The sequence below is a fragment of the Mastigoproctus giganteus genome, chromosome 4, assembly GCF_048544385.1.
Source record: "Mastigoproctus giganteus isolate SK-2022 chromosome 4, ASM4854438v1, whole genome shotgun sequence".
Lineage (NCBI taxonomy): Eukaryota > Metazoa > Arthropoda > Arachnida > Uropygi > Thelyphonidae > Mastigoproctus > Mastigoproctus giganteus.
The window spans coordinates 82530053-82773845 of NC_143578.1; the positions used below are offsets into that span (position 1 = coordinate 82530053).

The 243793-nt window shown below is 37.7% G+C and overlaps 1 protein-coding gene across 2 annotated transcripts; it reads left to right on the forward strand.

The window, feature by feature from the left end:
* The first annotated feature begins 43351 nt into the window (after nt 1-43351).
* Nucleotides 43352-240852, forward strand: LOC150086870 (MAP kinase-activated protein kinase 2-like). Of its 2 annotated transcripts, none has more exons than XM_090371638.1 (10): nt 43352-43727; nt 83255-83394; nt 99475-99539; nt 121368-121447; nt 145813-145939; nt 164860-164935; nt 190928-191052; nt 207567-207652; nt 223885-223965; nt 239302-240852. In XM_090371638.1, the coding sequence occupies exons 1-10, from the start codon at nt 43599-43601 to the stop codon at nt 239422-239424; spliced, it is 1032 nt and encodes a 343-aa protein (XP_090227764.1). In that variant the 5' UTR covers nt 43352-43598; the 3' UTR covers nt 239425-240852. The 2 variants fall into 2 exon arrangements, with proteins under 2 accessions (XP_090227764.1, XP_090227763.1); XM_090371637.1 differs by having other exon boundaries at nt 43360-43979.
* Nucleotides 240853-243793: the final 2941 nt, after the last annotated feature.

A 243793-nucleotide genomic window follows, 5' to 3' on the forward strand; every position in this document is an offset into this window, starting at 1 on the left:
TTATAAATTCTGTCATCATATAATAAATTATCAAAAATGGTGTTGCAATGCTATTTTTAGTTCTAAATTGACTTATATAGTCTGAAAATTAGCATACAGAATACAATGAAAAGAATATAAATTATCATAACACTGTGCATTTAATTAAATTGTTGTGCTGTAATAAGGTAAAGATTAGAAATATGCCTATTGCTGATACCTGGTCTAATTTTATTCGTATGTCATTTATGGTGATATTTTACACCTACTAATAATAGTAAACATTTGTTTAAAATGTATTACTGTAGCAGTTTGAGGAACGTTAGTCCACATTGTCCCTTTTATTCTCTTTGGATATGCTGTTTAAAATAATTTTACTTTTATTAAATATACTCTAATGCCTTATTAAAAAAAAGGAAGGAAAAAGAAAACAAACTGAATAAAAGTTGCCCTTGTAAATTTACCAAACCAAATGTAAAATAATAACATTTGGCAAAATACATCACAAATAATTATATGTATGCCATGGAGTTAATATTTGATGTTAATATATTATACATGTATTATGTAATATTCCTTTCATAAAATATACAAACATTTCATTTTACACTCATTTTATATTGAATTATTTTGATGTTTTTTAAAGAATTTTCTTGTTTTACTTATGCAATTGAGCTGTTAACAATAGTTTCCATGAAATGGACCTTTTATAAACAAGTTTCATATTACTGATGCAAAGTGATAATTTTTCATATTGTATTTCAATGTTTATCAGACAAAAATTGGGATTACCTACTTTAGCTACTATTATATAGATTTTTTCAATCACACTCAAAATTCCTCGTGTTAACTTCTTCAGAAAATTTTACCAATTTACAATACTGGGCGACTCTATTTTTTCTCCATTTCTTCCAAAAAGCAAAATGATTAGTATATTCTAGTTTTTCTCTCTCCTGTCAGTAGATAAGTTTTCTATATCTATCAATACAAAAAACTCCTTGTAATGCACTGTTCCCAATGTACTTAAAATGTAGAAAAAAGGTGTAGAAGAAATTTTATAAGGTGACATTTTATACGTTAATACTGATTTTAGAGAAATTTCATCTGCGACTCAATATTTATACAGCATCAGAGCTGCAGAGGGACATTTTTCTTGCGATGTATCAGATGAATGCAGCTGTACCTTTATTAATTTTCAAATAGGGTAGACATGTATATTTCAGTGTGAATAAAAGAATACCTAATCTTAGGTTTTTTTTATTGTCTGATGATTTACATAGACAATTTCTTTGCATTTCTAACTCTTTGGTTTAAGCTAATTTCATGAATAACTAATTCTTCAGTATAAAAAGCAAAAAAAAAAAAAAAAACTTTATTTTCAATTTTTTTTTATATAGCTTTGTTTTGAAGTACAGAATATCATCATTCCAAAATATCTTACAATAGTTATCAAAATTTATCTTTTTCTGCTTTTGGTATGTCCTTCCATTGACTGTTCATTTCATAAAATTAAATAGTACGATGCGCAAAATATGAATAAAATCAGAATCAAAAGCTTCTAGAAACAAATGTAAAATTTAAAAGAAAGCTCACTATGTTCTGTTTGCCAGTCAAAAAGGGACATGTATATTGAGACTTCAAGGACCATATTTAAAAATCATTTTTAAAAAAGTCTATGAGGAGTAATGATGTAATTTCAATATGTGATTAATTTAAGAAACAGTCAACAAAAGAGATGTCTGGTAATACTTAACAGTTTGTATAAGCTCATTAAAACCATTTAAAAATCTGGTTTTAAAAGGGCATATCATTGATTGCTTACTGCAAGTCATTAATAATCATTGTAAAACTTTGTCATAAAAAAACAAAGTGGTTTAAATTGTCTGTATATCTGCACATAACACAAAGCTCAATTCCAGTGCACAGGATATTCATGAAGTTTTATATGTGAGTCTTTTAGAAAGAGATTTGTCAAGCCATCCTGAATTCATTAAAACTGACTAATAGAAATTCAACCCCCCCCCACAAAAAACCTCAAGTTATTGTCATGCAGGGTTATCTGTTTGTGAGGAAATATGCTTGACAATAAATAACAATTCAATTCCAAACAATACTGTTTTATATATATTTTAATTAATGCTAGCACAGTAGAATCATCTAGATGAACAGAAAACTCATTACACCACCATTATGGGGAACTTCAATGCTAAGGTTAGAAAAGGACAAAACAGCACAGAAATGGAAACTATAGGAAATTTTGGAATTGGTGAAAGACTTCTGAAATTTGCAAAATCTCGAGGAATGTCAGTAATGAACACTTTTTTTCCAAGAAAAGGGTGAACAGAAAGTGGACATGGAAGAGTCCATGTGAGTTAACAACTAATGAAATTGACTTCATCCTCACTAACAGAAGATATATTGTGAACAATGTTACCGTCCTGAATAAGGTAAATGTTGGAAGTAATCACAGAATGGTAAGATCCACACTTGATATAGATGTAAGAAAAGAAAGGAAAAAGGAAAAACTGGCTCAAATAAATAATACGAAGGTCTTTGAGATAATAGAAGAGGAAAAAAAGCAGTATGTACTGAACTTAGGAACAAGTTCGAGCTTCTGTAGATCTTTCAATACCAAGATATCGACAAGAAATACAACTTTCTGAAAGTGATAAAGCCCAAGAAACCTATAGGTAAAAGGAAATTCAAAGAAGAAAAAATTAGTCAAGAAACACTTGTCATGATGAACTGAAGATGAACCAAGGTAAACACTGACAAGGACAATATTGAGTATACTGAATTATGCAAAGCCATTAAAAAGAGACTAAGGGAGGACATAAGAAGATTTAACATAAGAAAAGTAGAACAAGCTTTAAGGGAAAACAAAGGACTTAAATCAGCAGTCATGAGCAATAATACAGAAAGACAAATGATACTGAAAACTGAAGAATTATTATTATTAGCTATATGGTGCAAGGAAGCCTGAGGCTTATGCTGCACCAGAAAAAAAAAAAAAAAATTCCTGAGCCACTCTGAGAAACACAGCGAGAGACAAAAGGGAATCACTAAGAAAGAGAAGAATGATGATATCCAGCTCAGGACCCTGGGTGTGCCATGCCCATACTCACCAGATGTGAGCCCCTGGGGTGGTAGAGATTGTGTACTTATAAATAGAAAAGGCATAATTCAAATAGCAGAAGACTACTATCAGAGGCGGATTTAACGGCGAGCGCACTGGGCACGCCCTGGGCCCCGACTTCTGAAGGGGCCCATGCAAAACCCCAGCAAATTAGTTGAACATATTAGTTCAAAACTTTGTGATTATTATTATGCTATTATTAATTATATTATATTCAAACTTTATTGGAAATAAAACATTAATAGTACATAATATTTTTTATTTATTAAAAAAATTGGTTAACATGTATTTTTATTTTCCGTGTCTGTCTCTTTTTTTTAAGGGGCCCAATATTTTCTTCTGCGCCCTGGGCCTCAACCGACCTTAATCCGCTCCTGACTACTATAAAGTATTAATAAACAGCAAGGGAATGATGCCAGGAGTGGGAAGATGGATTACAAATTATCAACAACTAAGCCAGCCATACCCAATATCCTTCCTGATGAGGTAGGACATGCATTGAAGGAAATGAAGAATCACAAAGTCCCAAGTCAAGATGAAGTTACTGTAGAGTTGTTAAAATTAGGAGGAAGAGACACAACACAGAAACTGGTAACTCTTCACAAAATACATTAGGAAAGGTGTTGTTGTTGTTGTTTGGTTTTTAGGAGCATTAGCAACTAAAGCCATATTGCTCCGGGATATGCGGTGGTCATTCTCTGACCTTTCCGCATCCTCCGTATTTAGTGGTGACAGGCTCGAACCCCAGTCTAATCAAGAAGCGTGTGCTACGCACTGCTGCTCCTTCCCACCTGGCTACGGAGACGCCCTAGGAAAGGTGTAACGCCTTTCCTAATGTATTTGGGAAAGGAGTGATGCCTAAGGAATGAAATAATGTAATCATAATTTTGCTGCATAAGAAAGGAGATAAATTAGAAATTGAAAATTATAGACTGATTAGCTTGTTCCACATCTACAAGTTCTTCATAAGGGTCATTTCTAACAGATTAGAAAGAATACTTGATGAGAATCAACCGAAATCGCAAGCTGTCTTTAGGACAGGATTCTCAAGTGTGATCACCTTCATGTAATATCACAGCTAATAGAGAAAGCAAATGAATATAAAACATTGTGCCTGGCATTTGTGGATTATTAAAGCATTTGACTTCATACAGCATAAGGCAATGTTTGGGGCACTGGAAAGACAAGGCATAGACATCCCTTACATTATGATTTTGAAGAAAATATATAAGAATGCCATCTCCTTTATTAGGCTAGACAAAGACAGTAGGAAATTTAAAATCGAGAAAGGAGTTCGACAAGGAGACATATCTCCAAAGTTGTTTACTGCTGCCCTTGAAGTAGCTTTCAGACGATTGGACTGGTCGCAAAAAGGAGGCAATATGAATGGAGTACCTAAACCATTTATGATTTGCAAAAATTGTGATCATAAGCCTTGATCCCGAAGAATTAGAGGAAAATCTTAATCAGTTATGCAGGGTTAATAAGGATTTCAGAATAAAGATTAATATGGTTAAAACAAAAGTACAGCCACTTCTCTGTTTACGTAATATTTGACTTATGGAAATTTGACTTTACATAATGTTTTTGCATCCAGTGAAATCTTTAAAAAATCGTGGAAACGTATTTTACATCCCATAGGAATAAATGGAAGTATCGTGAAAATATCGTAATATAAACCCAAGAACACATTGTTTTTTTATGCTAATTCATTCCAAGACCTTGGAAGTTGAAATTTACACTATATAACTAAGCTATTTATCTCTCTAAAAGGTAATTTTTATAATGGAAATTGCACTACACTTTCATCGTTTCCCCATAGCTATAGACCAATATCTCTCAAACTGCCTGAGAAAAATCCTATAAAAAATTGTCTACAGAAGACTCGTCTGGATCATTGAGTCAGAACATCTAATGAGCCATAGTCAGTATGGCTTTCGTAAAAATAGGTCATGCTTAGATCTTATGGTCAAGGTTTGACCATAAGATCTAAGATCTTTCAAAATACATTTGTTAAACATGAACATCTTGTAATGGTTTCAACAGATATAGAGAAGGCTTTTGACACCACCTGGCAGTATGGACTTAGTGATCTTTACTCTCTTGGTCTGTGGGGGAACCTTCCTATATTTATCCAGAACTTCCTACATATTAGACGGTTTCAAGTTCAATACCAACATGCCCTCTCCTCAACAGTCATGCATAAAGAAGGTGTTCCACAGGGATCAGTACTGAGTGCCACTCTTTTTGCCCTTAGAATAGATTCCATCACCAGACAGCTTTCAAATACAGTTGAGACTTACCTTTATGCAGATGACCTTTCCATCTCCTTCCATTCCCAAAATATGAGATCTATTAAACAGCAGCTTCAGATATCACTTAATAAAAAGTGGGCTAGCCTCGATGGTTATCAACTCCCACAGCAGAAAACAGTTGCTATCTATTTTTGTAGGCCACGCAAACTTCATCCAAATACTGGACTTCAAATTTCTAAGGTCTTCATCCTGGTCACTAATAACATCAGATTTCTAGGATTAATCCTTGACAACAAGTTAAATTTTATAGACCATATTAAAAATATACGTACTTCTTGTCTAAAAAAGTTAAACATACTCAGAGCTTTATCAGCCCAAACATGGGGGTGCAGATCGTACTCTCTGCTTTGGCTATACAGGGCATTAATCAGATCCTGCCTTGATTATGGAGCTCCCATCTATGATTCTGCCAAAACAAGTGCATTACGCTGGCTTCATTCCATTCAACCCAGTGTTTTGAGGATTGCACTTGATGCTTTCAGAACATTGCCCACACATAGCCTCTACATTGATGCTCACGAGTCCCACTAACATTACGTAGGAGAACACTTAAGTATGCTGTTAAGATACAAAGTTGTGCCTCGCATCCCATTCAGTCATACCTTTTCAATCCACCTTTAGAAAACCTCTACAGAAATAAACCTAGCATAGTAAAACCAGCTGGTCTTCGCCTTCTTGAACTGTTGCAGGTTTGGAATGTTTCCATCCATTCCGTACAACAGATAGCAACTTACTCTCAACCACCATGGGCTCTTCCTGTACCAACCTGTGACACTTACCTCTGTCAATGGGGAAAGAATATTTTAAAAGCATCAAATGTCAGACAACTTCCTGCAGCTCACATTCAAAGATATATTGATTTTTCCCCAATTTATACAGATGGCTCTAAATCTAATGCAAATATTGGAGCAGCAGCAGTGTTTTCAAATATCATTATTTCAGCAACCCTTCCATCTGAATTCGATATCTTCTCATTCAGTACTTTCAGGGTCGAAATGGTGCATCCAACTTTCATCCTGAGACAAGAAAAAAAGTCTTCCTCATTTTTTTGGCACAGGGCTAACAACTCTTGTAATTTCTGTTGTCGATTAGCCTTCTGGAAACCAGTCAATAATCGGGGAATCCATCTTGCACTCAATTTCCGCAAATAGAGTTGGTCATGAAGGACTGTTTCAACAGAGCCCACACTAATCTTCACCTGGGACAATTCACACAGATATCCGGCGATTTTCCATGATTAACGACTCCACTTTTCTGATCGTGCTGTCATCAGTGGCTGAATGGGGACAACCTGGAATGGGCTCAGATTCTACCGATGTCCTACCAGAACCTAAACTGTCTATGCCAGTGCTTCACAATGCCATAGGATAGAGCTTCATCCTTATATATAGCAGTCATCTCCTCGTGGATTTCTTTAGGAGATTTCCCCTTTCAAGGACAGATACCAGATTACAGCTCTGGCTTCAACTTTTTCCATGATGCTACTTCATCACACATTCAGCTCTGTAAGAGAAAAACAAATTAAGACACACGACTGAAATTTTACACCTTTAGTACAGAGATACGTATCTCTGTACACACAAAATATCATGACTGTGATGAAGGCGATTCTTTATTGAACCACCCTCGTATATCAGTTTTGCAACCCACACAGACCAGGGGGTAATGGCCACCTTTAAAGCTTATTAGTATTAGTAACGGCCGCATGGTGCAAGAAAGCCTATGGCTTATGCTGCACCAGCCAAAAAAAAAAAAAAAAAAAAAAATGATAAAAACAAAAAATAAATAACTAAATAATAATTAATAAATAAAAAATAAATAAAAAGGAAATTAAACCTATCATCCTATGCGCTTCCCTTACCCGAAAGTACTATCCAGATGACCTTTGAATTTCCCCAAACTGTCGGCCTCTACCACCCATGAAGGCAACTTATTCCAGTAATTTATAACTCGCTGGCTAAAATAAAACTTCCTGCAGTCCAATCTAAACATTTCCCCCCGTAACTTGAATTTATGTCCCCTAGTTCTAGCATCATTTATAATCTTGAAAATTTCATCCTCATTCATTTTACTGATGCCTTTCAGAGCCTTAAACAGCTCAATCAAATCTCCTCTAAGGTGTCTAGTTTCCAAACTCTGCAACCGACATATTCGAAGTCTTTCTTCATAAGGACACCCTTTTGCCGATCTCACCAGGCGAGTTACCCTTCTTTGCACCCTTTCAAGAAGCTCGATGTCTTTCTTTAGGTGCGGTCTCCATACTTGAACACAGTATTCCAAGTGTGGTCTAACATAAGCCTTATATAATGGGATTATCACGTCCCTATCTCTACTTGCAAAAGTTCGATAGATCATCGATAGGACACCGTGGGCCTTCCTTGCAACCTGTTTACAATGCTCAGAGCATTTCATATCTGACCGTATCGTAACACCCAAGTCCCTTTCCTCCAGTACTGGGTTTAGTTGAACTCCACCAAGTGAATAAATTTTTTTGGGATTACTGTTTCCCAGGTGTAATACCTTACACTTTGTTGGATTAAAGCACAGCTGCCATTTTTCTGACCATTCCTGAAGTCTATCTAGGTCTCTCTGAAGAAGCTCAGCTTGACAATGATCATTAACTACTCTACCAATTTTAACATCATCTGCAAATTTAGACATCACGCCCTCTATCCCTTCATCAATGTCGTTTATGAAAATTAAAAACAACAGTGGTCCTAATACTGATCCTTGGGGAACCCCACTTCTTACATCAACCCAATCTGAGGAATAGCCATTTATAGCCTAGCAGAGGGCTATTCCAATTTACAGGAATAGCCCTCTGCCTCCTGCCCTGAAGCCATCCTTCTATCCATCTAAGGATTTTCCCAGTGATTCCAACCTGTTCCAGCTTATAAAGCAACCGCTCATGTGGGACTGAGTCAAAAGCTTTGCTGAAATCTAAATAAACAATGTCGAAATTATTCCCTAAATCCAACTCGTGAGTGACCCTTTCGAAATAGCGAACCAGATTTGTTAAACATGATTTTCCCTTTACAAAACCATGCTGAGTATCCTTGAGAATTTCAATTCGATCCAAATGATCTTAAATTCCACCCTTGATCATTGCCTCCATGATTTTCCCTATTACTGAAGTCAGACTGACAGGTCGATAATTTCCAACTTCACTTTTAGAGCCACCCTTATGTATGGGAGATACATTTGCACTTTTCCAATCCAAGGGAATCTCCCCAGAATCTAGTGATGCTCGCATAATTAGCCTCAATGGTTCAATGCACTCGCTTGCTGCCTCTCTTAAGATTATAGGGTATATTCCATCAACTCCAGGAGCCTTACTGGTCTGTAGGCTCGAAAGTTTTTACATTAAATAATCTTGCAAAATTTCAACATCATTAATTACATATTTTTTAACTTCGCTCCCACAATTTCCCATTGCCACAAAAGGCTTTTCATTTGTAAATATCAATGCAAAATAACTGTTGAGTTCATCTGCAACGGCAGCTGGTGTATTTATTACTATCCCCTTTCCCTTACGTAAAGGTCCGATCTGGTTTGTCCTGCTCTTCTTGGCATTTATATATGTGAAGAATTCTTTATCCCCCCCCTCTTTGCTCGTGATTTCTCATAAACTGCCTTTGCCTGTCGAACCTTTTCTGTGGCTCTATTACACATCACCTTGTAGCTGTTATAGGCTTCAGTACTTTTTATTGCTCTGTAACCTTTCCATGCCACCTTTTTCTGCTCAAGTAATGCGGCAACTTCACTATTCATCCAACTTGGAACCCTTCTCGTGGAGTATTTTTTTTTTTAATGGTATATACGCATTCAAGGCATCTGTGATTAATGTTTTAAAAGCGTACCACAGTTCAATTGTATTCATTCTCTGCACGATATCTACCCAGTTAATAGAGGCCATGTAGTACCTTAAGGCATCGTAATTTCCTTTTCTGAAATTAAAACCCATTCCTTTGCTTTTACTTCTGCTACCTCTCTCGTCATCATCCACCGTAGAACTCCGTGATCACTTCCTCCTACTGGTTCCTCTACTGTCAGCCCTGTTATGTCATCTGATTCATGTGTGATGATGAGGTCTAGGATATTCTTTTCTCTAGTACTTTCCCTGACGTGTTGATACAAATAACAGTCATCTAGTTGATTTAAAAATTTTGTTCCCCATGTCGAGTTTCCTACCCATTTACTCCAATCAATTAGAGGCAAATAGAAATCACCCATAATAAGACACTGACGCTTACTTGCCCATTCCATTTGCATGTAGAGGCTTTTGTCATAATCTTCACAATCACCTGGTCTGTAGATTACTCCTACTCGCATTATACCTTTGTTTCCAACTATCTCAAACCATACAGACTCTATACTAGCATGTGAAATGTCTGAATCCGGGAAAGCTATCGTCGCACTCAGGCTGCTTCTGATAAGAAGCATTACCCCACCACCCCTTCTATCTAACCTATTCTTCCTAAATACATTATACAAGCTGTACTGAAACTCATCATCCCCAATTTCCGGGTGGCACCACGTCTCTGTAAGCCCTATTATGTCCGCGTTACTTGTTTTAACCAGCAGTTCGAATTCGCTCATTTTATTGACGACACGTCTAACGTTACTGTATAAACAATTAAGATTTACTGTTCTTGTATATTTAACAACCCTAACACAACCCTTGAAGTTTTTTAGGCTCTCTTCACTGATATTAGCTACCCGCTCGCGTGAAACGTCTTTGCCCCCAGAACATCTAGATAATACGTCCAGTTGGGGTAACAGATAAGAACTCTTAAGGTATGTGCAAGAGTTACATTGACCAATATTATCAGATAAACGCGTGTCAGTATTACCCACAATCCCCCTAACTAGCAGTTTCCCTGAACCTTTAAGGTATCCTCAATAATACTGGCAAAAACTTTTGCACCACCTTTGTTTAAGTGTATCCCGTCTCTACAAAACAAATTCCTTCTACCTACAAGTGTGGGCCATGCTGATAGAAATTTACCCCCTAAAGCCTTCCAGATTCCTTCAAGTCTTGAGTTAATCCACAAGGCTCTTAACATATAATCCCTCCTATCGTGTCTGGGCAGAATTGCAGACACATAGACATTATGGCCTAGCTCGCGACATTTCCTCAGCATGGTCCTGTATTTTTCCAACAAATCGTCAGATTATTACCTATGGCAAACATTTACAGAAATGGTAAAAGCTTTAGATGTGTCCTACATTACCATCACAGAATAATGGCAGTCGTTTGATGTCCAAAAGGGCATCAATCACATTAACACAGCCTGGCAAGAAGTGACTGTCAGTTGTCTAAATGGAGTGTGGCATAAACATCTGCCAGATTTCATGCATGACTTCAGAGGATTTGAGACACAACAGAATGTTGTAGAAAACATCAGCAGGCTAGCACAAGAGGCAGGGTTAGAAGAAGTTATAATTGAAGATGTAACTGAGCTCTTGAAAAGTCATGCAGAAACTCTTTCAAATGAAGACCTTGAAGAGTTAGCTGCAGAACTTAGCCAACAGCAGGAGGAAGAGAAAGAAGACTCTCCTCTAAAAATTATGAAGACCAGTGATCTACAACAGCTTCTTGCAAGTGTAGAGTCCCCCACTAAAGAGCTCTGTGACATTGATCAGGACTGGGAGAGGAGTGCCACAGTTAAAAGGGGTGTCATATCAAAGCTGAGCCCTTATTTTGAAATTCTTGAAGAAAGGAGGAAGAAATCAAAGTAATCAACACTTGCTTCTTTCTTCAAAATAAGGCAACTTTCTCAACCACGGCCTTCAAAAGCCAACTAAAACTTTGTCATTGTGCCACTTTCTGAGCTTTAAATACTCCAGTATCGAAAAGGGTAAGGAAAATTTTTGGTGCCCAGAACCTAACCCTGTGATTTCCCATTGATTCCATTATATAAAGGGTTTCATTTGTGCCTTTTTCCCCAGAAACCTAATCCCCAGCATAAATCGAGGGCTACTTATATTTTTACCAACATTGTTTTTCATGAATTTAAGAATAACATAAGAATACTGAAAATTTAAATCTGCATGAGTATATAAGGTCTTGCTGCTTGGAGCCATGGCCAGTGTATTCCAAGCAGAAAGATCTATTTTCTAGAGCTCCTGGTAGCCCAGGTGTAATCAAGTAAATGTGAAATTTACATTTATTTGTAACTTAATGGTTCCCTAAAGCGTAATGCAAAATGCGTTTCCAATATCAGTTTACTGCTGATATTTATGATTATTCCCCACAGATATGGAGAAGAAATAAGTTACATAGAAGCAGATTTTCCTGTGTAAAGAATTGTTTTTCTAGTAATATTAATGATATTGATGTAGGAAATGCAAGTTTTATATCTAATTTTGCTAATGGCAAAAAGGTGAGCAGATTAGTTAACGACAAAAATGAGGATATCTTATTTCAATAAAATCTGAATAAACTACGCGTAGGCAGATGGGCTGAAAATTCCATCCACTGCAGGATGGAAGCCTCCTCAACAATTCATGTTGAGGGAATTGGACCATAGTCTGCCACGCCTGGTCCAGTGCGGGTTGGCAGATCGGCCATATTTAGCATTCAGGGGCTTGAACTCCGGTCTACTCAAAGAGGGTGTGCTACTGCACTCTCGCTCCTGACCACTCAGCTACGGAGGCCTTCACGAAATATGAGCAGCTCCAACAGGCTGCAAAAACAGCATGTGGGGTTCTGTCTAATATACAGGAACTTTTCTAACAGAGATAAAGCTGATTATACCTTTGTACAGAGCAGTGGTTATACCACATCAGAAATACTGAAAATACATTTCAAAACATTTTAGGAAGGACACAAACATGTTGGAAAAAGTGTAGAGAAGGGTAAAATTAGTTGGGGACATAAAAGGATATTCTTACCAAGAAAGAGGGTTCTGAAATTGCTGCATCTGGAAACTAGATATCTGCACAGTGACCTGATTGAAGTGTTTAAGGCTTTAAGAGAGTTAAGTAAACTAAATATTGATGGCATCTCTATTCTTTTCCAAGAATCAGAATTTGTGATATACTATGTATTTATTCTAAATGGCCTTAGCACATTTTTTGGAAAATGATTATATTCATAGAGGTCTACAGTTATGGGTGGATTAGGTTTATTATTATAATGGCTAGATATGGCTATACAATGTAAGGAAATAGATTTTTTTTCTGCATCTATCAAATAAAGGGGGGGGGGGGGATTTCTGTAATTCGTACCTCTTCCATCTCCAAAAGTGAGCATCCAATTCTGCTTTGAACTTCACTACTGTGGCAGTTATTTCATTCTGTCTAGAACAGTGGTTCCCAAACTACTGAGATTTACAGACACCCTTCAAAAATCAAATAAAAAAAAAAAAAAAAAAATATATATATATATATATATATATGCATATGTTTGTGTGTGTGTGTGTGTGTGTATATATATATATATATACAGGGGCACAATGGTTGATTGATTTTATTTTTTGTTCCATCCTGTTGGTCACGTGGTTAGATTTGTCTTGTTGTAATATTTCATGTAATTTTAAAATTGTATCATCAAGGGGTTGCCTCTAAATTTGAATTAACTGGCATTATGCAATACATTGGGTTTTCTGAAAAGAAAATTTAAAATTTTATGTGTGAAACAACTCAACTTTATTCTTATTTTTATACAGATATATATAATAATAACTTTATTTATCATCAGTTTGCTATACATAGAACAAATAATTTGAAATATGTAAACAATTATATTAATCGTATCAAAAATAAGTAATGTTCTATAATGAAATCTGTTGTGATTCTATCAGTATATTATTTAAGAAAATAAACACATTACTTGATAACTTCTGAACGTTTCGCGGACCCCCTGGAACTGGTCTACAGAACCCCAGGGGTCTGCGGACCCGTTTGAGAAATGCTGATCTAGAACAAGCTGCATGAAAGTAAAGCGCATGAGAACCAGCATTCCTCTCCGAAATTTTGTAACTTGTATCCCCCTGATTCTTCTCTCTTCTGCCAGTGAAAATATACCTCCATCATTCATTCTACTGACTCCCTTCAGGGCCTTATATTATATACTTATATCATATCATCCCTAAGATGTGTAGTTGCTAACTTTTGCAGTCTGCATCTTCTAAGCCATTCTTCATAGGATATTGATTAGCACCCTTTACCATCTGGTTGCCCTTCTTTAAACACTTTTCAGAAGTTCTGTCTTTCTTCAAATGTAGCCCCCCATACCTGATTACAGTATTCTATGTGGTCTTACCATCATCTATAAAAAGGCAATTGCATCCTTTTCCCCACGTGCAAAGGGCCTATATATCACACACAAGACACCATATACATTCGTAGTCATCTGTTTACACAATGTAGAAAATTTCATATCTGACTAAATTTTAGCATCTAACCCTTTTGTGTCATGAATCACTTTTAGCTCCACTCCTAGCTTGTTGTAACTCCTAGATTTCTGTTCCTTACATGGAACCTTATACCTAGACACATTAAAGTTCAATTGCCATTTTTTAGGCCATTTAGGCAACAAATCCAAGTCATTTCAAAACAGAATAGCCTAGTTCTGGATATTAACCTTTAAATTCTTAAACTTCCCTACCTTTAAATCATCAGAAAACTTTGACAACTTCTTGGACAAATGTTACTATTGGCATCCCTCTAGATTCAGTCCTGCTCCCCTATGTTTCAGTATTTATTAATGATATTAATAAATACTGAAACAGTATGATGAATAATTGATGAAGGCACATCAAACTTATTGTCTGAGTTTGCAGATGATACAAAGGTTGGCATAGTAGGAATCTGATAGGAATCTGGGCATGCTACTGCAACAAGGCCTAAAAAAATTAAGCAGATGAGCTGAGAAGTGTCAATTGAAGTTTAGCATTGATAAATGCAAGGTACTACATATGGGTGGCCTTGCACTCAAAGCAGTGGAAAACAAAACAGATCTAGGGGTTACTATACAGTCTGTCATCAAGTTCTCTATTTAGTGCAAACAAAATGCTAGGCAACTCATGAAGTTCTGTCAAATATATATAGAAATTTTCCAGCAGAGACAAGGAGGTGATTATCCCATTGTATAAAGAATGGTTAGGTCACATCATGAGTACTGCATACAGGTCTGGAAGCCTCATTTTAAGAAGGATGTAGAACTGTTGGAAAGGATGCAGAGAGCACCAAAAAAAAATTATTCGACAGTGCTGTATTTTCTCCATCTTGTGAACTTCTCTGGCCATGTGACTGTCCCAGAGTGTGAACAGAAAATTTGCTTATTTGTTAAATTGCAGCACTTGGAAACTTATAAGACCAGATTGAAGTGTTTAAGGCTTGAAATGGATTCAGTAAATTAAATGCTAATGGCAGCCTTACTCTTACTTGGACAACACATGTAAGGGGAAATAAACTTAAATTGAAAAAAAAAAAAAAAAAAGGATCTTTGCTGGATAGATTGTGTGAAAATTTGCCTCAGAAAGATGGTAATTGGTTAAAACAAACTTCAATCTAGTGTTCTTTGCATCATTTGCCATTACTAATGCTAACTTCTCCTGCACCATCTCATTATCTCTAAGGAAGATAAGAAAAAGAAGTGACCCCAATACTGATCACTAGGAGTTCACTATAGCCACTCCCCTGCTTACGTAATACTCGACTTACGGAAATTCGACTTTACATAAATTTTTGACGGCCTGTGCGAACTTAAAAAAATCGTGGAAACGCATTTTGCATCCCGTAAGAAAAATATAATGTGAACCCAATAACACTTTTTTTTTTTTTTCCTTTTTTTTTGGTAATTCGTTCCAAGACCTTGGAAGTTAAAATTTACACTATATAACTAAGCTATTGATCTCTCTAAAAGGTCATTTTTATAATTGAAATTGCACTGCACTTTCATTGTTATCATATGTTCCGTTCAATTTTGAACGCCTTTGTGATATTTTTCTAAAGCACATTTCTTGAGGTCACTACCAAAAAACAATTTGCACTTTCCGGTTTATTGTGCTTTTCTGTTAGCACAATCTAATACCAGCGGGTAGTAAACTCAATCTTATTCCGTGCAATAGATGACAAAATTTGTCATCTATTGCACGGAATTAGGTCTTGCTGCTTCAACAGTGAATGCTATTTTAAGGGACAGTGCACGTATAAAAGAACATGTTAAAGGATCACAGCATTTAAGATCAAGAGCGATAGGAAAACAGCATTCAGGTCTATATTGAAGATGGAAAAGCTATGAATAATATGGATGGAAAATGAGATTCAGAAGCGAGTGCCCCTGAGTCCAATGGCCAAAGGATAAGTACGGCGAACCCCGAGCAAAGTTCGTGGCAAGCAATGGGTGGTTTAATAGGTTCAAGCATTGTGCTGGTTTCCAAAACATTAACGTATGCAGTGAAGTCGCCAGTGCCGATTCTGCAGCTGCAGAGAAATTTTGTGATGTGCTGGAAAAAAACCGCTTCTAAATCTCCACAGCCCTCAACTTCCGCAGTGGCGTGCTTATCAGCTAGAGAGTTAATTCTGGCAACAATGCTTGAAAGGTAAAACTTGCTGACATATTTTACCCCGGGGGCTCACATCTGGTGAGTATGGGCTTGGCAAACCTAGGGTCCTGAGCTGGATATCATCATTCTTCTCTTTCTTGGTGATGCCTTTCTACTTCTCTCTCTCTCTCTCTCTCTCTCTCTCTCTCTCTCTCTCACACACACACACACACACACACACACACACAGGGGGTAACTCGGGAATTTTTTTTTTTTTTTTTTTTTTTTTTGGCTGGTGCAGCATAAGCCTCAGGCTTCCTTGTACCATATGGCTAATAATAATAATAATAATAATAATAATAATAATTATGCCCGTCTCTTCTCTCTTTTTGTAATTTTATAATTTTTGTAATTTTGTACACTTGTAATTTTTCCTGTGTGCATGAGATAAAAAAAAATTGAATGACTAATTCTATTTACCTGTTCGTCGAACATTTCTTTTTTGCTTCAAACAAGTTCAATCAAATTTGCGAGTGCTGCATAAGCATTTAGGGAAATTCTGACTTACGTAGAGTTCCGCGGAACGCAACTCTTACGTCGGGGAGTGGCTGTATTGGGACTCGACATACTACATGATTTACCCTTAGGGACTTGACATGCTACACAGTCTACCCTGAGGTGGATGACAAGTTATTATTTTCCCAACATTTGAATTATTTTACGTAGGAAAATAAAAAATTACACTGCTTCTATAGTTAGGGTTACCAGAAAAGATTGGGGATTAGGTAAACGCATTTTGTATCTATATTATAAAGCTATTTTTATTCCGATTGTGTCGTATGCTGCATCAATTTGGTATGTTCGTACTGTCAATGTAAAATTTAAACAAAAACTATTATCAATACAAAGAATAATGGTTACTATTTTGCGTGTTTGTAAGACTGTTTCGACTAATGCTCTACAGGTGATTGCGGGGGTATTGCCTTTGGATTTAACAGTCGTGTATAGAGCTTTTTGTTATTTTATAAGAAAAGGAATACAAATTACATTTCTGGGGATTACTAATGAAGTTTCTTCTGCAGTCAGTAAACAGAAGAAAGAAATTTTGGTGAAATTAATTAAATTATGGCAGGACCGTTGGGATTCCAGTAGTACTGGTAGAGTAACTTATTTATTTATACCTAGTGTTGAATTTAATTTTAATAAATTGCATCGCTGGTTTTATCCAAGTATGGAATGCTCATATTTGATTACGGGGCATGGTTCCTTAAAAAGTAAGTTGCATCAGTTTAGTTTAGTGGAAGATCCTTACTGTGTTGTGGAAGGTTGGAAACATGGGATCATATCTTATATGAATGCAATTTGTATGATGAATTTAGATTAGACTTATTTAATTTGGTACCTAATTTTATTAGGGGTTCTGAATTAATTTGGCTGTCTAATGAAAGGAATTTTGTAGAATTTCAACGGTTTTGCAGGTTGACATTTAATAAAAGGAGTATACATGTTGTTACTAATACTGACTAAAGACCTGTTTTTTTTTTCCCCCTCCTCTGGATGGATAGGCATTCTGTCTTGGAGGCGGGGAGAAATTTTTTTTTTTGGCTGGCCTTGTGGAATGACCATGAGGCGGGATTGTTGCACTTACTAGTAAGATGTATTCTCCTAGTTGGTGCTTTTTTTTTTTTTTTTTTGCTGGCTCTTGGGTGTGGGCAACCCAGGAGCGGGACTGCTGGCACCCACCAGTCTTGCACCCTTACTGGTGGGTGCGGGATTTAGGTGCAATATGCACAACCAGAGTTAATAGATCCAGGCATAGCTCCTCGTGCCAGGGATGGGCACCAGGTGGTAATTACCCAATGGACTATCACCTGGTGGCAGAGTAGCCTGTTTGACTTATAACACATTACACACACGTGTACACACACTTACACTAACAGGCCATTATGAGAATATGATATTATATGATAAATTGGTGGAGATGGATGTATGTCCGGGTGCCACCCTTCGACAGTTATTATTATTAGCCATATGGTGCAAGGAAGCCTGAGGCTTATGCTGCACCAGCCAAAAACAAATTCCCGAGTTACCCTGAGAGAGAGAAAGAGAGAGAGTAGCAGCAAGGAATCACCAAGAAAGAGAAGAATGGTGATATCCAGCTCAGGACCCTGGGTTTGCCAAGCCCATACTCACCAGATGTGAGCCCCTGGGGTTATGTGGAGATGGATGTATGTCCGGGTGCCACCCTTCGACAGTTAAATACATACATACATACATAGTCTACCCTGAGGTATGTCCATTCGTGACTATTCTCTGTTTCCTGTATTTTGGCAGCCTTTGATCCAACGAAGGATCTTACCATTAAAGCCTTTCGTGAGGAACCATATCAGAAGCTTTACTGAAGTCAAAGTAAATAAGCAAAGTTGTTTCTTACGTAACTTGTTTTATAACATCAAAATAATTAAATATATTTGTTAGGCAAGAGTTCTCCTTCACAAACCCATGGTGTTAACCAATAAGGATACCATTCCTATCAAAACGGTCCTGCATTGTCCTTAACTACAAACTGTACAAATATACGCCACTGTCAACCTCACTGGTCTGTAGCTTCCCCCTATGTCTTTCACACCTCCAGGAAACAGCAATTCTCCAGTACATGGGAGCCATCCCAGAATCTAATGATGATCTCATTAAGATTCCCCAACAACATAATGCATTCATATGCAGCTTTTTTCAGTACAACAGGATGTACACTATCTTTTATCTTTGTTCAGCTTCTTACCTTCCGTACAAGGTATACCGTCTCTTACCTGCCTTACTTTCATCTTTAACAGTTTCTCCCATACATTCTCCAAGATTGATAATATCACTTAATTTACAAAAGTTTCTGACTCCTTGTCACTGTTCCCTCATGATGTTCCCTAATTTAGCATGGTGTTGTTGGACAAAACATATTTGTGAGCAAAATAAAGCAAGCAAATACTTACACAAGGAAGAATATTTTCTGCATCTGCCAAAAAAAAAAAAGGAAAAATTTTCTATCACTAACATCTTCTGGCAGAGATGAACTGACAATCCTGTTGCCACCTTCCATTAGATGTCCATACATCACTGATGCGCCAACCGGGCTAGCCAGGTGGGTAAAGTGCCTGCCTGGCAACCCAAAGGTCGCATATTCGAATCCCGCCTCGGGCTTGGATCAGAGTAAAACGCAAAAACTTTGGGAGGTGCATTAGGGCCACAGAAGCCGATGCGCCAACAACTAACAAAAAAAAAAAAAAAAACCACATCACTGATGCCTTGCTCATTGCCAGAAAAGTCGTTATTCATTTCCACTTTCAAGTTCGCCAAACTCCCCACCTTGATTACTGTGGCAGGTAACTCATAACTCATTACAGTGATCTACCTTTAAGTCATCAGATTACTTTGACAAGTTTCTGTGAACTTCCTCATCAAATGTCATTAAGGAAGATAAGAAACAGAAATAGCCCCGACATTGATCCATGAGGTGCTCCCTTTTCTACTATGATTAAGCCCTTGATCCAATAAAGGGTCAAGAGTAATCCCAATTTGCCCCAGTTCATATACTATACAGTTGATAGCCTTTAACTGTATAGTATATGAACAAATCATAAAGGAGGGTATCCGTGGACTGCATGCCATTATCTGAACTGCATTAAGTAGACACTTTGTTAATCAAAAAATTATTGAGTTTTTGTTGTATTTTTATTTAAAATTACCTGTGCAGTTGTTATTTGCATTGATCTGATAAAGTAAAACTTTTCTTACTTGGGCTCCGAAATTGCTAAATAATGGTTAGTGGAGTAAGATTATTGTCAATGTTAACTGCATTAAGATTTGTCCAGACAAGATACTTTTTATATCGCTATTTCATACACTCTTTTTTTAGTTTAGTTTAATTACTATTAGAAGTGTTTTTAATACAGCTGTTAACTAATTTATAACATTATGAATGTCACTGTATAGTATTATATATAGGGTGTCTTAAAAATACAATGCATAATTTCAGGAATGAGTTCCTCATATGTAGACAAATAAATATTTTATATCAATATAGTTCTGGAAATGCTTGGTTCCCGAGTTATTAACCGGAATGTCTTATCTCTGCAGGTGATCATCACAAGGTATTGACAGAATCTGGTGGTTTTCCATTCCGACCATGTACTCAAATCAGGAGCAAACAGATATGCACTTTATGTACGGTTTGGCGGATGGCAATGCTCTGCAGGCTCGTCGTTTGTACCACGAAAGGTTTCCAGAACGAAGATATCCAGACAGGAAAACTTTCCAAGGTATCCATCGCCTCCGTTGTGAACATGGGACCTTTAAACCTCGTGCTGCCGACAGAGGATGACCAAGATCTATGACTCCTGAAGTAGAGGAGGAGATTTTGGTTGTTGTGCATGCCACTCCTGGAATCAGCACATGCAGAATAGCAATGCAACTGGCTGTTCGACTATTTGGAGAGTGTTGCGAGAACACCAACTGTAACCTTATCACCAGCAGATTACCCTGCGCGAGTAATGTTCTGCTAGTGGTCTTGCAGCATTGTGGTACAACTCCTCACTTTCCTGCCTTAGTGATATTCACAGATATTATCTACATCCACACGAGACGGAATCCAAATGTTCACACGAGACGGAATCCAAAACTTTCACAATCAGCATGTATGGGCTGAGGAAAACCTACATGTAATTCTTCCATCACATCACCAGCAGCAGTTCAGCCTCAACATCTGGGCAGGTGTTTTTGGTGATAAGTTATTTGGCCCCATATACTTCCAAACAAACTCACAGGGCAGGTGTACAGAATCTTTCTGGAAAACAACATGCCTGATTTCTTGGACGACACGTTACTGATCGTTCATCAACAAACACGAATCGAAGGTTTCCTGGTCGGTGAATGGGTAAAGGTGACCAACTGCCTGGCCTCCACGCTCACTGATTTAAACCCACTAGATTTCTTTTTCTGGGACCATTTAAAGTCATTGGTGTATTTTTTTTTTTTTTTTTTTTTTTTGGCTGTGCAGCATAAGCCACATGCTTTCTTGCACCATGCGGCGATTACTAATACTCTCCGCAATCGAATTGTGGCAGGTTGTGGCGTTTTTATAGCCTGAGACACCCTGTAAATATACAGGGTGTCTCAGTCTATAAAAATGAAGATATAAAGCACAAATTTAAATTTTTACTTTAACTTACCAATTAATAAAATTAAATGATATATTTAATTAATATACATACAGTACTAACTAAACATAACACTTTGTAATCTGATATTTCTGTTCACTGATATATATATATATATATATATATATATTTTTTTTTTTTTTTTTTTTTGGGTGGGGTGGTTGTAAAATCTAAAACAATAAAAAAAGTAAATAAATAACATCAATCAATAACAAAATAGGGCGCGCAGATATTGCAACACGATACGCGCAACTGAGACACGGAGTATAAAGTTTACCAAGTTTAGTAGTAGTAGTGGCATGTGATGCAAGAAAGCAAATTTATGAGCTTATGCAGCATCAGCCAAAAAAAAAAAATCACACCATTCCCTCCAAATGCCTGTCCAGTTCCTCCTTAAATTTATTCAACCTATTAACTTCCACAACGACAGATGGAAGTTTGTTCCAGCAATTAACCACCCGCTGGCTAAAGGAAAATTTCCGCACATCTATTCTACATCTGTCTTTTCTTAATTTGAATTTATGCCCCCTTAGATTCGTAATTTGAACAAGTGGAAGGATCCCATCAGAATTCATCGTGCTCAACCCATTCAAGGCCTTATATACCTCAGTCAGATCACCGCGCAGGTGCCTAGTCTCCAGCCACTGCAATTTGCAGAACTTAAGCCTCTCTTGGTAAGAGGATCCCTTCATTCCCCTCACCAATCTTGTTGCCCTTCTCTGTACACGCTCAAGTAAATCTACATCCTTCCTAAAATGAGGCCTCCAGACCTGTACGCAGTACTGAAGCCGTGGCCTGACCATTGCCTTATACAGAGGGATAATCACCTCCTTTTCCCTGCTAGCAAAATTCCTATATATCATTGACAAAACCCCATGACCTGCCCTGGCAGCCTGTCTGTATTGCTCAGAAAACTTCATATCTGCCTACACAATTACTCCCAGGTCTTTTTCATTTTCTACCTCCTTAAGATATAGGAATGAAGAGATTCTAAACGTTTACAGAGTTTTATTTTACTGTACTGTGGTTATGGGGGTCTTTTCTTTGTCTTTCAAAAAGGAAGTAGAAATTTTTCACAATTAAATCGAAGATCGGGATTTTAAATAGACTTGCAAAGGACGAAAGCAAGTCTTCTTTAGCAAAAGTTTACCGTTGGAAAGTCAACCATAACAAATTATAAACAACAAGGAAAAAATTTTAAAGTTGGCATTGTAACTTGATTCAGATGATGGTGCAAAAAAAAAAAAAAAAGAAAACTATGAGAACAACTAATGACCTATCCCTTAAAGATGCTATTTCTTGTTCTTGTAGCTGCGTTTTGGGAGAATCAGCACTAAGACCTTATTGCTCCGTGTACACTGTCTGCAAATTGGGTATGTTCTCTGGACGAAAAACCCGACTTTCCGGGAGAAAAGCCATCTGTCTTCGCTTGAGACCAACTAACTCAGCCACATTGTGAAAAAGGCCCATAAAAAATTCCTCACGTCATCGACGGGACTCAAACTGAGGTCTTTTCTACCTCGGATCGGGAGGACGATGATTCTACAAACTGTGCTACTCATGAGAGCAACAAACTGAATTCTCTCCAACTCAAATACACGCTGAAAGAGAGAATTCTGGCAGCAAAGAAACAAAGTTCGAAAATAGTGCAGAAAATATAAGTATGTAATAATTTTCGTTAAAGGTCTATACGTTTGTGTTATGGTGGCTGAAAGTTCCATTTGTTTTGCTACTTACGAATAAATATACGTAAGTACAACTTTGTGTTTTAATTTCTTAACTTACTAAACTTTTTTTCAGTCTCCAGAACAGTATTTTTGATAAGTTCGAAAGTCCGAACTACCCTCGGTCCCAATTAGTTCGGGTTATTGACACTCTACTGTTTTTTTTTTATTTTTCACAAACAAAATAAAACTCTACAGCCACTTGGTCACTAGGTGGAACCGGTCCTGTCTCAAAGTGGCCAAGCAACGTCGGGGAATAATTAACCTCCTTTACAAAAAGGAGTAATCATGCATGATTATCGACCATATAAAACTCTACAGCCACTAGGTGGAACCGGTCCTGTCTCAACGTGGCCAAGCAACGTCGGGGAATAGTTAACCTCCTTTACAAAAAGGAGCAATCATGGATGATTATCGACCTCTAGAGATTTCAAGGCCAGACACATCCACTACAAATGACGAACCAACATAAAAGGCTTCGAAGGGAAGCACAGTGCCATGACTTGCCTAATTTTCTGGTGATATACTCCCCAGCCTGTGGACAGTTATCACCATTTTTAATTCAAAGATATTTGGAATCCATCGCCGGATTACCAAAAATGGTGAAAAAACTGCAATCAGTTGGTACTTGAGGTTGCCACAGACATTCTCTCAGATATGCCAGACAAGCTGTACTTGCTATCTGGGAGTCTAAAACGCTGATGGAACTGATATTCGGGTGAATAGTCAACTGGACCCAATTTCGGCAAAGTCCGGACGGTCTGTAACAGCCAAATCTTCTGCTTCCACCTTCACTATGGTGGGATTGTTAGTAATCCTGGGTATAACCTCCATGCACAAGCACACTGTGGGTGACCACCCAGGCGTGAGCCAATGTAAGCAGGGGTCGAGGTGTAGCGACCACACCACATGGTGGAATGCGACCCCTCTGTGTTACCAAGCAATACTAGGTGGTAAGTGACTCTCATCAACCGGTACATCAACACCACTTTGCTTATAGGAGGCTTGAAGTGGTGGAGCCCATGTTTAGTCTCGAGAGCTAAGTTCCAGTCAACCTTTCCCCATCTCTTCCATCATACAGTACAACTGATGACTTTTGAGGTTATGATGAACATCATGGCGAGTTCAAATCTTCCTTGCATTCCGAGGGTACAGCTATAAAACGGGGTTCGCAGGCCGACCGCTAGTTTGTACACCGGACCCAAACCGAACATATTGTGACCCTTTAGGAGGCTTCCGGAACAGCTAGTGTATAATCTTGCTACCACTACTCTGCCAGATAGTGACTGGAGAGAGTCCAGTTAGTGATTATGCGGGAGGCATTGTCGAGGCCACGTGATGTTACGAAACTGGGTATATTCTTACCATGTATACGGCATATCCAAAAATTTCATTACTTCATACAGCATGTCCCCCTCACACTTTTTCTTACTAGTAAATACACAATGAATTGTCAAATTAACACAGCAAGCTTATCTGCGAAAAGATCTAAAGCTCCTAAACACTTCCTAATTCATTTCACAAACATACGTGGTCTCAATTCTAATCTCAACGATGTCCATTTCCACTTGCAGTCTGCCAAACCACGTGTACTTTTTCTGACAGAATCTCAGTTATCGGTTGATTCAACTACTGCTCATCTCAGTTGCCCGTTTTATTCACTGTATGACTACTTTCACCTCAAAGGTGGTACTTGTGCATATGTCCGTTCTGATATTCCCAGTCAGAGACTTAGTAATTTGGAATCTCCTCTTTTCGATTTTCTCTGGCTTAAAATCTCTCTATCTCGTTGTGTCAAATTCATCTGTTGACTCTGGCGTTCTAACTAATCACTCGGAGCTCTTTGACTTTCTCCATTCCAACCTGGATGTGGCGCATTATAGCCTTAGTTGCTAATGCGCCAATAAAACCCAAATCAAAATCCATTCCAACTTTCCTAACAGTGAGGTAATTTTTCTTGGTATTTTTAAAGTTCACAACTCCAGCTGGTCGATATGCTGAGGTTTTTGCAATTACTGATAACCTTACACAGATTGTTCATTTATCTATCAGAGTACTAGACAATTCTAACCACATTGCCAAAATGCTTGATCACTTTCTAACAAGCAACCCTTCTAAGTACACGGTCGAGTTAAGTAGTTCTCTATGCAGACCTCAGATCACAACTTGGTTATGGTCTCTTTTCCAAAGGAGTCTTTATCTCATAACTATTCTCAACCTCGTATTGTTTAGCATTACAAGAATGCAAAATGGGATGACCTGCGGTATTTCTTTTCCTTGGTCGGATTACTGTTTCAAAACTTCTGATGTCAATGTTTACTCAGATCGTGTCAGTGAAATTATTCTTGCAGGAATGGAATCCTTTATTGCCACACTCCACTTTAAAATCTCGTCCTTTATCTAAACCTTGATTTTCTAATAAATGTGCTAAGGTTGTTCAAGAGAAGAACGTTACATATCGTAATAGTGGCTCGTTTCCAATTCTTCAGTTTCATTTTTCTGCCTATACCAAAGCTCACAACAATTGTAAAGCAGTTATTAATGTCCAAACTAGATTTTGAACAGTCTAAGGGTAGAAGGATTGCTTCTTACCCTAATAGTAGTCGAGCATTCTGGTTTCTTGCCAAAGCTATTGGCCGCAACTTTTGCCCATCTCTGCCAAAACCAGATGGTTCTGTTGTCACTTCAGCCAAGGATAAAGCTGATCTGCTAACATCCCATTTTTCTTCCAACTCATGTATTAATGATCTTGGTAAAAACACCTGCCACCATTCCCAACAAGCTCCATCCAATGCCTCCTGTCGTCTTCCATTAAAAGGATGTCAGAAGGATTTTGCCGAATCCTGATACTAAGAAAGCTCCAGATCCTGATGGTATTTCTCCACTTGTTCTCAAAACCTGTGCTCCTGAACTTACTCCTGTTCTTTGCCGCCTTTTTTCACTTTCTTATTCGAAAGGTGTTTTTCTTTCTGCTTGGAAATTTGCTCATATCCAGCAGCTAGTCCAATCATCTTGAGAAAATTTCCGTTTCTTACGCGCGTTGATTTGAGATTTTTATCACTTGTGTGTAGAGAATGGCCGCCGCGTGTGGGTGTGCCGATTGTGCACCGCAATGGCACTTGATAATGAGTGATGCCATTGTAGTTTAATAATTTAAAAATTTTAAAAATGAAAATAAATATAAATCTGAAATTTACAAGTCAGTTAATGTAAGCAGTGCGTTACATTTCAGGTGTGTTCTATTTTTTTCTTAAATTTAATGAATTTTTCTGTTTATTTTTTCTCTCAGAAACATAAAAGCCGTATACCGTGTTTCTGAAGAGATTACCAAGAACACATACTATGTGTTACAAAGAAAATGCAATTAGCATGCGTAAAACAGAATTTTAAAATTGGAGGTCAATAGTCTTCCACATTACTGATGGTGTTAAGAAATCATCGCCACTAATAAACTGTTAATTATCTCTGTAAGGAAGAATTAACTTATTAGTGCATTAACATGATTATTTAGAGTGCAACATTCCGTTGAATAAAAAAAAAAAATTAAGTTGTTATTCCTAAACTATTTTCTTGTAATTTTAAATCGTTTAAAATATAAAAACAAATACGAGTAATAAAAAAATAGCTATCCTATACCTAGGTATACATTTTCTTCTCTTTAATTCCTTATTCTTATGTTAAAGCAAAATTTGTATGTTTTTCTGTTATTATCCTATTACCAATAATTAATGTATTAATGCAAGGGTATGATCAAACATTCTGATAAAAGACATTTTTGCTGTTGTACAATGTTAGAGCATGTGGATGTAGTTTTTTTTTTTTTTTTTTCCAAAATGTATCTTGTGTTCATTGATTATTGGGCAATATATGAAAATGATTGTCTGCAATTATTTATTCTTCTCTTTTTTGGAGGGAGACGCTTATAAAAGTTTGTATAAAAGCCCCCAATATGCACGTTGTGGCCTTAATCTAGGCTGCAAATTATTGGAAGGCTGTTACTCCCGACAGAGTCTTCTGGGACTGTCCATTGTGTTTAGCTAGATGGTAGGAGAAAAAAATGGATATATCTTTTGTTGAACTTGCTACAGTGGGAAAGCGTACTTGCTTATCAAGTATGATTGAATTCTGCTTATCATATAATCTTTCTATCACTGTCCATTTTCTCATATTTGTTTGACTCCTTAATGGACGCTATTCATTAAATTCACCCAAAATGCAGAAGGTAAGAAACTTAAACAGGTCTTCAAAATCTTTGCTTCAGTAAGATTCATTTGGTGGAAGATAGAGGGGGGGGGTTATAATTTTCGCTTACATATGCTGTTTCACTGTTGGTTTGAAGAGGGATGTACTCATATATGAGATTTTTGAATTTAGTACCCTAGGCATTACTTGGATGGTTCATGTCACTTCAAAAGAGTAAAGTTTATTATTATTATTACTATTGAAAAGGTAGATTTATAGGGGTGGGTAAGTGTCCTGCTGATGCAGACCTACAAAACTGGCTTGGTTAATTCTTGGACAACATCAAAATTGGTACTCTATTCGATGAATCCAGACAGTTGGACATGGATGTGCTGTGACTCAGGGGAGAACTGAGGGGGCAGTTTTCCTCCGAATCACAGCCTTTTGAAATGCGCTGCATGTTTGATGTTTGTGGTGCAATCAGGATGGGACATGATATTGCCAAGGGGAATTTCTTTGTGTGTGTGTGCGCGATGTAAGGAAATCAGGCGCCAACTCAGCGTTGTTATGGGCCTATATGAGAACTTGAAAGACAGGGTACATAGACGTGCATAGTTTACAAAACCATCTTCTTACCAGCTGTGTGCTATGGTGCAGCCATATGGTTCCCTCGTGCCATCATTGTACGTAATAAAGCAAAACTACATACAATTCAACGCACTATCCTACTCACCATGACTAGAGCTTGATGCACAGTCAGTAATCCTGCACTGCAGGTCTTAGCAGGTACTCTTCCTCTGGACCTGGAGTTTATTCGTCGCGGCATTGCATACCGCATAAAGAGAGGAATTCCCACCACCAATCTGGATATAACACTCGATTTAGCTAATGATCCAAAAAACGAAATGAAACAGATTTACTCTAAGCTCTTCCAGCATTGGCAAAGATCTTGGGAACAAACAGCCAAAGGTGAAACAACTAAAAGATTTATTCCACAAGTTATGATAGCTGCACCAAAACCTCCTCCGTGGTACTCACCAGGCCTTCACGTCTCGTTCTTCCTCACTGGTCATGGATCGTTTCGGGCCGAGCTGCATGCCCTGGGTCTCACCGATTCTCCTCTCTGCACATGCGGTGACAATGAAGACTGGATTCACCCCATATATAATTGCCCTCTTTATGATTTACCTAGAAGTCTCCTAATTACCAGAACTGGAAATATACCCAGTGGGCAGGAACATCTCTACATAACTGACAAAACCAACTACAAAGCCTTCACTACTTTTGCCCAGACTGTATTTCAAATGCGTCAAAGTCACCTTCAGTAAACTATTCAGTGCACTCCCATCTTATAATGAACCCAAAACTCAATTCACAGAACATATCCTGAATGGAATCAAAGAAAACACCAACAGGATATTGATCTTTATCTTGACCTAACAGGAATCTCTCGACGTTCACAAAGGAAGCTATCTGACAAACCGACCAACCCAAAAAAGGACTTTTCTACAATAGACACAAGAACTCCAAGCAATCCTTAAGCTTCATGAATCCATATGCCTCCTCTCATCCCCTAAGAGAAGATTATCCAAGTCCTCTGCCCAGTGTGGGACACTGCTCATTGCCTACAAGTCACCCTTGGCTGAAGATTAAATTGCTGACACTGGGCTCTTGCCCAATGTGGAACCCACTCACTTGCTGGCACCTCTTCTCTTCTCTTCAAGGTGTAGGACAATACTGATTTTCCTACCTGTGTAGGAACTCACATAAATACTCCTCTGGGAGTGGGACTAGCATTTGACTTTTCAAATGCAGGGTCATGCTATTAGGCAACCTGACCTTGTGGGTCACTTGACCTGACAATCTTTTCTCTTCCTGAGGTAGAGTGGGCTCCCTCCAATGGGGAGCCCCCACCCTACCTCGCCCTCTTTCTTCTGCTTACCCTCTTTCTTCTCCTCAATCTCTCACCCCTTCTCCTATTTCAAAAAAAAAAAAAATTTTTTTTTAATTTTATTATTTTTTTATTATACATTTATTTATTTATTTATTATTTTTAATATATATATATATATGTATTTTTTAAAATTATTTTTATTTTTTATTATTTATTTATTATTTTATTCATTTATTTATTTTTATTATTATTATATTATTATTTTTTATTTAATTTAATTTTATTTTATTTATTATTATTATATATATATATATATATATATATATATTATTTTAAAATATTTTTATTTATTTTATTATTTATTTATTTTTTTTATTTCTTTATTTTATTTTATTTTTTTTTTTGGCCCTCCCTGGGAAGCTCAGGCTAACCCCAGGGTCGGCCAGCCAGAGTTCTCTTCCCACTTACCTGGTCCGGCTCCCAGTGCCAGTGACGGTAACTAGCAGTCTCTGGTGTTCCACAGACCCTAGGCTAAGCGGCCAGATGAACAACATAACCCGCGCACTAACATATGCAATCTGGCTTGACAGTACTGTCTTACTTCACAAGATATTCAAATGCGGAGTTGTGCGAAAGCATCGGTGCCGCCTGTCAAAAAACACTATGTCACTATGTATAGTATCTTCTGTACAGTGGCTCCAGGAACATAAGTTCATCTCCGCCACGTTACTCTGTGATGATACAAAACTCTGTAGAGCGGCCAGAAACGTGTAGTGTTATGTTTGCGTATATTGGGTGTTGTTTATTTGTTTCTGGCCTCTTTGCCACCAGGCAGGAGATCTCCTGGAAAGCGAGACCGATGCCCGTCTACACCACGAGGAGGTGGGCCACAACTAGATATGTCAGCCAAGTGAAGATAGACTATTACAATCTTTCTCTGCCCTGAAGAGGGCGAACTCCCGCAACCACCACCGGAGATAGTGCTATACCAGTGGATGCCAGCAATTCCTATACCCACAGCTACCCAAACAGGGTTCCAGAATAGAGAAAAAAATAAATAAATAAAATCATAATTTTAAAATTAATAAAATAAATAAGTTAGTTAAAAAAATAAGTAAAATAAAATAAACTAAGATACAAATTTATAGATAAGAGTATTAAAAAATAAAAAATTAAATAAAATAAAACAGTGTTAAAAAAAGAAAATAATAAAATGATAATATATATATATATAAATACAAAGTAAAGATATTACTAATAAAATAAATAAATAAAATGAAGGAGGTGAAGTAAAATTATATAAAACAAAAAATAAATAAAAAAACTATAAATAAAAGTAAGAGAAAAAACAATAAATAAGTAATGATTGTAAATATAAAATAAAATAAGATAAATAAAAAAAAACCCACAGTTGTCCAGACTTTCTTCTATTTTCTTTAGCTATAAAAAAAAATAAATAAAATTACACAAAAATAAATAAATAAAATATATTAAAAAAAAATAAATAAAATATATTAAAAAATAAATAAATAAAATATATTAAAAAAATGAATAAAATTTTTAAAAAAATAAAAAAGTAGATAAAATATAAAAGCGAATTGTCTAAGATTAGACAAATCCCGCACCCACTGGAGGCAGTGCAATACCACTGTGTGCCAGCATCCTCGGGTTGCCCAGGCCCTTTTTACAATAAAAGTAAAAAAAAAAAACTGGCTCTATGTGACCTTCTAAGAGCTATTCAAGGTAAGAATATTTTATCTTTGCAAGACACTTTATTGAAGGTGCTAGAGGCAACGTAGGAGATGAAGCTGAAGTGGGATTGGCCAACAGAAGTTTTCTTCTAGCAAATAAATCAGAAGCAAATTGTTGTAGGATTCCATTGTGTGAGGCAGATTCTACTAGATGTTTTTCGTTGCCAAGTGAGAAGGTGTTTATACGATCTTGTAGGGATTTCCATATGTCAGCATAAAGAGGGCAGTGATACAGCAGGTGGTTCCCGTCTTTCAGTTGGAGACAAAGGCAAGAATCAGTATTGCTTATTCTGAACTGAAAGTGTTTGGAGGTAAAAGAGCTATGTCCAGTTATGATAAATAATGTATTGAGGTTTGGAGAGAGCCATAGGGAATTTTTCTTGTTGGCAGTAAAGGAGATGTCTGATATAAATTTATATGTAGTTCTGCCTTTAGGAGTTGTATTCCAACGATCTTGCCAAATTTTTTAAAAGCAGAACAAATCAGGGTTTTTCCAGCTTTGGTGTCTGCAAGGACATCATTCTGTATTCCATAGCATTCCATGGAGGTCTGATGTTTTTGAAAGTAGCAGAAGGCACGATGTAAAATGTGCAAGTCCAGAGGTAATACTCCAGTAATGACTTGCAGGGCATCGGTTGAGACAGTCCTGCAGGCACGGGGCATTGTAAGAATCACGGATCTTTGCAAGGAGAGTAGTTTTGATTTCAGTTTAACGTTCGTAATTCTATCATACCAAACTGCAGCACCGTAGGTTGCAATAGGTATGAACACTCCCATGTATATAAGACAACTCTGCATCCAAGCCTCCAGTCCGTTCTTGTAATCTGAACAATAGCCATAGTAAATTTCTTGATTTTATCTATTGGTTTATGTGGAGAGTAAAATTGAATCTAACATCAATGATCACACCAAGGTGTTTTCAGTCCTTCACATATGGTATTTGCTCGTTAGCTATTTTCAAGATAGGAGGACGAGGGTATTTAGTTGACGTTTAAAGATCATGAGCCGGGTTTTGGATGGAGATATTTTAATTTTGTTGGCAGTTGTCCATTTAATGAGATCCTTTAAGACCGGAGCTGTTTGAATTTGTTGCCTGGAGTTGCCTGAGACGACAATGACAAGGTCAGTAGCATATGCAAATGGAGTAGCAAAATCAAAATGTCTGGTTAGCCATGTATTTAGTGTAATGTTCCAGAACAGTGGCCCCAGAACAAAACCCTGAGGACATCCTCTATTGACAGCTCATGTTATGCTGCAGGTTTTTGAAGTAACCTGTATCGATCTGTGATCAAAGTAGGATCGGATAGTTTGGTACAACTAAGAAGAGCATGAGGTGTTCCGAAGACTTGCGAGGGCGCTCTCCCACCAGAAGGAGTCAAAAGCACCTCCGAATTCTATGAAGATGGCCGAAGGACAGGATGAAGGCGCTCGAAGGATTCAGATTGAGAGGCCCATCAAGCTCGCAGCTGTCCACATCAATGCCAGAGCTTGCACCTGAACAATGCAACACAGCAGCAACTCCCAAGGCAGAATGAGCTGGTTCCAAAGGAACTAGTTGTTGTCGATGACTCTATTCTCAGGGAAATGGGGAACATATTGTGCAAAAAGGATAGGTGGAAGAGGATCAGGGTACGTCTGCCAGGGGCAAAGGTTGATGACGTTGTAGAACAGATATCATCTTTTAAGGACACAAAGGGTGATATTGTTGTACAAGTTGGCGCTAATGATATTAAGATAGGAGTCTGGCGGAATTGCTTACCAAGTACAGGTCAATGTTGAAAAAAAGCTTAGTTAGGGTTTAATTTGAAAATGTCTGCAATTCTACCCAGATACGATAGGAGGAAGTATATGATGAGAGCCTTGTCGATCAATTCGGCCCTGGAGAGTTTGTGCAAGGCTCAAGGGGTAGAATTTTTCTCAGTCTGATCTGTGCTTGTTAACAGGAGAGATTGCTTCTACAGGGGCGCCTCCGTAGCCGGGTGGGCAGGAGCAGTGCGTAGCACACGCTTCTTGATTAGACCGGGGTTCGAGCCAGTGACCAACAAATACGGAGGATGCGGAAAGGTCAGGGAATGATCATCGCATATCCCCGGAGCAATATGGCCGTAGTTGCTAATGCTCCTAAAAACCAAATAACAAACATCAGCAAACTGCGTCTACAGGCATGGGATACACTTAAATAGGAAGGGGGCAAGAATATTTACTGATGCTATCGAGGCAGAGTTATGTGAGCCTGAAAACTGCTATAATGGGAGGCATACACGGAATAATAAATTCACATTAGCAACTGGAAGAGGTGAAAGTGATTTTTGCACTGCTTCTATTGAAATAAACAGCAGCCTGGAAAGCAAGGCAATGGGTTTTTCCAGGACTGTTGGGAGTCATAGTGGAAAAAATAAATATATGGGCTGTGTTAGGGTAATTAAGGGTAGATACAGGTGCATGTATCTTGCATGTACACCAATACTAGGAGTATAGTTAATAAATTTGATGAGCTTGAAATGCTAGACAAGACATCAAAGGCAGATATTGTTGGGAAATCAGACGGGGTGTCACACATACGTAAGCAGTGTAGAATTGAAATTTGGGGAATACAATGTGTACAGAAAGGATAGACAGGACAGGAAAGGAGGAGGGATTACGCTGTTAAGAAACACATGAAATCGAAGGAAGTGCATCCAATTGATATTGATGGACAATGCAATGTGCAGTCTGTTTGGGGAGAAATAAGCACTGGGAAAGGAAAAATGAGATTAGGTGCGTGTTATAGGCCTAATGAATCTGATGAGTATAATGAGTAATTGTTCAGAGAAATAAGGAGGCCAGTAAATCATGGTGTCTTATAATAGGGGATTTTAATTTCCCAGAGATTGACTGGAATTTGTGAATTGGTCACTCACATACTAGCAAGGCTTTTGTGGATTTATTGGATGATTGTTTTCTACAGAGCATGTTCAGGAGGCAACTAGAGGGAGTAATACTCTTGATCTGATTATCAGTAATGATTCTTCATGCATTAAGAATCTGCAGATAAAGGAACCACTAAGTGGCAGTGATCACAGTGTGCTCAAGTGGGATTTACTATAAGAGGTAACTACAATCAGGGGTAAAGGGAAGGGTTTTTGCCTTCGTAAAGGTGACTACGGTGGTCTGAGACTGTATATAAATTCTGTACGGTGGGACCAACTGATGGTGTTACCAACAGCAAATTCAAAAAGGGAAGCTTTCAAGGAAATAATGTTAGAACCTACAAGGTTTTAATACCAACTAAGAAATATTGTTCAAGATTTAGGCCTAAATGGATGTCAGGTGAATTTGACATGTGGCAGACAAGAAAAATGCATGGGATACATAAACCAACAGCTGACACAGAAGCCTATGATAGATATAAGTTGGTCTGTATCCAAGTCACAAAGAAGGTTAGCAGGCAAAGGCAGATTACGAGAAACGTTTGGCAAAGGATGCAAAGAAAAACAGCAAAGAGCTGTTTACATATGTAAACTCTAGAAGGAAAGGGATGAATCAGATTGTTCCACTTGATATCCATGGTTCAACTGTTGATGATCCTGCTCAGGTAGCTAACAAACTAAATGAATATTTTGCATCTACATTCACACATGAGGAGTTATTCAGGAAGGGGAATGCCAGAGGTGTATTCAACTCTGGCAGTAAGCTAGATAACCTTGTAATTACTGAGAGTAAAGTGGAGGAGAAATTGTTGAAGATAAACATAAGAAAGGCACCTGGGATGGATGGAATCTATCCTGTTATATTAGAGGCAGCAGTGGAATAAGCAAACCCTTAGCCATAATTATGAGAACTTCATCGGACTCAGCGGAGGGACCCATGGACTGGAAAAGTGCAAATGTGACCCCAATCCACAAAGAATGATCAAAGGGAGGCACAGGTAATTACAGACCTGTTACTTTAACTTCTGTTCCAGGGAAATTAACGGAAGCACTGGTTAAAGAAGCATTACAGGATCATCTAGACAAGACTTCAGTTATAGCCTGGATGCAGCATTGGTTTGTTAAGGGAAAGTCTTGTCTGAGCAATTTGATTGGATACTATGATGTGGTCACAAAGGAAATGGATGCAGGAAATAACTTTGATATCATATATTTCGATCTTAGAAAGGCTTTTGATACTGTTGGACATGGAAGACTGCTGCACAAATTGGGGCAGTGTGGCATTGGAGGCAAATTGGTGCTATGGATATAGGGATGATTGAGTGGGAGAAGACAGAGAGTGGTAATCAATAGACACTGCTCTTCGTGGACTAATGTTATTAGAGGAGTGCCACTGGGTTCAGTCTTGGGTCCATTGTTGTTTTCTGTATTCATTAATGATATTGATGATGGTATATCAGGCTTAATGTCCAAGTTTGCATACGATACGAAAGTCGACAGGGTTGTTAATGACAGTACGCTGCTGCAACAGGATCTAGAGAAGTTGAGCAGATGGGCTGAGAGGTGGCAACTGAAGTTTAACATTGAGAAATGTAGAGGACTGCTTATAGGAAGCAGTAACCCCAGAGTAACGTATGAACTGTGTGGTACTACACTGACTAAATCAAATTATTATATATTAAGGCCACCCATTATTTATAATATATACTCTATATGTATTTTGTCTGAAATTAAGTGTGTTCTCTGGACGATTCGCCTGTTTGCTGGACGAAAAAACCCGTTTCTGGCGAAAAACCTTACTATCTACGATTGAGACCGACTAACTCAGCCACGCAGTGAAAATAGCCCATTAATGTTCATCGGGTCATCGACGAGATTCGAACCTGGGCCTTTTCCATCCGGGGTGCGGATGACGGTGATGATACCGCTGTGCTACACGCGCAGACTACTATACTGACAGTGATAGAGAGTTAAAAGGACCTTGGGGTAATTTTATCTGAGCAGTGCAGATGTTCTGCAAGAGTAGCGCATGGTGTCTTGTCAACGATATACAGGAACGTTTCTAGCAGGGATAAGGAGGTGATTATCCCCTTGTATAAGGCAATGGTCAGGCCACACTTTGAGTACTGTATACAGGTCTGGTTGCCTCATTTTAAGAAGGATGTAGAGCTCTTGGAACCAGTACGAGAAGGGCAACAAGATTAGTGAATGGAACAAAGAGGTCTCTTGCGAAGAAAGCTTGTTTTGCAAATTACATCGTGTGGAGGATAGGCACCTGCGAAGTGATCTGATTGAGGTGTATAAAGCCTTGAATGGTTTGAGTGTGATCAATGCTGATGGGATTCTTCCTCTTGCTCAGAATAATCACCTCAGAGGGCATAAATTCGAATTTAGGAAATGCAGTTGTAGGACTGATGTGCGGAAGTTTACCTTTAGCCAGCGGATGGTTTAATTTTGGAATAAACTTCCCTTTGTCGTTTTAGAAGTTGATAACTTAAACAGATTCAAGGCAGAAGTGGAGAAACATTTGAGCGAGTAAATGGGTGAAATGTGAAGGGGGTGTTTTTTTTTGGCTGTTGATATATAAGCTTGCTTTCTTGGATTATGTGCCCTTGCTAATGCTAGTTGTGCAGAGACACTAACTGTTAACCCTTAAACTTCGTTTGTTTCAATCATTGCTCAGATTATTGTTTTTGAGTTGTTTCTATTAAGGGAACCTTGGACTGTAACAGTTGTACCGTTTTTAGGCAAGTCAGCAGTAGCCTCCAGACTTTTCTGTATAAAAGGGATATTATTCCAGTGGCTTCATCTGTATTCGAGTACCTTACCAAAGATGTTAGTTAATGTACGCAGTGCGTTACATTCTAGGCGTGTTAGAAAATGGTAATAATTCATTATTTACAAGAAAATAATTCAGCACATTGACATTAAAAATTTGTTATAAATATTCCAAAAATCTTCTAGATAAACATTTTTGAAATGGATTTTTTCTTATAGTATTATTTCTATAGGGCAAATTGGGGGACGTTTGTGAAAAATGCTGTGAAATCGGAATTAAATTTAGAACCATTCTAGAGGCTCACAGAATACATGTTGAAAATTTGGTAGCATTTTTCTTGTTGACAGAAATTTTATTGTCGATTAATGAGAAAACATACTTTCATCTATGCCGATTTTTGTAGTGGGGAAGGACGAGGGCTGTGTTGTCCTAACGACTTGAAATTTTCCGAAGGATCATCGGATTGAAAATTTGGTCTTTCCAGAGTAATACAAGAAATATACTTTCATTTTTATTAATAAAGTTCTTTGGAAGGGAGGGAGAAGGGGAGGTAGTGATTCTACTTAAAAGCTTTCCAGGGACCAAAGAAATACACTGCAAATATAATATCCATTGAATGTTTTCTTAAGTAAATGTCTAAACATCCGATAACATAATTCAGTACAAATTAGGTAATGTAACGCAACGAGTTACATTTCAGGCGCATTCTGTTTTTTAATTAAATTTATTATTTTCTTTTCTGTGATTAACTGAAGTGAAAAGTAAATATCATTACCTTTACTGTCACTTATCTAAGATTCCATATTCTATTCTATTTATAGAATATTAGAATAATATTCTATAACATTTGTAGAAGAAAAGGAAATTTAAAAATAAGTGAGAGTAAACAGAAGGGCAAAGCAGCAGAATTTCCATAAAAATAGATAAAGTAGTCCCAACGCAGTGTTTGTTGTAAAACAAATAATAATGGTGCAGCATAAGCCTCAGGCTTCCTTGCACCACATGGCTAATAATAATAATAAATTAAAGAAGCAAAATAGCCATAAAATTAAAATAAGTACTTACAGTGTAACTTAGAGGCGATAATAGGTCGCTACGAGCGAACGCCAGAGAGTAATAGATTTCTGCTTCTTACTACTCTGTGGTGAGAGCTATAAACAAAGGATAGAATTAGTGACCTCTATAGTCGCTTTTGGTTAAATATGTGTTTAAAGTTAAACCATTCTAGAGGCTCACAAAGTCGTAGGAAAGGAGAAGGTAACATACAGCGTAATTAGAGTGAACGAAAGTACGAGTATTTAGTGAAAATAGATAGCTGAAAGATGTACTTTGCATGGCTAGATTCTCTGGATGAAAAAGTGAAAATTAGAATAGAAAAGTCCAAAGATGATTATTTTATCTATGGACTTTTCTATTCTATTCATGTCGCTATAACTACACCGATGAGCCAAAACATTATGTCCATCGAGTCGTAATGCAAATCGAAGCAACTGCAGGTGAAATACGGCGCGTGCGCGGGTCGGGACACGGTATTAAAAACACCTGATACTGAGCTCCGTTAATCAGTGTTACTCTTGTTCTTCAGATGGGAGAGGCAGCGGACTTAAGCGAGTTTGACAAAGGCCAAATTGTAATGACCAGACGACTGGGTCAGAGCATATCCGAAACGGCAAGGCTGGTGGGATGCTGACGGTCAGTACCTACCAAAAGTGGTCCGAGGAGGTAAAACCCACAAACTGCCGGCGAGGTGTTGGACGACCATGGCTCATCGATGCTCGAGGTGAGCAAAAGGCTCTCCGGGATGGGACCTGGCAACAGAAGGGCGACTGTGGCGCAACTCGCCGGTATTGGAATGCTGGTGACGGAAGTAATGTGTCACAACACACAGTACATCGAACCCCGCTGAAAATGGGGCTGCATAGCTGCAGGCCGCTCCAAGTGCCCATGGTTCACTGACGACAGCGCCTACAATGGGCACGCAAGCATCGAAACTGGACCTTGAGTAATTAGAAGAAGGTCGTCTGGTCCGATGAATCATGTTTCCTGTTGCACCAAGAGGAACAAGAGGGAGCAATACTCTTGATCTGATTATCAGTAGTGATTCTTCATGCATTAAGAACCTGCAGATAAATGAACCACTAGGTGGCAGTGATCACAGTGTGTTGAAGTGGGATTTACTCAAGGAGGTAACTACCATCAGAGGTAAAGGGAAGGGCTTTTGTTTTCGTAAAGGCGACTATGATGGTCTGAGACAGTATTTAAATTCTATACAGTGGGACCAACTGATGATGTTACCAACAGCAAACTCAAAATGGGAAGCATTCAAGGAACTAATCTTGGTGGCTACCAGGCTTTACATACCAACTAAGAAATATTGTTCAAGGTTTAGGCCTAAATGGTTGTCAGATGGACTAATGAGACATGTGGCAGAGAAGAAAAATGCATGGGATACATACAAATTAATGGGTGACATGGAAGCCTATGATAGATATAAGTTGGTCTGTAACCAAGTCACAAAGGAGATTAGGCAGGCAAAGGCAGACTACGAAAAATCCTTGGCAAAGGATGCAAAGAAAAACAGAAAGGAGTTCTTTACATACTTGAACTCGAGAAGGAAACGGATGAATCAGATTGGTCCACTGGATATTGATGGTTCAACAGTTGAGGATCCTGCTCAGTTGGCTAACAATCTAAACGAGTATTTTGCATCTACATTCACGCATGAGGAGTTATTCAGGAAGGAGAATGATGTAGGTAAAGTAAACATTGGCAGTGAGCTGGATGATTTTGTAATAACCGAGAGGAAAGTGGAGGAGAGATTGTTGAGGATAAACATAAAAAAGGCACCTGGGGTGGATGGGATCTATCCAGTTATATTAAAGGAGGCAGCAAAGGAAGTATGCAAACCCCTAGCCATAATTATGAGAACTTCTTTGGACTCAGGGGAGGTACCCATAGACTGGAGATGTGCAAATGTAACCCCAATTCACAAAGGAGGATCAAAGGCTGACACAAATAATTATAGACCTGTTAGTTTAACTTCTGTTCCAGGTAAATTAATGGAGGCACTGGTTAAAGAAGCACTGCAGGATCATCTAGACAAGAATTCAGTTATAGCTCAGACGCAGCATGGTTTTGTTAAGGGCAGGTCTTGCCTGACCAATTTGATTGGATACTATGATGTAGTCACAAAAGAACTGGATGCAGGGAATAACTTTGATATTATATATTTGGATCTCAGAAAGGCTTTTGATACTGTTGCACATGGAAGACTGCTGCACAAATTGGAGCAGTGTGGCATTGGAGGCAAATTGCTGCTATGGATAAGGGGATGGTTGAGTGGCAGAAGACAGAGAGTGGTAATCAATGGACACTGCTCAACGTGGACTAATGTTATTAGTGGAGTTCCTCAAGGTTCAGTGTTGGGTCCATTGTTGTTTTCGGTGTTTATGAATGATATTGATGATGGGATATCAAGTTTAATGTCTAAGTTTGCAGATGATACAAAGGTTGGCAGGGTCGTTAAGGACACTACTGACGCTATGCTGCTGCAACAGGATCTGGAAAGGTTGAACAGATGGGCTGAGAGGTGGCAAATGAAGTTTAACATTGACAAATGTAAAGTACTACATATGGGTAACAGTAACCCCAGAGCAATGTATCAACTCTGCGGTACTACACTGACAGTGGTGGAGAATGAAAAGGACCTGGGGGTAATTGTGCAGGCAGATATGAAGTTCTCTGAGCAGTGCAGACGAGCTGCAAGAGTAGCTCATGGTGTCTTGTCAATGATATACAGGAATTTTTCTAGCAGGGATAAGGAGGTGATTATTCCCTTGTATAAGGCAATGGTTAGGCCACATCTTGAGTACTGTATACAGGTCTGGAGGCCTCATTTCAAGAAGGATGTAGAGCTGCTGGAACGGGTACAGAGAAGGGCAACAAGATTAGTAAATGGAACAAAGGGTTGCTCTTACGAAGAAAGGCTTAAGTTTTGCAAATTACAGAGTCTGGAGACTAGGCACCGGCGAGGTGATCTGATAGAGGTGTATAAGGCTTTGAATGGTTTGAGCATGCTCAATGCCAATGGGATTCTTCATCTTTCTCAGAATAATCACCTCAGAGGGCATAAATTCAAATTGAGGAAGGACGGATGTCGGATAGATGTGCGGAAATTTGCCTTTGGCCAGCGGGTGGTTGGTTGGTGGAACCAACTTCCATCACTTGTTGTTGAAGTTGATAGCCTAAACAAATTTAAAGCTCAACTGGACAGGTATTTCGACCGAACGGAGGGGTGAAATGGGAGAGGGTTTTTTTTTTTTTTTTTGGCTGATGCTGAATAAGCTTGCTTTCTTGCATCATATGCCTCTACTAATGCTAATGCTAATGCTAATGCACCGTGTGGACGGCCGGGTACGTGTGCGTCATTTACCTGCAGAAGCGGTGGCGCCTGGATGCACCGTGGGACGAAAACAAGCCGGTGGCAGCAGTGTCATGCTTTGGGTGATGTTCTGTAGGGATACCCTGGTTCCTGTCATCCAAGTGCCAGGTAGTCTGACGTCTACCACCTACCTAAACATCATCACAAAGATTCATGATTGTCTAGTCTGTACCTAAACATCATTGCTGACCAGGTACACTCTTTCATGGAACGGTCTTCCCCTCTGGCAGTGCCATCTTTCAGCAGGATAATGCACCATACCACACTACCCAGATTGTTCGAGACTGGTTCACGGAACATGAGGAAGACTTCCAGGTATTGCCCTGGCTTCCAAATTCCCCAGACATCAATCCCCTCGAGCATCTGTGGTTTGTGTTGGAAGAGAAACTCCGATCTGCAGCGTCTCAGCCACCTACCTTACTGGAGTTAAAAGATCTGTTGGTTACGTGTTGGTACCAGATACCACAAGACATATATTTAGAAATTTTGTATCATCCATGCCTCGCTGGCCACAAGCTGTTTTGGCTGCACGTGGAGGACCAACATCATATTAGGTAGGTGGTCATAATGTTTTGTCTCATTGGTGTACGTTGCACGGTACTTTGTCCTTTCTTACATTGCACTTGTGTAACTTTCTTTCCACACACATACTTTACCAAAAGCGACTAAAGAGATCACTAATGCTGTCCCCTTTTTATAGCTTTCTTTTAAGTCCGCATTTCACTATAAATTATTGCTAGTTCCAGTCATCCTTTCTAATGTGTTACTGCTTTGGCGTGTTATATGAATCAATCCAACTACAGTTTTATAACTGAACTGGATCTTTTTCGCCTTAACGATTTACTACGCATTAAAAGACCCCCTTCGAAAATAAATCCTAGCCTTATTACTTTTTTGCATTGGGATATGGATGATTGTTGCAGTTTCCAGAAAATGGCGGCTGTTTCGTCGTATTTCTGGGTGCAAATGCTTCTCCAGGAATGAGTGGTAGTACATGGCGTTTACATTGTTAATTTATAGAGCAGCAATGAGTGTGCTATCTAGCTCTTGGCTGTTTTGTATTTTGTACTCTCTAGCTCTTGGCTGTTTTGTATTTTGTACTCTCTATTAGCAAGTTTCTATATTTTCAGCATTCTACAAAATGCTTACATCACAAGCATTTGGTATTAGCCCCTCCTTCTACTAAATCTCTCTCTCTCTTAGCCAGGGCCCTTTCTAAAAGGTTGGCACTCTACGATCCTGTCTCGTCTGAGTATCTTTTAATATTCTTTTGTCAGCTTTTATCTTTCTACTCCTCCGTAATGCTATTAGTGCAATACGAACGTTTCTACTTTCCTTTACCACTCGCTATCTTTGCTTTTTTATCTGCACTTTCATCCGTTCTCTAACCTTGGTTCATTCTCTTGCCTTATACCATTTGCTTGCATTATTTTATTATGCAAATTCACCTAAATCACGCCATTTTCTAACTCTCACTTATAGTCACCTATTATTGCATCTAAGCACTTATTTTAATTTTATTAATATTTTACTTCAATTACTTATGTTTTTCAGCAAACACTGTGTTGGAACTACCTTATCTATTTTTATGGAAGTTCTGCTGCTTTACCTTCCTATTTACTATCGCTTATTTATAAATTTCCCTTTCTTCCACAAAATGGATGTATAGAAATCAGGCGTAGTCCCTAATACCTGATTATTTATCAATATTTATTTTTAGCTTGCATCAGATTTAAAATTTTGTAATTTTCTCCCCCCCCCCAATTATCCCACCCTTATTTGACGCTTGCTATTATTTCATATATTTAACTAATCATTTTTGCTTTACAGTTACCTTTTCTCTAATTGGCTTTCCAATTCAGCCTATAATTTTATTTAATTCATTATATCATATAGGATATTTACATTAATTCTCTCTTTCTTCCGCCTTCAATATTCTCGATTTCTGCTATCCTTCTATTAGTTTTTGCATTTTGTGTAATTTAGACTTCATCTTCTCGCTTTTCTGTTACTTCGTCACGATAACCATACAATGTACAGTATAGTTGTACATCGCTGATTGCCGCGGCTCTGTGTAATGATCCACAAATGGGCACAACACTTAATCTTTTGTGGTATTATTATTATTATTATTTTTCAAACTACCTTACAACTTCAAAAATAATTATTTTAGATGTTTCAGATTAATGAAGCATTATATATGTAATATGCTTCAAATAATTATATAATTTATTTAATAAATAATTATGCGTTTATTATTTATACTGAATATTAATAGCATCAATATATGTGTATTACATATGGCTGCCCGGGTGATTATTGCATGCAAGCTGTTAGATGTGATATTTCTAGTGGATCACAAACTTTTTGCAACAGTACACACGTTGACAGATCAGCCAATTCACAGAGCGGCGCTGTATTTCCCAGATTTTGGCATGAAAGAAATGTATAGAAAGAGATTTCATATACATTCCTTATGGGTTTGTGTGCGAATGTGGTCGATTATTGTTATAGGTAGCTGTATAAATAGTTAAAAGTAAATGGTAATATTGCTTTTACCATTTCATTAAACTTCACTGCCTGTACACTTTTTCGGACACATTCGTACTTACCTTATGTGAACAATATAGTTAAAGTTGACTCAACATTGCGTTTATTCAAATAATCCGCACTTCAAAGAATTGCTGTTGTTTGTGCAATAGCAGTAGTTCTTGTGTTGGCGGATCATCTGGGAGCAAGAGTATACGGATAGCTTGCGATTCAGTTTGGAGATAAGTTTTGTATGGCTTGGTGGGACGGTCTGGAATTGTTCGATGAGCTTAAGAGATGTAATGCAGTGTATGTGAAACGGCTTTATCCTGTTTCCTCTGTGAACTTCAGTATTTACTCACCCTATGCAGATGAACATCAGGTGATTGTTATTATATACGCATCATGCAAAATTGCACCTTTTCTTGTTAAAGCTTACAATCACATTTTAAAGAAATTTATATTGATCATGAGTGGATTTGAAAAACTGGGTAATGCGAGATCGCCATTAACGCCAAAATCTACTGTAATTACTGCAGACTATTCCATTACAGACAGAGTGTTGGGCCTTGGGATTAACGGGAAGGTGGTCGAATGTTATGACAAAAAAACTGGGCAAAAATATGCTTTAAAGGTGAGTATTTCGAGTTAAATTTATACTCGGTAAATTGTGTTGCAAAATGAATTATGAAATGTACAAAAATAATTAGCTAGCTGTGATTAATAATTTTTACATTACTACTTATATTACACAAATATATAGGGCTATATTTATACAAACATGTACAGTTTCAAATATTTCATAAGTTTGTAACTGTCTCATGCAATGGGTATTTCTTTGACATGCTTTTTGCTGACGTCATTTTTTAGCGAATTGTACTTTCTTCCGTTTAACACAAAAATAGGGAACAGTATCAGGTTTGGTTGTTATTATTCTTGTCATAAGTAATACACAAATCCCTTGCTAACCGCGGGGGACAGGTTCCTGAAAAGTAGCGCGGTTGGCATGAAATAACCATTGGAAAAAACGATTATGCCATCAAATATTATGCGAAAAAACAAACAAACGGTAATTCATTATAAATAAAAAAACGATGATAAGGTTGACAATATAATAAGAAAAACAAGTTAAGAACTAAAGTAAAGTTATAGAATCAGATATACATTTACTTTCAGCCAGAGTGGGCTTGTTGCGAGTTCCTTGTTAAATTTTTGAGGGTTGTCTGAGACCTGTGTTAAAAAAAAAAAAAATTTAACAGATTATTTTACCTGGGAGTGATTCTTAGCTGCAATTTTTCCCAAGACAGCTCCTTGTTAACAACAAATTGGCAGCATGCCCTGCTTGCAGAACCTATTGACATTTAGAGGACATAATAAAAAACGAAATGGTAATATACATTACTGGGTAACAAACATAGTGAGCATCAAAGTGTTACAAGAACGAGAGAAAACTACACCCTGGAAAAATATAAATATCAGAATTATGGGTAAATCTGCATTCTGGAGCAATCGGACGACTAAACGTGAAACTATATGATGCAGTTTGTGTCGTCAAGGTGGAGCAATGCCAACATTGATTGACAGAAACAAGCCACATTCCATACAATCGATCTTTCTAGAGGATGTCATGTGACATAACAATATGATGAAGCTGAAATGAAGAAAAAGAAACGGCAATTTTTTTTACACAACTAACAGAAATTAACACCACATACAACTGCTGATTGTTCTCACCTGTACATTACTAGACGATTTCACGTGCATTAATAATGAGAATCACTCGTGCACATCAACAGAAATTATCCCCCCCCCCTATAAAGAGAACCTGATACTAACAACTCATACAATTAATATAAAACAAAAAAAATCAAATCGTCAAAAACAAAGACAACTCACTTCATGAGTCCTTGCATGCCAGCTGGTACACTTCATCAAACATCTGCACTGAAACACACTTATATTCTGAAGCTATCAAATTCACACTTGTAGCCATATGTTTCTGGATGATTTCACAAGCATTAACAATGAGAATTGCTCATGCACGTCAACAGAAATTACTGTTGACGTGCATGAGCAATTTAACTTCCACTTTCAACTCATATGATTACTCCAAAAAAAATTCAAATCATCAAAAAAACACTGAAAACACTTGTATTCTGAAACTATCAAATTCACACTTGTGACTGTACATTACTAGGCGATTTTACGAGCATTAACAGCTATTAAGAAACACATAAAACAGCAGAGAAGTCTGAAAACAAAACTAATACAGAATACAGTGAACAAGTCTGAAAACAAAAGTAATACAGTGAACAAGAAACTGTGACAAAAAATAATGACTTGCCAGTCACAACTAAGCACCTTTCCCCTCCGACAACACAAACAGCAAGTCAAGTAGTTTCATGTTTAGTCGTCTGATCGCTGAGAAAAGATGGACAAAATCTGTCCATGTAGTCATCCAGTATTTGGGAAAAAACAGAACTAATGCCAAAGCCAATTCATGAGGATATGGTTACAACATTGGGCGAGGATGTCCTTGCCTATTCCATGGTTAAGAAGTGGGCAGCAGAATTTAAGCAAGGGAGAGAGAGCCTGGAAGTTGACCCATACTGTGGAAGATCTGCAGTGTCCATCACTGTAAAGTGATAGTGTGCATGATCTGGTGATGAGTGACAGTTCGGTACATTCCCAGCATTCTTTTTTTTTTTTTTTTATGTAAACCCTAAACACAAGAGGTATTAGAACCTGTAGTACTTAGTACCGTGCTTGGGTTGGAGGTTGAAAAGACGAAAGAAAATATTTGTTGACATTGGACTTTAACTTCTGTAGACTATAATTTTCAAGAAATATGCATGAAGGAAGGTTGTTCCAGAAAATGGCAGTTGAATGAATAAACGAGGAAGATGAAAAGTTGGTTCTGTGAGTTTGAAGTTGGCAGTAAATGGATGTTGGCTGGTGGCGGCACGTGTTCGGACTGTTTTGAAAGAGAGAGCAGGAATTATAGAAGCCAATTCAGAAGAACAATGCCCATGGAAGTATCTGTAGGAGATGCATGCAGCCGAAACAGTACGTCTATGAGACAGCGAGTGGAGAGACTCTGTTAGAGATGAATCATTAATTAACCTAACTGCCCTCTTCTGAATGGAATTAAGAAGCCTGAGAGAGGTTTTGGAGGCACCACCACCCCAGATGTGGGAATAATATTCCCTGGCAGGGCGGATTTTCAATTTATACAGAGTGAGCAGCTGTTTCGAAGAAAAGTAACGCCGAGAGCGAAAGAGAAAACCAAGTTTTTTAGATGCAGAGGAAGCAATATTTGTAATGTGCTTGTGCCAAGAGAGATTAGAAGTCAGGGTGATCCCCAAAAGAGATATATCATTTTGCCTAGAAATTGAGTGTCACTAAAGATAAGCTTAGGAGTCCTTTTTGCGAGATATAAGACAAGACTGAGTTTTAGAAGGGTTGAAATCAACTAAGTTCTCTTTGCCCCACTGGAGAATTACCTTAAGATCGGCATTTAAGGAATTGGTAGCAGATTTTTGAGAAGTTGAAGCTGATTGAGCAGGGCAAGGTTTCTCAAAATGGAAAGTAGAATGCAATGTGCTATCATCGGCAAAACTATGGATAGGATTTTTAGTCAATGGAAGAAGGTCATTAATATGCAAGAGGAAAAGAGTGGGGGAAAGAACTGAACCTTGGGGGACACCGGCATTAGTGGAGAAGTTAGAAGACAAGAGAGCCATCTACCATCACCCTCAGTGAGCGATCAGAGAGAAAACTGGATAACCAATTACTAAAAACAGTTGGCAAACCATAAAATGGAATCTTGTTTAGAAGACCTTTATGCCAAACACGATCGAAAGCCTTTGAGATGTCAAGAGCAACTACTTGTGTTTCACCGAACCTTTCCATTGAATTAGTCCATAAATGGGCAACATAAGCAAGAATATCACAAGTGGATTGACACTGACGGAATCCATACTGCCGATCGTTGATCAGACAGAAGGTTTCTAGGTAGTTTAAGATTTGGCGGTTAATTGATTTCTCCATTACTTTAGAAAGAGTAGAAGTAATTGGATAGGAGGGATTTGTCACCCTTTTTAGGAACTGGCTGGATATGAGCAAATTTTCAAGCAGAAGGAAAAACACCTTTGGAATAAGAAAGTGAAAAAAGGTGGCTAAGAATAGGAGTAAGTTCAGGAGCACAGGTTTTGAGAACAAGTGGAGAAATACCATCGGGACCTGGAGCTTTCTTAGCATCAAGATTCGTCAAAATCCTTCTGACATCCTTTTTACAGAAGACCACAGGAGGCATTGAATGGAGCATGTTGGGAATGGTGGGAGGTTTTTTTTACCAAGATCATTAATACATGAGTTAGAAGAAAAATGGGATGCTAGCAGGTCAGCTTTATCCTTGGCTGAAGTGACAACAGAACCATCTGGTTTGGACAGAGATGGGAGCAGAGATGGGCAAAAGTTGCAGCCCATAGCTTTTGCAAGAGACCAGAATGCTCAGCTACAATTAGGGCAAGAAGCAAGTTTTCTACTCTTAGCCTGTTCAAACTCTAGTTTGGACTGATTAATAACTACTTTGCAATTGTTGCGAGCTTTGGTGTAGGCAGAAAATAAAACTGAAGAATTAGAAAGAAGCCAATTATGATATGCAACATTCTTCTCTTGAACAGCCTTAGCACATTTATTGGAAAACCAAGGTTTAGATAAAGGATGAGATTTTAAAGTGGAGTGTGGGATAAAGGATTCCATTCCTGCAAGTATAATTTCACTGATACGATCTGAGCAAACGTTGACATCAGACGTTTTAAAACAGTAATCTGACCAAGGAAAAGAAGAAAAGAAATACCGCAGGTCATCCCATTTTGCATTCTTGTAATGCTAAACAATACGAGGTTGAGAATAGCTATGAGATAAAGGCTCCTTTGGAAAAGAGACCATAACCAAGTTGTGATCTAAGGTCTGCCTAGAGGACTATTTAACTCGACCGTGTACTTAAAAGTGTTGTTTGTGAGAAAAAGATCAAACGTGTTGGCAGTATGATTAGGATTGTTCGGTATTCTTGTAAGTAAATGAACAATCTGTGCAAGGTCATTAGTAATTGCAAAAGCATCGGCATCTCGACCAGCTGGGTCAGTGTGACTAGAAAACGGAAGCCAGCTGGAGTTGTGAACATTAAAATCACCAAGGAAAATTACCTCACTGTTAGAAAAGTTGGACTAGAGAAAGTCAAGTTGCAAAGAGAGGAGTCAAAGAGCTCCAAGTGATTAGTGTAGTTGGAGAACGGGAGAAACAACAAATGAATTTGACACAATGAGGTAGAGAGATTTTAAGCCAGAGAAGATCAAAGACAGGAGATTCCAAATTGCCAAGTCTCTGACAGGGAATATCAGAATGGACATATGCACAAGTACCACCTCTGAGGCGAAAGGAATTGTACAGCGAATAATTTCGGCATCTGAGATGAGCAGTAGTTGAATCAACCGATAACTGAGATTCTGTCAGAAAAAGCACATGGGGTTTGGCAGACCGCAAGTGGAAATGGACGTCGGTTGAGATTAGAATTGAGACCACGTATATTCGTGAAATGAATTAGGAAGTGCTTGGGAGGTTTAGATCTTTTTGCAGATAAGCTTGCTCTATTAGTTTGACAATTCATTGTGTATTCAATAGTAAGAAAAAGTGGGTGGAACATGCTTTATGAAGTAATGAAATTTTTGGATATGGCGTACACATGGTAGGAATATACCCAGATCCTTGACATAACGTAGCCTCGACAATGCTCCCCGCATACACACTACTCAGACTCCCTCCAGTCACTATCTGGCAGAGTAGTGGTAGCAAGATTATACACTAGCTGATCCGGAAGCCTCCTAGAGAGTTATGAATAGGTTCGGTCTGGTGTACTAACTAGCGGCCGTCCTGTGAACACTGTTTTAGAGCTGTACCCTCAAAATGTAAGGAATATTGGATCTCGCTATGATGTTCATCATAACCTCAAAAGTCATCAATCATGCTGCATGATGGAAGAGATAGGGTAGGGTTGACTGGAACTTAGCTCTAGAAACTTAACATGGGTTCCACCACTTCAAGCCTCCAATAAGCAAAGTGGTGGTATTGCACTGGTTGATGAGAGTCATCTATCACCTAGTACTGCCTGGTAACATAGAGGGGCGGCATTCATCAATGTGGTGTGGGCACCACACCTCGACCCCTGTTTACATTGGTTCACACCTGGGTGGTCACCCACCATGTACTTGTGCATGGAGGTTATACCCATGATTACTAACAGTCCCACCATCGTGAAGGTGCAAGCAGAGGATTTGGTTGTCACAGACCGTTCAGATCTTGCCAAAACTTAGTCCACTTGACTTGAGTGTCACTCGAATATCAGTTCCATCAGAATTTTAGACTCCCAGATAGCAAGTACAGCTTGTGTGGCATATCTGAGAGAATGTCTGTGACAACCTCAAGGACAATTCTGATCATCACATCCACATAACAGAGGTTCTCGCTATGAAAAAGGTGTCAGCATAATGGATCCAAAGTTGTTGATAGTAGATCAAAAATGCTGAAGTGGTCAAGTCATGTGAACATTGTCAAGCAGATCCAAAAATTTCCATGCAAGGTTTGAGTCGTGGGTCCATCACTTTCAGCTAGAGACAGAAGAAACACAGCTCTTCTACCCCTCTAAAGAAAGACAAGTCTATTCCTTCTGCTGGCAAGATGATGGCATTAATTCTTTGGAATGCTGAGGGAGTATTGCTAGTGGATTATTTTCAGAAAGGCTAGACAGTCACAAGGACATATTATACAGACCTTGTGAGTCATTTTCATGAAAATATCAAAGACAAATGCCAAGGAAAACTTAGCAAAGTTGTCTTGTTATATATGCACTGTGAAGTGGAATGAGAGAGTACGCCTCTGTACCCTCTCAATGAGTGCATCTTTAAGAGGGTACAGAGGCGTAGGTAGGTTTTTGGCACCCCCTGCAAATTCGTGGCTATATGCCTTATTTCGATAATTGGTTAAATCATAATAAATAATAAGTACATTCGGGCCTCTGTTTAGTGAACTTCTTTATAGTGAATTTTTTTGAATCTCCTTGGTGATTACATTTAAAATAGTTTCCGTAGAATGAAAGAAAATTTCCATAATAACGATTGGATTACGAGAGAATTAACTGGATACTCACTGTTCGCACCTCTGGCCTGCAAACAATTTAGGCAATAGTGCTGTTGCTTAGCGCGAATTAAGAGATTACCATCTTAAACTCAGTGGTACCCTTAAAATTTATCCAACCAACTACCTGTTCCACATACCGAGAAGTAGAGCTGGTCAATTGCTTTCTGTGTATCCTTAGCCAGTGAGCAGAGCAAGCATATTCAACATTGACAGTAGGTTTTGGTCAACCTTCTACTGTGTGAAGAAAATGTTCCTGAGCATAGATGTATTTGAGTGTTAAAACAAATATGAACATTTTTTTTTAATGATCGATGTACATTAAAATTCAGTGTACAACAAAAGATAGCCAAATATTTTGCAAAATAATAATTCTTAAGTATAGTAATATTGTGCGCATCATGTACTATGAGAAAAGTCATTTCTGTATGTAAAAAATTGCTTATCTGTATATTAATAAATTATTTTAAAATGTTAGAAAATTTATTTATTTATTTTATCTTTTCAGTAATTATTTTTAATTGTTGAAAAGGTCATATTTCTTTATATTGAAATTTCTGTTTAATTAATGAATTTTTGCAAGCGAACCATTGATTTCGTTATATAGAAATGCGATATTTTATCATTGTTTTATTGAGTTGAAGCATAAATAATATTGTTTATGTGTAAACATATACAGTATAATGTAAAACAAATAAACTTCTCTTATTTAATAACAAAAAAAAAACATAGATATGGATAGGTACATTATATAGGAACATAAAATTATTAAATTATATCAAAGCTTAATTTTTCTTGTTTAGTGTTAGCAAAATCTGTGATAATTTCATCGAAGTCTATTTTGCTAGTAAGTTCATGTTCAGTTGAAAGGAGACATAGATATGATGTGCATTCTTGTCCCGGCGCGATCTCAAATAATTCTTAATAAGTTTTAACTTGCTAAAACTCCTTCCGACAGTAGCTACTGTTGTCATTGTAAAGAATATTTTAAGAGCTTTTTCAGTATTTGGATAGGTTTCTTGTAACTCCCATTTAGCCAATACGTATAAAATATATTGTATCGGAATTTTTGTTTTCTAAAATTTCAATTATTTGGTGTTTAAAGAATTTAAACACCAAATTTAAAATTGAAATCAATTAAAGAATTTGATTTCAATTTTAAATTGGTCGTGATTAATTTCAGGGTATTTTTCTAACAAAAAATAGCTTTAGTTTCTAAATCCTCACTTGTCATTGAATGGAACGCTTTGCCAGTCAAAAAATTAGTCTTCTACTATCTTTTTTAGAGATTCAAATCTTTCATTTAACTGCATTATAATATAATCAATTATTGAAAAACAAGAAATTTTTATTCTGTCGAAGTTCGGCGATTCATCTTCAGCATGCACACCTGGCTTTTTTATTTTTGTTTTGCCTTCCTCTTTTCAACTGGTACTATTTTAATTTTGCAAGTTTCCTCAATTTCAGTAAAAACATTATAAATTTCATTATTCCTTAGATGATCTAAGAAATAACGAAATTGGTCCTTTCAAAGACACTTTCAGGATGGCAAACAGAGCTATGCTGCTATGCAGTATGTACTCAGATTTAAGGATGCATGCAGGCTTGAATTGCTCCCGAAAACACGCCATTTGGCAAAAACTGATTTTCACCCCACCCTCTGCTCTGATCCTGATTTGACATCATCTTGGGGCGTCATCTTGGAACGGAACTGATGTGGCCTGTCAGTGGCACCTTTCTGATAGCAGCACCCTTGGTACCTGCCCCATTGCCAAGGCATCCCTACGCTACTGAGAGGGTAGAGTGTAAACAAATCTGCTCCCTCTGCACCATAAATTACAAGGGCTGGATTTGCTTTGGAGCAACACAACCATTGGCACCTTGAGTCCCCATGGTCTTAGGGATCCTGGAACAATGCAATTAGTGTTGAACTAGGGTTCCAAAGAATCCCAGACAGCCAAAAGCCATGTTATTTTTTTTATATTAGACTAGATGAATCCCACATATATAATGCTTCCCGTCCAAAATTTTCACCACCACCACCCGCAAACCAAAATCTATCCGGACCTTGACCTAATATATATATATATATAAAAAGTATGGATTGTAAAATTTTGTATACAAATAAAACCTCGTGAGATAATAATCGAGACTACACTATTATATCATGTGGTGGATTCAAGTAATTTAATATTGAAATGCTATGGTAGCAAAATATTCCTACCAAAAAATAACTTGTAGACTGAGGAAACCCATTGTAAATGGAAACACTCCTCTTGAAGAAGAAGAAATGCTACAATTTGAATGATTGAAACACCTCAATACCAAACACTTAAACAATTCTGGCTATGTTTTGGGAACTTGAGAGACCCTTCATGCTGAGAAGAGGCTCAGCAATGTGAAATTAGGGATTTTGAAATTACAGATGACTGTTTATTAGAAAAACTTTCAAGCATAAAGGGAAGTAAGGTGCCCAGAGGTGATGACACATACCCAGTAATTTTGAAGGAGGTTGCCAAGGAGTGTATTGAAACAATGATGTTAAATAAGAGACCCTCTTTTGACTTGGGAGAAATTTCTTTGAATTGGAGAAGTGCCATCAAATCGCCAATATGTAAAGGCAGTGCTATGACTGAAGTTGGTAACTCATCACATCAGCCATTTTCAGTCCACTGCAGGATGAAGGCCTCTCCAGCAACTTTCCAGTTCTTCTGTTTTGTGCAGTGGCTGTCCATTTACTGCCCATGAACTCTTGAATTTCATCTGTCCATCTCCATCGTTGTCTTCCAAGTTTTCTTTTAGCTCCTCTTGGGTACCATTCTGTTATTTTCTTAGTCCATGTCATCATGTCTTCTAGCTATGTGTCCTGCCCAAGTCCATTTCAGTTCTTTAGTTTTGATAAGAATATCCTTTACTTGAGTTTGCTGCCTAATTCATGTGTTTCTCTTCTTATCCAACAGTCTGATTCCTAATATAATTTGTTTCATTCTTCACTGTGTAGTTTTCAGCTTCTCTTCCATTCTTTTGGTGTGTCCAAGTTTCACTTTCATAAGTCATCATGGGAAGTATACATTGGCTCATTATTTTACGTTCAGACAAACTGAGATATTGTCCCCATACATGACTATATTTCCCGAGGAGATAATCAATCTGAAATTTATTCTTCGTTTAACTTCTAGCCATGTATTACAGCAAATGACTTGACCAAGATAAATATGTGAATCCACCTTTTCAATTTCTGCACCTTCAGTGATTATAATCCTTCCTGTGGCATACTTGTTCTTCATTACTTTTGTTTTAACCATATTCATCTTTAGTCCGAAATCCTTACTAACTCTGCATAACTGATTAAATCTTTTCTTTAATTTATTGCTATCACAGGAATCCTGTCCTAAAGCCAGCTTGCTCTTTCAGCTGATTCTCATCAAGTATTCTTTCTAATTTGTTAGTAACGACCCTTGTGAACAATTTGTAGATATGGGACAACAAGTTAATTATGATCATAATGTCATCTGCAAATTGTAAATGGTTTAGATACTCTCCATTCACATTGATTCCTTTCTGCAACTATTCCAGTCATCTGGAAGCTTCTTCAAGGGCAGCAGTAAACAACTTATCCTTGTCGAACTCCTTTCTCAATTTTAAATTTGCTACTGTCTTTGTCTAGTCTAATAAAGGAGATAGCATTCTCATATATTTTCTTCAAAATCACAACTCAGAAAACTGGCAGCTTTTTTAAGTGTTCAAGTTTTTAATGAGGCAAAATGCAAGTAATAGCAATCCCAAAATAAATTATACATTTCGTATAAAGTTGAATTAAAAACAGTAGAGGAAGAAAAGGATCTGAGAGTTGTAATATGGGCAGATTGAAGTTTTCTGAGCAGTGTAAACAGGCAACCAGGAAAGCCCGTGGTGTCCTGTTAACGGTTTATTGAACACTATCTTGCAGAGATAGAGAGGTCTTAAACCCACTCTAAATTCAACATTTAGAATGCTGTGTTCAGGTATGGAGATCTCAACTGAAAAAATACATTGAGCTTCTTGTAAGGGACCAAAGACAGGCAACTGATATGGTGAGTTGCCTGCAAAAGGGTGACCATGCGAGAAAAGACTCCGATTATGTGGGCTGCAGAGCTTGAGAACCAGGCACCTCACAGGTGATCTATCTGATTGAGGTTTATAAGGCTCTGAGAGGGGTTAATAAAATGAATAAAGTTGCAATTTCACTGTTATAAAGAATTTCAGGATTAGGGACTATAAATTCAAATTAGAGGGGGAAGAGGTTTATACGAGATTGTAGGAAGTTTTCTTTTAGCCAGAAAGTTATTGATTGCTGTAACAAATTGCCTTTGCAGATAGTTGAGGCTGACAGTTTTAAAAAAATCAGAGGTCAGCTGCACCTTTGAATGTGGGGAGGGAAGGACAAAACTTTTTTTTTTCTTGGCCAGTGCAGCAAAAGCCTCTGGCTTCCTTGCACTGTATTGCAAATACTATCTCATTTTTTACTGGCTTTAGGCCTATGGGGTTAAACATTTGTTTGGCCTCACAGGCCTGAATACTAGTACAATTTTCTAGAAAGTTTTACAAAATTCTGTTAATTTAATTATGTTAAATAATTAAAGTTACCAATGGGGTTACAGTTTGCTAGGTTTCAATTTTTGTATATGAGTTACAGAAAAATTCTTTTTGGGTAATTTTGATAACATTTGACCTTGTTATGAGTATTAATTACAAATTTTATAAAATATTGTAATTATTATAAATTGGTAATTGTATATAATATACAATTACCTATTTATAATAAATACAATTAGTATTACATTAATATATCATAATTAATCAAGTAATTAATTCATATAGTTGAGCTGGAAATTCTTAGTTTCTCTCATGTACTATTAAGTTGGAAAAGTTTACAAGTTTATGCGATCCTGGAGTGAAGTTTTCTAGAAGTACTTGGTTCTTGAGAGGGGGTTTATGTAGGTAGGGTTGATTTTTGAATAGCCAGTGGGTAGGTTTTCTATGAGATGGTTTTTGGGCAATGGGCTATATTACGGGGGATTTACCTCCGGGTGCTGTTGATGAGATTAAGGTAGGAGAGTGAATCTATGGGTTTTAGGGTTGTTGGAATCTTCTTTTTTCTTGTGATCTTTTCTTGGAATAGAATTTTCTAGGTTAGAATCTTGTAATAGATTATAATAGGCATTGTGGAGGGTGATTTCTTGTTTATTGCTGAGCTTCTGAAATATTTTATGAAACATCATAATCCAGAACATTTAAGGCTTCCTTAAATGTTCTGGATTATGATGAATCTGTTGAAAGTATTAAGGTGTTGGTAAAGTCTCACGTGCCTCTTCCATAAAAGGGCATGAGCGGCTGTTCGGGATTTGTGGATTTTGCCATGTTGGGCATCTTTCTTGGGTTCCTGTAGTCTTCTGTATGATTCACCGATGTAGGTTGAGTTGCAGGAGCACTGGATATAGTATATGAGGCCTCTGGTGTTGGATGGTTAATGTTGATTGTTGGAAAGCTTCTGTTTTAGGGATTGGGTTTCTGCATAGAATGTAGGTAATTTGTAGGGTTTTGCTGTAATGCTGCTGATTCCTGGATTGTATGGTATGATCAGCTGGTACTTTGGTTTTTTCCTCTTTCTTCAGCTCGGGATTGTAATTGTTGTTAAGAGTTCTGTTGATAATTTGGTTTACTAATGTTGGAGAATATTGGTTCTTCAAAGCTGTAGCTTTTACGGTTACCTTACCTTCATGTGGCTGATTCTACTCCCTTCCATGCTGTTTATTAGTATTATTAGAGGCATACAATGCAAGAAAGCAAGTATAGGCAGCATCATCCAAAAAAAAAAAAACGCTCCCATTTCACCCTTCTGTTCGTTCCAAATACTTGTCCAGCTCAGCCTTAAATTTATTTAGGCTATCAACTTTCACAACAAAATAAGAAAGTCTGTTCCGCCAATCAACTAGCTGCTGACTAAAGGCAAACTTCTGCACATCTATCCTACAACTGTCTTTCCTCAATTTGAATTTATGCCCTCTCAGGTGATTATTCTGTGCCAGAGGAAGAATTCCATCAGCATTGAGCATGCTCAGACCATTCAAGGCTTTCTACATCTCAATCAGATCACTTTCAGGTGCCTAGTCTCCAGACACTGTAATCTGAAAAATTTAAGCCTTTTTTTGTAAGAGCAACCCTTCGTTCCATTCACTACACTTCCATTCCAACAGCTCTACATCCTTCTTAAAATGAGGCCTCCAGACCTGTATACAGTACTCAAGGTGTGGCCTGACCACTGCCTTATACAAGGGGATAATCACCTCCTTATCCCTGCTACAAAAATTCATGTATATCATTGACAAGACACCATGAGACGCCATCTGCACTGCTCAGAAAACTTCATATTTGCCTGTACAATTACCCCCCAGTTCCTTTTCATTCTCTACCACAGAGTTGATATGTTACTCTGGGGTTACAGCTTCCCATATGTAGTACTTTACATTTGTCAATGTTAAACTTCATTTGCCACCTCTCAGTTCATCTGTTCAACTTTTTTAGCTCCTGTTGCAGCAGCGTACTGTCATTAGTGTCCTTAACAACCCTGCCAACCTTCGTATCGTCTGCAAACTTGGACATTAAGCCTGATATACCATCATCAGTATCATTTATAAATACAGAAAACAACAATGGACCCAAAACTGAACCCAGTGGCACTCCTCTAATAACATTAGTCCACGAAGAGCAGTGTCCATTGATTACCACTCTGTCTTCTCCCACTCAACCATCCCTTTATCTATAGGGATGGTTGAGTCTCCAATGCCACACTGCCTCAATTTGTGCAGCAGTCTTCCATGTGCAACAGTCAAAAGCCTTTCTAAGATCCAAATATATGATATCAAAGTTATTCCCTGCATCCATTTCCTTTGTGACCACATCATAGTATCCAATCAAATTGGTCAGACAAGACTTCCCCTTAAGAAAACGCGGGGGCTCACATCTGGTGAGTATGGGCTTGGCAAACCCAGGGTCCTGAGCTGGATATCATCATTCTTCTCTTTCTTGGCGATTCCTTTCTACTTCTCTCTCTCTCTCTCTCTCTCTCTCTCTCTCTCTCAGGGGGTAACTTGGGAATTTTTTTTTTTTTTTTTTTGGCTGGTGCAGCATAAGCCTCAGGCTTCCTTGTACCATATGGCCATTAATAATAATAATAATAATAATAATAAAACCATGCTGTGTCCGAGCTATAAATGACGTCTTGTCTAGATGATCCTGCAGTGCTTCTTTAACCAGTGCCACCATTAATTTTCCTAGAACAGAAGTTAAACTAACAGGTCTATAATTACTTGTAGTAGTAGTGGCATGTGATGCAAGAAAACAAGTGTACGAGCTTATGCAGCATCAGCCAAAAAAAAAAAAAAAAAATTACAAAACAATTCCCTCTAAATGTTTCTCCAGTTCCTCCTTAAATTTATTTAACCTATCAACTTCCACAATGACAGATGGAAGTTTGTTCCAGCAATTAACCACCCGCTGGCTAAAAGCAAATTTCTGCACATGTATTCCACATCTGTCTTTCCTCAATTTGAATTTATGCCTCCTTAGGTTCATAATCTAAACAAGTGGAAGAATCCCATCAGAATTCAGCATGCTCAACCCATTCAAGGCCTTATACACCTCAATCAAATCACCTCGCAGATGCCTAGTCTCCAGCCGTTGCAGAACTTAAGCCTCTCTTGGTAAGAGGATCCCTTCATTCCCCTCACCAGTCTTGTTGCCCTTCTCTCTACATGCTCAAGCAAATCTACATCCTTCCTAAAATGAGGCCTCCAGACCTGTATGCAGTACTCAAGGCGTGGCCTGACCATTGCCTTATACAGAGGGACAATCACCTTTTCCCTGCTAGCTAAATTCCTATATATCATTGACAAAACCCCATGACCTGCCCTGGCAGCCTGTCTGCATTGATCAGAAAACTTCATATCTGACTGCATAATAACTCCCAGGTCTTTTTCATTTTCTATCACCTTAAGTGTTGAATCACACATTTGTTACATTTCTCTGGGGTTACTTCTAACCATATGCAGTACTTTGCATTTGTCAAGGTTAACTTCAGTTGCTACTTCTCAGCCCATCTGCCCGAATTTTCTAGATCCTGTTGCAGTAGCACACTGCCATTACTGTCATTAACAATCATGCCAACTTTTGTATCATCTGTAAACTGTGACACTAAAACCTGATATACCTTCATCAATATCATTGATAAATATACAAAACAGTGGACCCAACACCGAACCCTGTGGGACTCCACTAATAACATTAGTCCACCAAGAGCAGCACCCATTGATTACCACCCTCTGGCTTCTCCCACTCAACCATCCTTTTATCCATTGTAGCAACTTACCCTTAAAACCAATCTGCTCCAATTTGTACAGTAGTCTTCCATGCGCAACAGTGTTAAAAGCTTTCCTGAAATCCAAATATATGATATCAAAATTATTTTTTGCATCCAGTTCCTTTGTAACCACATCATAATAACCAATCAAATTTGTCAGACAAGACCTTCCCTTAACAAACCCATGCAGTCTGTGGGGACTTCCTCTGAGTCCTGAGTCTTAATTATGGCTAAGGGTTTGCTTACTTCCTTTGCTACCTCCTTTAATATAACTGGATAGATCTTTCTGTCCGGTTTTGGATAGATGCCTTTCTTATGTTTAACTTCAACAATTTCTCCTCCACTTTGCTTTCAGTTATTACAAAATCATTAATCACCCTGCTACAATTCGATAACCTTCTGGCAATTTCAAACCTTGTTCTGAAAATCAGAATAATCTTTAAATCTTTAAATCTATAAATTAATATATTTCCACTAGATGACGTGATGAGATTAGGTCCAGAGAAGAAAAATGCATGGAATGCTCATAAATTATGAAGAGGGAGGTATAGAAACCTATTGTAGGTATAAACTGGTTTCAAATCAAGTCACAATATGGGTTAAGCAAGCTAAGGCAGATTACAAGAAGTCTAGCAAAGAAAATCATTCTTTGCATTACCATTAGCAAAGACTTTTTTACCTTGAATGGGTTGAGCATGCTAAATTCTGATGGGATCCTTCCACTTGTTCAGATTACGAACCTAAGGGGGCATAAATTGAAATTAAGAAAAGACAGATGTAGAATAGATGTTCAGAAATTTGCCTTTAGCCAGCGGGTGGTTAATTGCTGGAACAAACTTCCATCTGTTGTGGAAGTTGATAGGTTGAATAAATTTAAGGAGGAACTAGACAGGCATTTGGAGGGAATGGTGTGATTTTTTTTTTTTTTTTTTGGCTGATGCTGCATAGGCTCATACACTTGCTTTCTTGCATCACATGCCACTGCTACTACTACCTACATAAACACTAGAAGAAAAGGAACAAATCTCATTGGCCTGATATGAATAATATAACAGTTGATATTCTCCTCAAGTTGATGACAAGCTGAATAGATATTTGGAATCTATGTTCACTTGTGAAGTTTTTAGGGATGAGTTTGTCAGTTTGATGAGTATATCAAATTATATGAGGCTAAATGAATTTGTGATAACTGAAAATAGTGGAAGAGGAATTTTTGAAGCTAAATATAAATAAGGACCTAGGGTAGATGGAACCTGTTCAATTATATTGAGAGAGAAAGTTATTGTTATTTTGGTTTTTAGGAGCATTAGCAATTGTTTTCTTGCATCACATGCCACTACTACTACAAGTAATTATAGACCTGTTTTTAGGAGCATTAGCATATTGCTCAGGGGATATGTGGTGGTCATTCCCTGACCTTTCTGCATCCTCCATATTTGGTGGTCATGGGCTCGAACCCCGGTCTAATCAAGAAGCGTGTGCTACACACTGCTTCTTGATTAGACCTGTATGCACACTGCACGTGTGCATACAGGTCTGGAGGCCTCATTTTAGGAAGGATGTAGATTTGCTTGAGCATGTAGAGAGAAGGGCAACAAGACTGGTGAGGGGAATGAAGGGATCCTCTTACCAAGAGAGGCTTAAGTTCTGCAACGGCTGGAGACTAGGCATCTGCGAGGTGATTTGATTGAGGTGTATAAGGCCTTTAATGGGTTGAGCATGCTGAATTCTGATGGGATTCTTCCACTTGTTTAGATTATGAACCTAAGGAGGCATAAATTCAAATTGAGGAAAGACAGATGTGGAATACATGTGCAGAAATTTGTTTTTAGCCAGCGGGTGGTTAATTGCTGGAACAAACTTCCATCTGTCATTGTGGAAGTTGATAGGTTAAATAAATTTAAGGAGGAACTGGAGAAACATTTAGAGGGAATTGTTTTGTAATTTTTTTTTTTTTTTTTTGGCTGATGCTGCATAAGCTCGTACACTTGTTTTCTTGCATCACATGCCACTACTACTACTACAAGTAATTATAGACCTGTTTTTAGGAGCATTAGCATATTGCTCAGGGGATATGTGGTGGTCATTCCCTGACCTTTCTGCATCCTCCATATTTGGTGGTCATGGGCTCGAACCCCGGTCTAATCAAGAAGCGTGTGCTACACACTGCTGCTTCTCCCACCTGGCTATGGAGGTGCCAGAGAGAGAGAGAGAGAGAGAGGTCAGTAAACCTTTTGCAATAATGTGACCATCTTTGGATTCAAGAAAAGTCCCTTTGAACTGGAGATGTGCCAGTGTATCCCCATTTCACAAAGGGAGATAAAAGAATGAAGTGAGTAATTACAGATCTGTGAGCTTGCTTCTGCTTCAGAGTAAATAATGGAGTTACTGGTTAAAGAAGTAATGTAGGACCATCAAGACAGGATTGCAGTTATATGGCAGTCACAACATGGATTTATTAATGGACAATCATCTGACCAATCTCGTTGGATACTATGATACAGTAACAAAGGAACTGATGCAAAAAATAATTTTGACATAATGTACTTGGATTTCAGAAAAGCTTTTGATACTGTTGCACCTAAAAGATTACTATACAAATTGGAGCTGTGTGGCATTAAGGGCAAGTTACTGCTATGAATAAAGAGAATGGTTGAGTGAGAGAAGACAGGGAGTGGTTATTAGTGGAGTTTCCCCCCCTGGATTTAGTGCTGGGCCTATTGTTCTTTTCTATATTTATTGATGATACTGATACTTGATAGTATATCAGGCTTAATATTGAACCTTAATATTAATGATAAAAAGGTTGGCAGAGTGGTTAATGACAGTAATCAAGGTATGTTTATGTAACAAGATATAGAAAAATTAGACAGATGGGCTGAGAAATAGCAATTGAAGTTTGACAAATGCAAGGCACTGCACATTTAGGTAGTAGCAATCCCAGATTAATGTACCAACTGTATTGTACAACACAGTTGGTACATTAATCTGGGATTACTTCTACTTAAATCTTTACCTTAAAAGACCTGGGGGTAATTATGGAATCAGATATGAAGTTCTCTGAGCAGTGCAGACAGGCTGTCAGGACAAATCATTGGGGTTTTTTCAGTAATATAGAAGAATATGCCTGCAGGGATAAGAAGTTGATTATTCCATTGTATAAGGCAGCACATAAACCACACTTTAAATATTGCAGACATGTCTGGAAGTCTCATTTTGGAAGGATGTTGATCTGTTGGAATGGGTGCAGAGAATAGCAACAAGATTATTGAAGGGTACAGAGGACACTCTTACCAGAAAAAGCTTCAGTTCTGCAAATTGAAGTATCTGGAAACAGACACCTACACTGAGATCTGATTATGGTGGTTATGGCTTTGAACGGATTGAGTGAGCTTAATGCCAATGGCAGCCTTCCTCTTGCTTATACAACACATGTGGGTGGGGCATACATTTAAATCGAGAAAAGATGGTTTCAGGCTAGATGTGCAGAAATTTGCTTTCAGCTAGCAGGTAGTTGATTGTACAACACACTTCTAAATTGCATATTTTACCATTACTAATACTATATTACAGGGATGGCCAACAAGTCGATCGCAATCTACTAGTTGATCTCAGCTTTAATTTCAGTTGATCACGATGAATTTTAAATGTATATAAAAAATAGATTAGTTAAAATCTAAATGTTATTATTATTATTATGCACCCCACTGCATCCGCTTATTATAAATGAGTTGCAGGGGCGTTTCTAGGGTATGTGGTGCCCAGGTGCCAATCACAATTTGATGCCCAGGCGCCAATTGAAAAATTGGCGTCCCCTTTAAAATTTTCTTCATACGTGTATGTAAGTTTCAGGCGCCTCTTGAGTGTTGGTGCCCGGGTGCAGTGCACCCTCGGGATGGCTCGCCCCTGATTGGTTGACTACTCTTGTCGCTGCACAGCCACTAGGCTTGTCTAGCGAAAATTCACGCAGTTACGTTGTGGAGAGAATAGTGTATGTGTCAAATTCTTATTTAGCTTACTTAATATTAATAACTGGACAGTACCCATATGTCAATTTAATACCCTTTGATTTGAAATGAATACTATGAAAAAGAGTAAAACGTATAACTTTCATCAAGAGTGGAACCAGAATACTTTTTTGTACTGATAAAAGAAAAATGTTGTTTGATTTGCAATGCTTCTGTGGCTATACCCAAAAAAAGAAAAGTTAGAAAGGCACTTCAGTGCACTCCATGGTAAATACCAATCTACTTTTCCGCCTAATAGTGACCTTAGAAAAAATAAATTAAAATAACTTAATTCCAGATTATTCGCACAACAAAATTTCTTCATGACACCTAATTTACAATCTAAAGCAGTAACTGTAGCATCATTTGAAGTGTCATCTTGCCAAAAAATGCTAACCATTTTTTGATGGTCAATTTGTCAGAGATGCATTTTTAGAAATAAGATTCTCTTTTTGAAAATTTTAAGAACAAAAATGAAATTAAAAGTGCTCTTCAAGATCTGCAGTTCATCTCAAAATACTGTGATGCATCGAAAATAATGAGTAAAAATGTGAGCGAACAATTGCGTGCTCATATTGCAAATTGTGTGTCCTTTTCTTTACAACTGGATGAAGCTACAGACGTCAGCGATACAGCTCAATTGCTTGTTTTTATTTGTATGGTTTCGGGTGATTCTGCTACTAGAGAAGAACTGCTGGGTATGGTTTCGTTAAAAGAAAAAACTAGAGGTCTTGATATATTTAATGCATTAAAAAATTTTATTGAAAAAATTAGATTACCACTATTTAAGATCGTATCAATAACAACAGATGGAACTAAAGCAATAATAGGGCATCTTAACGGATTCTTCGCATTGTGCCAAAAGGATGATGAATTCCCAGATTTTTTAAGTTACCACTGTATCATCCACAAACAAGTGTTAGCCAGCAAAAGATTAAATACCAAAAGTGTTTTGGACATACACATGTGTAGCTTTCAAAATCGTGAATTCCATCAGAGGACAATCTCTTCAAAGGAGACTTTTCAAAATGCAACTTGATGAAAATGAACCAGATCTGATATTACACACAGATGTGAGGTGGCTAAGTCGGAGTAAGTTTCTACAGAGATTTCGAAATTTGCTGAATGAAATTAAAAAATTTGTTGATCATAGGGGACTTGATTATCAGCAGCTACAAGACATGGCAGTGGTTTTCAACCTTTTTTTAATAATGGCACCCCTAAGTAATTTATTTTATTTTGCGGCACCCCTACTCAATTTTCTCAATATATATATATATATATATACACAATATATAATTTTATTCTTTATATAGAGGTACTAAGTAAATATCAATTATAGATCACCACAAAATTAAAAAGATACTGTACACCTTTTTATAATGAAATAAACATATAAATTAAAAAATAATAAGTTTAAGTAACTGAAACCCAAATTACTTGGCACCCCTGGAATGTTGTTATGGCACCCCGGTTGAAAACCACTGAGATACGGAGTAGTTGTGTGGTCTGGCTTTTTTGCCAGATTTTACCAGTAAATTAAGTGATCTGAATTTGGAATTACAAGGAAAAAACAAAAATGAGGGTGACATGATTCGTAATATTTCTGCATATCAATATCAGTTTTTGGCAATGGCTAAGGATCTCAAAGAAAAAAAAATTCATATTGCAAATATGCAAGATCATTTGCGAAAATATCCTGTTGAAAAAATCGCTGAGATTTTTCACATGGAGAAAATATTACCAAAATGAAATTATTACATTTCGAAACGATATCTTCCTAAAAGCCAGATCATCAGAAAAAGACTTTTGGAAATGTGTTTGCTGAGAAAAGTACCCAAATGTAAAAAAATGCAGTGAACTTTTAAATTCCTATTTTGGTTCCACATATCTATGTGAATCGGCCTTTTCATATTTGAAACAAACAAACATGAAGAATTGCTCTACTCTTATGGACTTGCATACAGAAGATTCTTTACAGTTGGCCTTATCGCAGTATATCCCCGATTTTGAAATCTTGGCAGATGACACGAACACACAAATTTCACATAAATTAAAATTTTAAATACGTATGAATTTAAAATAAGAATTTTGAATTGTATTTAATTTTAAAAATTATAAACAGCATTTTCAATGTGTTGATTAACTTTTTTAAGCATGTGCAATGAAATTCTTAAGATGGTAGATCGCGGTACATTTTGAAGGAAAAAAGTAGATCGCATCACAAATTAAGTTGGCCAACCCTGCTATATTAGAATGGGGAAAGTAACACCGGAAAGAACCATAAGATTTTAATGTTCCCAGTTTACATAAGGGAACATACCCTTAAAATATAATGAAATTGGATTAATAGATTTTCCAAATATTGTAGTTCTTTTAGGAGTAGCTCACTATTGTGTCATGATTTCAGATATCCAATAAGAATCACAATTAACAGGCCACTGGGTGTTAATCCCAGCTTACATGCATTTCAGGAAGGTGTCACAAAAGTATCCTATGCTACAAAAAAAATCCAGAACATTGTTTTGACAGGTATTATGCCTCTTGGTAGTAAAACTGATGCTTCACTAGGAGGGAGAGGGGAGGGGAAAAAAAGCTACATAACATGACAACTATATCAGTCCCCCCTTCTTAGAATGGGGGACTGATATAGTTGGACAAGTTGTATGCTACGTATCCCAGCTGGGATACTATACACTGGTCCATTCTGATTCCCCCTCCCCCCACTATTGAATTTAATGAATTTAACAGGTATCAGGTTGCAAGTGACACAGGAGGTAATATGCAAAGAAGGCTGTTTATAATAAAAATGACAACAATAAAAAAAAAAAAAAACATGGACACAAAGCGAAGTGTGTCAATTGTTTTGTTTCAGTCATGCAAAATTTTTATGTAGTGAACTGGGACACATGTTACCAACTGGGTGATTGGGTTCAGCCCTCATGTCCTAAGAACCATTGAAAAATAGATATGAATTTCATGTTTATATTGTTTTTGAAATAAGCTTTTTTTTTTTTTTTTTGTAAATATTGGCTTAATTTGTTATGTTGGACTAATGTGAAAGTTGTGTTATTTTATCTTATCAACATTATTATCTATAACTCAAATTAACAAAATCTAGAACTCAAATTACTAAGCATTACAATCCACTGGTGAAAGGGCAAGCATTAGTACACTAAAAGGCACAATTCAAATATCTTTTGATAGGCTTGGTGTCACTCAGTTATAGGAATTCAAAATCTGAATATGGAAGAGTACAATGCATACGTACAGGATGAGAAGAGGATTTCTTAGTTAAGAAGCACATGATTTTGGAACATATAAGGCAGTGCATCCAGTTGACATGGGTGGTCAGTGCAATGTTGAGTCAACTTGGTGTGAGAAATATGTGCTGGAAAAACAAATATGAGATTAGGAATGTGTTGTAGGTCTAATGATTGTGGTGAGTATAATGAACAACTGTACAAACATATAGAATGAGCCAGTAAAAGCCAGATGAGTATCTTATAATGGGGGATTTTAACTTTAGAGATATTGACTAGAACTAGGGTTTGTCACTTGCACAGCAGCAAGATTTTTGTGGATTTATTGGATGACTGTTTTTCTACAGCAGCAGCATGTTAGAGAGGCAAAGAGGAAAAGCAACACTTTTGATCTGATTATTAGTAGCAACTCTTCATGCAGTAATAACCTGCAGATAAAAGACCCACTAGATGGCAATGATCACAGTGTATTGATGTGGAATTTACTCAGATGTAACTACTGAGTAGGGCAAAGGGAAAGACTTTTGCTTTCATAAAGGTGACTACAGTGGTCTCAGACAGTTTTTGAATTCAATGCACCAGGACTTACAGATGACGTTACTAATAACAAATTCTAAATCGGAAGCATTCAGGGAGGTAATCATAGAAGTAATAAGCTTTTTATACCAACAAGAGATACTGTTCAAAGTTCAGACCAAAATGGATGTCACATGAACTGATGAGATTAATGGCAGAGAAGAAAGAAGAGAAGATGATTATAAATTGACAGGAAACATCCTACAATAAGTACAGATTAGTCTGAAATTAGGTCACCAAGGAGGTTAGTGACCTAATCCCTTAACTCCTAAGGACTCCTAAGAATGCAAAGAAAAGTAGCAAAGAATTCGCTGCTTAGGTTAACACTAGAAGGAAAGGTATGCGCCACATTGGTCCACTAGTAAGCTAGCTGAAGGCAAACTTCTGCTCATCTATCCTGCAACCATCCTTCCTCAACTTATAGTGTGTACTCTCAGCTAGAAGAAGAATGCCATTCATATTATGCTTACCCAATCCATTCAAGGCATTATATACCTACACAGATTTTTGTGTCTAGTTTCCAGAAGCTGCAATTTGCAGAACTGAAGTCGTTCTAGGTAAGAGAACCCTTTTGTTCCCTTCACCAATCTGGTTGCCCTTCACTGCACCCCTCCAGACTTGTATACAATACTCAGATGTGGCCTGACCTTGGCCTTGTACAAAGGGATAATAATCTCCTTATCCCTACTAGCAAAGTTTCTGTATATATCATTGACAAAAAAGCCCCATGAACTGTCCTGGCAGCATGTGTGACTGCACAATTACCGCCAGGTCTTTTTGATTCTCCACTACTCTGAGTGTAGTACCACACAGTTGATAAGTTACTGTTGGATTACTTCTACCTATGTGCAGTATCTTTCATTTCCTGTGAGCTTGACTTCTGTTCCAGGAAAATTAATGGAGGCACTGGTTAAAGACGCACTGCAGGATCATTTAGACAAGACTTCAGTTATAGCTCAGACACAGCATGGTTTTGTTAAGGGGAAGTCTTGCCTGACCAACTTGATTGGATACTATGATGCAGTCACAAAAGAACTGGATGCAGGGAATAACTTTGATATTATATACTTGGATCTTAGAAAGGCTTTTGATACTGTTGCACATGGAAGACTGCTACACAAATTGGAGCAGTGTGACATTGGAGGCAAATTGCTGCTATGGATAAAGGGGTGGTTGAGGGGGAGAAGACAGAGAGTGGTAATCAATGGACACTGCTCATCGTGGACTGATGTTATTAGTGGAGTCCCTCAGGGCTCAGTGTTGGGTCCATTATTGTTTTCTGTATTTATAAATGATATTGATGATGGTATATCGGGATTAATGTCCAAGTTTGCAGACGATACAAAGGTTGGCAGGGTTGTCAAGGACACTACTGACACTATGCTTCTGCAACAGGATCTGGAAAGGTTGAGCAGATGGGCTGAGAGGTGGCAATTGAAGTTTAACATTGACAAATGTAAAGTACTACACATGGGAAACAGCAACCCCAGAGCAACGTATCAACTCTATGGTACAACACTGACAGTGGTAGAGAATGAAAGGGACTTGGGGGTGGTTGTGCAGGCAGATATGAAGTTCTCTGAGCAGTGCAGACGGGCTGCAAGAGTAGCTCATGGAGTATTGTCAATGATATACAGGAATTTTTCCAGCAGGGATAAGGAGGTGATTATTCCATTGTATAAGGCGATGGTCAGGCCACACCTAGAGTACTGTATACAGGTCTGGAGGCCTCATTTCAAGAAGGATGTAGAGCTGCTGGAACGAGTACAGAGAAGGGCAACAAGATTAGTGAATGGAACAAAGGGGTGCTCTTACGAAGAAAGGCTTAAGTTTTGCAAATTACAGTGTCTGGAGACTAGGCACCAGCGAGGTGATCTGATAGAGGTGTATAAAGCCTTGAATGGTTTAAGCATGCTCAATGCTGATGGGATTCTTCCTCTAGCTCAGAATAATCACCTGAGAGGGCATAAATTCAAATTGAGGAAAGACAGATGTAGGATAGACGTGCGGAAATTTGCCTTTAGCCAGCGGGTGGTTGGTTGGTGGAACAGACTTCCATCCCTTGTGGTGGAGGTTGATAGCCTAAATAAGTTTAAGGCTCAGCTGGACAGGTATTTTGAACGAACAGAGGGGTGAAGTGGAAGTGGTTTTTTTTTTTTTTTTTTTTTTTTTGGCTGATGCTGCATAAGCTTGCTTTCTTGCATCAAATGCCTCTACTAATGCTAATGCTAATTTATCAATGTTAAACTTCAACTATGATTTCTCAGCTGATTTGATCCAATTTTCCTGAATCATGTTTCACTAGCTCACCCTGATTACGCTCATTAACCATCCTCCCAACCTTTTTATCATCTGCAAAATTTGACATTAAGCCTTCATCAATATCATTAATAAATATTGAAAACAAGGGTCCAACACTGAACCTTGGGGGATTCCACTGATAACATTAGTCTACAAACAGCACTGGCCATTGATAACCCCTCTCTCTCTTCTACTTAATCATGCCTTTATCCATAGCAGTAACTTGCCCTTAATTCTACATTGCTCCACTTTATACAGCAGTCTTTTATGTGCAACAGTATCAAAAGCGTTCCTGAAATCCAAGTATATGATATTAAAAATTATTTTTTTTTTTTTGCATCCAGTTCCTTGCTCACTGCATCACAGTAACCCATCAGATTGGTTAGATAGACAAGACCGCCCCTTAACAAATCTGTGCTGTGACTGCAGTGTAATTGCATTTCTGTCTAACCTCCTTTGTGACTTGATTACAGACTACTTTATATCCAACATAGGCTTCTGAATTACCTGATAATTTATATTCTCCCCATGCACTTTTCTTCTCTGTCACTTGTCTCAATAGTTCGTTTGACATCCATTTAGGTCTAAACCCTGAACAGTATTTCTTTGTTGGAATGAAAAGCTTAGTAGTTTCTATGATTACTTCCCTGAATGCTTCCCGTTTAGAATTTGCTTTTGATAACATCATTTGTTGGTCCTACTGTATAGGCACAGCATTTAAAAACTGTCAGAGACTACTGTAGCCACCCTTATGAAACAAAAGCCTTTACCCATGACAGTAGTAATGTCTTTAATTAAATTCCACATTAGTCATTGTGATTGCTGCCACCTAGTGAGTCTTTTGCGTGCAGATTCTTAATTCATGTAGAATTGCCACTGATAACCAGATCATGTGTATTGCTTCCTCTTGTTGCCTCTCTAACATGCTGCTGTAGAAAACAGTCACCCAAAAAATCCACAAGTCCTGCTAGCATGTGAGTGATGAACCTACAAATTCCAGTCAACATCTGGAAAGTTAAAATCCCCCATTATAAGACATTTTGATTTACTGGCCCACTCTATTTCTCTGTATAGCTTTTAGGTACACTCATCACAGTCATTTGGCTTATAACACTCCTACTCTCAGTTTTGTTTTTCCAATGCATATATCACACCAAACTGACTCAATATTGCACTGGTCACCTATGTCGACTAGATGCGCACTGCCTTAGGTTTAATATGCTCCTTAACTAAGCACATGACCCCTACTGTCGTGTCTGTCCTTCCTGTATACATTGTACTCACCATATACATATTCAGCATCATTCATGTCTGAATGACACCATGTCTCTGCTGTTCCTACAATGTTTACATTTGATGACTTAATCAGTACTGCAAATCCATCAAATTTATGTGCATTGCTCCTGGCATTAGTGTTCATGCAAGTATACATGCATGTGTTCTTACTCTTTGTTATCCTTACACAGCTCATGTATTTCATCGTTCCATGATGATTCACAGCCTGTCTTGAAATTCTTGGTAATTTGCTTTCTGGTTTGCTGCATGTGCCACTAGAAGTGGTACAAGAGATGTTTTCACTTCTACCTGCAGCTCTGATTAATCTATTAGTCTGTGTATCCCCCCCCCCCCAAACTAAGTTTTCCAATTCTCCTATCATTGCCTCAATAGCATCAGCAATATTTTTGTACCCCTTCTATATAAGTGTATCCCATCCCTTAAAACAGTCACTCCTGTTAACCAGCACAGACCATGCCAAAAATATTGATTGACAAGGCTCTCAACACATACTCCCTCCTATCGTGTCTGGCCAGATTGGCAGACACTTTCAAATTCAATCCTAACTCGTGACTTTTTCTCAACATTGCCATATATTTGTTAAGTAAGTTGTCTGATCTCCTACTCTTAATATCATTAGTGCAAACACATACAACAATATCACCTTTTGAGCCCTTAAAAGATATCTGCTCTACAATGTTATCTACTTTTTTCCTTGCAGACATACCCCTGGTCCTATTCCACCTATCCTTCTTGCATGATATATTTCCCTGACTAGATATGAATGGTATAACTATTGATGATCATGTTCAGATTGCTGACAGACTAAATAAATATTTTACATCTACATTCACACTTGAAGTTTTTAGGGGTGGGAACAGCAGGTTATAACTGGTATCTAATTGATTTTATTATAATTGAGAAGAAAGTGAAAGAGAAATTGATGAAGCGAAAAGCAAATGAGGCACTCGAGACTGGTGGGATCTGTCCAGTTATATTAAAAGAAGCAGCAAAAGATGTACACAAACCTTTACTCATAATTATGAGTCATGGGAGTTTTCTATAATTGGAGGTGTGCAAATGTCTTGCCTATTCCCTTAGGGGGGATCTAAGGGCAACACAAGTGATTATAGACTTGCAAGGCTTCACTTCTGTTCCATTGAAAACAATGGAGTCATTGATTAAAAAGTGTTGCAGGATAAGTTAGCAGGAATGAAATTAGTGTTGTTGCATGTTATGCGAATTTGTAATACTGCAATATAAAAAAAAATATTAATAAAATAGTCTCACTTTATATGCAAAATTTGAAATAATGCGAATTCCAAAAAATTTAAAAAATTCAGTAAGAATCACATACGTATTTCAAAACTAGTGAGTCGAGTGTGTTTATGCTCTTATCACATGACTGTACCACTTTAGCTGGTAAACTGAAATGCCCACCATTCTTTGTCAGTGTTATACCATGCTGTTACATACATGAATCAGAAATTATGTGAGTGATTTTGCTGGCTCTTGTGCTCTTATTTTAACATTCACTGTTATTATATATATATATATATATATATATATATATATATATATATATATATATACACACACACACATTGCCCCTTAAAATTGTAATTTTCATTCAAATAACTTAAGTATATGGCAAGGCACCTCCGTAGCCAGGTGGGCAGGAGCAGCAGTGCATAGCACATGCTTCTTGATTAGACCGGGGTTCGAGCCCGTGACCACCAAATACAGAGGATGCAGAAAGGTCAGGGAATGACCACTGCATATCCCTGGAGCAATATGGTCTTAGTTGCTAATAGCTAATACTCCTAAAAAAAACCAAATAACCAATAAATAAATAATAAGTACATGGCAAGATTTCTTACAGATTGCATCAGATAAAATTGACATGCGTAGGTGATGACGTAATATTGTATCAGCTGTTACTTTCAGCTATATAAGCACGCTCTGCAAGAGTTGCAGTCATTCCTTGCTTGTGTCATGACGGCAAGTTACGTGCAGTTGAAGCCACGAAGGAGGAGTGCTGTTGTTGCTTTACATGAGGAAGGATGTTCTTCCCATCATATTGCTTTTAGAGTGTCTTGTAATCAGTCGACAGTGAGTAGATTTCTTTCCAAACTCAAGAATACTGGTTCTGCCAATATGAAAAAAGGAACCGGACACAAACAAGTCTATGCCAAAACAGGACTGCATTTTGAAACGCTTATGCCTTAAAAACCATAAAGCTTCTTCATCTGAGCTGAAAAGAGAATGGGAGGAACATACAGGAGTGGTAGCAAGTGCAGTAACAGTCAGAAGATGCCTCTTCAAAGATGGACGTGTAGCCTGTTGTCCTAAGAAGAAGCCCCTCCTCACACAAAAAATTAAAAAGGCCCAATTCATTTGGTGTAAGGAGCATATCAAATGGACCCCCGAGCAGTGGAAGTCAGTTATTTTCTCGGATGAGAAGAAATTCAGCCTGCATGTCTCTGATGGGAGACAAACGATTCGCCGTAGACGTGAAGAATACCATCCAGACTGTATGGTGTCTACAGTGAAATTCCCTACCAGCCAAATGATATGGGGTGCATTTCGTATCGAGGAGTAGATCACCTGCATTTTATAAAAGGTTCCGTAAATGGCAGTGAATACCTGGCTATACTGGACGGCAAATTGCTGCCAACCATTAAAGACCATTTCAACCTGGCAAGTAACTGCATCCTTCCGGACAACTCTGCTCCTTGTCATTGACCGAAGCGCCTCCGTAGCCAGGTGGGAAGGAGCTGCAGTGCGTAGCACACGCTTCTTGATTAGACCGGGGTTCGAGCCCGTCACCACCAAATACGGAGGATGCGGAAAGGTCAGGAAATGGCCACCGCATATCCCCGGAGCAATATGGCCTTAGTTGCTAATGCTCCTAAAAACCAAATAACAACAAGTCATTGACCGAAAAGTGTAAGTAGGCACTTAGTTACTTTAGTTTCATTTCTTCATTAGAGGTTCGACAGTAATGTGTTTACATTTGTTACGTGAAAAAATGGTTGGAAGAATGGTCCATTACAACTGTTAGCTGGCCGGGAAACAGCCCAGACCTGAATTCTATGAAGAACTGTTGGCATTATGGGGAAGCTGCAGTTGCCAGAAAGAAACCAAAGACCCTTCGTGAACTTCAGGAAGCCATAATTCATGTTTGGAACCATGAACTATCAGTTGATTATCTTCAGAAATTGATCTTGTTAATGCCTCTATGGTGTGCTGCTGTCATCATGGCCAGAGGCAGTTCAACTAAATATTAGTTTGCACCTGGTGAACTTTTCATTTTGTTTTCCATTTAAAATGATAAACTGAAGCAAACTGAGGGCTTGTGATAACATTTCAGCCATAATTGTCATGTTTACCAAAACTGTTGTATACAGGTTGCAAATGCTTATTTTGGAATATTTTGAGAGCACCTGTCAAATATTACTTAGCTTTGCCTTAACTATTAATAAATATCTTTTGTTTATATTTCTATTTGTGATGCTAGTCATTAATGTAACATACCATTGTGAAAAAGGGTCAGAAATGTGAAATTCCTAGGTGATGCACTTTCTTTGAACACCAATGTATATTGAAAACTTAGACTAATTATAATAAAAATAGAAATATTAGTATTGCAAGCATCAGTGGCTGCATTAATGTATAATCCACCCAGTGGCGGATTTCCCATTAAGGCAATGAGGCACGTGCCTAGGGACCCCGGGCTTTGGGGGCCCCCCAAGCCAAGACATTTTCCTATAGTGTTCTAAAATAGATTAATGTTTTCAGTAAACATCATAAAAATCTTGATTATTTTAAGCGAAAATTTTTTCAAAACAATTATTACGTTTTAATACGTATTTTGAACAGCGCGGACTATCTACGCTTTAAATAATGCTGCAATACCAATGGCTGTAATGAGCCAAGAGCGATTAAATACCTTATCCCTAATTTCCATTGAACACGAGTTTGCCGAAAAAATAAATTTGAAGACATAATCAATAAATTCACAAAGTAAATTTGTAAAAACAACATAAAAAATTATTCATTAAACTAAAAGGTTTTATCATCCTTTAACCCTTTAACAGGCAGAAAAATCTAGAAGTTCAAAAGTACAAAATTTCATTTATTTGCCACCTAACTTTTATTTATTTTTTTATTCTTTTTTTTTATTATTACTTTTTGGGGAGCCCCAAATATAATTTGCCTAGGGGCCCCAACTATCTTGCATCCACCACATACTGCTTATAATAAATTAAGATAAAAATAAATAAAACTGATGCCAGTAGCATGACAAACCAGTAGAGTGAAAGTAAAAATAAAGCATACATGATAAAACATAACAAAAGGAATCCAGAAGAGGGTATTGCAGCAGGAATGCTCCTAAGATAATTTAAAAAAGCCAAAATATATAATACCAAATAACAAAAATATTTTAGAATATGCCAAATTAAATAAAATTTAGTGGCATCCCCTTGATAGCACCAGGTCCAAATAGTGTGAAATATCACTAAAAGTAGAGATGAAAAACTAACTACAACATGAGACCAACAAAATTATAAATGAAAATAAAACAGACCAACAATTATGCCCCATTTCGACAGAGGACCACAAGGCCAATAATGGTGGCCCTTATGCAGTGAAAAATTATAATAGAACAGAACCTAGCACTTACATGACAATACTACACCACTGGCAAAGTCAGTGTTGAACCAGAATATATATATGAAAAATTAGTTTATAGAGGGCAGTATGAGCACTGCGTTAGCATATTGTTTACTACATAAAACAGGTTGAAAACTTTTGGAATAAATACAGGTTCTTATAGTAAGTCCATGCCTTTAATTCCCCAGCCAATCCTAGTGAGTTGAGTGATTATCCCAATAAATTTCCTCACCTTCTCAGATATGTAATGTGTGAGCTGAAAGTGAATGATCCATCAAGTATAATGCCCACACGTTTTAATTGCCTTGCCGATTGTAGGCTCGACCCATTCAGTCACACAACTGGGGATCTTCTGCTAGAAAAATGACCCTTGAAGGCCATGTCCTTGTTTTGGTTCCTTATATAGTCAGTTTATGTAACCTACACCAGTTATTAAGTTCATGCAAAACCTATTGTGATCTGCTTTCTATTGCATCTGTGAATTTCTTTCAATAAGCAACACAAGCTCATCAGCATATTTCACCATCTCTGTATGCTCAAAGTCTTTATGCAACCACTCCTCCAAAACTCCTTCCACATTAGTGGTTCAAAAACTAATTCCGGTCATTTCCAGGTCACCTCTTTTACAGTGGAACCAACTGACGACTTAACAGTCATCGTATGGTGTGTACAGTAATCCTTTACCATCCTAAAGATCTTAGTGCGCAGCCTGCAAATCGCAACATCATAATAATGCTTTCCCATTGAATGGAGTCAAAAGCTCCTTCAAAATCAATAAAGACTCTTAAGGATATACTTTTTGAGCCTAAAATATAGTTACACACTGTCCGAAGTGCATCTTCTGTTACACAACGTAGAGTAAACCCATATTGTCTGCCAGACCAGTGTAAGTTTTTTCAGTATAATCTGTAATCCATATTGCCAGCATTCTTTCAAACACCTTTCATAAACCAGGGAGGAGGGCAATGGGTCGATAAGATTGTGGATAATTTTTTGGCCTAGATGGTCCCTTCAGTATCAGCTTCAATAAGGCATCCTTCCGTGGTGATGGAAAGACCCCCCCCCCACATGCAGGCAGCTATTAAAGACCTCAAGAAGGATCAGCTGACGAGCTCGTTTAATGACTTCTCCTTCAGTGAGGTCCGTTCCCCCGGCATTTATTGTTTCTTATGTGTTGTACTGCATCAGACTAAAGGGATCTTGATCATGTACCCCATCATAAGCATGATTTGGCATCTTCATCAATTCATGTTCCTCATCATCCTGCTCAGAGGCAGTATTGTGAATCAGATGATCCAAAATCATAGACATGCCCTCCAACTTGTACTTTCCTCGTCAACACTTCCAATAGAATATTATATACGTTGGTATATCCTATCCTAGTATCCTGTTATATATGTTAGTCTTGCCAGTGCACACAGCTTATATACAATTTCCCATCGGTTCTCATTACCCTGATCTAACCAACATTCTCCAGGTGGTTAATTTTGATTTAGTGCTGAAGTAATTCTATTGCATTCTCTCCAGACATCTCACTGAATGCTTCAATGCCCAGATTCCCCAAGTTAGACATGAATATGTGTGTTAAATCTATCCCACTTTACATATTTGATAGCAAATCACCATAACTGTTCCTGAGATGGAGTTAATTTTGACATGTCCCTGACAGAAAACACAATAGTCTAATGAGCAGAGCAGACCCAGTCTACTCTTAATCGCCAACCATTCATGATACCAGCTGCACTTACATTGTAGATTGTGAAGTCAGTATTTGATTCTCCATTAAAAGTGAAGAAAGTGCTATCTGGACCTGGTAGATTTTGTACAAGCAATCCACAAGCCAAGAATTCATCCAATCCAATAAACAGCCGCAATCATTTGTAACGCTATCAAACCATGATACTGAACTTGATTAGTTACCATAGCAAATATTACTGAATTACCACCCATGTGATTTTGTATATTTCATTTATTTTTCCATTCATTTATTGAGTAAAGCGGCCCTAGCCAAAAATATCTGGCAAATCCTCCATACATGTTAAATATACAAATATTAACAATATTCTTATATACATGAAACATTGTAAATATCAGTTCATTTAATTAGCACGTGACAAACCAACTATGCTGTATAATGGTCATCCCGAACTCAGCTACAGCACAATCATATTCTAGACTGATCATCGCTGGTAATCTCCAAAAGATAAACAGTTCAAGGAACAGCAATCCACCAGCAGTCAGAGAGCTCAACAGCAGTTACTCATATTAACCAGCAAAACCAAGCTGGAAGATGTTATTGCAGTATCAAATCCAAGAAAAACAACTAAGGCAGCTTGCCAGCTGCATTGGCAGGAGCAGAAGTGAACATCCACCCATGAAGGAAACATTGTACCAACATCCTGCCCACTTCTATAAAGAAATTTCTCTGTTCCTATATAAAAAAAACAGCATACTATTCCATGTAAATAAAAGTCCACCAATTCACCCATTATTAACTCTTTCAATTGAAAAAGAATATTCCTTCTCACAAAAACTGAAATTGCAAAATTTTGAATGGCAATAAAATTTTCCCTTGTTTTAATAAGTAATGGCTCAGTCCCATCCACCAGACGAGTTACATTATCAACATTATTCAGTAAATCCAAACATAAATCAGCATATTCCAAACAATTAAAAACAACATGTTTCCAAGTTTCTAGATCACCACACATACAGTTGTCTTTCTATGATTCCAAGATTTCAGTTTAGCAAAATATGATCTGTGACCCGTTGATAAGAATATACAACGTAGATTAGCCACTAAAATCGGTTTAATATAATTTACACTGTTAACATAAGGGGAAAATTTGAATGTTATTCTACCTTTTTCCAAACAGTTCCATTTGCTTTACCATTTTTGTAAAAGGAACTTCCAAATCCTCTTCTTTTTGTTTCTTAAGTCATTTAAAGTGTTAATTTCGATGCCCAGCAACTCTGATTTTAAATACTAACTGTAAATCAAGTGGCATCTTGCCAGTTAACACTTGCAAAGCTCCTGTGGAAACTGTTCTGTAGGCCATACCCATTTAGAGTAACATAACTTGATGTATAGGAATAAAGCTTTCTGGTATTGCTTACCTTGATTACATGGCCAACGCAGACTGATGCACCATACATAGCAATCAGCAGAAAAATACAATTATAAATCATATGGAGTGCTTTCCCCTTTATCCCCATTCCACCTGCATTATTCTTGAGATCATTGCAATAAATTTCTTCGCCTTCTCTGATATATAGTTACGAGTGTGGTTCAATCACCCTCACCTACTTCCACATATCACAGTGTCATGATATTTTGTGTGTAGCATCATACATATCTCTGTACTAAAGGTGTAAAATTTCAGCCGAAGATTTCTCAGAATTTTCTTACATCTGGCAGCAGATGGCTGGCTTTCATTTTACTTATATTTACGTATTGTACAGCAATGTCAGAACAGTACGCACGTTCCTATGTGTCGCCAGTAAGCAAAATAAAATTTGCCGTCCTAAATGCTGAATACTGATAAGCGTTAACCAATTAGAAAACTATATCGAAAAATTTCAGCGCCCTCTTGAACTGCCGCCCGTAGCTTACCCCGCCTATCCATTTGCGGCGGCCGTGTGTCAGAATGTAGTTAGTTCATGATTATTGCTTCTGGTGGGAGGTTACTGCTTGTGCGTTCCACAAGCAGTAACCTCCCACCTCTTTTTAAATTTATTTATATAATGAGTAGGGAAGAGTGTTTTTCTGTTCCTTTCTTTTAGCTCAAGTGCTAATTTATTAAAAAAAAATCTGTATAATTTGCAAACTTTTTGGAATACACGAGATAACTTGGGATAGCCAAAATGGGTTAATTACTCCCATGTATTTTTTTACTAAAATATTTATAAAAAACACATAAAATTATACACTGAGTATTCGCATGATGCATATTTTTAATCTGTAAAATAAAAAAAAAAAAAAGTCAACCCGTTATGGCACATTTTCAGGAAAAAAAATGTTCTGGGAAGGAGTTAATCATAGAAATGGCTTTATTCATGATTTTCTTAAAGTTTTTTTAAATTCAAACTACAAGAAAATTCACTAAATGGACAGATTAGTACCACTGTGTCGTGTTTGTACGTAGTGAACTGTCAAAGTAGATAAATTGGCATTGTTTTAATTATATCTCGCATTGTGCGGACCTTCACAATGAGTTGCCATGATATTGCACTACTTCGAATAAGTAACGCTTCACCAATGGCTGATGTTACTTATTCTCAGCAGATACCACTACCCAGGTGGCACTGTTTCAAGGCTCATTGGCCTCTCTTCAGTAGGCAGGTGGGCACTTGGTGTTGCAGGCGCCTCCGTAGCCAGGTGGGAAGGAGCAGCAGTGCGTAGCACACGCTTCTTGATTAGACCGTGGTTTGAGCCCGTTACCACCAAATACGGAGGATGCGGAAAGGTCTGGGAATGACCACCGCATATCCCGGAACAATATGGCCTTAGTTGCTAATGCTCCTAAAAACCAAATAACAAACAAACAACCTGGTGTTGCAGTCATTCTTTTCCATTGGTGAAGCATTATTTATTCGAGGTAGTGAACATTTTTTTATTTTGCAGATTAAAAGTATGCATCATGCGAATACTCATTGTATAATTTTTTGTATTTTTTATAAATATTTTAGTAGAAAATACATGGGAATAATTACCCCATTTTGGCTATCACGAGTTATCTCGTGTATTCCAAAAAGTTTGCAAATTATACAGATTTTTTTAATAAATTAGTGCTTGAGCTAAAAGAAAGGAACAGAAAAACACTCTTCACTACTCATTATATAAATAAATTTAAAAAATCAAGTGGAACGCACAAGCAGTAATCATGAACTAACTACATTCTGACACATGGCCGCCACAAGTAGATATGCGAGGTAAGTGTCACTTACGGGCAGCAGTTCAAGAGGGTGCTGAAATATTTTTAAATATAGTTAGAAAACTATATCGAAAAATAATTGGTTAATGCTTATCAGTAGTCAGCATTTAGGACGGCAAATTTTATTTTGCTTACTGGCGATACATAGGAACGTGAGCTACTGTTCTGACATTGCTGTACAATAAGTAAATATAAGTAATAAGTAAGGAAAAATTAAATATAAGTAAGTAAAATGAAAGCCAGCCATCTTCTGCCAGATGTAAGAAACTCCCGAGAAATCCCTGGCATTTATCTGGCTAATGCAAAATTAGCAAGATATATGCCCGAGAAAATATGTTCAGTCCTAAATTTGGAGGTATTATTGTTTGTTTCGGGTATTATTGTATCCCGAGATATTTTGTGTAGTTCCAAATAACTTTTAAAACTAAAAAAGAGATATCTCGGGATAATCCATGAAGGGGTTAAAATAACACTGCACTGCACTGAATTAACATAATTTAGAAATTTAATTAATAACTGAATATTATGAGAAATCCACAAGTTTTGGAACACGGTGATTCCTTCATCTGTGGGGAATTGATATAAATATACAGTTATGAAATTGCATATGGCCCTCCCAATGACACACCGACACAGTTAAGCCAGGGAAGGAATGAATGGAGGCCAAAGAAATTCATTTGTAACAAACTAATACACATATAGTTGCTCTCTACATATCAAAGACTTTTAATCATGTTTGGAGCAAATGCCATCTAAGCAAGCCTTCATCTTATGATATGCCTTCCGAGCTTTCCAAAAACACAGTTAACTCAACTTTTTGCAGTCGGGTTAACTGTGTTTCCTAAATTTGGAGGTATTATTGTTCTCTCTCTCACTACTCACTTCATGTAATGGTGGATGGTTCTGAATTCTTAATACTAAAATTACCAAAGATTCTTTTCTTTCATCCACTCTTTTTCTCCTGCATAGTAATGACCTTCCATTGACTGGAAATCATATCCAAAGTTTTTATGATGATTGTATACTCAATTCCTCTCTCCAATTTGGTAAACTCCAGGGTTCTGAGCTGGATATCATCCTTCTTGCTTTCTTGGTGATTTCCTTCTACTTCTCTCTCTCTCTCTCTCTCTCTCTCTCAGGGTAATGTGGGATTTTTTTTTTTTTTTTTTTGGATGGCACAGCATAAGCCTCAGGCTTCCTTACATCATATGGCTAATAATAACTCTGCTAGTGAAAACAACTACAACTGTTCAAAAAATATTTTTGACAGTGTATACTTGGATTTCAGAAAACTTTTCGATACTGTTCCACATAAAAGACTGCTGTACAAATTAGAGCAGTGTGGCATTAAGAGCAAGTTACTGCTATGGATAAAGGGATGATTGAGCAAAGAAGACAGAGTGTGGTTTATCACTAGACTCGGCTCTTCTTGGACTGCTGTTATTAGTGGAGTCCCGTAAGGTTCACTGCTAGGCCCATTGTTATTTTCTGTATTTATTAATGATATTGATAAAGGTATATCAAGCTTAATGTCTTAAGTTTGCAGATGATACATAGGTTGATAGGGTGGTTAATGACAGTAATCAAACTGTGTTAATGCAAAAAGATATAGAAAAATTAGACAGATAGGCTGAGAAATGGCAATTGAACTTTGACAAATGGAAGGCACTCACTGTATGTTTAGGTAGTAATAATCCCAGATTAACTTACCAACTTTGTGGTATACTACACTCAGGGTAGTCGAAAATGAAAAATACCTGGGGGTAATTGTGCAGTCAGATATGAACAGTACATACAAGTGCCGGAACAAGTTCATGGGGTTTTGTCAATGATGTACAGGAATTTTGCTAATGGGGATGAGGAGGTGATTGTCCCATTACTATTGTACAAAGCAGTGGTTAGATTGTGCCTTGAATACTGCATACAGGTATGGAGGTCTCATTTTAGGAAGGGTGCAGAGAAGGGCAAAGAGACAGGTGAGAAGAACTAAAGGGTGCTCTTACCAAGAAAGGCTTCATCTCTGCAAATTGCAGCATCTGGAGACTAGACATGAGGTGTTTCAGTTGATTGAGCAAGCTCAATGCTGGTGGCACTCTTCTCTTGCTCAGACTACAGACATGGGATAGTATAAATCTTTATAAAGGATTGTTGCAGGATAGACGTGTGGAAGTTTACCTTCAGCCATCGGACATTGATTGTTGGAATACATTTCCATCTGTTATTGTGGAAGTGGGTAATTTGAATAAATTCAAGGAAGAATTAGACAAACTTTTTTTTTTTTTTTTATGGAAACCCCAAACACGAAAGGTATCAAAACCTATAGTACTTAGTACCGTGCATGGGTTGAAAGTAAAGTATGGCGGGGGGGGGGGGGAAATGTCGGGAACTTTGCTCTAGAGCCTAAACATGAGTTTCACCACTTCAAGCCTCCAATAAGCAAAGTGGACAGCTGATGTTGGAAATGTGGTTTTTTTGTTTTTTTTTTTATTAGTGCTTGTATAAGCTTGCTTTCTTGTATCATTTGCCACTAATACTAAATATAAATAAATAATAAATTTTCTGTTTATACTCGGGGACGACCAAATGAACAGAGGAGTTTACAAGATACACAGAATACAAGAAACAGCACCGTATTCAGCAGGCACGGGCTTGAATCCCGGTCACTCAAGGCACATGTACTTATGCACCCGCGCGCCTGACCACTAGGCTACGGCGGCCGTCCATCACCAGTTTCTCTCTAGGAAGTTTTCTGGTGGGGCGAAGTAAACTTCAATCCTTTAACACTAGACTTGTCTTATATCTCCCAAATAAAAAGCTGCTATTGCCTCTCACCTTCAAAAACACTATGATTTATAGACAAAAACTGCAGTCTCACAATTGCATTATGCACAGGAATTATAATATTCTATCTCTACACGGAATTGTTTGATAAATCATTAATTCTGTTAATGATTTATCAAAAATTAATGAATCATTAACTGTGGGCTCCACTTGTTTGCACTGTACAGAGATTTCTTGTCTGCTTGAATCATAATTTGCAAATCCCTTTCTTCCCTTGCTGTTTTACGTTGACTACTGGGGGTTGGAAATCACAGCAAGACACACTGGATTAAATCAGGTAAAACCTGAAAAAATGCATACCCCACTCACGATTTACCCTGTTATAGTAACTGAATGAAAAACTACAAATTATGCTGTTTAATAAATATTTGATCTTTATTGTATTAAATAAAATTGTTCTGCAAAATGTTTCTATTAGTCATAATCAGAGTCTATTTCCACAGGTTTTAAGAGATTCCCTGAAAGCTAGAAGAGAAGTAGAACTCCACTGGAGAGCTAGCAACTGTAGACACATTGTTAATATTATAGACGTGTATGAAAATATTCATGGTGGGAACAAATGTCTTTTGGTTGTAATGGAATGGTAAGTTTTTTTAATTTGTATATTAACACTTGTCTCTTTTTAGCAAAGAATGCAATTGAAATTCTAGAAGTAAAAAAATTAATTTCAAATTTTCTTGACTAATTAATATATCCTATGCTATGCAGCTTTCTTAGGACCACAGGTTCAGAGCCATATGCAGAGAGCAAGATTTCTTTGTTCATGCTAAAATTTAAAATTCTCCCTTGCCGTATCTCCAGATAAGGTAAGTGGGAGAATTTGACACCATAATACTCCATACGTTAACAGAATGTACATTAATTTCTCACATGAAATAATGTTTATTTGAAATAACATATGTTATTTCAAATTTTTTTTGTTTATTTGAAATAACATGCGTTATTTCAAATAAACAAAAAACGTATCTAACTCGCTGAGATACATTTTTCACCAGTCCATATTTTGAAAAGTTTTTTCCAATAATTTATTATACCCCATGAGTGGGAAAGTCACTCTTTGTTTCACTTTTGCACTTATTGTGAAGCAAGCTAACCCTAACTGAGTCAGTTGGGTGTGATGTAAGCACTGTGAAAACAAAACTGAGAGTAGATGTGTGTTATAGGCCTAAAGTTATACACAGAAATAAAGTGGGCCAGCAAGTCAGAATGTCTCATAATGGGGGATTTTAACTTTCCAGATGTTGACTCGAATTTGTGGGTTTGTTACTCACACACTAAGACTTTTATGGATTTCTTGGACGACTGCTTTCTACAGCAACATATTAGAGAGGCAGACAAGAGGAAGCAGTACTCTTGATCTGATTATCAGCATGATTCCTCATGCATTAAGAATCTGCAGGTAAAAGACCCACAGGGTGGCAGCAATCACAGTGTACTAATGTGGAATTTAATTAAAGACATAACTACTTGTAGTCATCCATACGAAAGGCTTTTGCTTTCCTAAGGGTGACTACAGAGGTCTCAGACAGTTTTTAAATTGTGTGCAGTGAGACCAACTGATGATGTTACCAACAGCAAATTCTAAATGGGAAGTATTCAGGGAAGTAATCACAGGAGCTACTAGGCTTTTCAAACCAACAAAGAAATACTGTTCAAGGCTTAGACCTAAATGGATGTCAGATTTTTTTTTTTTTTTTTTTTAATGTGAACCCCAAACACGAGAGGTATTAGAAACTATAGTACTTAGTTCTGTGCTTGGGTTGGAGGTTGAGAATACGAAAGAAGATATTTGTTGACATTGGACTTGAATTTCTGTAGATTGTAATTTTCAGGAAATACGTATGAAGTTTTCAGGAAATATGTTGTTCCAGAAATCGGCAGTTGAATGAATAAATGAGAAAGATGAAAAGTTGGTTCTGTGGGTTTGAAGTTGGACAGTAAATAGATGTTGGCTGGTGGCGGCACGTGTTCGGACTATTTTGAAAGAGAGAGCGGGAATTATAGAAGCCAATTCAGAAGAACAGTGCCCATGGAAGTATCTGTAGAAGAGGGATGCAGCAGAAACAGTATGACTATGAGAAAACGAGTGGAGAGACTCTGTTAGAGATGAATCATTAATTAACCTAACTGCCCTCTTCTGAATGGAATCAAGAAGCGTGAGAGAGGTTTTGGGGGCACCACCCCAGATGTGGGAACAATATTCCATGGCAGGGTGGATTTGCGATTTATACAGAGTGAACAGCTGTTTGGAAGAAAAGTAACGCCGAGAGCGAAAGAGAAAACCAAGTTTTTTAGATGCTGAGGAAGCAATATTTGTAATGTGCTTGTGCCAAGAGAGATTAGAAGTCAGGGTAATCCCCAAAAGAGAGATATCATTTTGCCTAGAAATCGGAGTGTCACTAAAGATAAGCATAGGAGCAGAAGAATCCTTTTTGCGAGATATAAGACAAGACAGAGTTTTAGAAGGGTTGAAATCAACTAAGTTGTCTTTGCCCCACTGGAGAATTACCTGAAGATCAGTATTTAAGGAATTGGTAGCAGATCTTATGGGTAACATAAGATTTTAGAGTAGTTGAACCTGATTGAGCAGGATAAATTTTCTCAAAATGGAAAGTGGAATGCAATGTGCTATCATCGGCAAAACTATGGATAGGATTTCCTGTTAATGGAAGAAGGTCATTAATATACAAGAGGAAAAGAGTGGGGGAAAGAACTGGACTTTGGGGGACACCAGCATTAGTGGAGAAGTTAAAAGACAGAGAGCCATCTACCATCACCCTCAGTGAGTGATCAGAGAGAAAAGTGGATAACCAATTACTAAAAACAGTTGGCAAACCACAAAATGGAATCTTGTTTAGAAGACCTTTATGCCAAACACGATCAAAAGCCTTTGAGATGTCAAGAGCAACTACTTGTGTTTCACCGAACCTTTCCATTGAATTAGTCCATAAATGGGTAACATAAGCCAGAATATCACCAGTGGATCGATACTGACGGAATCCATACTGGCAATCGTTGATCAGATGGAAGGTTTCTAGGTAGTTTAAGAGTTGGTGGTTAATCGATTTCTCCATTACTTTAGAAAGAGTAGAAGTAATTGCAATGGGACGATAATTGGATGGGAGGGATTTGTCACCCTTTTTAGAAACTAGCTGGATATGAGCAAATTTTCAAGCAGAAGGAAAAACACCTTTGGAATAAGAAAGTGAAAAAAGGCGGCAAAGAATAGAAGTAAGTTCAGGAGCACAGGTTTTGAGAACAAGTGGAGAAATACCATCAGGACCTGGAGCTTTCTTAGCATTAAGATTCATCAAAATCCTTCTGATATCCTTTTGACGGAAGACCACAGGAGGCATTGAATGGAGCGTGTTGGGAATGGTGGGAGGTGTTTTACCAAGATCATTAATACATGAGCTGGAAGAAAAATGGGATGCTAGCAGGTCAGCTTTATCCTTGGCTGAAGTGACAACAGAACCATCTGGTTTAGACAGAGGTGGGAGCAGAGATGGGCAAAAGTTGCGGCCAATAGCTTTGGCAAGAGACCAGAATGCTTGGCTACCATCAGGGCAAGAAGCAAGTTTTCTATTCTTAGCCTGTTCAAACTCAAGTTTGGACTGATTAATAACTGGTTTACAATTGTTGCGAGCTTTGGTGTAGGCAGAAAATGAAACTGAAGAATTAGAAAGAAGCCAATTATGATATGCAACATTCTTCTCTTGAACAGCCTTAGCACATTTATTGGAAAACCAAGGTTTAGATAAAGGATGAGATTTTAAAGTGGAGTGTGGGATAAAGAATTCCATTCCTGCAATAATAATTTCACTGATACGATCTGAGCAAACGTTGACATCAGAAGTTTTGAAACAGTAATCCGACCAAGGAAAAGAAGAAAAGAAGTCTCGCAGGTCATCCCATTTTGCATTCTTGTAATGCCAAACAACACGAGGTTGGGAATAGCCATGAGATAAAGGTTCTATTGGAGAAGAGGCAATCACCAAGTTGTGATCTGAAGTGCCTAAAGGACCTCTCCCTTCGACCGTGTACTTAGAAGGGTTGTTTGTGAGAAAAAGATCAAGCGTATTGGCTGTATGATTAGCATTGTCCAGTATTCTTGTAGGTAAATGAACAAGCTGTGCTAGGTCATTGGTAATTGCATAAGCCTCAGCACCTCGACCTGCTGGGTCGGTGTGACTAGAAAACGGAAGCCACCTTGAGTTGTGAACATTAAAATCACCAAGGAAAATTACTTCACTGTTAGGAAAGTTGGACTAGAGAAAGTCAAGTTGCAAAGAGGGGAAGTCAAAGAGCTCCAAGTGATTAGTGGAGTTGGGAGAACGGTAGAGACAGCAGATGAATTTGACACAACGATGTAGAGAGATTTTAAGCCAGAGAAGATCAAAGAGAGGAGATTCCAAATTGCCAAGTCTCTGACAGGGAATATCAGAACAGACATATGCACAAGTACCACCTTTCAGGCGAAAGGAATCATACAGCGAATAATTTCGGCATCTGAGATGAGCAGTAGTTGAATCAACCGATAACTGAGATTCTGTCAGAAAAAGTACATGGGGTTTGGCAGACTGCAAGTGGAAATGGACATCGTTGAGATTAGAATTGAGACCACGTATATTTGTGAAATGAATTAGGAAGTGGCTTGGGAGGTTTAGATCTTTTCACAGATAAGCTTGCTGCTCTATTAGTTTGACAATTCATTGTGTACTCAATAGTAAGAAAAAGTGGGTGGGTCATGCTATATGAAGTAATGAAATTTTTCGATATGGCATACACGTGGTAATCATATACCCAGATCTTTGACATAACGTGGCCTCGACAATGCTCCCCACATACACACTACTCGGACTCTCTCCAGTCACTATCTGGCAGAGTAGAGGTAGCAAGATTATACACTAGCTGATCCGGAAGCCTCCTAGAGAGTTACCAATAGGTTCGGTCCAGTGTACTAACTAGCGGCCAGCCTGCAAACACCGTTTTAGAGCTGTACCCTCGAAATGTAAGGAATATTGGATCTCGCCATGATGTTCATCATAACCTCAAAAGTCATCAGTCATACTGCATGATGGAAGAGATTGGGAAGGATTGACCGGAACTTAGCTCAAGAGACTAAACATGGGTTCCACTACTTCAAGCCTCCAATAAGCAAAGTGGTGGTATTTCACCAGTTGATGAGAGTCATCTACCACCTAGTACTGCCTGGTAACATAGAGGGGCGGCATTCCTCCATGTGGTGTGGCCGCCACACCTTGACCCCTGCTTACGTTGGTTCGCACCTGGGTGGTCACCCACCATGTACTTGTGCAAGGAGGTTATACCCAGTATTACTAACAGTCCCACCATCATGAAGGTGCAATCTGGCTGTCACAGACCGTCTGGACTTCACCGGAATTGGGTCTTCTTGACTTGAGTGTCACCCGAATATCAGTTCCATCAGCGTTTTAGACTCCCAGGTAGCAAGTATAGCTTGTCTGGCATATCTGAGAGAATGTCTGTGACAACCTCAAGGACCATTGAGGATCAGATGAACTATTGAGGCATGTGGCAGAGAAGAAAAGTGCATGGGATGCATATAAATTAGTCTGTAATCAAGCCACAAAGGTTAGGCAAGCTAAGGCAGATTATGAGAAGTCTCTGGCAAAGAATGCAAAGAAAAGCAGTAAAGATTTCTATGCTTATATTAGCAGTAGAAGGAAGGGATTGAATCACATTGGGCTACTTGATATCTATAAGTTACCCGTTGATGACCTTGCTCAGGTTGCAGACAAACTGAATACGTATTTTGCATCAACATTCACAGATGAGGAATTCTTTAGGAAAGGGGATGCCAGAAGTTTATCAAACTCTAACGGGGAGCTAAATGAGTTTTTGATAACTGAAAGGAAAGTGGGAGAGAAATTGTTGAATATGGGAATAAAAAAACACCTGGGGTGGATGGAATCTATCCAGTTATATTAAGAGAGGTAGCACAGGAGGTAAGCATACCCTTAGTCTTAATTATGAGAGCAGCTTTAGATTCAGGGCAAGTCCCTATGGACTGGAGATGTGTGAATATACCCAATGTATAAAGGGGGGGGGGGAATAAAGGGTGACACGAGTAATTACAGACCTGTTAACTTAATGTCTGTTCCAGGGAAAATAATGGAATCACTGGTTAAAGAAGTAATGCAGGACCATCTGAGCAGACATGCAGTTATACTGCAATCACAGTATGGATTTGTTAAGGGGTGGTCTTGTCTAATCAATCTGATAGGTTACTATGATGCAATGACCAAGGAACTAAATGCAAAAAATAATTCTGACATCATATACTTGGATTCCGTTAAGGGCAGCTTACTGCCATGGATAAAGGGATGGTTAAGTGGAGGAAGAAGATAGAGAGTAGCTAGTAATGGGCACTGCTCTTCATGGACTAATTATTAGTGGAGTTCCCCAGGGTTCAATGCTGGGCCCATTGTTTTCAGTATTTATCAATGATATTGATGAATGTATATCAGGCTGAATGTCTACGTTTGCAGATGATAACAAGGTTGGGAGGGTAATTAATGGTAGTAATCAGGGTGAGCTATTGCAACAAGATCTAGGAAAATTGGATCAGATCAGCTGAGAAATTGCAGTTGAAGTTTAATGTCGACAAATACAAGGTACTGCATGTGGGTATCAGTAATCCCAGTGTAACTTATGAATAGTGTGGTACTACACTCAGGGTAGTGGAGAATGAAAAAAGACCTGTGGGTAATTGTGCAGTTAGACATGAAATTCTCTGAGCAATGCAGACATGCTGCCACATGGTTTTGTCAATGATATTTAGAAACTTTGCTAGCATGGATAAGGAACTCATTATCCCTTTGTATAAGGGCTGCATCTTGAGTGCTGTATAGAGGTCTGGAGGCCTCACTTTAGGAAGGATGTAGATCTGCTGGAACAGGTACATAGCATCGCAACCACACTGTGAATGGAACAAAAAGGGTGCTCGTACTTAGAAGGGCTTCAGTTCTGCAAATTGCAGCATCTCGAGACTGAGCATCTGCGGAGAGATCTGTTTGAGATGTTTAAAGTCTTGAATGGATTGAGTAAGCTGATTTTTAATATAGAACTGCCAATGATATATTCACAATATTTTGTCCGTAGTAGTGAACTATTTAAGACACGACTACTACTACTATTAAGTGAACTACTGCTACTACCAAATATTGAACTGCTATGGAGGTAGTGCAATTTTTTGCACTACAGAGATTTTTTCTCCTGGAATCTTTGGGGTTTTTTTTTTTTTTTTTTTGTGTTCAACAAACAGACAAAATTGACTGCAGAATACGTGTAATAGACACTTTGAAAATATCAAAAGTGCATAAAATAGTAGTGAAAGTAAAGCAAACTATGCTTTACTAAGCAATAACCTTGAAATTTGACCATACATGAATAAAATGTTACAGACGCATTGCTATGCCTAATAACAAAAATTACATCAACAGGGGATCTGCAATGAAATTTGCGTGTGAGTTTTTTTTTTTTTTTTGTGTCTACTGGAACACACTAGCAGAATGTTGGACTAAGGACAACTTTTTGCTTGACAACACTAAGTTTTCTACATTTTGATGATGACTATTTTGTTGTTCATAAATAGATTATTTCTAAATGACTGTCAGTCTAAAACGCATAATATTTAAAGGGTGGGGGGAAATGCTATACTTATTGGCTCTAAGCTTTATTTATTTTGTGGCTGCTGATAAATTAGCATTAGCAGAGGCATATGATGCAAGAAAGCAAGCTTATGCAGCATCAGCCAAAAAAAACCGAAAAAAAAAAAAAAACCATCCCATTTCACCCCTCCGTTCGTTCGAAATACCTGTCCAGCTGAGCCTTAAATTTATTTAGGCTATCAGCTTCCACAACAAGGGATGGAAGTCTGTTCCACCAACCAACCACCTGCTGGCTAAAGGTAAATTTCCGCACATCTATCCTACATCTGTCTTTCCTCAATTTGAATTTATGCCCTCTCAGGTGATTATTCTGAGCAAGAGGAAGATTCCCATCGGCATTGAGCATGCTCAAACCATTCAAGGTTTTATACACCTCTATCAGATCACCGCACCGGTGCCTAGTCTCCAGACACTGTAATTTCCAAAACTTAAGCCTTTCTTCATAAGAGCAACCCTTGTTCCATTCACTAATCTTGTTGCCCTTCTCTGTACTTGTTCCAGCAGCTCTACATCCTTCTTGAAATGAGGCCTCCAGACCTGTATACAGTACTCAAGGTGTGGCCTAACCATTGCCTTATACAAGGGAATAATCACCACCTTATTCCTACTAGTAAAATTCCTGTGACAAGACACCAAGAGCTACTCTTGCAGCCCATCTGCACTGCTCAGAGAACTGCATATCTGCCTGCACAATTAGCCCCAGGTCCTTTTCATTCTCTACCACTGTCGGTTTAGTACCACAGAGTTGATACGTTGCTCTGGGGTTGCTCTTTCCCATATGTAGTACTTTACATTTGTCACCTCTCAGCCCATCTGCTCAATCTTTCCAGATCCTGTTGCAGCAGCATAGCATCAGTAGTGTCCTTAACAACTCTGCCAACCTTTGTATCGTCTGCAAACTTGGACATTAAGCTTGATATAACATCATCAGTATTATTTATAAATACAGAAAACAATAGTGGACCCAACACTGAACCCTGAGGGACTCCACTAATAACATTAGTCCACGATGAGCATCTGCCTGCACAATTAGCCCCAGGTCCTTTTCATTCTCTACCACTGTCGGTTTAGTACCACAGAGTTGATACGTTGCTCTGCGGTTGCTCTTTCCCATATGTAGTACTTTACATTTGTCACCTCTCAGCCCATCTGCTCAATCTTTCCAGATCCTGTTGCAGCAGCATAGCATCAGTAGTGTCCTTAACAACTCTGCCAACCTTTGTATCGTCTGCAAACTTGGACATTAAGCTTGATATAACATCATCAGTATTATTTATAAATACAGAAAACAATAGTGGACCCAACACTGAACCCTGAGGGACTCCACTAATAACATTAGTCCACGATGAGCAATGTCCATTGATTACCACGCTCTCTTCTCTCCCTCAACCAACCCTTTATCCATAGCAGCAATTTGCCTCCAATGCCACACTGTTCCAATTTGTGCAGCAGTCTTCCATGTGCAACAGTATCCAAAGCCTTTCTAAGATCCAAGTATGTAATATCAAAGTTATTCCCTGCATCCAGCTCTTTTGTGACTGTATCATAGGAGCCTCCGTAGCCAGGTGGGAAGGAGCAGCAGTGCATAACACACGCTTCTTGATTAGACCGGGGTTCGAGCCCATCACCACCAAATACGGAAGATGCGGAAAGGTCAGGAAAGACCACTGCATATCCTGGAGCAATATGGCCTTAGTTGCTAATGCTCCTAAAAACCAAATAACAAATAACTAACTGCATCATAGTATTCAATCAAATTGGTCATGCAAGACTTCCCCTTAACAAAACCATGCTGTGTCCGAGCTATAACTGAAGTCTTGTCTAGATGATCCTGCAGTGGTTCTTTAACCAGTGCCTCCATTAATTTTCCTGGAACAGAAGTTAAACTCACAGGTCTATAATTACTCGTGTCAGCCTTTCATCCTCCTTTGTGAATTGGGGTCACATTTGCACATTTCCCGTCTATGGGTACCTCCCCTGAGTCCAACATAAGCTCTCATAATTGTGGCTAAGGGTTTGCTTACTTTCTTTGCTGCCTCCTTTAATATAACTAGATAGATCCCATCCACCCCAGGTACCTTTCTTGTGTTTATCTTCAACAATTTCTCCTGCACTTTACTCTCAGTTATTTCAAGATTATCTAGCTTACTGCCAGAGTTGAATACACCTCTGACATTCCCCTTGCTGAATAACTCCTCGTGTGAATGTCGATGCAAAATATCCATTTAGTTTGTTAGCTACCTGAGCAGGATCATCAACAGTTGAGAACCATCGATATCAAATGGACCAATCTGATTCATCCCCTTCCTTCCAGAGTTTATATAAGTAAAGAACTCTTTGCTGTTTTTCTTTGCATCCTTTGCCAAAGATTTCTCATAATCTGCCTTTGCCTGCCTAACCTCCTTTGTGACTTGGTTACAGACCAGCTTATATCTATCATAGGCTTCTGTGCCATGTGTTAATTTATATGTATCCCATGCATTTTTCTTCTCTGCCACGTGTCTCCTTAGTTCATGTGACATCCATTCAGGCCTAAACCTTGAACAATATTTCTTAGTTGGTATGTAAAGCCTAGTAGCTTCCAAGATAACTTCTTTGAATGCTTCCCATTTTGAATTTGCTATTAGTAACATTCAGTTGGTCCCACTGAATAGAATTTAAATACTGTCTCAGACCATCGTAGTCGCCTTTATGAAAGCAATAACCCTTCCCATTACCCCTGATGGTAGTTACCTGTTTGAGTAAATCCCACTTCAGCACACTGAAATTCACTGCCACCTAGTGGTTCCTTTATCTGCAGATTCTTAATGCATGAAGAATCCCTACTGATAATCAAATCAAGAGTATTACTCCCTCTAGTTGCCTCCAGAACATGCTGATGTCGAAAAAAAAATGTTTTAGATAAGAGTGATTTACCAGGGTCATTTATAAATAAATTTGTTAATTACAGTATTACAGTGTAAAACGTGCCAAATTGATCATATCAATATACACCTAACACTCACTTAATCTACATCCAGTGATATATACATTCATACTGATACCATTTGTCCAATATACGTACATCTTTGTCCAATATACGTACATCTCTACAATGTTGTAAACAGCTGGAATTGTATGTTGCTGTGATCATCCCAGAGAGTATAAAAATAAAATTTATTTATTTTTATGAGGTTAGAAGTTTTGCGACTAAACCAAAGGTTTTGGTTTAGTCGCAGTTTTGGCAGTAACAAACATGTTGCTGTTATGGTTATTCATTCTTGGTTATCATTTTAGTAGAGCATAACTTGTAGAAGAGTTTTTTGTCATGTGGTTTGAATGAGTGAAAAGAGAAAAGAAAAGTGAGAGTGCTCTTGGAACTGTTGTTATAGGGTTTAGGTGCATCAGTGACTTAAATCATATTGTGCCAAGTGTGTTCACAGACTGATTTGCATTACAATAACAGAATCTTTTTCAGAGGACAAGAACCACTTGTCCAAGTGAACGAGACTATGGTAAAGATGCTCTAACATATTGTTGAAGAATAAATGATTTTATTGTTGTGTAAAGAGTGTTAGTAATTAGTATCAGTTTTTACAGGGATGAAGCTTTTACTGCCATTAAAAGAAATAAGACTTCTTTAATCCCCGAAGCACTCTCACACATAGAAGATCCAAACACTGTTAAAAATTTTTCTCTAGGTTTGCAAAGGAAGTGTGTCCAGAAATGTTTGTACCAGTATACAAAGTAAAAGGCATAATACAGTATTAATATAATTTGCAGAAGAGGGCAAAAATTACTTCCGAACAAAAATTGACAGATTCCATACGAAATAAAAGGAAAATTAAAACTAGTTTGACAGTATTTTTTTTTATTATTGTAGAAATATTTAAAGCATATATAATTTGAAACTTTATTTGTTTTTTGAATGTTATTTTATATGAAATCTGTTCAAAAAGTATCTTGATTGTGCTCATTTAAGGTTGAGACAACAGAGCATGATGTGTTTAGACATTTCATCCTTACTTCCATGCTGTAAGCGGTTCACTGATTTATGCCAATCTGTTATTGTCAGATGATAACAAACCCTTTTTCATATCTCATATTTTAAAAAATGGTCGAGCACCCTAAATAATGTTAGTGTGCTGTGTTAAATTTTGCTTTAAAATTGGAAAAAACCCATACGAAACATTTGATCTTAAAATAATATATGAGGATTCTAAATAAGCAGAATCTGCACATACTACACAAGTTTTTGACTGGCACCTTTGTTTGTGAAATTGCTAAAGAAATAACTAGTATCTCCGTTGGATTATGTCATTCCGTTTTAACAAAAACTTTGAACATGAAGCTCATTTCTGCATAGTGCATGCTGCAGTTTGCAGTTCACTTCCCATTTGTTTGAATTTGCAACTAATGACAAGGCATTTTTGAAATGCATCATAACTGGAAATAAAAATCGTGGATTTACGGGTATAATCATAAAACCAAACGGCAGTTGTCCCACTGGAAGACTCTCCCCCCCCTCCAATATTTTTGATTTGTTTTGTCAATGATTTTGTCACATTGACAAAATGACAATTTCGTCAATGATATTTAGAATATCAATGACAAAAAATTGTGTTTAAGTGTGCAGCAAAAACAGGCCATGTTGCAGCATTTTTGATTGGGGATATTATCCTCCACAAATATGTTCCAGAGGGACAAACAATAAAGAAGTTTACTTTGAAGTTCTGAGAAACCATATGACTTTATTTTTCCTAGACTGAAAATATGTGCACACCCCTGAAAGCTTGTAGATTTGATGACATACAAACAGAAATGAGTAATGCAGTGGCCCACCTTTTGGAAACTCTGAACTCAGTTTTTCAGGAGTGGAAAATTATTGAGCTAAGTGTGTTTGTTTGTTATTTAGTTTTTAGGAGCATTAGCAATTAAGGCCATATTGCTCTGGGGATATGTGGTGGTCATTCCCTGACCTTTCCGCATCCTTCGTATTTGGTGGTCACGGGCTAGAACCCCGGTCTAATTAGGAAGCGTATGCTACACACTGCTGCTCCTGCCCACCTGGCTACGGAGGCGCTGGCTAAGTGTGTCTCTGATAGGACACTATTTCAAAAGGGATTAAGTTGCCTACTTCATAAGTTTGTGTTTTGTCATATTGTGGATTGCTACAGTACAGCAGTCTGCATACTTCTTGAACAGACCTTGTATATCTGTTTGAATCACAATCCTTTTTTTTTTTTTTTTTTTTCATTTTCACATACTTTTATGTTGCATGAATTACATATTAGGTTAGCAAATAGTTACTTGTTCTTATTCTTTTTTACATTGAAATAGGCTTAAAAATCACTTTTCATGTGAAAATTAAAAACTTTGTATGTTGTGACAACTTCAACACTCTCATTACAGAGGGCTTTCAAGTGTGGAAGGTGAATAATGGCGACTGGGCTAAGGTAAAGAAAACCAATGTGAGAACGACAAGAAACGACAGATAACTTACATGGAAAATTAGTTTCCCGACACTGGACTCTAGCACTGCTCGCTCGGTAAACGTTCACCAAAAGAAATTCACGAAGACCTACTAAGACATTTACACAAGGAATGGAACCTCAAGAGGCATGAGAAATTGGCCAAAGGAGTCATCTTGCATTAAGACAATGCACTGGTACACAAAGTGTTTTTGACTCAGACAACTGTGTGACTGTAGATTCAGACTATCTAAATTAGAGCATCTGCCCTGCTGTGATTTAGTTCCATCAGACTGTTTTCTATTTCCAAATCTCAGGAAGGACTTCAAAGGACAGAAATTCAACAGTGACAATGCTGTGATGGATGTAGTTAACAAACTAGTGGATTACTCCAGAAAGTGTGAGCCGACCGGGCTAGCCGAGTGGGTAAAGTACCTGCCCGGCAACCCAAAGGTTGCGGGTTCGATTCCCGCCTCGGGCTTGGATCAAAGAACTGCAAAAACCTTGGGAGGTGCAATATGGCCACAGAAGCCGATGCGCCAACAACTACCAAATCAAAAAAAAACCCAGAAAGTGTGTTGACTTAGGTGGGGACTATGTTGAAAAATAAATGGGTTTCACAACTTTCTTGCATTCCTTCTGTGAAAGGCTAGAAACTTCTCACCCTCTCATATTATGCCTATAAACTGTTTACTCTGTGAAAACCATAAGAAATCACTTCAAAAAACCATGCTAGCTAAAAGTGTATCTACATTTAGGAAAGTAGAAAAAGGGGAGAAGAAAACCTCAGTCCTTCTAAAACTCAGTCTTCTCTCTCCCTCTCTCGGCATCTCCGTAGCCAGGTGGGAAGGAGCAGCAGTGCGTAGCACACGCTTCTTGATTAGACCGGGGTTCGAGCCCGTCACCACCAAATACGGAGGATGCGGAAAGGTCAAGGGAATGACCACCGCATATTCCCGGAGCAATATGGCCTTAGTTGCTAATGCTCCTAAAAACCAAAACAACAAGCTCTCTCTCTCTCTCTCGCCCGCTCTTGCTCTCTCTCTCTCTCTCTCTCTCTCTCTCTCTCTCTCTCTCTCTCTCTCGCCCCGCCCGCTCTTGCTCTCTCTCTCTCTCTCTCTCTCTCTCTCTCTCTCTCTCTCTCATTTATTACAAAATAACAAAGCATGCTGCTCCTACACCCTTATATTCAACAGCATTTGTAAAATACATAATTATGAGAGCATCCTTGGACTCAGGGGAAAGTCCCCACGGACTGGAGATGTACAGACCTGTTAGTTTAACTTCTGTTCCTGGAAAAATAATGGAGTCACTGGTTAAAGTTGCATTGCAGGATCATCTAGACAAGATTGCAGTAATAATTCAGACACAGCATGCATTTGTTAAGGGAAAGTCTTTGTCTGACAAATTTGATTGGATACTATGATGTGGTTCCAAAGGAAATAGATGCAAAAAATAATTTTGATGTCATATACTTGGATTGAGAGGGAGAAGACAGAGTGCTAATCAATGGACACTGTTTTTCGTGGACTAATGTTATTAGTGGAATCCCCCAGGGTTCGATATTGGGCCCACTTTTCTTTTGTATATTTATCAATGATATTGATGAAGGTATATCTTTCTTAATGTCCATATTTTCAGATGATACAAAGGTTGGCAGGGTTGTTAATGACAGTAGTAATGGTATGTGGCTGCAACAGGATCTAGAAAAGTTGGGCGGATGGACTGAGAAGTGGCAACTGAAGTTTAACGTTGACAAATGCAAGGTACTGCATATGGGTAGAAGTAACTGTATGGTACTATACTTAGGGTGGTAGAGAATGAAAAAGACTTTGGAGTAATTGTGCAGTTAGATATGTAAGTTTTCTGAGCAGTGCAGACAGGCTACCAGAGCAGGTCATGTGGTATTGTCAATGATATACAGGAATTTTGCTATTAGGGAAAACAAGGTAATTATCCCTTTGTATAAGGCAATGTTCAGGCCACATTTTGAGTACTCTGTGCAGGTCTGGAGAACTCATTTTAGGATGTAGAGTTGCTTGAGTGAGTACAGAGAAGGGCAACAAGATTGGTGAGGGGAACGAAGGGATCCGTCATCAGGAAAGGCTTAAGTTCTGCAAATTGCGCGTCTGGAGTCTAGGCATGTGTGAGTGGATCTGATTGAGGTGTATAAGGCCTTGAATGGGTTGAGCAGGCCCGATTCTAATGGGATTCTTCCTCTTGCTGAGGTTACGATTCTGAGGGTGCATAAATTCAAATTGAGGGAAGACAGTTCTAGAATAGATGTGTGTAAAGTTGCCTTTAGCCAGCTGATAGTTGATTGCTGGAACAAACTTCCATCTGGTAATAGCTTAAATAAATTCAAGGATGAACTGGACTAACTTTTAGAGGGAATGAATGTGTGAAATGGTTTTTTTGTTTTTTTTTTGGCTGATTTTTTTTTTTTTTTTTTTTTTTTTTTTTTGCCTCTACTACTACTACTACTACTGCTACTATATATCTTTACTGGAAACTACTCTGACTAGCCTTTTCTGGTACAAGCATATGACATATATTTCTTCCTTTTATCAAAAAATTGGTGCTTATTTAATGCATTTATAAGTTAATTCTACTGCTAAACAAATACTTAGCCCCTAAGTTGATCAATTCATTTTTATCTCTGCTATATTTACTATAAAAAAGCCAGATCTCCAAAGAATGCTGTAAGAAGGTACTGTGATATTTAAACGTGTTTGCTAAAAAGTGTAGTCACTCATGCTAGGTTTTGAGGATATATATATGAAGGGTTGGTTTGCAACCTGTATTGAGTTATTTGTAACTCAGAAAAATCTTAAGGTTAATGGGATTAGTTGATATAATATATTTTTCCTTAGATGAATAGGCTATGAATGTTTAAGATTTCTTTTTAAAATTATGGAGACTACTGCCATAATTTTAAAAAGAAATCAACAGGTTACTGCCTGTAACCTGTTGCATTCTGATGGTTTATAGACCCGTTCACAATGAGTTGCCTCTTGTATTACACAACTCAGAATAAACATTAGAGTGAAATGAAATGTCATATAGGAACAGCTGCATGAGATTTGTTACATGATAATAGCCCTAGGGAGGAGAATCATAACTGTTGCTACAAAGCATTTTTGTGGATGGTGATGGGTAAACTTTGCTTCATTTTGTCAGTTGCCAGTAATAGTAGTAAAGTATTATTGGGGTATTATAAAATTGTTGTGTAATGTATAGATGGTTCTAATTTAACAGAATTTTTTCTACGTCTTAAATGGCTGACATAAAAATTATTTTTGATGAGTCGTGTGTCAGGTTTATTGTTAATTTTCTCATATTTTTGTGGCAGATTTATATACTGTAAACCCTACAGCTCTGAGTATTATTGTTAAAAAAGAGATTATTGTCTTTGAATTTTACTATTTAGATTTATTGTGTGTAGGTTTGGCATTTGAAATCATTCCCATGTAGTTTTATACCTCTTTTATCTGTTTGTAGCATGGAAGGTGGAGAACTTTTCCAAAGAATTCAGGATAGGGCTGATGGTGCATTTACAGAAAGAGGTAACATTAATTATTTTGGATTATAAATAGGGACAGTCCTTGTGTTATGTTAATATGGTGACATACGAAGTATGAACAATAAGTTTCCTGACTGGCTGAAAGGTGACACTTGCCATAATTAGAAAAAAATTTCTGTTAAGTGGTCTTAGAATGCAGTTTGCTAAATCTCTTGATAGTTATTTAAAAACCACTTGGATTTGACAGAAGTGACCTATTGTTAAAAAAATTGTATATAGTGACATCTGTAATTTCTATTTTTCAGAAAGTTATTGACTTTAAAAATAAACATGTGCACATAAAGGTCTGTTTCAATAAGACTAAAATTGCAACAGAAATCTAATGGTACTGCTTTTGGAGAGAAAATAGAGGAAACAGACCTATTAGTTTAATGTCTGTTCCCAGGAAAATAATTGAATAATGTAGGACCATTTAGACAGCAATGCAGTTATACTCTAGTCACAGCATGGTTTTGTTAAAAGGCAGTCTTTTTTTTCACCAATCTAATTGGATACTATGATGCAGTGACTAAGGAATTGCATGCAAAAAATAATTTTGACATCATATACTTGAATTTCAGGAAGGCTTTGGATACTCTTTTATATAAAAGACTGCTGTACAAACTGGAGCAATGTGGCATTAAGGGCAAGTTACTGCTATGGTTAAAAGGATGATGGAGAATACAGAGTGGCTGTCAATGGGCACTGCTCTTTGTGGATTAATATTATCAGTGAAGCCCCCCCACCCCCAGAGTTCATTGCTGGGGCCCATTGTTGTTTTTCAATATTTATTAATGATATCGATGAGCGTATATCAGGCTTAATGTCTAAGTTTGCAGATGATACAAAGGTTGGCAGGGTGGTTAATGATAGTAAACAGGGTGAACTGCTGCAACAAGATCTAGGAAAATTAGGTTGATGGTCTGAGAAATGGCAGTTGAAGTTTAACGTTGACAAATGCAAGGTACTACATGTGTGTAGCAGTAATCCGAGATTAGCATACCAACTGTATGGTTACTACTCTTGGGGGGTAGTGGAAAATGAAAATGACTGGGGGTAATTGTGCAGTCAGATATGAAGTTTTCTGTGTAGACAGGCTGCCATGACAGCTCATGCAGTTTTGTCAATGATATACAGAAGCTTTGCTATCAGGGATAAACTGATTATCTCTTTGTACAAGGCCAGTGTTAGGCTGCATCTTGATTACTGTATACAGGTCTGGGGGGCTTCATTTTAGGAAGGATCTAGATCTGCTGGAATGGGTGCAGAGAAGGGCAACCAGATTAATGAAGGAATGAAAGGGTGCTCTTACTACCAAAGGCTTCAGTTCAGCAAATTGCTGTATGTGGAGACTAGGTCACCTGTAGAGAGATCCGAATGAGGGTTTAAGGCCTTGAATGGATTGAGTAAGCTAAATGTATTCCACTTAACCTCCATTAGCCTATACCATTCCCAAGGCTGGAGCCTATCCATGGTTTTGGTCATAATGGGAATAATGTTACTTTAGTCTTGTGAAAATTCAAATTTGTTAATTAATAAAACAACTCAACGCAACATTTCAACAAAACAAAATTTGGTCACTTAGCCTCTCATTAGAAAAACCAAATCTAAAATATAACTTTCATTTGTCTTAATAATGAGAGTTGACATCCCAGCCGCGGGGGAGGCGGGCCTCCACTATCTAGCCGGATTCTTAAATGCCGCAGCAACATACTTATTAAAACAGGCAAATAATCTCTTGTCTATAATCTACATAGTTGCAGCACTCCAACATAACATGTATGAATGTTTCCAAGCATCCACATGTACAGATTCCACTATGAACCAGCCCCAATTGGTTTAATCTCATGGCGAGTCTGTGTCCAGTCAACAGAAACGTTGCATTTAAACCAAACTGTAAATAATTTCTTTTCTTTAAATCCACTATATTTACTTACGGAATAAAATCATGCGTTTGCCGACCTTTTTCGGTCGTATCCCAATTTTCCTGCCATTTTACTAATATTTCTCCTAATATTTTCTTTTTCTTCCTTTAAATCTATTTTGAATATTCCTTGGTCACATCTGGGCAGGAAGTAATACCCATATAAGTTTTCCTAATCCTTTTTGTATAATAAAGTAATCCTGACAACAATACCATTGACTGGACAGGGACCCTGCCAGAGACCACCTGTAAGGCCTCTGAGCTAAATGTATTGATGATATTTTTCGTCTTGCTGAGTTGTTAAATTCAAGTTGAGGAAGGATGGTTGTAGGATAGGTGTATGCAGCCAGCAGGTGGCTAATTGTTGGAACAAACTTCCATCTGTTGTTTTGGAAGTGGGTAGTTTGAATAAATTGGCTGCTGCTTTATAAGCTTCCTTTCTTGCATCATTTGCCACAACTAATTCTAAACAGTGAGTAGAACTGCAAACATTTCATTAAGTTCAAATGTGGAATGAATGGCTTCTGTTAATAATGCTTAATATCCACAATGTGTATCCTCAAGCAGAATAGAATGAAAGCAGTCACCCCATTGTCTGTGATTTGGCAAATAGGGTAGGAATCTCATTTTGATGTAATATTTGAGCATGGAACAAATTCCCATTGAATTTATGCCTCATCTGCTGACTGAGCAAAAGCAGATTAGGTTATGTCAGATCCTTCAAGAAAAAACATTTTATAGACAGAGTTTCTTTCTCACGTCATGATAGTTGACGAAACATGGATTTATGGATGCAGCCGTAAAACAAAGTGGTGGTCTTCACATCTGTAGAATCCAAACAAGTTATTTCCAGTGTGAAGGGCATGGCAATTATGTTCTTCAACATTGGTGGAATTATGCATTGGGAATTCATCTCACACTGACAGATTATGAATCAATATTTATAAAAAGATATTTTATAGCAGCTAAAGGAAGATGTTGGACAAAAACACTCTGAGAATTGGCATGTTACAGAATTGGTTTCTCCATAATAATGTTCCTTCTCACTCTACATGCATATTGTACCCAGCCCTTGGCTTCCCTGGACTAGCATGTTACTTTTTTCTTTTTTAAAAACTAAATTTAGCATTAGCATTAGTTGAGGCATATAATGCAAGAAAGCAAGCTTATACAGCATCAGCCAAAAAAAAAAAAAAAAACCCCTTCCCATTTCACCCATCCAGTCACTCCAAATGTTTGTCTAGTTCAGCCTTAAATTTATTTAAGCTATCAACTTCCACAACAACAGATGGAAGTCTGTTCCAGCAATCAACTACCCAGTGGCAAAAAACAAATTTCTGCACATGTATTCTACAACTGTCTTTCCTCAATTTGAATCTATGCCCCCCCCTCAGGTTCTTAATCTGAGCAAGCGGAAGAAGTATCCCTTCAGCATTGAGCCTGCTCAAACCATTCAAGGCCTTATACACCTGGGCGCCTCCGTGGCCAGGTGAGCAAGAGCAGCAATGCATAGCACATGCTTCTTGATTAGACTGGGGTTCGAGCCCGTGACCACCAAATACGGAGGATGCGGAAAGGTCAGGGAATGACCACCGCATATCTATGGAGCAACATGGCCTTAGTTGCTAATGCTCCTAAAAATCAAATAACAACAGCTTTATACACCTCAATCAGATTACCTCACAGGTGCCTAGTGTCTAGATGCTGCAACTTGCAGAACTTAAGCCTTTCTTTGTAAGCATGCCCCTTTGTTCCTCTCACCGATCTTGTTGCCCTTTCTGTACTTGTTCTAGCAACTCTACATCCGTCCTAAAATGAGGCCTCCAGACCTGTACGCAGTACTCAAGGTGTGGCCTGATCATTGCCTTATACAAAGGGATAATTACCTCCTTGTCTCTGCTAGCAAAATTCCTATATATCATTGACAAAACTCAATGACATGCTCAGAGAATTTCACATCGGACTGCACAATTACCCCAGGTCTTTTTCATTCTCCACCTCCCTGAATGTAGTACCACACAGTTGGTACGTTTCTCTGGGATTACTTCTACCCATATGCAGTACTTTGCATTTGTCAAGGTTAAACTTCAGTTGCCACTTCTTAGCCCATCTGCCCAAATTATCTAGATCCTGTTGCAGTAGCACACTGCCATTACTATCATTATCAACCCTGCCAACCTTTGTATCATCTGCAAACTTGGACATTAAGCCTGATATACTTTCATCAATATCATTGATAAATACACAAAATAGCAATTGGCCCAGCACCAAACCCTGGGGTACTCCACTAATAACATTAGTCCACGTAGAGCAGTGTCCATTTATTACCACTCAACCATCCCTTTTTATCCATTGCAGCAACTTGCCCTTAATGCCTTATCGCTCCAATTTGTACAGCATGTGCAACAGTATCAAAAGCTTTTCTGAAATCCAAGTATATGATATCAAAATTATTTTTTGCATCCAGTTCCTTTGTGATCACATCGTAGTATTCAATCAAATTGATTAGAAAAGACTTCCCCTTAACAAACCCTTGCTGTGTCTGAACTATTACTGCAGTCTTGTCTAGGTGATCCTATATCACATCTTTAAAGATTGACTTCATTATTTTCCCTGGAACAGAAGTTAAACTAACAGGTCTATAATTATTTGTGTCACCCTTCGATCCCCTTTTGTGAATTGGGGATACATTTGCACATCTCCAGTCCATGGGGACTTCTCCTGAATCCAAGGACGCTCTCATAATTATGGCTAAGGGTTTGCTAACTTGCCTTGCTGCCTCTTTCGATATAAATGGATAGATTCTATCCACTCCATTTTGCACTGAAAAGAAGATTTAGCAACAGTATGACAATTCAGGAACACTTACAGAATATAATTGTTCAATTCAAAAATGTAGGGTTTCCACAGATAATTCCGACAATGACAGAATTGTCATACCAAATTGCAGAGGAGTTTCTTTGAAATTGACATTGTAGAATAGTTGCTAAATGTGGTAAGTACTATGAAAAACAAAGTTCTGTAACTTTTCAATTGCACTCCATGTAGTTGTTACTGGCTAGCAGTGTTAAATGAAATATTAAGATTGTTAAAATACCAAAAACCTACCAGATCTTTCTAAACTGACAATTTTTTCTTTTGGTATCACTATCAATCAAGCATTATATGTTGAGTGCAAAGGAAATGGGTAGATTTGGCACTTCAGTTTTCTATTTGTTATTTATATGGGGTGGGAGAGGAGGAACATCACCAGAACCAATATACAAAGGGTACTAGGAAAGTTTTGCAATATGATGCAACAATGAATCACAGGAAGCTGCTTGTTGCTGCATGTTGAGACATGTTCATAGGTGCATAGTAGCCGCCGCACCAAGTCGATGGGCTCAGTTATTCATTAGTAGTGAGAGTGTAAAGTGCTTGCGATGGCATCGTGGTCACGAAATTTTGTGCGTGGTTTAACCATAGACCAGTGCTTAGAAGAAATGACTCTTGCACTAGATGATGATTGTCCACATCGTACAACGATATTCAGGTGGTATAGAGAATTCCAAAGGGGAAATTTCACTCTGGAGGATTCTGAGAGGTCGGGAAGGCCACGAACGTCAGTTACGGAGGAAAACGTTACTGCTGTGAGGAAAATGCTTGACGAAAACAGGCGAGTGACCTACCAACAGATAGAGGATACTTTGGGCCTAAATGCACCAGCAATTCGTTCGATTCTGCAAGATCATTTGCACGTGAAGAAACTTTGTTCTCTCTGGGTGCCGCATCAACTGACTGAAGAGCAGATGACACGACGTGTGACTTGGTGCCGGGAGATGTTAAAAAAGTTTGATAAGGGACAATCTCGGTATGTGAACAACATCGTGACAGGTGACGAGACTTGGCTGTACTATTACGATCTGCTGACCAAGGCTCAAAACAAAGTTTGGGTCTTTGATGATGATGACACACCCGTAATTGTCAGAAAATCCCGATCTGTAAAGAAGAAAATGATAGCTGTATTTTTAAAATCGAGTGGAATTGTGGAACGTGTCGTTTTGGACACGCAGAAGACAGTCACAGCTAAGTGGTATACTGAACAATGCCTGCCTAAAGTCATTGGATCTATGAAGAACCTGCGGCCAAAGTCAAGAATGGACACCTGGTACCTCCATCACGATAATGCTCCAGCTCACCGCGCCAAAGCCTGCACCAAATATTTGACCACGACAGGACTGAAACTTCTCGAGCCCCCTCCCTACAGTCCAGACCTTGCTCCCAGCGACTTTGCACTGTTCCCGCATGTGAAAATGAAGCTAAAAGGGAGGCGGTTTTCCAGTGATGAGGACCTTCTACGGGCTTGGGACAACGAGTGTGCTTTACTCCCTAGTGAAACTTGGCAGAACTGGTTTAAAGATTGGTTTCGGAGGATGGAGAGGTGTATTGAATGTAGAGGAAATTACTTTAAAAAAATGAAATAAACAAAGCTGTATTGCAAAACTTTCCTAGTACCCTTTGTATATATATATATATATATATTTTTTTTTTTTTATTATTATTTATTTATTTATTATTTATTTTTTTTTTTTTGAAGGCATACATCCAATACAACCCTCCTTCCTTTTGAGTTTTGGTTTTGGGAAAGGGAGGATAGAGACTAAATTCAAGGAATTGTTATTTATTTATTTTTTTATATATTCAACATTGTTTATCCACTTCCTTCTTATACTGGTGCAGTAATCGGTGTCATGTTTATTTAACCTAACATCAATAAACTGACAATATCAATGTCAGTATTATTATGTTAATATAACTGTATTGTTTTTAGTGACAAATGGGCCTGGAGTACTGGGGTCCATAGTTTCAAATACATATATATATACACAGTTATGCCCAGTTAATTTATTAAAGTACAAATAAAATAAAATATAAGTACAAAATTCAGTAGCTTTCGGAACACGTGTCCCTTTATCAACTGACAAATTTGAATACATTACAAGCAAATGTGGCACGTTACTCATGCGTCATTGTTGTAGCACGGACGTGTGCTGCCTTACGCCAGTGATCATCCATCAATAAAACGGTTGTCTCTAGGATGGGATGTATACGCATGCCTTTCTGGCGATTTAATGCCTTAGGGTTGTTTATTATGTTTAGTGACTCTAGCCATAGGCGGTGGCGAAAGTGTCGCGCGTGGTCCACTATCTCAAAGTCGCGCTTGGGGTCAAGATCGTGGTTGGTAGCCCAAAAATGTTCTGCTATTGAGATGGCTTGGAGCGTGGCCGGACCCATAGTTGGTGAATTGACCGCACCACATGGGTTTGCGGTATACTGAGGTCTCTAGACTTGGGCCTACGCGATGCACTAGCACGTCCAGAAACGGGAGCGAACCGTCCACCTCTGATTCTACGGTAAACTTGATGAAATTGGATAGAGAGTTGAGGTGTTCTAGTAGTACCGTTTCAGAACCACGTGGTATTATGGTAAAAATATCGTCGACGTATCTACACCACGTTGTAATAGGTGTAGGTGGGTTCTGGTGTATCTGCTCCTCTAGATCTTCCATGGCGATGTTAGCTACTACGGAACTGATACGGTGTAGATACGTCGACGATATTTTTACCATAATACCACGTGGTTCTGAAACGGTACTACTAGAACACCTCAACTCTCTATCCAATTTCATCAAGTTTACCGTAAAATCAGAGGTGGACGGTTCGCTCCCGTTTCTGGACGTGCTAGTGCATCGCGTAGGCCCAAGTCTAGAGACCTCAGTATACCGCAAACCCATGTGGTGCGGTCAATTCACCAACTACGGGTCCGGCCACGCTCCAAGCCATCTCAATAGCACTGCCCGCACCCTATTCTCCAGGGCCTGGAGCCATTCCAGCACCGACACAATTAGACGTAACGAGATCTCCTGTGTGAAGGCGGACCTAACCAGATGCGGTTATCCGTCCCATGTACTTAACAGATGCTTGTTACAGGCAGAAGAACTTACTTCCAACCCAAGACCTCCGAAGCAAGTCGGCATATCGTCTGCCTACATTCCGTACTATCCAGGAGTGTCAGGACGTATCTCGAAGATCCTGAGAAGTTACAACATCAGATGTGTGCAATTACCCGGTAAGAGCCTACGTTCACTTGTCTCCAGTGTGAAGACCCCTGTCACACCTGTCTTACGCAGCAATGTAGTGTACCGTATCACCTGTAGGGCCTGTAACAGTTGCTACGTAGGTGAGACATCGAGACGTCTCCAGGATCGCCTTACGGAACACGACAGAGCAATCCGGCTTGCCGAAACTGACCAGTCCGTGCTCGCAGAACATTTTTGGGCTACCAACCACGATCTTGACCCCAAGCGCGACTTTGAGATAGTGGACCACGCGCAACACTTTCGCCACCGCCTATGGCTAGAGTCACTAAACATAATAAACAACCCTAAGGCATTAAATCGCCAGAAAGGCATGCGTATACATCCCATCCTAGAGACAACCGTTTTATTGATGGATGATCACTGGCGTAAGGCAGCACACGTCCGTGCTACAACAATGACGCATGAGTAACGTGCCACATTTGCTTGTAATGTATTCAAATTTGTCAGTTGATAAAGGGACACGTGTTCCGAAAGCTACTGAATTTTGTACTTATATTTTATTTTATTTGTACTTTAATAAATTAACTGGGCATAACTGTGTATATATATATATGTATTTGAAACTATGGACCCCAGTACTCCAGGCCCATTTGTCACTATTCGATCACTTTATGGCCATAATACCTACAACGACTGTGTGCAATTACAAAAGTCCTTCCTCTCAATAGCCCGGAACAGGCAACATTTACGCTTCGCACACAGATGCAAAAGCAATCGAATCATACCTAAAGGATTCCGGTACAAAGCCCCGTTCCACAACTCTCACATGGATCGTGCCTGCTTTAACTTCAGCCTACACACATTAAATTTGTGGATATCCCATCTCCACCGTGAAATCAGGAACGCTGACTACAACAAGTCCAGACTGTTACAACATCTGCAAGGTAAGGTCTCGCCTATCGTATTTACAAACCTTATACATACCATCTGCCATCGGGCTAGTCAGACCTCGGATACCTACCGTTTACGCCAGCAGCGCAAGTTCATAAACTTAAGCATAGAAGCTAACTCCTTAAAGGCGAACACTCGTTCAGGCGACACGACTTCTTTCGTCTTGAATCTAAGTAACAAACAACTGTCCAACGAGCAGCTGAGTGTTTTATCAAACGGTATGAAATTCGCCGTTATACCATCGAAACCTCCCATCACACAGCTCGCTATGGGTATAGAAGCCAGTATTACCAACCTTCCCGAAGAAACTGCCAACGAGATCCGATTCAAGACTGCCGCAGTCCTCCGCAACACTCGAAAAACGTACTCAAACCTCAACCACCACCAGCGTGCCGCCCTGTCATCTATAAGAAAAGACAACTCCATCGTTGTACTTCCTGCGGATAAAGGGCGCCGGACTGTTGTGCTGGACCGATCAGCCTACCGAGAGAAAGCCTTGGCCCTATTACTCGATCCTAACGTATATGAACCTCTACCTGATCCTCCCGTTAAAGTCTTGAAACGTCTGGAAGCAAATGTTAATAAACTTGTCCACGCATGGCTTAAAGATAAGAAGATCCCGACCGCGACTCACCATCTTCTACGTGCTACTGGCTGCCAACTACCGCAATTCTACGGATTACCAAAGATCCATAAACCGGGTATTCCTCTCAGACCTATAGTGTCTTGCTGCAGTGCCCCAACGTATGAACTGTCCAAACACATCGCGAGCCTCCTCTCGCCTCTTATAGGTAATACATCTCACACCGTTAAAAACAGCAGTGAATTTATTAACATCATTAAGGACATTTCAATCCCTGACAACTCTGTCATGGCATCATTTGACGTGGTTTCTTTATTCACCTCGATTCCCGTCCAACAGGCCGTGCACTGCGCCAGAAGGCTCCTTGAGAGCGACTTAAGCCTCCAATCCAGGACGTCACTATCCACTGATGACATCTGTACCACCCTCAACCTATGCCTCTCTAGCAGCATCTTCACCTTTGAAGACTCACTCTACAAACAAGTACATGGCACTGCTATGGGTGCCCCTGTCAGTTCCGTAGTAGCTAACATCGCCATGGAAGATCTAGAGGAGCAGATACACCAGAACCCACCTACACCTATTACAACGTGGTGTAGATACGTCGACGATATTTTTACCATAATACCACGTGGTTCTGAAACGGTACTACTAGAACACCTCAACTCTCTATCCAATTTCATCGAGTTTACCGTAGAATCAGAGGTGGACGGTTCGCTCCCGTTTCTGGACGTGCTAGTGCATCGCGTAGGCCCAAGTCTAGAGACCTCAGTATACCGCAAACCCATGTGGTGCGGTCAATTCACCAACTACGGGTCCGGCCACGCTCCAAGCCATCTCAATAGCACTGCCCGCACCCTATTCTCCAGGGCCTGGAGCCATTCCAGCACCGACACAATTAGACGTAACGAGATCTCCCGTGTGAAGGCGGACCTAACCAGATGCGGTTATCCATCCCATGTACTTAACAGATGCTTGTTACAGGCAGAAGAACTTACTTCCAACCCAAGACCTCCGAAGCAAGTCGGCATATCGTCTGCCTACATTCCGTACTATCCAGGAGTGTCAGGACGTATCTCGAAGATCCTGAGAAGTTACAACATCAGATGTGTGCAATTACCCGGTAAGAGCCTACGTTCACTTGTCTCCAGTGTGAAGACCCCTGTCACACCTGTCTTACGCAGCAATGTAGTGTACCGTATCACCTGTAGGGCCTGTAACAGTTGCTACGTAGGTGAGACATCGAGACGTCTCCAGGATCGCCTTACTGAACACGACAGAGCAATCCGGCTTGCCGAAACTGACCAGTCCGTGCTCGCAGAACATTTTTGGGCTACCAACCACGATCTTGACCCCAAGCGCGACTTTGAGATAGTGGACCACGCGCGACACTTTCGCCACCGCCTATGGCTAGAGTCACTAAACATAATAAACAACCCTAAGGCATTAAATCGCCAGAAAGGCATGCGTATACATCCCATCCTAGAGACAATCGTTTTATTGATGGATGATCACTGGCGTAACGCAGCACACGTCCGTGCTACAACAATGACGCATGAGTAACGTGCCACATTTGCTTGTAATGTATTCAAATTTGTCAGTTGATAAAGGGACATGTGTTCCGAAAGCTACTGAATTTTGTACTTATATTTTATTTTATTTGTACTTTAATAAATTAACTGGGCATAACTGTGTATATATATATGTATTTGTATTGTTTTTATAATTCTCAAGATTTAAGATGTATTTAGTTTAATTTAATAAAACCTTTGCTGTTCTTTTTAATAGTATGCAAAAAGAGGATAAAGATGCCAAAAAGACAAGTTTTGCCATTAAGCATGCATGTTTTCTTGCAACACATAAACCCTTCATAAATACAATACTACTGCAACCCCTCCCCCCCCAAAAAAAACTTAATATCTGCCAGAATGTAGATAAAATATAAAAAAAATAGGCTCTGAAAAGGGATCCCTCTCAAAGAACACTCTCTTTGAGGCTTGGGTCCCCTCTAGAAAGTACTGTAATGGCACTTTATTACCTTCCTTTTCACAGAATTTCGCACTTTAATCTATTCTGTTATGCATCCAATGAATGTTTTTCTTTTATCTTCATAAAAAATTTGTACTTCCCATTTATTTTCTGTTATGTTACCTGTAAGATCCATTTCTGTCTAAAGAAGCAGACAGTTTCAACAGATTTTTCTAGGCCTTTGCTTCTGCATTAGACTACATACTTTTGGTATTTGAACAATCATATTCCATTTACCACTACTTGTTGGTGATAACTATAGGTATCTTGTTTTTACGCCGGCTGCTTGGGCATTCTTATTCATGTTACCCAGTTTTGTTTAATATTAGTTCTATTTATGCTGTTTTCATATTATAACCATCTGTACATCATGCTCATTTCTCATTCATCAAACCTTTCACTCAACACAGTATTGAAAATGCATCTGATGTTCCCATATTAGCTGTGTGGAATGCAACCCCTTGTGAAGTGCAACAGTACCTGTTGCTTGACTTACAGTACACTTTCTTGACAAGGTTTACACACAAGGATGAAGAATGGCCTGCAGTGTTCTTTGGACTGATGAGGTGCCTTTCATCCTTTCAGACAATGTGACTAGAAAGTGGGTGCCTCCGTAGCCAGGTGGGCAGGAGCACAGTGCGAAGCACACACTTCTTGATTAGACTGGTATTCGAGCCCGTGACCACCAAATACAGAGGATGCGGAAAGGTCAGGGAATAACCACCACATATCCCCAGAGCAATATGGCCTTAGTTGCTAATGCTCCTAAAAACCAAATAACAACGACTAGAAAGTGACTGTGATGTGGCTTCACAGCAGATATTGTGCTAGGACCATCTTTCGTCAAAGAAACAACAGGGCATAGCCTACAAATTTGTCCCACCCCAGTAGAGTCGTGCTACTATAGTACAGCTACACCTTGCTCATCAGCCTCATTATACTAATTTTGTGGGAAGGGCAAATCTTGGAGAAGGCTACACTTTTTGTGCAGAATGAAACCTCTTTGCACATTATTCAGAACGTCAAGGTGCTCTTGGGGGAAATTTTTCTGGAAGGGTAACTTTCCAGTACTTTCCCCACAACCAGAAATAACCAGATCTGACTGTGGCTAATTTTTGGTTGTGGGGCTACATGAGGTTCAGTCTGTAACTATACCAGACACGAAGGCAGCAATCATCAAAGAAGTGGCCTGTGCCCACTCACCCACATGCAGTGTGTTTGGGGTTCTGTAATGCATGTCAAAAACATGATATTTGTCTCACTTCTATATATTCAAGTGTATCCCATCCCTGTAGAAGCAGTCTCTCCTCTTAACAAGCACAGACTAGGCTGAGAAAAATTCTACCCCTTGAGCCTTGCACAATCTCTCCAGGGTCGAATTGATTGACAGGGCTCTCCTCATATTCTCCCTCCTATCGTGTCTGGGCAGAATTGCAGACACTTTCAAATTCAACCCTAACTCGTGGCTTTTTTTCAGCATTGACTTGTACTTGTTAAGTAATTCCGCCGGTCTCCTACTCTTAATATCATTAGTGCCAACGTGTATAACAATATCACCCTTTGTGCCCATAAAAGATGATATCTGCTCTACAATGTCATCATCCTTTGCCCCTGGCAGACATACCCTGGTCCTGTTCCATCTATCCTTTTTGCACAATATGTTCCCCGTTTCCCTGACAATAGAGTCACTTACAACTAGTTCCTTTGGGACCAGTGCATTCTGCCTTGGGGTTTGCTGCTGTGTTGCTTAATGTTCAAGTGCAACTCTGGCAGTGATGTGGGCAACTGAGAGCTTGATGGGTCCCTCAATTTAAATCCTTTGAGGGAATCCACCCTGTCCTTTAAGCTCTCATATAGGCCCATAACAATGCTGAGTTGGCGCCTGATTTCCTCACACTCCTTGCATCGTGCGTGCGCACACACAAAGACATTCCTCTTGGCAATATCATTTCCCATTCCTCATTGCTCCACAAACATCAAACAAGCAGTGCATTTGAAAAGGCTGTGATTCAGAGGACAACTGCCCCCCTCAGTTCTCCTGTGAGCCACAGCACTCCCATTAGTTTGACCCTTTTGCTTTGCTGCTCTGGTCTGAGTCATGATTTCTATTCAATTTCAAATAAAATTCCAATACAAAATATAACCCTAAACTTATATCCCAATGCAGTTATAACACTATATATGTGTATTTCAGTATCAAATATTATCTCTGAATTATAACGTTCTTATTTCCTCTCAAGTTATATGTATTAATTTATATTATGTTTGTAAAAACTAGGTCGTTATGTGTATTTAGTTAAAAAAGTACAATTTAATTGACAATGAAGTTTAACAAGATTAGTAAATTTTACTGATTAATTGATACTACTATACTTGCTATCTAGTTTTCCATAAAACCTTACGCTATCTAGTTCGGGTATATGTTGTATCATATAACAATGGTGGCAAGTTACGAACAGTAAATCTATGGACACAAGGTATTAATTACTTTCAAAATCACACTATCTAAATTCAAAATAAACCGCGAAGCTTGACTATGTCTGTAAGCTACTTATAGAAAATAATTTAATCTAACAATTAAATCAATAAACCGGCTAAATATAATTGAAACCTAGCGTTCACGGGATCTGCAAAACTTGTCCAACACATGGATTAAATACCCTTACCGATACTAAGTAATAACCTACAAAATTGCTATCTAAGTTCAAATTAAACTAAAGTATTGTTACTAGAATATAAAACAACTCTAGAAAATAAATTAATATGCCAATTTAAGTCAATAAAAAAGCAAAAATTTAAGAAAACTTCTGTATTAGCTGGAGCCATTAAAACTTTGCTTGTTCATGTGTAATGTTCAATTGTGCACAGTTATGACAGTGCTTTAAACCACTTAGAGATTAATTTTCAAGTTTAGAAAGTTCAAGAAGCACTTCCACTCTGAAGCCTGGCACATGCACACAGTTTATTTCAATTTATTGCTTAGACCAGTGGTTTTCAACCTTTTTTTTTTAATAACGACACCCTAAGTAATTTATTTTATATTGCGGTACCCCTACTCAGTTTTCTGCCTGTTAGATCTGATTCTCTGTGTGTGTGTATATATACATAATATTAAAAAATATATATGTTATTTCTAATAATAATATAATTATAAAAATTTACATTTCATAATACAAATTATATATATATATATATATATATATATATATATATACACAGTATATAATTTTATTCTTTATATAGAGGCACTAAGTAAACATCAATTATAGATTACCACAAAATTAAAAAGATACTGTACACCTTTTTATAATGAAATAAAGATATAAATTAATAAATAATAAGTTTAAGTAACAAACCCAAATTATGTGGCACCCCGGTTGAAAACCACTGGCTTAGACCAATAAATGAAGAATTTTGCATTTTGAATTTCATATCTTAGAAATTGTGACAGAATGTGGTCCTTGAGGCTGTGGTGCCTCCGTAGCCAGATGGGAAGGAGCAGCAGTGCGTAGCACACACTTCTTGATTAGACTGGGGTTCGAGCCCGTCATCACCAAATATGGAGGATGCGGAAAGGTCAGGGAATGACCACTGCATATCCCGGAGCAATATGGCCTTAGTTGCTAATGCTCCTAAAAACCGAATAACAAACAAAAACCTTGAGGCTGTCACAGATATTCTCTCAGATATGCCAAGCTGTGCTTGCTACCCGAAAGTCTAAAACACAGATAGAACTGATATTCAGGTGACACTCAAGTGCAGTTGACCTAATTTGGCGAAGTCCGGTCGGTCTGTGACAGCCAAATCCTCTGTGTGCACCTTCACAATGGTGGGACTGTAGTAACCCTGTATATAACCCCCTTGTGCAAGTCCTGAAATACGGCACCTAGCACACTGTGGGTGACCGCCCAGGTGTGGACCAACATAAGCAGGGGTCGAGGTGTGGCCCCTGCACCACACGGAGGAATGCGGCCCTCTGTGTTACCAGATGTTGCTAATTGTTGCAACATCTGGTAACACAGAGTTGCTAATGTGCTAGTGATCTAGTTGCTAATGCTCCTAAAAACCAAATAACAACAACAACTTCACACAGCATATCCCCCTCACCTTTTCATACTACTGAATACACCATGAATTGCCAAACTAACAGAGCAAACATCTAAACCTCCCAAACACTAACTCATTCGTTTCAAAAATATATGTGGTCTCAGTTCTACTCTCTATGATGTCCATTTCCACTTACAGTCTGCCAAACCCCATCTACTTTTTCTGACAGAATCTCGGTTATTGGTTGATTCAACCACTGCTCATCTCAGTTGTCCGGATTATTTGCTATATTATGTGCATATGTCCATTCTGATATTCCCTGTCAGAGACATAGTAATTTGTAATCTCCTCTTTTCGATCTTCTCTGGCTTAAAATCTCTCTACCATATTCTGTCACTTCATCTGTTGCCTCTGTCATTTTCCTAACTACACTAATCACTTGGAACTCACTGACTTTCTCCAGTCCAACTTTCCTAACAGTGAGGTAATTTTAAAGTTCACAGCTTCAGCTGGTCGAGATGCTGAGGTTTTTGCAATCACTAATAACCTCACACAGATTGTTCATTTACTTACCAGAGTACCAGACAATCATAACCACATAGCCAAAATCTCTTTGATCTATTTTTCACAAACAACCCTTCTAAGCAGCCAGACTTAAGTCGAGTTAAGCAGTCCTCTACGCACCTCAGATCACAACTTTGTTATGGTCTCTTTTCCAATGGAGCCTTTCTCTCAAGGCCATTCCCAACCTTGTGTTGTTTAGCCTTACAAGGTTACAAACTGGGATGATCAGAGAGATTTCTTTTTCTTGGTTAGATTTCTGTTTCAGAACTTCTGATGTCAACATTTGCTCAGATCGTATCAGCGAAATTATTCTTGTCGGGATGCAATTGTTTATTCCACACTCCACCTTAAAATCTTGTCCCATATCTAAACCTTGGTTTTTCAATAAATGTGCTGTTCAAGAGAAGAATGTTGCATATCATAATTTGCTTCTTTCCAAATCTTTAGTTTCATTTTCTGGCTAAACCCACAATTTTCTCCCAACAATTGTAGAGCAGTTATAAATCAATCCAAACTAGATTTTGAACAGGCCAAGAGCAGAAAACTTGCTTCATGTATTAATGATCTTGGTAAATCACGTTCTGCCATTCCCAGTATGCTCCATTCGATGCATCCTGTGGTCTTCCGTACAAAAGGATGTCAGAAGAATTTTGTTGAATCAAGATGCTAAGAAAGCTCCTGTTCCTGATGGTATTTTGATGGTAGTGTAAGGAAATCAGGTGACAACTCAGCATTGTTATGGGCCTATGTGAGAGCTTGAAGGACAGGGTGGATGCACTCGAAGGATCTAAATTGAGGGGCCCATCAAGCTCTCAGATGCCCACATCAATGCCAGAGCTTGCACTTGGTCATCACGCAACACAGCGGCAACCCCCAAGGCAGAATGCGCTGGTCCCACAGGAACTAGTTGTTTTTGGTGACTCTATTGTCAGGGAAACGGGGAACATGCTTTGTAAAAAGGATAGGTGGAATAGGACCAGGGTATGTCTGCCAGGGGAAAAGGTTGATGACATTGTAGAGCGGATATCATCTTTTAAGGGCACAAAAGGTGATATAGTTGTACACGTTGGCATTAATGATATTAAGAGTAGGAGACTGGCAGAATTACTTAACAAGTACAGGTCACTGTTGAAAAAACGCCGTGAATTAGGATTGAATTTGAAAGTGTTTGCAATTCTGCCCAGACACAATAGGAGAGAGTATAAGATGAGAGCCTTGTCGATCAATCTGGAAAGCCCTGTCGATAGCCCTGGAAAGATTGTGCAAGGCTCAAGGGATAGAATTTTTTTCAGCCTGGCCCGTACTTGTTAACAGGAGAGACTGCTTCTACAGGGATGGGATACACGTAAATAGAAAGGATGCAAGAATATTTGCTGATGCTATCGAGGCAGTGTTAGGTGGGTTGGAAAACTGCTAGCTTGGGGGGCATACAAGGACTAATAGATTACCAGTAGCCAATGGCAGAGGTGAAAGGGATTCTTGCACTGCTTCTATTGGAACAAGCAGCCAGACTGGAAAACAAGATGCAGGATATTTCAGACACTGCTGGGAGTCATTGCGGTACAAGTAAACACATGGATTATATTATGGTAGGTAAGAATAGGAACAGGTGCATGTATACTTGCATGTACACCAATGCTAGGAGTTTGGTAAATAAATTTGAAGAATTTGAGGTATTGCTCAAAACATCAAAGGCAGATGTTATTGGAATATCAGAGACGTGGTGTCACACAGATATAAGGAATGCAGAACTGGAATTTGGGGAGTACAATGTGTACAGAAAGGATAGACAGAATAGGAAGGGAGGAGGGGTTATGCTATTAGTTAAGAAACACATAAAATCCAAGGAAGTTAAGCCAGTCGACATCGCTGGACAGTACAGTGTTGAGTCAGTTTGGTTTGACATAAGCATTGGGAGATCAAAATTGAGAGTAGGAGTGTGCTATAGGCCTAATGACTCTGATGAGTATAATAAGAAACTGTACAGGGAAATAGAGTGGACCAGTAAATCAGAGAGTCTTATAATGGAGGATTTTAATTTCCCAGATATTGACTGGAATTTGTGGGTTGGTAACTCACACACTAGCAAGGCTTTTGTGGATTTATTGGATGATTGTTTTCTACATCAGCATGTTCAGGAGGCAACTAGAGGTAGTAATACTCTTGATCTGATCATCAATAGTGATTCATGCATTAAGAATCTGCAGATAAAGGAACTACTAGGTGGCACTGATCACAGTGTGCTGAAGTGGGATTTACTCAAAGAGGTAACTACCATCAGGGGTAAAGGGAGGGGTTTTTGCTTTCGTAAAGGCAACTGTGATGGTCTGAGACAGTATTTAAATTCTATACAGTGGGACCAACTGATGATGTTACCAACAGCAAATTCAAAATGGGAAGCATTCAAAGAACTTATCTTGGAAGCTACTAGGCTTTACATACCAACTAAGAAATATTGTTCAAGGTTTGGGCCTAAATGGATGTCAGATGAACTAATGAGACATATGGCAGAGAAGAAAAATGCATGGGATACATATAAATTAATGGGTGACATGGAAGCGTATGTTAGATATAAGCTGGTCCATAACCAAGTCACAAAGGAGATTAGGCAGGCAAAGGCAGATTATGAGAAATCCTTGGCAAAGGATGCAAAGAAAAACAGAAAAGAGTTCTTTACCTATGTAAACTCTAGAAGGAAAGGGATGAATCAGATTGGTCCACTGGATATTGATGGTTCAACAGTAGAGGATCCTGCTCAGGTGGCTAACAAACTAAACGAGTATTTTGCATCTACATTCACACATGAGGAGTTATTTAGGAAGGGGAATGCCAGAGGTGAAGTAAACTCTGGCAGTGAGCTAGATGATTTTGTAATAACTGAGAGGAAAGTGGAGGAGAAATTGTTGAGGATAAACATAAAAAAGGCACCCAGGGTGGATGGGATCTATCCAGTTATATTAAAAGAGGCAGTAAAGGAAGTAAACAAACCCTTAGCCATAATTATGTGAGCTTCTTTGGACTCAGGGGAGTTACCCATAGACTGGTGACACCAATTCACAAAGGAGGATCAGGAAAGGGAAAGTCTTTCCTGACCAATTTGATTGGATACTATGATGCAGTCACAAAAAAAAATGGATGCAGGGAATAACTTTGATATTATATATTTGGATCTTAGAAAGGCTTTTGATACTGTTGCACATGGTAGACTGCTGCACAAATTGGAGTAGTGTGGCATTGGAGGCAAATTGCTGCTATGGATAAAGGGATGGTTGAGGGGAAGAATACAGAGAGTGGTAATCAATGGACACTGCTCATCGTGGACTAATGTTATTAGTGGAGTCCCTCAGGGTTCAGTGTTGGGTCCATTATTGTTTTCTGTATTTATAAATGATATTGATGATGGTATATCAAGCTTAATGTCTAAGTTTGCAGACGATACAAAGGTTGGCAGGGTTGTTGAGGACACTACTGATGCTATGCTGCTGCAACAGGATCTGGAAAGGTTGAGCAGATGGGCTGTGAGGTGGCAAATGAAGTTTAACATTGACAAATGTAAATACTGCATATGGGAAACAGTAACCCCAGAGCAATGTATCAACTCTGTGGTACTACACTGACAGTGGTAGAGAATGAAAAGGACTTGGGTGTAATTGTGCAGGCAGATATGAAGTTCTCTGAGCAGTGCAGATGGACTGCAAGAGTAGCTTATAGTGTCTTGTCAATGATATACAGGAATTTTTCTAGCAGGGATAAGGAGGTGATTATTCCCTTGTATAAGGCAATGGTCAGGCAACACCTTGAGTACTGTTTACAGGTCTGGAGGCCTCATTTCAAGAAGGATGCGGAACTGCTGGAACGTGTACAGAGAAAGGCAACAAGATTAGTGAATGGAACAAAGGGTTGCTGTTACGAAGAAAGGCTTAAGTTTTGCAAATTACAGTGTCTGGAGACTAGGCACCGGCGAGGTGATCTGATAGAGATGTATAAAGCCTTGAATGGTTTGAGCATGCTCAATGCCGATGGGAATCTTCCTCTTGCTCAGAATAATCACCTGAGAGGGCATAAATTCAAATTGAGGAAAGACAGATGTAGGATAGATGTGCGGAAATTTGCCTTTAGCTAGCGGGTAGTTGGTTGGTGGAACAGACTTTCTTCCCTTGTTGTGGAAGTTGATAGCCTAAATAAATTTAAAGCTCAGCTGGACAGGTATTTCGAACGAATGGAGGGGTGAAGTGGGAAGTTTTTTTGGCTGATGCTGCATAAGCTTGCTTTCTTGCATCATATGCCTCTACTAATGCTAATTTCTCCACTTGTACTTAAAAACTGTGCTCCTGAACATACTCCTGTTTTGTGTTGCCTTTTTAAAATTTCTTATTCCATAGGTGCTTTCCTTTCTGCTTGAAAATTTTCTCATATCAAGCCAGTTCCTAAAAATGGTGACAAATTCCATCCATCCTCCCATTTTATCGTCCTATTACACTTTCTTCTATTCTTAATTAATTAATGGAGAAATCAATTAAGTGCTAACTCTTAAACTATCTAGAAACCTTCCATCTGATGAGTAGTATGGATTCCTTCAGTGTTGATCCACTGGTGATATTCTGGCTTATGTTTCCCATCTATGGACAAATTCAGTGAAAAAGTCTGGTGAAAAGCAAGCAGTTGCTCTTGACAGTTCAAAGGCATTTGATCGTGTTCCTTAAATGCTGATCTCCAGGTAATTCTCCAGTGGGGCAAAGGTAACTTAGTTGATTTCAATCCTTCTAAAACTCAGTCCTGTCTTATATCTTGGAAAAAAAGGATTCTTCTGCTCCATGCTTATCTTTGGTAATACTCCAATTTCTAGGCAAGACCATATATCTCTATTGGGGATTACCATGACTTCTAATCTCTCTTGGTGTAAGCACATTAGAAATATTGTTTCCTTGGCATCTGAAAACAGGGTTTTCTCTTTTGCTCTTGGCATTACTTTTCTTCCAAACAGTTGTTCACTCTGTACAAATCACAAATCTCCCTTACCATGGAATATTGTTCCCACATCTGGGGCAGTGCTCCCAAACCTCTCAGGCTTCTAGGTTCCATTCAGAAGAGAGCAGTTAGGCTAATTGATGGCTGATCTGTAACAGTCTCTCCACCCTCTGTCTCATAGGCATTCTGTTTCTGCTGCATGACTTTCTATAGATACTTTCATGGACACTGTTCTTCTGAATTGGTTTCTATAATTCCTGCTTTCTCTTTCAAAGCACTCCAAACAAGTGCCACAACCAGTTGACATCCTTTCACTGTCCAACTCAAAACTCACAGAACCAACTTTTCATCTTCCTCGTTTATTCATTCAACTGCCGTTTTCTGGAACAACCTTCCTTCATACATATTTCTTGAAAATTATAGTCTACAGAAGTTCAAGTCTAATGTCAACAAATATCTTCTTTCATCTTCTCAACCTCCAACCCATGCGTAGTACTAAGTACTATAGGTTCTAATACCTCTTGTGTGTTTGGGGTTTTCATTTAAAAAAAAATATATATCATTTTCTTTTTTCTTATATGATCACTGGAAATGAAAAAAATTTTGCAATAGCTGCTAAAGTGAATTATTATTATTTTATTTATTTATTTTTGTTCGAGTAAGATTAAATTATTTTTATTTGTTGTAGAAGCAGCAGAAATCATGAGGGATATATGTAAAGCAGTTGCCCATCTGCATCGAATGAATATTGCACATCGAGATCTCAAGGTATATAAATTTAATGAAGCTATGTTATAATTTTTTCTAACGCATTACTGCAATTAAATATAACATTATAAATTTAATTTTTCTTGCCAATTTTCATTCCTGGAAAAACCCATTTCATTTACCCATGTTGACCAAAATTATAAGCTTATAACGTTGAAATTTATGAATCGTTTTTCACTGATTTTTATGGTGACAAAACTTCTGTCAGAAACTAAAATGAAATCTTTAAGGCACATTTACCACCTGAAATCTATTGTAATAGAGTTCAGCCTGTAACTGTGTAACTGCAGTCTAATAGGAAGTTTATTCTTCATTTTGAATTCGACTCTGCTGTTCCCACTTCTCTCAGGACAGATTTATTTTTAACTTTTGAAAATAGTGGAAGTAGACCTCTTTAATACACACTGATGTCTATAGAGCACTGTTTTTTCCGATATAATTTTAGGTTGAAGGTTAATAACCAGAACTTTTCCTACCTTCTTAAATATAGACCTAGTTTTCTTCAAATTGTTTTTAAACAATATTTTACATTTTTCACAGAGCGATTGAATAAAAGAACCACACAGATGCTGCACACTAGTTTTTTTTTTTTTCCCCAAGTTTGTTTTCTCACAAACAACCAGTTCATCAATTTTTTTCAATTTATAACCAATTCAACAACTTTTTAATGGAGAAAGAATGGCTTGCATGTCTCTCTAAACAATTGACATTCTAGTTTGTCCATTTCTAAGAAGGGGCCCGAGTGACTATAGTGATTTCCAAGCAATTTTCTTAAAGAGTGGCTGATAATTATAGTGTTAATCTTCTAATTGCCAGAGTTATTTAATTTTGCTCTTCTAAAGTTTACAGCCCCAACCACGTGGAGACCGCTCCTGTCTCCACGTGGTTGGGGCTGTAAACCTGGGAGAAGAAAGCCACCCTCCTAGGGCTAAAAGGAGAAAATATGGACAAAACTAAATAGTACACTTATGGATCATTTGATCCAGATCTAGATAAACATGATCCAGATCACGATGACACAACATCCCATGCTAAGAGACAATGGATAATACCGCACCTCACTTTTTAATACTACACTCTTCCACAGACCAACCATTGAGTAAGCTCCCCCATTTTTGATACAAAAGTGTCTTGAAAACGTGGCTGGCTCTCCAAAAATGGTTCAGCGATTAAGATCCAGAGATTTATCAGTTAAAATGACTGAACGTAGACATGCTGAGAGACTATTAAAAGTATCTACCTTTGATGGAATTCCTATGTAGGTTACCCCACATGCCACCTTAAACTCCTCTAAAGGGGTAACATCAGAATGGGATCTGTTAAATGTATCAGAGGATGAACTTGTCCACAAACTACAAGATAAAATGTGGTACACGCCAAAAGTATTGTCATCAAAAAAGATGGAGAGCCTGCCCCTACTCAAATATATCTGCCGTAAATAACCAAACATACCAGTTAAAATCAAACAATGCACACAGTGATTCAATACAATTGTCATAGACATTGTGCTAATTTAGATGACCTATACGATCTCCTAAGTGAATAAAGCCTGCATACAAGAAACAAACCTGATGAATGCAATTTCTATAACAATAAAACACTTTTTTCTACGTATAGAAAAGAGAGAAACTGCTCTAATGCAGCTCATGGAGGAGTAGCATTCTTAGTAAACCCTTTAATTCCCTCTAGACCTGTTCCCCTACAAACACCATTGGAGGCAATTGCAGCCCACTTCACTGTTAGCATAGCGATAACATTAGTCTCATTGTATCTGTCACCAAACCACGCTTACACTCTTGCTGATTTAGACAACTTAGTACGACAAATACCCACTCCTTTGTGTATTCTGGGTGACTGGAATGGCTATCACCCCCTATGGGGGCTCTCAACATCTTGACTGCAGAGGGGAAAAAATCGAAAAATTCTTAGATAAACACAATCTAACTATTTTAAATACCTGTGATCACACATGTGGATTTATCATCTGTACCAAGGTCTGCTATTGATATGTCAGTATGTTCTCCAATAATATTTCCTCTCATAAACTGGACAGTTACCGACAATCCGTGTGGTAGTGACCACTTTTTGATCATCTGTAATTTCCATATAAGTTCTCCTCCGCAGAGTAACATTAGAACAATTTGGAAATTTGACAAGGCCAGCTAAACTAAATATCAAGAAATAGCTCATTTAGATTCCTCCATTGCAACTGACAAGATTTATTCTGCAGTAAGCTATATTACCCAACAAATAATGATAACAGTTGAATCTGCTATTCCGAAATCATCGTTTAAAATCCAGCTCCATCCTAAAATGTGGTGGAATGAAGCATGTAGAATTGCTAAAAGAGAAAGGAATAAATTCTAGAAACAGTTTTGAAAAAAATCCAACCTGGCATGTGATGCCAAGTTGGATATTTTAAAAATTAGGGTTGGATATTAGGGTTAAATTTGAAAGTGTCAACAATTCTGCCCAGACATGACAGGAGGGAGTATATGATGAGAGCCTTGTCAATCAATTCGGCCCTGGAGAGATTGTGCAAGGCTCATGGTGTAGAATTTTTTTCAGCGTGCCCTGTGCTTGCTAACAGGAGAGACTGCTTCCTCCAGGATGGGATACACTTAAATAGAAAGGGTGCAAGAATATTTGCTGATGCTATCGAGGCAATGTTAGGTGGGTTGGAAAACTGCTAGATTTTGGGAATACACAGACTAATAGTAGATTAATAGTAGATTAATAGATTAATAGTAGCCGCAGATAGAGGTGAAAGTGATTCTTGCACTGCTTCTATTGTAATGAGCAGCAGCCTAGAGAGCAAGTTGCTGGGGACTTCAAGAGCTACTGGGAGTCATCATGAAACAAGTAATACATGGGCTGTGTTAGGGTAACTAAGAGTAAGAACATGGGCATGTTCTTGCTTGCATGTATACTAATGATGCTAGAAGTATAGTAAATACAATTGATGAATTTGAAGTGCTGATCAAGACATCAAAGGCAGATATTGTTGGAATATCAGAGACATGGTGTCACACAGATATAAGCAGTGCAGAATTAGGATTTGGGGAATACAATGTGTACAGAAAGGACAGACAGGGTAGGAAGAGAGGATGGATTATGCTGTTCGTTAAGAAACACAAAATCTAAGGAACTGCATCCAGTTGACACGGGTGGACAGTCCAATGTTGACTTATTTGGTGTGACATAAACACTGGGAATGAGAATAGGAGTATGTTAGTAGTAGTAGTAGTGGCATGTGATGCCAGAAAGCAAGTGTATGAGCTTATGCAGCATCAGCCAAAAAAAAATCACAGAAGGTCTTCCAAATGCCTGTCCAGTTCCTCCTTAAATTTATTCAACTTATCAACTTCCACAACGACAGATGGAAGTTTGTTCCAGCAATTAACCACCCGCTGGCTAAAGGCAAATTTCTGCATATCTATTCTACATCTGTCCTTTCTTAATTTGAATTTATGCCCCCTTAGGTTCGTAATCTGAACAAGTGGAAGGATCCCATCAGAATTCAGTGTGCTCAACCCATTCAAGGCCTTATACACCTCAATCAAATCACTATGCGGGGGCCGACCGGGCTAGCCGGGTGGGTAAAGTACCTGCCTAGCAACCCAAATGTCGCAGGTTCGAATCCCGCCTCGGGCTTGGATCAAAGTACTGCAAAAACCTTGGGAGGTGCACTATGGCCACAGAAGCCGATGCGCCAACAACTACCGAAAAAAAAAAAAAAAAACTACGCAGGTGCCTAGTCTCCAGCCACTGCAATTTGCAGAACTTTAGCCTCTCTTGGTAAGAGGATCCCTTCATTCCCCTCACCAATCTTGTTGCCTTTCCCTGTACACGCTCAAGTAAATCTACATCATTCCTAAAATGAAGCCTCCAGACCTGTACGCAGTACTCAAGTCATGATCTGACCATTGCCTTATACAGAGGGATAATCACCTCCTTTTCCCTGCTAGCAAAATTCCTATATATCATTGACAAAACCCATGACCTGCCCTGGCAGCCTGTCTACATTGCTCAGAAAACTTCATATCTGACTGCACAATTACTCCCAGGTCTTTTTCATTTTCTACCACCTTAAGTGTAGTACCACACAGTTGGTACGTTTCTCTGGGGTTACTTCTACACATATGCAGTACTTTGCATTTGTCAAGGTTAAACTTCAGTTGCCAATTCTTAGCCCATCTGCCCAAATTATCTAGATCCTGTTGCAGTAGAACACTGCCATTACTGTCATTAACAACCCTGCCAACCTTTGTATCATCTGCAAACTTCGACATTAAGCCTGATATACCTTCATCAATATCATTGATAAATATACAAAACAACAGTGGACCCAACACCGAACCCTGTGGGACTCCACTGATAACATTAGTCCACGAAGAGCAGCATTCTTTGATTACCACGCTCTGTCTTCTCCCACTTAACCATCCTTTTATCCATTGTAGCAACTTCCCTTAATACCATTCTGCTCCAATTTGTATACTAGTCTTCCATGTGAAACAGTATCAAAAGCTTTCCTGAAATCCAAATATATGATATCAAAATTATTTTTTGCATCCAGTTCCTTTGTAACCACATCATAATATCCTATCAAATTTGTCAGACAAGACTTTCCCTTAACAAACCCATGCTGTGTCTGAATTATTGCTGCAGTCTTGTCTAGATGATCCTGCAATGCATCTTTAACCAGTGACTCCATTATTTTACCCAGAACAGAAGTTAAACTATCTGGTCTGTAATTACTCGTGTCACCCTTCGATCCCCCTTTGTGAATTGGGGATACATTTGCACATCTCTAGTCCGTGGACTCCCCTGAATCCAAGGATGCTCTCATAATTATGGCTAAGGGTTTGCTTAGTTGCTTTGCCGCCTCCTTTAATATAACTGGATAGATCCCATCCGCCCCATTGCTTTTCTTATGTTTAACTTGAACAATTTCTCCTCCACTTTGCTCTCAGTTATTACAAAATAATTAAGTACCCTGCTACAATTAGATAACCTTCTGCCATTTTCAAACCTTAATAATTCCTCATGTGTGAATGTAGATGCAAAATACTCATTCAGTTCGTTTGCTATCTGAGCAGGATCATCAACATCGAACCATCGATTTCAAGTGGACCAATCAGATCAATCCCCTTCCTTTTAGAGTTTATATAAGTAAAGAAATCCTTTCTGTTTTTCTTAGCATCTCTTGCCAAGGATTTCTCGTAATCTGCCTTCGCCTGCCTAACCTCCTTTGTGACCTGATTACAGACTAGCTTATATCTGGCATAGGTTTCTGAGTCGCTTGATAATTTATATGCATCCCATGCATTTTTCTTCTCTGTTACGAGTCTCATTAGTTCATTAGATAACCATTTAGGCCTAAACCGTGAACAATATTTCTTAATAGGTACGAAACTTTTAGTAGCATCCACGATTAATTCCTTGAATGCTTCCCACTTAGAATTTACTGTTGGCAACATCATCAGTTGATCCCACTGTACAGAATTTAAAAACTTTCTGAGACTACTGTACTCACCTTTACGGAAGCAAAAACCCTTTCCTTTACCCCTTATGGTAATTAAATCTTTAAGTAAATCCCACATCAGTACATTGTGATCACTGCTACCTAGTGGTTCCTTTATCTGCAAATTCTTAATACATGAATGATCACTGCTGATAACCAGATCAAGGGTATTACTATCTCTGGTTGCCTCTCGAACATGCTGCTGCAGAAAACAATCATCCAGTAAATCCACAAAAGTCTGACTAGTGTGTGAGTGACCAACCCACAAGTTCCAGTCAATATCTGGGAAGTTAAAATCCCCCATTATAAGACATTCTGATTTACTAGCCCACTCTATTTCTCTGTACAACTGTTCATTGTACTCATTCGAGTCATTAGGCCTATAACACACTCCTACTCTTATTTTTGCTTTCGCAGTGCTTATGTCACACCAAACTGACTCAACAGTGCACTGTTCATCTATATCAACTGGGTGCACTTCTTTTGATTTTGTTTTTCTTAATTAACAGCAGAACACCTCCTCCCTGTCTATCCTTTCTGTACACATTGTACTCCCCAAATTCCAGTTTTGCATTCCTTATATCTATGTGACACCATGTCTCTGCTATCCCAACAATATCCGCCTTTGATGTCTTGACCAACACTTCAAATTCATCAAATTTATTTACTATACTTCTAGCATTGGTATACATGCAAGCATGTATGCTCCTATTCCTAGTTACCCTAACACATCCCATATACCCACCTATTTCACGATGACTGCCATCGGTCCCTGAAACCCCCAACACCCCTCGCTCCAGGTTGCTACTTATTCTAATAGCAGTTGTGCAAGAATCACCTTCACCTCTACCTGCGGCTACTGTTAAAATATTAGTCCTTGTATCCCCCCAAGCTATCAGTTTTCCAACCCACCTAACACTGCCTCGATAGCATCAGCAAATATTCTTGCACCCTTTCTATTTAAGTGTATCCCATCCCTGTAGAAGCAGTCTCTCCTGTTAAGAAGTACAGACCAGGCTGAAAAAAATTCTATCCCTTGAGCTTTGCCCAATCTTTCCAGGGCCGAATTGATTGACAAGGCTTTCATCATATACTCCCTTCTATCGTGTCTGGGCAGAATTGCAGACACTTTCAAATTCAAATGGTATAGGCTTAATGACTCTGAGTACAATGAACAGTTGTGCAGAGAAATAGAATGGGCCAGTAAATCAGAATGTTTTGTAATGGGGGATTTTAACTTTCCACACCTAAAGAAAGACATCGAGCTTCTTAAAAGGGTGCAAAGACGGGTAACTCGTCTGGTGGGATCAGCAAAAGGGTGTCCTTATGAAGGAAGACTTCGAATATGTGGGTTGCAGAGTTTGGAAACTAGACACCTTAGAGGAGATTTCATTGAAGTGTTTAAGGCTCTGAAAGGCATCAGTAAAATGAATGAGGACAAAAATTTCAAGATTATAAATGATGGTAGAACTAGGGAACATAAATTCAAGTTACAGGGGGGAGATGTTTAGATTGAACTGCTGGAGGTTTTATTTTAGCCAGTGAGTTATAAATTACTGGGATAAGTTGCCTGCATGGGTGGTAGAGGCTGACAGTGTGGGGAAATTCAAAAGTCATCTGGATAGTACCTTCGGTTGAGGGAGATGCATAGGATGATAGGTTTAATTTCCTTTTCTTTTATTAATTATTAGTTTTGTTTTTATCATTGTTTTATTCGGGTTGTTTTTTTTTTTTTTTTTTTTCGGCTGGTGCAGCATAAGCCATAGGCTTTCTTGCACCTTGCGGCGGTTACTAATACTAACATACTGCAGGATACTAGCATGGAAACCCACCTATGACAAATACCCACAATACATATTGACAGATATTTTCAGAAATGGGGAAAGAATAAAATTCCAGATTATTAACATTAGACAATTACATCTGGCCCACTCCACTCAGTTTATATAGATGGATCCAAGACTGCCAGTAAAGTTGATACAGCTGTAGTCCTGCCAGATGCTGTCATCGCTAATTGACTCCCCTCAGAATGTAGTACTTATACAGCAGAGTTATATGGTATCCTATTAGCCCTGGAGAACATAAAAGAAGCCTTATATATTCAATCCACCATATATACCATAAGTGCTGTGAATTATATACAGTGTAAACGCTCCAGCAGTCATCCTCTGGTACAGAAAATCTGGGCTCAGTTAATAGAAATTCATACATGTTGTCACTGCATAATTTTCGTTGGATTCCTGGACACTCTGAAATCCTAGGAAATGAACAGGCCGATTTAGCTCCCAAAATTGATTCAAATCTGATCTCATCCAGTTTCAGGACACCTTATGTTGATTATAAATGCATTATACAACAGACCTCTAAAGAACAGTGGAAACATATATGGGAAAAAGAAACAAATAATAAACTTTTTGAAATAAAGAGAAAACCCAAAGAGTGGCAGTCCAGTATGAGAGGAAATAGAAAAAAAGAAACCACTAGTGCGACTGTATATTGGTCACACATACCTTACTCACAGTTACCTATTAAGAAAGGAAGGTGCCCCACAATGCTGTAACTGTTCATGCCCATTCACTGTAAAGCATATCGTCATAGAATGCCCACTATATCTAAGAGAACGAAAAACTTTCTCCTCACATTTCAAAAATTGCAATCAATTAACACTACAGAATGTTCTAGGAGATCATCAGGATATGGATAACGTTTTTGTTTTCCTAAAATCGATTGATAAATATCACCTTGTCTGAACTTTTATCAGAATCAAAAGAAACAAGAAAGATATACCAGTCAGAAATCAGTGCATTACAGCCATAGATGCACCAACAAACCCAACAACAACATTTCTAAGAAGAAAGCAGCTTTGTTAATTTAATCCATTTTATAGAGGGATCGCATTATTAGTTTAATCTGTTTTCTACAAGTAATAAATAAAACCTAATGGACGGAAAGGGGAAAAAAAAGTAGTATCCATGCCATTCTAGCTCAAGGAAATGCACCAGTTATGCTTGCCTCTAACCTTTCTAACTGCTTATACTGTCTTTCTTAGAATAATTCCCCTGAAAGCATAATCAGTAAAACATGAGAAATTGAGAAAGGTTTGTACTTTCATCTCAATCATCAATATAATTATTTTTGTGAAGTTGAAAAAGATTAAATCCAGTTTTTCACTATTTTTTTATCTCACTGAACCAAATGTTTTTATCCAGTAATCAGCTTCTAATCATTTTCTATTGCATTTATTTCATAAAACATATAGATAGTATCTTCCAAACAGAATGCTAAGTGGGGGAAAAACCTACAAGCATACATTTTATCAACTCTTAAAATTGAAATGCCTAATAGTTTCATGTTTGTGTTTTATGACTGTTAAATATAAAGTCCCCAATAAGAAAACTGCAGAAAATTCAATATGTGCAGAACATTGCAGAATTTTTTCTTCTGCAAAAATCAGTCTATATCATTCCAACAAATTTTTCCTTAATTTTAAGCAAAATTAAATCACCTATCAGTATTAAGGGAATAAAGGTTGCATATATACAGCATCACTTATGATGCTGTATACCTTCCAGCATACTGGAGTATCCTCCATTGAACCCCAGACAGTCACTTTAATTATCATATAATTGTAACTGGTGTTGAGTTGCTGGTATATTTAATTCCTAGAGCAGGTTTGTGGTAAATGCATTTTTGCATTGAGCCAAGTCAGTAAGTACAGTAAACCCTCGATTTAATGGATTTCAGATTTAACGGACCAGACAAATAATAATAATAATACAATAACGTACATATTAATCTCGACCATATATATATATATATTTTTTTTTTTTTTTTTGGTTATACAAAACTTCAGTGTTATTATTAATTAAAAATTAATAATAATTGCCTATTTGCATTATTGTTTTGATAATTACCTACTTTTATTTTTATAATCAAATTCAGGAAATTGTTTTTTATTCTTTCTGAAAACGTGTTCAAATAGCTGTTTTCCCAGATAATAGATAAGAGTAGGCAGTGACATGCGAGCTGAACATGACTCGGGACACTAAACTGCAGGTCTACCGACTCGCTTTGTTTGAGTCTCAGTCGGCCTCAAGCTATTGTTTAGTCAAGTTGTATACAGAGTGTTTCTCTGATTTCTGAATTGTGACTTTATTTATTAAATAATTTTGCAATCCTTACAATTTAAAATGGCATCAAGTGATAGAGGAGTTAAAAGGAAGTGTGTGAACTTAAATGTGGCACAGAAATTAGAACAAAGCGTCTCAGTAGCACGTGTTTGTGAAATTTACAGCGTAAAAAAACAAACTGTTTCTGATATCCGTAAATCAAAGGCCAAATTGCAATATAATTTTATATTGTACAGTACTGTATATTGTATTCAAGTTTTTTTTTTACATTAAGAACAATAAAAAATGCACCCCTTCCCCAGGTTACATTCAATTTAACGGACTTTCGGCATTAATGGACACCCTTTCTCCCCTATTAGTTCGTTAAATCGAGGGGTTTACTGTACTCCCAAAAGGTAACTAGTTGTAGTTACCTTTTGGGTAAAATAATGGAATCACTGGTTAAAGATGCATTGCAGGATCATCTAGACAAGGCTGCAGCAATAATTCAGACATAGCATGGGTTTGTTAAGGGAAAGTCTTGTCTGACAAATTTGATAGGATATTATGATGTGGTTACAAAGGAACTGGATGCAAAAAATAATTTTGATATCATATATTTGGATTTCAGGAAAGCTTTTGACACTGTTGCACATGGAAGACTATTGTACAGATTGGAGCAGAATGGTATTAAGGGTAAGTTGCTACAATGGATAAAAGGATGGTTGAGTGGGAGAAGACAGAGGGTGATAATTAATGGGTGCTGCTCTTCGTGGACTAATGTTATTAGTGGAGTCCCACAGGGTTCGGTGTTGGGTTCTCTGTTGTTTTGTATATTTATCAATGATATTGATGAAGTATATCAGACTTAGTGTAGAAGTTTGCAGATGATACGAAGATTGGCAGGGTTGTTAATGACAGTAATGGCAGTGTGCTAATGCAACAGGATCTAGATAATTTGGGCAGATGGGCTAAGAAATGGCAACCGAAGTTTAACTTTGACAAATGCAAAGTACTGTATATGGGTAGAAGTAACCCCAGAGAAACATACCAACTGTGTGGTACTACACTTAAGGTGGTAGAAAATGAAAAAGACCTGGGAGTAATTGTGCAGTCAGATATGAAGTTTTCTGAGCATTGCAGACAGGCTGCCAGGGCAGGTCATGGGGTTTTATCAATGATATATAGGAATTTTGCTAGCAGGGAAAAGGATGTGATTGTTCCTCTGTATAAGGCAATGGTCAGACCACACCTTGAGTACTGCATACAGGTCTGGAGGCCTCATTTTAGGAAGGATGTAGATTTGCTTGAGCATGTACAGAGAAGGGCAACAAGATTGGTGAGGTGAATGAAGGGCTCCTCTTACCAAGAGAGGCTTAAGTTCTGCAAATTGCAGTGGCTGGAGACTAGGCACCTGCGCAGTGATCTGATTGAGGTGTATAAGCCCTTGAATCGGTTGAGCACACTGAATTCTGATGGGATCCTTCCACTTGTTCAGATTACGAACCTAAGGGGGCATAAATTCAAATTAAGAAAAGACAGATGTAGAATAGATGTGCGGAAATTTGCCTTTAGCCAGCGGGTGGTTAATTGCTGGAACAAGCTTCCATCTGTCTTTGTGGAAGTTGATAGGTTAAATAAATTTAAGGAAGAACTGGACAGGCATTTGGAGGGAATGATGTGTTTTTTTTTTTTTTTTTTGGCTGATACTGCATAAACTCATACACTTGTGATTTAGATTTAGAGGCAAAGGACCTGAGAATGGAGGCATGCATAAATAATTGCAAAATATAGATTTAAAAGTATTTCAGTATGGTCCAGTTGTTAAAAATTAATGCAGTATTACATTTCATTGCCCAGAAAGCTGTTTATGGTTTTACAGAGTTTAGTGCAGTGGTGGAAAACTGCATCTTAATAAACTTCAAGGAATTTAACACAGAACAGGAGTTGATAGCAACAGATTAAATGGAAAGAAATAATGTAGAAGAAGAAGGTGCTGGGGTATTTAGTCTTATTAGGATTAATGACTAACCCAAAATAAGCTGTATATGAAATTAGAAACTGCAGTTTTTTGCAGCTAGAGTATATTGGTTTAGACAACAGGCATTACAAGGAGAAATTATGTTATCAGCATATGAGCAGAAATTTAAGTTCTGGTAGAAAAGGATACAGGACTGGAGAATAGGAAGCTGATAGCACTTCACCTTGTGGAAGGCCAAGACTTTACAACAGTAGATGATTTTGCAAATTGCCTCTCTGTGAGTACTGAGTAACTGTTGTAGAATTTTTAAGAGCCAGAGATAAAGTATGTTTGGAAGCAGAAACTACAGAATGGTAACTTTGACTCAAACACAGAAGATTATATATATAAGAAAATACAGTGGAGAATTTGTTTTTGCTGCCAGTATTTTATATAGAATTAGAAGCCAGTTGGATTAAACAAGTTTCTGTAAAACATAAAGAAATACTTTAATGGATCGAATGATTGAAGTCTAGATGAAAGATAGATGGATGCGATAGACTTTGGCAGAATTTTATAAAATATTTTAAGTAATGGCGATCAGATTGAAATGGGTAGAAGTTAGTCAGGTTAGTGGAAATTGAATGTTTTGAGATGGGTACACAATAACATTTCAAATATTGGGGGGGGGGACTTCTTTTAGAGATTGATTTTAATGGTGGAGTTACAACATCCAAGATGAAATAACTGACAATTTTAATTCAACAAGTAGGGATCTTATCCAGGCCTGTGGCCTGGATAAGATTCCTATTTGGCCTAAGTCCTACCCAACTAGTCAGTGAGAAAATTAAAGACTTTCTTAAGTTGAAGAGATGAAACTATTATATTAGACAGTATTCATTATAGGTGAGATATCAAAATCTGGAAACATAGAATTATTGAATATTATTACAAGTTATACCATGTGGGACACAACTCAAGTTCAAAAGAGTTTGATATGGTGGTAACTGCATCAGAGAAGATTGCCTTACTTAGGATATTCTTAAGAAAACAAAGTTCAATAGAGTTTGTGCTTCGGCTATATTAAAAGCATGCCTGTGAACACAAAATAAGTTATAACTATCCTCTGTGGGGTCTTGTAGTAATTTTTATGTGAGACCTGTTTATTCTTTAACAGGATAGATAAGTTTCTGTTCCACCGGGGTTTTCTCTGAGAGGAAAAGGTGTATCATGTGGAGATAGTTTTTATGGAAATGAAGGTTAGCCATCAGGTTAGCCACGGCCAAGCATCTTCATGGGGTGGGGGGGGATTGACAAGATAGCTAAAGAAAAGTTTGAAATAAAAATATTGTTAGTTCTTCATTAAACTGGTTGGGGAGATAAATAATTTTTCTCTCTAACCATTTAAATATTGTGCTTGCTTTGTAACTTTGACTGAGATATCAACTTGCAGAGGGCTGTGATCAAAGTCAAAATAATGGAGAGAGTTTTAACAGGGTTTGTGGCTGCAGCATTAATAAACACTGTCTAAATGTGCACCAGACCTTGTGAGAGGGTAAGGCAGTTGGGTGACATCATATGGGAGATGCATTGCAAAATTGAAATCTTCAGTACAGATTATCCTGAGGCCTAGTAACAGACATCCATATGCTGAAGTCTCCTGGCAGACCACAGATGGGTGGAGGATAGTATGCAACTACAATCAATACTGGGATTGACTTTATATCAACTCTTACTATTGTTGGATGACAGGGAACTACTTTGTGATAAAGAGATATACTCACACCCCTTCTTTCTTTGTGACACATCAGGAGACAGCATTAAAAGAGAAATTATTTTCAAAAGTAGCAAGCTACTTTTTGTCAGGAGTAAACCATGATTCCACAATGGTTAAATTATAGGTGTTGGTAGTTAGGAGATCAGTGAGCATAGTGATTTTATTTTGATACTCCATGCATTTTGGAAGAACAGCACAGAGTCTAACCAGTATACCTTAGAAATAACTTGAAGTGCACAAGATTCTCTATGAGAAAACTTTAGCTTCAGTTATTTTTGCTTACCTCTTATACCATGTTTCTTTTTGCAGAGAATCCAAAGTTTTTTAAACTTGTTATAAGTAACTAGCAATATAAAACTGGGATACCTCATACGAACAAGGCACATTTTGAATAAACTAACACAATGAACTATAAGCAGCAGAAAACTTTGTTATCGAAGCTGGGATAACAGAGTTCTTATTTAAAATGTAATTGTTTACCGGCATAACTCTGTACTCTCACAACGGACCATAAATGCTACACATTACTGTGTATACTCACAACAGAACATAAAGGCTAACCCATTAGATAGCTTTAGGCTTAGCATTGTAAAGCAAGATTGATGCTGAGTCATGGTTAAATGATATGTAGCTACTTAAAATATTGATATAAAAAGGATTAACTTGTGCATTTTAAATATGCATAATTAAAATGATGACCAAGCAAACTATCTTGTATGGTGTACCACCTAGGTTATACGGTGTCCATACAGTCCTTGTGCACTTTAAAACTGTATTAGATAAAAACAATCTGTAAAGTGTATTGGGATGGTAATTTATTCTAGTTTTTATTAAAAAACTAATTACTTAATTTACTCTAATTTGGAAGAGATGGCTTCAGTAGAAAAGAAAGTGAACTAAATATTCTGGCTAGCAGAGCTTAAGTCCATATCAGCAGTTAGAAAAAAATTACCACATACTATGCGAAGGAAGCATTACACAGAAATTCCAGTTTCAACTGGATGAAGAAATTTATAAAGGGACTGGTTCCATTTGTGATAAGCCATGAACTAGAAGGTCCAGATTAATGAGGAAACTGTGACATCTCTCAAGGAAGCTTTCCAGCAAAGCCTACAAAAATCACTAAGTTGTTTCTGGAACCCTGCATTCCTAAAGCAACATTGCACAAAATCCTTAGAGTGAAATTGCACGTGACCCTACAAGGTTCAAGTGCATGAAATTTTGCTGGAAGAAGACTACTATGTAAGATTAGCATTCTGTCACAAGTTAACCTTACCACATTAGTGGTAAGGTTAATCATTATAATTGCTGTATTTTGAGGGATAGAGAAACCATAAGAAGTCTGGGAACATGAAAGGCTTTCCCCTAGAGTCAGTGTCTAGTGTGCCCTGGGAAAAATATACATAATTGGAGAAACAGTGGTTAACAGTAATATGTATCTTGAAATCTATAGGATTTTCTATTCCTAAATGACAATTAAGAGTTGAAGCCAATATAGTTTGCCATAAATGATGTCTTCCTAAACAGGTGGATCAGCAGAGGTGGGCCAATTGCTTGTACAGTTCATTTGTTACTTGATATGAACTTGCCCAGTTCATATCAGGGTAACAAATGCAGTTAATGCTGTAACTGAAACACAGCTGGAGAACATTTATGGAATTGAAAAACTGCACTACACTTTGTATCAGTAATGATGGAGGGGTTTTGTTGAATCTTTAACAGTCATGTTGAGTTAGAATTACATAACCTAAAAATTATAATAAATTATGTTTCCAGTGCATTTTACAGATAGTTTTTATCTTGAATAGAACTAAAGTTTTTGCAGTTTTAAAGTGCACAAGAACTTTATGGACACCCTGTATAAATTTTATTATGATTAAATGCTTAGATTTAATTACAAGTACTTGTTAATAATCTGTAATGATTTATTTTTAGATAATCGGTGATTACACAGTTAGTGATCAGGGGTTTATGTAGATGAGTTTAGCCAGTGAGTCGTTGATTGCTGGAACAAGTTGCTCTCACAGATAGTTGAGACTGACAGTTTGAATAAATTCAAAGGTCAACTGGATTTTCACCTATGTGAAGAGAGAGGCATATAATTTTTATTTTCTTATCAACTTTTTTCTTTTCTTTTTTTGTTTGTTTGTTTGTTAGTGCAGCAAAAGCTTACATTGTATGGTAAATACTATTACTATGACAAAATTAAAAGCTTATAATCCAGTCATTTATGAATAGTTTTCACTGACTCTTTTCCTAGTCAATAATTATATAAACCTTATAATACCAAAATATCATATTTATAATAATATTTTATTTTTTATTTTAATAACTTAAGGATTAGTTTTTACATGTAAAATTTTAGCGTTTCTAATACCTTATTTCTAAATCCTACACCAGTAGGATTTTTACCTTATGATACAAATTGGCATTAAAGAAAACGTAATGATGTAAATAAACAGTATGGCAAAGTCAAGGAGGACCAAAGAGAGAGGTTAGTTTTTAATTCTTATGTCATTAAAAGTTGGCAGTTGGTTTGTCTGGCTAAGTCTAATGAAATTAGTAGTAGTAGTGGCATGTGATGCAAGAAAGCAAGTGTATGCGGCATCAGCCAAAAAAAAAAAAAAAAAAAAAATTACACCATTCCCTCCAAATGCCTGTCCAGTTCCTCCTTAAATCTGTTTAACCTATCAACTTCCACGACAGATGGAAGTTTGTTCCAGGAATTAACCACCCGCTGGCTAAAGGCAAATTTCCATACATCTATTCTACATCTGTCTTTTCTTAATTTGAATTTATGCCCCCTTAGGTTCGTAATCTGAACAAGTGGAAGGATCCCATCATAATTCAGCATGCTCAACCCATTCAAGGCCTTATACACCTCAATCAGATCATTGCACAGGTGCCTAGTCTCCAGCCACTGCAATTTGCAGAACCTAAGCCTCTCTTGGTAAGAGGATCCCTTCATTCCCCTCACCAATCTTGTTGCCCTTCTCTGTACACGCTCAAGCAAATTTACATCCTTCCTAAAATGAGGCCTCCTGACCTGTACGCAGTACTCAAGGCGTGGCCTGACCATTGCCTTATACAATCACCTCCTTTTCCCTGCTAACAAAATTCCTATATATCATTGACAAAACCCCATGACCTGCCCTGGCCGCCTGTCTGCATTGCTCAGAAAACTTCATATCTGACTGCACAATTACTCCCAGGTCTTTTTCATTTTCTAACATCTTAAGTGTAGTACCACACATCGTCAAGTAACCCTGGTAGAACTAGTTAAAGAAAGATCCGATATTTAGCGGAGTTCATGCAGGATGGTAACAGGTATGGGCCGACTAAGCAGTCACCGACCATACCTGCCCACACATTTATTGCGAAGCGATGTTGTGCTGCATGGGGGGCGCACACTGTGGGTTGTCGTGAGCCCACACATGAGCATTGTGCTGATTGAATAAGCCTTCCCGAGTGAAATAAGCCTCATCCGTTAACAAAACATAGACTGGAAAATTCAAGTCTTGAACACTTTCTTGGAGAAACCACTGTGCAAAAGCCACACGTGCAGGATGATCTTGGGGGAGCAGTAACTGAACCCTTTGGAGATGAAAGGGGGTGTAAAGAATCAGTGCCAGACATGCTGTACACTGCAACGAGACACTCCTAAGGCAGAGGCAACAGCACATGTGCTGGTAGTAGGATTATTCTGGACGGCATTCAACACACTTTCTTCCATGACGGGAGTTCGCGTTGAATGTGGTCTGCCCGCACTACTCCTGTTACCTCTAAATGACCCATAATCGCACAAATTTTGATGCACACGTGCAAACAAACGGTGGTCCGGTACATGTCTGTGTGGGAAGCTTTCTCCATAAATTCGTTGAGCGGCTCGTCCATTTCCCTCTGCTAATCCATACACTAGGTGCATGTCTGCCAGCTCACAGTTCGTATATCGATGCATGCTCTTCATGCGGCGACTACCATGCTGTCTACCAACTTGCGGTGACGTTTGCGGTTATGGGTTCCTATGCGATTCACATTCCTTTAGATATTACCTACCTCCCCTAAACATTTGTACCAATATTTTTGAGACATCCTGTATATATACTCAGTACACCGAGCAGCTGATGAAGGGACACCTCGCCCCAAAAACTTTATTTTATTGTTTTGTTTTTATATATATATATATATATATATATATTTTTTTTTTTTTTTTTAATGCTTGTATTTTAACTTTTATTTTATATCTGTTTTAGTATTTTATTTATGTATACAGTAAGACCCCCGTATCTGCAGGGGGGGGGGGGTGATACGTTCCACTACCTACCGTGGATGGTTGAAACCGCAGATATAAGCGAGCACCTGCTGACCCCATTTATAATGTGATTTTCTTGTACATATATACGTATAATAAAGTTTAATTGATAAATTAAACACACAGTAAGATATTACCAACATTAAATACGGTAATAATAGAGTACACTAGACTCGATTTATTTACCGGGATTGGATTAATGTTTAATTTGGTTTAGTGCGTCGTGTTGATTGTTGTGCAAAAGGACAAATTTTGTTTCGTTATTTATGTCAGGGACGTTGGAATTTTTTTTTTTTTTTAGAAATCGCAAAAATAATAGGCAAATGATAGGCAAATGCACAATGCAAGAGTTGTGCTTTCAAATTAAACAAAAACTTCAAATTATTCAAAAGTTTGAAATGGTGCATCCGTTAAATCTCTAAAGAATCATTATAATGTTGGTGATCAAACCATACGTGGCATTGTGAAAAATAAAGGGAAGCATCGTATTGGACATGCAAGTAGTGTGTGTTAAGTTTTTTCATTTTTTTCCCCCTGTGGTTAACCGCGCGTAACTGAATCAGCGGATACGGGGGAACAACTGTATATCTGTTTATTTATTTATTTTATTAAAGTTTAACTTAAACCAATTTGTTGGTCATTACTAGAAATTATATAGTAATAGTATTGATTTGATTTTATAACTAATTTTATACTACTATCTTTAAAAATCTTTTCTAATTGTTTGACCTTTTATCAGAATCAAGACTACATTTTTGACTTTATTAATAATCCAAGAAGAGTAACTGCCTATTTTAATATAAAGAATAATAAATATAAATTTTATAATATAAAAGTTCATTTTTAATAATTTGATTTTATTAACTTAATCGGATTGAGTATGTATTAATGAATTGGCAGATTGCAATACATCTTCTATGAGGTATAACTCAAGGAACCACTTCCACTTTAATGGTTACTAAAGTTGAAGTGATTCCCCATATTGTAGTTGGTTTGTGATAAATTCTTGCAATGGAATTGTCAGTTCTAGTTAAGAGTCATGTTAGAGTGAAATTTAGAAAGTGATATCACTAACCATTAAATTTCTTAAACTTTAATTAGAACCGACACTTCCATTGCAACAAGGAGTTATCATAAGCAGAGGAGGTTGCAGTTTGCATAAAGAGATTCTTCCTGTTTGATAAATGTGCATTTATCACTGAAGTGGTATGTGAGCTTTTATTTCCAAAACACTAAAGTATTAGGAATAAATTACTTTATTAGGCATTCTGGAAAATGCTCAGTATCAATTATACTATTCAAAACATGGTTGTCAGAATCTTAAGACTGATTGGAGAGTTTAACAGTAAATTTTGGTTGTTTTGTAAATTCAGTTATCGTACTGTAAAGTGGGATGATGGAATTTCTATTTAGCCGGCAATGGTTGAAATTTAATTAGGAAAACTGTAATTGAGTTAGTGGAGATGTTCTGTTTATATGAACCAAATTAATAATAGTGGGAGTGCATTTTATATATTACTGTTTTTGATTGCACATGTAAAAAACTGATTAATTTGGTTAGTAGCTGAAGTAGAGTGATCAATAATTGACTAATTTAATGAATCCACAGCCATAGGCATATTAAATTAGTGTTAAATTAGAACAGTGTTGGAAAGAAGTATCTGAGAACTTAAGGTGACTTTGTAATCTTATTACTTCGTAACTCTCGACAAACAAAAACTTGATTTAGGCTTGAAATCTACTACTTGAGATATATTATATTTGCAGGTGCAACGATGTCTTTTTGAATCTTATCATGTACCGTTTGCTTGTAGTTTGCAAAATTGTATGACATTCTTTATTTCCAAATTGCCTTATAAAATATCCTGGGAATGAAGATTATAAATTAAAGAAATGAGGTTATAATGCAATTTTATTATAATGAATGCTGTGATAAATTTTTTCATAATACTTTAAGCCTTGGTTATGGAATCAATTTACAGTGTGATTTCAGCATAAGTAAATAACTTAAAAGTTAAGTGCAATCTTGTTTAAAATGAGTTTTATTGTTTAAAAAAAAAAATTTTTTTTTTTTTTTCAACAGGTAAATAAAGAAGCATTATCTAAGTATATTGAGAAGAATGCAAAAATGTGCAAATGAATATTCTATTGAGTTGTAATGATGTGGTGTGTGACCATAATGTATTTAATATGCAAAGTTAAATAAGTCATGTTTTAAGAAGTTCTCTACTACTACTGTGCAGAGTTATTTCAAGAACTAATTTTGTATGACACCTAATTAAAGTGGATAATTTTATATGAAACAATTAATAATCCATCTCGTTTTGGTATTAGTAAGGCCAAATGATGCAAGGAAACAAACTTTTCTGCATCAGCCAAAAAAATAAATAAATAATAATAATAATAATAAAAATTTAGAATATTCATACTATTCCCATTCCACAACATAATCATCTAATTGTGCTTTAAACTTAACCAGATTTGCTGCCTCCCACCTCATTGAGAGGCAGTTCATTCTGGTGAGTGACAGCACTGTCTATGAGTGAGTGTCTGTGATTTCCCCAAGATTTTATATTTGTGTCCCCTAGTTTGTATCTCACCCGTGAAGGAGAACAGACTTTTCTCATTCATTTTACTCAATCTCTTTAATGCCTTATATACCTCAATTATATCCCACTTTAGATGTCTAGTTCTAGTTGTCAAACTTCGTGGCTCACACCTTCTAAGCGGCTCTTCATATGTGCATCACTTTGCAGCCTAAATCAGAAGTCTTTTTTAGGTGTGGTCTAACCATCACTTTGTAAAGAGGGATAATGGTGCCCTTCTCACTGTGTACCTTCTTAGCCATCTGTTTACATTACATAAAAATTTCATGACAGGTTGAATCATAATTGCTTTTTTTTTTTGTCTCAGTCCAGCACTGACATTGCTTCTAGCAACATGTACACATGCATGTGTACATGTTGCTAGAAGCCACACATGGCCATAAATTTGTGTTATTTTGTTTAAGAAAACCAAGGACCAGAGCAAAAGGAATAATGAAAAATCATTTGAATTTGCCATGTTTCAGAAGAGTGATACTGCAGGGATGCTCTTCCTTTGAAAGTTATGAAGAGACTAAGTGACGTGACATTGAAGAGGAATTATGACCTAAAAAGAAATTGCGATATACAGTATATGCCCATGAAAGATTTAAGAACTGATTTAGAATATTGGCCTTGGCCTATGTGGACCCACAGATGAAAAATATCAAGATATAAGGGATATGTTTAAATAATATGCTACAACAAAACTAATAATTTCCTCAAAACTTTCTATATGTAAATTTCAAATAATATGTAACTATTACACATAAAACAAAAGGTTCTATGTTTTTCTAGTGCATTGTTTTTTTTTTTTTTGTTTTTTTTTTCAATCAAAATTACTTGGGTATGGAAAAAATACTTTTAAAAAATCATGTATTTAAGGATTAACTACTTTAAAGATTGTAACTAGCTGTCAAAAGAATTTTTATTTTATTTATATATATATATATATATATATATATATATAGTGAAAAAAGGAAGACAAGATAAATCTGTGGAGAATGTGTAGGCAAAAAATGCTAGACTATTAACGAATATTGTGAAAGAATACAAATACATATGATAATATACAAAAAGGTTAGATTTTTAAAGAATATTGTTAAACATTATACAAAAAACTTATCATTGTAATCTACAATTTTGGAGACTTCATCTGGTGGGGGGGGAGAGCCACCCAAATTGAAAGGGGAAAACAATGATAAAGGGTTTTCCTGTTTCTCTGAAGTCAATATGCAGTATGGCATTACCAATTTTAATAGGGTCTTGTATAAAATGGTCTAATAGTATATTTAAAAAATTATGAAATGTATGCATAATGCACATTGATCATCGTTAACCTGACAGAGAATGAAAGAGATAAAACTAAAATCTAAATTAAGAGATATAAGCAGACTTACTGTGTCCAAGCCAAATAGCAAAATGTGGACTTTAATGCAGCCAAAAAAGAAATGGATGAGAAAATAGTCAACCTCTAGGGAGGATTGAAAGTTTGGAAAGTGGAGACCCGTGTGTTGGACATGGTAAAATGTTCATGAAATTAGGCACTATGTTAATTATTAAGTTCAGGCATAATGAAACTTAATGATAGCAAAGTAGTGCAAAAGGCTGGTGGAGTAGGACAGAGAACCTGAATCTCATGAAGGCAAATATATAGCAGTATGTTTAGAAATAGTTTCTCCTCCAACCATTAACATATAATTTCAGAGAAATAAAAATGAAGAGTACAGGAAAGTTAAAAATGTGATGCTAGATATGAGATAAAGCTCAGGCAAGTCCAGGATCGCAAGCTCATTTCTTTAGAAGGACCTTGAATTTCAGAGAAATAAAAATGAAGAGTACAGGAAAGTTAAAAATGTGATGCTAGATATGAGATAAAGCTCAGGCAATTCCAGGATCGCAAGCTCATTTCTGTAGAAGGACCTTGAGCTGAAGTTGCAAGTTATGTCTGTGAACTTAAGTGAGGCAATGTATAATATTATAAAATAAGAAAAATAGGAAAAAAGAGGAATATATACAAAAGAGAAATTAATAAAGCAAAAACCATATATAGTAAGACAAGACAGAGTGAAGAGATATGTAAATAGAAGAAGCCGTATTGATACGTATGACTCTATATATAATAAATAATGAATGAAATCACAAATGAAATAAAAAAATATATATAATAATAATGACTGAAATCAAAAAAAATAACAACTAAAAACAAAACTGGGTTGCTTGAAACTAAATGGCTAGAAACATAGTGTATTTCAAGTAACCTAATCTTCTTTTTGGTCATTATTTTTTCATACATGATTTTATTTATTATTTATAGTCGTACGCATCAATACAGCTTCATCCATTTACATATCTATTCATTCTGTCTTGTCTTATTATATACAGTTTTTGCTTTATTAATTTCTATTTTCTACATATTCCCTTTGTTTTCTTATTTTATAATATTATATACCACCTCACTAAGTTCACAGACATAACTTCAGTTCAAGCTTCTTCTATAGGAATGTGCTTGCAATCGCAGGCTTCCCGAGCTTTATCTTATATCTTGCATCACACTTTTAACTATCCTGTGTTCTTCATTTTTATTTCTCTGAAGTTATTAGAGTTATTGAGGATGGAAGAGAAACTATTTCTAATCATACTACTATATATTTGCCTTCATTAGGTTCGGGTTCTGTCTATCCCACTCCGCTGGCCTTTTTGCACTACAGTAAACCCCCGCTATTCGCGGGGGTTACGTTCCTGAGAAATGTCGCGAATACCGAAAATGCGAATACTGAGTTATGACTCCCATAGTAAAAAAGGGGTTCCGTTCCAAAGTATGAAATATATAAGAAAAACTAGTCTAAAATTTTGTCTATGTATGTATTATAGGTACCTTCATAATATGACTATGTACATAGACAGTCATATGTACATACAAAAGTCTGTTTTACACGGCAAATGATAAATCTACCGTCTGTTTTACGGTAGATTTATCATTTTTGTAAGCATATCAATTTATAAATTGATAATGGCTGCAGTTTACCTTTTTACTGAAAAAATATTGCGCATCAAGGGAAAAAAAAAATAAATGCAAAGATAAAAAAAAAATGATAATAAGATCAATTTATAAGCATATAAATTAAAAGCAAACGACGAAACCTTCCATGACAAGCGCATAACACATACTGAACAAGGATTAGCGAGAAACATCCACGCTCGCGATTTTGTCACCCCTCTCCCCCTACCCACTGAGCGCTGTTTTGACCGGCAAAGATACTTTTAGCCATGCCCATGTTTTTTTTATGGTGGAAAATATTCACGGCGCTTTAAAATTCACATTTTTTTAGGTTTCATTTTATATTAAATCAGCGATCGCGAAACCGCGAATAGCGGGGGTTTACTGTACTTCGCTATTGCTAAGTTTCATTATGCCTGAACTAATAATTCACATATTGGATAATTTTATGCACATTATTGCACATTTTACCATGTCTAACAGGGGTTGCCACTTTCCAAGCCTTCAATCAACACTTTATTCATTCCTCCATTTTTTTTTTTTTTTTTTTTTTTTTTTTTTTAAAGCTACATTAAGGTCCACACATGGTTATTTGTCTTGAACATGGTAAGTCTGCTTATATCACTTAATTTAGATTTCAGTTTTATTGCTTTCATTCTCTGTCTGGTCAACAATGATCAATGTGCACTATGCATACATTTTATAATTACTATTAAAATATACTATAAAACCATTTTATATAACCCTAAAACCCTATTAAAATTACTATTGCCATACTGTAATTGATTTTCACTGAAACACAGAACCCCCTTATAATTTTTTCCTTACAGTTTGGGCAGTTGCTCCCTGGATGAAGTCACTCAAATTGTAGATATACAATAGTAAGTTGTTTGCATGTGCATTTTCCACAGATTTATTAGGTATGTCTTCTTTTTTTCACTATTCTTCCTCAAATACTAATACGTATATTCTAACAAATACTACTATATATATGAAATTGCAGACTGGCAATGCTAAAAAAAATAAAATAAAAATAATGGCAATTTATAGATTTTATCCTGATATATTTGAAAGTGATAGATATGTATTTATTTTTCCAGCCAGAGAATTTACTGTACAGTAAAGTAGATCACACTGCTACACTAAAACTAACAGACTTTGGCTTTGCAAAGGAAACAACAAATTTGAATTCTCTTCAGACACCATGTTATACACCATATTATGTTGGTAAGTTTCATATTTGTTGATGAAATTATTTTGGCAGTAAAATAGAATATTGAACCAGCTTTGTTCTCAAGAAGCTCTGAAAATAAATATTACAGCTGAAAAGCATGTAAACAAATTAAAAATACTACTGGAGTACCAACAACAAGATAATGCCAGCCATCATAAAGAATAATCAAAATTCAGTCTGTTCCTGTGAATTTATGCTTATTTTCATCAGTAAAATATTCAGATGTAATAATGCAGATTTAGATTTGCATAATGTGGTTTCAGTTTCAGTGACATAGACCTTTTATAATCAGAGTATATTTTTTTAGCCAAAAAAGTTTACTATGAAATAGACTTGCTCATATACTGAACCCCCCCCCCCCCGTGCCAGCTAAAAGCAGTGGAAATACTGTTATTGTATAATACATTCGTTAGCTCCTTGTACGAGAAGGTTTATTAAATAAAACATATTTAAGTCTTAAATTTTATTTTTGAAAATGTTATTTTTTACTTTTGAATTTTTAAAAGTTGCGCACAGTATTTACATAGCTACCAAATGTAAATGTCCAGATATATAATGGAGAGTCCATCTTTTTGACCACTGTCATTTTCATAAACAATAGGTTGATTTTTTTTTATTCATCATACTATTTTTTTTCTTTGCAGCTTCACGAGCTTTAAGTTTTTTGTACTAACAACATCATTATCCTGTAGAATTTGTTGGCAACTGTGTGTGTGTGTGTTGAAAAGCACAAAAAAAAAAATGGGGGGGGGAAGTGTTTATTGTTAGGAAATACTACTGATGTAGGAATTCAGTTGTTTCTGCTCAAAGAAGATACTGACAACACCTCAGCTGGCTTGATGGACCAACAAACTTAACAGTATTGGGGTTAGTGGATCAATTTCAGAGAACAGGCAGTGTTGTAGATGAAAGGAAGTGATATGCAGACTGGCTAGCATTAAGAATGCCAGAGAGTATTGATGAAGCTTGGGAAATTTTGCTGTGAAACCCAAGGAAGAGTTTATGTAAACTTTCACAACAGATGAGGAGTCTTACACAAAGGAAAATTTTGCCGACCGGGCTAGCCGAGTGGGTAAAGTACCTGCCCGGCAACCCAAAGGTCGCGGGTTCGATTCCCGCCTCGGGCTTGGATCAAAGTACTGCAAAAACCTTGGGAGGTGCAATATGGCCACAGAAGCCGATGCGCCAACAACTACCAAATCAAAAAAAAAAAAACAAAAACAAAGGAAAATTTATTGAAATGACTTATTTGCATATCTCTGCAAAATTCAGCTCAGCCAGCAACTAACACCAAGTGTAAAAGAAGAGCATATTCAGTTTGCCACAGAATTCAGTGCACTTTTACAGCAAGCGTCTTACATTATAAAGTACAGTTTTCAATGAAGTGCATTTTCATTTAGACAGGTATATGAATAAGCAAAATGCTAGATTTTGGGCTCTGGAGAATCCACACATTATTGTTGACAATCCCATTACATGCATGCATGCACAAAGGATCACCCTGTAGTGTGCACTCTCTGCATTTGGCATTTTTGGGCAAGTGTTTGTCAAAAGAAACATCACAAATGATGTTTGTGATGTTTCTTTGTAGCCTTTGCCCTCTTCAGAAAAAATGAGTCAGAGTTTTGTTCATATCAGTGACCTTTCTGTTTACACCTGGCTGTCAAGAGCATTTCCTGGCTGAATATTCTTTCACATTCAGTGTTGCTGTGAGGAATTGTTAAAATGCTAAGCATGACATGGAATAATTTGTTATATTTCAAGTTACTGGTAAATTTCTCAGTTCCAAAACTAAGTACCATTGTACATCAGTTCTTTCATCTTTCATAATAGCGTCTGGTAGGAACTCACTCAGAAACTGACAAATCTGATGGTGCAAATCATAAATAGACTTCATCTATTTCTTTTTATTTAATGATGCCAAAAAGTTGTCCACAAAAAAATTTCAGTATTATTATTAGTAGTAGTGCCGTGTGATGCAAGAAAGGAAGCTTATAAATTATCAGCAAAAAAAGTCCCATATCACCTATCCAACCCCCTCCAATAATTTGATAAGTTCTTCCTTGAATTTATTCAAACTTCCTACTTTCAGAACACCAGATGGAAGTTCATTCCATCAATCAACCACCCTCAGCACATCTATCCTGTAACCATCCTTCCTCAATTTGAATTTATGCCCCCTCATACAAATAATCTGAGCAAGAGGAAGAATGCAATCAGCATTGAGCTTTCTCAGTCCATTTAAAGCCTTAAACACCTCAATCAGATTACCTCACAGGTGTCTAGTTTCCAGATGCTGCAATTTGCAGGAATGAAGCCTTTCTTGTTAAGAGTACTGTTTTGTTCCCTTCACTAATCTTGTTAACTTTCTCTGCACCTGTTCCAGTAGATCTACTGGAACAACTGCATACTGGTCTGGAAGCCTCATTTTCCCAAAATGAGGCTTCCAGACCAGTATGCAGTACTCTAAAGATGTGGCTTAGCCCCATTGTCTTGTACAGAGGGATAATCACCTTATCCCTGCAAGCAAAGTTTCTGTATATCATTGACAAAACCCCATGAGCTATCCTGGTAGCCTGTTTGCATTGTGCTCAGAGAACCTCATATCCCACTCTGACTGCACAATTACCCCCAAGTCTTTCATTTTTTACCTTTTTCATTTTACACTACCCTGAGTGTGTAGTACCATAGCGTTGGTATGTTAATCTGGGATTACTTCTGATCATATGCAGTACCTTGCATTTGTCGATGTTAAACTTCAACTGCAATTTCTCAGTAGATCTACTTAATTTTTTTTTAAAATCTTGTTGCAATAGTTTACCCTGATTACTGTCATTAACCACCCTGCCGACCTTTGTATCATCTGCAAACTTAGACATTAAGCCTGATATACCTTCATCAATATCATTATTAATTTTGAAAACAAAAATGGGCCCAGTACTGAGTCCTGTAGGACTCCACTAATAACATTAGTCCTTGAACAGCAGTGTCCATTAATATGAGGGGCATTCAATAAATTATCTACCTAAGGTACTTCCCATAGTTGTATTTCAGTGATTCACGATTTATCATGTTCCTACATACCTCAACTTGAATCATACTAATTTTAATCCCACTATCTTTTTAGGTTGTGCTGCTGTAACAGAAAGAAGGAAGACACCGGTATCAAATTATGGATTTGCTGAAATTGGAGCATTTTTCAATCATCAAGTTTCTCACCAAAGAAGGAAATGGGCCAAAGGCCATTCATGAAAGGATGGTCGCTGTATATGGCAACAGTGCACCTTCAGAGGACCAGGTGAAATTCTGGTCAAAACAATTCAAGTGGGGTAGAGAGTCCATCAAAGATCATTCATGTCCAGGAAGGCCTGTGACAGTGACCACTCCAGAAATGTGCCAAGCTGTGGAAACCCTTGTGCTGAATAACAGACGTTTAAAGGTGTCCCAAATCTCTAGGGAATATAACTTACCTAAGGAAGCATTTATAACCATCCTCCATGAACATTTGGGGATGACTAAGGTAAGCTAGAAGAAAACCTGGAAGACAAATGCAGAGATGGATAGATGAAATTCATGAGTTTTTGGGTAGTAAATGGATGGCCAGTGCTCAAAACAGAAGCAACTGGAAAGTTGCTGGAGAGGCCTTCATCCTGCAGTGGATTGAAAATGGCTGATGATGATGATGATGAAGGTAAGTGCACCGTACTCTGAATTGCTTCTGCACAGGGGTCAGAAATCTGACACCTGTGCAAAAGCAATTCAGAGTATAGTGTTGTGAGGAGAATTTAGAGCTTTTATGGATGGGATTCTGAAACTCATCTCCAGAATTGTTACGGGTGATGAAAGATGTGTTCATCACTGGAATCCTGAGACCAAGCAAAAATCAATACAATGGAAGCACAAGGGTTGTTCCCAACCCAAAAGATTTTGGACACAACCTTCAGCTGGCAAGATTATGGCCACCATTTTTTGGAATGCTGAGGGAATTTTGTACATTGTAATTTTGTACTTGGAACACAAGCAGACAGTCACTGGGCAGTCATACATGTACCTACTGTACAAGCTAAGGGATGTCATAAAAGAAAAACACTGTAGAAAACTTTCCAGAGGAGTGCTGCTTCTTCAGGACAACACACCAGTGCACAGGCCACATGCTGTTGCTGCTGCTTTGAGAGACTGTGACTTTACAGCACTTACCCATCCATCTTACAGTTCGGATCTGGCCCCCAGTGACTATTTCCTGTTTCGAAGCCTCAAGAAAAACATACATGGATGTCGCTTTGCTGATGATAATGAACTGAAGTCTTCTGTTTCTGTGTTCTTTGATGCAAAGGACAAAGAATTTTGACTGGTATTTCCTCATTGCCAACAAAATGGAACAAGCGTATTGAAGTTCAGAGTAGTTACATTGAAAAAAAAATAATAATAATGAAAAGATTTTTGCCTCTCTGTCTGTCATTTCCTTCATAGGTAGGTAGATAATTTATTGAACACCCCTTGAAACACTGTCTTCTACTCAACCATCCCTTTATCCAGAGCAGTAACTTGCCCATAATGCCATACTGGTCCAATGTGTACAGCATTCTTTAAGGTGCAACAGTATCAGAAGGCTCTCCTGAAATTCAAGTATATGTCCAGAGTTATTTTTCGTATACAGTTCCTTTGTTATTGCATCATAGTAATCAGTTTGGTCAGACAAGATTGCCCCTTAACAAATCCATGCTGCAACTACAATAATTGCATTCCTGTCCAGATGATCCTGCATTACCTCCTTATTTCCCCTTAAATACAAATTAAAACTAACAGGGCTGTAATTACCACATTTTGATCCCCTTTGTAAATTGGAGATTCATTTGCACATCTCCAGTCCATTGTGACCTCCCTCTTATTGCTTCCCTAACATGCTACTGGAGAAAAGTCATCCAAGGAATCCTCAAGTCTTGCTAGTGTGCGAGTGACCAATCCATATATGGAAAGTTAAAATCCTTCATTATGAAACATTCTGATTTACTGGCCCACTCTGTTTCTCTGTATAGATGTTGTTATACTCATCGCAGTCATTAATACACTCCTACTCTCATTTTCATTTTCCCACTGTTTGTCACACCAAACTGACTCAACATTGCACAGGCCACTCATGTTGACTGGATGCACTTCCTTAGATTTAATATGCTTCTTAAACATTGCTATGAACTAACATGCCAGTATGTTGGTTTAACCTTTTCTGAGGGAATTTGTAAGTTTGTAAAACTTGAAAAAACTAACTACATAAGTAAAATATAAAAGAAACTGCCTACAAAAGTAAAATTAAAATAACATAAAAAATGGGGAAAAAAATATAAGCTCAAAGAGGATAAAACTTTACCTTGCCTTAATGCACCAAAAGCAATTTTCTCAATGGACTTTTGGGAGGGGGGGGAGTTTTCTTGACTGTATTATCTGGTAGAAGAAACAACAACAGAATTTGGAAAGTTGAAGGGGTAAGAGGAATAAATGAGGATTATTAGACTGTCTTTTTCTTGCATTTTCAGAAAATTAGGTGTTCGCTTGTTTCTTTGTCAATATATCATCAGTATGATAGTATTTGGCTTGTCCAGTGTAGTAGAGATTAGTATACCAAGTTAATATATGTGAATGCATGCTAAACAAGAATTTAATGGTGCAAAATGTGCAAAGGTTCTGCCTCCAATACCAAACCAAAGTCTTAGTTATCTCTTAGTTAGAAAATGCAAGTAATTTTAGTGAGTGTTTTGGTGCATGTGAATTCGAATTTTGTATTTAGTTATTTATGATTTGAATAACTTGAAGGTTACTATCAATTTCCTAAGATGACTTAGCATTGGCATTTGATTATATTCCAAATTTTCGTTTAAAAGCCATAAGCTGTTATTATCGTGATACCTTATGTTGGATTTATTCCAAAATCTAGTGTTTTTTTTTATTTTTTTTTTTTATAGTGGATTATTTATAAAGTGGCTCCTAGGAAAAGAAATCCACTAATTTCAGACTCATACTTAGTTCTATGCCTTTTCTTAAGGTTTTATAAAAGTTCCTCTTATATATCCTAGTCAGTCATATCTTTGCTGCTAGAATAGAATCTATTCATTATGATTGTCCCAGTTGATTCACTGTCCCATGTCTGAATCAGTTGTCAGTAGTGTACAATGCTTGACAAAATCTATATATAGATTATCTATTTATATAGTTTTAGTAAATAATACAGGGATTACATTGATCTTTTTACAGGAAGGCTTCTTATCCAACTCTCCTAGTCCACGTAAATTAATTAAAATACAATGAACGACAATGTTTTCCTATACTGATGGTTGCGTCACGGTTGATAGTTTTGGGGTTGGGTTGGGGCCTTGACGGTGATTCCGGGTTATTAAGTTGGTGTCATAGCTGTCATTACGGAACACATTAAAATGCATTGTATTTTAATTAATTTAAGTGATGGACTAGGAGAGTTGGATAAGAAGCCTTCCTGTAAAGAGATCAAGGTAACCTCTATATTATTTACTAAAAGTAACAAAAAATATAGGAGATATTGAGCAGATAATAGCTTTTATTATGCTAAATAACATCATTAAGGGCGAGCAGCCAAAATCAAAGGAAATACAGCAAGAAGCAAGGCTTCTGTTTCTGTTATGACATATATGTAGCAGACAGAAAAGGTGAGCTGATGTATATATCATAGCCGACCCTAGCTCACTTTTTCTGTCATAACAGAAGCAGAGTTCCATAATGCATGAGGAAAGGCCTATTCCTCATGCATTATGGAACCCAAAGCAAAAGGCCTTTTCCTAAGTGACCTCTGTAAACGCAAGTAAATAATTACATAGTGATATTTATTCCACGTTGAGAATTCAATGTGGTGGGGTAGCCAATGGGAGAGGAAGGATGCGGGTCATGTGGTACAAGTGGGTGGGGCAATTGTCACTACAAATGCACAGGTAAATAATAAATAGGTCATTTCCTGATTAGATATTGATCATAGTGGCATAGTGTTTGAGTAAGGCACCACCTGTGGTTTCCCACATGTGCGCCATCAGTATTCTTGTGATGAATATATATATATATATATAGAAAGAAGAGAAAAGACAGATAAAGATAATTAGTATTGCAAACACCACTACCTGCTGCTTATAATAACTAAGATTAAAACAAATAAAATATTTGCCAGTAGCATGGCAAACCAATGGAGCAAAAATATAAATGAACCATACATAATAAAACAAATGGGGGGGGGGGGGGATTTGAAGAGAAAGGGTATTGCAGAAGCAGTGCTCCTGAAATAATTTAGAAAGGCCGAAGTGTACAATGCCAAAACAGATTTAAGAAAATGCCAATTAAATGAAAATTTAACAGTGCCAAATTTAACGAGTATTATGTAAGTTGGGAAGTGGCTGTATTTTCATTGATTTAATCTCAGTTATTATAAGCAGCAGGTAGTGGAATGTGCATTAATGCAGCCACTGGTGTTTGCAATACTAATTTTCTTTATCTTTCTTTTTATGATAATTAGTTTAAATTTTCATATTATTATTCATTGTAGTAGTGAGCGATATGCTAATGCTGCACTCTTACCACCCTCTATAATCTTATATTCACTATATATTCTGGTTTAACAGTAACTTTGTCAGTGGTATGGTGTTGCCATTTGAGTGCTACTTTCTGTTCTATTATAATTTTTCACTGCATAAGGGCCACCATTATTTAAATCCATTTCATTTGTGGATTGATGTTTATTGGTTTATGTATGCATCGATTTGCCTTGTGGTCCTCCATCGAGATGGGGCATAATGGTAGGTCTATTTTATTTTTATTTACTTTTATTGGTCTATATGTTGTAGATAGCATATATCTCCTTTTTTTTTTTGTTAAATTTCACGTAATTCGAACACGTAATTTTATTCAGGACCGTAATTCAGAGAGGCGCCACTAAATTTTCATTTAATTGGCATTTTCTAAAATATATTTTGGTATTGTACATTTCTAAATTATTTTAGGAGTGTTGCTTCTGTAATACCCTTTGTTTAGTTTCATTATGCATGGTTCATTTATATTTTTGCCCTACTGGTTTGCCATTCTACTGGCAAGTATTTTATTTGTTTTAATCTTAGTTACATATATACACACACACCCTAGAGGAGGTTGAAAAACTTCTAGCCTCTCATAGAAGGAATACAGGAAAGTTGTGAAAACCCATTTATTTTTCAACATAGTCCCCCCTCTTAAGTCAACACACTTTCTGGCATAATCCACTAGTTTTTGTAACCTGCTCAAGTAAAATTCAGAAGAGTTTGACTCAAACCAGTTGTTGACTCCATCCATCACAGCATTATTACTATTAAATTTCTGTCCTTTCAAGCTCTGTTTGTGATTCAAAAATAAAAAAATAATGCAAAGGAGCCAAATCCAGTGAGTAGGACAGGTGCTGTAATAGCTGGAACCCAGCATTGTCTTGATGCAGGAAAGACTCCTTTGAGGCCAATTTCTTGCGCCTCTTAAGCGTTGGTTCCTCCTGGAAATATCTCAGTAGGTTAGAATAATACAGGCACTCCCCGACTTATGTAATACTCGACTTCCATAAATTCGACTTTACGTCAGTTTTTTGCCGGCCGGTATAAACTTAAAAAAATTGTGGAAACGCATTTTACATCCTGTAGGAATAACTGGAGGTATTGGGAAAACATTGCAATGAGAACCCAATAACATTGGTTTTTTTTTTTTTTTTTTTTGGTAATTCGTTACAAGACCTCGGAATTTGAAATTTTTGCTATATAGCTAAGCTATTTATCTCTCTAAAATGTCATTTTTGTAATGGAGTGCTACCCTTTCATCATTATCATATGTTCCTTTATAAGAATGAATTTTGAACTGCTTTGTTGATATTTTTCTAAAGAATATTTCTGGAGGTCACGATCATAAAACAATTTGCGCTTTCCAGTTTATTGGGCTTTTCTGTTAGTGCATCTATTTATAAACTGGTAGTAAACTTGATCTTATTGCATTTTGCGATAATCCCGATAACTAGAATTGTGTGGGTTTTTACGTTATTATGGTAAAATGTGTTCCCCTTCACTGAAATCTTCAATTGGATAAGAAACATAAATAAATTTTCAGAATCTTCTCTTCATTCCTATTTACTTATTACAATGATGAAGGGAAAATACAAGTGGTGGCAGTGCTAGGAAACTAAACAAAATTGATTTAGAAATGATTAAGAAGTAAGAAGCAGGACAAAGTTTGTCATCTATTGCATGGAAATTAGGTCTCGCTGCTTCAACAGTGAATGTTATTTCAAAGGACAGTGTGCATATAAAAGAACATGTTAAAGAATCAATGCATTTAAGATCAACAATGATCACAAAACAGCATCTGGGTGCTATATAGAAGATGGAAAATGAGATTCAGTAGCAAGTGCCCCTGAGTTTAATGGCCATTTGAGCAAAAGCAACAAGTATTTATGAAGATATTAAGGATAAGTACGGCAAACTCCAAGTCAAGTTTGTGACAAGCAACACGTGGTTTAATAGGTTCAAGCATCACGCTGGTTTCCACAATGTTAAAGTATGCAGTGAAGTCACAGTACAAATTCTGCAGCAGCAGAGAAATTTTGTGGCATGTTTGAAAAAACCCCTTCTAAATTTCCACAGCCCTCAACCTCTGCAGCGGTATACTTATCAACTGGAAACGTTGATTCTGGCAACGATGCTCAAAAGGTAAAACTTGCTGACGTTGCCTGTCCCCTCCCTTTTTTTTTGTAATTTAATAATTTTGAAATTTTTGTAATTGCACACTTTTGTAATTTTTCCTATGCATGAGATAAAAAAAAAAAAAAATTGAATAAATAATTCTATTTACATATCCGTCGAACATTTCTTTTTTGCTACAATAAAATTCAGCAAGCATAGTTGTGAGTGCTGCATAAGCATTTAGGGAAATTTCGACACGTAAAATTCGACTTGTGTAGAATTCCGCAGAATGCAACCCTTACGTAAGTCAGTGAGTGCCTGTACTTGGCATTTGATAGTGGCACCTTGTTCTAGGAAATCAACCATGATCACTCCTACATCCCAAAAGATGGATGCTGCGACCTCCCCGATTGATTCTGCACTGAAAGTTTTTTAGGAGGGGGAGAAGAGAAATGCTTCTACTGTTTTGATTGTTCTTTTGTTTTGCGGTTGAAGTAGTGCACCCATGTTTCATCCATAGCGACATAATGCTCCCAGAACTAAGCTTTATTATGTTCAAAATGCTGCACAATCTCATGACAACACCTCACTCTTTCCCACTTCTGATCAGCATTCAGTGCTTTAGGGACCCACCTCAAATAAACCTTCATTCCTAAAACATTTGACACAACATCATGAAGCTGTCATTTACCTTTTCTATCCCCACAGTCAACTGTAAGTTATAAGAGCATAATGTAAATTTAGTTTTAATTAATGTGTTATTTTATATTATGAGAACTTCTTTAAGTCCCATTAATGCGATTGCCTAGTAATTAGCCATTATGTGAAATATACATTATATTTATTAATTATATGATATGGAACTGTAGAGTCATTGTTATAACTAGTGTATATTACACAATACATAGCTGCAAATGTGGATATGATGAATAGCCTCTCAGCAGCAAAGTGATGCCTAATGTTCCACCTTGGAAGATGGTCCTCAGTTGCTACTTGAAGGTAAGATGGAAATTAATTCCGATGCATATTCATAGGGATAGTATTCATGCTCTAGGTTGCTGTTTGTTAGTAAATCCCTGTTTGGCTGTTAATATGGCTTATATCCATATGGAATAATTAGTTCAAAAAATTATAAGTAATTCAGATATTGGACCTAATTGTGGTTCATTATTAGTAACTGCGGAATATGGAAGAAGGAGACAAAAATGGATATGCATAAATCCTATCTTTTTGATTAAGTATTGGGCTGTGCTCTCCCCTGATGAGTTATGAGGAGCCTTATGTAAGATAAACAAACTGCCTTTCTTTCTTAATTTTAGCATCTCCACACTACATAAGTAGTGTAGTGAAATAAGAATGAAATAAAGTAGTTTGTGGTCTCCTTATGCTGTCATGAGGTTGTCCATCATTTTCAGCTATGTACTGCATAATACCCACTGTATAACATTGCATCTGTATAACTGTTTCAGAACACACAATATACAGTAAAAGTCTGAAAATCTGAACTTTTCAAAAACTCACAAACTTTTTAATTTTAGTGGACTTTTGTATGTGCGTGCAAAAGTATTTAAAATGCGCAATCAAACCGTGGCAACGTTATAATTTTTGTCCTATTCTTTCCCTTTACCATATATAGCATACGTATTTACAAGCCCATAATAATGGCTTCTAAAATAGATAAACTCCATGGTGTGAAGAGAAAGAACACATTGAAATTGAGTGACAAACTTGAAATAATTAAGAAACTAGAAAGTGGTGTGAGCAATACTGTTTTAATGGAAACATACAACATCGGAAAGTCTACAATTTATGATATAAAAAAGGCAATGAATAAAATTCTAGAATTCACAGCCTTGTCTGAGCCTTACAATAAAATTGCTGAGAGAAAAAGTTTACATCAGTCAAAATTAGAGAATCTCGATAAAGTGTTGTACACTTTATCGAGATTCTCTTCAAGATTCTATCGAGATTGACCGGGCGCATGGATTCTGGGACCGCAAGTGGCTGGAAAGCTGTGGATTGGATCCTCTGGTAACAATAGCATGAACAGAGACAGGGGAGTTAGGCTTCACCCCCTTTTTGAGGCGGTGGTTTTGGCCAGAGATAAATGTTTTAATTTTCCACGTCTCCAGACCACTTCCGGTTCTGGTACAAGTGAAAGGAATGCTGAGTATGCGCCTGGTCATCCACGTGTGCCGTGAACCTGGTATTTAAGGATGTGTCGCTTAAGTCTCACTATTACTGAGGAAGGAGGCAGACACCTCCGAAAGCTCTAATAGTCTTTTTTATCGCTCTTATATTTATATTTTAATGCATTTTAACTTATTTACTTATTTTATTTTTGTTATAGTTTAGTTTTTTGTAAATAATTAAAAGTTTTTTGTAAATATTATTTTACAGTCTTTTCTATCATTTTATTTTATTTTATTTCATTATTCAATCAGTCATAAACGGTTGGTGTGTGTGTTTAAAATTGGAAGTGTTGTACAAATGGTTTTTGCTAAAACGATCAGAAGGAATGGCAATTTCTGGGCTGATGCTTATTGCCAAAGCAAGGTCTTTTAAGGAGCAAATGAACATTGAATCAGAGTGCACATTTAGTGATGGATGGCTTAGGCATTTCAAGACTTCTCATGGTATTAGACAGTTAGATATTGCTGGAGAAAGACAGTTTGCTGATACACAAGCAGCAACGGAATATAGTGCAACATTTAAAAAAAATTGTATCTGACTATGACCTTACAGTCGATCAAATTTATAATGCTGATGAAACAACAGTTTACTGGAAGTGTTTGCCCACAAAAACTTTGGCTGGAAACCAAGAATGAAATGCAATAGGGTTTAAGCTTAATAAGGAAAGAGTAACTGTTTTTATGTGTGTGCTAATGCTTCAGGTCAGCATAAAATTAAGCTTTTGGTGATTGGCAAATTTCAGTGGCCAAGAAATTATTCAAAGCATCATAACTCCTGATAAGATAGAAGAGAATTATTCAGAAGAATCTGGTGAAGAAGAAAAGATATCTTGGGCTACTGCAGAAAAGTCCATTGAAACAGTTATTAAATTTATGGAACAAAACCATTGCTTCAGTCTTCAGGATGTTATGCATGCGCACATGGTGCATAATAATTTTATCACAAAGAAATTACAAAGTCGTAAACAAAGTGATATACAAAAGTATTTAAAGAAAGCAATAGAAGCGTCAAGCAGTGCAGCAGATTGAGTAGAAGCTGCAAGTGTGACATCCACAAGCAGTCCAACAGACGCAACAGAAATCATGGAAAAGAACAAATAAATATTTGTTTGTTTTTCGAACTTTGTATTTTATATGAAAATGTTTCGTTAATAAACTAAAACAAATAATTGATTTATATAAAATATGTATCTTCTGTTTTTGTTTATATACTGTATTTTTCTTTTACGTTGTTCATTTCTAAACACAATTTCAAGCATTACATGCTTTTTTTTTTTTTTTTTTGTGGTGAAAATTTTTGTTTACTTTATTTTTCTTTAAAACTGCTCATTTTGATAAATGAAGTATGCTTTATTTGCTAATGAATAAACTGTCAAAATGTACGTGGTCATCTCTTCTTTATTCCATCTTTGAATTTTAAAAGTACTGCCTGAGAATCCGGATCGACCCAGTCTCCGAGCAGTCTGAATTTTCGGACTTTTACCGTATATAGACCCATACGGCGAAACTGTAATTGTGATATGTAATATAGTCAAGTGGACAAGATAGGATGAGTAAGGTTCCTTTACTCTCTTTCTGTCTTAGTCTTCATCTTGTCACAATATACAAATCCTAAGTTAATTCCCACCCTAAACCATATTCCAAACCACAGTATGATACTAAGATACCTTTTTTATATTAATCTTTCTATCGCTATATCAGGGTGTTCGATCTGGAAGTTTAGATTTTATGTTCCAAAGTGTCCAAGTATTTAATATCTCTACTTTGCCATCCTGTTGTTTTGTTATTGTTTCCCCTCCAATTAATGAAGGCACTTTGATGTCTTAGTTTCTTCTTTATAATGCTTTCTTCTGTAAAGAAAGCAACTGTTTTCCTTTGCCTACATTTTCACCTATATTATGTGCCATTATACAGTCTACTTTACTTCTGCCTTAAAACCATATTACATGGTGTTTCTCTTTATTCCCTGTTTTACCCCTGTTCAATTTGCATAATATTGTATAGAACTAATATTAACTTATCATATAAACTGTACATAGTGTTAAGACTAGTTTCAAGAAATGTTTCTAACTATATTGATTTAAATAATGCCCATTTGGATGTAAGCATTAAATGCCCTGAATTTTAAAAAAAATTGTATCCAAAATAAAACCATGCCTGTAATACCCTGGAGAGGGAGGGGGTGTGATGACTTATTTTTACTACTTTCTGGTATTCTTAATTTTAGCAGAATTACTACAGGTAGAACAACTGAAATCTAAACATTTTTAAGGTGTGTGTGTGTGTGTGTGTGTGTGTGTGTGTGTGTGTGTGTGTGTGTGTGTGTGTGTGTGTGTGTCATTTCACTTTGACGCAAAACTTGTTTTCTAAATAGCACTGATGAATTAGTTCTCCAAATTCCATTCCATTATATTAAAGTAAAGTTATGCAATATTTAACATAACGCTTTTGAAAACTCCTTTGGTAGCTTCATATCTACGGATTTATTTTAGGCAGCTAGCAGTTTGCTGGCTGTTAAACTAATTCCACAATTTATTAGATTTATTTATTAGTTTACATATTTTTTTAATGATTATAAACACAGATGCTTCACTGTACCTAAAAACATTTGCTGAAAAATGGGCTACAAACTTAGTACTAGTAGTAACAAACAATTCAAAGAAGCAAGCTTATACAGCTCTATGAGTCATGGAGTTTTGTCAATGATATATAGGAATTTTGCTAGCAGAGACAAGGAGGTATTATCACTTTGTATAAGGCAATGGTTAGGCCACACCTTGAGTATTGCATACAGGTCTGGAGGCCTCATTTTAGGAAGGATGTAGAGTTGCTAGAATGAGTACAGAGAAAGACAACAAGATTGGTGAGACGAATAGCCATGAAGGGTATTGTGTACAGCGTGTGCCATTTGTATGCAATAAAGAGTTCTTCTTTTGTATGCAAAAAACAAAGGAGTGCTCTTACAAAGAAAGGCTTAAGTTCTACAAGTTGCAGCATCTAGAGACTAGGCACCTGCAAAGTGATTTGATTGAGGTGGTGTATAAGGCCTTGAATGGTTTGAGCAGGCTCAATGCTGACAGGATACTTCCACTTGCTCAGATTAAGAACCTGAGGGGGCACAGATTCAAATCAAGGAAAGACAGTTGTAGAATTGATGAGCTGAAGTTTGCCTTTAGCCAGCAGGTAGTTTATTGCTGGAATAGACTTCCATCTGTTGTTGCGGAAGTTGATAGCTTAAATAAATTTAAGGTTGAACTGGACAAACATTTGGAGTGACTGGATGGGTGAAATAGGAAGGGGTTTTTTTTGGCTGATGCTGTATAAGCTTACTTTCTTGCATCATATGCCTTAACTAATGCTAATGCTATCTGGACATTCTTAGTGAATAAAGAATAATTGCTGATAATCAGATCAAGAGAATAGCTTTCTCTCATTGCCTCTCTAACAATCATCCAAAAATCCAGTCTTGCTACTGTGTGAATGACCAACCCATAAGTTTGTCAATGTGTGGATGCTGATAAAATAACCCATTATAAGACAATCACCACCAAATACGGAGGATACGGAAAGGGGAATGACCACCGCATATCCCGGAGCAATATGGCCTTAGTTGCTAATGCTCCTAAAAACCAAATAACAAACAAACAATTATAAGACAATCTGATTTACTGGACCACTCTTTTTGTCTGTGCAGTTGTTTGTTACACTTATCTGGGTCATATCACCAATAATTGTCCTTTATGCACTTCTTAACCAAGAGCATAACTTCGCTACAATTGTACTCACCTTATTCAAATTCTTCAACCCTTGTGTCATAGTGGCTCCATGTCTCCAATATTTCCACGTTTGCATTTGGCAACTACTTAACCAGTACTCAAAATTCATCAAATTTGTTTGCTACCTAGCATTAGTGTATATGTTCAACATACATGTGCCTATTTTTACTCTAACATAGACCATGTATTTGCTTGTTTCAGACTCCTCAGCATGCCTTCTAATCCATGACACCTTGCTTTTCAGGCTACTGCATGTCCCAATAGAAGCAGTGCTGGAACCACTTTTACCTCTGCCTGCAGCTGCTGTTAATTCATTAGTCTGTGTGTCCCTCCCCCTCCAAAGTTTTCCCCACCTGACTACATCAGCAAATATTCTTGCACGCATTATGTTTAAGTATCCCATCCTTGTAAAAGCAGTGTATCCTGTTAACAAGAACCATGCTGAAAAAAATCCTAACCCATGAGCCTTGAGTCTGTCTCTCACTTTCATAAAATATATCCTAATTTATAACTTTTTCTCAAACTTTTTGTGTACTTGTTATGTAAATCAACAAATCTCCTGCTGTTGTCATTAATACTAACATGTACAACATTATCACATCCTGTGCCCTTAAAAGATAATTTCTCAATCAACTTTTGCTTCTGGTAGGCGTACCCTGATACTATTCCAGCTCTTCTTTTTACAAAATATTTACCATTTCTCTGACTGTAAAGCCACCAATAATATGTACTTTCAGTGGGATCAGCACTTTCTGCTGTGGAAAACATAGTAGTATTGGAATATGATGCAAGAAAGCAAGTGTATGAGCTTATGCAGCATCAGCCAAAAAAAAAAAAATTTTACAAAACAATTCCTTCTAAATGTTTCTCCAGTTCCTCCTTAAATTTATTTAACCTGTCAACTTCCACAATGACAGATGGAAGTTTGTTTCAACAATTAACCACCCGCCGGCTAAAGGCAAATTTCCGCACATCTGTTCTACATCTGTCTTTCCTCAATTTGAATTTAAGCTCCCTTAGGTTTGTAATCTGAACAAGTGGAAGAATCCCATCAGAATTCAGCGTGCTCAACCCATTCAAGACCTTAACACCTCAATCAGATCACCTCGCAGGTGCCTAGTCTCCAGCTGCTGCAACTTGCAGACTTAAGCTTCTCTGAGTAAGAGGATCCCTTCATTCCCCTCACCAACCTTGTTGCCCTTCTCTGTACACACTCAAGCAAATCTACATCCTTCCTAAAGTGAGGCCTCCAGACCTGTACGCAGTACTCAAGGCGTGGTCTGACCATTGCCTTATACAGAGGGACAATCATCTCCTTTTCCCTGCTAGCAAAATTCCTATATATCATTGATAAAACCCCATGACCTGCCCTGGCAGCCTGTCTGCATTGCTCAGAAAACTTCATATCTGACTGCACAATTACTCCCAGATATTTTTCATTTTCTGCCACCTTAAGTGTAGTACCACACAGTTGGTACTACACTTTCTCTGGGGTTACTTCTACCCATATGCAGTACTTTGCATTTGTCAAGGTTAAACTTCAGTTACCAATTCTAAGCCCATCTGCCCAAATTTTCTAGATCCTGTTGCAGTAGCACACTACCATTACTGTCATTAACAACCCTGCCAACCTTTGTGTCATCTGCGAACTTCAACATTAAGCCTGATATACCTTCATCAATATCATTGATAAATATACAAAACAACAGTGAACCCAACACCGAACCCTGTGGGACTCCACTAATAACATTAGTCCATGAAGAGCAGCACCCATTGATTACCACCCTCTGTCTTCTCCCACTTAACCATCCTTTTATCCATTGTCACAATGTCAAAAGACACAGTGTCAAAAGCTTTCCTGAAATCCAAGTATATGAAATGAAAATTATTTTTTGCATCCAGTTCCTTTGTAACCACATCATAATAACCAATCAATTTGTCAGACAAGACTTTTCCTTAACAAACCCATGCTGTGTCTGAATTATTGCTGCAGTTTTGTCTAGACGGTCCTGCGATGCATCTTTAACTAATGACTCCATTATTTTACCCGGAATAGAAGTTAAACTAACTGGTCTGTAATTACTCATATCACCCTTCAATCCCCCTTTGTGAATTGGGGATACATTTGCACAAATCCAGTCCGTGGGGACCTCTCCTGAGTCCAAGGATTCTCTTATAATTATAGCTAAGGGTTTGCTTACTTTCTTTGCTGCCTCCTTTAATATAACTGGATAGATCCCATCCACGCTAGGTGCCATTCTTATGTTTAACTTCAACAATTTCTCCTCCACTTTGCTCTCAGTTATTACAAAATCATTAAGCACCCTGCTACAATTTGATAACCTTCTGGCATTTTCAAACCTTAATAACTCCTCGTGTGAATGTAGTTGCAAAATACTCATTCAGTTTGTTTGCTATCTGAGCAGGATCATCAATGTTGTGTCATGGATGCACAAGTACAGCCTCCATCATTGTGCTGGAGTCTGAGTGTTTGTTTGGTGTCCTCTTTGTAATTCCTTTGAGGGCATATTATCCCTTTTCCCCAAACTGTCTTTTGAAACTTATGCAGCTGTTATGAAGGTTTTACTTTTAGTACAGAGGGAAAAAAAAGTGGCTAATTTTCAACAAATTGTTTTTTTTGGCGGGTGGGGGGAGTTATATTCTTTGTTTGATTTCAAAGAAATTTCTCTATTATCAGTTATATTATAAGCATCTGAAAGCTAATGTTAAATGAAACCTCAGCATCCAGTTTAACTTACATGCAAAGAAAGAAAAAAATTTTTTTTGAAATGTCTGTAGTTACAAAATCCTTCTTTTATATTTATTTTCACTTACAAAAAATTTAATGAAATTTTTTATTGGAAGCTGCTTTATAAACTTACAAAAATCAGCGTAGAATTAAAAAGAGAAAAAACTCATACGATTTTTTAAAAAGATAACTACTTCAGTTATTGGTTTTGCACACTAGATAGTGCTATTAACTAAGGTAAGAAAAGAGAATAAAAAAGTTCAAAAATGCTGGCATACTATTAGGTTTTCTTTCATGTCTCCTTCCTTTCACACGGTTAAATGTCAATTAGCCAAATTTATTAAACTCAATATTGCATGCAGTGAAGTTTTTTTTTGATACATTCATATGTGTACAAAAACATTCATGCAAGTTCTGTTCATATATAAATAATAATAATATTTCATAAATTAAGGTTATGGTCTAATGAGTTAGCAGTTATAAATTTCTTTTTTATAGCTCCTGAAGTCCTTGGCCCTGAAAAATATGACAAATCCTGTGACATGTGGTCCTTAGGAGTTATTATGTATATTTTGTAAGTTTCAATCTTTAAATCTCACCAAAAGGTGTTCATGATGCAAAATAAGTCAAGATTTATATCATGATTGGTAGGATTTATTATAAAATTTCATGTTTAGAATCCCATCCAAATTAATTGGAACAGACTTTATTGCTTAGTATATTTTATGTAATGCATTGTTTTTTGGTATTTTACATACTGGTTATTTGTCAGAATAGTTGATATTTTGTAAATTATTTTAATTGATATTTAATTTGTTGAATGCTTTAATCTCTTTATCAATCTTGTGTATTATTATTTAATTATAGATGTTATTCCAAGGAATTATTTAAGAATTGAAACACCTGAACATTCAAGGATTACTCAGAGAGAGAGAGAGAGAGAGAGAGAGCAAGCAAGCAAGCAAGCACTAGTGCTAAGGAATATGATATTGGCTTGGTCACTGTAAACCACATTGTAAAACAAGGGTGTCAAATTCTGAAGTACTTGTCGGCCACACTAGTGCTACTGAGAAGTTTGCAGGCCCACCAATTAGCATGCACACAATACACTGATGTAACGTTATGGAAAGAAATATTTTAAATATTTTTACATTTTTCCCCTTGCACAAAAAAGGCATGATCTTGATGCCTTTTTTAGTAACATGTATAATTTAGTTAACATCGTTTACCATTATTTTCATATAAATTTAATACTGGTAACCTGATAACAGTTAGGAACTGCATGCAGCCAGGTTGATATGCCATAGTAAAGCAACATAAGGATGTAGGAAGTTTTTCACCAAAGAGTAAGTGTTGTTGAAAAACTTCGAAAACAGGTGACATTCTGCCTGCTAGCAAGAAAAAGTAAAATTAATCTGATGGGGAGGGGGGGGAGGTTAACTGGTCAGCAAAGACTCCTAGAGGCAGATAGAAAAGTGAGCTGACCTGTAATGAAATATAAACATTTATTATTGGCCAAAAATATATTGGTATTGAACAGAGATTAATAAAAGGAAGATTGATACGAAGTTCTTCTCTTATGACTTCCATTTTGATGTAAAGGTAGCAAGAGTGTAGTATGTCTAGCAAGTACACTTCTCTAGCCCACTTTCAAAAACACTTAAACAACCAGGTGAAAACATTTTGGGATTCCTTTTTCTTTGAAAACACTGAACTTTTAGTCCAAGTGATTGGACTGGTGAAATTTCCTGTTGCCAGTTGATTTTCGAAAATATTGAAAAATTAGATGTTCCACTGAAGAAGTGGTATTTCTTATACCACTTCTTCAGTGACTGTAAAGACAGTAGAACTGGTAGATGTTGGTAACTAAATTATGCAGGTTGTTTAATTTTGATAGCTTAAGAATAATCTTACTTACATATAAGCTTTCTTAATTAATAGATAAATAGATGCATATTAACAGACCTATAGTGAATTTAGCATTAGCAGTGGCATATGCAAGAAAGAAAGCTTATACACCATCAACAAAAAAATAATAATAAAATAAAATAAAAATAAATAAATCTCATTTCACCTATTCATTCCCTCCAAAAGTTTGTCTATATCTTCGAGTTTATTTAAGCTATCAACTTACACGACAGATGGAAGTTTGTCCCAGCAATCAACCACTTACTGGCTAAAGGCAAATTTCCGTACATTTATTCAGCAACAGTCTTTCCCCAATTTGAATTTATGCACTCTCAAGTGCCTTCTCATAATCTTGAGCAAGAGGAAAAATTCCATCAGCATTAAGCTTGCTCAAACCATTCAAAGCCTTAAACACTTCAATCAGATCACCTCGCAGGTGCCTTGTCTCCAAACACTGCAATTTGCAGAATTGAAGCCTTTCTTGATAAGAGCACCTCACCAATCTCATTGCCATTCTCAGTACTTCTTCCAGCAGCTCTACTCTACATCCTTCCTAAAATGAGGCCTCCAGACCTGTTTGCAATATGCAGGGTGTGGCCTGACCATTGCCTTATACAAAGGAATAGTCACCTCCTTATCCCTGCTAGAAAAATTCCTGTATATCATTGACAAAAACCCCATGAGCTGGCCTGGCAGCATGTCTGCACTGCTCAGAAAACTTCATATCTGACTGCACAATTAACCCAAAGTATTTTTCATTTTCCACCACCCTGAAGTGTGGTACACATAGTTGGTGTGCTACTCTGAGGTTATTGACACCTATATGCAGTACTTTGCATTTCTCAAAGTTACACTTCAGTTGCCACCTCTCGGCCCATCTGTCCAACTTTTCTAGATCCTGTTTCAGTAGCGTACTGTCATTAACAACCCTGCCAAACTTTGTATCATCTGCAAACTTGGACATTAAACCTGATATACCTTCATCGCCATCGTTGATAAATATAGAAAACAACAATGGGCTCAACACCGAACCCTGGGGGACTCCACTAATAACATTAGTCCACAAAGAGCAATGACCATTGATTACCACTCTGTCTTCTTCCACTCAATCATCCCTTTATCCATAGCAGCAACTTGGCCTTAATGCCATACTGCCCAATTTGTACAGTGTGCCTTAATGTGCAACAGTATCAAAAGTTTTTGTGAAATCCAAGTATTTGATATCAGAATTATATTTTGCATCCAGTTCCTTTGTGACCACATCATAGTATCCAATCAAATTGGCCAGACAAGAATTTTCCCTAGCAAACCCATGCTGTGTCTGAACTATAACTACAGTTTTGTCTAAATAATCCTGCATTACTACTTATTTTACCAGTAACTCCATTATTTTCCTTGCAACAGCAGTTGAACTAGGTAAAAAAAAAAACAAATAAAAAACAGCCATTATCAATCCACTACAGGATGAAAGCCTCTTCAAAGATTCATGTTGAGGGAAATGGAGCATAATCTGCCAAGGTGTTTCAATGCAGGTTGGCAGATTGACCGTATTTAGCAGTCAGGGACTTGAACCCCGGTCTACTCAAAGGGCATGTGCTACTTCACTCCCACTCCTGACCACTAGGCTAAGGAGGCCACTAACATCTCAGTAATTACTCATGTCACCCTTTGATCCCCCTTTGTGAATTGACTTCTACAGTCTGCAGAGATCTCCCCTGAATCCAAGGATGCTCTCCTAATTATAGTTAAGCGTTTGCTTACTTCCTTTGCTGCCTGCCTTAATATAATTGGATAGATCCCATCCACCCCAGGTGCCTTTCTTATGTGTTTAACGTAACGATTTCTCTTCCACTTTCCTTTCAGTTATTACAAAATCATTTAGCTCCCTGTTATAGTTTGATAAACTTCTGGCATCCCCTTCAGTAAAGAAGTTCTTGTGTGAATGTAGATGCAAAATCCTTATTCAGTTTGTCAGCTACCTGAGCAGGATCATGAACAGACAAACCATCAATTTCAAGTTGACTGATCTGATTCACTTCTTTCTTCTAGAATTTACTTAAATAATGAAGTATTTGCTGTTTTTCTTTGCATTCTTTGCCAAAGATTTCTTGTATTCTGCCTTCCCTTACCTAACCTCCTTTGTGACTTGATTACAGACTAGCTTTTTTTTTTTTTTTTTTTATGTCTACCATAGCTTCTGTGTCGCCTAATAATTTATATGCATCCCCTGCATTTTCCTTCTCTGCCACAAGTCTCAAGCCGACCGGGCTAGCCAAGTGGGTAAAGTACCTGCCCGGCAACCCAAAGGTCGCGGGTTCGATTCCCGCCTCGGGCTTGGATCAAAGTACTGCAAAAACCTTGGGAGGTGCAATGTGGCCACAGAAGCCGATGCGCCAACAACTACCAAATCAAAAAAAAAAAAAAAAAAAACCAAGTCTCATTAGCACCGAGTGCCAAGTGAGTGATCATAGCGATATTTCCAAAGTGATTGAAAGCATCTTTTCTCTAAGCCACAAATTATAGAAATTGTTAAAACCCTTTTTTTTTTTTATAAAATTATTTAATTTTGGCTTTTTTTAAATAAAGAAGCTTTGTATCAAGGAAGGAAAGACACCTTTCTTTTGTATATACACACAAAAGAATATATATATATAACCAACTTCTGTAACACACTAACCACTAATCTCTTATCACTTGATCACTGGTGTCACCGCTCCTCCTTCACGTGGCGGGGCTGGCAACCTGAGTATAAATTCAATACTCAGGGCGAAAAGCAGCAATTATGAATCCATTAATTGCGCCAACTGTACAGCCTATTTTCTCACATAAACTTGAGTCATCTCAAGCAAAAAGAATCAAAAAAGATGATTCTTCACATGACCTGCCTGCTTTTTTAATTTTACATTCTTTATCAACAAAACCTCTTAGTAGCTTATCTCCATTTCTTGTACAGAAAAGCATAGAGGCTGTAGCAGGTACTCCCAAAATTGTCAAATAACTTCACTCAGGAGATCTGCTTATAGAAACTTCAAATCCCAGTCATTCTAGACAACTCCTGAAGCAAACAACCTTTGGAGATCTTCCCATTTCTGTAACCCCCACACAGAACATTAAACACCTCAAAAGGAGTCATTTCAGAATGGGACCTCCTTAATGTTCCTGATGAAGAAATTGCTGAAGAACTTAAGGCACAACGTGTCATCAGTTCCAAAAGAATAATGACCAAAAACAGGATGGCATCCTTACACCTACCAGAAATGTTATCCTTACTTTCAACACTCCGAATCTTCCTGCATCAGTTAAAGCTGGCTACCTTTCCTCTAAGATCCGTCCATATATTCCAAATCCACTCAGATGTTTTAAATGCCAGAAGTATGGTCATTCTCAAACAACATGTCAAGGTAAGGCCATTTGCCCCATGTGTGGCTCACCAGACTGAATAGGCGTCTCCATAGCCAGGTGGGAAGGAGCAGCAGTGCGTAGCACATGCTTCTTGACTAGACCGGGGTTCAAGCCCGTCACCACCAAATACGGAGGATGCAGAAAGGTCAGGGAATGACCACCGCATATCCTGGAGCAATATAGCCTTAGTTGCTAATGCTCCTAAAAAAAAAAAAAAAAAAAAAACCAAAACCAGACTGAATGAACAGCAGCAGTGCCAAAGTGTTCCAACTGCCAAGGTGCTCGCCCTGCATATTCCAGAACTTGTGAATCATGGATAATGGGAAAAAAAATACTGAAGTATAAAGTAGAGAAAAATATCTCATACCAAGAAGCAAGAAAACAGATATTAAATGTGATGCCACCCAAATCTTATTCTGATACAGTCAACACTAAAGAGTTCTCAATGGGCCAGATTTTCCTTACAAATGATGAGATATTGATAGCAACAAAGACGAAGAATACGTCAAATTCTGCTAATACAAAGCCAACCAAGCAGCACCAAGACATTGCCCCCAAATTAGGAACTTTAACAAAAAAATAATGCAAATCCTACCCAGAATAAACTAACTGAACGAAGTATGAAAATTTACGAGAAGTTGGATAATGATGATTCAGTTCTCTTACTACATGCAGAAGACGAGACGGATATTGCTCATCCAGTATTTTTAAAACGAGAGAAATATAAACAGGACCGTGGGAAAACAAAGCAATCAGACCAATCCACCTAACCTAAAATCAAATAATGCAGAAAATCATTCAATGGAATTGTAGAGGTTTAAGAAGCAATCTAAATGAATTAAAATATTTAATGCACCAACACGATCCTGCAAGCATTTGTCTACAGCAGGGGTGGCCAACGAGTCGATTGTGGATTTAATTTTGGTCGATCACGGTGAATTTTAAATATTCAGTCATCCCTCAATTTGTGCACCTTGTGCAATGAAATTTTTGAGATGGTAGATCGTGGCACATTTTGAAGGAAAAAAGTAGGTCGCATCACAAATTAAGCTGGCCACTCCTGGTCTACAGGAAACATACTTATCGTTAAGTTATATTTCCACTTCTTAAGATATACACTATACAGACGGGACAGATGTTCTGAATCTCCAGCAAGAGGAGGAGTAGCAATTCTAGTTCGTAGAAACGTACCATCCAAATCTATTCAGCTTTCACCACTCTAGAAGCAGTAGCCGTTCACATTGTTCTTGGCATTACATTCACTATTGTCTCTATTTATATTCCGCCAAACGTTTCGTGTTCCACTGCAGAACTTGATGATTTGCTAAACCAACTGCCCTAACCTGTATGCTTTCTTGTCAATCTAAATGCTCATCATCCTTTGTGGGGTTCCACGAACATAGATCAGAGAGGGCAGATAATCGAAACCATACTTGACAACCATCACTTAACACTGCTGAATACTAGTGCGCGCGCGTATATTCACCTGCCTACAGGATCAAGTTCTGCTCTTGATTGGAAAGTATTAACTAATCTTCCCAACAGTGACTATTATCCTATAATTTGCAAAATATAGACAGATACAAACTATGCTTCCAGCCAACAAATTACGTGGAATTTTCACCGAGCGAACTGGGAAATGTTTTCTAAAATAATCCAATTTGATAGTCACTTGATCCTCACTACATCTATTAATAATGTCACTAGGCATATAGTAGGAGAACTACTTGGAGCTGCTGCAAGTGCAATACCAAAAGCAAACATTACCAAACAAAGATATAATGGTCGGTGGACAAGAGATTGCTTTCTTGCTAAAAGAAAGAAAAATAAAGCTTGGAACATTTTTCGCCGAAATGCTACAATGGAGAACCTAATCAACTATAAACGTCAGAAAACTGAAGCACACTGAATTCGAAGAAAAGCAAAACAGGATGCATGGATTTGATTCACTTCCACCACCTGCAGAAACACTGACCCCAGAATAATCTGGAGAAAGATCCATATCCTCAGTGGAAAGTATCAACAAACTTCGGCCCCAATCCTGTCTTGGAAAGGAATGGATATTTTTTCTATGACTGATATTGCTGAGGCATTAGCTGAAACATTTGCTACCACTTCATCCTCTGACTTATGAAGACTCATTTAGATGCACAAAAACATCTATGGAAAAGTATAAAATTAACTTCAATACAAATCAATCATATCCTTATAACCTTCCGTTCACTATAACTGAACTCAATGAAGCTCTCCAGAATTCTCAAAATAGTTCTGCTGAACCAGATGGCATTTATTACATAATGCTTCGCCACCTCAACTCCAACTCAAAATCTACTATTAAAATTTTACAACAGAATCTTTGAAGAGAATGTTTACCCTGATACATGTCATCAGTCAATAGTGGTACCCATAGCAAAACCCGGGAAAGATACTACCTCCCCTAACAGTTATCATCCTATATCTTTGACCAACTGTTTAGGAAAGATAATAGAAAAGATGGTTCACAGGAGACTAGTCTGGATTATTGAAGCTCAAGATGCTATAATGCTGCACCAATTTGGTTTCCACCATAACAGGTCTACAACTGATGTCCACATTAAAGTAGAAGCTCATGCTCAAAATGCTTTTGTTAAAAAACAACACATGGTGGTGATGATAACTTTTGAAAAATACCAAAGCATTTGACACCTGAAGATATGGAATCCTCCAAGACTTAAACAACTTTGGACTGAGAAGTAACCTGCCTTGTTTCATTCAGAATTTTCTCCATCTGAGGACCTTTCAAGTACGATTCCAGAATGAGCTGTCCACAATTCACACACAAGAAGAAGGAATACCTCAAGGATCTATTTTAAGTGCCGCACTTTTTGCTTTACGAACCAGTGGCATTACTCGAGACATCCCACCTACAGTGGAAACTTATACGTATGCAGATGAACTTGCTATTTCCTGTCAATCCTCAAGCATGGCTACCGTTGAAAGACAACTACAATTAGCAATAATTAAAATTGAAACTTGGACAAAATGCAATGACTATCGATTAACCAAGGGGAGGACTACAGCAATACACTTCTGTAAATTGCAACTGAAAGGCACAAAAATACCGATGACAGATTCAATAAGACTATTGGGTTTGATTTTAAACACCAAACCAGATTTTCACAAACATATAACCTACCTGCGAACTACATGCCTCCAGAAATTAAACATCCTTTGTGCAGTATCCTCAACATCTTGTGGTGCTGACAGGCAGTCATTACTGAATTTATATCGTGCTCTAATCCGGTCACGATTAGATTATGGAGCTGTAGTATGTGCTTCAGCTAAAAAGAGCATCTTACAATCTCTGAGCACCATCCAGCACAGTGCTCTTCGATCTTCTCTAGGTGCTTTCAGAACCTCGCCAGTTCGGAGTTTGTACGTGGAAGCACTTGACCCTCCACTTTATCTTAGAAGACAAAGCCTACTTGCCGACCATGCTAGCCAGGTGGGTAAAGTGCCTGCCTGGCAACCCAAAGGTTGCATGTTCGAATCCCACCTCGGGCTTGGATCAGAATAAATGCAAAAACTTTGGGAGGTGCATTATGGCCACAGAAGCCAATGCACCAACAACTAACGAAAAAAAAAAAAAAAAAAAAGGAAAAAAAGCCTACTCTGCCAAATAAGAAGCTCACCATATCATCCTTTTGCGTATACCTCAGCCAACCTCTTTGGACGACACTCTATGAATCCAAGCCTAATCAACTCAGGCCTGCTGGGATATGTCTTCAAGAAATAACACAGAAGTGGCAAATTGATCTCAATAAAATTGAAGAAAGTACAAATGTGCCTTTACCTCAATGGGATAGACATTGATTATCACTTTCTGTCCTAATATATTCTGATTCGCTCGGTGCTATCTTAGCCATACAGGGCAAAAATCACTCTCGTCATCCCATTCTACAAGAAATTGGCTTTCTAATCAAACTCTGTCAAAAAACACTCTGAAATAATTCTTTGCTGGATTCCAGGACACTCCAGAATAGAAGGCAATGAAAAAGCAGATAATGCAGCAAAGTCAACTAAAGAACGGTCAAAAAAAAGCAATGATTGTCCCATACACTGATTTCAGACCAGTTATTATTAGAGCAAGTGAGGATGAATGGGTCCAGATATGGAGAAATCAAACCAATAATAAACTGCAAAAAAAAAATAAAATTGAATACACAATTATGGAACTAAGGCATCAGGGAAAGTCGCAGAGAAGAAGTAATACTTGCCAGACTACGAATTGGCCACACTCACCTTACGCATTATCATCTACTAGCTAACGAAAATCTCCCTCTCTGTTTTCAATGCCAAGTTCAGCTTACAGTGAAACACATCCTTTTAGTATGCCCTTGATTCAGAAATTCCATATTTCTTTGCTTCCCGAGTCTGTGCAATAATCAGAATCCACTTACCCTCAACAGATTTTAGATAACTCTGCAAATCTCAATGAACTGTTTAATTTTATTCGGCAAATCTGCTTTGACAAACGAATCTAGAAAAAATTGATATACATTTAAAAAAAAAACCTATAACGACACATATTGGCCTTTGATGCCCTTGTCTTAAAACCCTTAAACAACAATAAGTCTCATTAGTTCATCTGACATCCACTTAGGCCTAAACCTTGAACAGTATTTCTTTATTGGTATGAAAAACGTAGTAGCTTCTTTGGTTACTTCCCTGAATACTTCCCATTTAGAATTTGCTGTTGGTAGCATCATCAGTTGGTCCCACTGCACACAATTACTTAAATATGTAACTACCATCAACCCTGATGGTAGTTACATATTTAAGTAAATCCTAAATCGGTACACTGATTTGATGCCTGAATAACCACTTCCGATAATCAGATCAAGAATATCTCACTCTCCCTCTCTCTCTCTCTCTCTCTCTCTCTCTCTCGTTGCCTCTCAAACATGCTGCTTTAGAAAACAATCATCCAATAAATCCACAAAGTCCTGCTAGTGTGCAAGTGACCAATCCACAAATTCCAATCAATATCTATCTCGAAAGTTAAAATCTCCCATTATAAGGCATTCTGATTTACTGGCCCACTCTATTTCTCTGTACGGCTATTCATTGCACTCTTCAGAGTCATTAGGCCTATAGCACACTCCTACTCTCATTTTTGCTTTTCCAGTGCTTATGTCATACCAAACTGATTCAACATTTCACTGGCCACCCATATCAACTGGATGCACTGCTTAACAGCATAACCCCTCCACCATTCCTATCCTGTCTATCGTTTCTGTACATCTGGCCGATCCATATATCCTTTCTGTACATAAACCTTCATTCCTTTCTCTCCTGTCTATCCTCTGTATCTGGCTGATCTCATCAGATTTTAGAACAGCAAACCCAATTTATTCTAGATGATTTGATGGATTGTGCTACAGTTAACTAACTTAAAAGGTTCAGTTACTAAGTCTAAATTAATAATATTTAGAAAGCATTTTGATTACAACAGACCCTCTAAACTACTATTACATGCCTCAAAATTCCATATGTATCAGAAATAAAATATTTAGGAATTCTGCTTAACAATCGGCTCACCTTAGTCAAATGTAAACAACTTATCTGGTAAGATTAAGAACTTCACAGCTTCAATAATTAGGATCTCACAGACAGAGTGGGGCTTTAACAAAAAATACTATCTCTATATTATCGAGTAATATTTCTCCCTATAATATCTTATGCAGCCGGAGTTTGGTGCCATAGGGTATAAAATATAAAATACAACTGATACTCTGGTCACTACAAAGATCAATGTTGCTAAAAATTTTAAAGCCCCAAGAGCGGCTTCAACAAATGCCATTCAAAGCTTGGCAGGGACAATACCTCTTGACCTTTATATTGCGTTTAAGGGTATTATTTATATGCATAAGAAATGGATCCAATTTTGTATATTTGGAATAACTAGCAATCCTGGAAATACATTAAACAAGAGAAAACAAGTCTTTGGGAAAAGTTCTTGAACATGTGACATTGGACAGCTAGCAACAGGTTACTAAACAATTTATACCAGATGAGTTGATTATGGCAGATATGTAGAAACCCAGAAAGGTTACCTAATGCAAATTGCATTATCTATTGTTAATTTTCATTTGTATATATCAGATGCAATAAAATTATTAAAATAAAGTTGTAAGCTCCTCTATAAATAGAAATTTAAACCAACAACCTGTAACTGTCACAGTGGCTGGGGTGAAGAGTGCATTTTTTTTTTTTTTTTTACATTATTAAAAAATTTGGCTATTTAGTTATTCTAACATGGTGAGATTTTTTGAAGGGCTGTGCAGAGAGGCAACAGTGACATTGAAAAGTTGGACTGATTAGTTCAGAGCTCAGACCTTAACCCCATTAAGCACTTGTGGAATCAGAGTACCAAATGGGAGGTGGCCAAAACTGTCTCTGAGCAGGTGGAAGAAATGAATTATGGCTAATACCTACTAGAAGTTGGTAAAAAATATGCCCAGGAGGGTGAAGGCTGCCATACAGCAAAAGTTCTCCCCCACTGTGTATTAGTTTTTGATTTATGAATTAAATGCCCTATTTGCAACTACTGAGCATCTCAATACTTTTGGTTGTATAGTTTGTAAATATATACATACATCTCATACTGAACATTGGTACTATCTTAAGCTTTTCTTGCAGATAATGAATATAATCCCCAAACAGTCCTGCTCTCTGCGGCCCCGAGTGCCAAGCGATATTAGTGACCACAGCGCCTTTCCAGAGTGATTATCTAGTACGCTTAATTGTAAATACGTTATTCCTGAGTTTCGAAAGTCCGATAACTCCTGAATATTATAATTAAATAGATATATTCAAATACTATAACCTAGAAAGGACAACCACCTTTCTTTAATCCCTCTTTTTATTTTTAGTTATTACTAACCCTTTTCTTCGCTTGGGTCACTAGGCGGCACCGCTCTTGCCTCCACGTGGCGGGGCTGGTAACCTGGGAGAAAAAGACAATCTCCCGGGGCCAAAAAGAGCATATCATGAGTAAATCAAACTCAGACTTGTCTGGGCTGCCAGACGCAACCCAGATGTCAAAAAAGAAAGACAGTTCCACAGCAGGAACGGCAAAGCGCCAAAAAACTGAGCCAGAGACATATCCAATTCCAACCTATCTGATCATCCATTCAACTGGTGAGAATGCAGTTGGCAAACTTTCTCCCTTTAGAATTCAAAAGGAATTGGAAAGTAAAGCAGGATCTCCGAAATCCGTAAAAAGACTCAGATCAGGAGATCTTCTCATAGAGATGTCTAATACCAAACATTCTGAGCGACTTCTGAAAACAAATTACTTTGCAGGTCTCCCAGTAACTGTAACACCCCACAGATCACTAAACACCTCTAAAGGAGTGATCTCAAACTGGGACTTACTAGATGTAACTGAAGAAGAAATGCTAGAAGAACTGAAAGAACAAGGAGTTATTCATGTCAAGAGAATCTCCACGAGAAAAGATGGTAATCTGATCCCTACCCGCAATCTGATCTTGACCTTTAACACACCGAATCGTCCATCATCCATTAAGGCCGGATATCTGGTATGTAATGTCAGACCGTATGTCCCAAACCCGCTACGGTGTTTCCGATGCCAGAAGTATGGACATTCCCAAACAGCTTGCCGGGGAACCCCTACTTGCGCAAAGTGTGGCTCAATCGAACATGATTGCGAAAACTGTAATGCTCCTCAATCAGTATGTCCAAATTGCAAGAAAGATCATCCCGCTTATGCCAGAATATGCGAGCGCTGGAAAAGTGAGAAACTTATCCAGAAATATAAAACTGAGCATAATGTTTCTTACCAAGAAGCAAAAAGAATCATCTCACCACCAACTCATGCAGACAGACCTACGTATGCCCAAGCCATCAAAAAATTCCAATCAACCGGATCGCAAACTGAACTAACAGTATCCCCAAAACAGTCTTTCTCAAATTACGTAAAATCTTTGTACAGTGCAACTCAAACCCAAGCAGTAAATACACCAATTACCATACCACAAGAAAATGTCCAGAGTCCGGATCAAGGACCCAAAGAAAAACATATCCTAACTTCTAGTCACCAACAACAAATGGACACTGAAGAAAAATCAGCAGATGACCCTGTTCTTCAAATTTTTGTTGAAGAAGACATGGACACCGAAAGGCCTTCCTTCCCAAAAAAAGATAAAAGCAAAAGTGAAAAACAGAAAACTTCAGCAACCCGAAAACGCTCAGAAAGCCTAATAAGAGATAAATAATGCACAGAATAATACAGTGGAATTGTCGTGGATTCCGTGCCAATATCGATGACCTATATGATCTTTCTTGTAAGTACTCACCAATATGTCTCTGCCTTCAAGAGACGTATTTAAAACCCCAAAATACACCAAAACTGTCTCGTTACAACATTATTAGAAAAGACAGAACCAATGGGAATATTGCACATGGTGGTGTAGCCATTTTAACAAACCAACATATTGCTACCAAACAGGTCTCACTGAACTCTCCCCTAGAGGCAGTAGCAGTCCGTGTGGCAGCTGACATCCATATGACAATCTGCTCCTTATACATCCCACCAAGCTATACCTTCCAACAAAATGATCTCAACAATCTTATAGCCCAACTCCCAACGCCTTTCCTCATTTTGGGAGACTTAAATGGTCATCACACTCTATGGGGTAACAACAACATCGACCAAAGAGGAAAACTAATTGAACAGTGCCTAGACTATAACAACCTCCTTCTTCTAAATGACGGTTCACCAACATACGTTCACCTTCCTTCAGGAACAAGCACTTCAATAGACTTGTCTATCTGTTCAGCAACCTTATATCCTATTCTAAAGTGGACGATAAACAACGATCCGCTACATAGCGATCATTTCCCCATAATAATTGAACTACTTAATAAGCCTTCTCATCATCCTACTAAAATTCCACATTGGCTCACTGAAAAAGCAGATTGGCAGTCCTATAAAAAATTAACTAAGCTTGATTCCGAAATAATCCAAAATTCCACAACTGATGAAGCAGTTGACTATGTCACAAAAACGATATTACATGCAGCAGAACAAACTATCCCGAAATCCTCATCTAAATTACCGATTCATCCAAAAACCTGGTGGAGTCATGAATGCCTTGTGGCTAAAAAAGAGCAAAGCAAAGCTTGGAATTCTTTTCGCCGGAGTCCAACTACAACCAATCTCATTCAATATAAGCGCGCTAGAGCAAGAGCGAGATATGTCAGACGCTGCAATAAAAAGGCTGCTTGGATCCGATTCACTTCAACTATTAATCAAACAACGCCTACACATAAAATTTGGAAAGCAATCAGAAAAATGAGTGGCAAATATAAAACGATACCTCTACCCATCATGGAATGGAGAGGGCAGTATGTAAATGATCCTGCTGAAATTGCCAATATACTGGGCGAAACCTTTGCAAAAACATCAGCAATAGAAAGTTATACACCGACTTTCAGAAGATTAAAAACAAGTTTAGAAAAACAAAAGTTAAACTTCTCTTCAAAAGGAGATGAACAATACAACTTACCTTTTACCATTCACGAATTACACAGAGCCTTGTCAACATCTAGACGCAGTGCTGTAGGACCAGATAATATTCACTATTTCATGATTCAGAAACTTAGTACCGAATCATTACAGTTACTTCTTCATCTATTCAATAGACTCTTCCTGGAAGATAAATTCCCTAATCAATGGCATCGTGCCACAGTCCTTGCCTTCCCTAAACCAGGTAAAGACCCTACAAATCCCACTCATTATAGACCAATTGCCTTGACCAGCTGCATTTGCAAAACTCTCGAAAAGATGGTGAACCGCCGACTGATCTGGTACCTTGAAAATCTCAATCTCCTACATTCTGCACAATACGGTGTCAGACAAAACAGATCTACACTAGATATACTAGTCAGACTAGAAAATTCCATCCGAAATGCATTCCTCAGATCGGAACACCATGTGTTAGTCTGCTTTGACATCAGTAAGGCCTATGATTCCACGTGGAAGTATGGAATACTCCGTGAATTACATCGTCATGGACTTCGGGGTCACCTCCCGATTTTCATACAGAATTTCCTATGCAAGCGTACATTCCAGGTTCGATTCAAAACCTCACTGTCCCAAGTATTTTCCCAAGAAGAAGGAGTTCCTCAAGGCTCTGTACTCAGTGCTTCACTTTTTATAATTGCAATAAACACCATTGCCGGACAAATTCCAAACACTATTGATAAAGCACTGTTTGTAGACGACCTGAGTATTTGGTGTCATGCAAAAAACATGAATACTATTGAGAGACAGTTGCAAGGGGCAATAAATAAGATCTGTTCATGGGCTCAGACTAATGGATTTCAACTTTGTCCGGAAAAAACATTTTGCATCCATTTTTGCCGCCAACGAAAACTCCATCCCAATCCAGAGCTAGAACTGAATCGCCAACCAATAGCAGTTCAACCGAGCATACGGTTCTTAGGAATCACTTTAGACCAGAAACTCACCTTTGTTGAGCATATCAAAAGACTAAGAAACTCATGTCAACAAAAACTAAATATCATCCGGGTTCTCTCTGCAACTAATTGGGGAGCTGATCGCCTTACTTTATTACGGCTATATAGAGCATTAATAAGATCAAAACTTGACTACGGAGCACAAGTCTATAGTTCAGCAAGACCTAGTGCCCTTCGCTGGCTTGACCCTATCTATCATAGTGGCATACGGATTGCATTAGGAGCATATCGCACGTCTCCAATACATAGCTTATATGCTGAAGCACACGAACCTCCTCTTTCGATCAGGCGACAACAACTGATACTACGTTACGCCTATAAAATTAGATCTATGCCAGAACACCCAAATTGGCAGATACTTTTTTCATCACAGCACACCAGGTTATACCAAAACCGCCCTAATGTTAATCGTCCTTTGGGCATGAGAATAAAACACCTCTTAGAAGAACTAAATCTAACCTTAGACAATGTGGCACATAGCCTCCCATCCTCTCTTGCTCCTTGGAATATCATTCCGCCCTCATGTGACTTACATCTACATGAATGGAATAAATCTACATTGCATAGAGAAAATTTCTTGCAGCTATACCATGCAGTAGTGAACCAGTTTCCTAGCTTTTCCATAGTACATACTGATGGATCAAAGAATGATGTCCACGTTGGAATCGCCGCAGTTTTCCCAAACATCACATTAGCTTATCAGTTATCACGTGAGTTCAGTATATTTTCCGCAGAACTAATAGCAATTCAGGTTGCACTGAATCATATCGAGTCTTCCGATATTAACAACAGCATTATTTTCACAGATTCCTTAAGTGCCCTTCAAGCACTAAAAAACACAATGAACATGACCCACCCAGTCGTGGAAAGAATAGTCAACTCTCTGCATACCTTATCAGTACTTGGGAAAAACATACACTTCTGCTGGGTCCCAGGACATATGGCAATTCCTGGAAATGAACTAGCGGACAATGCTGCCAAATTAGCTCACCTTTCATCTGAGAACAAGTGGAAAGTGCCTCATCAAGACTATCGACCAATAATCCATGAAAAATGCACGCGCCAATGGCAGTTATTATGGGAAAATCAGCCAAACAATAAACTTCGAAGTATCAAGCCAAACCTTGAGCGATGGCCTTCCAGCTTCAGTTCAATCCGACACCAGGAGGTAATATTGGCTCGTCTGCGAATAGGACATACAAATGTAACTCATGGTTATCTTTTAAGAGGAGAGATACCCCCTCAATGTCATCACTGTAATACAATGCTCACAGTGAAACACATTCTGGTCGAATGCACAAAATATACAAGAGAACGCCAGATGCTTTGCACTTCAGCCACAACAAAAGATCCTACACTTACCTCAATTTTAAACAACGAAACAAATGTCTCAAGCATTTATAATTTTCTCAAGATAATTAAAGTATATCACCTCCTTTAGTTAGAAAAACTTTTTGGTCCCTTCTTTCCATTTTCTCTATTTGAAAAGAAATTACATGCATAGTTACCATATGCATGGCGCACTATGGCCATAGTTGCCGATGCGCCCAATAAATTCCGAAACAAACAAACAAACAAAACAAACAAACCTGCTCTCTGCCAAAAATTATTTCCAATTATATTCCCAGTTGTGTTCATTACTGCATTAATCTATAGTACAAGATTAAAGAAGATAAGTGATTTACCCAATACTTTGTGCTTTTTTTTAGACTTTTTTGCACTTATTAATGTAATTTACCTATAACAAGAATCTACCATAATGAATAATATATGTGTATATATGCACAAAGGGGGTGTATTAAAAAAAGATTTGTATTCACCTAGAAGTAGTTGTGATAGAAAGTTGAAACGCCATGTATTACAATTTTTCAACATAGTCACACATGGTGTTTGTTTCAACCTTTTATCACAACTATGCACATATCTGGGCACATATCACTGCAGCATGCAAGGAATGCAGGGGCATTGGTGTGGAGCAGGCACACATCTTTTGACAGTTTTCTCTAATTTTATTCTTTTGTAGCAGCACATAGCTTTACGAGATGGTTTGAAAAATACTTGGGTATTTTTGTGATCAGCATGGTAATCTGTTAGTATTACCATGCTGATCCCAAAAATATGACAGCATCACCTTGCCCAGCACTTGGTTGCCCCTTTGCCTTTTTGGAGGTGGTGATTCAGTATGCTTCCATTGTTTTGATATTTGTTTAGTTTTGGGAGCATAGTGATGGATCCAAGTTTCATCCATGGTGACTAGTCATGAAAAAAAAAAAACTCCTCTTGCATTTTCTGGCATATCAATAATGTTTCATGTCCACATTGTGCCCTTCCCTTCTTCTTCTGGTAATGGGGTCAGAAGTCTGCAAACCCATCTAGCAGTCACTGTACTCTTATGCGACTGTTGATGGATGATGTTCTCCACAGATCTTACACTAATTTGCAGCTCAGCAGTTAGTTCTGTGATGCTAATATGGCGATCTTGCAGGATTAATACCTCAATGCTTGCATAACGCTCTTCTGTTACAGTTGCTGTTCATCCTGGGATTTCTTTATGATGCACTACAGTTCTTCTACATATGAATTGTTTATACCAATGTACAGCAACACTATAACCTGGGCAGTCTTCACCATAATGAGCGACCATTTCTTCATGGGTTGTTTAGGGTGTTTTCTCTTGCAGAAAGAGGAACTAAATCCCTGATTTGTATTTCATTTTATCCATTGTGACTATTCACTTCATTCAGCACTGCAAAGGGAAAACAAAAAAAAAAAAAAAAAAAATTTTCAGAATTTGTGTGGTTGCTATAGAGATTTTAAGGTATCAAATAAAATAAAAAAATTTTTCTTTCTATCACAACTACTTCTGGGTGAATACAAATATTTTTTGAATGTGTGCGCACACGTGCATCCATAGTGATCAGGAGCAGGGCTGCAGTAGCACATACTCTTTGAGCAGATTGCATTTCAAGCCCCATGGCTGCTAAATACAGTTGATCTGCCAATCCACACTGGACCAGTGTGGTAGATTATGGTCCATTCCCTCAACACGGCTGTTGAAGCACAGAGTAGTCACTTGCTCAATTACTCCCAGTGCCATCATTGTATGAACATGGAACTAACGCAGCCAACAAAACCCACCGAGTACTAACGCACATGCCCAATGCTAATAAAGTCGTTACTGTATTTGGATTTGATTAGTGTTCATTGAGTATAGCAAGTTTGATTTACATTGCTTTTTTTTACTATTATAATTATTTGTGTAGTTCTGTATTAACATCATGGACAGAAATAAGCGTTTTTTTTGTAACAAATCTGGAGTGCAATTCTACCGATTTCCGTAAGAACATTTAAGGTAATTTATCATAATTGATAGAACTGGAAATATTTAATCTTAAAAAAAAAAAAAAAACTACTGAATAGCTGATTAATAACTAATTCATAACTTATTACATTAATTACTATGAATAGTGCCTTGATATTAATTGAAGTAATAGTTTATTGAATAATTAAATAATTTATATTTATAGATATTACTAGATGACAGCTTCCACTTGTTTCAGTCTAACGAACTGTCAACAAGAAAGTCATAAGCATGTTTCAGAGTCTTTATCACTATCTTTCTTACAACTCTAGCATCAAAATTATTTGAATTTTGATGCTAGAGTTGTAAGAAAGATATTGATATTTGTATTAGCAAAGGAAGCAAAGCTTATTTCTCAGTAACAGCATGGAATATATGTCATAGCATCTTTACAGTTTATGAAATCAAGGATTGTATTAAAGCCTGTTACACAGTTCTTTATTATTACTATTATTAATAATTTATTTAGAGGTTACAACCACAAAATCTTTACTGGTGGGAGTAGATTCAGTCTCAGCAGCGATTCTGAACATCAGCTAATCTAGCAAGAGGTTGGCACACGGTATCACCCCGCAAACATTACTGAAAGGGATCGATATGGCAGTCACGGTGTTCTCGTCTGGGGAGGCATTATCTTGGATGGACGTACACAACTCCAGATACTGGAAGGTGGTACTATTAACCGATGCATGCTACTGTACTGGGCGCAATCCTTCCCCATGGGGTGCCTCCACAGCCAGGTGGTCAGAAGCAGCAGTGCGTAACACACGCTTCTTGATTAGACCGGGGTTCGAGCCCATGACCACCAGATACGGAGGATGCAGAAAGGTCAGGGAATGACCACCACATATCCCCAGAGCAATATGGCCTTAGTTGTCAATGCTCCTAAAAAAAAAAAAAAAAAAAAAAAAACAAACCAAACCTTCCCCACATGCATCTGTTCCGAGGTGCCATTGGCCTCGAGTTCATGTTTATGGTTGATAATGCAACACCCCATTGCACTGCAGCTGTTGATATGCTTTTGGAAAGTGAGGACATTGTTCGTATGGATTAGCCTGCCCGATCTAAATCCCATCGAACACATATGGGACGCTGTGGGGAGACACCTAGCGGCACTTCCACACCCACCAGAAAATGTTCACCAGCTGAAGATGGTGCTGACAGAGGAATAGACAATGTTAACACAAGAACTTATCAACACTATTGTTCAAAGTATGGACAGGCAGTGCAAAGCCTGAATCGACATTAGGGGTGGCCATATCTTCTACTGAGGACCACCTCTTCCCTTTGTTCCATCTTGGCGCATTATAGCCTCAGTTGCTGATGCGCCAATAAAACCCAAACCAAACCAAACTTGTTCCATCTTTGGCAGTGATGCATCTGTATCATGGCAGCCAGTGCTATGTTGCCATTTTTGAATAAAGTCCCTCTGTACCATTTTGTTTCCGTTGTTGTGTCGATGTTGTTTCCTTCATCATTTCTGTACCTCACGTGGTTTCTTTGGTATGCTTTTCCCATATCCAGGCCACTCCTATGAGAAGCTACAGGTGAAAACCTGACTGGTCCTTAAATTTTGCACACCAGTGTACTAAATAGTTATAAGATTGGCATCATTATGTATATCTCATATTGTGAATACCTTCACAACGAGTTGCCATGATATTGCACTACCTCGAAAAAGTAACTCTTCACCATAGGAGAAGACTATTGTTACTTATTCTCAGCTGATGCCACTACCCAGATGGTACCGTTTCGGAGCTGATTGGCTCTTCTTCGGTAGGTGGGCAGGCACCCTGGTGCTGAAATGATGGCAAGGCAGGTGCGAAGTATAACTGCACAATATGAGAGATTCCTGTTGGTCTGTAATTTGATGAATTACGTCATATTTTACGCAGCTTCAAGTTGTGTAGTGAGTTAACATGCTTACAAGTTAATGCAAATGCATCAGATCTGCTCGCAGCTAAGTACTATATAGTTATAAGGTTGGAATCATTATGTATGTCTCATATGCCAGTAATAATTATTTAGTAGTTAGCTTCGAGCAGGTCTGATACATTTGCATTAACTTGTAAGCATGTTAACTCACTATGCAACTTGAGGCATTTTGCCCTAAAATGCGGCTTAATTCAAATTTCTACACATCATCAGGCATCTCTCATATTGTGGAGTTATACTTTGCAACTGCCTTGCCGTCATTGCAACACCATTGTGCCTGCCCACCCACCGAAAAACAGCCAATCAGCTCCAAAACGGTGCCGTCTGGGCAGTGGCATCCACTGAGAATAAATAGCAAGTCTTCTCCTATGGTTAAGAGTTACTTATTCGAGGTAGTGCAATATCAAGGCAACTCATTGTGAAGGTATTCACAATATGAGATATACATGATGATGCCAATCTTATAACTATTTTTTTTTTTTTATGAAAACCTCAAACACGAGAGGTATTAGAACCTATAGTACTTAGTACCGTGCTTGCGTTGGAGGTTGAGAGGATAAAAGAAGATATTTGTTGACATTAAACTTAATGTTCTGCAAACTGTAATTTTCAGGAAATACATATGAAGGAAGGCTATTCCAGCAAACGGCAGTTGAATGAATAAACGAGGAAGATGAAAAGTTGGTTCTGTGAGTTTGAAGTTGGGTAGTAAATGGATGTTGGCTGGTGGTGGCCATGTTCGGATTGTTTTGAAAGAGAGAGAGAGAGAGAGAGAGCACGGGAATTATAGAAGTCAATTCAGAACAGTGCCCATGGAAGTATCTGTAGAAAAGGCATGCAGCAGAAACAGTACATCTATGAGACAGCAAGTGGAGAGACTCTGTTAGAGATGAGTCATTAATTAATCTAACTGCCCTCTTCTGAATGGAATCTAGAAACCTGAGAGAGATTTGGGGGGCACCGCCCCAGATGTAGGAACAGTATTCCATGGTAGGGCGGATTTGCGATTTGTACAGAGTGAACAACTGTTTGGAAGGAAAGTAATGCCGAGAGCGAAAGAGAAAACCAAGTTTTTTAGATGCAGAGGAAGAAATGTTTGCAATGTGCTTGTGCCAAGAGAGATTAGAATTCAGGGTAATCCCCAAAAGAGATATATCATTTTGCCTAGAAATCGGAGTGTCACCAAAGATAAGCATAGGAGCAGAAGAATCCTTTTTGCGAGATATAAGACAAGACTTAGTTTTAGAAGGATTGAAATCAACTAGGTTGTCTTTGCCCCACTGGAGAATTACCTGGAGATTGGCATTTAAGGAATTGTTAGCAGATATTCGAGAAGTTGATTGAGCAGGACAAGATTTCTCAAAATGGAAAGTGGAATGCAATGTGCTATCATCGGCAAAGCTATGGATAGGATTTCCAGTCAATGGAAGAAGGTCATTAATATACAAGAGGAAAAGAGTGGGGGAGAGAACTGAACCCCTTGGGGGGACACCGGCATTACTGGAGAAGCTAGAAGACAGAGAGCCATCTACCATCACCCTCAGTGAGCGATCAGAGAGAAAACTGGATAAACAATTGCAGAAAACAGTTGGCAAACCATAAGATGGAAGCTTGTTTAGGAGACCTTTATGCCAAACACGATCGAAAGCCTTTGAGATATCAAGAGCAACTGCTTGTTTTCCCCGAACTTTTCCATTGAATTTGTCCATAAATGGGTAAAATAAGCCAGAATATCGCCAGTGGTTCGACACTGATGGAATCCATACTGGCGATCATTGATCAGACTGAAGGTTTCTAGGTAGTTTAAGAGATGGCAGTTAATTGATTTCTCCATTACTTTAGAAAGAGTAGAAGTAATTGCAATGGGACGATAATTTGATGTTTGGATAATTGGATTTGTCACCCTTTTTTGGGAACTGGCTGGATATGAGCAAATTTCAAAGCAGAAGGAAAAACACCTTTGGAATAAGAAAGTGAAAAAGTCGGCAAAGAACAGGAGTAGGTTCAGGAGCACAGGTTTTGAGAACAAATGGAGAAATACCATCAGGATCTGGAGCTTTCTTAGCATCAAGATTCATCAAAATCCTTCTTACATCCTTTTGAAGGAAGACCAAAGGAGGCATTGAATGGAGCATGTTGGGAATGGTGGTGTGTTTTACCAAGGTCATTAATACATGAGTTGGAAGAAAAATGGGATGCTAGCAGGTCAGTTTTATCCTTGGCTGAAGTGACAACAGAACCATCTGGTTTGGACAGAGGTGGGAGCAGAGATGGGCAAAAGTTGCGGCCAATAGCTTTGGCAAGAGACCAGAATGCTCGGCTATCATTAGGGCAAGAAGCAAGTTTTCTACTCTTAGCCTGTTCAAAATCTACTTTGGACTGATTAATAACTACTTTACAATTGTTGCGAGCTTTGGTGTAGGCAGAAAATGAAACTGAAGAATTAGAAACAAGCCAATTACGATATGCAACATTCTTCTCTTGAACATCCTTAGCACATTTATTGGAAAATCAAGGTAAAGGATGAGATTTTAAAGTGGAATATGGAATAAAGGATTCTATTCCTACAAGAATAATTTCACTGACACGATCTGAGCAAACGTTATCAGAAGTTTTGAAACAGTAATTCGACCAAGGAAAGGAAGAAAAGAAATCTCGCAGGTCATACCATTCTGCATTCTTGTAATGCCAAACCATACGAGGTTGGGAATAGCCATGAGATAAAGGCTCCATTGGAGAAGAGACAATCACCAAGTTGTGATCTGAGGTGCCTAAAGAACCACTCACTTCGACCGTGTACTTAGAAGGGTTGTTTGTGAGAAAAAGATTAAGCGTGTTGTCTGCATGGTTAGGATTGTCCAGTATTCTTGTAGGTAAATGAACAATCTGTGCAAGGTCATTAGTAATCCTCAGCATCTCGACCAGCTGGGTCGGTGTGACTAGAAAACGGAAGCCAGCTGGAGTTGTGAACATTTAAAGTCACCAAGGAAAATTACCTCACTGTTAGGAAAGTTGGACTGAAGAAAGTCAAGTTGCAAAGAGAGGAAGTCAAAGAGCTCCAAGTAATTAGTGGAGTTGGGAGAAGGGTTGAGACACCACATGAATTTGACACAATGAGGTAGAGAGATTTTAAGCCAGAGAAGATCGAAACGAGGAGATTCCAAATTACCAAGTCTCTGACAGTGAATATCGGAATGCACATATGCACAAGGTACCACCTTTGAGTCAAAAGGAATCATACAGCGAATAATTTGGGCAACTGAGATGAGTAGTGTTCGAATCAACCGATAACTGAGATTCTATCAGAAAAGGTACATGAGGTTTGGCAGATTGCAAGTGAAATGGACATCGCTGAGATTAGAATTGAAACCATGTACATTTGTGAAATAAACTAGGAAGTGTTTGGGAGGTTGAGATCTTTTCGCAGATAAGTAAAAAAAGTGGGGGGGGGACATGCTGTATGAAGTAATGAAATTTTTGGATATGGTGTACACTTGGTAAGAATATACCCAGATCCGTGACATAATGTGGCCTTGACAATGCTCCCCGCATACACACTACTCGGACTCCCTCCAGTCACTATCTGGCAGAGTAGAGGTAGCAAGATTATACACTAGCTGATACAGAAGCCTCCTAAAGAGTTACCAATAGGTTCGGTCTGGTGTACTAACTTGCAGCAGGACTGCGAACACCGTTTTAGAGCTGTACCTTCGAAATGTAAGGAAGATTGAATCTCTCCATGATGTTCATCATAACATGATGGAAGAGATGGGGAATTGTTAACTGGAACTTAGCTCTGGAGACTAAATATGGGTTCAACCACTTCAAGCCTCCAATAAGCAAAGTGGTGGAATTGTACCGGTTGATGAGAGTCATCTACCACCTAGTATTCTCTGGTAACACAGAGGGGCAGCATTCCTCCATGTGGTGTGGGTGCCACACCTCGACCCCTGCTTACATTGGTTCACACCTGGGTGGTCACCCACCGTGTGCTTGTGCATGGAAATTATACCCGGGATTATTAACAGTCCCACAATCGTGAAAGTGTAAGCAGAGGATTTGGCTGTCACGGACTGTCCTGACTTTGCCAAAATGGGGTCCACTTGACTTGATGTCACCCTAATATCAGTTTTATCGGCGTTTTAGACTCCCAGGTAGCAAGTACAGCTTGTCTGGTAAATCTGAGAGAATATCTGTGACAATCTCAAGGACCGTTTAGTAGTTGGCTGCGAGCAGATCTGATGCATTTGCACTAACTTGTAAGCATGTTACCTCACTACGCAACTTGATGCTTTTGCCCTAAAATGCGACATAATATCTTTCATATGTAATGTGAAACTTCATGAATTAAAAGAATTTTGATTATCAAGTGTGATATTTGTGTTTTTTTTTTTTTTTGTTGTAATGCAGACTCAAATAAATATTGATCTAAATGAAGGAATGCTAAATTACTTTTGTTAAAGAAAATAACTAACTCAGCAATAAAGCAGTTAAAATTTAGTCACAGAGAATTGTCTTCCAAATTTTTCGTTGATTCCAGATGCTTTGTATTTTTGTTCAGTATTACAAAAAAAAAAAAAAAATTATTAGTGGCTCTGGTTAGCAGTTAAATGATGCAGTGTTCGCTTAATAGAATGCCAGGCTTAAAATAATAAATAAATGAAGGAAAAGAATTAAATAAAAATTAAAACTGAAGTCAAAGGGAGTTCAGTTATTACATCGAAACCTTAAACAAGAGTTGAGATTAGTCAAAGTGACCACATGTAGATTTATGAAGTCAAGGTCAAATAAGTAATATTTTAAAATATTACTTATTTAACCCTTATCAAGAATTTTATATACACACTACTGGGTTCGTGTAGGTAATTATAGCAGGTGCACGTCTCACTGTACTGAAACCTTTTATTACTACATGGCTAATATAGCCATTATTATATTCTTCTCGAAATCTTTACTTATGTTTATATTTCGCTATTCTTCCATCTTTCATAGTATTTTTTTTTTTTTTTTTTTTTTTTTTACCATATTGGAATAATAATTAATTGTGAATTGACATATTGTCCATCGCAATTACAAAACTGTAAAAAATTCTCCAGGAACTCTGCAGTGTTCTGGCCTGTTTCTATGTTCATACAATGGTGGTTCCACTTTCTATGCATTTTAACATGTAAAAGGAATTAACATTATTGCCTATGAGAGTGTCCACACTATCTTACTACTCTGTGTGTTGAGGCAGCCTCCATCCTGCAGTGCATTGATAGTGACCGAAAATTTATTTATATATGTGTGTATTTATATTTGCTTCTTTTCAGAATACTAAAAAAATCTGTATATGAATATGTTCTTATTCATTTACATGTTTCACAACCTTCCTATTGTCAGTCTTTTAATTTTAATCTTATTTTCTATATTTAGGTTATGTGGATTTCCACCATTCTATAGTCATCATGGTCTAGCAATCTCTCCCGGTATGAAAAAAAGGATCAGAGCAGGACAGTATGATTTTCCAAATCCAGAGTGGGAAAATGTATCTTCAGATGGTAAAGCAATTAAAATTAGCATTGATATTATTTAGATAGAGTACTTTATTTTAATCAAACCATCCGTGTGCTGTTATATTTGTATTAAAGTGGGGGTTTTTTGTTTGTTTTTTTTTTTTTTTCAAAATTTGTAATTGTTTAAATTTATGATACATCTTGCACAGTATAAAATGGGGTAGAATAACTTTTTTTTTTTTTTTTTTTGTCAATTCTTGCTCCTATACATTTTAGCCGAACAAGTTAGTCATATATTTTTAATGCCATTAATTTGCATCAAAAAATAGTAGCGGTATTTGCCAAGGCTAGCACCATCATGGTTAGCACCCTAAATTTAAAACTGCTTTTTTGTTCTATTTGTTATTTGCAGTAGAGGCTGCCAAATATATCTTGTATTACAACAAGTTTCAAATTAATCCCAGTTGAAAGCTAAAGGAATTTTAATTAACTACAAAAAAAAAAAAAAAAAAACAATAACGCAGAGAGAATATTGTATAAAAATAATCGTATTTACACTTATGATCAGAAAATATATTAAATCCTGATCTAGAATTGAGTTATTTTTAAACTCTTGGTTTTGATGACCATCTGTTAAGTTGCCATATGACAGATACATTATTGACACATCATACTACAGATAGAATAGGCTCAACTTTTGCTTTTCTTATCCAATTTGTAGTGCTGTTCCATATCTCATTATGTTCTCATATGTGATCACTTAATAATTTGTAACTTTCTCATGCTTCCTTATTTAGCTCTGTAAGGTCTGTTGCCCTCTGTAAATGTCACTGGTTTGGAGAGGTCCAAGTTCAAATCCTGTTGACGAATAGAAAAATTTCAAAAGACATCTCTGACAGGCAGTAGTCTAAGGTGGAGGGAGTAAAGTATATCATTTAATTTTACAAATTGTATAATGAAGGAAATAGGGTCAGCCTGGACAGTGAGATTATTATTATTATTATTGCTCTTATATTATTTCTCCCTGATTGGGGGTTCCACCTCGTGACGGGTATTGCTACCAAATACACAGGGTAGTTGTTGTTATGTCTGGTGTTACTGTTGGTCGAGGAACTCTCTGACTATCCTACAGGTGTTCAGGATTGCGACTTTCTGAAGTTCCTTGTAGGTATTGGCTGGCTATTGTTGCTAGGCTGTTATGTAGGATCTTTGGCACTATACCTGTGGTTGACAAGATGATTGGGATGGTCGTTACTTGTTGCATATGCCACATCTCTTAGATCTCCTATCTTAGGTTCGTGTACTTCCTGAATTTTTCCCCGTAGGTTTTCTGCAGGTTGCCAGTGTTGAGTACCGCTATGTCAATCAGATAGATAGCCTTTTCCTTCTTGTCCACAAGGGTTATGTCCGGTCTGTTGTGCGGGATTGTCCTATCTGTTATTATGTCATGGTCCCAGTACAGCTTGTAGTTTGGGGTCTCTAGTACTGCCTGGGATTCGTACATGTAATACGGTACACTTTATTCGATCAACTGGTATTCCCTTGCTAGCTTCTGATGTATTATCCTGGCTACCTGGTCGTGTCTATGAGTATATACTCAGTCTGGGTGATCACCTTGCATCCCACGGTGATGTGTCGGATCGTTTCTGAGGCCAAGTGGCATCGTCAACACGTGTCATTGTCAAGGAGCCCGGAGTGTCATGGGACACTCCGGGCTCCTTGACGATGTATTTTCTATAGTTCCTGTTGTTGATTACCTGGTCTTGGATGGCGAGCATGAATCCTTCAGTCTCGCGGAAGAGCGTCCCGCTCGTGAGCCATGCTTGGGAAGCAGTTTTATCTTTGTGATCTTGATGGAGATCATTGTAATGTCTGCCATGGAGTGTCTTCTCTGCCCATCTTTCTATCTTCGTTTGTACCTCCTGGTTGGGGGCTCCTCACTTAGGTTGAGTGGAGTATACCACTTGTCTGTCTTCCTTATGGCCTGGTGGAGTGCTACTGTGTGTTTCTGGAAGTAATCCTTCAGGTTAACTATCGCTGTCTTTTGTTGCTCAATGAGGTCTATCAGGCCCCTTCCTCCTTCTTCCCGGGCAGTTGTCAGTTTGTCCACGGCAGATTTCTGGTGGTGTTGGCGGCTCTTGGTCATCATTGTCTTTCTCGTGATATCCTCCAGCTCAGTGTTAGTCCAATTTATGACACCGAAGGAGTATGTTAGCACTGGGACTGCATAGGTGTTTATGGCTTTAACTGTGCTCCCTCCGTTCAGCTTTGCTTTCAGCAGGCCTCTGGGTCTCTGATGGTATTTTTTGGTCAGGAAGGCCTTAATTCCTTTGTGCTGTAACTGCTGAGCCTGCATCATCCCCAAGTATTTTGTATGCCTCTCCCGTTGCCATGGCTTCGATCTCTTTACCAGTCTGCAGCTGGTTATTTCGATTGACTAATTTTCCCTGGTGCAATCCGTGGGTCTTGCATTTGTCTAGACCAAATTCCATCCTAATATCATTGCTAAATTCTGTGATCTGGAGGTGCTTCTCGGTTCCCTCGTAGAGCTTGATGTCATCCATGTACATCAGGTGGGTGAGGGTGTACAGGTTCTTTCTTCCTTCTTTAAAAGTATATCCGTACTTGCTAAAATCCAGACAGAACCACAAAGGGCTCAGGGCATCTCCCTGAAAGATTCCTCTCCTGATGGGAACTGGCCTGGTTGTGATGTTTTCGACCTTAATGGTTGTACAACATTTCGCCATCGTTTCTCCTAAGAAGTTTGTCACTATCAGATTGACCTTGTAGATCTTCAGGGTCTCTATTAACCAGCTATGAGGCACTGAGTCGAAGGCCTTGCGGTAATCGATGTAAGCTGTGTACATGTTGCGCCGCTTCTTGTAAGCTTTTTCCATAACCACGGCATCTATGGTTAATTTCTCCTTGCATCCTTTCTGCTGTTCGGCCGTTATGTTCTGGCTGTCCAAGTGGTCTGATATCGTCCTGGTTGTGCAGCTGGTCAGGATCTTGTACATTGTTCGGAGGCAGATGATTGGCCTATATTTCGCCGGGTTTCATGTATCTTCGTCTTTAGGCTTCAGATGTGATTCCTTGAGTGAGAAACCTCAGGATTGTCTCTGGGTGCCTTATCATTCAGGTGAACTGCTCTGCCAGGTGTTTGTGTGTGCAAGTGAGCTTCTTGTATCAGTAGTTGTGGACGTTATCTATTCCTGGAGTTCACCAGTTGTGAGAGTTCTTGATCATCTATTTTACTTCTTCCCGAATCTCCCACCCTCTCATTTCTTGTACATCCTAGGTTTTCTTGCGTTCTAGTTCTATCCAGGTGGCTCGGCTGTTATGCCTTACTTCCCTGCTCCATGTTTCCCCAGAACTCCTCAATCATCATATTCTTCTTCTTGGGTGGTCCCCTTTTTTCCCGTCTTCTCTGAGATTCCTGTAAAAGCCTCATCAAAGATTCGGTTGTTTATTTTCCTCTGGGAGCCCTCTTTCAGCGTAGTCTTTTGCTGAGTGCAAGGAGGTTCTTCCTCAATGTGTCCAAGTACTCTCCTATTCTCTGATTTTTTTTTTGTCTCATGTTTGCTGTTGACGCTGTCTCTCTTTAGGATGCTCTTCACATTTCCAGTTAATTTCTTACTCCTATTGTCCCGTTGGTACTGAGTCAATTGGCCTATCTTGACTCTTAATCCTTCTATCTACTGCTGAAGTCTTCTTTTCCAAGCTGGTGGTTCCTTCTGTTTTCGGTTCTTCTGCTCCTGGTTTCTCACTTTTCTTCCATTAATCCTCGTGGCTGCTGCTGCAGCACAATACATGGCTGTGTGGATGGCCTCCAGTGTTGCACCATTGTTGTCAAGGTAATGCGGTATTATGTACCGATTCAGGTGGTCTGTGACTCTCCACAAGGTTCTATTCGGTATCATGTGAGTCTTTGTGGGATCCATTCCTTCGAATTCTGTTAGGGCCTTCTTCCACTCATTGTTTCTGCTAAGACGTTTGTCACTATCAGATTGACCTTGTAGATCTTCAGGGTCTCTATTAACCATCCTCTATTCTGGATATCATGACCTCTCCTCTTTCCACTTTAGCTGCTGTGGGTCATATTTCTTCTTGCTCTTCCTCCTCTGGTTCAGTGGCGGTATGTTCTTCCTCTTCTGGTTCCGTATTCTGTATCCTTTATAGTTGATCGCTCATGTCCTGCTTGATTTTTTGAAGATTGCAGGAGCTATCTGGTTCGCTATTCTCTGACCTGAATATCCGGGAATCATTCCAGCCACTTGGTATGTAGTCTTGCCTTGTAAGTTATGTCGGTTTCCAGCTTCATTATTTCGTAGTATGCTTGCATGATGTTCATATTCATTTCGATGCTCCACTTCATGCATTGGCATTTTCTCCCTTCCTGGGGAACAGCACAGGAAGCACTTCCAGTTGGTGGGGCTGGATGGTCTTGCCCTTCCCTTGTGGTAGCCATATGGAGGACAGTGCCACTCACTCCACTGTCTTCCTCAGCAGACCATCTCTGATTTTTCGAACCGACCCCTCTGCCTAAGACCTGAATGCAAGTGACTTTATCCTGTGCCACACTCGATGCGGTATGATTAATATTTCTCTGCGACATCATCCATCTATGGAGGTGGACTGTTTAGCTTCGGCTTATGTCCAGTGGTAGTTCTCGTGAGTGATGCCAGCTGGCACCACAGTCTGCCTTAGCCGCACTCTGACCTTGGGGTAGGTAGGTCCCTTGGAGCAACTTTCATGATGTTTATTTATTAGTTTTTATTACTATTAATTTATTTATTATTATTATTCTAATTTATTACTATTATTATACCGCCTCCCGGCGTGATGGATCCGCATTCGCTTCCGCCAAGGCAGTACTTGAACCCGGGTCCATTAGGCTGGTAGTCCAGTGTCGCAACCACTGGGCCATCGCACCCCTTTATTATTATTATTATTGTGCAGGGAAGCCTGAGGCTTATGCTGCAGCAGGCAAAAAAAAAATAAAAAATTCTGACTTAACCTGAGAGAGAGAGAGAAGTAGAAGGGAATCACCAAGAAAGAGAAGGATGATGATATCCAGCTCAGGACCCTGGGTGTGCAAGCCCATACTCACCAGATGTGAGGCCCTGATGTCGAGAAAGGTCTCATCTTTAGATGCCATTCCTATTTCCTGCTATTCAAATTCTTCTAATTCTTCTTGAATTGCTTCTTTCTCATTTATTATTACTGAATCAGCAGGTGCATGCACAACAAGACACTTCATACCAAAAACACTCCCATTCAAAAAACAAAAATGAAATGATGAGCCAGCAGCATTTACACATTAGAAGTTTTCATTTAATGCAGAAACTATAAATCTAGTGTCAGCATTGTATAGTAAAGCAAAAGAGGTAATTTTCTCGTACAGAAATAAACCTATTACTAACAGGTGACTGTGACAATAGAGAATGTTTTCCACTTATATAGATGGTAGTTATTTAACAATTGATGGTATATGTAACTAAGAGCTGTAGGGGGGGGTTCATCTAAGAGCTAATGTGCAGTATGCATGGACCAGCCCTTTTCCACACTATAGTTGTCAGTAAAAAAAATTCTATTTTCTGCAGCTCAAAACAAAATGCATCCATCTGAATTATATTATTGGTTATATTTATAAATATTTAATACTTGTTCTTGCATTTTTTACTTGTTTGCATGATAACTAATGGAGATTTCTGTAATTTTCATTAGAGTAATCAAAGAAAACTTTTTTTTTAAGTATTGGGAGTTCAGCTGTGTGGACAGAGTTGAAGAACACAAAATCTACTAAAATTCAACTTTGTAATAATTGCATAGTAACATTTGAATCTGGGATTTTTCTTGTTTGCATGATAACTAATAGAGATTTTTTCCTTTAAGTTAGTATTAGTGGCAAATGATGCAAGGAAGCAAGCTTATACAGCATCAGCATGGGGAGAGAGAAAGGGGAAAACTCATCTGTACATTTTTTCTAACAATTTGTCTAATTTTTTCTTAAATTTATTCAAACTACCCACTTTCTGGCCAAAAGAAAATATTCACACATCTGTGCTTCAACTATCCTTTTTCAATTTAAATTTATATCCCTGTGTGTGTGTGTGTGTGTTATTATTATTATTAGCCATATGGTACAAGGAAGCCTGAGGCTTATGCTGCACCAGCCAAAACAAAATTTCCAAGTTACCCTGAGAGAGAGAGAGAGAGAGAGAGAGAGAGAGAGAGAGCAAAAAAAGAGTCAGAAGTAGAAAGGAATCACCAAGAAAGAGAAGAATGATGATATCCAGCTGAGGACCCTGGGTGTGCCAAGCCCATACTCACCAGATGTGAGTCCCTGGGGTATGTGTGTGTGTTTTCTGAGAAAGAGTAAAGATGCCTTTAGTTCACTTAACTTTTTTAAATTCTTATGCACTTCAATTATGTCATATACAGATGACTAGTTTACAGAGATTGCAAGTTAAGAAATTCTTTGTAAAAGCATTCTTTTGTGTCCCCCATCTAATTTTGTTGCCCTTCTCTGCACCCTTTGCTAACAGATCTATATCCATGGCCGTCAACTTGCCAGATTTATGACAGAGAATCTCTTTTTTACTCTTTACCCCACCTCCTTCATATCACCTTCATAATATATTTGGTTGTAAAGAGTTTCTCCATCATTTTGAAAAACATTTAAAAGGTAAAATGTTTTAAAATTGGAATTTTTGCTTATTTTCGTTTTACACAATATATTTTCCATTTTACTCATGTGGATGACAAAAACATCCACATTGGCTTTTTTGCCAATGTGGATGTTTTAGTGTTCGATACTTTTTGTGAAGACATTCATCATTCTGATGGGCCTATATGAGAACCTGAAGAACAGCATTGATGCCCTCCAAGAAATAAAAACAAGCAGATCCCCAGCTCAGTGCTGGAATCTATACTTGTGCATTAGACAGCACAAGGGCACTCAATGGAAGAGTGTACTGGTCCCACAGGAAGTGGTTATTGTCAGTGAATGTTATCAGGGAAATGGAAAATACATTGTGTAAAATGAAAATAGGTAAAAATTCCAATTTTAAAATAGTTTTACCTTTTAAATGTTTTTCAAAATGATGGAGAAACACTTTATAACCAAATATATTATGAAGGTGATATGAAAGTGGGGTGAGGGGGGGGGGGGGCAAATAGAGTAAAAAAGACAGGGCACAAAAGGTGATATAGTTGTACACGTTGAGGCTAATGATATCAAGAGTAGGAGACTGGCAGAATTGCTTAACAAGTACAGGTCACTGTTGAAAAAAAGCCATGAAATAGGGTTGAATTTGAAAGTGTCTGCAATTCTGCCCAGACACGATAGGAGGGAGTATATGATGAGAGCCTTGTTCATCAATTCGGCCCTGGAAAGATTGTGCAAGGCTCAAGGGGTAGAATTTTTTTCAGCCTGGACTGTACTTGTTAACAGGAGAGATTGCTTCTACAGGGATGGGATACACTTAAATAGAAAGGGTGCAAGAATATTTGCTGATGCTATCGAGGCAGTGTTAGGTGGGTCGGAAAACTGCTAGCTTGGGGGGGAGACAAAGACGAATAGATTAACAGTAGCCACTGGCAGAGGTGAAAGAGATTCTTGCACTGCCTCTATTGGAATGAGCAGAAGCCTGAAAAACAAGATGCAGGATATTTCAGAGACTGCTGGGAATCATTGGGGTACAAGTAAACACATGGGTTGTGTTAGGGTAGCTAAGAATAGAAATAGGTGCATGTATACTTGCGTGTACACCAATGCTAGGAGTTTAGTAAATAAATTTGATGAATTTGAGGTATTGCTCAAAACATCAAAGGCAGATATTGTTGGGATATCAGAGACTTGGTGTCACACAGATATATAAGGAATGCAGAACTGGAATTTGGTGAGTACAACGTCTACAGAAAGGATAGACTGGATAGGAAGGGAGGAGGGGTTATGCTATTAGTTAAGAAATACATAAAATCCAAGGAAGTGAAGCCAATGGACATCGCTGGACAGTGCAGTGTCGAGTCAGTTTGGTGTGACATAAGCATTGGGAGATCAAAGTTGAGAGTAGGAGTGTGCTATAGGCCTAATGACTCTGATGAGTACAATAAGAAACTGTACAGGGAATAGAGTGGGCCAGTAAATCAGAGAGTCTTATGATGGAGGATTTTAATTTCCCAGATATTGACTGGAATTTGGGGGCTGGTCACTCACACACTAGCAAGGCTTTTGTGGATTTATTGGATGATTGTTTTCTACATCAGCATGTTCGGGAGGCAACTAGAGGGAGGAATACTCTTGATTTGATTATCAGCAGTGATTCTTCATGCATTAAGAATCTGCAGATAAATGAACCTACTAGGTGGCCGTGATCACAGTGTGCTGAAGTGGGATTTACTCAAAGAGGTAACTACCATTAGGGGTAAAGGGAAGGGTTATTGCTTTCGTAAAGGCGACTACGATGGACTGAGACAGTATTTAAATTCTATACAGTGGGACCAACTGATGATGTTACCAACAGCAAATTCAAAATGGGAAGCATTCAAAGAACTTATCTTGGAAGCTACTAGGCTTTACATACCAACTAAGAAATATTGTTCAAGGTTTAGGCCTAAATGGATGTCAGATGAACTGATGAGGCATATGGCAGAGAAGAAACATGCATGGGATACATACAAATTAACACATGACACAGAAGCCTATGATTTTTTTTTTTTTTTTATGAGAACCCCAAACACGAGAGGTATTAACCTATAGTACTTAGTACCGTGTTTGGGTTGGTGGTTGAGAAGACGAAAGAAGATATTTGTTGATATTGGACTTGAACTTCTGTAGATTGTAATTTTCAGGAAATACGTATGAAGGAAGGTTGTTCCAGAAAACGGCAGTTGAATGAATAAATGAGGAAGATGAAAAGTTGGTTCTGTGGGTTTGAAGTTGGACAGTAAATGGATGTTGGCTAGTGGCGGCACGTGTTCGGACTGTTTTGAAAGAGAGAGCGGGAATTATAGAAGCCAATTCAGAAGAACAGTGCCCATGGAAGTATCTGTAGAAGAGGCATGCAGCAGAAACAGTGCGTCTATGAGAAAGCGAGTGGAGAGACTCTGTTAGAGATGAATCATTAATTAACCTAACTGCCCTCTTCTGAATGGAATCAAGAAGCCTGAGAGAGGTTTTGGGGGCACCACCCCAGATGTGGGAACAATATTCCATGGCAGGGCGGATTTGCAATTTATACAGAGTGAGCAGCTGTTTGGGAGAAAAGTAACGCCGAGAGCGAAAGAGAAAACCAAGTTTTTTAGATGCAGAGGAAGCAATATTTGTAATGTGCTTGTGCCAAGAGAGATTAGAAGTCAGGGTAATCCCCAAAAGAGATATATCATTTTGCCTAGAAATCGGAGTGTCACTAAAGATAAGCATAGGAGCAGAAGAATCCTTTTTGCGAGATATAAGACAAGATTGAGTTTTAGAAGGGATGAAATCAACTAAGTTGTCTTTGCCCCACTGGAGAATTACCTGAAGATCGGCATTTAAGGAATTCGCAGCAGATTTTCGAGAACTTGAAGCTGATTGAGCTGGACAAGGTTTCTCAAAATGGAAAGTTGAATGCAATGTGCTATCATCGGCAAAACTATGGATAGGATTTCCAGTCAATGGAAGAAGGTCATTGATATACAAGAGGAAAAGAGTGGGGGAAAGAACTGAACCTTGGCATTAGTGGAGAAGTTAGAAGACAGAGAGCCATCTACCATCACCCTCAGTGAGCGATCAGAGAGAAAACTGGATAACCAATTACTAAAAACAGTTGGCAAACCATAAGATGGAAGCTTTATGCCAAACACGATCAAAAGCCTTTGAGATGTCAAGAGCAACTACTTGTGTTTCACCGAACCTTTCCATTGAATTAGTCCATAAATGGGTAACATAAGCCAGAATATCACCAGTGGATCGACACTGACGGAATCCATACTGGCGATCGTTGATCAGACGGAAGGTTTCTAGGTAGTTTAAGAGTTGGCGGTTAATTGATTTCTCCATTACTTTAGAAAGAGTAGAAGTAATTGCAATGGGACGATAATTTGATGTTTGGATAATTGGATTTGTCACCCTTTTTTGGGAACTGGCTGGATATGAGCAAATTTCCAAGCAGAAGGAAAAACACCTTTGGAATAAGAAAGTGAAAAAAGACGGCAAAGAATAGGAGTAAGTTCAGGAGCACAGGTTTTGAGAACAAGTGGAGAAATACCATCAGGACCTGGAGCTTTCTTAGCATCAAGATTCATCAAAATCCTTCTGATATCCTTTTGACGGAAGACCACAGGAGGCATTGAATGGAGCGTGTTAGGAATGGTGGGAGGTGTTTTACCAAGATCATTAATACATGAGCTCGAAGAAAAATGGGATGCTAGCAGATCAGCTTTATCCTTGGCTGAAGTGACAACAGTACCATCTGGTTTGGACAGAGGTGGGAGCAGAGATGGGCAAAAGTTGCGGCCAATAGCTTTGGCAAGAGACCAGAATGCTCGGCTACCATTAGGGCAAGAAGCAAGTTTTCTACTCTTAGCCTGTTCAAACTCTAGTTTGGACTGATTAATAACTGCTTTACAATTGTTGCGAGCTTTGGTGTAGGCAGAAAATGAAACTGAAGAATTAGAAACAAGCCAATTACGATATGCAACGTTCTTCTCTTGAACAGCCTTAGCACATTTATTGGAAAACCAAGGTTTAGATAAAGGACGAGATTTTAAAGTGGAGTGTGGGATAAAGGATTCCATTCCTGCAAGAATAATTTCACTGACACGATCTGAGCAAACGTTGACATCAGAAGTTTTGAAACAGTAATCAGACCAAGGAAAAGAAGAAAAGAAGTCTCGCAGGTCATCCCATTTTGCATTCTTGTAATGCCAAACAATACGAGGTTGGGAATAGCCATGAGATAAAGGTTCCATTGGAGAAGAGACAATCACCAAGTTGTGATCTGAAGTGCCTAAAGGACCTCTCACTTCAACCTTGTACTTAGAAGGGTTGTTTGTGAGAAAAAGATCAAGCGTATTGGCTGTATGATTAGGATTGTCCGGTATTCTTGTAGGTAGATGAACAATCTGTGCTAGGTCATTAGTAATTGCAAAAGTCTCAGCATCTCAACCTGCTGGGTCGGTGTGACTAGAAAACGGAAGCCAGCTGGTGTTGTGAACGTTAAAATCACCAAGGAAAATTACCTCACTGTTAGGAAAGTTGGACTGGAGAAAGTCAAGTTGCAAAGAGAGGAAGTCAAAGAGCTCTAAGTGATTAGTGGAGTTGGGAGAACGGTAGAGACAACAGATGAATTTTACACAATGAGGTAGAGAGATTTTAAGCCAGAGAAGATCAAAGAGAGGAGATTCCAAATTGCCAAGTCTCTGACAGGGAATATCAGAACGGACATATGCACAAGTACCACCTTTGAGGCGAAAGGAATCATACAGCAAATAATTTGGACATCTGAGATGAGCAGTAGTTGAATCAACTGATAACTGAGATTCAGTCAGAAAAAGTACATGGGGTTTGGAAGACTGCAAGTGGAAATGGACATCATTGAGATTAGAATTGAGACCACGTATATTTGTGAAATGAATTAGGAAGTCCTTGGGAGGTTTAGATCTTTTCGCAGATAAGCTTGCTCTATTATTTTGACAATTCATGGTGTATTCAATAGTAAGAAAAAGTGGGTGGGACATGCTGTATGAAGTAATGAAATTTTTGGATATGGCGTACATGTGGTAAGAATATACCCAGATCCTTGACATAACGTGGCCTCGACAATGCTCCCCGCATACACACTACTCGGACTCCCTCCAGTCACTATCTGGCAGAGTAGAGGTAGCAAGATTATACTCTAGCTGATCCGGAAGCTTCCTAGAGAGTTACCAATAGGTTCAGTCCGGTGTACTAACTAGCGGCCGGCCTGCGAACACCGTTTTAGAGCTGTACCCTCGAAATGTAAGGAATATTGGATCTCGCCACGACATTCATCATAACCTCAAAAATCATCAATCATACTGCATGATGGAAGAGATAGGGAAGGGTTGGCCGGAACTTAGCTCTAGAGACTAAACATGGGTTCCACCACTTCAAGCCTCCAATAAGCAAAGTGGTGGTATTTCACCGGTTGATGAGAGTCATCTACCACCTAGTACTGCCTGGTAACATAGAGGGGCGGCGTTCCTCCATGTGGTGTGGGCGCCACACCTCGACCCCTGCTTACGTTGGTTCACACCTGGGTGGTCACCCACCATGTACTTGTGCATGAAGGTTATACCCAGGATTACTAACAGTCCCACCATCGTGAAGGTGCAAGCAGAGGATTTGGCTGTCATAGACCGTCCGGACTTCGCCGAAATTGGGTCCACTTTGACTTGAGTGTCACCCGAATATCAGTTCCATCAGCGTTTTAGACTCCCAGGTAGCAAGAACAGCTTTTCTGGCATATCTGAGAGAATGTCTGTGACAACCTCAAGGACCATGATAGATACAAGTTGATAGATACAAGTTGATCTGTAACCAAGTTACAAAGGAGGTTAGGCAGGCGAAGGCAGATTACGAGAAATCTTTGGCAAGGGATGCAAAGAAAAACAGCAAAGAGTTCTTTACTTATGTAAACTCTAGAAGGAAGGGCATGAATCAGATTGATCCACTTGATATCGATGGGTCAACTGTTGATGATCCTGCTCAGGTAGCTAACATAGCTAAATGAATATTTTGCATCGACATTCACACATGAGGAGTTATTTAGCGAGGGGAAAGCCAGAGGTGTATTCAACTCTAGCAGTAAGCTAGAGAATCTTGTAATAACTGAGAGTAAAGTGGAGGAGAAATTGTTGAACATAAACACAAGAAAGGCACCCGGGGTGGATGGGATCTATCCAGTTATATTAAAGGAGTCAGCAGAGGAAGTAAGCAAACCCTTAGCCATAATTATGAGAGCTTCCTTGGACTCAGGGGAGGTACCCACAGACTGGAGATGTGCAAATGTGACCCCAATTCACAAAGGAGGATCGAAGGCTGACACAAGTAATTATAGACCTGTGAGTTTAACTTCTGTTCCAGGAAAATTAATGGAGGCACTAGTTAAAGAAGCACTGCAGGATCATTTAGAAAAGACTTCAGTTATAGCTCGGACACAGCATGGTTTTGTTAAGGGGAAGTTTTGCCTTACCAATTTGATTGGATGCTATGATGCGGTCACAAAGGAACTGGATGCAGGGAATAACTTTGATATTATATACTTAGATCTTAGAAAGGCTTTTGATACTGTTGCACATGGAAGACTGCTGCACAAATTGAGCAGTGTGACATTGGAGGCAAATTGCTGCTGTGGATAAAGGGGTGGCTGAGGGGTAGAAGACAGAGAGTGGTAATCAATGGACACTGCTCGTCATGGACTAATGTTATTAGTGGAGTCCCTCAGGGCTCAGTGTTGGGTCCATTATTGTTTTCTGTATTCATAAATGATATTGATGATGGTATATCAAGCTTAATGTCCAAGTTTGCAGACGATACAAATGTAGGCAGGGTTGTCAAGGACACTACTGACACTATGCTGCTGCAACAGGATCTGGAAAGGTTGAGCAGATGGGCTGAGAGGTGGCAAATGAAGTTTAACATTGACAAATGTAAAGTACTACACATGGGAAAGAGCAACCCCAGAGCAACGTATCAACTCTGTGGTACTACACTGACAGTGGTAGAGAATGAAAGGGACCTGGGGGTGGTTGTGCAGGCAGATATTAAGTTCTCTGAGCAGTGCAGACGGGCTGCAAGAGTAGCTCATGGTGTATTGTCAATGATGTATAGGAATTTTTCTAGCAGGGATAAGGAGGTGATTATTCCCTTGTATAAGGCAATGGTCAGGCCATCTAGAGTACTGTATACAGGTCTCAGAATAATCACCTGAGAGGGCATAAATTCAAATTGAGGAAAGACAGATGTAGGATAGACGTGCGGAAATTTGCCTTTAGCCAGCAGGTGGTTGGTTGGTGGAACAGACTTCCATCCCTTGTCGTGGAAGTTGATAGCCTAAATAAGTTTAAGGCTCAGCTGGACAGGTATTTTGAACGAACAGAGGGGTGAAGTAGTGGTGTTTTTTTTTTTTTTTTTTTTTGGCTGATGCTGCATAAGCTTGCTTTCTTGCATCAAATGCCTCTACTAATGCTAATGCTAAGACAGATTCTCTCTCATACACCTGACTAGTGGATATGGATCTGTTGGCAAAGGGTGCAGAGAAGAGCAACAAAATTAGAGTAGCAGGAAGTAGTTCTGTAGCAGAAGCTACAGAGATACTTCTTGCTACTTTGAGTTTTTTTGCTTTGCTGCTCTAGTATGAGTCATGATTTTACTTTAAGTTTAGTTTAATAATACCACAGAAGACACATTTATTAATGTTAAACCTCATTTGCCACTTTTCTGTGTCTGTAAAGGGTCCAGCACCAATCCCCTATCATACCTACATTAGTTCATGCAGAGCAACCACCATTTATAACCCCCCCCCCCTCTCTCTCTCTAACCATCCCTTTATCTTTTACAGTAACTTGCTCCTAATTCCACATTTCTGTGAGTTATATAAAATTATACATGTGGTACAATATTTAGGCTTTACTGACATCTAAGTATGCAATATCAAAATTATTCTTTGTATCCAGTTACTTTGTGATGTCTTCATATTAACTAATTAGATTGAGGTATGATATTTAACCCATGCTGTGATTGTCTTATGGCTCTACTCCTATCAAGATAATCTTGCATTACTTCTTTAACTGTCAGCTCCAACGTTTTTCCTGGCACAGAGGTCAAACTTACATGTCTATAGTTAGCCATTTCACCCTTTGAACTTTTGTTGTGAATATAAAGTCAAATCCAAATCAAATTATTTATTAGAGTCACTGGTAATTGATTACATCTACCCATGTGTTTTGGGTCTGTAAATTGCGTGTGTTCTCTGGTCGATTTGCCTGTTTTGCTGGACGAAAAACCCCAGTTTCTGAGGAAAAAACCTTGCTATCTACGCCTGAGACCGCCTAACTCAGCCACGGAGTGAAAAAAAGTCCATTAAAGTTCTTCACATCATCGAACCCAAGCCTTTTCCGCCTGGTTTGGGGAGGACGGTGATGATACCACTGTGCTATTCATGCAGACTGTTGTGAATATGCATTTGCACTCTCCAATCTGTAGGAACTTCTGAGTCTAAGATGCTCTCATCATTATTACTAGCTCATTTGCAACTTCTTTTAATATAAATCCTCCGTTGTGTGTGTGTGTGTGTGTGTGTGTGTGTGTGTGTGTGTGTGTGTGTGTGTGTGTGTGTGTGTGTGTGTGTGTGTGTGTGTGGGGCCTTTATCCCCAGAATTAGCAACATGGATTCCATAAGCCTCAGGTGCTTTGTTTACCTACAGCAGTTTCCCACCTTTCTTTCTGTTATTATAAAATCACTTAATTCCCATTTAGTTTATCAGCAGTCTGTACATCAATAGTTATACCATTTATATCCAGTGGTCCAATAAGATTCAACTTTCTTTCCTTTCCTTCTACTGTTAATATATGTAAAGAATTCTCACGTTTCTTGGCTTGCTTAACTCCCGAGTAACTTGATTGCAGACTAGTTTGTACTTACTGCAGGACTATTTGCTGACAATTTATAATTATCCTGTGTATTTTTCTTCTTTGCCATTAAGCATATTAGTTCATCTGACATCCATTTTGTTCTAAACCTTAAAGAATATCTCTTAGTTGAATATCTCTTAGTTTGTATAAAGTGCTTAAGTGGCCTTGGAAAGCATAAATGTGGAATGACCTTGATGTCTGTACCAAGAAAATTATCTCTGGGGAGAGCAAATTTTTAGCTTTGTCTTTTTTATCCCCAGATCTCTTCAGAAGATTTTGGAAAGGTCAAATCTCTCACCAAGTCATTTAGCTCATTTTGTGTGAACAACTGTTTTTGGCTCATACATTTTCCTCCTTGGGAACAGTCACATACAGCTGTATACATTACATTCATAATTTGACGATGAAATTGTATCGAGAATTTCTGGTGGATGAGGTATATGCAGATTCAGTTCATTTGTGATAGATTTTGTAGCAGGTGTAATATTTTGATACATACTGTCTGTTTTATTTTTAATGTTATAGTCTTGCACTTTAGAAAAGGGAAAAAAAACAGTCATCTCCTTGGATTCTTGGTTCATGCCAGACCATGGGAGTAGCAAAAAGCAGACTTTTTCTTAAACTAACTCCATTAGTTTATTATTTTGCATGGTATTTGCAAAAAAAAAAAAAAATATCTATATGCACTGGAGAAAAGGGTTATCACTCTTAAACTCAGATATTACTAAAATTACTAAAGAAAACAATTTGACAGTAATTTATATAAGTTATATTTTAGTTTATTTAAATAGCTGTTTCAGAAAGAGCTTTAGTATCTTATGGTATAATAATTAGCTTTAATTATGTTCCAGTTCATAAAAATAAAACTTTTTACTACGAAGAGGAGAAAATACAAGTAATTGATTTTATTTTTTAGCAAAAGAATTAATTAGAGGACTACTTCGTACAGATCCTGCACAACGCTTAACTATTGAGGAAGTTATGAATAATAAATGGATTGCTGTAAGTATTGTGTGTGTGAGTGAGGGGGGGGGGGGCTTTATCCCCAGAATTAGCAACATTTAATGATAAGATTTTCTGTGCAAACTATTATGAAGGCAATAGTATAGGTAGAATCATTTTATGAAATAGACCAGATTGATAATAATCCCAAACTGTATTCATTTCCTGCCTAAATCTAATTTGTTACCATAAAAAATATATAAATCAAAACAAGGAGCTGAATAAATTACTGACTGTTAGTCAGTAATGTATTTATAGTATTCATCAGCTTGAAATCATGCTTGTCTCTAACCACAAGCCTAAGGTTTCTGATCTCAGTTTGCTGTGAGAACACAGGGGCACCTAAGCAATATTTTTAATACATGATAGGGGCCTACACACTGAAGTGAAACCTCAAGCTGGTATAACTGCTTTTTAACAAATACAGTGGTTTTGACTTTGCACTCATAGATGTTTCTTTGTGTAGTTCAGAATATGGACAATATATGTGCAACCCCCCAAAAGTGACTTTAATCATGAATGCACTCAAAAAATGAGTATCTACTTCTTATTGAGGGAGTACACAGTATATACATATAGTTAGAAGCTCATTATTCACTAAAGGTGACAATGTCTGTTTATATTGTTGTTATTCTTAACCATTGATAAAAGGATTAATCTGAAATTATCAGTTAAGAATAACAACAATATCAAAATATAAACAGACATTTTCATCTTTAGTGAATGAAGTTCGGAGCATGTATGGTTTCCCTTCACAGTTTGATTATTAAAGGACAGAATTTCTACACACAAGTATTGAGAAATTCTGAAATCATAGCCAGTACTGTTTCACTGTGCCAATGTAATAAAGATACCTTCTTAACCTAACCCTGCATTAGTGCAATGGAATATGATTACACCGTTAGTGTGGTGGGGTGTATTAAATCCTACTTCATATTTCCATTAAATAAGTTTTAATACACAAATAATTATATATGGCTTTAATATTATTATTTATGTATATATTATTGTGTGTATATATATATATATATATATATATATCCAATATTTTAAATTAAATAAAATAAAACATAAGCCAGTAGTATGGCAAAAACTGTAGTTATTTTTATGTTAATTTTCTCTCTACAGTTTTTGCCATACTACTGGCTTATGTTTTATTTTATTTAATTTAAAATATTGGATGTATTTCAGCTTCATATGGAGGAATTGCATGTCGCTGCCTCTAATGAATGCCTAATTATTTATTTATTTATTCACTTTATTATAATTTAATTTATGTTAATATTTAATATAATTCAATGATAGTATATATATAATTTATGTGTCTGTTTTGTTTTGTACCAGTTGTTTGGGGGTTTTACTTGAACATTTTTCACTTGAGCCACTCAGTTGCTATTTTCTTAAAATTTCAATTTTTCTTTCGTAATTCACTGTATGTAGAACATAAACTTGTGTAAATTCATAATAAATTATTTTCCTACTTGATCTTGAAAACTTGACTTGTACATCAAAATTAGGTGTGCTTAGTGTGGTAGGATGCATGACACCCCCAGAGACATATTATCATACTAATTCACCACTAGCTAATGTACAACTGAAAAGCTGGACATCTGTTTCTTCTAAGAAGATACTCTTGCTCTGAAATTCTGAACTATTGCCATTTGTTAGATAACATATAAATCAACTGTGGTGGGGTGTAGGACAACCTGCCACACTAATGGAGGGTTAATGTGAGAACTGTTGAAAATTTTGTTATTTTGTCAAAAATGGGAAAATAAAAAAAAATTGCATTAAAAATATCCGGTTAAAAGTAAATGAAGCAAATCTAAGCTGATATGGCCAAGGTATGTAGAAGGTTTGGGAGAAGGCAGATTAGCTAAACAAATCTTTGAAAAGCAACTGATTTTTACTATCATAATGACCCTGCATGTGTAAAATACAGGCAGTTTTCGCTTTACAAGTTCCCGGGTTTATGAGTTTTTTTCCCCAAGTATCAACAAAATCAAAAATATGAACATTAATTGCAAAAAATGAATGTTAAGCATTCATAAATCCACTTTACGATATTAATCAGTTCCAGAGACACCATCTTATCGTTAAAATATCGTAATGTGAACCCAATAACACATTGTTTTTTGGTAATTTGTTTCAAGATCTCAGAAGTTGAAATTTTCGCTATATAACTAAGCTATTTATTTCTCTAAAATGTCATTTTTAAGGTCACAAGCGTGGTTTGTAAACTGTATTAGTTACCAATTTAAATCATTAAAAATGCACTACACTTTCATCATTATCATATGTTCCGTTATAAGAATCAATTTTAAATGCCTTTGCGATATTTTTCTAAAGCATGTTTCTGGAGATACGACCATAAAACAATAAAAACAATTTGCATTTTCCAGTTTATTGGGCTTTTCTGTTACTGTAAACAATTATAAATGGGTAGTAAACTCGATCTTCTTGCATTTGCAAAAATACCGATAGCTGGAGTTGTGTGGTTTTTTACGTTATTATGGTGAAATGTGTTTACTCTTTACTGAAATCTTCAATCGTATAAAAAACAAATAAATTTTCAGAATCTTCTCTTCATTGCTTTTTTTTTTTTTAAGCTTCGTAAACTTGCTACTCCATGCAAATTGTGTTAGTTGCAATTTGTGTGTGCTGTTAAAAAAATGCTTAAGCATGCAATCGTGAAATTTATAATTAAAAGAAGATTATCTTGGAAACAAACGCCTCTTGAAACATCTCTGAAAAAAGACGACTCCTTGTGCAACAAACCAATGAGTACCGAGCCAGCAATGAGTGATCAACAAGTGTGCATTTAGTCAATGATGATGAAGAATAAACAGTCTTTAACATTTGTAAGTAGTAAATAATTACTCTATTATTATAATTTGCTTGATTTTACAGGCTACATTTTCATTTCTTTCAATAAATCAATCATTGATTAAACATGAATCAATCATTATTTAAACATAAACTTAATTAGCTAACTAATTTCATTGTTGAGAACGTAACCCCTATTTTAACCTTATGTCTATGAGAAATAAATTCCTGCTTTACGAGCGCGCGCTAGGAACAAATTAACTCGTAAAATCGAGAACTACCTGTAGTCTGTTTTACAGGTACTCAGTGCTAAAAATATTGTTCTCAGATGTTGACATAGAGCATGAATTGCAGTATATAAATTCAGCTTTTTTTAAACTAGACCTCCTTACCCTTCTTAGTTAATAAAATCATATTAATAGTTTTATGGCCTACCTTGCGAGATTAATCCACTCTGGAATTTAAGCAAATTAGAGTCCTTGCTGAATCACAACTCACTTGCAAATGAAATTAGAGACCTATTTTGAAATACAGACAGTGATCTAGTTTGCTAATCATATTCAAAAATTGGCTTTTTGTTCAAAAAATCCTAGCAAAGTCATATGATATAAGCAATTTAAACAATATAGTTTACATAATTGTTAAGGAGAACTGTCCAGAAAAATGTGTAGATATAATGTCAGTTAGGTATGGCTGCACCAACATCTAACATGTGCATATTATCATAAATACAGTTTTCATATATTGATAGAGTTATCAATACACATTCACAGTTTATCTCACAAACTCAATCTGAATGATGCAAAAGTTCTACTAAATAATTAGTTTAAATTATGTGTGATGGGAGTAGTTGCCATAACTAAGTTTAAATTTAAAAAAAAAGACATTGTTGAATGTCAGGTCCTCCATGAAATTTTTAGAAGTCTGGTATTTGAATAAAGTGAGACTTCTCTCAGGCAGAGATAAGCTCCTCCATTCCCATAATTGTCCTAAGTACAGTAAACCCCCGCTATTCGCGGGGGTTATGTTCCTGAGAAATGCCGCGAATACTGAGTTATGGCTCCCATAGTAATAAAGGGCTTCCGTTCCAAAGTATGAAATATATAAGAAAAACTAGTCTAAAATTTTGTCTATGTATGTATTATATGTACCTTCATAATATGACTATGTACATAAACAATACATAGTGAAAGGCAAGCATATGGCATCGAAATGAAAATAAGAAACAATTTAATATTAAATGTAATATTTATTAGAAATTTCAAACCAGCGCCTTTGCTAGCTAAAAAACTTATCCCCCCAGTGCTATCACCAGTTTCGCTAAAGTATTGATAAAGGAGTTTTGCCTTTTCACAAATGATGAGTGAACTTAAGGGAATTTTATTTTGAGTTTGTTCTTCTATCCACAGATTTAAAGCCTTTTCCGTTTTTTTTCTAATTTAACATCACGAGTTACAGAGCAAATTTTTGAAGCAATTAGCACGTTTTCACAGACACCACGGCGGATTTTTTCTTCCGATTTCTTGATTGATCGTACTGTTGACTCATTGATTTTATAATGTTTTGCCACTGAGGAGACACTTTCACCATTAGAAATTTTGTCTAATAACTCAATTTTATTCGTAGCCATATTTTTGTACGGGTTAGAAAGAACTTGTCCACAATAAAGTCACTTTCTTCCGTTAACACACTTGAAAAAGTCTGTTTTACACTGCAAAACGGTAGATTTATCACTTTTGTAAGCATATCAATTTACAAAATGATAAATTTTATTCAATTTATAAGCATATAAATTAAAAACAAACGACGAAATCTTCCCATGACAAGCGCATAACACATACTGAACAAGGATTAGCGAGAAACATCCATGCTCGCAATTTTGTCACCCCTCTCCCCCCACCCACTGAGTGCTGTTTTAACTGGGAAAGATAATTTTAGCCACGCCCATGTTTTTTTGTGGCAAAAAATGTTCACGGCACTTTAAAATTCACTTTTTTTTTTTTTTTTTTCTTTTTTAGGTTTCATTTTATATTAAATCAGCGACCATGAATGCAGATACCGCGAATAGCGGGGGTTTACTGTACTTATCTGCTGTTCTCTCCAGATGTATTCTTTTTAAATGGCAATTGAAAATGATAAGAAAAGAGTAATTCTCTTCTTGGCACTGCATTTTAATGTTATTTTCCTCTCCTTTATTTTTTTTTTTTTTTTTTTTTTTGCTTTGTCTCATTTTGAGTGTTTTAGAGTTGACATACTTTGGTTAAAAAGCATTTTAAGAAAGTAATGTCTTTATTTTCTACTCAATTTTTGTATTCTTTCCTTTTTTTTTTTTATCGTGATCTTTTCTACATAACAATTTCATTAAGCAAACATTCACAAGTGGATGCTAAAATTAAGAATGTATTTGCTGGATATATCTTTAATACAAAATTTCCATAAATATTAAAAATATACTTTTTAAATCCATTAATTTCAAAATAAACTGTAATTTTATTCTTTATACATTATATTTGATAATAAGAACAAATATCTTTAGTAACATCTTATTATCCAAAAAATATATATATATATTTCCTGACCAAATGAGAAGCCTAAGTCAAAGCTCTGTGAAAAAATCAGCACAGGAGCAAGTGGTGCATTTTACACACATACAACTATAAAGAACTTTTGTGGCTGCACTTCTTGAATTAAATATAACACTAGCCAGCAAAAAAATATTTTTTGCCATACCTCCACAATGAAAATATGTGATTCTGGAGGAAATAAACGTGCTGATTCTGAAAATCACCATAAAAAGTCTCTTTATCATGTCTATATCAAAAATTGTACCAACGTTTAATGCTAAAATAAAGGGATATATATATGTATAGTTCAAGTTTGTAATACAAATGTAAAAAAAATATTGTACGTCCTCTATAATTCATTTAACTTTGGAAAAAATATAAATCATAGCGAAATAGTTATATTTCGATAATATATAATCAGCATTCCTGTAATTGTTCTTAAAAATGTTTGCTACTAAGGGATTTTCTCTTGTATTCCTGCTTACTCTCCCTCACAAGGAATCAGCAGTAATCCCCCATCATTACAGGATTCCAGCGACCTTGGTACCGCTTTTCCATCATGGAAATATCTTGATGAAACTGCCCCCCCCCTTGTTCATCATTCACATCTCCCAGATTTTCAGAGGAAAGTTCAAGATGGGAATTAAGAAAATGAATTTTCAAGGACATTCAACAACCCATGTTTTAGTAGCACTCAAATAAATTATACACCGACATTTCATATTTTTCTTCTTTCCTGTTACCCAAAAAACCATGTACTACCACCTTAAATGATCGCCAAGCTGCCACTTCAACCTCCTTTAACTGGGTTTCAAACACATTATCTTTCATTATCTTACAAATATAATTTGGGGTCCTGTGAAAATTCCTTCATTAAGTTTGACATATGTTAAATTAGGAAACACTTCTCAAGTATGCAAATCTGTTACCTTCTTTATTTAGTCCCTTCATGAATTTTTCATCAATCCAAGTTTGATATGCAGGGATGGAAGAATTTGATTGCACTAAAGGAATATATTTTATATTACATTGTCCTGGTATGAACTCATCCCGCTTGTCCCAGTGTTGCACGACATAATGTTCTTCTGTCACATGGCTGTCCACAAACAATAAAAAAATAATATTTTGTGAAATCCCCCTGCAAACCTATAACCTTAAGATCACTGCACATGTTCCAACCATAATCCTGGTATTTTATAGCATGTAGAACCTTAGATATGCTTTCATGACTTTCTTTGGTTGGTTTTTTTTTTTTTTTTAGGAGCATTAGCAACTAAGGCCATATTGCTCCGGGATATGCGGTGGTCATTCCCTGACCTTTCCGCATCCTCCGTATGTGGTGGTGACGGGCTCGAACCCCAGTCTAATCAAGAAGCATGTGCTATGCACTGCTGCTCTTACCCACCTAGCCACGGAGGCGCCCAGGTGTATAAGGCCTTGAATGGTTTGAGCAGGCTCAATGCTGAAGGGATACTTCTTCAGCATTGAGCAATATGGCCTTAGTTGCTAATGCTCCTAAAAACCAAATAACAACAACAGAGAGAGGTGGGGAAAAGAGATTAGATTTTAATTAAAATTTTTCTGTTTTTGGTTTGTAAAATGCACAGATGTACCACTGGAGGGTTAATAACTTTGTTTTAATTATATTCAACATGCTAAATAATAAATATATAGATAGCACAGTATGAAAATATTTTGATAGCAGAAAAAGAAATTGTTTTAAAAATTGTTGGTATTTCTCTGATGAAGCAAAGTACCACTGTTTTATATCTTCATATGAGTGAAAGAGAGAGAAACAGTATGCATTGATTTCTTGAAATATGTCAAGTGATTACTAAAATCATTAACATTGTTGCTTATTTACAACTTTTTCCAAGTGTCAAAGGGCTGTTCTTTGTACATATAATATTGTCCACATTGGTGTAAAATTTTTTATACCTTCAAAAATTTCTTGTTTAACTGAAATTCATATCAGAATTGGACATCAGCCATCTTTGTAGCACTAATTTGCCACTTTTTTTTTTTGCATAAAAAATTTATAGCTGTTAGTAATTTGGCCTTATACTTGCAGTTCTCTCAAATGCATCACCTAGTGAAAGAAAATCACTGCCACAATACTGCTCTTGTATATATGTTTGACAATCAGAATTAATTAGAAATTCAGAGCCATCCTCAAATCATGACGTCTTTGTCTCATGTTCTGATTTGCAGTGATAATTTTAGTTTTCTAAATTTTTAATTAAAACAAACTTGTATTATATTATCACAAGCCACTTGTTTCAGAGAAAAACAGAAAAATCCAACAAATCATGATGCACTTTGTTTTGCACTGATGGTAGGCAGAGAGTGTGGCAAGAACCTCACAAAGTGATGGAGCCTGCTTGCCTTGTTAATAAAACACATGCATCTGGAGCATGGTATCGTGGTATGAGGAATGTTTTGTTCGCATGGACTGCGTCCATTGATACTCCAGTGGTACACCAGTCTAGGGAGTACCTGAATTTTGTATTCAGATCTACAGCATGCTGCAGTGTTACACTTTTATCCTTATTAGCATTAGCATTAGTAGAGGCATATGATGCAAGAAAGCAAGCTTATTCAGCATCAGCCAAAAAAAAAAAAAAAAAAACCCCACTCCCATTTCACCCCTCCGTTCGTTCGAAATACCTGTCCAGTTGAGCTTTAAATTTGTTTAGGCTATCAACTTCAACAACAAGTGATGGAAGTCGGTTCCACCAACCAACCACCCGCTGGCCAAAGGCAAATTTCCGCACATCTATCCGACATCCGTCCTTCCTCAGTTTGAATTTATGCCCTCTGAGGTGATTATTCTGAGCAAGATGAAGAATCCCATTGGCATTGAGCATGCTCAAACCATTCAAAGCCTTATACCCTCTATCAGATCACCTCGCCGGTGCCTACTCTCCAGACTCTGTAATTTGCAAAATTTAAGCCTTTCTTCGTAAGAGCAACCCTTTGTTCCATTCACTAATCTTGTTGCCCTTCTCTGTACCCGTTCCAGCAGCTCTGCATCCTTCTTGAAATGAGGCCTCCAGACCTGTATACAGTACTCTAGGTGTGGCCTGACCATCGCCTTATACAATGGAATAATCACCTCCTTATCCCTGCTGGAAAAATTCCTGTATATCATTGACAAGACACCATGAGCTACTCTTGCAGCTCGTCTGCACTGCTCAGAGAACTTCATATCTGCCTGCACAATTACCCCCAGGTCCTTTTCATTCTCCACCACTGTCAGCGTAGTACCGCAGAGTTGGTACGTTGCTCTGGGGTTACTGTTTCCCATATGTAGTACTTTACATTTGTCAATGTTAAACTTCATTTGCCACCTCTCAGCCCATCTGTTCAACCTTTCCAGATCCTGTTGCAGCAGCATAGTGTCAGTAGTGTCCTTAACAACCCTGCCAACCTTTGTATCATCTGTAAACTTGGACATTAAACTTGATATCCCATCATCAATATCATTCATAAACACCGAAAACAACAATGGACCCAACACTGAACCCTGAGGAACTCCACTAATAACATTAGTCCACGTTGAGCAGTGTCCATTGATTACCACTCTCTGTCTTCTGCCACTCAACCATCCCCTTATCCATAGCAGCAATTTGCCTCCAATGCCACACTGTTCCAATTTGTGCAGTAGTCTTCCATGTGCAACAGTATCAAAAGCCTTTCTAAGATCCAAATATATAATATCAAAGTTATATTCCCTGCATCCAGTTCTTTTGTGACTACATCATAGTATCCAATAAAATTGGTCAGGCAAGACCTGCCCTTAACAAAACCATGCTGCGTCTCAGCTATAACTGAATTCTTGTCTAGATGATCCTGCAGTGCTTCCTTAACCAGTGCCTCCATTAACTTACCTGGAACAGAAGTTAAACTAACAGGTCTATAATTACTTGTGTCAGCCTTTGATCCTCCTTTGTGAATTGGGGTTACATTTGCACATCTCCAGTCTATGGGTACCTCCCCTGAGTCCAAAGAAGCTCTCATAATTATGGCTAGGGGTTTGCTTACTTCCTTTGCTGCCTTCTTTAATATAACTGGATAGATCCCATCCACCCCAGGTGCCTTTTTTATGTTTATCCTCAACAATCTCTCCTCCACTTTCCTCTCAGTTATTACAAAATCATCCAGCTCACTGCCAATGTTTACTTTATCTACATCATTCTCCTTCCTGAATAACTTCTCATGCGTGAATGTAGATGCAAAATACTCGTTTAGATTGTTAGCCACCTGAGCAGGATCCTCAACTGTTGAACCATCAATATCCAGTGGACCAATCTGATTCATCCCTTTCCTTCTCGAATTTAAATATGTAAAGAACTCTTTTCTGTTTTTCTTTGCATCCTTTGCCAAGGATTTTTCGTAGTCTGCCTTTGCCTGCCTAATCTCCTTTGTGACTTGGTTACAGACCAACTTATATCTATTATAGGCTTCCATGTCACCCATTAATTTGTATGTATCCCATGCATTTTTCTTCTCTGCCACATGTCTCATTAGTTCATCTGACAACCATTTAGGCCTAAACCTTGAACAATATTTCTTAGTTGGTACGTAAAGCCTGGTAGCCTCCAAGATTAGTTCCTTGAATGCTTCTCATTTTGAGTTTGCTGTTGGTAACATCATCAGTTGGTCCCACTGTATAGAATTTAAATACTGTCTCAGACCATCATAGTCGCCTTTACGAAAACAAAAACCCTTCCCTTTACCTCTGATGGTAGTTACCTCCTTGAGTAAATCCCACTTCAACACACTGTGATCACTGCCACCTAGTGGTTCATTTATCTGCAGATTCTTAATGCATGAAGAATCACTACTGATAATCAGATGAAGAGTATTGCTCCCTCTTGTTGCCTCACAAACATGCTGATGTAGAAAACAATCATCCAATAAATCCACAAAAGCCTTGCTAGTGTGCGAGTGACCAACCCACAAATTCCAGTCAATATCTGGGAAATTAAAATCCCCCATTATAAGACTCTCTGATTTACTGGCCCACTCTATTTCCCTGTACAATATCTTATTATACTCATCAGAGTCATTAGGCCTATAGCACACTCCTACTCTCAATTTTGATTTCCCTATGCTTATGTCACACCAAACTGACTCGACACTGCCCTGTCCATCGATGTCGACTGGCTTCACTTCCTTGGACTTTATGTGTTTCTTAATTAATAGCATAACCCCTCCTCCCTTCCTGTCCTGTCTATCCTTTCTATACACATTGTATTCCCCAAATTCCAGTTCCGCATTACTTATATCTGTGTGACACCACGTCTCTGATATCCCAACAATATCTGCCTTTGATGTTTTGAGCAATACCTCAAATTCATCAAATTTATTTACCAAACTCCTAGCATTGGTGTACACACAGGTATACATGCACCTGTTTCTATTCTTAGCTACCCTAACACAACCCATGTGTTTACTTGTACCGCAATGACTCCCAGCAGTCTCTGAAATATCCTGCATCTTGTTTTTCAGGCTTCTGCTCATTTCAATAGAAGGAGTGCAAGAATTACTTCCACCTCTGCCAGTGGCTACTGTTAATTTATTAGTCCTTGTATCCCCCCCCCCAACTAGCAGTTTTCCGACCCACCTAACACTGCCTCGACAGCATCAGCAAAAATTCTTGCACCCTTTCTATTTAAGTGTATCCCATCCCTGTAGAAGCAATCTCTCCTGTTAACAAGTACAGTCCAGGCTGAAAAAAATTCTACCCCTTGAGCCTTGCACAATCCCTCCAGGGCCGAATTGTTCGACAAGGCTCTCATCATATACTCCCTCCTATCGTGTCTGGGCAGAATTGCAGACACTTTCAAATTCAAGATGTGCTGTTGCATTATGGATGATAATGCAACAGCACATCTTGCCAGAATTGTGCATAAATAGTTCACATGATACAAATTTCCACCAGAATGTGTGGGATATGCTGGAGGAAGCTATTTGGTAACAAAGTCCCCTTCCTTTAACTTTGTCACAGCTACACAAGATTTTGCTGGAAGAATGGTTACAATTAGACTAAAATGCACTAAAACATTTTATAGAATCCATGATGTGCCACACACTTGCTGTTATTCAAAACAAAGCAGCCCGTTTCAATACTGAATAAAAGTTCATATTTTTTGGCCAGTATGTGTATATCTTTATTGTTATGGTGTACATCCTTATGTCTTTATCAGTGACAACTGTCTTCTTAATGTTTTATTACTATACTTTGTATACTGGCATAGCAAATTTTTGCAATTTTAATGAATTATTTATATATATAAAATAATAAATAACTCTTCAACCATTGTCAATCCACTGCAGGATAGACCTGCTCAACAAGCATATTGAAGGAATGGACCATAATCTACCACTCTGGTCCAGCACAAAAACATCAATGTTTTTAGCAGTCAGGAGCTTGACCCCCCCCCCCCAAGTCTACTCAAAGTGCATGTGCTATTGCACTCCTGACCACTCGCTCGGCTACAGAGGCCACGTATAGTGATATTGAACTAAATTAAATTAAAATGTTGTAGAGGATATGTTCCTAAATTAATTTAGAAATTACAGCTAATTAGAACAAACGTAGTAGTCTCCCTGAATAGCACTCATGGATGAATTGTGTGAATCACTATATATGAAACTAACAACATAACACAACACCATGACTATAATATGAACCAAAAACAAGTCAAAACAGACTGGCTATTGAGCCCCATCTTGTGTGAGGACCACAAGGACTACAATGATCATGGAATTAAGACATTTGAAATGTTTAAAAAAATCAACATATCAACACAACTGACAAATTATCAGCAAGCCAATGTAATTAATTTGCATAATGGTGGCCTTTTTCCAGAGAGAAAATAATGTGGCAGCAGAAAACATTTGCAAATTGCAAACTAAGAACAGAGTTAAATAGAAAATAGTAGCCTTTGTGTCATTAAACTTAATAACAACAAATAGAAAATAACTAGGATATAAATGCCTGTATGGGCATTACATTAACAATACAACCCACTACTACCATATAAGATATGGAAGTTAAGTTTAAATTAATATATTAAAGTATATAAGAAGTAAGAAAAATAAAGATAATGTAATAAAGCAAACATTGGTAGCTGTAACACATTTTCTAATGACATGTTGCCAGAATAAAATGATATTGAACTAAATTAAGAATAGGTATACAGAAAGTTCAAGTCAAGTCAGTTATGAATACAAATAAAAACAGTACTTAACTATGTGGAGGAATATGTTCCTGAATTATTTTAGAAATTACAGCCGATTAAAACAAATTTAGTGGCACATGTGACTGAATTGTGCAAAATATCACTATACAGAACTAAAAACCTACCACAGCATGAGCAGAATGTGAAACAAAAACAAATCAAAACAACAAACCATTGAGCTCTATCTTATCTGAGGACTACAAGGCCTATGTGATGGTCATGAAATCACTGCATTTCGAACATTTTCAGGACCATTTTCCATCACTTAGAAATATTTGAGTTAGAGATTTGAAACTTGGGCTGGCAATTCCATCCTTTACCTAACTACTTTATAGAGTTACACATTTTTTCTATCTGTGGTTAAGCTTTTTCAGGCCTCTTGAATATAAATCTCTAGAAAACAGACACCTTTGGATAGCATCCTGCATCTCTCTTCAACTTTGATAGCCTCTCTTAACTTTCCCAGGAGGTTTCTGCAGTTTTCCCACTTATGCTATGTTGCCTTTTTTGGGGAAATCTATAAGGATGATATCTTTAGAGTCTCAAAAGACTGACAACATGACCTTGTTGGTAGATAATTGAATGAATGTTTTCAATGTTTGCTTATCTGTTTTGTTTCTGAATCATAGTGATGTACTCAACATTCATCCATCATCATAGTTTGGTAAAAAAAAATTCATCAACATTCTCTAAAGTTCCAATAATTGTGCAGAACACATTTTCCTGTGGAATTTTTGAGGTGTCAATCTCAGAACATATCTCAGAAGTGGGCAGGAACTCTTCATGGTGCAAATAGGTCAGTAGTTAATATTCACTTTATTTGCTATAAAATTTTTAATCACACATCTATTTTCAAGGAGTAGCTGTTCCACTTCAGCCATAATGACAGGGTCTGTTGCTGAGATGGATCTTCTTTCTATTGGATCATTATGTATGCTGCTTCACTCACACACCAGAAATGTCTTTTCCAGTTTTTCAATCTTGTATGATGGGCAGTCCTCTCCTTGTACAGCTTTCATCTCTTCGTTTCATAAAAGAAGAAATTTTGTAACCAATTGGATCTGAACCTTCTCCAGTATACTACCTGTTGCTATATTTATGGCTTTAGTTCAGTAAATGATAGAGTTAGAAAACAATTAAATATACATTAACTTATGAGACTTAGTAGTGTGTATGTATATACACAATATCAAATTCCTAACTTAAATGTTTCTAGGTGAGGGTAAATACTTATCGACCACTCCTCGTACATCATTCTCTGAATACACTTCAGCACTAAGTGGTGAAGTGCATTAAAGATCTTTGCAAAGTGACCCCAAATGGTCAAGCCCTGAGATGCATGCTGCCACATTTTGATCTGCTTTATTCTAGACTATATTTTATTCGTGATGTGTTAATTTTTTAGTGTATTATTGTATTTGTTTACTTGCCATATGGAACGGTTGCTTAACTATTAATCATTGTTTGGTTTTAAAAAAGTCTACTGAGGATGCACTTTACAAACTTTTGAGTTATGTTCAGACTTATCGTGGGGGAACATGTCCTAGGCTTGTTTGTCAACTTCAAAGGTGCTTTTTATAACCTTAGTGGGATTCTATCCTCCATAGAGTTCAAATAGCCAAACTGCCTGGGAATTTATATACTGTGTTCAGGAATTATTTTTTGGACCATAAAGTTACAGTAAGGTTTTATTATTTAGAAAAAGTTGGTAGTATAGAAAACAGGCTGCTTCCAGGGATTGATATTGGGACTTCCACATGGAGTATAGTTTTAGATAATTTCTTGCACCAGATCAAAGGGGGGTGTGGACATGGTTGCTTTTGCAGATGATTTGGCTATGCTTAGATCTTTTGTGAAGAGCAGATAGAGAATGTGCTTTTAGAGCATTGGAAATACCGAAGGAGTGTTCCATGTCCCCAAGTTAGTTACATCAGACAAGAAAACTGTCTCCATGCTTCAAAAGGGCAAGTTCGGTGCTACTCTCCCTCCTCCTGTTAAATCTCGAGGTGTCTCTACAAGGTATGTTTGCGAGGTAAAATACCTGGGGTTGTGCCTAGAAGATTGTTTATTCTACAAGCCATCTACTTGCATCACATGCCACTACTACTACTACATGAAGAATAAGATTGAAGTTCTCTGTGTTAAGCTCAGGAAGATTATTAGTTGATTGGAGGGTTCAAAAGGCCACAGTATTAATGTTAAGAATGCTTATTTGTTCAAATCTTAACCTTTGCCTCCAAGGCTTGGTGTGGAAGAGTTGTTATTGCCATTAGAATCTTTTGTTGTTTGCTCAGAGTGTTCCCCTTCTGGGCATAATTAGAGAGTATAGAACTGTTTATACTGATGTCCTTTGACTTTTTTCTGATAAGTCACCAGTGACCTATTAGTTTTTGAAGTAGGTTTAACATATTTGGCTAAGCGAGGTCTTGGTGGTGAATGGTAAGAGTCAGGCCATTTCCGAATGGTGGGTTCAGCAGCAAGGATTTCTGACTAAGCCAGGTTAAGAGGCAATTGAATGACCTGGTGATAGACTCCTAAAACAATTCTGACCAGGGGAGAGAAACATGCTTGTTTTTGGCCTCTGGTGATTGCAGTTAACTGTGAGATTAGGTCTTGTTTGATATTCAGAATGCATAGCTGTTTCCTGCTGAATGATTGTAGTATGAACTTCAAATTGTAGATTGGGCCTTGCTGATAGACTTTTTTTTTTTCCTTTTTTTTTTTTTTTTTTTTTTGTGGAGAGCCTAAAACTGGTGTCATGTTATGCTGTATCATTTTCAGTATGCAAATTTTGGGGCTTGCCTTGAGAGGCAGACTTTCCCTTTGTCTCTGGAAAATTTGGATTTATTACTTATAGACAAATATTCTTTTAATTGTTTTAATTTATTTGTGAGAGATCTTTTTTAATAAGATAGCCAATTTGCTGGATAGTAGTGCATACGGCTCCTAGTGGCAGGTATAGTAACCACGGGCATCAAATGATTGTGCATCATTTGATGCCCATGGTTACTATCCCTGGGTATTGAATTGCCCAAGGGCCAATATGTGCAGGTTCTCTGCTGTTGTTGTTGGTCCCCCCCCCCCCCAAACCAAGCTTGAGTTGCTGATAAAATTTAAGATGAGTTTTAGTTTCTGTTATGAGTTTATGTTCATTTCAGCTTCTTGCTCTGGTAGCAATTGTATGCATGCATTAGTGGAGCCTGGTTTCAAAACTCATTTTCATACTACTCCAGCCCTTTACATATTGCTTTACAATAAATACCTTTTCCTCAATTTTCATTTCACTTTTACACATTTCAGCAAAACAGTATGAAAAATAATAATTTTTGGAAAATGACCCCAGTGGGTCAAACCCATGTGCATTGAGATGCATGATAACCTTTTAGGCTATTTTATTCTGGACCATGGACTATTTTATTATGTGTTAATACTTTTTTTCTGTGTTATCTTGTTTTTTTTTTTTTTTTTTTTTTGCTTAACTGTTAATCATTTTGTGTGTTTCTCCAGTCACATAGCTTTTCCAGTGTTCTTTCCTTTTGTAACTAGTGAATAACACGTTTTTTTTTTATTTTTTTGTTTTTTTTTTTTAAAGAAATACACAGAAGTTCCTCAAACTCCCCTTCACTCAGTTAGAGTATTAAAAGAAGAAGAATATGCATGGCCTGAAGTGCAGGTGAGTCCCTTATAATTATTCAAACTTATAAGTAGTTACAGTGTAATTGCCCTGGTGTCTTCAGTGATGTCATTAGAACAGACTGAAAATACAGAGACACAAATTGTAATTATATAGTGATTTAACCTATTAACATTCTTGAGGAATGTTAATTAGTAAAACTGTTTAACGTATAGATTATAAAAATGTGCATGTGTACATATGCAGACATCCCTCAATTTACATTTCCCCAATTTCTGCCTTTTTTGCTTGTGCATTCATAACTATAAAAACACCATACTCAACAATAAGTAGGACTAATGATAACTCATCATAGTGGGGTCACAGATACATATATTTCATAGGGATACTATTTGTCCAATATACAAGGTGCCAACCAGATGTTTCCTAAATTTGAATGTTGCACAGGAACTAAGTCTAGTATGGACTTGTGGCGCTGGGTAACACTGCATACATCCTTTGTGAGTCAGTGTGTCACACGTGGCATCAGGCTGGATAGAGTCATTGAATATTTACGTGCAGTTCTCTGCTAGTGTGTTTCACATAGTTTGCAATTGTTGCGATGGCTGATGTGAGAGAGCAACGTGCTTGCATCAAGTTTTGTTTCCTTTTTAACGATACAGCAGCGGAAACCCATAAGAAGTTGAAACAAACTTTTGGTGACAATGCTTTAGGCCAGACGCAGACCTACTACTGGTTTAACCATTTTAAAAACGGTCAAATGTCGGTTGATGATGACGATCGCTCTGGGCATCCATCATCAAGCACCCCCCTAAAAATGTTGCAAAGGTTCAGACGGCGATCTGTGAAGGCCACAGGCAGACCATCCACAACATTTGTGGCATCGTAGGACTATTGTACAACACGTGCCAGCGGATTTTGTCAGACAAGTTGAACATGAGGAGGACTGCAGCCAAGTTTGTGCCACGGTTATTAAACAAAAACCAAAAGGAGCATCGCATGGAAGTTAGCAGAGAGTGGTTACCATGAAAGAAGAAAGTTTAATGATTTTCTGTATAATTTAATAATTCCTTTGAGACTGCTCAAATCTGCCAACCTTTAGAACTCTTCTAATTATTACGTATGTAATAATTAGAAGAGTAAGCACACTACTCTGCATTGCAAGAACATAATTTTAAGTATTTTATTATTAAACTTTACATTATGTAGTCACAAAGGAACTTGGTGCAAAAAATAATTTTAATATCACATACTTGGATTTTAGGAAAGCTTTTGATATTGTTGCATGTGGAAGACTACTGTACAAATTGGAGCAGAATGGCATTAAGCGTAAGTTGCTGCTATGGATAAAGGGATCATTGAGTGGGAAAAGACAGAGAGTAATAATCAATGGACACTGCTCTTCATGGACTAATATTATTAGTGGAGTACCCCAGGGTTCAGTGTTGGGCATATTGTTGTTTTCTGTATTTATCAATGATACTGATGAAGGTATATTAGGCTTAATGTCCAGGTTTGCAGATGATACGAAGGTTGGCAGAATCTACTGCAACAGTATCTAGAAAAGTTTAGCAGATGGGCTGAGAGGTGGCAACTGAAGTTTAACATGGACAAATGCAAAGTACTGCATATGGGTAGCAGTAACCTCGGAGTAACATACCAATTGTGCTGTACTATGCTCAGGGTAGTGGAGAATGAAAAAGACCTGGGGGTAATTGTGTGCAGTCAGATATGAAGTTTTCTGAGCAGCGCAGACAGGCTGCAAGAGTAGCTCATGGGGTCTTGTCAATGATATACAGGAATTAAGTTTTGTTTTGCTGATGCTGTATAAGCTTGCTTTCTTGCATCATATGCCTCTACTAATGCTAATACAGATTACATTGTCCTACTTCTGATAAGCCATTGGAACATAAAGAAAGCTGAAAGAAGCACTGCCCCCCCCCTCCCTGTGTGTACTTTGGAGTAGACCACATTTTGATTGGCTGGGAAATGACTGAAAACATCTGTTTGCAGGAAGATATACAAAGTATGTCTTTCTACAAACAGAGTGGAAGAGGCAGGAGATTGAGATGAGTAGAAGGGGCAGGAGATATGGAATATATTGCCCAAAGACAAAAGTATGCCATTACACACATTAAATTCTGCTACTCTGTCTATGAGAAGGTTGATGGTCTCTGGCCTGCCAGTAGTCTTGGTGGCAGGAAGAGGATGCTCTCTTCCTGTAGTTATGCATACATTCCTGTTTATGTATTTTTGCAAGCTAAAAGTCTACGTTTTTTTTCGGTAGTGAAAGATATTGAGGACTTTTGGATCGGTAGATTTGAATTTGTCATTTTCTGTTACAGTATGGTTGTGGTTGTCAATTGTTTTTTTTTTTTTTGCAATTTTCTGATGGGGCGACAGGAGCATAGGAGTTACTTTGGGTTCTTAGTGCCTGTAAATCTAACATTAACATTGCACTTGACACAATCTTTCTCGACTTAATTGTGTTGCCTATCCGTGGATAATAAAACAATGAGTGGGGCTTGCTGAGGAGCTGGTATCTTGGGATAGGGTGGGATTTTGTTCGTGGTCTGATTGATAACTTTGTTAGTAAGCCTCACAGAGTATTGATGTTTAGAAATGTGCATTATGTTTTGTAAATTTCTTGATTTAGGGTATTGGGTGAATAGATTCTTAATGCCCTGAGCATTAATCCCTTGATTATGCCTGTTGTAATAAGATGAGTGGTTAGAATGGTAATTTAATTGATAGGATGTTCATTGGTTTTCTGTATACCAATTATAGAAAATAGTGATATTACTGTCAAAGGGAGGAAGATTTTTGTTATCCTTCTCCATTTGAACATCCCTCACCAACCCCAAAAGAAAAAGTTGACTCAGATTTTTTACCGTGATATTCTTGTGATCTGTGACCACAGCAAAGAAACATTGAAATCTTTTCACAGTATCTTGAACAGCCAAGATAAGAACATAACACTGACCGTTCCTGGATGTTTCAATCAAAGTCACACAATCACCACAATAGTATACACAGGAAACTTACAGACACCAGGATCTTGTAAAAATCTACCATATTAGGCAGATTGAATTCAACATTGCGTGCTCAAAACACTTAAAAAGTTATTTAACAAAAAAAACATTTTGAGGTTGGACTCTTTCCTTACCACCCTGGAGGAGAAAATTTCTCTAGAATAGTCAAAAAAAAAAAAAAAATGTATTAGCAGGCAGACTGGACAAAAAATTAAAACAAATTCTTGAAACTCTGCGCCCCCCCCCACATTAGAAACAAGGAGCAATGTTTGTAGAATAACCTGTCAATTCAGTGAGAAATATGAAAAGTAGTTCTCCCCAAAATTGAAATCATGCTTACAGTAACACAAAGCATGTATGACACCATTCCATTCAATAGCAGAAAGACACAATTTTGGCATTAAACACTCCAAAATCTTAGCTGCAGGAAAAAATCTTGGAAATTTTAAAGAAGAATCTCATGAAATATGTATTACTAAAATTATATTAAACCACAAAAGGGAAAGTAGTTATTCTCATACAGTAGATTCACAACCTCCCACCTTTGGCTTCACTTAAATAGTCATAAATGTTACATAAACCTTAGTTTTATTCAGTTTAATAAATGTTTAGAGGTGCCTTCTGTGCACACATTGCATCCCTTTTGCATATCCCTGGTTTTGTTCCATAACAAACATTTGCACAGAATTAGGGGAAAAACTGGCCAACATGAATTTTACCTCCACCAAATATCAGCTGCTTACAGTTAATTTTTATGCATAGATTCTGAAAATGATTCTTAAAATTTCACATTACAAGTTCTACATATACGAGTTTTTATATTTACCCATAATACCTATATCTTAGGGATTTAGGGATGTAGATATGACTGATATATTATCCGCATATAATAATGTCTGCATGTGTGCATAAATGGTAATAACATTGGAGAGGGTTAACATGTTCAGCCTTGTCTTTCTGCCTCCCTCTCGTTTTTTTCAGTAAAAGAAAGAAAGTTTTAGTGTGAATATGTGTACAGTTTGTTTCTTCCATGTTTTTCCGGCTCCACCGCTAATTCGGACATAATTTCCGTGAATGTAATTTCAAATTTCCCAGGTCGGCGCACCGACCTGCCGCTACTGTTTTGGTGGCATTGGTTGCAGCATCAGCTGTTGGCATGAACTCATAAACACTGGCAAGCCATTCCCACCTGTGTTTTTGCATTTATTATTATAACCTGCTCACATTTAGCCCCAGCCATTGTTCCAATGCATAAAGGAAGTGCCTCTCGTGGTGTAAAGCGCAAACACCGTACATTGTTCATAACAGATAAAGTTAAACTTCTAAAAAAATCTCGACAGGCAGTGTGTCCTGTGAGAAGTTTAACTCTGCTTAATTGTAAATTCCAGAAATTTCTCTCAGTTCCTCTTATTTTACTAATTTTCTTTTAGCCATTCCTTTTTAGATTTTTTTTTTTTACAAACTTGTACAAACTTGCGGAAAAACACAACACAATATGATGGATAATACAGCGCGCTAACAAATTTGTTTTCACAAAATCTCTAACAATGCTGACAAACTCTTTGCGGTTTGAGAGTTTATTTTATCGCAATTAGTTTTATTGCAGTGCTCGCCGCACATGCAATAAACTAATCACAAATGACCTTCATATGTATGCCGTAATAGCGTCACACATATGTGGCCAACACGGCTTCTCAAGAAATAAAGTAACCTACTGGACCACATTGGCCACATATTAAAAAATATATATATATATGCGACAGTCTCTTTTTTTATATATATTTTAAGCGAAAAAACCACAACACTGACATTACAATACTTATTTTAGAATTACTAATCAAATTATTTGCTAAATATTTTTTGGCCCCTGGGGAATTTTTTCTTAAACTGGCTTGGCAGTCAATGTTTTAATTAAAGGTAGGAAGAGGTGGCTAGCTGTTTAAATTGTATGTGGATTAAACTGTATGGAGGTGGCTAAACTGTATGTGCTAAAATAACCACCGGTAATCCGGCACCCCACAGGTCCCAGTGCTGCCGGATTGGTGATGGTCAACCTGTACTGTATTGTTAAGGCAGAAGCAAAGGAAGTGTTGGGATCACCTTGACAATTTCTGTTACATGTGTGGATGATTTACAACAAAACTCAGAAGAAGAAAATCTATAGTATTACTAAATGTGCATGTTCTTTGAACTTTGGTTGCAAGATTGATGATCAGAACAAAACTTGGGTTCCACATACTTGCTATATTACCCACCACAAATCTTGAGGACATGGCTAACTGGGAAAATTAAAAGTATGCCTTTTGCTCTTCCTGTGGTGTGTCAAAGCCAACACACATCCCACTGACAGTTGCTATTTCTGCATGAAATATCAAGGTTGTCCAGAAAAACCAAGTGCAGCATGAAATATCCTAACATGTCATCTGCAGTAAGTCCTGCCAATACCAGATCTCCCAAAATTATGGTACTTTGACCAATTAGTTATTCAAATTACTCTGGTTCATAAAAATAGATTTAATCAGAATTAAGTAATTGTTATCATCATTATTAGTAATACTGTAAAGATGATCCAAGGAAGCAAGCTTATACAGCATCAACAGTAAAAAATAATAATAATAAAAGAAAAAAAATGCTCTTCCACTTCATATGTCTAATTCTTCCTTAAATCAGGGTTCCTTACAAATGCCTAGTTTCCAAGCACTGCAATTTGCAGAACCAGTCTTTTGTGGTTAGAGTATCCCTTTGTGTTCTCAACTACTCTGGTTGCTATTCTCTACATCCATTCTAAGAGATCCACAGCATTTCTTAAAATGAGGCTTCCAGACCTGTTTACAGTACTCAAGATGCTACCTAACCATTGCTTTATACAGTGTGATAATTGCACCTTTGTCCCTGTTAGCAAAGTTCCTATATATCAGTGATAGAACCCGATGAGCAGTTGTTCTAGCGACCTGTCTGCACTGTAAGAACTTGATATTATCACGCTATCTAATAAACCTCTAAGTCTCTTTTTTTTCATCACCAACTTGAGTGTGGTACCACCTAATTATGTTATTCTGGGAATACTGCTGCCAATGCAGTAGCTTACATTTACCAATGTTAAACATCAGTGCATGCTACTTCTCAGCCCATCTAATTTTTCTGGGTCTTGCTGCAGTAGTATGCCTTGATTCCTATCATTATCCTCCCCCCTGCCAATCTTTGTATCAATTGCAAATTTTAACTGTAAGCTTGATATGCCTTCATCAATATCATTAATAAATATTGTAAACAGTAAAGGCCCAGCACTGAACCCTGAGGGACTCCACTAATAACATTAGTACAAGGAAAACAGTGCCCGTTTAAACCACTACTCTGTCTTCTGCCACTCAACCATCCCTATATCCATAGCAGTAACTTGTCCCTAATGCCACAATTTGCCAATTTATAAAGCAGTCTTGCGTCCAACAGTGGCAAAAAGCTTTCTGAAATCTAAATATACGATGTCAAAATTGTTTGCATCCAATTCCTTTGTTACTGCATCATGGGAGTTAATCAGGTTGATCAGACAGGAAACCCCCCATTAACAAATTGATACTGTGTTTTCTGTGTAGTTCCATTCCTGTAAAGATGATCCTACAATATTTCTTTAACCACTGGCTCCATTATTTTTTTTCTAGAACAGAAGTAGAACTTAAAGGTCTATAATTGTTCCATCTCAAATCAGTAGGAGAAGTTCCTATGAATCCAAGCATGCTCTTATAATTATGGTCAAAAGTTTGCTTACCTCTTTTGCTGCTGCTTTTGACATAACTGGATAGATCCCATTATCCCTAAGTGTCTTGTTTACTTTAGCTTCCAGTTATAACTTAGTGGTGCATGGGTTGGAGGTTGAGAAGACAAAAGAAGATATTTGTTGACATTAGACTTGAACTTCTTTGTGGTTCCATTCCGTAAAAATCTTTCTTTGTGCATGAAGATACAAGATTCAAAATATTTAGTTAGTTTGGTAGCAACCTAAACAGGATCATCAGTAGTGTATGCCATTCACATCTAGTAGACCAATGTTGTTAATCTCTTTGCATTCTTAGCCAAGGACTTCTCATAATCTCACGTAGCTTGCCTAACCCATTAGTGACTTGATTGCAGACAAGTTTCTATTTTCTATAACTTTACTTTACTGTAGGTTTCCATGTCACCAGCTAATTTATAGCCATCCCACAAATTTTTCTTTTCTGCCATAGTCTCATCAGTTCATCTAACTATCATTTAGGTCTAAACCTTGAACAGGATCTCTTTGTTGGTTTAAAAAAGTGAGTAGTTTTTATGATTACTTCTCTGAATGCCTCCCATTTAGAATTTTTTGTTGCTAACATCATATAGAATTTAAAAACTGTTTGAGATCATAGTAGTCATCTTTACAAAAGCCAACATCCTTTGTTTTACACTTGATAGTAGTTATATTTTAAGTAGATCTCATATTACTATATTATGATCACTACCACTTAGTGGTTCCTTTATCTGGATATTCTTAATGAAGAGTCACTGCTGATAATCAGATCAAGCATATTGTTTTCTCTTATTGCCTCTCTTACATGCTGCTGTAGAAAACAGTCATCCAATAAATCCAGAAAATTTCTGTTTCTGTGTGAGTGCTCACACAGAAGCAGTTGTTGATGGTATCCTTGCTCTTTCTTAGACAACACACATAATTTTAAAAGGAAGGGCAACTGCAGGATAGATAATGTGCAGAAATTTGCTTTCAGCCAGATGGTACTTTGTTGTTCGAACAAACCTCCATCTGGTGTTTGTGGAAGTAAATAGTTTGATATATATTTAACCCTTTGTGCTCCAATGTTGCACCTACTGCAACATTGTGAAGTTACACTTCCAGTCAAATATTGCATCCAGCATTTCCAGTTATGGAATTTCTTTATCAGCTGTACTAGCACAATTACTGTACTGTCATCTATATGCATTTCATATAAACAATCTGAAAAGCTAAATCCGTGTTTACTGATGTTTAAATTCAATCACTAGGCACTGCAGCCAGTATGCAGTTTTTATTGGGTTGTTTTTTTGTTTTTTTTTTGTTTGTTTTTTCCTCCTTGAAGTCACAATGTCTCCACCAATGCAATTGTTGGTGTTTCTGATTTTGAAGTTTGTTTTCTGTGTACTACTATTTATTTATGCATTATATAAACAATCTGAAAAACTAAATTATAGTTTCAGACTGTTCCACATGGTGTGACTGGATTTAGGTTTCACTAAATGAACTAAAGGAGATTTTTGGAGTTATCAACATGGGACTAAATGAAAAACTGACAAAGGAATATTGGTCTGAAGGATGGACTAACTGACATAATTAAATTTTTTTAAGAATGTATTTAGCACAAAGTGATTTCTGCAGATATTTTAAATGTTGCATCTATGCCCAGGAACAAAAAGTACAGGTTTTAAGGTTAAAAAAAAAAAAAAAAAAAGCATTGTCAATTATTCAGATGGAAGGTTTTATTAATATTTTCATCAAGGAAGAAATATTGTATTAGAGCTTTTAATCTGTTTAGTCATGCTGTTTTATATATGAGCTCATGTAAATCTGAAAATAAATAATTTTTGAACATGAAATTTTAAGTAGTCATTTGATTAATAGTGCTGGACTGCATGGGAAAGACAGTGAAAATAATGCAGACCGCAAAGGGTTAAGAACGAAAGGAAAAAAACGTCTTAGAGGTAATGATTAAGAGTGCAATCCTTAGAGAGATGTCTTTGTTAAGGGAAAATCATGCTTAACTAACTTTGTAGGCTATTTTGACACAGTTACTCATGAGCTGGATTTAAGTTACAATTTCGACATAGTTTATTTGGATTTTAGCAAAGTATTTGACTTGTTCCTCGTGAGAGGTTATTGTATAAACTTGAGCAGGTTGGGATTACTGGTAAGAGTCTAAGATGGATTTCTGGGTGGCTTGCAGGGCAGAAGGGTTATGATTAATGGATATTTTTCAGATTATTTTCAGATAGCTTGGTGGGGTTGAATTAAAAACAGTGGAGGAGGAAAGAGATCTGGGAGTTACAATGCAGGCAGATATGAAATAGTCTCAACCATGTAAACAGGCAGCCAGAAATATGGTGTCCTATCGATGATTTATCGAACATTATCATGTAGAAATAGGAATATCACTGTATAAAGCAATTATACGACCACATTTGGAATACTGTGTTCATGTGTGGAGACTCATCTGAAAAAAGACATTAAGCTTCTTGAAAGATCCAAAGACATGCAGCTTGAATGGTGAGATTGGCAGATGGAAGACCTTATGAGGAAAGACTGATTATGTGGGCTACAGAGCTTGGCACCAGGCACCTCAGAGGTGACCTGATTGCGGTTTACAAGGCTCTAAGAGGGATTAGTAAAATGAATGATGGTGGAAAATTCTCAATGTTATAAAGAATTCCAGAACTAGGAGTCATAAATTCAAATTCCAGGGTAGGAAGTTTTCTTTTAGCCAGCAAGTCGTTGATTGCTGGAACAAGTTGCCCTCGCAGGTAGTTGAGGCTGACAGTTTGAATAAATTCAAAGGTCAACTGGATACTTACCTGCTAGGAGGGAAGCATATAATATGTGTTTTCTTATCTACTTGGTTTTTTTTGCCAGTGTGCCAAAAGCCTGTAGCTTCTTTGCACTGCAAGGTGAATACTATAACCCGATAATTTCCTGTGAATATCTGGGATTTGCCTTATAATAGACTCCTACTCTCTCATTTTAGTTTTCCCAGTGTTTATATAAAAACTAAACTGATTCAACATTACACTTGCTACCTACATAATTTGAATTCACTGCTTTACATTCTGTATACTTCTTCCCCAAGAGCATTTCTTTCCATCCCACTGTCCTGTCTGTCCCTGATATTCAAATTATGCATCCCTTTTTTCCGAGTGTCACCATAATACAGCCCATGTATTTGCTTGTCCCCAGCAAACCTTGTGACTTCCAATAACTTACTCTTAAGGCTGCTGTATATATATCTCTGTAGAAACACTGCAAGAATTGCTCACCTCTGCTTGCATCTGCTGTTAATCTGTGAATTGTTCATCCCCAGGCCAACTGTTTTCCAAGTAGTAGTAGTAGCAGTGGCATTTGATGCAAGAAAGCAAGTGTATGAGCTTATGCAGCATCAGCCAAAAAAAAAAAAGACACCATTCCCTCTAAATGCCTGTCCAGTTCCTCCTTAAATTTATTCAACCTATCAACTTCCACAACGACAGATGGAAGTTTGTTCCAGCAATTAAACACATGCTGGCTAAAGGCAAATTTCCGCACATCTAATCTACATCTGTCTTTTCTTAATTTGAATTTATGCCCCCTTAGGTTCGTAATCTGAACAAGTGGAAGGATCCCATCAGAATTCAGCGTGCTCAACCCATTCAAGGCCTTATACACCTCAATCAGATCACCGGGGCCTAGTCTCCAGCCACTGCAATTTGCAGAACTTAAGCCTCTCTTGGTAAGAGGATCCCTTCATTCCCCTCACCAATCTTGTTGCCCTTCTCTGTACACGCTCAAGTAAATCTACATCCTTCCTAAAATGAGGCCTCCAGACCTGTACGCAGTACTCAAGACGTGGCCTGACCATTGCCTTATACAGAGGGATAATCACCTCCTTTTCCCTGCTAGCAAAATTCCTATATATATCATTGACAAAACCCCATGACCTGCCCTGGCAGCCTGTCTGCATTGCTCAGAAAACTTCATATCTGACTGCACAATTACTCCCAGGTCTTTTTAATTTTCTACCACCTTAAGTGTAGTACCACACAGTTGGTACGTTTCTCTGGGGTTACTTCTACCCATATGCAGTATTTTGCATTTGTCAATGTTAAACTTCAGTTGCCACTTCTTAGCCCATCTACCCAAATTATCTAGATCCTGTTGCAGTAGCACACTGCCATTACTGTCATTAACAACCCTGCCAACCTTTGTATCATCTGCAAACTTCGACATTAAGCCTGATAAACCTTCATCAATATCATTGATAAATATACAAAACAACAGTGGACCCAACACCGAACCCTGTGGGACTCCACTGATAACATTAGTCCACGAAGAGCAGCATTCTTTGATTACCACGCTCTGTCTTCTCCCACTTAACCATCCTTTTATCCATTGTAGCAACTTCCCTTAATACCATTCTGCTCCAATTTGTATACTAGTCTTCCATGTGAAACAGTATCAAAAGCTTTCCTGAAATCCAAATATATGATATCAAAATTATTTTTTGCATCCAGTTCCTTTGTAACCACATCATAATATCCTATCAAATTTGTCAGACAAGACTTTCCCTTAACAAACCCATGCTGTGTCTGAATTATTGCTGCAGTCTTGTCTAGATGATCCTGCAATGCATCTTTAACCAGTGACTCCATTATTTTACCCGAAACAGAAGTTAAACTAACTGGTCTGTAATTACTCGTGTCACCCTTCGATCCCCCTTTGTGAATTGGGGATACATTTGCACATCTCCAGTCCGTGGGAACCTCCCCTGAGTCCAAGGACGCTCTCATAATTATGGCTAAAGGTTTGCTTAGTTGCTTTGCCGCCTCCTTTAATATAACTGGATAGATCCCATCCACCCCATTTCTTATGTTTAACTTCAACAATTTCTCCTCCACTTTGCTTTCAGTATTACAAAATCATTAAGTATCCTGCTACAATTTGATAACCTTCTGCCATTTTCAAACCTTAATAATTCCATGTGTGAATTTAGATGCAAAATGCTCATTCAGTTCGTTTGCTATCTGAGCAGGATCATCAACAGTCGAACCATCGATGTCAAGTGGACCAATCAGATTCATCCCCTTTCTTTTAAAGTTTATATAAGTAAAGAAATCCTTGCTATTTTTCTTAGCATCTTTTGCCAAGGATTTCTCATAATCTGCCTTCGCCTGCCTAACCTCCTTTGTCACCTGATTACAGACTAGCTTATATCTGCCATAGGCTTCTGAGTCGCTTGATAATTTATATGCATCCCATGCATTTTTCTTCTCTATTACGAGTCTCATTAGTTCATTAGATAACCATTTAGGCCTAAACCTTGAACAATATTTCTTAATAGGTATGAAACTTTTAGTAGCTTCCACGATTAATTCCTTGAATGCTTCCCACTTGGAATTTACTGTTGGTAACATCGTCAGTTTATCCCACCGTACAGAATTTAAAAAACTGTCAGAGACCACTGTACTCACCTTCACGGAAGCAAAAACCCTTTCCTTTACCCCTGATGGTAATTAAATCTTTAAGTAAATCCCACATCAGTACACTGTGATCACTGCCACCTAGTGGTTCCTTTATCTGCAAATTCTTAATACACGAGTGATCACTGCTGATAACCAGATCAAGAGTATTACTCTCTCTGGTTGCCTCTCGAACATACTGCTGCAGAAAACAATCATCCAATAAATCCACAAAAGTCTGACTAGTGTGTGTGAGTGACCAACCCACAAGTTCCAGTCAATATCTGGGAAGTTAAAATCCCCCATTATAAGACATTCCGATTTACTAGCCCACTCTATTTCTCTGTACAATTGTTCATTGTACTCATTCGAGTCATTAGGCCTATAACACACTCCTACTCTTATTTTTGCTTTCGCAGTGCTTATTAAGTCACCTAATGCTCCTACGATAGCATCAGCAAATGTTGTTATACCCCTTCTGTTTATGTGAATTACATCCCAATAAAAAAAAAAAAGTCTCTCCTGTTAACAAGCATAGACCATGCATGCAATGCTACATATGCTCATAAGCTTGCTTTCTTGCATCACATGCCTCTATTATTAAGCCGACCGGGCTAGCCGAGTGGGTAAAGTACCTGCCCGGCAACCCAAAGGTTGCGGGTTCGATTCCCGCCTCGGGCTTGGATCGAAGTACTGCAAAAACCTTGGGAGGTGCAATATGGCCACAGAAGCCGATGCGCCAACAACTACCAAATCAAAAAAAAAAAATTCCTCTATTACTACTATTAGCCTTGCACAGTCTCTCCAGAATTGATTTGTCTAACAAAGACCTTATCGTTACTCCTTCCTATCGTGTGTCTCTACAGTATTGCAGGTACTTTCGAATTTAATCCTAAGTCGCAGCTTTTCTCAACATTACTCTGTACAGCAGGCCCCCGTTATAACGTGGTTCGCTTTACGCTGATTCGCTATAGCGCTGTTCTTATATTATAACCACTATCTGACTATAACACTGTCACAGATCACTATAACGCTCTTTTACAGATTGCATTTTTGGCATATTTAACGAAATCGTTTCATTTGATGGAGTCGATAGCTTGAAAATGAATATAAAAAATACGGTTAAAACGTTTCCCACACAAACTTGAGAAATATTCCCACGCTCAGTGAAATTCTCTCGTGCGCTAATTTAATTGCAGTACAGTGACTTGTTACGTAGTTCCGAGATCAACATTTTAAAAAATGATCAAGTATATTGCTTGCAATATTTGCGTTATATGCATTTATCCGAGGTCTAGTCATCACTCAGTACAGTATTAGACATTGTGCATAACGGACAGTTTACTTGAACATTGTGTCATAATTAATGCAACCAACGCAGTTACAATTTCGAAGAGTTAATAATGGCCAATAAGAATAAAAAAGCAACAACGTCTGGGCGCAGTACGAAGACTATTAATGTAAGAAAAATACTACTGAATTTGAAAATTAAATTAGACGTTTTGAAGCGAATCGATTCCAGTCAAAGACAAGCGGATGTGTGCCATAATTTAGGACTTGCAAGTTTAACTGTAAGAACAATTATAAAAAAAAATAAAGAATTAATTTTAGCAGTGGGAAAGATAGCTGTTCCACTGCAAGCAACAAGGGCTAGGCCGGCTATTACGATTGAAATGGAAAGACTTTAACTAATTTTATTGAAGATAATATCCAATGCAGAATTCAGTTAAGTTAAATATTATAAATAATAAAAGAGAGAGAGAGAGAGAGAGAGAGAGATTAGCCTATATGATGATCTGAAGAAAACTCACCTAAAAAAAAAAAAAAAAAGTGGAACCATTTAAAACTAGTAAGGGCTGGTTGAATAGATTTAAAATCCAGGGAGAAGCCGCAAGTGCAGATTAAGGAGCCGAAAGTTTCAAAAAAGAACTTGTTAAAGTTATTGAAGAGGGGTATTATGTGTTATACTTCTCAACAAGTTTTTAACATAGATGAAGCAGGACTTTTGTGGAAACGATTGCCTACAAGAAGTTTCATATTGAAAGAAGATAAAACATGCCAGGTTTCAAAGCGGCGAAGGATTGATTGACTTTATTGTTGGTGGTAACGCTGCGAGAGATTTAAAATTAATACCCCTTTTAGTTTATTTGGAAGAGGGCCAAAGTTCAACCCAAAATCAACACATTTTTCATAATTAAATTAAATCAATTTATATTAATTAAATTCATGATTTTAATTGGAATTTTAAGTTTAATTTTGATACATAAGTAGTTACCATATAATTATATACGTAGGTAATGTAGAATATTTTATAAGTACAAATATTTGAATACTAAATATTTTGACCGACATTTGTGTATCTTTTCACTACCGCGTATTGTTGATTAGGAAATATCCTATGGCACCGACCGCAACTCACAAATACATATGTTACCTTATGGGAATTTGGCGCTCGCTTAGCGCGGATTCACCTAGCGCTCTGTTTTTCCGGAACGCATGATCGGCTTTAAGCGGGGGTCACCTGTACTTGTTAACTGAATCCTCAGATCTCTACTTCGGAGACATGATGAAAACGTGTATTTTTGGTATTTTTTCAAATCAGTGGATTTCCTTTAGAATCTGCAGCTTTTGCTCAAGATTTTTTTTTTTTTCCCCTCCCTAATTCTGTCAATCACAGTGTATCTGTTGGATGCTCATTAGAAATAATTAATATGCTGCTGTGACTGAGTGACTTATTTGCAGTTATATGAAGGTGTAATGAAAGAGAGGAAAGTTTTACTGGATGGATGATTTGATAGGCCTTTGAGTTTATGAAAACAACAAAAAACATAATTTCTTTGTTACACACCCACATTCTTCAAATTAATTTAGCACTCCAAACAGACACAGATATGGCAAAATGTTTGCTTAAAGTGGTTCTAGTTTCATTGAGAAGATGGCTGGCTCACTTCATATTAAAATATGCTTTTGATATGATGAAAAATTTATTTTTAAAATGATTTATTCAAGCAGTTATAAACTAACATTCTGCTCAAAATTCTGTGGTAATATATGAATGTTTATATATTATCTTTTAATTGTTTTATCATATAATTCTCTTTTTTAGTAATTGTTATATTTTTCTTTTCAGGAGGAGATGACGAGGTCTCTAGCAACTATGAGAGTTGATTATGATACAATCCATCTAAAAAATCTTGATCACACCAATAATCCCTTACTAAATAAACGAAAAAAGCAGCCAAAACCTAAGTAACTTATGAAAATCTGTAATGAGCTGAACTACTGGCACACACAATGTGGATCTTCTACTGGAGTCTTTGCTATAGTCCTTCATTTCTCATTTTATTGTAGAATAAGAACCTCAATGAAATTTGTTATAATTACTTCAAATGAGTGCTCATTCAAGAAGACCACTGAAAATCTAAGAAGAGACGTGTTTAGCATGTATAAAGAAACAGTAAGGCTGAAAGGAAAAATAAACTTTAAGTGATTATTGTTGAATTCTACTCAACCTTGTGCCATGGCCTTGCTCTATGCATTAAGATGTTTATGAAAGTTGCTTGTTATTATACATTCACTGTATAAAGGGAGAGTTGTTTATCAGTTATAAATTTTAGAATAGCTTATTCTCCATTTTGGATCTTTACTTAGGAAACAAAAGACATCTGTTCTATCATATACTTAACAAACAGACCTGTGATCTGTGTTTTTTTTTTTTTTTTCTCTCTCTTTTGGCATGAAACTGATTGTTCACAGTTAATGAAGTAATCTGGTGCTGGGACTTCTGTAAAATACTTCTAGAAAGTGATTTTAATTATAATCACTGAAACTTAAATATATATGCTCTGCTATTATTCTATTATTAATTTTTTTTTTTTTTTTTGTCAAAAGATAATTAAGAATACCTGTGTATATGTATATTGGCTTCCTTAATCATTTACTGGCATCCTCCATCCAAAATCTAGTAGATCCAGCAACATTTGGCTGGATTGCAGCCTTTGTGGGAATGGGAGATCCATAAAAAATGCATCTACCTCTGTTCTGAACATTGTTACATTATGCAATATGATGATTTTTTAAAATAATTAATCATGACAAAGTATAATTTTATTGCTTTATAGGACTGATTATTTTCAGATGAATGTTGTGTGCGCGTGTGGTTTTTTTTTTGAGAAAATGTTTTTAGATGTTGATTAGTACTCATAAACAGAATGTAGATACTTTTAGATTATTTTCGAACATAGCTTTAAAGGGTTTTTATATGTTGTATTTTCCCTATCACTATTTTTTAAACATAGGACTGGTATGAAGTATTGTAATTTCAAAAGCATTTATTATTAACATATTTTGATTCTGCCCTTGAAATTTCAAGATACTTTTAAGTATGAATGAAATTGCTTGTTTAGGACTGGTTTGAAGTATCAGCAGTTTCATAAGTATTAAGGTTGGGTAAAGAAAACATTGGATTAATGTTTTGATTTTACCTTGAAATTTAAAGTTATTTTTAAGTGTGAATATTGTTTTGACCCACCCACCTTTTGTTGGTCAAATTAATGAAACTGTCAGTCCTATAAATAATTTTTGATGTCTGATCATAGAGATTACATTTTCTCATGTCATGTTTTCATTGTACAGTAACAATGGACCAACTGAAAAAAAAAATTAAACAATTGCAAATAAACAGATTCACTTAAGCTGTTTTTTATTAATTCTTCTCCAGCACACACTATTTCAAAATTTCCTTTTAGGCATATTTTTTCCACAAATATTCTGATAGAGATTCTGACACCTTGTGTTGTGCTAAACAATGTCAATATAAGATAGCTATAAGTTAGATAGCTTCCTCGGGTACTACTATTAATTATAGTGTACTGCACTGTATACAGATGTTATTGGTATTATAATACAAAAAATACAATTATACAAAGAGAATTAACAAGGCTAAGCAAGTGTTTTGAATGCAAGCAGGTGACTGCAGCTTATTGGAATTAACTTGAATGTTTATTGTTGAGCACAGTATAAACAAAGATAACAGTATACTTGTGTTGATATTTTAGTATTTTTTTTTTTAACTGATATTTTTTCCTATTATACAAATTTGTGCAATATTTGTTGCACAATCCAAGCTGTCAATGTTTACAGCAATTTTTAGTGCTGTGCTTAAGAAAATAATATTGTGTAATGGTATGTAAATGGATGCATTATATTATAAAATTTCAATAAAAATTCATAAATCGTCCAAATCTTACTAGTCGGGAGATTACATTTTTGCATGATAGACAGTCTGCTGAAACATTCAGTAATGTCACAAAGAAGTGGCAACTGAAGTTTAACCTTGACAAATGCAAAGTACTGCATATGGGTAGACGTAACCCCAGAGAAACGTACCAACTGTGTGGTACTACACTTAAGGTGGTAGAAAATGAAAAGGCACTGGGAGTAATTGTGCAGTCAGATATGAAGTTTTCTGAGCAACGCAGACAGGCTGCCAGGGCAGGTCATGGGGTTTTGTCAATGATTTATAGGAATTTTGCTAGCAGGGAAAAGGAGGTGATTGTCTCTGTATAAGGTAATGGTCAGGCCACACCTGACCATTGCCTTATACAGGTGATATTGTGGAGCATATTGTTTGATTTCTTGAACCGCCTGGGGCAAGTGCTCAAGATTCATTTCGTGTACTTCTTGCTGCTTTACACGAGCTAGGGCTATCAATCACAATGTGTCGTGGCCAGGGATATGATGGAGCCAGCACCATACCTGGTCAAATATCAGGTCTTCAAACAAGAGTAAAAGAAATTGTCCCTTATGCACTTTATACGCATTACTGCACTCGTAATTTCTTACAGTAAATTGCAATGTTCACAGTCTGTTGTACTTTGGAACTCTATAAATCTTGTACACTTATTTTTCTGGAAATTTGCCTCATCTATCTGTGCTTCAGGAGAAGCAACGTAGCCAGTTAAATAGTCTTTTGCATTAACATTAAAGAAACTCAGGGAGGCTGAAGTCTTGAACCCGCTTTATCTGTTGTTAGCATTGGCACATGAAGCAAGAAAGCAAGCTTATGCAGCATCAGCCAAAAAAAACTCTGATTTCACCCCTCCATTCGTTCCAAATACCTATCCAGCTCAGCCTTAAATATATTTAGGCTATCAACTTCCACAACAAAAGTTGGAAGTCTGTTCCACCAATCAGCTACCCGCTGGCTAAAGGCAACTTCCGCACATCTATCCTAAAACTATCCTCAAATTGAATTTATGCCCTGTCAGGTGATTACTCTGAGCAAGAGGAAGAATCCCATCAGCACTGAGCATGCTCAAACACCTCGCAGGTACCTACTCTCCAAACAGTATAATCTGCAAAACTTAAGCCTTTCTTCGTAAGAACAACCTTTTGTTCCATTCACTAATCTTGTTGCCCTTCTCTGTACTCGTTCCAACAGCTCTACATCCTTCTCAAAATGAGGCCTCCAGACCTGCATACAGTACTCAAGGTGTGGCCTGACCATCACCTTATACAAGGGGATAATCACCTCCACATCCCTGCTAGAAAAATTCCTGTATATCATTGACAAGACACCATGAGCTACTCTTGCAGACCATCTGCACTGCTCAGAAAACTTTATATCTGCCTGCACAATTACTCTGAGGTCCTTTACATTCTCTACCACTTTCAGTGTAGTACCACAGAGTTGATACGTTACTCTGGGGTTACTGCTTCCCATATGTAGTACTTTACATTTGTCAATGTTAAACTTCATTTGTCACCTCTCAGCTCATCTGCTCAACTTTTCTAGATCCTGTTGCAGCAGCGTACTGTCATTAACAACCCTGCCAACCGTATCATCTGCAGACTTGGACACTGTCTGATATATCATCATCAATATCATTAATAAATACAGAACACAACAATGAACCCAACTAATACACTGGTGTGCAAAATTTAAGGACCCGTCAGGTTTTCACCTGTAGCATCTCATAGAATTGGCCTGTATATGGGAAAAGCATACCAAAGGAACCACGTGAGGTACAGAAATGATGAAGGAAACAACGGAACAGAGGGACTTTATTCAAAAATGGCAACATAGCACTGGCTGTGCCACGTGCACACATTTGTGCACGAGTAGCTGTGCTCATTGATTACCACAACAGGTCTATAATTATTTGTGTGACCCTTTGATTCTCCTTTGTGAATTGGGGTAACATTTGCACTTCTCCAGTCCATGGGTACCTCCCGAGTCCAAGGAAGCTCTCATAATTATGACTAAGGGTTTGCTTACTTCCTTTCCTGCCTCCTTGAATATAACTGGATAGATTCCATCCACCCCCAGGTGCCTTTCTTATGTTTATCTTCAACAATTTCTCCTCCACTTTGCTCTCAGTTATTACAAAATCATCTTACTCACTGCCAGAGTTTAATTCACCTCTGAATTAAACATTCCCCTCTCTGAATAACTCTCCATGCGTGAATGTAGATGCATAATAATCATTTAGTTTGTTAGCTACCTGAGCAGGATCACCAACAGTTCAACCATCGATATCAAGTGGACCAATCTGATTCATATTCCTTCTAGAGTTTACATAAGTAAAGTACTGTTTGTTGTTTTTCTTTGCATCCTTTGC

What these genes read in the sequence shown, in the direction of transcription:
- LOC150086870 (XM_090371637.1), top strand. Translation starts at nt 43,599, where the DNA reads ATGGCTTGGTGGGACGGTCTGGAATTGTTCGATGAGCTTAAGAGATGT. An exon ending in TTGCACATCGAGATCTCAAG is followed by an intron (nt 121,448 to 145,812) that starts GTATATAAATTT and finishes TTATTTTTCCAG; the next exon opens with CCAGAGAATTTACTGTACAG. An exon ending in ATGCATGGCCTGAAGTGCAG is followed by an intron (nt 223,966 to 239,301) that starts GTGAGTCCCTTA and finishes TTTTCTTTTCAG; the next exon opens with GAGGAGATGACGAGGTCTCT.